Source organism: Myxocyprinus asiaticus, chromosome 37 (assembly GCF_019703515.2).
Source record: "Myxocyprinus asiaticus isolate MX2 ecotype Aquarium Trade chromosome 37, UBuf_Myxa_2, whole genome shotgun sequence".
NCBI classification, from domain to species: domain Eukaryota; kingdom Metazoa; phylum Chordata; class Actinopteri; order Cypriniformes; family Catostomidae; genus Myxocyprinus; species Myxocyprinus asiaticus.
Window position 1 is genome coordinate 7,336,588 of NC_059380.1, and position 275,913 is coordinate 7,612,500.

The following is a 275,913-nucleotide window of genomic DNA, read 5'->3' on the forward strand; positions in this document are numbered from 1 at the left end:
TAGGGAGGGTCCGGTGCGAGATAGATGCGTCTCCGCGCCCCAAAACCCCGACGTGAGTTAGATGAGATGCCGGGGAACACAGCATGCATCGCGGCCGACAGGCCAGTATGCCGGGCCGCTATTCTCCTCAAGCGCAGAGGCCCAGGGAAGCCGGGCCGCTCGAGTGAAGCCGCCGCCCCACACGGCTCGGACCAAGGAATGGAACGCATTGTGCAGCCGAGACCCTGCCCACTATCACCTGGACCTTCCCCTGTCTTCACTACTCATTCTTCACATAGCCCTTACCACCGTGAAGGCCCCAGATTCCCCTTTGTTTTGGACATTTTAAATAAATGCCTCTCCAAGGCCTGACGCCACACCCACTGTGTTCATCTCTTGCTCACCCCGCCACAGTGTTGTCAGATTTTACTGCTTATTTGAAATATGTTCTTTTATCGTATTCTTGACCAACCACTTTGGAGATTTTGGTTTTTCCCCATTCATGTAGATAGGAGCTGCACATTCATGATGCTTGTTTACATAGAAAAATTGCCCAAACTGCCCAAGAGCGTTCCAAAGATGACCGCCGAGTGGACTGACTTACCTTGAAAAAGAGACTTTGTTGAAAGGATCTGGTAATATGTTTGGACCATTCTAATTCCTTTGTTTTGGTCTACATTGTTCAAATGGTCTATAGACATTGTTTGTCATTCTTATCCGAAGTTCTTAGCCAGTGTCTTTGTTTTAACTGATTATTTTGCTGTGATATGGAACCATTATGCGGTCAAGACCTGGAACTACTTCAAAGCCATGCATTTACTGAAAAATAATTGCACACCTTATAATGTCTGTCAACCAATCAGAATCAAGCATTCAATAGACCTTTTTCCTACGTCCCGTGATGCATAGCACGAAATGTGGGCATTACTTACGTTGACACAGCTGTTGTTCATCCATTCATTCTTTCTTTGCGGTGTTGGGATTTTGAGGACAGCATGTATTATTTCATAATGACATACATCAGTCACTCTATCAGTGTTACTGAATGATAATAAACTGCAAAAAAGTCATAAAGACAAAGAAAGCACGATCAAAACCGGCACGCTGTTTCTCCCAGGTGCAGTTGAGATTTAATCTAAGCACACACGCAACATTTCGAGCAAAATTATCGGTTGTTTTAGTGGAGTACCTGTGTTAGTTCAGCTTCAGATGTGTGTGCTTGACAGCTTGTCACCCTGCATGTTAATATGAGACAGACACACTGAGGAAGAGCTGTGAAGTTCTCGTCCCTTGGTATGTAATCGCTTTTTCAAGTCGTCTGATCGAACGGCTATTTCCTGTTAAATATGCACGTAAATGTAATCTTTTGTTCGGCAGGTGATTGACAGGTGAGAGGTGGTGCTTCGTTGACATCCGGGACGCATCAGGATGGCATTTTAAACCTCAAATGCGATGTGGTTTTTGACTACCTCTGTATGTGTTTTTTGTGATCCAATCACAAAACATTTTGCACCCCATTTACAAATACATTTAGCGCTGACCATTTGCGATCGAATCATCCGAAACGCGTCTAATTTCCAGCTGTAAACAGGGTCTAAAATGATAGCAGCCAGAGCTAAGGAATGCTGTAGAACAACTTCCGGCGGAAGTCCCACGAATATTCGTTTCCCCAATAAGACTCACAGGTAAAAGGTGGATAAATAAAAATAAATGTTAAATGGATGTTTTGTTTGTTTTTTTAATAGCTTAGATTTTTTTCCGTTTTCAAAAATGTTAACCAAAAAAAATCATTAACAACATAACTTAATCATATTAAGAATAAAAATGATCGTTATTACGAGAATTAGGTCTATTTATTTCTCCTCAGTGTAACCCGACGTGCATTAGGACCGAGCATGTTACTTGACTCTTTACAACTGTGGGGTGGATGTCGAGTTGAACAAAGTTCCTGTCTCTCGTCGAGTCCACAAATAACACAAGCAGTGTCAGTGGGAAATGAATTCGTGGTCACTAACTTTACCTTCCTTGGCAGAATGACAGGCTTGTGAGGACGCTAGACTCACGTGCAGCTGGGAGCGACACCTGCCTCAGGTACTTTCATGAAAGGTAGTTGAACAGCGCGGAAATTGGGAAAGGTGAGTCAGGCCGTAAGTTTCACCTTGTTTATATATATATATATATATATATATATATATATATATATATATATATATATTTGTGGTTATTCAGCTAGATGTTTGGCTTCCCTCACAGTAGCGACTACCACCGGAGCCTCTCGAGAAATGTATTGTTATAAGTTTCTTTCATTGTTTCACATTGTTAACATTAAGTTTAATGGATGTCAGTCAGGTTCCTCGTCTCTTTTATAGCAGAAACAGCGCGACATTAGTTTGTTGACAGTAAAATAAGGCGGAACAAACGTTTATATTCACATATAAGTATTCATATGTTATAATTGTTTTGCGTGCTAAAACTAAAACGTTTTGTCTGAAAATGTTGTTTGAAAAACTGCCTCTCACGCTTCTTATCGTTAATATGAATGAAGCTAATATGTATTGTCTTCAACACTCCTTCCAATCTTTAATTGGTCAGTTAATCTTTAAAAAAATAAATGTGTGTGTGTGTGTGTGTGTGTGTGTGTGTATGTATGTGTGTGTATATATATATATATATATATAATATTATTATTATTATATTTTTTTTTCCTCCCCAAAGTAAAATGTTAAAAATGAGTCTTTTTTTCTTTTCTTTTTTTTTTTTTTTACGGTAGAAAAGGTTAGAAAATCGATCTGAGGGTTCTCATTCAAAATTTTATGGTAACTACAGTTTCTGCAACAATAACTCTATTTAATATTTGTGCTCTTTTAAACAATTTTGTAGCTGCGCTTTCAGAATATGTGCAATCTTAGCTTATTTTTTGATGACAGTGGTGGAATACAAAGTTACCACAATGTCATCATAGTAACTGTGGTATTTAGGCGGAAACTATATAATTACCACTTTAACCATAAAATCTGTTTGTTAAATATCTGTCAATATATTTAACCCTTGTGCATCAATTTAAAAAAGTTACTCAGAGGTCCTTGGAGGACAATAATGTCCGCGTCAAAAAACTGCCATAATAATATTATCTATTAATATTATTTTCCACTTTCAACATCAGTCCTGATCATAACTACCAAATATTCATTCATTTTCAGGATTTTAACCCTTTAAATGCCAGTTTGTTAACATAATGACACCGTTGTTTTTTTACACACACACAATTCTCAGTTCATACACAAAACACACTCTGACATCCATACCAACACACCCACACAATTTTAGCTGCATCATTTATTCAGTTGGCCTGCAGTGCTCTATAATACAGCAAACAGAAAATAGGAAAAAAGCATGTATTTGCTCCATAGGCTAAACATGAGAAAAATGGCGTCATCTGGTGGAAAATATTAAAACTTTAAATTTTGAAGCCAGGGCTCTGGAATGAAAGCATAATATCACAGAATTCATGATTTTATGCTTTAATGGCACTGGGATCAAATATTGCTGTTTTAATTGGTTTCAATTAAAGGTCCTGAGTGTAACTATTTTATGTACACCGTGTATTATAGATGTATTATAGGAACTGAGGTTGAATTGTCAAAATTACCCCAAAAATACACAGCTTTGGCAAAATTTATGCCGTTGTCATTAACACAGCCAAAATGATCGAAAAAACAACAATGAAAATGACAAAAATGTCCCTAAGGTCTCACAAGGGTTAAAATGTAATGGTTACAAATGACTATGGAATACACTATCAAATCTGTTATTTCCATCCCCCTATTTCCATGAGCTATTTTGTTGTTCCGTGATAATTCTACCATTGATTATGTAAGGAAAACTTAGCTCAGACAAGGTCAAGAGTTCCCATGCCATCTTTAGATGGGGCATTTAGTGACCTGTGATTCCGTGTCTGTTTACTTCAGGACAGGGAGTAAGTGGTGCTCTGTGTATTCGGACAGGCCTTCCTGGTCTTTTGTCATATTTCCCTATTTTATGTTTCTTTTGTTTTGACCAGCATTTAATGTTCTTTGCTTTCATGGTCCTTTGTAGACATGTCACGTACCCTGAGCTGCATGTGATTAAAGTAGTGCTTTCATTTAAGACAGAACTGTGCAAAAAGGACAAAACTTCAAGAACAACAGGACGACTTCTTTAATTAGTGCGCACACTTTACAGTTATTTACAGTACAGGTCTTGTTGTGTGGCAAACCTGTTTTAGTATTTTCAACCTAGGCTATATGAACAGCACTGCATCTCTTTCTTTGTCACCCTTTTTTCCTTTTTTTTTTTTTTTTTGCTTGTGCTGTCTTTCTCCCTCTGTCTCTGTCTCTCTCTTCCTTACTCTCAAAACATGAATTGCAAGTGATAACAGAATCATGAATTTATTCTTCACCCTCAGGCTACTTATTGTAAATCAAAAACTGAACATTAAAATGCATATTTGACCATTCACTCTTCCCCCTCAGATAAATGACACTCACAGGCAGATGAGTCATGCGGAAACGTCACACGTTGCCTGCAATCGTGATTTTTTTTTTTAGTGGTCTACCTGAGCGCATAATCGTTCATAAAAGCAGTCGCTAAAAATGTCACCTTAAAATGACGCATAATGCAGAAACTGCAGTCTGAATGAAACCATATTAAAATAAAATTAAATATAAAAACTAAATAGAATGGGAGCATTTTGCATGAACTACTAGTAATTCTACTGTATATAAAAAACTATAATTGATTTAACCATATAGGGAATAGTTCACCCAAAACTGAAAATTCTCATCATTTACTCGCCCTCATGGGGGACCCAGATGTGTCTGACTTTTTCTTCTGCAGGACACAAACAATGATTTTTAGAAGAATATCTCAGCTCTGTAGGTCCATACAATGTAAGTGAATGGTGATCAAAACTTGAAGCTCCAAAAAGCACATAAAGGCAGCATAAAAGTCATCCATATCACTCCAGTGGTTTAATCTATGTCTTCTGAAGTGATCTTATACATTTTTGGGTGAGAACAGACCAAAATATAACTCCTTTTTCACTTCACAGTCTCTAGGCACGATCATGATTTCAAGCTCGATCACACTTCTAGTGCTTGACGCATCCGCAAAGCAAGATGGCACTAGGAAGTGGGATCGAACTTGAAATCATGATCACAAAGGAGACTGCTGATGTCAAGATTTATTGTGAAAAAGGAGTTACATTTTGGTCTGTTCTCACCCCCAAACCAATTAGATCGCTTTAGAAGACATGGATTAAACCACTGGAGTCGTATGGATTAATTTTATGCTGTCTTTAAGAGTTTTTTTTCTGGAGCTTTAAAGTTTTGGTCATCATTGACTTGCATTGTATGTACCAACCAAGTTGAGATATTTTCTAAAAATCTTCACATGTGTTCTGCAGAAGAAAGTCGAAAAGGGATTCAAAAAGGAAAGTATGCTTTGAACCAGAATCCAGAAGGGTTTTAAGATATCTTTCTGGAGTTATTGGCACTCCAACTTTGAAAAACTAGACAAAAATATTTTATTTTAATTATTTATTAATTACACGTCCCCCGCACTCTTTAAAAAGGTGATATTTGTCCCGCGCACTTTTGCAAGCTAAACCCATACTGAGTCCAAATGGTGGACAGTATTACAGTATTCTTTGCGTTTTGTTATTTTGGGCTGATTAAGCGACCATCCAGCCAATCACAGGTAAGTTTCATGAGCCGAAACAACCCTTACGTAACAGACCCTTCAGTCTACGGCCTAATCAACGCGGCTCTATTCATTTCTACAAAGTTGCTTTCAACAATGCTCATTTATGCATGTTTTTATTGGCATTAATGTTAATCTAAATTAATAATCTAGAGATGAGGAACAGACAAATTAGAGTTATCGGCATATCGTTCTTGATTGGCAGCATTATGTGAAATGCACTGCAGAAAAAAATAAACTAAGGACAATCCTTCTTTTAAGCCCACATTGTAAGTGGAGTTTTTATCAGTGCCTGAGTCTTCATTAAGTTATGCTTTTTACATTATGTTTGAGAGGTAATAGTTTGATCGGTTGTTTTTGCCAATTTAAGCAGATTACTAGATCTGTGTTAAATATGTAAAGCTATTTGTAAAATCAGCTCCTGTTTTTTACCTCTATGTTGGTGTGCAGTTGACAAACTGTAGGAAAAAAGATAGATCTGCTGTGTTCTTAGAACACTTAGGCATTTTATTGAAGTAAATAGACATGTAGACATGCTTTTTTATTCATGAAAATGTACAGACGTTATTGAAACTCAATATAATTATTATAAGACTTATTGTTGTCGTTTGATAAAAGTCATGCTCATCAGCTCACAAACTGTAGGGAAATGATAGATTTGCTTTGTTCTTTTAATGCTTAAACCCTCTACTAAAGTCTCTTTGTAGGTCTGTAGACATTTTTAAGAATTAAAATTTCCTTTTGATCATTGATTCAGTGACTAACTCGTTTCACACCAGAAATGGTCACTGAATAATTAAATGAATCTGAATGAATTTTGGTGAACGTAGTCAAAACACTCGAGCCACTTGGATACAATTAAATCCCACAAAGCACAACCACAGAGTAAAAAATCTAATTGTGCACATGCACAATTGTCATTATTGTAATTGATTAAATCATTTATTCAGGACAAGCTTATGCACAGTCTTTTGTCATGTGTGAAACAGGAGCAAATGCTCCACAAGATGCCCTTTATTTTTGCAGCTAATTTTGCAATTATTTTGCAATACTTGAATCTTTAAAATGCTACAAAAATTAAAAGTAAATAATACGTATATATTAATATAACACTTATACTTGTATATTAATATATACTGTAATATATTAATACTGCACTGTAAGTGTTGGTTCTGTGCGAGCCACCTAGTGACAGCTGTGTCTCCCCACTTTTAAAATGACTGCTACGCCCCTGCATACATGGTAATCCTTTCCATGATGTGCTGGAATGCCGGATTCCCATTTGACCTCTAGAGTGGCACCGTGCCAAAGGATAGGTTTTCTCTTGGCCCCCATTCCCAGTCATTTCCAGGAAGCGTTTCCTCCTTATTTAAATATTTATAATATTTGTTTCTTTTTTTCTGATTTTATGTCGCAGTGGTACACGTCATCTTCCACATTTGGACTGCACCCTGTATGTGTGTATTCTAGAGGAGCATTTAAAGCAATGTGCTCCAGTGGGCAGCCTCTGTGTTCAGGAAGGAGGCGTTCACCCCCCAGTGGAGAGGGCAGTAGCTCAGGCTCCCAGTATGCTCTCTGTGTGCTTGGGGTGGGCCTGGTGGCACTTGGAATTGTAATGATTGTATGGAGCACTGTACCTTCCAAAGTGACAAAGCTGCAAAATGGTACAATTCCAGTTCCGAACGATGGCATTGTGAAAGATCAAGGGAAGACTTCGTCTGTTGCTTTTGTGCTGGTGGGAGCCGGCATAGCCATGTTACTCTTGGCTATATGTCTTGGGGTAAGGAACAAGAAGCGGAGGAGTCACAGGGAAACTGCGGGCGCAGGCAATCCTGAATATGTGGACCGTATCCCCAGAGACCAGGACGAGGCGTGAGTACTGCTCTGTCGTCTTGTTATTAAAGGGATAGTTCACCCAAAAATTGACATTCTGTGATCATGTACTGTACTAACCCTCATGTCGTTCCAACCTCATGTGATTTTCTTTCTTTCGTGGAACACAAAAGGAGGTGTTAGACAGAATGCTATAGGGACTGACAGTCACTATTAGTCACTATTCAGGGACTGACAACTTTAGTCACTATTCACTTTCATTGTATGAACAAAACATGCAAATGAAAGTGAATATTAACTGAGGCTAACTTTCTGCCTAATGATGAGTGAGCCACCTCTTTAAAATTACTTGCAATACCATTCAAAAGTTTGGAAACACAAAGACATTTTTGTTCTTGAAAGTAATTTCAAGAGATGCTTCTCTTTATCTTGGATGCATTTAAATTGATCAAAAACATTACCTTAAACATTAGTAATGCTGCAGATTGTTATTACTGTTTAAAATTATCAACCCGTAATGTCAAAATCCCATTTTCAGCAGTCATTACTCAAGTCTACTCAGAAAATAATGTCACATAATCCTTAAGAAATTATTCTGATGAGCTAATTTGGTACGTGAGAAACATTTCTTTTTGTTAGAACAGTTGAAAACGACTGTGCTACTTCATGAAGTATGGACATCACAATACAGTGTTTTTTTCCTTCAGTTGCTTAAGTACTGAGTACACTTGCATTTCTTTCAAGTCAAATTTTGTTTTAAAAAATGGCCAAAAAGAAAACCTCTATAGTATCTGTTGTTCTTTTGAGAGATTAAGGCTATTTCATGCACTACTGTCTTGAAAGAAGTCAAATTGGATCTAACCACGATAGAGAGGGAAGTGGATGGCACAGATACACAAGAAGAAGATAAGTACCTTAAAGACACTAGTTTGAGAAACAGACTCTTTACAGGTCCTTAACTGGCAGCTTCAATGACAAGTACATCGGAACAGCAGTTTCATCTACAACAGCGAGGAGCATACTCTGAGATTTTGGCATTTTAGGCTTTCAAAGAAAAAGCCACACCTGAATATGGCAAATAAAAAGAAAATGGAAGAATGTGCCAAAGAACTTCAAAGATTGAGTGCTAAATAATTAGAAATTAGTATTGTGGATGGATGAATCAAAGTTTGAGGTATTGAGATGTTGTTAGTAAAGCTTGGTTGTAAAATCCATGAGAAGTGCCCTACAAGGATAAAACTTTTACCAAAAGATCTAGAATAAAGTTTATTGACAAGAAATGTCCGAGGTGAGCATTCTTTTAGAAATCTAGTATAAAACACACATAACAAGTTCGTAAAGTCCATGTTTCACAAATTTTTAAAACATCCATTGCATCTTCTACAAAAATAATTAGTTGAAATGTCATGTGGTGTGGTGTAACCAAGTAAAAGATGTTAAAATACTTTCCTTGCACCCTGAATACATGAGTGTATGTAATTTAAGGATAGTTCACCCAAAATGAATTTTCTTATCATTTACTCACCCTCATGATATCCCAGAAGTGTATGACTTCATTTCTTCAGCAGAACACAAACAAAGATTTTTAGAAGAATATCTCAGCTCTGTACGTACATACAATGCAAGTGAATGGTGATCTGACCTTTATAGCTCCAAAAAAATCACATAGGAAACATAAAAGTAATCCATAAGACCCCAGTGGTTAAATCCATATCTTCAGGAGCAATATAATAGGTGTGGGTGAGAAACAGAACAATATTGAAGTCCTTTTTTACTCTAAATCTCCACTTTCACTTTCAGATGATGAACAAAGTTTGAAGAATACAGCATTTATTTACAGTTGAAGTCCGAAGTTTACATACACCACAGCCAAATACATTTAAACTCAGTTTTTCACAATTCCTCACATTTAATCATAGAAAACATTCCCTGTCTTAGGTCAGTTAGGATCACTACTACATTTTAAGAATATGAAATGTCAGAATAATAGTAGAGAGAATTATTTATTTCAGCTTTTATTTCTTTCATCACATTCCCAATGGGTCAAAAGTTTACATACACTTTGTTAGTATTTGGTAGCATTGCCCTTTTAAATTGTTTAACTTGGGTCAAACATTTTGGGAAGCCATCCACAAGCTTCTCAAAATAAGTTGCTGGAATTTTGGCCCATTCCTCCAGACAGAACTGGTGTAACTGAGTCAGGTTTTAGGCCTCCTTGCTCGCACATGCTTTTTCAGTTCTGCCCACAAATTTTCTATCGGATTGAGGTCAGGGCTTTGTGATGGCCACTCCAATACCTTGACTTTGCTGTCCTTAAGCCATTTTGCCACAACTTTGGAGGTATGCTTTGAGTCATTGTCCATTTGGAAGACCCATTTGCGACCGAGCTTTAACTTCCTGGCTGATGTCTTGAGATGTTGCTTCAATATATCCACATAATTTTCCTTCCTCATGATACCATCTATTTTGTGAAGTGCAACAGTCCCTACTGCTGCAAAGCAACCCCACAACATGATGCAGCCACCCCCATGCTTCACGGTTGGGATGGTGTTCTTCGGCTTGCAAGCCTCACCCTTTTCCTTCAAACATAACGATGGTCATTATGGCCAAACGGTTAAATTTTTGTTTCATCAGACCAGAGGACATTTCTCCAAAAAGTAAGATCTTTGTCCTCATGTGCACTTGCAAACCTTTTTCTGGATTTTTATGGCAGTTTTGGTGCAGTAGCTTCTTCCATGCTGAGCAGCCTTTCAGGTTACGTTGATATAGAACTCGTTTTACTGTGGATATAGATACTTGTCTACCTGTTTCCTCCAGCATCTTCACAAGGTCCTTTGCTGTTGTTCTGGGATTGATTTGCACTTTTCGCACCAAACTACATTCATCTCTAGGAGACAGAATGCGTCTCCTTCCTGAGTGGTATGATGGCTGTGTGATCCCATGGTGTTTATACTTGTGTACTATTGTTTGTACACATGAATGTGGTATCTTCAGGCGTTTGGAAATTGCTCCCAAGGATGAACCAGACTTGTGGAGGTCCACAATTGTTTTTCTGAGGTCTTGGCTGATTTCTTTTGATTTTCCCATGATGTCAAGCAAAGAGGCACTGAGTTTGAAGGTAGGCCTTAAAATACATCCACAGGTACACCTCCAATTCAGTACACCTCCTATCAGAAGCTAATTGTCTAAAGGCTTGACATCATTTTCTGGAATTCTCCAAGCTGCTTAAAGGCACAGTTAACTTAGTGTATGTAAACTTTTGACGCACTGGAATTGTGATAGTCAATTAAAAGTGAAACAGTCTGTCTGTAAACAGTTGTTGGAAAAATTACTCATCATGCACAAAGTAGATGTCCTAAACGACTTGCTAAAACTATAGTTTGCTAATGTTTAATCTGTGGAGTGGTTAAAAAAAAAAAAAGAGTTTTAATGACTTCAACCTATGTGTATGTAAACTTCTGACTTCAACTGTAAATAGAAATAGTCATTTTTAACATTTTAAATGTATTTACTGTAATTCTTGATACTTATAAAAGCATCTTTGGGGAATAAAATTATCATTTTGTTTCACAAAAATAAAACTTTTATAGTGTTTCCAAACCTTTGAATGGTTGTGTAGGTGTTTAAAGAAGATGGAAGGGATAGTGCTCCTTTTTGAACAGATCTATAGGAACATTTTGTGAACAATTGTAAATTTATATACCTTACAGTGGTTAGGTTTTCAATGGATGTTCATCCAGCCAGGTTGGTTTGATCAGACAGTATGTTGACCTTTGTACAACTTATGACTTCATTTCTCTATGTAACTATTAGATCAACTGAAGAGCCAGCACCCACCTATGATGTCCCAACATATGAGGAAGCGGTCACCAGTGGACAGTACCCTGTTCGTCAAAGCAACCTGCGACAGAGTTACCAGCTACCCTCATACGAAGATCTTATTGCTGCTGTTGAAAGTGAAGGCCAGCAACCAAAGGAAGGTAATGGGCAAGAGGCCCCTCAGCCAACACCTGGCTCTGGACCCCAGTCTGCGGCGCCAACCTCCAGCTCCCAGCCCGCACGCAGCAGCAGCAGGGCTAGCCGCATCCTTAGGCCTCTCAGAGTGCGCAGGATAAAGTCAGAGAAGCTCCATCTGAAGGACATTCGTCTGAATATTCAAAGCCCTGCACGAGGAGGGGTGGTGACCATCGAACCACTGACCCCTCCACCACAGTATGAGGATAAGCCACCCCAACTTCCCACAGAAGCAGTGTAGTGATGCAGTCACTGGATTCACACTATAAAACTGATATTTTTAACTATTTGCATCCACTGTTTGGATGGGAAAGGGCAGTTGAGACAGTTTAATGCATTGAGAGATAGAAATGAAAAGCCCTTAAAAGCCCTCTATGCTTTTTGGACAGAACACTAAAGCCTTATTTAATTGAGTTTTTGAATCAAACCTTTTTTTTTCATATTCAAAAAATAATTTCCAGGAAGTATTTCCTCCTCATTGAAATGTTGTTTTTTTTTTTTTTTTTTATGTGACAGTGGCACACTTATCTTCCACACTTGAACCCGCACCCTTCTGCTCTGAGAGGAAGGACAGTTCTCTCATCATTTACTCACCCTTATGTGGTCTCAATCTCATATGACTTTCTTCTGCAGAACACAAACAAAGATACTTTGTCAGTATATTTACGGTATCCATACAATGCAAGTCAATGGGGTCCAACACTTTCAAGCTATGAAAAGGACCTAAAGACTGTATAAAGGTAATCCATACGACTCAAGTGGTTTAACTCGAGTTGTCTTCTGCATCGATACAATCGGGTTTGGATGAGAAACTCCTTTTTCACTATAAATCTTGCCATCTGAAGTGTCCTAGACACGATCATAATTTGAAGCTCGATTACACTTCCTCGCGCTTGATGCATCATCCAAAACTGATCGTGTCACTTCAGGAGACATGGATCAAACCACTTGAGTCGTATAGATGGTATTTACACCATATTGCCATCAAAATACCTTTGCTTGTGTTCTGCCGAGGAAAGAAAGTCAAACGAGTTTGGGTGAGTAAATGATGAGAGAATAATCATTTTCGGGTGAATTATTCCTTTAAGTGTGTTGCTGTCAACTTTTACTATTGTTTCTACTATTTAAGAGTGTGAAATAAAGACTTTGTAATGGTATGGAAATGAATTTAAAATGATCACAAAAGTCTAGAAGTATTTAATGTAACCTAACTTTTAGGACACATTCTGTATTAATATCAAATTCTGATGTAATGTCACAAAGGCGAGACTGGATAGCAAACCAAAAATGTGCTTTAGGGTTTTGGTGTAAAGAACTGAACATTGTTGAAGTGCAAATGAGAATTTTCAAGACTGGCGTGACACTCTTTTGTATAGCAGTTTGACTATACAAAAACCCCAAATACTGCGGATTAACCATACAGATGATTTTATTTTAATTATTATTACCTTTTCAATCATCACAATGTATTTATAGGCTCCAAACTAAACAAGCTACTGTGGATGACCCTCTGTATGTTGTGTTTGTTTCTTAAAAGGCCTCAAGCTCTGCAGACAATACCTTTTACCTTTTTAGGAAAACGTATTAGTTTTATTATTTGTTTTAATTTACTTTATTTGGTTGGGGTGTAGAATCTTTGGAAAAGGGATGGAGTTACTATTGATTATGGGTAACTGATAGAATTGATATTTTAAAGCAGAAAATCTCTGCATTTGTATTTATTTTTGGCAAATTTTGTGAAAATATGTAGGACTTTAATAAAATTGTTTAAATCTTTTGTTTGGCTTATGTATCCTGATGTATGTGTGTCCTCTGGTGGCTTAGAATCATATTACAACATGGGGGGGGGGGGGTTACTGCTACATGTCAAATTTGATAATGTATATTCTCCACTCATTCTGAATTGTGTTCTTGCACTGTTTTAGCTATTACTTGCCAATGACTTTTGCCTAAAATACTGTATACCTATTTAGGCCTTTCAATAAGACACTTCAGTTAGATTTTAGATCAAACATACCACATATTCAGCTACATATTAAGGTAGCACATGATGGCGATGAAGAAATCACCCCATATTAAAAAAAGATTTCACTAGTGAGTGAGTGCACAAGTCAGTTAAACAATGCAATGTTCTGCATCCTGTTTGGTCTATTTCTTTTTAATATATCTTTATCAATTCATTTTGTAATTAATGTCACTTTAATTCACAGTGCAATGTTCATGTTAATTTGTCATCAAATATCTTTCCCCAGCTTACACGTATATAGGCCTACATTGTTTTTCCGTCTCGGTCATCAACCTATGCAGAAAATGTAAAGGTCTGCATTGTGACAGATGTTTGAAGCCAAAACATATTGTTCAGCTTAGCACAGTAATCAATCATTGCATGAAACAGAATTTAATGGAAAATTGATTGAACTTAGAGTTGTATTTCAAGCAGACCCACTGTAGACGTATGTGCCAAAATGAACCATTAAAAACATTATTGTGACTTTTCAAGTTCCACAAAAAACAAATTAAGCGGTTGGATGTCACAATCACACCCAATCTAAACAAAACAAAATGAGTTATATGTCTTTACCAAACTATGCTGTTACATTTAAGGACATAATGTCACAATGACATTCTAAGATAAGAACATGTTTACAATGTTACAAAGAACCGTAAGATTGTTCGCATAAGATACCGCGGAGAGAGTCAATTATACTTCTATTTTGTTCGAAAAAGATTTTACTTGTCAGTTGCAGTGACAATTGCATATCTCCATTTCATTTAATTTGATTAACTTTTATTATTATTTATAAGGTGTTGCATTACCAAACATTATTTAAGCAATTCACAAGCAAGCCAAAGCATCAAGCGCAACTCTGATCTCTGCACTGCTCTCAATTCTATGTTTTGAACTAATGGCGTTTCGATATTCGATTCGTTTATACTAGTTGTATAAACGAATAAGTGTTTTTGAACAGTCGTATTCGTTCACTTCCATTGCTTTGGGGGTGAACTGTCTTTTTTATCAAATCACTTAAGTCAATGATCGCCTCATTCCTAACCTAAAAAAGACGCTCAATTGTCGCCACCTACTGGAGTAAAGATGAACGAATCAGTAAATGAAATCAGAAATGAATCAGAATCCCCACCGCTATTTGGAAAACCGCTCAACCAGTCAGATTCAAGGACCAGAACTTACTGTTATTTATATAATTTTATACAACAATACAAAATTATTAGACCTATTTCATGTACATTTAAATGCAAATAACATGAAACTTTGATTCAAATATTTTCATATTCATTGAACGTTTATGAACTACTGCTGTCCGTTTACAGTTAGTCATTTAGCATACCTTTTAATCCAAAGTGACTTTCAAATGAGTAGAATAAGTATAGCCTATGCATTAATGACTTGTAATGTTTGTTAATTAAAGTTATAATAGAGTAGTAACTCCACCCCTTCTCCGCCGAAATGGTAAGAACGGAATGATTCGAATGCAGCTGCTCCGGTAGCAGGGGTGGGGGGTGAACTTTTCATGGAATAGCCAGCCCGGGGAGTCAGTCACATTCTTGGCCGGAATTCAATGACTGAACCAGACACAAACAAACACACACACACACACACACACACACACACACACACACACAGAGAGAGAGAGAGAGAGAGAGAGAGAGAGAGAGAGACTCACGCACACATAGTAAAGAGGAGGCAGACCAACTGCGCCGACGATCTTGGTACACATTTTTGCGCACGGATCCAAGCATGTCAATAATATAGATATATAAGTATATATTTCTAGGATGAAAACTTACACTTTTGGGAGGATTTTTTCGTAGGTAGGAACTCTTGTTCTTTTAGGTACGGCTGAAACCCACTCGAGATTTTCCTATGAAACAGTTCAATGGATTACAAGGTTTCCAAAGTGACATGGAAATCCGCCGCTCTGGACTGTTTTGACTCTTCCCGTTCACGTTAGCTGAATTTGTTGTGATCACGCAGACGGGGGATTTTAATTTGCGATCTTAAACATGGAGGCTCCTTCCAGCTTTCAGCCGCATCCAGGACTTCAGCAAACTCTGAAGCAGTTTCACCTGAGTTCAATGAGCTCTCTTGGCGGACCGGCCGCCTTCTCGGCCCGGTGGCAGCAGGACATGCTGTTTAAGAAGGACGGAAAGAGCGCGGAGGTGCTCGTGAGCCTCCCTGCGCAGACACCACCGGTCATGCCGGGACCCCTCTTCATCCCGTCCGACCGCTCCACCGAGCGGTGCGAGACGGTCCTGGAGCGCGAGACCATCTCGTGTTTCGTGGTGGGCGGCGAGAAGCGCCTCTGCCTGCCGCAGATTCTCAACAGCGTCCTACGGGACTTTTCCCTCCAGCAGATTAATTCGGTGTGCGACGACCTGCACATCTACTGCTCCAGGTGCACAGCGGATCAGCTGGAAATCCTCAAAGTTATGGGCATCCTGCCCTTCTCGGCACCCTCGTGCGGACTCATCACCCAAACAGACGCAGAGCGGCTCTGCAATGCCCTCATCTACGGCGGTACGTTTCCTCCACACGCCAACAAGAACTTCTCGTGCTCCATAGAGCTGGAGCGAACGGAGAAGAGCTTCAAAGTTTACCACGAATGCTTTGGGAAGTGCAAGGGCCTTTTCGTGCCAGAACTCTACTCGAACCCCAACGCAGCGTGCATACAGTGCTTGGACTGCAGGCTCATGTTCCCGACCCACAAGTTCGTGGTTCACAGTCACAAAAGGCTAGAGAACAGAACCTGTCACTGGGGCTTCGACTCGTCGAACTGGAGGGCTTATATTCTTCTGGATCAAGACTATACTGAGAAAGAGGAGAGCAGCACACTGCAGAAGCTCCTCAGTGAATTAAAGGGGAAATTTGACCTGGGAAACAAGCACAAGATATCTTACAAAGTGAGTCTTCAACTTTGCAATTTGCATAATCATTATAAATGTGGTTGGGTAGCTGCTTTTTTGCAACTCTTGCACAATTCTAAATCTTCATTTTCTTCAAATATGAAAAATATTGTGCTTTTATCTGTGCATTTTGCTTTGTGAAATCACACATTACCAATACCAATATTGACTGGCATGCACAAATGTTGATCTTTCTCAGTTGTAGGTATGAGGGTCAAGCACTATTTGATCACACAACACCTATTACACATTGAGTCTGGATGTCACACACAAGTGCCTTCTCACAAAACTATTTCGATTGACCTTTATTATATATATTTACTTTTGAGCATATTGAAATTAAAGTAAACAGCAAGCCTGCATCCTGCCCCAAGGGTGCATTTCTCTTGTGCCTCTGGATGCACTCACGGGCATCTGCATATGACAAATGGGACCTCATTTATGTATTTTATTGGAGCCAGAGATAGGGAGGCTTGGGAAGCCAGTAATGAGCTTCAAGGTGGAGGAGAAGTAAGAGTGCTACGCACGTCATTGTTTTGTGTGTATGTTTTGTGTGAGGGGTTGAGGTCACTCTCCAAAAGCATTTGTTGTAGGGTCACCGCTGCCCTTGGGTCTCCCAGTGTCTGATCAGGCTCCACGCCAGGGTCAGAGACACAGCGAGAGGACAAAAGCACTAGAGTCTCGGGTTGGCTGCTACCTCCATGCAGCAGCTGTTGTGTGCGATAGTGCTAATGGGTCTACACACTATGTATGTGTTACCATGGTGTCACTTCTGCAGGATTGGGATGCATTGCCACGCAAATGCAGTTTAATGACTGTGGTAAATGTGAGAGACATGGCACATTTCAGAAATGCAGTGTCATGCATATGACGATTGCTTCTCTATGGGAAAAGTGTGGACTGATATTTGTCAAATGGTCGCTGAGTGGCTAGTTTACACTTTGCCAGACCCTATTTGGTTTGCTTTTCATCTATCTAGCTAGTTACAATAAACTCCTTTTCTATGCAATTGATGCTAGATGATTAGCTAGAATATAACAAACAAATCACAATGGCGAAAAAGCCAATTCTTGTACACATCTCCTATATTTGTTTGAATTTCGCAATAAACATGTCTCCATAATGATGTAGTCCTGTAGGACTAGAGGGGTCATAATCTATCCAGCAGGGTAAAAATAATTCAGGGATGAGCTAAGAATTTTACACACCTTCTGTAATTCATTGTCAAAAAGAAGTGTGTGTCCCAGTTTGCAAACTGCCTTGGTCTGTGGGGAGCCACGTTCCAGCAGACCAAGGCAAGCAAACCCGTCCAGCACTTTATCAACACGGGTAATATACACCTGTGTTGTTAAAATGCTTGACGGGTTTGCTTGCATTGGTCCGTTTCTTCATTCAAACAAAAGCAACCTGGTCTCAAAGAATCACGTTACTATACCTACATTTTTGCAAAATGAGTTTTATGTGGCTCGTTGTATGTATTGCAGCAGTTTCCTGATGAAATGAACACTAGAGGCACTACAACAACAATTAATTTGATTTACTTTCACACAAATCATGAGTGAAGCAATACTATCTTATGATATCAAAACACATTTATTATAGTGCATGTATTGAAAAGCGATGCGTTTTAATGCTTGCATTGCACAACCAACTACATTTACAAGCTTATTGTAATGCGATGTAGTTGTGTGGCAGCTCAACGGATAGAGTGTTACACTTGCAACGCGAAGGACAGTGGTACGAGTCAAACAGTCATATTTGCATCACAAATTGATGTGGTTGTTTCTGCAATTGCGTTTTTCATTGCACATTTACATTTAGTTTAGAGATGTAGGTTTTAACTTGATAGAGCATTACCCTTAAAAACCTCCTCTGTTTGGGACACACAGTGGTCTTTTCACCTCAGATCCGCCACAATACGTGTACTGATCCACGTAATTTCATTTTGCCAAAATGTTGACACAGTCATTTTCATGAGATCAGGATGAACAAAAGCTTTATCTTATCACCAAACCTCAATTGAAACATCTATGTTTTCTTTATAAACTTAGAATATTACTGCTTCCAAATATTACTTTGATGAGAGACTGGTCGCCATGAATGTAAGATTTCTGAATCCTCAGGATCTTTATTTAATGATACTTGTACACAGCAGTGGGGTTTGCTGTTTTATTTGACATGAGTTAAAATTTGGTTTTGGATAAAGCTGAATCAAATTAAGGCAGCATGCAGACTTTGTCTGGTCTGGTTGACATAGTGGGTAGACTGTTGGGAGAGGGTGGTGAATTCTCATTAAGAATCTGTTGGCTCTGTCCGCCAGAGCCTTGACGTGTCGTCAAAGGGCCGTGACGTGTGACCTCCCTCCAAAGCCAGTCGACTAAAACAACCCCACCCCCTCTCCTTTCAGACAGTCCGGCCAATCGTGTGGCCCTTGGATCTCTGACTGGACAGATGGTTGTTTGATAAAAGACAGAAAAATAAATTGCAAATAAATAGGTGCAAACCGTTACCAGAAGCCATTTGCTGTAGTGTCAATTTGTACAGACTGGGCAACTTGAGGATTAGTTGCCCAGTCTGAAAAACAATCGTAAGGGACACCAACCAGATGTTATTCTATTTTATGAGTCTGTTTTTGCATTTGTGGATTGAATTGGTGTTTTGCTCCAGTTTTGAATGAATAGACTCTGATACAGTATAAATGATTGTGTCATGCTGTTTTATTTGGAGTTTTAACTTTCCCTTAAACCACACAATTCAAGTGCACGCACATTGTCCTGCCAAAAATGAAGACTCCAGTGAGAATATTGTTAAGTAATAAATTGGATGCAGAAGGCCCGTGGAGCCTTTAAATGGAGGGGATATCAAAGTCCCCATTGTTCTCCTCTCTCACTTTATCAAATTACAGATGACTCCCAACCTGAGACCAAACCAATCAACTGAGTGTCCGACCCAAGGTGGCAACGGCCATAATAAATGTGTGCGCCCGGGGAATGGAGGTCACCATGTGCATGCAAGTTTGCATCTATAATGCCTGGATCAGCTGTGGGGAAAAGATTAAAATGAGCACACTGCCTACTCATTTTCATCCCCATCTGTCTGCTGACCTCATCGTTGTGAACCGCACCGCTTCCTACCAGCCGCTCTGCACTACACTGCCCCTTGCAGTGCTTCCAGACTGCCAACAATTCCATCCACTTGCCCCAGGGCCCCCTCCCCACCCAAACACTGCTAGTGCTTCTTATTTATCTTATTTAGCGCAGTCAAGCCACTCATCCGTAGTCTATACCACATCATGGCGGCCAGCAAACATCCCCCGCTGCTCAGAATCAGATGCTCAAACAACCGACTGCCTGGGGTTTGACTCGAGCTAAGTCAAAATCCATTTTTGGCTGCCTATTCTTTGAAAGGCTGAATTTTAAAAGGGCCGCTTGATGGCTTAACAGTTCCCAAGAGATGCTGTCTCATCCCCTCCCTGGAGAGATGGAGGTGAGGGGGTGGTCAGGGGTTCTCTGAGGTTATGCCCTCTATTCTCTGCAGTGTGACCTCTTGTTTAGAGGGCGTCAGCTGGAGCTCTCCACTGGCTGATGCAGGGGTGAAGACCTGCCGCCTCTTTTGTTCCCTACAGCTTTGTTACTCATGGCGAGTCGAGCCGTCACTTTTCATTGTGTTTCAGGCTGGGTTTTGGTGGCCATTGCTTGACCAGTGCTTGCATATGCCTGTCTATGTCTGTTGCCAAATGAAATGCATCTCCTATGGTGTAGTTCTGTCATATGGCTCATATTATGTATGCACAGAATTTGCTTGTGTGCAATGTACATTTGCTGATTTAGTTCAATAATTGGTGGCCAATAATATTGAGTTATATTTGATCTTCAAGAAAAAATTAACTTTGTGATGTCTGTACATCACATGTCCGTTTTGTGAGTTAGGGGCCATTCAAACCAAACACGTTCTTGTGTTAAAATAACTAGACACAGCTAGACACTTAATGAATCAGAATGTCGTCTTATAAACTTACGCAGCCATCTTGCGTGAGATGTAAAAAAATAAAAATAAAAACGGTGAGATGCGCAATGGTCAAAGTTCCATCTAGATCATGTTTACGTGGAGAAACACCTAAAAATGGATGCAAAAATGCATTCAGCCTGAACGGCCCTTAAGTCTCTAGGATGTAAGACAGAGCATTGGTTAAGTTTAAGGGTTGCCTAGGCTGGCACTGCCACCCGTCTGTGGGAACAGATGGCACTATGATGTAGTGTTGTTTAAGATTGGTTTCTCATACCAGGACCCTTCGTCGATAGCGATCATCAGCTTCATGATTAATATGGCAACCCATCTGCTGTGGTGATGGAAAATCCTGGAGTACACATCTGCCACTGTGCAAGAAACACTGTGCTTTAATCGAGCCCCTTGCTAGTCTGCTAATCCAAAACTGCTTGACAAAGTCACCTGAAAAAGTTTCATTTCAGTGGAAAAGGGCATTAACTTGAGTAAACTTTTATTTAGGAACTCTCACCATTCCTCATTAGATACAGGCCCTTGTATGGCCTCAAATTCCATCCCTGATCCATCTTCATGAGCTGGAGGATGCATTTTTTTTTTTATCCTGTTGGGATTTTAAAAAATGTATTCAACAGCCAAACAATTTAAGAATATTAAAAAGAGGTAGCTCTGTAAGTATTGACGCTGACTACCACCCCTGGAGTTGCGAGTTTGAATCCAGGGCGTTCTGAGTGACTCCAGCCAGGTCTCCTAAGCAACCAAATTGGCCCGGTTGCTAGGGAGGGTAGAGTCACATGGGGTAACCTCCTCGTGGTCGCTATAATATGTGGTTCTCGCTCTCGGTGGGGCGCGTGGTGAGTTCTGCGTGGATGCCGCGGAGAATAGCGTGGGCCTACACGCACTAAATCTCTGCGGTAATGCGCTCAACAAGCCAGGTGATAAGATGCGCAGATTGACGGTCTCGGATGCGGAGACAACTGAGCTTTGTCCTCCGCCACCCGGATTGAGTCACTATGCCACCACGAGGACTTAGAGCGCATTGGGCATTCCAAATTGGGGAGGAAAAAAAAAACGAATATTAAAAAGTGCACTCCAAATCTGAATAGTCTGATTGAAAAATGCAGGGTTGTTTCGGCTAAAAGTAATCATGAGAAATCCAAACAACCCATTGCATATTCTTGCATTGTGTATTGCCCAAAGTTATTATTTTAATTTACAATGTACGTGGAAACTAAACTACTTCTAAAAGAATATGCCGTTCTGAGACATACTTGAGTGCATTTACGTCCTACAGCTGTCGAATTCTTTTTGAGTTGCTTGGAGAAGGGTGAAGACTACGTGGTAAAGATGTTTCCTCAGGGTTTGTCTGTGGGATGATGCAGCTCCAGTCTGCCTGCGTGTGCCACATGACGAACTGGCATGTTGCTCTCGCCTACGAACCTCCCACTGACCGCCCCCAAGGCTACCATGAGGATTAGCTCATGAATCTTAAATGAGGCTGATTTCTAAATGTTCAAACATTGTTAAATGCAAGCATGCCTCCATTGCGTGCACTTTGTGGGAGATGCTGGCTACTCTGTCCATTGGTAATGAGGAGGAAACAACATTTTTGCCAACCATAATTAAAATATATTTGTTTTAATAGTAAATAGTATTATACTATGCTGTGATATAGGATTGGTTATAGATACAGATTTACTGATACAAATAGATTCCGATTCACAAGCTCTCAGTTTAGTTTTGAATTTGATTCGATTAGTTTAGATTCTGATTAATTTCGGTATATTTCAGTGATGTTTATTTTACCCAATAATGATAATTCTCTCATCATTTACTCAACCTAATGAGTAAATAAAACGCATTTTGGCACGTGAGCTCCATTTTTACGGTGTATTATCCACTGAGGGAAGTTGTGAAGTGATTAGTTTTCAGCTGTAAATGCTGTAATACAGTGTGGAGGAATGCATATTTTATAAACTGTACCCCCCAACCTAAGCATCAGTGGAGTAAACATGTAATGTTAGAGGGAAACATGCAACCTCCAAATCATGCTCATCACTGATTATGTGTTCATGATTACGTCCTGGTTTCAAAGCAAGATCTGAACCCTGGTCTCCCATACTGCTGATGCAATGCACTTCCGGTCATACCACAGGGGAAGGTAAACATGCTGGAGCCGATGCATACATGTCTGATAGGAGATGTCGCTTGTTGGTAAATCTGCATAATGTGGCTGATCATAGGGTTCCAGAACTCTCAGAAACAACATGCCTACTTCCCCTCTGTTCTTGTTGTTGGAGCTTGCAAGTTTTGGACCCTATTGATTGTGATTAATCAGAGATTTTTTTATTTTTTTTACCCAGCCCTGCTGCCATACAAATGTGAAACGCAGTTGAGTTATAGGCAAAATCGGTACTTCTAAAGGCCAAAGTGTATTTGCGCAAAAATTCGGCATCAGCAACGTACATTCGGACATGCAGACAGTCCACGCCAGTGTGCATTGACTGTGCTAAAGAGTATCAAAATGCAGTCGCAGTAACATTGAGCAGTGTTGCTCATATTTGGGCAGTGTAAGTTTCCTGTCCAGTCTGTACTTTCCTATAAGTAGTAGCAGTTTGTGTAAGTGACAAATAATTAAACAAGCTGGATTTTCTGAACAACAAATTCAAAGTTGGACTTGTGCATGGTTGTTTTTTGGGGTTTGTAGTCTCTACGGAGAAGCAGTGCTCCTGTTTTTACTTGAGCTATCTGGGCCTTTTATGAAAAGTGGGTTTTTGTGTTTTTAAGCAGCCCGTGGCCTCTCGTTCACTCCTCAGAGGCATGCAGACAGCATGCTCCACGCCCAAGCAGCATTATTCCGAAAACTTTTGTGATTGGAGAGTCTGTGTAGTTGCTAAGCAAAGCTGCTCTTCCTGTGCTAAATAAGAACTTGATGCTTCCTGGCTGGTGGGCTGAGGGGAGCATGTCAGCTCACTCACTCTCACTCTCTCCATCTCTCTTGCACGCAAACACTTTCTCTCTTTAACGCATACACAAACAAATCACTGAAATGCTGAATCTCGCCTTACAGGCCTGCTCTTGTGATTGTGTTACTGAGGAATACGAGGCTGTTGCCCAGCCTTGCAAAAACACATAAGAAATGATGATGTCAGGATGACCTGATACATAACCTCAATTTCCCTGCAACTGAGAGAGAGAGAGAGAGAGAGAGAGAGAGAGAGAGAGAGAGAGAGAGAGAGAGAGAGAGCTCTCTGTTTCCGATGAGTGTGACTCTGTCTGTCTCTAGCCTTCTCTCTGGGTGGTGCAAGGATGGAGGTTTTCCTGTGTTTGAGGCTTTGGGTTATGAGGCACATTCAGATTTTTCCAGAAAGGCTGATTCAGTCCTCCAGCCCTCAGACATCTGGCAAGGCCTCTATTTTCCACTCATTGAGATGGTCCACCACAACATGGTGTTTCAGAAATGCTCCAGGAACGCTCTGCAAGATGGCTGTTCTCAAAAATGGAAAGTCCTGCAGACAGAGGGGTTGCTCTGCTTTTGTCTTTAATGCATCTTTCTCAAGCACTAGGTAATGCTTTTAGTCAGTAATTAAACTCACACAAAAGGAGACGTTGAGCAGTATGTTTGGCATTCACTTTTATTGCATCATTTTAATATACAATGAAAGTGAATGGTGACTGAGACTAACATTCTGCCTAACATCTTCATTCATGTTCCATTTGTGTTTGGAACAATGTGATGGTGAGTAAATGACAGAATTTTAATTTTTGGGTGCACTATTTCTTTCAATTTATTAAATTGCATGATGGGTTGGAGTCATGGTGCAGTGGGTAGAGCACATGCTTACAATATGAAAGTGGGCTCATGGGGACCTGAGTTTGAATCTGGTCTGCATCATGTCTCAATCCCATTCCCCCTGTCTCGCTTGCTTTCCTGATACTCTGTTGTTTCCTGTAAGTAAAAAACCCCCCATAAATATTGGATACAGACAGGAAAGGGAAACTTCATCTTTTATTTTCCTTCAGTGGCACGAATAAGCAGACCTCCTGTAAGCCATCTTCCCCCGTGGCCTGACTGTGTGCCAGATTTCGGCTTGGCACTGGAGATCAGGTATTAAATGCTGGCGAAGCATACCACATTTCATTGTGCGGTTCAACACGGACCAAATTTCTGCTTTTGAATCCTTTAGCAATGTACTGCAGAGGCCTGGGGCTAGGTCCCATATCAAGCGCATTCAACATGGCTGCCTCTTCGCTCTATACAGCATAGTAAGGTTGTGTGGGACTGTTTATCCAGGATCAAAACTGCTGCCACTTCCTTTTTCTTTCCCTCACCGGCTACTCTAATTCCATGCATCTGCTCAGTCGCTTCTCTCGCTTCGTCTTTTCTTTCCATTTCTCTTAGGAAGGAGCTTTATCATAAAGCCTGATTTGTTGTTACAGACATGTCACCCCCAATTACTAAGTTGTGCTCTGCCTTGGCTTCTTTCTCTCTCCTAATCCGTCCATTCCGTCTGTCTGTCTGCCTGTTTGTTTGTCTGTCTGTCTCTCTTTCTGTCTCTGCATTGAGTGGGCTGGCACAGGGGAAGGACAGTCAGCTCAGCATATTCTAGATATAAAAGATGCTCTGAAGTAGAAATTTTGGGTCCCGATGCCTATATATATATATATATATATATATATATATATATATATATATATATATATATATATATATATATGAAATACAAATAAACTAAAACCCTAAACCGAGGTTTTGCATAGCTTACATGAAATGAGACATGAAAACATTATAATGTACAGGAGAAAGATGGATAACTACTTATTTCTTGTGAAATCCGACTTACCTACTGAAAAAGAAACTGACTAAGCTGGTTGGCTGGTCTCTGTGCCTGGTCAGTTGACTGGCTTTAGGCACTTTTGAGCTGGTCAGTCTGGGAGACCAGCTGAGCACCAGCTTGGCCAGGCTGGGAGACCTAAAATGGCTTAGGCTGGTGAACAACATATAAATTTCATGAACGTGGCACACTTGTTATTTTTAACTTACATAATATACAAGTAATCAATTACTCGTGTTTAGTGGGTTAGAGCCCCGAACTACAAAATTATTCAATAAAACCCATCCCTTACCTTACGGAAAGGTACTTACAATTGAAGTAAATGGGGCCTGTCCATAAACGTTAAAATACTTATATTTACTTAGCGTTCTTCTCAATCAGAAGGCTGGAGCCTCGTTAGGCTGGATATCTTATCGTGGCCTTCAATCACCCACAATCCTTTGCACATGTCCCAAATTATATTTATAAAAAAAAGGGAAAATGAGTCGCATGACCACGGAGGTGGAAACCTTTATGAAGCAGCTTACTTTTTGCTCTCTCTCAAGTTTTTATTTGCATTTGCAGCAATGACAATATGAAGAAAAATAAAAGATGCAAGTAGTGCAGACAATACAACAAATTAGAAGATACAAAGCACCAAAAAAAGAAATAAATAAAATGAATAAAAGGGCAATTACATGAATTTGAAAAGCTTTAAAAGTATTATAGTTTTTACAAGTCTAGGGTTCCATTTTTCATTATTGAAAGGATTTAAAAATAAATTAAATTTGTGTGGTAATCAACATTATGCCAATGGTGCTGTCAATTTAAATACTAGTTTTAAACCTGGAACATTCCTTTTTAAATGAGAAAAAAAACAAGCATTCCTATTATCAGTCGTATATTGTTATATCAGTATTGGCCAATGCTGGCCAATAGTGACATGGTCACAACAAACAGTATTGTGCATCACTTCTACATATATACTTCTTATACATCACTGAATCACTTATTTTCAGTCCTGGTTGAGTTTTCTAACCGTGGTGGCTTTCTTCCCTGACTCTTTTGCCGGTAGAACAATGTTATAGCGTGCCTGTACCCTTCGTCTGCCTTTATTTATAGTGCGCCAGTGACCACAGACATGGGCAGCTAAAGCCTGGGCAGGCCGTAGCGGAGCAGCCTAAAATAGAGTGCTTCTGATCCCATAATGAGCCAGCTATTATCAGCCCTGTGTCTTTAAATTGGGACTAGCCATCGTGGTCGAGGAGGATGGAAAGCTAGCTGCTAGCTTACACTCTGTCTTAAAAAGCTGCTTTGCGGCTTATCATTATAAACAAGGTAATCACTGCTGATTCGGGCAGCAGCCGCGTAATTGGCTTCGTCATCTAGCAGAACTGGCTTGCTCATCTGTGGCTGTCTCCAGGTAGACTCATTACCTCACCTGGTTAGCAGTGTTGGAGCAGTGACACTTCTAAACTATGCTTATATAATAGTATACATGTTTTTTTGCTTGCTATTATGTGTCACACGCAGTTGAGTATATTTAGCCTTTTTAAGTATACTCATCGACCGCATGTGTGTATGGATGCTTTCCATGCATGCGCACTACGACTGCTTTAGCACATGTGCAGACGACTCGCACAAAAAAATTGGGCTGAACGCGGACTGTCCGCTCGAACTGGTAATGAGTCTCTGTTTGTGAGAAGTAGTGGCCTGAGGGCAATCAATGTATACTTTGGCCTTAAAAGTAACGACACTACTAACTTAACTACATTTTTCAAATGCGTGACAGTTGCTCAGCTGTTTTCACAATAGTGTAACTTTTCCAGTAATAAGTTATTCCAATTCTTTTTCCAACGAGCTGTTGTGTTGTGTCACTAAATGCTACATTTTGCGACACGAGGCAGTAATCAAATGCGCTCACCCAAACTTTTAAGTGAACATTTAAGTGAATCGATTCGTTGGGATGGTTCATGGAAACAAACTTTTAAAATAAACAATTCACCGAATCACTAGTTTAGCGCTGATAAGTCCAATTCATTTTAACGAATCGTCTTGTTCGGACGGTTCCTGCAAATGACGATGCATCGATTCACTCGAGCCCCTGTGCAGAAGTTACTGTTCTAATTCGTTATGTAAAATATGGTGTTTTTAGTTTGATTAGTTAGTTGTTCTTAGTATACATCTATTTATGTTCAATGTTTAATTTAGTATTTGTTAGTTTTAGTATAAATGTATATTGTATTTATGTTTAATTTAATGTAGTCACCCCAATTGTTTAATGCCACTCTAATTGAGATCTTCTCCCTCCTTTAATAGCTTCAGTTCAATTTAAATATTTAGGGCTTCGGTTAGAAAAAGCCAGCCTTCAAGAGTGAATGTAAAATCTGAAGAGGTTGAGTGTGAATGAAGTGTAGAATGTGAGATTCTCGTGTGACTGGACTGATGCTCAGAGCTTTGTTGTGTGGTAGAGGTGAAGTCAGCTTGTAAAAGATTCACTCAGTATGCAGACAGGAGGTGAGAGATTCATTACCAGCTGCCATGAGAGGTATCCAAAAGGCCTTATGTTGATGATATGCTGCAGGCTTGCTACAATTGTGAGTTAAATATACAGTAAATATAATTGAGTAAATGGGGCAATTTTAAGTCGGTGTATATTTTCAGGGCCTCTCTACAAACCCACATGGGCAAAAACAGGTTTAGCTCTGTCTGGAGTCTTATGTAAGTGTGTACCACAGAACATGCATATAGAAAACCTATATGATTATGATAGGAAAGGAATGTCTGGGTCAAACCCTGCAAGCGTGAGTTATAACCGCAGAAGAACCACTGCAAGACTTTCCGGAGAAGTGTTCACTCTGAAAAAGATGCGGCTATGCGTGCCGTTTCAGCTGGTCCTAACTACACATGCCACTGATAGAATTAGTCTTTCCAAAAGGATTAGTCACCCTATCATCAAGCCTCCCTAATTTATCTTCCTTTGTTGTGAGGCAGGCTGCATTAAATGGGATCAGTGGCCTTGGCCAGAGACAGTGGGAGGAAGTGGCCCTTTGTGTGCCTGGCAGGTGCACCGGGGTGGGGAGTGACACTGGCATTTGCTTAGTGTGGTGGGGGGGGAGACGTCTGAATGTTTTAGGCCAAACCTGTGGGTTTGGAGTTGACTGCAAGAGGGGAGATCGGTTGGGGTTGTGTCTTCTACCAAACGTCCATTACATTCCTCCTCCTCTATGCTCCCTCTTTGGTTGTCGCTAGGGCTGCATGATTTGGACAAAAAATCATATTACGATTATTTTGAACAATATTGAGACTGCGATTTGAACTGCGATATGATAAACATAAACATTATGTTTCCTCTTAAAAAATAACCAAATTTAGACCTCTTTTACTTCAGCCAAAAACAGTAAAGCAAAGACAGAAAAAAAACACATCTTCACATTGTTCACATTGTATTTGTCTGTGTGTTGTTTTTTTTTTTTTTTGGTCTACTTTGTGACAGACTCTTAGCCCCCTTGTCATTCATGTTTTTGGAACCCAGTCAACTTGAGTATTATATTATAGTAGTTAAGTTGAAAACAAAATACAGTGTCATGGGGTTATAAGATTTGTTTAGTGGTTCATTGATCTATTAAATTATTAAAAAAGTCATTACAAATGCAATTCACACAAAATAAATTCTTGAATACACCTCTTCTATGATGAACATGTTTTGATTTTGATATTTATTTTGGGGCTTAAAGTAAAAAATGTCATGTGTTGTAACTGTCCAAAGACAGTAAAAAAAAAAAAAAAAATCTAAGTCTCATTAAAAGCTGAAATTCTTGAAAAAAGAAATGTTGTCATGAGTAGTGCAGAATAATCTTTTATTATTATTTCTTTAAAAAAAAAAAAAAAAAAGCAGCGAAACAGTTTTATTTTAAAATATGATTCAAATTTGAATAACTTTTGTCCACCAAATTAAATGTGTGTGGTGTAAACAACATGTACATTAGCTGGCCATTCTGTTACATAAAACAAAAACATAAGACAGAGAGGATGCCTTTAGACTTTTAAGACTGTGTGAGTGAAGTAAAAAAAAATTGTCATATCAATATTTTGACTTTTTTATGAAAAGGCACATTTGGTGTAACCTTGATAAAACTACTTGATGTTCTTCACTCAAAAGTTCAAAATATTTGTACAAAATATATATATTTCACTTTTTAAAACTTTTTGGAAATTAATGATTGAGTTGCATGCACTCTTATGTATTCAAGGCGACTTTTGAAGTCATTGCATCATTTGTTTTGTAGAAAATGCTATAAATGTTTTAAAAATATTTGTGAAACCAACATGGACTTATTTGAAAGATTACATTTCTGCGAACTTGACGTGTTTTAAACTAGATTTTGAAAAGATTTTAATTAGGTTGTACTTCAGACAATTATTTGTCAATGACCCTAGTAACCTGTAGTGACCAAACATATTTGGAATTAAGCAAATGTTTTTGTCCGATTTTCAAATACGTTTTTGCTTCAAAGTTTGTTATGTTGTGATTTACTTCAGAGCTGGTTGGTGTGGTTTATGGCTTAGAACTCTTTTGTGAAGGATTTTATGAAATCCTTATGAAAGAAATTAATGGGAAAAATACTTCCGGAAACAAGACTGCTAAAAAAGTTGGCGGGCATTGTTGTGCTCTATACACTACAGACAGAACAGAGCTGCGCACAAATTTTGAAGTGAGCAACGCATGCAGACTGTTTATTTAATCAAATAGCAGCCCTTTGCGGTTTACTAATTGCACAAGGTCATATCACGATTTCGATTTTATTTCGATTAATTGTGCAGCCCAGCTGTCTCTCGCTTTATCATTCCATAACCATCCCCAACACTGGATAAGTGCTTCTGCGATATCCCAGAAACCCATAAAACTCCACCTGAACCCTTAATCAAAGGACTCTGGAGTTGGCAGTAAATTCTTTAGGCAGGGCTCTAGACTAAAAAAATGACTAAGGAGCCAAATGGCTGTTTTTAGTAGCCAAATCACAGATTTTCTTGATTTGCTGGTCAGAAACCAGATAGAAAGCCAAAGAAAAGGAAGTCAGCTGATAACCCATTCATCGAAGGTTTAATAAACAGTATATATAGTTGGGAAGATAAGTTTGCATTCCCTTTTTCCCTAATTTATACAAATATAAGAGATAAAAGAATTTGTTTTATTTAGTACTGCTCTTCAGAATCTACATTACAGATATTTACATATAGTATGCATATAGTAGTGTGTTGTCTTCTTGAGCATCAATGAATGTTTGCACCTTGTGTAATAGTTGTGTACAAGTCCCTCAATTGTCCTATGTGTCAAAAGCTTGATTATATATATATATATATATATATGTATATGTAATTGTTTAAAAAAATATTTCCTTAGTCTGTCTTTACGGTTACCGAATGGGCCAGACACAGAGACTACAAGAGTGCAAATTAAATGAAATCCCAGATGCAGTTTATTGTGCTACTGCAATCCCAATCAATAATTACCAGAAGAAGAAAAAAAGTGTTACACAGTATGGGACTTTTAATTATAAAGAAGCCTGAAATGTCTGTGCTCCCAGTTGTGAGCTAACTGACGGCTGATTCGCTGAGAAAGTGACTCTGATTCAAACTGCTAACCTGAGCTCCTGAGTTCAAACCCTCAGTTCTTTTCATGTGATTCATGAAAAAGATTAGGTTTAAGAGTAATTTGTTCACGACATCACAACAGAACGGGCGAAAAGCAGCGTGAGACACACTGTTGTGTGCGTTCTAAAAATATATTAAATAACTCACAAGATATCTGACGAAACCACATATGAACACACACAACCCGACTGTCGCCAGTGGCGATTAGATTTTAAATTGTCACAATCAATTATTGTTAGGTAAATGCTTTTCTGCCCTCTTTCAATCTCTCTCTTCCTTTCTGTTTCTCTCACTCTCTTTCTTTTGCTGCCTTCTCTGCTCTGCACTCCCATCTGGTGAACAGTCCTCTGCTTTTACTGTGCTGAGGTCATTTTCATCCTAAGAGGAAAGTGAAACCTTATGAGGGGAACTGTTAACAAAATGCACAGCTAGGTGGTTACAGACCACTTTAGTGGGGCTTGATTTTTGTTAATTTTTTTTGTTATTATTTTTTCTGCTGTTTTACCATTGTCAGTTAACAAGACTGTTTTTGTTAAAACTGATTTAGTTATAAGTTGTCTTCATAAAAAACGTTTGCTGTATGTCTTACAAAACAGCTCTAGAAATGTATGGTACACAAATCATGAAAGAAACCCACCAGTGCGGTTTTCGAAGTAGGTTTTTGCCTCCCAGCCCCTGTGTGTTTTTTTTTAAACCAGTTTTTCAAGGTCCTTCATAATACTGTAATTTCATTGAAATTCCTGACAAGCCTTGGCTCCATTTTGCTTGCAGAAGGCCTCACTGCGAAAACCCGAGACAGCTGTGGCCACTGAAGTGTTCTGCATTCAGTAAGGAAACCAAGTGCTGCATATGCAGAAAGTGGGAAACATTTCCTGGAATGCAAACAACCTCCCTGTAGGATTTTTCTGAAAATGGTCCAAAGAGGTGTTCTTTTGGAGCAATGGCATCTTTATTTAGATTCAAACATTCAGACCGGCCTTTATGCATGATTTCCGCTCTTCTTGGTACAATCAGTTCGGTGTCTGCAGTCATTCTCTTCCATTACAGAATATGAGGAAAATGTGCTGAAGCTGTATAATTGTCTCTGCTGGCTTACACAAAAAGCAAATTCAGGACTCCCCTCCCTTCTTTCAATTAAATCTTCTCATGAATATGGAGTTTTCTGTCCACAGTGTAGAGAGCAGCCAAATGAGAGCTTGCCTGTAAATTATGAAAGTGACTTAAGCTCAGTTGAAGAATTTACAACGAAGATTAGGGATCCGGCTGAGGGCACATTGTGTAGGTAATCATATTTATGCATATTAAAGCTAGGGGGGATTTTTCAAGAATCCATGGAAATGCATGGATAATGAGTCTCCTTGGATGCCTTCAGTCAGAATTTGGCGATTAAACCGATCAAATGCTCGTATCAATCCCTGCTATAGAAGAAAAACCTGCAGAGTGAAAAGATTTGTCATATGGCCCTTTCACGTCTTATTTAGAAATATTTAATTTTTTTCCCACACATTCTCCTTTTTAAAGGCCTGATTCACCTCAAAGATAGCCATAGTGCAGGATTGTGACAGGAGGTCACCTCATTTTAGCTAGTATGCATTAACTCCAATCCGAACCCAACTGATACCATTTGATGTCATTGAGATGGTGTGAAAAGAAGTGGTCCTCTTGGTTTTAAAGCTGCCCTGTCAGCTTCATGAGGAGAGTGTTAAGCCCTATCACTTCATTTGCCCACAGTTCCAGCACCCCTAATGGCCCAGGGAGCCCTGGCTGGGGTTGTGGGGAGGTCAGGTTGAATTACAGGACATAAACCACAACACAAGCCTCCTATCACCATAGAAAATAAAAGCAATGGCAGCTGAGGTGAGAGGGTGGGGCCAATGGCAGTTGTTGTTTTTTTTTTTTGGGGGGGGTGGGGGGTGGCTGTGGCAACGAATCTTTTGAATTGATAAGCAGAAGCTATTGATTTGGTCGATTATTGATATAAATGTTCATGGACTTGTAATCTCCCTCTGACCAGATTGTGGAAGGAAGTAAAGGAAGAACCTGAAGAAACTAGACAGATAGATAGATATATAGATAGATATTATTATTTTAATAATATTAACAATGCACCTGAAACGTGAAAATCTCAAACAATTACACCCTTAATAGATGGATAAATAGTGAATGTCAGTTCACTGAGGTCAACTGGTTTTACTGGAGTTGCAGACAAGTCCAGAGACAAGGGGTCCAGGGGCGCCCAGACTCCTCCACCATCTGGCAGCCATAAAAGGGTTGGAAGTTTGAGTTTTAGGGGTTTTTTTTTACGACCTTGCAGGGTGAGACATGGCAAGGCACTCTAGATGCCCCCAAGTTCCTATGCTTCCTCAATTGGAGGTCAGAAGTTCATTACCTTTCTCCCTTATACAGTACATTGGTGCTTTAGATGGGGAGAAAGTGGGTTTTATGCAAACATCTTTTGCATATTTCTGGCCACTGAGAGAATTTTATAAGGCTGGACAGCAGACGTGATTCACACAGATGGCGAGAACTTCTGCAGACTCTGGTGAGTCAGTGGATGAGTTTTGTGTCGATATGCATCATCAAGTGCCTCATTAATTCTCTGTGAAACTTCAAACAGCACCACTGACACAAAATAAGGAAAAATAAATCATTTACAAAGTTGTTGTTTTTTTCCTGCTCTGAGTTCAGAGTAGCATCCAGATATTCAAATTAACGGATATATAATATTTCTACCATCAATTTAAAAAGTCTGGAAACAAAAAGTGAATTTGTGCACATCGGCTAAATTCCTGATCCTCTTCTGTCCTACAGTATTACCTTGCATGCTTTCCTCATTGGGTATTTCAGGTCTAATCAAGCCCAGATTCCTTTAGAAATTGGATCCTCCACAGAGACTAAACCAACTTTAACACTTTGTGCTGCTCAAGTAACATTGCCCACTCGTAAATATCCTTTAACACAGAAGGACGAAATCAAATAACTGCGAGAGCGCGTTATTTGTCATTAAGAAATCTGGAATTCAGTCGGATGCACCACAACCTTCTTCCAACTTCTTGACCTCGTTTCGGTTTCCTGTCTAATTTCCATCTTGTGTATCTGAGTGTGGTTGAGTTTCCAGTCTCTTTATGACCCCCTCGCTTCAGCATCCTCTTTGGAGGACAAAAAATGCTGACAGTGGAAGAGAAAAAACTGTGTTTGGCAGGCACGCCCTTGAAGGTTTCTGTGTCACTCAAGCCCATTGAATTTTTAATTATTTCCTGGCTGTGGTATTCTGCTCTATTTCACTAGGGCGCCTGGCTCCATGCTGTCTCACAGCTCAGATGGTAGACACTGTGTTAGACATTTGCGGTTAAATCTGCTTAAATCCTTAGACGCCTACTGCAAGCAGGTGAGACCTTTAGTTGGAGGGGCTTTTTAGCTGGGCCTGGAGAGCCCAACAGTCTGGTTCCGGAAGTAAAAATGTCATTCATTTTCTCCGTAGACTAAATGATTTTTAACAAAAACGTATAAACCTTTAAATACAGACCTACCGTGAGCTTCGAGGTTGTTAATCGATGGTATATGCTTCTGCTGAAGCCATCAGCCCATGTTATTTCAACTTCATTTTCAAAAAATCATGTTTAACAGTGGAAATCCAGGTGAATAACTACATTACCCATGATCCTGAAGAGAACGATTCACCAATCAGAGTCACGGCAAAATAACTCTTCAGCCTCCCTACACTCTCAAACTAATATATTTGCATATATCTTAATATTTTGGAATAAAATTTAAATATATTACTTCTATACATATAATCAACAACTTAAAATCATAGTTGCATACTGTATATAAAAAAATAATAATAATTGTCATTCGTAATGTTTCATGGGATTGTAGTTCATTCCGTCATTAAAGATGTTAAGTACACAGTCTTGAACTTTTGTCTTTTTGTCCAATTTTCCAAATGCTTTGCTTTAAATCAAAGTTTGTAATGTTGTGATTCACCTCAGAGCTGGTTGCTTTCATTCATCCCTTAAAATGCTTTTATGAAGAATTTCATGAATGGGAAAACACTGTTGCATTCTATTGCACATTGCTTATTCCATGCTGCTTATTCCATGCACATTATAACGTGGACGACTGTATCTCAAACAGTCACTGGCGATGAGGCGATACCTCAAGCATGTGATTGCACATGCGAAACTACATTGCCCATACATCAGCGTTTCCCAAAAGGGGTCTGCTGGAGACAGACGGCACTTCCCACTTCACTGTGGATCCCGCACACAGCTCTTGTCTCTCAGACTGATGCATTTAGCATCCAGATCCTTCTTATTCCCTGCCTGGCAGACAGCAGTAATGTAATCTCTGTTGTTTTATGGGTAGAAGTGTACATCATAACTCCTAACAGCTGGATGTGCCCCGTTCCAGCGCTGTCTGATCATGCCTATTGCATTTGCCCCATATAATTGTCATAATAATGACTTCAAATACATTAGATACCAGGATCTCTGATTGCACTTGACAAGAGCTTCTCCAGGCCGGCGAGTTACACATCAAAGACGCGTTCAGAGGGTGGTGCAGTTGCAGCATTTGGCTCCTGATTTATTGAGAGGCTCTTAGCATATTTCAGGCTGTCTCTCCCTCACTTTTCCGTGTCATGTCGAGGTCTCCCGAGTTCCAAGAGAGGAAAAGAATAATAAGGGCAAGAGAGAATGGGGGAAAAAATGACCTCTGTTATGAGTTAGAGGTTGCATCAGCAGCGCTGATTCATGGAGGAAAAATGTGGTTTGTGTCTCTTTAAGTCTCTAGGCTGTCTGCAAAATGCATTAGTCCTGTGGAGCAGACACAGGCCAGGGCGGAGGGAGGAGCCCAGGGCTGCGGAGGGTGGGTGGGCTGGAAGACAGAACAGCCACAGTCTGGCCCTCCAGCCTCCTGGCTAGACTGCTGAAAGTTATTATTGAGTTCCTGAGCAGAGCCTCCCCTCCCTGCCATACTGGTGTCTGTTCACCCTGTGCTGTCGTTCTCTGGCTCACACTGACTGGGTATACATGTGCATTGCTAATAATTTAGGATTTTTTATTTGTTGAAGAATTAAAACATGAAATTAAATCTTTTGTCCTGAAAAGCAATAACATTGGAGAAAGCATGTGTTTCAGTTGCTTAACGGGATAGTTCAGCCAAAAATGAAAATTCTGTTTAATGTGGACCCATATGGCTTGCTGTTTTCCATGGAACAAATTTTTAATTTCACGTATTTTTCAGTCAGTTTTAGGTACTCTGACTAAAATGGCATATTTTTTTGGTGAACGTAAATAACATATTTAAGTTGATGATAATGTGCAAAATTAAAAAAAAAATAAATAAAATAAAAAAAAGTCAAACTTTAACAGACCAGCATTTAGAGAAATGTGTAAATATGGTAAACATGTACCAAACATATAAAATATACATACAGAATACTGTCCTTGTGAAAACTCCTGAGTGCCTGAAATAATAGCATATAATAAATATACTTCATTTCATGTCAAGTACTTTTTTAGAATTAACTGTATTCTGAATTCTTCATGCTTTTAGAGACTGTTATTAATTTTCCGTGTTTTAGCCAGTTTAGGATATTGCATTGCGTGTAGCACGTTTTTTACGGAAACAACTTATTCACAATTCAAGTTGCACGTTCAGACTTGCACGTACTGTATATTAGTTAACCTGTTCATTCGCTTCATTGTCTGTGCAAATGTAAGTTTTAATATTCCATATATGTTGTGGATATAGTGGTTAATATTAACGGTAATCATTCCGTTTGTAAAGCGGTTGCCGGCGTCCTGCTCTTTATGTACATGCAGTTCAAGAAGGGAAATCCAAAACATACTGGATTATTGGATTATATGAATCAATTATTTTAGGATGTTTCTTCTAAAAGCGTATGTTTCTCTGGATGTTTCTTCTTCTTTTTGTGCACTGTTAATGTCTTGCAGTATTATTGTTTTCTCGCCATATTTTGGTCAACAAGTTGTAATTACAATTGTTTAATTTATCATTATGATGCGTCTTTTTTGTCTCGTATTTATAATTGTTGATGAAATTAAAAAGAGAGCATTATTCAATGAACATTTCGCTGGTTTTAAACAACATAAGCGAGAGTAAATGACAATAGAATATAATTTTTTTTACATAAACTATCCTTTTAAAGCATAGAATAAACACAGTGAACTTTAAGGAAGCTTCACTAGGTTGAGAATTGAAGTGGAGACAGACGGACCGATGTCCCTCAGTCGTCAGTGTAAAGGCAACAACGGTCAGAGTGGATTGGTGCCGGGAAAGCTAGGAGATTATGTGCTAACGCCAGGCCCTTTGCATCCAAGAACAGAAGCACCGTGCCCTAATCCCTCTGACCGGATCAGACTGAACACATTAACACACAGAGCAGTCTGTCCTCGAAACACCGGGAACACACAAACACACAGACTCGGGAGACCTTTATATAACACACTGGCCTATATTTTCGTTCACTCCTGTCAGACCTGAGCTGCCGCTGACTCACTGGTCTTCTAGTGCCATTTTGGCACTAGTTCAGAACACCCGATTATCGGTGAACCAGCCACATCTCGAGGACTTCTGGGCTCTTGTAGATGTTGGTGAAAAATGAAGGTACCAACATCACAGGCATTATGGGAGCTGAGTGCTTGCACAAGTAAATGTGTTAAAGGGTGTCAGGTTTACCTGGATATTGTTAGCAGGGTTGGGAGAGGGTCTCGCCTGCGAACACCCTGGAGTGGAGATGGCGAATTGCGTATTTTGTTGAGTTCTGTTTGAGTCAGAGCTTAGCTGTGCTCAAGCTGTTATGTGGTTGCTATGGAGAAAAACACTGGCCCATGTAGATTCAGAGGAGCGCTGTAAAATGAAAGTGGTCCAGGAAAAATAAATTTTCAGGAATTTTTGGGGTTACAAAGCAGACAGTGCGTGAAATGAGCAGAATAAGGTAATCCCTGCCGAAATGATGCTGAGATGTGTTTTAGATGCTGGTCCCCAGAATCCAGTTGCATTAATCTTTTGTAGACTAGTCTTATTACCCTTACAAAAATCAAGAGTTCTGGCAAACCCCTGTGGCAAACTCATTATTTCACATGCAATTTCACATTTTCCACATGCAAATGAGCTTTGCGGCAAACTCATCATTGTTGCTACAGGTTTGCCATTGAAGTGTTTGCAAATAGCGGCAAATTGTCCGTTGATGCCGAAGGATTGATGCAGGTTTATCACTACCGGTGAAGAACTGCAAACTTCTGGCAATAATTTGCGTCAAATCACAAGCTCAAGCTGAAAATTTGCGGCAAGTTTGCCAGAACTGTAGACTTTTGAAAGTTAGCTAAAACGTTCCTTTTAAGACTGGTCTTAACTCCGCTGATTGGTAACTCCACTTTCCTTCTCTCTAAGGATTCCCCCAAACCTCCGTTGTTGTGGTCCAAGCCATTTGTTATTATTATTATTAATTGCATTTTAAACACTAAATTTGTTCATTAAAATAGATTTAGCAACATTGTATTCTTTAAATGTGTGATTGTCATAAAAACTGTCCAGAAAAAGTTCTTGTCTAATTTTACTCCAAAATCAAAAGAAACAAATATGAAAATATATTTGGCATAAAGAAAATGCAGCCTACATTTTAAGTCCATTAAGATTTTTTGCATTATGACATTACTTTTAGGACACTTAAGCACATTTTATCCTTAATTGTCATTACAGTAACATAGTCAGTTTTTCTGTATTACAGTGAAAAAGTTATTGTACAATAATTTTTTTTTAAAGTAAAATCAGCGAAAATAGCCTTTGGATGGAAAATGAAAATGACAGATAAATAGTTTAAATTATATATATATATTTAAATTATACTATCTATCATTTTCATCAAAAATAAATAAATACAAATGGTATATATATATAATTTTTATTTATTTATTTTTGCATTGCGTTATGAGAATAGTAGGGTAAAATGTGTAAACTGTTGTGAAAATAATGTCACACTGTAAAAAAATCTTAATGGCCCTAAAGTAGGCTTCATTTTCTATTTAAAAAAATATATATAATAATTTTTCACGGGCTAAACCAACACAAACCAGCATGGAAATACTGTATATGCTGGTCTTTAAATCAGAGATGCATCCCATCGACTATCAGACAGGTTTGTAAAGTTGAACCTTTACAAATTGTAGAAATATCTTTTTTAACCAGACATTCAAAGCAAAATTTGACGGAAACCAGACAAGTATGTCAGCTTTTATTTAAGGAGGAATGCAGTGGAGTTTTCCAACATTTGGTTTCCTCCCCTGAAATAGTGAGTGTCCTTCTTTACTGCTGTATGGAAGAATGAACCTCTCTGTTTCTCTACTAAACTCTTTATGTAATCATCTGCTTTATTAAACTGAACTAAACCTGTTCCATGTGGATGTAGGTACTCCTTGATGAAAAATGCAAACAAGCAAACTACAGAAAAGGGACTTCCAAAATGCTGGGTTTTCATGTAAAGATGTAACAGTACTTCACATATTGCTCTAGAAAATACCTAACTCTAACCTTGCATGACTATTTTGAGGAAATAAATATGAATTACTGGATTCTGGGCACTTTTCCTCAATGGTTTGCTCCTTTTTTTTTTTTTTTTGCCCCCAATTTAGCTTTTTCATCTACCACATATTCCTGTGTTTCTTCTGTTGTTTCTAATGCTTCCTGTCTTTTTACCGACATCCATTAGCACTTCCACCTCCATTCAGCTGCACTTATATTTGTTTTGACAAAAGCTGGGGGAACATTGGGCTTTGAAAGTGACTGTAAAAAGCAGGCAAACTAAAATGATCCATTCCCAGTCTTGGCCGTATCAAACCTTAATTATAGGGCCCACTCCCCTCTGTGCCTCGCTCGCAAATGCATGGGCCCTGAGAGCATCTCACAGAAACTGACATGCTTTCCATTACTGTAGGTCCACTTGTGATGATTAGCTGCAGTCTAAAATGGACAAGCTATGGCCCAACTAAAGGTCAAGTGAAGGCCTCCCTCCTAGATGGTTGCACTTTATTGTGCCAGGTCTTGTGTTGCTGATCATCAACGTGTAGATGGCGTCAGGGTTGATAATGCAAGAAGGTTGTTGGAGGTAGTACATTTCAGACGGATTTATAACCTCACTCGAGCCAATTACCACCATGCATACAAGCATATCCCTTCTCAAGACTCCTCCCCTAATCCCAGGGAAGACATAGTGAAGGTGCTGTGACATCGTTGAGACCCTAAGCACTGACCCTAACTTCACCCTGCCGCTTCACAGCGGGAGTTTTTACAACTTCAACAGCCTCTTCGTACCCTGACACCCCCCTGACCTCCCCTTGGCTTTCATGGCCTTATCACCTTCCCAAATAAATCCACCAACACACCTTATTTGGTGTAGTAGAGGTTTCAAGTTGCGATGATTGCCATTAGTCCTCCATTTGCAGCAGAGTATGAGCTTTCACACAGTTCTTCCAGCACCATTCTGAAGTGACTGTGTGTGTGCGGTTAGGTGAAGGTGTGGGAAGGAGTGATTGTGTATTCAGTGTCTGACAGACCGAAGCAGCTCCCTGACAAAAAGCATATCCTGTGTGTCCTGCTCTATTTAACTGTCATGACTGATTGATCCCCAACTAGAGCATTACATACAAAAAAAAAGCATTGGATGCATTCCATATGGGGCAAATATTTCTCCACTCTCGTCGGTTCCTTTCCATATTTCTCAAACATTTTCAGCTTTTACAGTCAGAATTTTGTGCCCTCCTCTTTTCTTGCAGAACTTTTTGCTTCAAGGTGTTTCTTCAGTTTTATGTCCTAGTGGTTTATTTTTATTACAACTAAAAGATTTAAATGTATTTATACAGTGTTAACATATTTTGATAGTGTGTCTGTCTGTCTGTCTATCGATCAATCGACCGACCAACCGACCAGCCACAACATTAAAACAATCTGCCTAATATTATGTAGGTCCCCTTCATGCTGCCAAAACAGCGCCAACCTGCATCTCGGAATAGCATTCTGAGATGCTATTCTTCTCACCACAATTGTACAGAGCGGTTATCTGAGTTTCCGTAGACATTGTCAGCTCGAACCACTCTGGCCATTCTGTGTTGACCTCTCTCATCGACAAGGCATCTCATATCCACAGAACTGCCGCTCACTGGATGTGTTTTGTTTTTGGCACCATTCTGAGTAAATTCTAGAGACTGTTGTGTGTGAAAATCCCAGGAGATCAGCAATTACAGAAATTCTCAAACCAGCCCATCTGGCACCAACAATCATAACTCGGTCATATCTGCATTATTTTATGCACTGCACTGCTGCCACATGATTGGCTGATTAGATCATGTGGCATGGGGCCTGTCTAGATATAAGAAATTACTTTTTTCAAATAGTGTTGGTGCTGTTTTTTACATCAGTAATGTCCTGACTATACTTTGTGATCAGTTGAATGCCACTTTGGTGAATTAAAATGCCAATTTCCTTCCGAAACAGCAAAATCTGTACATTATTCCAAACTTTTGGCTGCCAGTGTATATCTCAGGGCCAGCAAAGCCTTCTCTGCTGGCCTAACATGCCTAATAAATAAATATTTTTTTCATCCTTTCATTCTCAGTCACCTTTTTGCCTATGTATTTTCAATCATTTTCCACTCCTAATTCATCTACAAATAGCAAAAAACAAAAAGTTTATCCAATCAGAATGTATTCCTCTATGCTTACAAGCAAAGTGTGACAACTGTTTCACAAATCTCATGCCCGAAGCCGAGCTCATTATCTGAAGCAGCACGTGAGTCTGAGCTCCACCCCCTCAGACCTTCAGAATTTCCACAGAATCCCTCAACAGTGCAAGTGAATAGGCATCTAAAGTCAGATTGTTAGATTCATCAGCCAATCAGATGGATGTATTTGTTCTTGGTGGGTGTGGTCTTTAGGATATGTCCCAGTCCAGGCCTTCTAGATGGCCTTGAGTGACACAATCATGCTTTAAGTGATGTACGTAATTTGGAAGCAAAGAGCGCGAGATTTTGCTGACGAAACTGCTGTCATCACTGCCGCTATCACCATTGAGAAAGAGATCCTTATGGATTTAAAAACCTGAGATGTTCATGGTCGTGCGATCGATTGATTAAACAGGAAAGGAGGACTGATTTTCACTTCAAGTAAATTGGTAAGTGCTTTTTGCATTGTTATAGCAACATCAGGAATTTTCTAAGTGTAAATTAGGCTGCTTGAGCATTCAGTGTCGGATCAAGTTTTGAAAAGAAACCGCGTTCCCTGACAAAACAAAATTTATTGCAAGCAAAATGTAAATTGCAAATATTATTAGAGAGCTTTTTCTTTGTATTAGACCTCCTTGGTTCTGGCTTTTGTGTGTGTACGTGTTTTTAAAATGTAAATTGGTTCTCATTCATTGTGAAACTGTGTTTTCTTAATGCATGAATCGCACTGAAGGCCTAGACTTAAAATGCACGGGCCGCGGCTGATATATATAATGTATAAAATATATAATGGAAAAAACATTTTAAAAATACAAATTATTGCATGTTTAAAACTATGATAATCTATGAAATAAACAACTTCTATATTAATTGTGTGAAAATGATTTTTTATAAATTTTTCAAAAATTACATCTGCCCCACAGTTGTGCCATCATTTTGTCTACACCAAAAAATGTTGCCCCTTGTAAAGCTTTTTCAGAAGTTAGTGTACTTGTTAACCAGGTCAACCAAAGTGTCAGGGATGAGCATGCTTGAGATGAAATATGAGACAAGTGATGTTTATAGAAAATTAAGAAAAATCAAGGTAAATTTCCCTTGTGAACAGTATATTTTTTTTGGGCATTACTTCCAAAAAGTGTGAAAATATTATTTAATTGTGTGTATTTAGGATACATAAAATTTTAGATATAAAATTAGCCTTAGCAAGACAAAGGAGGTGGCTATTTTTACATTTAAAAACATAAAAAATTGAATTTCCATCACAGAATGCTATTAAACACAATACAGAATTTGAGATGTGGTGGAAATGACACTAGGGTGGAAATTTCCATGACTTTCAGAAAATGACTTAAATCTGTGCATGTATTATAACTATTGGACATTGATAGCAGACAAATTAAATAAACTAGTGAGAATGTGAAAACATTTTTAACAGGATTTTACTTTCTAGAAATTCAAAGTGCCCAATTGAAGAAACCCTTTATAGACCGAGATAGATAAGAATGACTGGGATAGATAGCACCATTAGCACCATGGCTCAACGTGTCACAAGCACTTATGCTAACAAGTGCGTCATGGCTCTGATAGTGTCCTCCTCTTAATTGAACCTCATTCTTAATTTGTCTTTGATTCAGTTTCTTCGATTTCTGTGCATCAGCTAACTCTTAGCAGAGAGGGAGGGGGTCTTCAGAGAGACGTTCAGCTGCTAACAGATGTCTACACTCACTTCAGGAAATAAAGCCCCATCTGCTCAGTCAATCACTTGGGCATGAGAGCCAAAGTCAGCTAGCCATACCACCCTCTGCTCTTCCCACATAGGGATGCCTAGAAACTGCAGAAAGAAAGGGCAGGAGGATCACAATTTCACTCAGCGTTGGTGCAGGGGCTTGTGGCCTGCTTGAAGGTGTTCAACCTGATATGTGATATTTTGGCTCTCTTTATTGACTAAGAGGTTATCCAGTGAGAAGGGATGGGCGATACAACTTATTTTCTTTTCAAACCGATACCAATACTTTCAAGTCCAATATCGTCAATACCAATACGATACTTCTATTAAATATATTTTTTTGGGATTTCTTGGAATAAAATGGGTCATTTAAAATATTATTTTAGGCAACGTATGATTATTGTTCATATTCATGGTAACTACATAATAATATCCCTAGTTAAAAAAAAAAAAATCTAAATGTTAGAATCAATATTTTTGTGTGAGGATAAAGTGTATGTGTATATAGAATAATAATATATATATATATATATATATATATATATATATATATATATATATATATATATATATATATTTATTTATTTATTTGATACAACATCAGTATCAGAAGTATCGATACTTTAGGATCGATCCACCCATCCCTACCAGTGAGACTTTAATAGTCTTTCTGCCCTTAACTCTTCACGCATTAACTTTAGAACAGAAGCGCTCAGATTAAAATTTAGGCAGGACCACTGCTCGAGTATAGCCCTCATGTTAGCCTGATCATTGAGCACGTTTACATGCACCCCAATACGCTGATAAGCATATCCAAAAATCAGACAATGCATGAAAACCGTGTTTACATGAGACTTGAAATAATAAGGTTATTCTCTGCTTTTGATGTTAAAACGTAAACAGGCATGCGCATGACACTTGAGTTTATGGGCAAAAATCTACCGTGTCATTTGGTTTTTGCTTAAACCATTTATGATCTTACCCAGCTAAAGGAATGCTGTATAAGGCATTTACATTTACTTTTATACGTTGTCAACTTATTAAGCATAATCGGTGTAAGAACATGCATGTAAACCCACTCATTGTGTTGTTTTAAGTTTGTTTCTGGAAGATTTCTCTGTTTTGTCGTAAAACTATATTACCTAGGACTACATACTATAGCTTGCCCCACAATCTCTAACAAGTGAAAACTTAGACAGATTAGAACTGAGTGTAATAATCTTTTATCTGGTAAGCATACAGAGTTTCTACCGACATTAAACTGAGGAGGGTGAACAGGGCATTGCTTTTTCCCATGGCTTCCTGTTTGCATGTTCCTGCATTATTAGTGTTCTAAATGTGAAGAGAAGCAGAAACACATTGTGTGCATGTGTTTGCCTTAGATCCCTGTGGAACTGCACTACACAGTTTGATTCTATTTAAGAACATAAATGCAATATCAGTTTATGAAGCGATCACTTTGCATTAGTAGATATAAATAAAATTGCACAGTACTAACATGCATGTCATGCATGTCCAAGGATTCTAATGAGCTGTACATATGTCAGTAGATGTTTGAGTAGAAATGTCTGTGTATGTGTTAAGGCCAAATTATACTTCAGTTTTTCGTGAGGTGCTACGTCACGCATAGTGCGTGTAATGCACATTTCGACAAAAGCGCAGTCCGCGCAGACTCTCCACATGCAGCCCAGTTTTTTAGAGACACTCTGATAGTCCGCGTCTGCACATGCGCCTTGAGTAGGGGTTGCACAGACTAGTCGACTATGACTGATGTAGTCGACACTGTCAGCCTCAAGTCGACTAGTCACTGTAAGAAATACAGCGGAAAGGGAAAGAATCAGAAAATAAAGCATGTTTGCACAATAGCCCAGTTGGTGACGATATGCATTTACAATGCGAATTGCCAAAAAAATATTGAAGGAGAAGAAGAAATACTGCACGTGTGGAGCCCAGTGGCTCAAATGCTACGGTAACTTGCAATATACTCTAAGCAGTTGGCCTTCAACCATAAAAGAGATACAAGTACAATGAGAGCCGCTCTTCAGCCAGGCTCGCAACGGGAGTGGACAGGAGAGAGGAGAGGTGCAAATTTATAAGACTCATTTGGGCAGTGGATGATGAGACCTTTTTGGACATTTTCTGTTTTCTGCGGAAAAGCAAAATACACCCTAGCAGAAAGTGTTCTTGCATTAAAAAAAAAAAAAGCTAGTTGCAGCACAACTAAAGAAACTGAATGCATTTTTTTTTCCAAAGTTAAGGATCTTTTAACTTGACACGCTGTCTTAAAAACACGGCGCTCATGCGTGAGATACAATAAAAGCAGCGAGACTCGGTACAACAGTAAACATGCAATAGCTGGACATATCTGACCAAGAAAATAAAACGCCATGAATGCAGATGGACACAAAAATCTATTCTGTGTAATGTAAATGTTATCTTTAAGGTTGAATCATTATGGAGCAGTGATTGAGATATTGGATATTTCAGTCTCATGGGTCTGTTTGGAATACAGTTTGTTGAAGCAGATGGATTCAGGATTCATCACACTCCGAGCAGGATTAGGCGTTTGAGCCCCACCTCTGCCCTCAAAGTCTGTTCCCTCTTCAGCTCAGACGGCAGCAAGACTCTAGTCCAAAGGCTATTAACACAATCCAATCAAGGTTGGTTTTCCCTAAGGCTACATATCTGAATTCTGGAAAGGCTTCTGGAGGAGCATGACTTCAATGGAAACGTGATGGCACTGGTACTGAAAGCAGAAACGCCAGAGACGTTTTCAGATGGCACTGATTCGCCACCCTTCACCAGCTGACACCTAGTGACAACTGAGCTTAATATGAATTGCGAGATCATCTGTAGCACTTGGACAGCAGGCATTACCCTCTGCTTTCTTTCTCACATACACTTATATACACACTTTCATCCCCTACAGTCTTCCAGAATCCCCTTCTAATCCGAGGACCGGTCTCCAACACCCGGTCTCAATAAAACGGTTCCCCAAAGTGCGCTCTACCAGGTTTGCCCTTGACTCTGGCAAAGCGCGTTGAAGCACACATAGATCTGGGGATTACATGCAGGATTTCCGGGGGGGAAAAAAATTTGTAACAGGAAACTTGTTGTGCCTGGTTGCTGTGCACCACCAGCGATACAGTTCTATCAGGTGGCATAGCGCATTTATTGTGAGATTGTTAGTTGCTCAAGTTCAATAGAGGATACTATTTTTGTTTCACAGCGAATGCAACTCTACTTGTTCGAATTCCAAGTAATTTCAACTGAGATTAGGAGCATGCACCATCCCCCAAACAAGCCTGATGGTGTAACAAATCGAATGCAAGTGGAGGTTGATATTTGCTTCATTAGTCATTCCAAAATCAGAAGCAAAAGTGGTTAGATGTTATCCAATGGGCTTCAAAATAACACATCCTGGTCCATCCTTTGGATGGACTAGCACATTCCGATCTTTTATCCTCGATATTTGCTTGGGATGTCTGCATATTTTGGACCACTGGCAAAAGTGTCCATCATCGTCCCAGTTGTCTCAACATTTCCAGACATTACTAAAACATGACTTTATCCCCATCTAATTAAAGACCATTTCATTTGCATGACTGCATTTCTGGTGAGATCATGAGATGATTCGTGCAAAGCCATCCGTTACATCTTTGCAGCGCAGATTTGCGTGTTCCAAGTGTTTCATCCGTGCATCAGATACTTGTGTGTGTGTGTGTGTGTGTGTGTGTGTGTGTGTGTGTGTGTGTTCAGTCTCATGTTTGCTGTAATGTGCCTTCAAAGAAATTCCTCACAATAGGCAGTTGAAAGGGCATAGGATTGAATGGCCACTTTAAGAGTAAGCCGTACTTGGCCTTCAAGTATACATTCCTGCTGCTTTGTGTTTCCTCTGTGGTCCTGCTCCTCGAACCCGCCCACTCACATTCAGGAACCAGACGCTCTGGGTTCCCACAGGGCCATCAGCCAAAGCAAACTACAGAGAGGAAATGTGGCCCTCACTCACTCTTTTAATCACTCACTCATGCACTCAGTCATTAACTGAGCTTGGTTAGTTGTCCTTTCATTTTCTCGGTCATGATTAAGAATATAGAGTGTTTTTGACACTTAAATCACATTAAAAAATGCATGAATTTCATAGCATTAAAGAACAAAGTATCAAACCAAGAAGGATTTTCAAACAAATGGTGCTTGCTAACTTCACTGTTCTGAGCCATTTTTGGAATTACTTGAAACCATCTGGTCTAAAGGCCAATTTATAGTTCTGTGTCAAACGTAATACATTTTGGGGCCACTGTATGCAATTGGAAAACCTTGTTTTGAATCAGTTGGTTATTCTTCGATGTACAGTCCAGATGTGCATGTTCTAATCTGCATCGTGTGTGTGTGCATGTGCGCATGTGCGCGTGTGTGTGTGTGTGTGCGTGTGCGTGTGTGTGTGTGCGTGTGCGTGTGTGTGTGTGTGTGTGTGTGTGTGTGTGTGTGGGTGGGTGTGTGTGGTTTTACACAGCTGTTTGATACAGTCTGCCCTGCATGTGTGTCATGGGGCCAAGCGTTTGATGTGGCGGTGAATGAGGGCCATGTCACAACTGCCCTGATTTCAGATCAGCGGACATTGCATCAGCGGCTCCCTTGTGGTGTCTGGGAGGGTGCACAGTCAAAGACTATTATGTCTGGGACGAGTTGGTCTTCCTGGAACTCCAGACCTCAGGGAAGGAACAAATACAGACAGACGTTCTTTGTTGGGTGTACAGCGGTTGATGTGTGCTTGAGTCATGTTTTGACTTTACCTATCCGCATTTTTTTGAACGAAAAAAAAAAAACAATGCTTCCCTTTCCGCGAGGCATGTGGACAATGAAATTACCCTGAGGATATTGCAGTAGTACTATGTGATATTCTGTAAGGAGTGGCTCACTGTTGAAAAGAAATATAGAGATAAGAAGGGGGGAAATAGGACAAATTTGTGCACTATTTTAAGAAATAAGAAATCATGATACTATAGCAATATTCCAATGGCAAGAATGCATATTTTTAGTTCAGACAACTCAAAGAAAGTGGCTGAGAAGACAAAAAATGTTTCAGCCTTAGGTCAGCACACACTCTAGTATTTCTCTTTGACCGAAATGCAAGCCAGAACGAGCTAAAAATGTAAGTCTATAACTTGTTTTATTTGTAAGGATGTTCGTATCGATCCTTCGAACAGTTACATCCTTCCTACACCAGTTTGAGACTGTCTACACTGGATGCATAGAAGCGAACGCTGAAAAAGATGGCATGTGTGGACAGTCAGCTGTGAGTTGCAGCCTGATATTGCATAAAAAATGCTGGATGGAAACACCAAACGCGAATAAAATCTGAAATGCGCATAAAAACTAAGACGCTCGCTTGAGGTGGATATGGTTTTTATTCGATAACAAGACGTGTGCATAAACTACGATGGAATCACATTTACCCAAAATCTCCCTATTGAATTTACATAGGAATATACAGTAGACAGCATTAACAAAGTGACGTGACTTTGCCTCAAACCATGTGAATTTCAGAAATTGCTCAGAGAATATCATCAATATTATTGCATAGCATCTCAAATGTTGCTCTGGTTATTCTGAAATGCAAAGCCTATTATCAAAATGATTGACTACTATATACCGTCATTTTTATTTCACCATAACTTGAATTTAAAAAAAGACTGAGTATAATTTGATGTTATCGAAAAATGTTGCTGTTGAAAATATTTTGTGAATTCACCTAAAAAAAAACTAAAAAAAAAAAAACAAGATTGTGAAATTCAAGTTTTTATTATTCAAGTTGTGGATTTCAGGTCGTGCAATACAGGGCTCAGTATTCAGGTTGTTGAATACGGGTTGAGAAATTTAGGTGGCAAAATTTGAGGACGATATCCGGGAATGCAAAGAAGAGCAAATAAGTGTCGATGTAATCCATCTCTATCTTGGACAATCGCAAAGTGATGGAAATGGCTCAAAAGTAATTTTAAATGTATATATCGTTGCTGTCTGATGAAAAACACATCTCCAAAAACTAATTTTCAAGAGCATGGAAAAACCCTTTCTCATAAACAATCTTAGAAGATACTTTTTAAACAGACAGCCTGATTAAACATCTTTTCATTGGTCATTTTGATGCACAATTCAAACAGTAGGAAGAGGTCATTCGGTGCGTTCCATCTATGGTAAAAAGTCAAAATTGCCAAAAGTGGAGATTAGGTACATACAGGGATGAGATATAGATATATATATATATATATATTATACATATATACATACACAGTATATAGCCTACATTTTTAATAGTGTGCAAAACGTCTTTTCTTTGCTCACATTGAACGAATCTGCTGAAAAGGCAAGTAAAATTATTCACGTGCACGCATACATGACCAGATAACATGATCCCCAGCATGGTCATACAGTGATGTCATATGAAACAGGTCAATATGCTCATACATTACCATTAATTATTTGTATTTTTTGGGTATATGTACAAATTGCGTGTCTTATAAAGGAAATTAATATAATAATACCCGATTAATAATAGCTACAGGAAATGACAAAAAATACTTAATAGGCCTCTGTATTATTTTTTATTTTTTTGTGTGTGTGATTGTTAATACTTAAAATGTGAGGAACAAAAAGACTGACATTTAAGGTTAAATGACTCGTGTAATGATCACTTTTCTATTTTGATCTTTCACACATGTATTACATGCGAGACAAAAACTATAACGGAAAACTGCTGTCTGATTTTAGTACGGGGTACAATGAAAATGCACATATTACAGAACACTTCTCTAAAGTATATAGATGAAGCCCAGATTTGTATTGTGAAGGTAAATAAGACACTGACAAATCATCAGTACAAATGTAATACAGTGAAGGATCCAATTAACTGATTAATTTGATCTTTTCTTCAATACACATCAATGAAACATTATAATAAGTATCCCTAAAGTATACCTTTTTGTGTTTTCACAATGTTGTTGTCACAGTTGTTTAAAATTACTGTTGAGCTGTTTCCATCACTTTGCGATTGTCCAAGAGAGAGATGGATTACATCGACACTTATTTGCTCTTCTTTGCATTCCCGGATATCATCCTCGAATTTTGCCACCTGAATTTCTCAACCCGTATTCAACAACCTGAATATTGAGACCTGAATTTCACGACCTGAAATCCACAACTTGAATAATAAAAACTTGAATTTCACAACCTGAATTTTTTTTTAGGAGAATTCACAAATTTCTTTCAAATATTTAAAATTAACAGCAACATTTTTCGATAGCATCAAATTACACTCAGTCTTTTTTCAAGATCATGAATTTGGAAACTTTTTCAGATTCAAGTTCTGGTGATATAAAAATGACACCATACTACTATTACCTCCTAGAACTGTTTGACATGCTTTCGCTCCCAGACATAAGGCATCTGTTTTGTCTGCACGCTCTAAACTGCAAGTAGGAATTTATTAACAAATTTAATTAAAGAGCCACAGTGGCTTCAACTTCCATTTCATTCCTAGAAGTGAAGTTTTTGTTCTATCAAACACATGGAATGGAAACGCTGCTTTATTTGCAATTAAATTTGTAACTAATGGAAATGTGAGTATTGATTACAATTGAAGCGATTTGCGTTTGACACAAAGGAATGCGTCACAACGCTCACGTTTGGTGTAGACTGTTCTAGACTGCAAGGGTTTTCACCTAATGATAAACACACTGGAACCAACGTATGCTATTCCCTTGTGTCATTTTTTTCCTGACACTGCAAGCCTCTACGCTTTTTTTAGTACAGTATGATGAAGTAAAGCAGAAAGTGCAGCACTTGTTGCGCAGAACACCAAAATCCAATGAGGATAACTGAAAAACAATTGCGTTTTGAGTCGCAATACACTAAAGAGTGGTGGTGGCGTAGTGGGTTGAAGCACATAACTGGTAAAAGGTTGCTGGTTCAATCCCCACAGCCACCACCATTGTGTCCTTGAGTAAGGCACTTAACTCCAGGTTGCTCCAGGGGGATTGTCCCTGTAATCAGGGCACTGTAAGTCGCTTTGGATAAAAGCGTCTGCCAAATGCATAAATGTAAATAAATGTAATACACTAAACATAAAAGGAAAAAATAAATATTAACATATTACAACCCAGATATTAAAATAATATAGTATTGCCAGGAACAGTATTCTTTTTAATACTGAGGTGCATAAAGCAGGCATTTCCTCTATGCATCTATGTGTAAGATCGTTGTATGCCTATTGAATCATTCAGAATTGTGTACTGAATTGGTAAAAGGCCACTCTCAAAGCCAATACATTCAGGGTGAAGAGTTCTTGAACATGAGTCCCCATTACTGACAAGTGTGAGTGTGTGCCATGTGTGTTTGTTACTCTGGCTCCAAAGCCTTTTTTGCCAACCACACACCTTTTTGAAGCTGTATGTGGAGGCAAGTGTGTATTAGCATGTAAGTCAGACCTGTATTAAAGGAATGGGCTCTAAACAGCCACGTAATGTGCACCCACGCCTTGTGATAACAATTAATGCTTATTATTATAGCTCCATACTCAATATCTACACAGAGAGCAAGACAAAGAGTGCAAACAATAAAGGATGTGTACTATTGGAGGCTCATCAGCCCCCTGTGGCAGGGATGGCAAAAATTTCCAGCACAACATCTCCTCCTTGTGGTGCATTGTAGTCAACAACTCTTACTCTTAAAGCCACAGTTATAATTCTCACTCAAGTGGTGTTTTTCACCCAATAACATCACATTTCTCATTCATCGATTCGACTCTTCTTGACTTATCCTCACCTCAGCTAACATTCGCACTGACTCTGTCAGGACACTTGGGTAACGAGAGTGTTTTAAATTCCTGAACTTGAGTTAGAGAGCTGCAAGTATGGGCAGGTTGTTCGTACAGCTAAGAAAAACACATCCTGGATCTGACATGCTAAAACCTGAGGGCATTGGGGGTGGGAATTCTCACTGTCATGCAGTGAGTCCAGGTGGCTCCCGAAAAGGCTTTTTTAGTTTTATGAATACCTGTACGTTTTGGGTTTTATTTGAACTGATGCTAAATTTACCACTAAGATTTACTCTCACAAATGTTTGCTGAGAGCTGTAAGTGTGTTTGACACCTACATGGTCAGAGCCCTACCTTAGTACTGGTGTCTTGCCTTCATAGTATGTTTCTTCATCTCATAAAGTCTTGTTTCTTTTTTTACAGGCATACAGTCCCATTCCCTCCAAAAAGTTTAAAAATGACCATTCAAGATCCCCTTCTGTGGATAAAGAGAAGCAAGCTGATTGGCTGCAGTCTCTGGCTGCATCTGCAAATAAGGTCACTTAATTGCATAATTTCTTCTATCTGTGAAACACATGAAAGGCATTAGTGATACACCAGCATTCACATTCACATTCTGTCTTTGATCAAATCTTAAATGTAAAGGAATCTTCTGGGTTAAACACAATATTTTCAGCTTGTACCTAGGCATGTGTTGGTATCAAATTTTCATACCATGATAATTGCTAAAGATTTTTATCACGGTATTGAATTACATTACAATACGGGTTGATAGAAACTTTATTGTTGTTCATAATAACAAACTTAATTACTGTGTTAAATTCCAAGTTTGCATTTTCAATGAAAAGAAGTAACTTAAAAAAAAAAAAAGAACCTTGAACATTTAAGAAACTAAATAGATATTTTATATATATACATACACACACACACACACAACAAAATTACAATAAAATAAATAAACAATAAATAAATAATAGTTTAATAGTTAGGCTAATAGTTCATCTAGATTTTACTATCACTGTATTTTGAAGTGTCCACTTAACCTTGAATGTTAATTATTGCAGCATACTGTATTACCAAATACTGGTACCGGTTGTCTACTTGTACCTCATTTTTTAAAAACAAGCAAAAAACATGTAAAAAGAATGTACTTACAATGGAACTCTAGGGGGCAACCACTTGCCCCATAGGCTTACTTTGCATGTGCATAACTGCGTACAATTTTTATTTGATTTTACAAATTGAGGTACGAGTCAAAATTATTTTCTGTGGTAATTGACATCATGCCACAGATGCTGTTGATACAGTGCATCCGGAAAGTATTCACAGCGCTTCACTTTTTCCACATTTTGTTATGTTACAGCCTTATTCCAAAATGGATTAAATTCATTATTTTCCTCAAAATTCTACAAACAATACCCCATAATGACAATGTGAAAGAAGTTTGTTTGAAATCTTTGCAAATGTATTAAAAATAAAAAACGAAAAAAAAATCACATGTACATAAGTATTCACAGCCTTTGCCATGACACTCAAAATTGAGATCAGGTGCATCCTGTTTCCACTGATCATCCTTGAGATGTTTTTACAACTTGATTGGAGTCCACCTGTGGTAAATTCAGTTGATTGGACATGATTTGGAAAGGCACACACCCTGTCTATATAAGGTCCCACAGTTAACAGTGCATGTCAGAGCACAAACCAAGCCATGAAGTCCAAGGAATTGTCTGTAGACCTCCGAGACAGGATTGTATCGAGGCACAGATCTGGGGAAGGGTACAGAAAAATTTCTGCAGCATTGAAGGTCCCAATGAGCTCAGTGGCCTCCATCATCCATAAATGGAAGAAGTTTGGAACCACCAGGACTCTTCCAAGAGCTGGCCGCCTGGCCAAGCTGAGCGATCAGGAGAGAAGGGCCTTAGTCAGGGAAGTGACCAAGAACCCGATGGTCACTCTGACAGAGCTCCAGCATTTCTCTGTGGAGAGAGGAGAAACTTCCAGAAGAACAACCATCTCTGCAGCACTCCACCAATCAGGCCTGTATGGTAGAGTGGCCAGATGGAAGCCACTCTTCAGTAAAAGGCACATGACAGCCTGCCTGGAGGACTCTCAGACCATGAGAAACAAAATTCTCTGGTCTGATGAAACAAAGATTGAACTATTTGGCCTGAATGGCAAGCGTCATGTCTGGAGGAAACCAGGCACCGCTCATCACCTGGCCAATACCATCCCTACAGTGAAGCATGGTGGTGGCAGCATCATGCTGTGGGGATGTTTTTCAGCAGCAGGAACCGGGAGACTAGTCAGGATCGAGGGAAAGATGAATGCAGCAATGTACAGAGACACCCTTGATGAAAACCTGCTCCAGAGCGCTCTGGACCTCAGACTGGGGCGAAGGTTCATCTTCCAACAGGACACGACCCTAAGCACACAGCCAAGATAAAAAGGACTGGCTACGGGACAACTCTGTGAATGTCCTTGAGTGGCCCAGCCAGAGCCCAGACTTGAACCCGATTGAACATCTCTGGAGAGATCTGAAAATGGCTGTGCACTGACGCTCCCCATCCAACCTGATGGAGCTTGAGAGGTCCTGCAAAGAAGAATGGGAGAAACTGCCCAAAAATAGGTGTGCCAAGCTTGTAGCATCATACTCAAAAAGACTTGAGGCTGTAATTGGTGCCAAAGGTGCTTCAACAAAGTATTGAGCAAAGGCTGTGAATACTTATGTACATGTGATTTATTTTTTTCGTTTTTTATTTGTAATAAATTTGCAAAGATTTCAAACAAACTTCTTTCACATTGTCATTATGGGGTATTGTTTGTAGAATTTTGAAGAAAATAATGAATTTAGTCCATTTTGGAATAAGGCTGTAACATAACAAAATGTGGAAAAAGTGAAGCACTGTGAATACTTTCCGGATGCACTGTAGGTTATGTTTAAGACGGAATGTTCATATGATGTCACTGCTCTTTAAATATCTCAGCATTCATTTAAATGGTACATTTAATCATGTAGGCTTAGATATTGAAGCTCCTTATTTTTTCTCTGTTTTAGGATCTTAAGCAGCTCCAGTTTAAGCAGAGACCCTCTGCCTTCAGGCCCTGGTCTCCCAGAGTTCCCTCTGCTGAGAAAGAGACATCTAGTCACAAATACAAGAGGTAGTAATACATTAACTGATTTAACAGCTATTCGTTAAAGGAATAGTTCACCCAAAAATGAAAATGTACTCACCCTCAGGCCATCAAAGATGTATCTGAGTTTCTTTCTTCATCAAAACAGAATTTAAGACTTTTAGGATTTCATTTCAGGCCTCCTCCTCTAAACAATGCAAGTGAATGTACTCCATTTTTTGACGGTCCAAAATGCATATTTAGGGTGCATCAAAATAATCCACACGACTCCAGTCAACAAATAAAGTTCTTCTGATTATTATTAGAAACAAACAATACTTATATACTTTTTAACTTCAAATTTTTGCTTCCGTACATCTCTGTGACGCGCGCTCATGAGAGGGATGACGTAAGCTCGTTGGCAATGTTGGAGGAGGAGTCAGGAAGTGTGTCATTGTTTACAAGAGAAACTTGTGCCGTTCACAAACCAAAACAGTCCAAAACAATTTCAAAACAATATAAAAAATAAAAATAAAAACATTTCCAAATAATAATAAAAAAAAAAAACAATGTAAACAATGACGCGCTTCCTGACTCCTCCTCCACGTGACGCGTGACCTTTCCAATGAGCTTATGTCATCCCTCTCATGAGCGCAGGTCACAGAGATATACCAAAGCGAACATTTGTAGTTAAAAAGTATTCCTTAAAAGATTATCTATTAGTAGCCATGAGTAATTCATTCATCTTCTCTATAGTGCCATGCACCAACATAGTACTGTAATTCTGTAATTAAGGTGTGTAATAAACTCTTTCTCTGACACTCAGATCGCTCACTAAAGGACAAGACAGCCTGGCAGTCCCAAACGTATCTCTGCCCATTGCCACATTTAAAAATAATGAGCCACTGCATCGTTACACTCACCCCAGTGAGAACCACAACACAGGAAAGAGGTGGCCATCTGCAGAGACGAAGTCACAGATGATCGCCAAGGCCTCTCTGCCCATTCCAGTTGTCAAACAGCTGCCGCAGGAGGATGAGGATTCGGATGCAGAAATCGAAGTTGACAACTGTGATGAAGGTAATGTGGAAAAGGAGGATTAGTTAGTGTGTTTGGAGTAGAAGTCGACTGATAGTAGATTTTGCCGATACCAATAACTAAGGTGTTGGAAATGCTGATAACTGATTAATCAGATGATAGTTTTTAAAATCGATTTATAGAATGTTTAAGTCTTTCCTTACTATGATGGGCACAGAGGCTACAAGAGTCCAAAATATAATCCCAGATGCAGTTTATTCTGCAACCAAATCCCAATAATACCAGAAAAAGAACAAGGGACTTTTTACTATAAACAAGCCCGAAATTTACTGGGGACTCTGATTTTGAAATGGAGACTTTGCTCTGTTACAGTGCTCTATTTTTAAGGATTTACCAAATCAAGCTTTTTTTAGCCTATATTAGGGTTGCTCCGATGCCAGCCCTGGTACCTCGGTATCGATACTAACTCGACAACAAATAAAAAAATATTTTTGATGAAATTACACAGAAAATTTTTCTGTTTTAATTTTTCTGGATTCCATGTTAAATGTTTTAATTAAATGTTATGATCAGATTGTGTTTAATCAAGTACAGCTTTAATCAAATAAAAATATAATAATTTTCAACAATATATATAATTATAATTTTATTTATTTATCACACATTATACATTTTTGCACATATACAGTGAAATTCTTTTTTTCACATATCCCAGCTAAGCTGGGGACAGAGCACAAGGTCAGCCATGATATGGCATCCCCTGGAGCAGATAGGGTCAAGGGCCTTGCTCAAGGGCCCAACAGTGGCATCTTGGCAGTGCTGGGGCTTGAACCCCCAACCTTCTGATCAGTAACCCAGAGCCTTAACTGCTGAGCCACCACTGCCCCTAATTTTTGCATATCCCAGTAAAGCTGGGGTCAGAGCGCAGGGTCAGCCATGATACGGCGCCCCTGGAGCAGATGGGGTCAAGGGCCTTGCTCAAGGGACCAACGGTGGCATCGTTGTGGTGTTGGGGCTTGAACCCCTGACCATCTAGTCAGTAACCCAGAGCCTTAACCGCCAAGCCATCAAAAAAAAAAAAAAAAAAGATGCACAACAGAGTTTTACAGTATTAATGAAAACATTAAATGAAAACAATCTGATTACCTGAGGCAAAAGGCTTTCATGGCTGAATCACAACATGCTGATATTCAGTACACTTGCTTATATGATATTGCTTACAGATAATAATACTAATAATATAACCATTTAATATTATATTATTGTTACTATGAGTATTATTGCGACTGCTTTGAATGTTACACTTTTATACAGTAGTAATATTTTTCGTAATGTCTTCAATTTCACGCATCCGGTTGAATAGCGCGCTCATTTCAGCGGGACTTTTATTTTGAAAGATATTTGAAGTTCTTCATTTTTGTGAAGGGTTTGTTATATCAAGCTTCCCGTGACACACGAGCTGAAATCTTCGAGCTGCAACGGAGAAAGAGTTCATTTGAGAGTTCACAGCCGTTTATATACTCAATACACTGATCTGTGGCTCTGCAGATGGATGCTATTGGACACATTACATGCAAATCAAGCATTAGTAGTGTGTGTTGCATTTGTGTGTGTGTGCCTGTGTGCGTGTGCGCGTGCCTGTGTTTGTGTGAAGGAGATGACAGGGCAGAAAGGCACCTCTTATTCACATGTGACTGTATTGACAATATATTATTTCATTAAATGACATCCTTCTGCTGTTTAATGATCACACTAGGCTTTTTTATTATTATTTTCAAATGGTCTTTGATTTCATTTCAAATCTCTCATGTTACATTACATTTTGCTAATGGCCCCATACTTTAATATGGAACCAAAATTAACAACAAGATGATATGGTACCACTTTAAATTTTTTGGTATCGCGATATTCCGTTAGTACCGGTATACCGCGTAACCCTAGCCTGTATATTCACCAGATGAAAGATTTTGTGTATATACAGTATATTTCACCAGTTGGGGTTTTTGGTTATTATTCAAAAGATATGAAATTACGAAGCACGTTTCCATATAATTGCATTTTTCATAGCATGCCCTCAATTCAATTTAGAACACTTGATTCACTAGTTAAAAAAACAAAACAAAAAATATGCATTGAAGTGAGGATAAAAATATGGATGAATATTGTCAATGATAAACGATTTAGATATAGCAAATCCCCACGAGGTACCTGTGACTATTTTTATTCCACCTCTAGCTGTTATATTGCAGAACCAACCCGATTAAATTGTAGAATCCTCTAGTGCTACCACAGAGGAACTTTAGATTTTTACAGATAACCAATAGTTCCAAAGAGCAACTATCAACACCGATTAATCTGTTAAATCGATATATCGGTCAGCCTCTAGTTCAGATGGTGTGATTTTATTTGATTTGTGTTTTGTTTTTTTCTGATTCCAGTTGATGTATCCCATCCCTTGATGTCTCCTCCCTTTACCAACGGTGTAAGTGCGATGAACCTAAGCAGTCACAGCCCTGCAGAGGTGCATGATGGGAGGATGAAACTAGGGGCGACCCCTTGCTCTGAGCTGGAGGCTCTGAGGCAGACGCTGAGCAGTGACCTGAGCTCAAAAGAGGCTAGAGAGAGGTTCCTACAGGATATCGTCCGCATGAGTGTAAAGCAAGAGGAGAAACTAGCGGCCGCTCTGCAAGCCAAACGAAGCCTTCAGCAGGTACACAGAGTATGATATATTTTGCCACTGTTTTTTACCAGTGATGAGGAGAAACTTAAAAGTAGTACTAAATGTATTTTCATGTTAGTAATTTCACCTAAAATATCCACTCGCTCATATGAAGCATTGATAACTCCACTGCATTTTAGTGAATTGTTTTATTCAGATAGTTCATTTAACCCTTAAATGCACGGGCATTTTGCCAAACATTATTACATATTCGGGTCTTTAGCGACCCGACACGTATATCTATCCCATATGTATGTACAAAATGCCCAGATAGTGTCAAAATTTCAAAGCATTTTAAAGACAAATAGAAAATAATAGAATAGAATATATTCTGTTATATTTTGGTGTTTTATTTTTCACATATCAAAGAGATGATGCAACAAATTGTCATCATTACTTCCATACTGAAATTTTATGAGACTCAACTGGCTTTCGTACATATATTGAGCTGCATTAAAAGACATGAACTACACATAGGTTACTCGTATGTATTTTCTCAGACACTAGATCAAAATGGAATCTAAATAGGCGTAAAATGTACATAATTTCAGTAGTACACCCAAATGGCAATAGCCTACACTTGCTATAGTTTACTTCCATGTTGTTTCTTCATCAAATACCTATATCAAATGTAAATCAAGTCAATTACTGAAACAAGAGTGCCACCTTGAGTAACATATAACATGTATAATACGTATGTGTACACACAAACTGGACATATATACACACACACACACACACACACATATATATATATATATATACACACACACACACACACACACACACACACACACACATATACATATATATATATATATACACACACACACACACACACACACACACACACACACACATACATATATATATACACACACACATATATAAATTTTTTTTATTTATTTATTTATTTATTTTTGTGCAACTTTGGCATTATTTATTGTTAGACGATTCACAAGAGAAACGTTGAGGAATACTACAGAAGTGGGGGCATAACTCCAAAAAGTGGATGAGGTAAAGGAGGTGGAATGAGGTCCCGGGTCATTAAAGAGCGGGTCCCAGGTCATTCTGTGCCCACACAGAATTTTACATCTTTTGTTTTGTAGCAATGTTAAATAATATTCAAATATTTTATTACAATAATTTTACAAAATAAAAAATATATAGTCATGTGTAATGTAAATTGTATTTGGCAACTTTTTATTTATAGCTTTTTCAGAAAGGTAGCTTTAAATTATGAGTTGCTTGTAACTTGACAAGCTACAGTTTTAAAGCGGCTTCCGCAACGCTCTTTTTACTACATCCAAAACATATCCAATAAAGATGAAGGCGATGTGTTTTAAATATGCTGGAAAAAGCATAAGGTTTTCTTCACATCTGTTAAAAGCTCTAATAAACACAATGAAAGTATCTTTTAGTAATATGCTAAACCTTTCACAGGAACTGGAGTTTGTGAGGGTGACTAAGAAGGGCAGGCTGAGGGAGGCCATCGAAGCAAAGCGGAACCTGAGGAAGGAGATCGAGCGCCTCCGTGTGGAGTGTGAGAAGAAGGTGCGAGACGCCAACGAGTCCTGTGGCAGAGTGAAGAGGGAACTAGACAGAGAGAGACAGATCCATGTGTGTGATAAAGGCTGTGAGGCAGGACGCCTGAGGGCCAAGTATTCCTCCCAGGTGAGACTTGGCATGTGGTACTGTAGAAGCCCTGCATAACCAGGAGTAAAGCAAAAAAACAGTAAGCCACGAGAGGCCATGCATTACAGTTTAAGGCACCGCTTCACCTCTTGACTAAGAAGTCTCATAACCCATGGTAAAATTACTGTAACGCATGGACTCGAGTGGTGTATTGGTTTAATAAAACGGCAGCAACGATATGATAAAAGACACCAATGTTCACTAAACAGTTAGATTTATTATTAATAATAATCAAAATAAAAAAATGTTATGCTACGTTTTGCAATGGAACGCAAAACGTAGGTTCCATAGACGTCAAACAATAATTGGTGAAAACAGAAGCACCACATACTGTAGATTCTGATCGGCTTCGTGGACTATATCTTGACACTAGAAACTTTTCGTTTCGTGTCTGGTGATTAGTAATCAGTGTAAGTTTTCTGTGACCGTTTGAGGTCAAGGTGAACCAGTAGTCCAAAACATCTTTGAGGCATTGTCTGCCTGCACCAACATCCCTCTCTCTTTCTTGAATCAGATTGAAGATCTGCAGATGAAGCTCCAGCAAGCAGAAGTAGACCGTGAGCAGTTGAGAGAAGATCTTCAGAAGGAGCGAGAAGCCCGACAGAACCTGGAGAGAGTCGTCGAAGATCTCCAAAAACAACTGAGTCACAAAGCCGAGACCATTCCAAAGTCACAGCCAACTGAGAGAGAGAATAAAGAAAAAAGAGATGAAAAAGATGTATCTTAAATGTTTAGAAATAAAATATACAGTATATGGATGTAGATGAAGACTTTTGATTTGTGGACGATTAGAGGACACCTCTAAAGCAAACGCATATGTGAAAAATGTACGGGAGCAAAGGAGAATGGCAATGGAAAAACAAGCATTACCAATACCAATGGAAACTGTAAGATTACTCAATGAACTGCACAAAAGTAACTGGAAGGAAGTTTGGTCAAAATCGTGAGAGCAGGACATTCAGAGATGGTGGCATTGTGTGGAGCGGACTCGCCTTCAGTTAGCTTCTTGAGCTAATCCATGGAATTTATTTTGTTATAAGCTATTTAAAATTTTATAAAGATACTTGAAAAAAAATCTGGGAAACGAAAGTGTTTTCTATTCACATTAAGTTGACAATAGCAGATGACCTGCTAGTGCCACTCTGTAAACTAGAAAGTGTAACGAGCCAGAACTACACATACAGTACTACACAGGTGTTGTCATTACAGTGTTTTCCACGCTTTCATTTCCTTTTTTGTTGTTGTATTGAAATAGATTGCATGAGCAACAGTGCTATGGTGCAGCAAAGATTTATTATTATAAACCTACATTCAAATGACCTTGTTATCTTTGTATTTTTAAATCATCTTGTACGTAAAGCCCTATAGTATTTGCAACGATCAATATGGGCTCAACCCTACTCTGTCCTATACTTCAACATATTATGCAATAATCAGTATTCACAGTATAAAACAGTCAAAAAGATGTTGTTGTCATAATTTTTGTACTCCTTTTGGATTTGGTTTTTATGGTGGATTGAATGTTTTTGTTGAGTACATCAGAATTAATGAATCCGTTTTCAGTCACTGACAATTAAAAAAAAATGCTGATAATTAAATCAACATTTCTACTTATATAGAAAATAAGGATATATTTTTTTACTTTCTACCAAAAAAGAAGAATTTGCACTTTTAAGAAAAAAAGAGGCCCTATGATGATTTATTATTTTATTTTCAGATCTCAGACACCAAGTATTGATTAAATAAGATTTCATACGTTTGTTACAGATGTGAATACCATTTAAACATAAAATGCAATGTAAATAAGGTAGCTTGCTTTACACTTCACTCTAAATGCTTTTTCTCCAAACCAATAGACTGTATGTAATAATGCATTTATTAAAAAATGCATTTCTCCTATCATATTTTTAACTAGGGCATTTACTGTATATAAATTCTTATGTAATATTAACCAAAAAATAGTAGATCATTATATTTCTGAATAATTTCAGTCCCTTTGGAAATCACTTTATATAATTACCAAAGCAAAGATTCATATTCTGAGATTCCTGGTGGATAATTACATATATGTGATGGATTAACTGTAAAGAATATTTGATACATTTCTAATGATCTTTTATCTTCATTACCCCTGTCTTGAATAAAGCCTGCCATAATACATATGCGAACCTCTTCATTGCTCTATTTATTCTGGGTGACCTTTGACTTCCCATTCTATATAAAGAGGTCTGTACGCTTGCCTATGTCAGTTTTAATTGCTTGATGTTTTAATGCATCATACTAGATATATGCATTGTGTTCAGGGTCTTGTCATAGTTTTGGTTTTGATGTGGGTCATTTTCATGGTTTGTTTTAATGTTACCCCACATTTAATAACATTAAACAGAATCAAACATTCTTCCTGCGTTTTCTGGTATTTCTTACTCAGTACAATGTTTAGGCCTATATAAATCTAAGGCCACAGTGCCTAGGTTTGATAGAGCCGTTTTTCAATTCTGTTTTATAAGAACAGTTAACCCTGATTCACAAGACAAGATAAAAATATGCATTTGATAGACAGATGTACAATGATGGAATCGAGGGATTTTCAAATGAAAAGGCATCATTTTTATATCAGTGGTTATCTTCTGGTTTTGCTTCAGGATCCAGATTTTACATTAGACTCAAGTGGTGACCCAACACCATATCAAAAAAGTTTATCGTGCTAAAAGATTCAAATCCAACATTGAAATATGATATTATTACCAAGAAACTGAACAGGCCAAACAATATACAGAATTATTGACATTAAAATTGCCAATTTTGTTAATGTATAAATTTTGAAAATGTTTTCAAAATGTCTCATACATTTTGATGGTTTTATGCTCTCGGCAGCCAATAATTCACCACACAAAACACATTATTGTCGGCACAAACCATGTTAACAAATGATTCCGAATTGAATGCAATCTGGATTGTGTTTCTTTTTGCTTGCATGGTCTTGTTCATAATTTTTGAGAATAAGGGATTGTCACGCACCTTTACATGTTGACATCTGACTAATTTCACTAGTTTGACAGATGAATTGGCACCAAAGTACTGTACAGTTTGTACAGTGAAAACAAAATAATAAGGGAGGCGTTTCTCTCTTTTTAAAGTTGAAAAGCCTATTAATTTTGCTAACTTTATTACATAAGATATTAACGTTAGTTGCATTTTATTATTAGAAATTAGCATTGCTTTTCCCCTGCTGTTTGTGACCCAATAAGAATAGACCTGTGTGAACCACCTGTTAAGAACCAGTGTTTGAATTGTTATATTATACATATTGAAGATCGACTGATTAATAGTTTTTGCCCATTTATCGGCACCGATATATGCTTTTGGAATTATCGTTTATCAGCAAAAATCAATGCTGATCATTCACTGATAGTTTTTTCCAGAGGGTTCGGATGTACGATTGCAGCCTCTGGAGGTGAAATATAAACATTCACTGAGATTTGTTGTGTCTAAATCTGTCACCATTGACGATATTCATGTATATTTTTATCCTCACGTCAATGCATATTTTGTTATTTTGATTAGATAATTTGATTAGAAAATCAAGGTGAATACTTACATGTAGAGCACTGTAACAGTGCCAAGTCTCCGTTACTCTTTATTGACTAATATGGACATATAAAAAATATAATATAATATAAATATGAAGGAAATACTGTATGCCATAATATAAATCACAGGAAAGACTAAACATTCAATAAATCGATTAAAAAAAAAAATATCATCTGATTAATCGGTTAGTGGCTTTTTCCACTCACTTAGTTATCGTATAGGCGAAATCCAATATCGGACGATCTCTAATACACTTTTAAACCATTTTACTTTCTAATTGTTTTACTACATTATTATTACAGCAAAAATCTTGATATATCATCCATTTTCTTCAATTTGTCCTGTGAGGCAAGAAAATCCCCCAGTACGAGTAATGCCCTCACCTCATCCTGGATTAGAGATTTAGTGACCGTTGACACGTGTGGCTCCTCTCCCCGTTCCAGTTCCTCCTAAACTTTAAGCCATAAGACGCCTGTCCACAATGGCAGTCTAATTTAACATTCACATCGGAATAAATGAAGAAAACTCAATATCAATGGACCAGCGGGAAGGTCAATTACTAAGAGGATCAGTCAGAAAGAGGTGCCAACTGGAATTAAATCATCTGTCCGCATGCAGATTCCACCCTTGAGAACTGTTGGCTCATCATTTTAGTAACACCTGTCTCGCTGGATGTTGCAGATCTGAACTTATGAAAGCAACAGGACTGATATGGTGGGTGAGGAGCATGACCAGGGGTCTAGGTTATGACAATACAAGAGTACTGCAGTAATGAACACTTCTCCAGGAATGGCACCATCATCTCCGGTATTGTTTTCACCCTCTCTCACTCGGAGACCCCCGAGTCCTGGGAGGAGGTCACCCTCACCTTTCAGGTCACCCTCCCCTTCCATAATGACTTCACCTAAACTATGGCAGAAAGCTGCAATATCACGCTTGGCTGAGGAGTTCTTCTGGATTGGGGGAAGTATTGTTGCATCGCCAAAATGGAGAATGGGCCAAATAGGTAAGTGTTTTGCAAAACAATGGCACACAGACTCTGTATTTTTTCTTTCATTTTCATGAGATTTATTAAATGATAAGTATGCAAGTGGCTAATTGTGCTGGGTGTAATTAAACTGTCCAGTGGTTCTAAATTGTTATTGAACTGGTGTGCTCAGAGCTGTAATCACTTGATAGTTCATTCTAATTTCACATTTCTAGCAATTTTGTATCTTATTCAGCAAAGCAGAACTTTTTGATGAAATACAATACAAATACCACTAGAACAATGTCATAAATTGCTTGCCACAGGAAGAAATTCAGAAAGACACCTGTGAGTAGCTCATGGCATATGGACATAAACAATCCCCTGAGATTAGCAGACTGAAAGAAACAGACTAACCTCGTCACATGACCCCGGTTGAACAACAGGGAATGGGTTATGCTGTGAAAAAAAGTATTTTGAGGCATCATTCTGCATGTATTTTTGAGAGTACAGAGAGCACTGATTGTAATAAAGTAGTTAAACAATCTTTACAATGATTTCAATTAAATGGGAGATTGCATTTAGTGGACGTCACCCACCCAATACTTTCAAATCCTTTGCTAACTGCAAAGATCAGCTATCAGTAAATCCTTATAAGACTTCACCTTAAAATGAAGATACGTTCACATTTAATTTTCAAAACAATACAACAAAATAGTTTTGATGAAGTTTGCAAGATGTTGTGTCTATAACAGATCATCTTCATTGTAGTACTGTTTCCATGACGCGTGCCAGCACACAGTAAACACACTTACAAACCCTATGTGTGACGCAGCTGTGTAATCTGATTGAGAAGGTACTTGTTACATCTGCTAGAACAATTAAACTCTGATATTTCAAAAGATTTTCTCATTGCTAAAATAAATAAGAAAATATCCTCTCATGTATTTGGATCAGGGACTAAAAATGAAATGTTTTTCATTTCGATTCGTCCTGAGCAGAAACCATTATTGTTTTTTTTTTTGTTTGTTTTTTTTTTTTTTGTTCCGGTTCCAGCGTTCCGCAGCTTCCTTTTCAAATGGTGACCGTTTAGAAAGAAATGAAAGAACAGTTAATAACGTTCTTTTTAAATCACTGTACTCTGTACTAAGGGGTGATATCCCACTTGCAGTGTTTTCAGATCTCACAAGAGAAACAAGGCACCAGCATAGGAAATGGAAAATCAAGCTCAAAATAGGGGACTTGCCTCAACCAAATAAAGCAAAAATAACCGATTCAACTTTTTCGCATGTGGGAATTTTCAGGATAGAAATCATAAGCAAAGTATACAGTAGCCTATATAAAGTAACGTCTTTTCAATAAATGTATTCTTTATATTAAATAAATCCCCCATTTTTTATATATATTTCTAAAATTAATTTGGCCACCTTAAATCAATAAATAGCCTAAATCTCTCTCTCTCTCTCCTGCATGCACGCACATACTGCATGGGCACGTTTAGACTAAACGTCACCTTTTGTAGTCTGCTTGATTTTTATATTCTTAACATTGGTTTTTAAACTAGCGTTTTCATTCAGATTCAAAGTGCATGCTTATGTTCTACTAAAAAGATTGAAGCCTCATTTTTTCGGGGAAAAGGAAGTGGTGTAATTCTGAAAATTTACTGTGATAAACTCTTTGGTTTCATAAAAAATTCTTGGTTTAGGAACACAATTAACATCATCACACATATTATTTGAACATCAAAGGTCGCAGATTTAACTTTACTTTTCTGAACCATTTGTAATTACTTTTTACAAACTCCTTCCAATTTTCTCCCAAAAACACTAAATAGCAACAAAAACTACCACAGCACTTTCCTAAAAACCTGTTGGTCAATATACACGGCAGAATTTTCTTAAACCATGAGATCATTGTGTGTAATGTCTAAAGGTTGATTTTGAGGCAATTTGATCTAATATTTAATCATTTTTAAAATGTTGCCAATTTGTGTAGCTAATGAGAAATTAACACATTTATTTTGAGACAAAATATTTATTTTCAGTTTTGTTCAAGGTGATTAAATCAAAAGTTGTTCAATAACTGTCCAATAAGTGAAAGGATAGTATTTGGGTGCTAAAGGGCAAGGCCCTCATAAAACACATTGTTTTATGTCGGGCGAATATATTTGTTATGAAAAATGTTCAAAGTGGGCTCACATTGACTGATCCAATCACAGTGGAGATACTTGAGATATAATGAAATGCCAAATGTGATTTAAATTCACAGGAAATGGTGCACTCTTTTCTGAAGTGGTTATTTTGAATAAGCATTATCTGAATTTGTTACTCAAAAAAGCATCTTGCTGTCTCAAAACATTTGCTTTAGAAGACAAATTTTGCCTTATAACTTTTGCCCCTATAACTACACTATATCACGATAAACCCACTGGGTTGGATAAAAGGCCCTCTTGCCACTGTACTTTAAACTTTCAGGCCCATCAGGAGCCCTTATGTGTGGCTGTGATACAATGAGAAATAAAATAATTTCTGCTTTTGCAGTGGAGAGATGCATGTGCAACATGCAAGCCGGCTCACAAATGATTAAACTCAGAGGAAAATCCAAGGCTTTGGTGCGACTTTTCTACCTAGATGAACACAAGTCCTGCATTCGCTGGAGGCCCTCCAGAAAACATGAGAAAGCTAAAAGTAAGTCACATTGGTAATTGTGTTTGTGTTGCTGGGACCAGTGTTGGGTAATGATACTTTTAAAAGTAACTCGTTAGAATATTGCGTTACTCCTTAAAAAGTAACTTAATTAATTAAAACGTTATTTTTTATGGTAAGTAAAGAGTTACTTTACTTTTGCGTTACTTTGCGTTACGTTTTTCTCACAGCCACTTTCTCTTCTGCAATGCTATACATTCCATTCAGATAAGCCATGCATTGTATACAAGAGACATTACAGGTCATGCTAGCTACTGTACAACACTCAAGTCAAAACAACAGTAAACAAACAGATATTTAGAAAGTAGGTCTTCATATCATATTTATAATAAAGAATCAAAAACATAAATATGCATAATTTGTTTTTCCATCAAAATGGCAGCCAATATGAATAATGAAGAATAACCACTGTCTTACCTAAAGCAGCAAAGTCCAACACTAGAACCTGCATCATATCTGTCATCATGTGCTGTGCCCATCGACAATGTCAGAGTCAACTTAAAATGTTCTTCAGAATTCAGGATAAAATTCAGTGGGGAATGCTAGCCTAACATGTTCAAGGAATAAGTCTGATGAATAAATGAATATTTTTCACTTAGGTCATCTCAGTACACGCTTGTTTTGAGTTGATCCACGGTGCGTACAGACGCCAAAACTTCAGAGGCGCATGTTGATACAACTTGAATGGAATCATTTTTAATGCTACCAAAATGTCATAAAAATGGTTTGTTTCATTAATCAAACTAATTGTTTATTATAAAAAAAAATGTCGAATATTTTTAGAAACTAAGACATTTTCTCTGTGTACATAATTGATTTAGAACGTTGCCTTGAGCCACTGATCCAGAGTCAGCTTTTCTCATCCCATTCTCCCAGTTACAGGGAGCTGTAACACGGAGCAGTTCGGCTACATAAGTCCGTGAATTGAGCGAGTATTTCACCCTGTGTATCATGTCATGGCCAGTGGAAGACTAGTCTTATAATCCCTCTGCCTAACACATGAATCAGTCACGTTTCACTCAATCGAATGTTGACCTTATATTACTTTAAAACACAAAATACACGTGAATTAGTGAGTTGATTCACAGGTGATGTCTGTATCTGAAAGGTGATTGGCTCTTTTACCTGCAAGGCGGGGTTTCCTTTCTACATCCATTGACTGTTGGGTGCTAGAGCTTCTTGGTTGGGCATTCCAATTTCTCCCATTCATTTAAATAGAAGTGACTGGCTCTGCTAATTAGTCTCTGGTCTCACACTCTTTAGAATTACAATGCTCATCATGCACTACATCTCCTCCCCGAAGTTAGCATTTTACTCCTGATTTCTCACAATACAGGGACAGCAGAGGTGTACAAAAGCAACGCATTACTTTATTTAAAAAGGATCTCAGATATTATGGTCTAAAATAAAAAAAATATTGCGTTACTTTACTAGTTACTCGAAAAAGTAATCTGGTTAAGTAACGTGCATTACTCTTATTGTGTTACCCCCAATACTGACTGGGACACATGATCGGGTGTTTGTTCAGTAGTGGTCAGTGAGGGAATTTTCCAGGGAGGCTGATACGTAAATCAACGTTGACTGATTTACCAGATTAATTGTTTAGCGAATCAGAATACTTTGAAGTGCTTTCTGTCAGTCAATCATTCTGCGCGTTCACAGGGCAGCCCATATATGGGCAGCAGAAAACAGAGAGCATCAGTTTGACATGTCAGAACACTACCGTTGTTTATCGTAGAAGTTCTACAAGGTCAGTGTTAACTGTTTGAGTTTACTGACATCAAATTACATGCATGTCTACATTATTTTTCTTACTTGTGACATTGAGATACATCAACATCAGTTCACCTATGGACCTATTCAGAGTCACGGCATATTCAATTTTTGACAGGAATTAAAACGAGGCTGTAAGGGACAGACTTAAGGCCCAAACATACTTTATGCAAGTACATGAACACAGACGCACCTTGCTACGCAAACTCGATTTCACGCATCATTGCTTTGTGAAACGTGTCAGCGCTCAATTCATAACACAACGCAAGTACATGCTGCATTCTTAGCGTTGCCACAAGGGGTGCTAGAGCTGATTTTCTTCTTTCAATCAACAACTGTCATGGCGGACTCGGGCAGCAATTTGAGTTTAATATTTTTGAAAAATATATATACTACTTTTTGTCCCCAGTCCATTCAAACGTACTTGTTTTTTCTCCGTGTCTCTCCCCACTTCTAAATGATAGACTCATCTACTACATCGAGGCTGCATCAAAAAACTTTGGCAGCTGACTTGCTGCTTAATCAGTTAATGGCTTAGCTGACGGTTTTTAATGAATGGAACTCTTAAGGAAACTGGTCTCCGAACAGTTTGAAAAGCACCTTATTTTCATCCTGCCGCCGTATACAGCCTACGAAGGCAGCATTTTCGTGGTTTCGGACGCAGCACCGGTTTCGTGGTCATGTTTACAAAATCCGTTGCTCTCTTGTGGTCTGAGGTTTGTAACCGCCAGAGCAACGCAAGAGTGCACATAATGTATGTACAATGGACCACGCATTGGCCAAGCGCTCACATCTGTGTTTGACTACACGCGTGAAGTATGTTTCGGCCTGTAGGGCTGCAACATACTTCACGCAAGTACATGAACATGGATGCATCTTGCATCACAAGCTCAATTTTATTTTATGCAAAGTAGACAGTACAATATTCATACCGCAATGCATGCTGGGATCTGGCAAATCAGCAACATTGTTCAATATTAAATAGTTTGTTTAGACCAATTTGTTAAGATAGTTGGTACAACATTTAGGGTGATATTGTTTTTTCTAACATGTGTTTAGATTCAAAGTAATTTACATTTGTCAGTATCAAAGATTTTGCGATAAATGATGCAGAGTTAACTGACACAGATTTTGATTGATTCAGCAAATGTTTTTGAGTTGATTTGGCAAATACACTTTTTAATTCAACTTAAGTATATAAACTGATTCAATGAGAATGGACTAAAAGTGGCTCAGATATATTGATTGAACTGAAGAAATCCAGTAGAATGAGAGAAATCAGTAAAACCATCCACCTAACTGAAAACACTTACGTAATGGAGGTAATTTGTTTGGAGTTATGTTTATTGTACTTAATTTATTTGGATTAAAACAACATCAGAGCTAACAGTGCACTGTAATGCAAAAAAAAAAACACATTAAGCATGTTCAGTTGGACTGCTCATTGGCAATGCAGTGGCCAAGCGGCCCCATCTGCGTTTACGTACTTGAGTATGTTTCGGCCTTTACCGTCTCTTCAGTGGGTTGTACTGTTTTTTAATTGTTTTTGAACGTTCCGCTGAAACACCTTTCCAACTAATTTTTTGTGGAAAAAACCACCAGAAAACTCCAGAGTTGTGAAAATTAGATGTGATATAGGAAAGCTTTATACAGTACATGCCACTGAAGAGACTGTAAAGTCAGAAACACATTTTACGGAAGTATGCGAATGCAAAGCAGAGCGCTTGGCCTACGCATTGCCAATGTGCAGTCCAGCTGAACATGCACATTCTTACTTTGCTGTGGTGGTAATATACCTCAGTACTCAAGGGGGAGAAAGAGCTACCTTTAAAAGTTTGTTCCATACAACCGGATCTGTTATTATTCAGCTATTCTTACTTGCTCAGGAATATTCTCTTCAAACTGTTGTTCACCATGACAGTAGTTGAATGAGAAAACTTACAGTAGAAGTGGACAGTTTACCCTAATTGCGGCAAATAATTTCAGACAGATTTTTAGAATGCAACTGCATGTGAAAGTGAGCTTGAGTAGCTAGAAGCATCTGCGTTAACATCTTGTTATCATTCCCATCAAAAATTAAATATAACCTTTATTTTGAATAAGGTCTATTGTATGTAGAGCAACCCCATCCTCCGCTCCTTAGCTGAGGCGAATTTATGTATGGCCCTGTCGTTCAGTCTTTCACTTGTTTTGGCTAAATTTAAAAGTCTCTGTTTACCTGTTGCATTAATCACAAGAAGGCATGACAGACTACCGTCATACTGAAAACTAATTGGCTTGAAAGGTTACCTCTGATAATGAATTTGTTATAAATGCGGAAGGAGGGAAATTTAATTGTGCCTCTGTTATGCTCTTTTATACTGCATTTTGGATGGAAGCAAATGGTGTTGCATTTTCCATTCCATTTTTATTGGTCAGTTTACTGACCTTTATGGGGCCTTTATGTGGTCAGCCTCCTCTGCCAATCATGCAGTCATTAAATCTCAAGCACATGAAAAAATGCACGTTTACATTCTATGCATTTCAGTTATGTGCAATAGTAGGTAAATTAATTAAAACCACTGGCAATTTTTTCACTTGTTACTTTTTTGTGAGTACATTTTATAGGAGGCTCAGCCTCCTCCCTTGCCTCCTCTGTAGGACCTCCACTGTGTTTGTATTTTTAATTAGTAAACATCTGGATTGGAATAATGTCTTTACAGCAATATTATCTCTAAAGATAAATTATGTACAATGAAAATATTTTATGCAAGTCTGAACCACAAAAAAAAAGATCAAACATTCACAAAAGTCTACATTGCATTTTCCAATTCTTATTTTGTTTAGTCACCATAGACTCTATCCGTGAGGTCTGTGAGGGGATGAAAACAGAGGTCTTCAGGCGATTTGCAAACAATAACTTTGATCCAAACTGCTGCTTCAGTATTTACCATGGAGACCATGTGGAATCTCTCGACTTAGTTTCCACGAATGGAGAAGAGGCGCGAACCTGGATTACTGGCCTTAAATACCTCATGGCAGGCATCAGTGACGAGGACAGTCTGGCAAAAAGGCAACGCACACGAGATCAATATCCTTTCATTAACCCTAACCCTAATATCCACCAGTTTGACTTCACATGGCCTGTTTAAATTTGCGTAAATCGTGATGGGACTTTTTTCTCTGAAATGATCCATACGTTTGTGTTTATTGGATTTTTAATCTTTAGGGGGTTACTACTGTATATCTGTATATTGTGATGCTTTCTGTGTAAACATGCATATTTCCTTACCTCTTGTTGCAAATGGTTGAGGCAGACCTTTTCAGAGGCAGACAAAAATGGTGATGGAAATCTGAGTATCGGAGAGGTTCTACAGCTGCTCCACAAACTCAATGTGAACCTTCCAAAGCAGAAAGTTAGAGAAATGTTCCAGGTACACTTATACACAGCTATATACATTTATATACATACAATGCATTACTCATTTATTGTCCTTCAGCATAACCATATATTTATATGTGGATTAAAAAATAAGAAACATTGTATCATGTTGTGTGTTTAGCAAAGTTGGGGAGTTGCTAACTTCAAGTAGCAATACTGCTAAATAATTTTTTTGAAGTTGTGGGACAGTAAGGTGACCAGATCTTTTAAATGAAAAAAGGGGACATTTCAAGTTCAGTGTTCAATAGGACATTGACATTTCATGTTACTTATTAAAAAAGGGGACAAATCGGATTTGATGTATTTTGACCATGGTGAATGTGGTAATGTGCTATGCACTGTAAGTAATTATTTTGGTTAAACTTAAAATTTTGAGTTTATTTAAAATAAAATTTGATAATAAGATAAATAAATACGAATTTGAATAAAAAGGTCTAGTAAAACCAACAATTAGTGGAATTAACTTTTTATTTTTTTTTATTTTTTTTTACATTATATCAGTGCATTGTGCCATTAGTTTGCTCAATAAAAACACAGATTTTTATGTTATCTGAACAAATGAGTAAATCTAAGTTGATCTGGCAAAAATATAAAGGTAACAAATTATGGAAATATTTTTTTACAGTGTGGTATATCATGCTCTATTGAATACTGTTGTCTATGTCTCAATGAAATTCAAACACGGAGGTAAAGTTGATCATTTTTAGTGCTCTTCTGTTTCATCTTCAATGAGTTCATTCTTTTCTGTGCTGTACAGATGACATTGTGGCATAAAAGTGAACTAAACAAACATGTATAAACAATGAGGAATTATTGCTGCTGGCTCCACAGCATAGGGGTCCTGCCCTTTGAGCATCTTAATCATTTCATGGAATACAATGAAGAATGTAAACATTTAGCATCTAAAATATATTTTATCATATGACACAAAGATATTCAATATTGTATAATAATGATAATAATAATTGTTATAATACTATTTTACCTAACTGTTTGCGTATCTCATATGGACCCTGTTTTTCTTAATTACTACCTTTTATTTTGATCAAGTCTTATGTATTATGGTGCTCCTTTTCACTCACTTGTTTCCCTGAAAGGTGCAAATCTATACTGTTATGTACTGACTTACTGTACATTACTTTGCAGATATTTTATTATACATTTGTATTTTTCCATGTTATTAATGCCATATTCTTATTTTACATTTATTTTGGGCATATTTTAATACAACAAATGAGTAAATATTTGAGTAGGCACTTTCTTTAGTGTGTGAAATAGTGCGAGAGGGAGGGAGAGGGGGTGTTGAGCCGATAGCCGATGCTACTTTTCACCAGCATGTTAAAGTTTGTGCGGTCTGTGCGGGAATTCCCAAACTCTCAGGAACGTTTTACACTGTGCAGTACAATCCTGTGCCAAATTCAGAACCTGTTATAAAATACATAACAATATAACTTTGTAACATAAATAGCTAGTATGTGCCTTACTTTGAAGCTTATAACAGTGATGATAATTCTCTTCAATTGCCTGGTCCAGTTCTTAAAAGTGCACTCAGTATTTCTAATCCAATACAATTTTTGTCATATTCTGAAAATATCTCATCACAGTCTGCTAGCTGTCCATTCTGTGGGTGGGCTGAAAAAAAAATCTAGTATTTGTACACAGCCCTGGCTCTGTAAATGGGACAAAAACAAAGTGGATCGGACCGATCCCCACAACACTACTCCAGCCAATCAGCAACAGGGGGTGGTTCTTGCACATGCACAGGATGGGTGTGGGGTGGGGGCAGAGTGAGAGGGAAATTAATTAGAAGAGCGACGGCAAATCGGGCTGATGCAAACTTTCTAAACTCCAAGGAGGACAAATGGCTGAGAAACAGGCCAAGAGAAAAAGGTCAGATAAATATAAACTAAAAAAGAAGGATTATGATAAGTTGAGGGCGAGCTTCCAAAGGAGCACTGAAGGTAGGGGTGTGTTTGTTTTGGCAGTTGATTTTGAATATCAGCAGTGTTTCTCAGGAATCGCTGAGTGCACCTTTAATGGTAAAACTGGCCCGACCAAATAATCAGTAAAAGAAGATGAATGAATTGAAGCTGCTATAGCGAGCAGCCCCCTCTGTTGGTCAAAATAAACAACACACGGTAGGCTTTGCTGCTCGGGCTTTCTTGCAAATATTTCACTATGAACACTTGCTGAGTTCGAAATGACATACTACCCATACTACTCTTACTACTTCTGCCATATGTGTCTATGGCAGAAACAGTATGAGTAGTATGGTAGTATGCAATTCCGAACTCAGCCACTGTCTTGAACGCTCGGAAAATGAGGACATTTCCGGGGACAGCTCCAGTCGGGGACAGGCCACCAAAAACCGGGACTGTCCCCAGAAAACGGGGATGTGACCTCAAGCGGCTTTCAAAAATTATGTACCTTCACTTCAAAACAAGTCATTTTTAACAAGTAGAGGTGTATCATGACAACGCACTTTTTGTAAAATTATACAATATCTATTTCATTAAAAAATTTGCTACCATTTACTACACTAAGCAGACACATCAAATCTCCTTGTTAGCACATTAGCATGCTAATTATAAATTGACTGTATTTAGTAGCTTCAATGCATTTAGCTAATTTTTAATTGTATTTTGTTGTTAGTTCACAGTTAGCTAACCTCATAGTTTTCCATAAGTTAACTGTTATAAATTATGAATAGCTTGATGCCTAGCATGCAACATTGGTGTACAGCCAGTGTCTTACCAGCTACTGTATGTAGGATTTCTCCATTGTGGCTATGTGGGATAAAACTTTTCCTTCATTAAGTTTAGGAAGAGTGCAAATAGCAAAAGATGCTATTTACACTAAGTGTAAAGAGCAACCAAAAGCATCTTCTTTGCACTAAGTGCAAATAGTCACTATTTGCACTTAGTGCAAAGAAGATGCTTTTTATACCCCGTTGCAGAAACTATTTACAACCCTAATTAAATATGAACATACATTATAGGGGCACATAGTATCACAATGACATTTTGTAGTAAAATAATAGTAACACTAACCAAACAATCAAACATGGTTACTATGTTTACACCATTTTACTGTAGTAACACTAGGGTTAATTGCATTAAAACTATGGCTTCTTCCAAAAAAACATGATTAATACAATATTACTATAGTAAAAACATAAATTTTACCCAGATCAAACCTTTCTCTCAACTCCTCGACCTTCACCGTGACCAAATCACTGAAGAAATCAACTTTTATCATTTTTATGTATAAATAATAAGGAAATATTAAGAGTGGAGACAGGAAACAGGATGGGAAAACCTGGAGCAAAACAGGGAAACAAACCTGGGTTGTTGGGATGAAAAAACACATCCACACAGTCTTTAAACATCACGTCACTTCAGCAGCACTTAGGGGTGCAGTTTGTCGTCAATTTCTCAATCATACTATTTGAGTGCAAATAGCTGCGCTGTGTAGCAGGTGCTGTTTACTTAATTAGTGCAAATAGTCACTCCATTAAGTTTATCATGAATTTACTAATGTCCAGTACTAGGTTTTATTCGTTTAAGACACCTCCAGAGTACTATTACTAAAGATGCTGATGAGCACACTCGTTAAACATGCAACATACGGCTCACTTTGAACAGATGGCGTTGTCTGAAACTGGTTGAGGTCTTAACTTTTGTGCCTCTAATCCTTAATGTCTTTCTACTGTGACCAATACCATTAAACTACTTTCACTATCCGGCTTTTTTATGGTGTATATTTTTTTTAGAGATGTACTGAAACCAATAACATTTTATATTTTTGACTTTTTACCATAAACCGAAAAAATATAAGCATTCAATTTAATGAAAATTTGTGTGAAATTGTATTTATTTTCCAATTGAAAGAAAACTCTCTGTATTACACAGGAGGCTGACACTGATGAAAACCAGGGGTCTTTGACATTTGAAGAATTCTGTAACTTTTACAAGATGATCTCAACACGCCGAGATCTTTACTTACTTATGATCACCTACAGCAACCACAAAGAGCACATGGATTTAAACAACCTCTTCCGCTTCTTGGAGAACGAGCAAAAGGCTAGTGTGATTCATTTTGCATATTTTCATATTTAGTTTCTGTAGCTGTAACTGTTAGAGCATGGCACATGCAACACCAAAATTACGAGTTCGATTTCCAAGGACCAGACAAACTGAGAAAATTAATGCCTTGAATGCACTTTGGATAAAAGTGTCTGTTCACATAGTTTGTTAAATTTGTTGCTGTTTTACTAAATGGACTCAAACTGTCATATTTGTTATTGTTTCATGTTCTTTTATTTGTAGATGATTAATGTGACAAAAGAGCATTGCAAAATGATAATTAACCAGTTTGAGCCATGTCCTGAAAACCAAACGAATATGGTGCTGGGTATTGATGGTGAGAGACTCATGCACTTCATCCTAAATTACTTTCTTACATCCAGAATACATCCACAGATATTATGGTTTTTGACTATTACCACATCTTGCTTTCTAAGGTTTCACCAACTATATGCGTAGTCCTGCAGGGGACATCTTCAACCCTGAACACCATCAAGTAAATCAGGACATGACACAGCCCCTGACAAACTACTACATTGCATCTTCTCACAATACCTACCTGACGGGCGATCAGCTGCTTTCTCAGTCCCGGGTGGATATGTATGCTTATGTGCTTCAGGCGGGTTGTCGATGTGTGGAAGGTAAATATTATCCTCTCACACTTAATGCTCAGTATCAATAACTAAATAGCAGGGTGGTCGATTTAAAGCTTATATATATATATATATATATATATATATATACACACACACACACTGGTGGCCAAAAGTTTGGAATAATGTAAAGATTTAGCTGTTTTGGAAGGAAATTGGTACTTTAATTCACCAAAGTGCTATTCAACTGATCACAATACTGATGTAAAAAAACAGCACCATCACTATTTGAAAAAAGTCATTTTTGATCAAATCTAGACAGGCCACATTTCCAGCAGCCATCACTCCAACACCTTATCCTTGAGTAATCATGATAAATTGCTAATTTGGTACTAGAAAAACACTTGCCATTATATCAAACACAGTTGAAAGCTATTTGGTTTGTTAAATGAAGCTTAACATTGTCTTTGTGTTTGTTTTTAAGTTGCCACAGTATGCAATAGACTGGCATGTCTTAAGATCAATATTAGGTCAAAATGCCAAAAAAAGAAACAGCTTTCTCTAGACACTCATCAGTCAATCATTGTTTTGAGGAATGAACATATATAATGCTTGAAACTGGCAAAAAAAACTGAAGATTTCATACAAAGGTGTACACTACAGTCTTCAAAGACAAAGGACGACTGGCTGTAACAAGGACAGAAAGAGATGTGGAAGGCCAGATGTACATCAGAGTCTCTAGTTTGAGAAATAGACGCCTCACATGTCCTCAGCTGACAGCTTCATTGAATTCTACCCGCTCAACACCAGTTTCATGTACAACAGTAAAGAGAAGACTCATGGGTGCAGGCCTTATGGCAAGAATAACAAAGAAAAAGCCACTTTTGAAACAGAAAAACAAAAAGAAAAGGTTAGAGTGGGCAAAGAAACAGACATTGGATAACAGAAAATTGGAAAAGAGTGTTATTGATCTTAACCCCATTGAGCTTTTGTGGGATCAGCTAGACTGTAAGGTGTGTGAGAAGTGCCCGACAAGACAGCCACATCTATGGCAAGTGCTACAGGAAGCGTGGGGTGAAATGTCACCTGAGTATCTGGACAAACTGACAGCTAGAATGTCAAGGATCTGCAAAGCTGTCATTGCTGCACGTGGAGGATTTTTTGATGAGAACACTTTGAAGAAGTTCTGAAAATTTTTTTCAAATTGTTATAGTAATTTTTCACATTATTAATGTCCTGACTATACATTGTGATCAGTTGAATGCCACTTTGGTGAATAAAAGTACCAATTTATTTCCATAAGAGCAAAATCTGTACATTATTCCAAACTTTTGGCCGCCAGTATATATATATATATATATATATATGAACCAGAAATTGTTGTAATATAGTTAAGATATTATAAAATGCCAAAAGTGATTGAAATAACATAAACTGAGACAATGCTTGCCAAGTTTTATACCTTTTTTATTATTATAAAAATTTTTTTAAAAAAATCATTAAAGATTTTTAGTGCCGTTGTAGACTAATCAAGAATTTTTGCATTTTGAATGGTTTTCAATATTGGTCAAAAAGGGTGCAGTTTCTTAAGACAAAAGAGTTAAACAAAACATGTTGTTATCTTTCAGTTGACTCAGTCCTTCTCTCTGCCTCTAGTTGACTGCTGGGATGGTCCCGATGGAGAACCTATTGTGCATCATGGTTACACACTTACCTCAAAAATACTCTTTAAAGAAGTTGTTGAGACAATCAACAAATATGCTTTTGCCAAAACCCAGTAAGTGACTGAAAGAGAAAGTGTAAAGCAAAGCTGTCTTTTCTTCACCAATTGATTAACAATATAAGAAAGCATAAGGCATGGCAATTGTTTAGAATTCACTGACTAATTCGTCCACTATCAGATACCCAGTGATCCTCTCTATAGAGAATCACTGTACTGTGCCTCAGCAGAAGAAAATGGCTCAATACCTCATGGAAGTGCTGCAAGACAAACTGGACCTGTCAAATGTCAGTGTGAATGAGTCTAGACGTCTGCCATCTCCAGAGGTTTTAAAAGGGAAAGTGCTTGTCAAGGTGAGGTAATACACTGCATAATTTCAAGTCAAATATTTCTGTGGATAAATCACGGAAACACTGAGATGATTTCCAGGGTAAGAAGCTACCAGCAAACATTGATGCTGATGCAGAGGAGGGCGACGTGTCTGATGAAGACAGTGCTGAAGAGGAAGAGGATGAAGAAGAGCAGATTAATGGAGATGTGAGGCCATTTGTTGTTTGTTTACTCTCATTTTTTGGAGCTCTGGGACAGTATTACAGAAATATCCTATCTTAAATCTTAAAGAAATATTTTGGGTTCAGTACAAGTTAAGCTCAATCGACAGCATTTGTGGCATAATATTGATTACCACCAAAAATTATTTTGACTTGCCCCTCCTTTTCTTTAAAAAAAAAAAATAAAGCAAAAATTTGGGTTACAATGTGGCCCTTACAATGGAAGAGAATGGGGCCAATTTTTGAACATTAAAATCCTCACTGTTTCAAAAGTTTAGCCACAAGACATAAACAATATGTGTGTTACCATGATTTTAGTGTGATAATATCACTCACAAACCTTTTCTGTGTAAAGTTATAGCCAATTTTACAACTTTGTTACCATGACAATGTAATGTCAACAAACCCTAAAATGACTAAAAATGACAATTTAAACAACTTTACAGCTCAAGTAATACATGAGTTTTAACAGAAGAATCGATGTAAGTGCTTTTATAAAATTATAAGCTTCAAATTTCTGCCTTTAAACCCTCTAAAAATTGGCCCCCATTCACTTAAATTTTAAGTGCCTCACTGTAACCAGATTTTTGCTTTTTTTAAATATAATGAATGATGAGTCTAAATTTTGTGGTAATCAACGTTATGCCACAAATGCTGTCACTTGAGCTTAACCGGTATTGAACCCAAAATATTACTTTAAGTTAAGATCTGACCAGTTCAAGTTAGGATTTTGAAATTGTTATGGTTTCTAAACAAATTAGAACTACCAAGCTGTACTACAACCCCTCCCCCCCCCACATTATAATCATGGGCTATTCCCCTTCTAGAATGTCTAACCAAAAACTGCTATGTTCTGAGTTCCAGATAAGAGAAGGAGCACCAGAGACTTGTGATGAATCAAAGAAAAGCTCAAGGAGGTCGTTCATGGGCAGCTTCAGGCGCAAGGTTTACTAACACTTCACCTTCACATGTCCCACTTGATACTGAGTCATATAACGTTTCTAGTAAAATACTGTATGTAAAAGATATGCCACAAACGCAGCATTAAGGCCACTTGATGATGATTAAATATATACTGTATAATACAGTATATCTATGCAGTATATGTCATTTAGCATTACAATCATGTTTAAATTCTGCATTCATAGCGATTATGCTAAATCTAACATGCTAGCCATTATACGTGGCCATTTTATGCACCGATTATCATCTGTTATTGTATTTTACAGACCTAATACAAACAAAAAATCACATAACATGGTCTATGTGATCGATCGTACCGATGTAGGTAAATTTGCACCAGCTTGGCAACTCTACACTCCAGAGTGCTCACGTTGACTAATCTTGACTGAGTGAAGAAATCAACCAGAAAAATACAAATTAAAGTGTTCCTGAAAGTTTGCCCTGGCGAGCTGTTCCGAACCACCACAACAAACTCAAAAACCACCTTGTTTTTGGCCAGATTTTGTTTGAAATGACGTCACGCATTCTTTTCTTCGATTTCGCTAGAAGTACTGTATATTGACGCCTTTATACTACTATAGTTTTGATCTCTTACAATGTGTGTTTTTTTAGAAGAAAAAACGTGTGAAATTAAAAAAGAAGCCCATCCTGAGTGACTCTGATACCGACCAGGAAATCCCGAGTAGTAATGATAAACAGGTCATCAACTATGGCAAGTGAGTATGTCAAGAGATAAAACAGATCAGATTTTTTGTTGAATTGTGTGCTGACTGGCCAGTTTAATGATAGCAGGGTTCCCACAAACACCTGTAAATATCATGGAATTTTAAAATTGTGATTTCCAGGCCTGGAAAAGTAATGGAAATGATTGAAATATTACACAATCATGGAAAAGTCTAGAATATTTCATCTGCTTGAAATTGCTCTTTGTGAGTTCATATCTCTGTAAAATGATTTTAAAAACATCCTTATCCAGTAATCACGAGCAACTGGAAAAGTCATGGAACAGTCATGGAAATACATTGGTCAAAAGGTGTGGGAACCCTGTGGTAGTCTTTGTGTTTATGGAAAATTTCAGACGGAGGAAAACGATGAGACTTTCTCGTGCCCTCTCTGATCTGGTCAAGTACACAAAGTCAGTGCGTGTTCATGATATTGAAACTCAAGGTAAGACAAACGATTATATCCTCCTCAACATCCTAATGCTAAAAGTGATCTTGATGTCTTGTGGCTGTTTGTGCAAATAAATTCCATTCATGTTGCAGCCTACATGTGCAGCTGGCAAGTCTCCTCCTTAAACGAAAGCATAACTAACCAGATCTTGCAGCTAAAACCTGCCCAGTTAGTTCGCTTTAATCAACGGCAACTTTTACGAGTTTACCCCTCCAACTACCGTGTTGATTCTAGCAACTTCAATCCTCAGCCATTTTGGAATGCAGGATGTCATTTGGGTATGAATGTGCTTTTTTCTTTTATTTTCCATGTATTTTGTCCTTCTAATTATCATCAAAGACAGTTGTTTGCCATTAATGATGAAACAGCAACGGCTTTGATTTGGCTCACCGCTGGCAAATGGCTCTCCCTTTTCTATATCACAGTTCCACCGTGCACTTGTTTGAAATGTTGTTTCATCTTTCCAGTCGCTCTGAACTATCAAACAGAAGGCCGTATGCTTCAACTGAACAGGGCGAAATTCGCAGCCAATGGAAACTGTGGCTATGTGCTGAAGCCAAAATGCATGTGTAAAGGTGATTTGGTGACTCATTTGTTTGAAGCATTGTATTTATTATGCTGTTTGGAGGGTAATTTTCACTCCACGCATCATAATTACCCTCAGGTGCCTTTAATCCTATGTTGGAAGACCCTTTGCCAGGAAACAGGAAAACTCAGTTAGTGCTCAAAATAATCAGTGGCCAGCAGCTACCGAAGCCAAAAGACTCTATGTTAGGGGACAGAGGAGAGGTGAGTTCAATCATACTGCAGTTAAAGACGAGAAGTCTGCTGTCGTCTCTAACTATAAATACCATAGGTTGAATGTTTGATTTTATGTTTTGTTTTTCAGATTATAGATCCCTTTGTGGAGGTGGAGATTATTGGATTGCCTGTCGATTGCAATAAACAACAGACAAGAGTAGTGGATGACAACGGTAAGTACAAAGATAGATTGTGCAAATAGCACTTTTCTTTTAATTTGTATCTAAATGTTAGTGGTTGACTGAAACAATATAGGTTTTATGACTGATATTGATGCCAATATCTAGAATGCAGGATGGTACTGTAGCAAATGAGACATCCTTGTTTGTCAGGTCACTATGCTGGTTTCATACATTTTTGAAAAATATGTATAGCATTTTCTACAAAATTTGTTTAGATTTTATGACTTTAAAAATGTCGAGCGGTGGAACCAAGTAAAATGTATTAAAATGCTTTCCTTGTACCTTGAATACACGTGAGTGTACATAACGTAATCAGTAATTTCAAATACGTTTTCAAGGTAAATTTTTTTGTTTGACAAATCTCATGAATTTTTGAGTCACGAATATTATAGACGCTGTCTTAGGGGTACTCCAAAATTGCTAAAATTAAATGAAATTTACATAAAAAAACACTTATTTCGTAAAATTTTAAAAAAGCATTTTCAACATTCTCTTAAATTATTTGAAAACAGAAATTGTGCACTATTCATTGACAAGGCTGTCAATGAACTGACACAAGAGGGAACTATTTCTTCTTTTAATCAAACAAGTTACTGTTACTGTCACTGTTATGCCAATAATCTCGAAATGGCCATCGGCAGATAAATCGGCCTGACTAATACTGTATATTGTGTGGCGTGATAAGCGAGAGATGTGGATGTGGTGTCAGGCCTCGGAGTGGCGTTTATTTTAAATAATAAACAACATAAACTGTTAAAAAATGGAGAAGGGTATAGCTGCAGACAGAGCTCAAAAAAAGGGGCTGGAGCTCCAATACACCAGCAAAGATACGGGGAGCCCCTTACCTAACCCTTTCCCTAAACCTAACTGTCTGTAAAGGTGTCGCCCCCTTTTGGAGTAACCCCACTCATCTCTGGAGAAACCACGCCCTATTTTGGAGATTCCGCCCCCATTTGGAGATCTCCGGTCTGCAGCTACTTCTACTTGCAAAAAATGTCTGGAGCATGAGGGGCGGTGGCTTCTGGGGCAGCCTATCTTCCCTGGGGCCGCAGCAAGTGTGAGGGGAAAGCGGCCCGGCTTCCTTGCCTGTCGGCTGTGACTCATATGTCATCCCTGGCAACACATCTAACTCGGCTGATACCCTCCCCGCTCTGCTACTGGACCTGCGAGGATGCCAGTGTGCACACAAGGAGTTAGAAACCGGCTCCCGAGGAGAGGCGCACTCTACGTTTTTATTACAGCGGTAATGAGGCTCCACTCACATGCCTCATTATCATCTGCCCAAACGAGGCTTATTAAATTGCACCTCTTCTCTCTCCTGCCCACTCCCGTTATGAGCCTGGCTAAAAGATGGCCCTCAGAGCCGGGGCGACACTAACGAGAGGGTGGAGCGGGTTGTTCCGCCACAATTGGTCTATCACAACTAAAGGTAAATGTGTTCATATGTTATTTCCCATGTTTCACGTTAACAGGTTTTAACCCCATGTGGGAGGAGACACTTGTGTTTACACTGCACATGCCTCAGATTGCCTTGGTACGCTTTATGGTTTGGGATCATGATCCAATTGGCCGAGACTTCATTGGACAGAGAACAATAGCATTTAAAAGCATGATGCCAGGTAAATTACATCTGAATCAATGACATTTTTGAGTGGACAATGTATAAGCTTAAATTTTAGTCAATAAGTAACGCATAGAAGAGCCTTAACAGCCTAAACAGCCTAAAGTTTAATGTTTAATCCGCCTGTTCCACAGGTTATCGACATGTCTATTTAGAAGGTATGGAGGAAGCATCTATCTTTGTGCATGTTGCAATAAATGATGTCACAGGAAAGGTAACTTGTAATTTTAACATTTTTATCTTTTCTTGTGCATAAATATTGTACCAATCATCAACGTTTAGTTAATTGTGATGTTGATATTCATCCATCAATTTTAACATCATGTTTATATGTGCCAATCCTGACAGGTCAAAACAAGCAATGCGGTAAAGCAGCTAATCCAGAAAAAGCTCATGCAAACCTCTGAAGATGACACAAGGAGATCTTTTACTCCAAACTTCCTACGGAAAGGTGGAGCTGGGAAGAGCCAAGCAAAAGTCATGCGTGGCTCACCAGATTCCTACACCAAAGAGGACTTTCTAAACAGACGTTATAGTGATGACGTAAACTCAAAGGACAGCAGAAGTACCTCACAGTCTGCTTCTTTACTCAGAGGAGCTCAGAGTGAACCCCTGAGAAGAGCCCATAAGGTGTCTTTTCATGAGCCAGAAGGATCTCATGAGCGACGGCGGCGCTTGTCCTCTATCACATGCTCGGGTGGAGCAGGTGCGGCCATGGACTACACCAACTTAGGGTTTGACTCAAAAGAGAGTTCAGAACTGGACATTCAGACTTCTTCAGTTCAACCTCACATTTCCAACGAAGGTAACCAGGAGTTGACTGTTTCAAATCAAAACGATTTACATCCAACATTTAACCCGGAAAGCATGGTTTCTAGGTCTGCAGACCTATTGATACCCAAAATGAAGGGTGCTGCTTCTACACTGAATGACCAGCCCTTGTTGTCAAAGCAAATCTCAGACACTAAAGCAATTTCTAAGGCATCAGATCTGGAACTTGAGATGTATCAGCCTATAAATGCCAAAGGGCGTCATCTAAAAACTCAGTCTTCCATAAGCTCAGAGACTACAGTGCCGTGTGAACCCTTGAGTTTCAATCCGATACCTGATGGAGCACTGGATCCCCCTAGTGGAACTTTAAACACCAAAAACCTGGTACTCAATAACATCTGTGGACCATCTTTAGATTTCAAGCTTAAGCCCCAGTGGCAGCCGTTGTCCATCCCTGCAACCCCTGCAATGAGTAGACGCAGCTTGAATGACCCAAGCAGACAAGCTTCCAAGGATTCTCCATTTAAGGGACGCAGATCACAAAGTGTCCCAAGACGCCATCCACCCTCTCCCCCAAACACACCCTGGAACGGAAGGAAAGACTTCCTGAACCAATACCCTCTCCCCCTAAAGCAGGGCAGTTGCAGTTATGTTACATACAAACAATCTGTTTCTAAAAATCACAACCTTGCTGAGAGTGAATCAAGCAGTCTGAGTAGTTTGGACAGCCTTGACTTGAGTACTCTGCCATCCCGTTTACCTGATAATCAGCAGCAGACAATGGGCACACTGCAGAGGGAGATGAATGTGCTGTTTGAGCAGAAAATGCATGAGATTCGCTGTCATTCACCACTGTTTTTCAGAGGTAAGTCTACCACAAACTGTCAAAAGGCTCTTGCCAAATTGCATTGGATAAAATTTTTAGAAAGTTTTTTTTTATCATTATTCTTTATACTATGTCAAATTTATGAGATGACAGATTTCATGTTATAAGATTGCTGGGTTTAATGTAACATTGTTGTTTTTTTTTAGATTCCTCAACATTGTAGAAAAAAAATGTACATGAAACCCAAGAAAAAAATATTCCTTACTGTGAAGAAAACTGACAGATACTACGGGATTGGGGTGGGGCAAAATAGCCAGCTTCATTTGTACTGAACTTCTTTCGTTGTACAAATATTGTCTTGTTTACATCTGGGCTCATAATTCATTTGTTAATTTCATAACTCTTCCAAATGGTGTCTGAAATGTTACATTGTGTCTTTTGCATTTGGAAACTACAATTATAATGAAGATATTTTGAATTTAAAGACATGTTTTAAGATATGTTTAAAACTAAACATACTGTATGTGTTGAGTTTACACCTTAGCTTATTAGGTTTTAAACAAACTCACACTTTTGGGGTTAGATCAAGTTTATTAATTCATTAATAAACATGGTGCCAGAACCAATGCCTCTTTTGTGACAGTAAGATGTGATGATCTTTTAAATAACATTATATTTTGTAAGTTTACAATGTTTTATTCTTAAATCCTTGTCAGAGAAAGTGTTATTTTAAAATTTTGCTTGGTTTAAAATAACACATCTGCAAAATGTTGTTTGTCTCTTACTTTTATAGGCTTTTTCTTGTATTTCTGTATTGAAACATTTCCCATGCAGTACAGAATTTGTTAATAAAGTTTTATTGAACTCCTTTTTAGCTTTCTGCCATACCTTATTATGCATACAAATTATGTTTCTATGTCATTTCAGCAGGAATTTATGATAATCATCTAATATCAACAACTGTAAAAAATACAAATATGCATGAGATTTTACATCCAGACTGAAATTGATAGGCATCTCATTGGTAAAATCTTCACTGAAAAGACAGGTTGATTTAAATGTAAAAAAAAAAAAAAAAAAGTTAAAATTTTGTTGAACTCAGTTCAGTACACTAATTTAAACCAGTTAAAATGTATAAAACAGTTTCTTATAACTTGAGAAATAGTAATATCTAGCACCAGATAATCCGAGAAGGGTATAGTTGCAGACAGAGCTCCAAAAAGGGGTGGGAGCTCCAAATCGCCAGCAAAGATATAGGGAGCCCCTTACCTAACCCTTTCCCTAACCCTAACTGTCTGTGGAGATGTCTCCCCCTTTTGAAGTTGGCATAATCCCATTTTGGAGTAGCCCTGCCCCCTTTTGGAGAAACCAAGCCCTATTTCTGAGATTCCGCCCCCATTTGGAGATCTCCGGCCTGCAGCTATACCTACTTGGATAATCCAGAAAATCTGAATTTAAAGGTGCACTCAGTAACTTTTTGTTCATGTCATCTTGGACTTACAGTGACACCTAGTGGTGTGGATGCAGCATCATTCAAAATCAATAGTTTTCAGTTACAGATGCCATTTGTAGAAATTCACTATTCACAGTAAGCCATGATTAATTTAATCTAAAAGTGAAAGTGTCCAATAACAAGATGGTAACTGAGATTAAGTGAGTAGAATTCAGCTGGTCGTGTGATTCTAAAATGGCAGCCCCCATGAGGGCGCCCCTGCCCCATGTAGAATAAAGCAGCTTTTATAAGGTTACTGATATGACCAGAGTCCTCATCTCATGTGAGTGGTCATGATTTTATACATATGTTTCAAAATTACAATTAATTTCTTTAGGAGTAAAACTTTTTTAATTGGGGAAAAATTACTGAGTGCACCTTTAAGGAACAGTAAAGATATTCTGTTATGTAAGACTGGGATTAAATCATTGTGGTAAAACCTTTTAAACCTTGTTTTTGTCTGAGGTTTCCTGGTCTCTCTTTGTGTTGCTCATTCTCAAACGCTGGCTCAGCTCCTGAGTCAAAACTGTGCAGCAGGATTTCTGTTTGGAAGAGAGCAGGCTTATTTTCACTGAATGTATTGATATTCATAACGCATAAAAACCTCTTATCAAAATCAGTCCTGGCTACTGCACAATTGAAATCTACCAAGGAATTTCACATCACCTAATCAAGTGCAACAATTTGAAATTCATGAACTTCTTGGTGAGGTAGTTTATTCTGATTTTAGTTTGTCTTTGTGGGAGGGACTTCACTATAATTTGTGGACAAAATTGTCTGCAAAAGTGAGGTAAATCTGACAAACCTACCCCTGGGAAATATTCGGGAACATTTTAATTTGTTTATCTATATTAATATTATCTAAATTGACTAAAAAATAAAGCAAATACTGTTTTTTTATAAATTCTAAAAATGCAGTTGCAAGGGGATGTGGAAGACTGCCCTATTTCTAAAATATTGTTTGCATTCACTCTTTCAAATTTGCCACAGTGACAAATACACGCAAGAACCAATGAAGATTATGTGCAATTTCTTCTTCTCCGCTGTCCTCTCCTTATATGAAGTTAGGTTTGCTCACTGTGATGTGCTTATGTAAACAAAGTTGTTGTTGCTTGCGTGCCATATTCTAATGGCAAAGAGAAAGATTTTCAGTGAATTAACACTTACATTTCAGTCTGCTGTTGTATGGCTACAGAAGACTTGAAATATAGCGCACGTGTGATATTGTCAACTTTTATGGTGCTTTTATCCGACTTGAGGGTAAGTGATGAGAGAATGTTTTTATTTTTGGGTGAGCTATTCATACAACATCACTCCAAAAAATATTTTAGCCTATTTTTGAGATTAACGCATTTAAATTTCATAGCAATTGTCATTTTTAACAAAATGTAATTAATAAAACTTTAAATAACTTGTGTGAGTAAAGGTTTAGTCTATTGAAATTATAATCAGATTTATATAAAACTAATATAAGTCTATGTTTTGTGTGTGTGCGTGTGTGTGTGTGTGTGTGTGTGTGGGGGCAGGTTTGGGTGGTTTACAAGGAAAAAAATGTAGGTTACAAACTGGTAATTACAAGGGTACTATGCTATAAATGTGATTTATGAGGACATTTCTAGTGTCCACAAGTTTTTTTGAAAATGTAAAAATGCAGAAAGTTTTTTGTGAGGGTTAGGTTTAGGGGTAGGGGATAGAATCTATAGTTCGTACAGTATAAAAATCATTATGTCTATGGAGAGTCCAACGTATGTGTGTGTTTGTGTGTATATTGGCGCTACTTGCCTTCTGCTCTCCTGCAGTACTGCGAGATTTTGAGGTGAGCTCAAGCAAGGAGAGCAGAACTCCAATCCCAAGGCCTATAGCCAGAACCAGGAAGATGCCTTTCATGCTATGGGCCCTCAGAGATGAGGTTTTGGCACTGTCCGGGATACAGCTACTGGCCCACCATTTAGTACGCAGATAAGCCAGCTCCCCTGCCTCACTCAGCTGCAGGATCGCCACACTCAGATTCTTTAGCATGGGAGATCCTGTTCCAAGAAAAGTGTGTGGCATCAAATCCATTCACTGCAGACTAAACCGCTGCACAACACAGTTAAGCTTGAAACATTAAGATGTTGTGCTGTCTTTAAAAGAATAGTTCACACAGAAAATGAAAATTCTATCATCGTTTACTCAAAAAAAATTTTTTTGAAGAATGTTCACACTGCTCACTTTGTCAAGACATGATAAGCGTGAACATTATTTGAAATATCTTCATTTGTGTTCCATGAAATAGAGTCATACAGAATTTTAATTTATTCTTTAAGTATGCATTACTGTATGTATTTGTATAAGTTGTGTTGAAGTATAAAAGGTAATCCATTAAATCTATTAAAACAACCTTTATTTCAGTGGCAAATATGAGTAAATCTCACCAAGAGGAGTTACAATGCTGTAACCTCTCATCCCGATGACCTCATGTGCACGAACCAATTCACAATGGCGTGCAACAGCCAAGTCCAGGGACACAGATTCTCCAATGAAAGCATAATTTCCCTCCTTTGCTCTCTGGACACCCTCATCCATGGAGGACACAAAACTCTTCCTCCGCTCCATGTGCTCATAGATGCGACGGTAAGATGGGTTATTGGAGTTCTGTACAAAAAGCCAACATTTTAGGAAATATTTTCTGTAACATCAGTTGGGAATTCATTTGACTCATAAGAACATCCTGGATTCAACATGTGATCAGACCTTAAAGAAGGCAAGGGTGGAGGAGCCTGCAAGCGTTCCATATTCAATCACTTCCTGATTAGCCAAGTCCTCGAAGCCTTTTATCATGATCGGTGTAGAATCAGACACCTGAGAGGAACTGAGGCTGGAGAAATAACAGGCCAGCAACACGACTGCAAACAGCCACCAGGTACAAGTGATAACCCGTCCTGACACAGCTTTAGGGTGAGGGCCTGCACCTGCAGTAAGAAAAAGAGATAAAATAAAAATATGTTATCCCGTGTTCTTACCAGGCGTGATTCCAGCTACAAGTTACTTATCCATACTGAACATGAAGCATGTAATTTCTGCAGAAGTGTTTGGTGTAATCTGATAACAAAGTAATTAGTTACTGCAATCTAATTAATTTCAGTAAAAAAAATAAAATAAAAAAATAAAAAAAATATATATATATATATCAGTGTAACACATTACAATATACATTTTTGTAATCAGATTACAGTTACTGACTTTCAATCAAGTTGAATTACTTTTAAAGGAATATTCCGGGTTCAAAACAAGTTAAGCTCAATCGACAGCATTTGTGGCATAATATTGATTAGCACAAAAATGTATTTTGACTTGCCCCTCCTTTTCTTTAAAAAAAGCACAAATCTGGGTTACAGTGAGGCAATGGAAGTGAATGGGGGCCAATCTTTGAATGTAAAAATAAACTTTCTTTTAAAGTATAGCCACAAGACATAAACAATATGTGTGTTAACATGATTTTAGTGTGATAAAATCACCTTCTAACCTTTTCTGTGTAAAGTTGTAGCCGATTTTACAACTTCGTTGCCACGACGACTTAATGTCAGCAAACCCTAAAACCCTAAAACGACTGTAAAAATTATGATTTAAACAACCTTTAAAGCTCAAATATTACATACAGTACATTTTAACAAGAATTAATGCAAGTGCTTTTATAAAATTATAAGCTTCAAATTTCTGCCATTAAACCCTCCAAAAATTGGCCCCATTTACTTCCATTGTAAGTGCCTCACTGTAACCCAGATTTCTGCTTTATTAAAGAAAAGGAGGGACGATCTAAATACATTTTTGTGCTAATCTTAACTTGTATTGAACCTGGAATATTCCTTTAAGTACATTACTTGGGTTACACAATTCTAAAGTAATAATATTATTAATGTAAAATACATTTAAAACATGAATTTTATATGTATTTTTGTGTTTCTGTAATAGCTGAAGGGACAATGACAGTGAACAAAAAGAAAATGTAGGCATTATTTTGAATGCGTTAAGCAGAAAAACTAAAACCTCTTCTGTGAAAATTGTTTGGGAAAGTAACTTAAAAGTAATTGAAATGTCACTACTTTTCCCATGACGTAAACTGTAAATTACTGATTACAATTTTAGAGAAGTAATAAGTAATTTGTGGTGAATTACTATTTTTGAGTAACTTATCCACCACAGCTACTAACGTCACCAAATGTAACTGCAAAGATAATAACAGTTATTAACTTATCAACTGATGTTGGCTTGACAAAGCCTTGTCTGAAAGTTTAAACTAGTTTTAGTTTAAACTAAACATTACAGTATGACAAAAAGCCAGCTAGCTAGCTACTGTAGATACATAGTCAGACAGAAAGTCAAATAGATAGTCAGATAAATCGTTAGAGAGAGAGAGAGAGATGGAAAGCTACATAAAGCAGATCAAAGGCCTTCTGTGGGTTTGTTTACATTAGAATGTTCTGACAGTTAGAATTTGAATTAGCAGGCATTCCAATGGCCCGTTTGAACATTCCGTCAATGTAAATCTATGGGACTTTCAGATTTTTGACTATCGGCTATGAGATAACCATAAGTCCAATCAGTTAGAAAAGACATATCACACTATTCCAGAACGGTCTGAAGGTCTGTGCCGGGTTTGGTGGATGTATCTTAAAAGTTCTAGGAGTTAGTGTTAGAAATATTGGTCCCGATTTAGGGATTTTGAATAAACCCTAAACCAAGTTTGTAGAATAACAGTATGTTGGCTTCCTCGGGCCAACAGAAATAGGTCTCTCAAACACTCCCTCCATCTTCCATTCGTCAGATTCACAGATAGTCCCATCCAAAACGCAATCCATAGAAAATCAACAAAATGTCCTGTCGCTCAAGGTAAAGATAACTTTTATGACTTTTAAGGGTCTTCCGCATGACTCACGCTGGTGTTGCCGAATACATTGAGTGCGTTCCATTCAGAAGTGATCATTCTTATGCCCTATTCCCTTTGAAGACTTTACCATATACTGTGAGAACTCTGAAGGGACTGAAAAGTGTGGGGCTCAAAAATACTCACTTTTAACTTCATTTTAATTGGAAATTCTCTTTAAAACAACCTTACAGCATGGCTTTCATGATTGTTCTCCCATCGAAGTGCCCTCCAGCAGCATCATTTATTAGAACGCAGCGATTGAGTTCTATGAATTGAAGAATCAGCTTCAGCATTGCCCCGGGTGTTGCGCTGTAACATGGCGCTCAAAGTTCTAACAACTTTGACCCCGTTTCGTGAGACTGTCTGACTGTTTGATCTTTCGAAGCACCAGCCAATGATTACCGGACAGTTCAGACAATGTATCATAATGTAGGCGATGTTTTGTTAAAATCAATACAAGGCGTTCTGCAGTGCTTTTCGTGTGGAGATCAAAGCTGCACCTGGCGGTGAGTGGTGCATTGACGGCCTGACTCAAGTCTATTATAATATTCCTCTGTTCACCTACAGGAAAGTAATCCAAATGAAAAATTGCTGAATAGAAATGTATAAAGGTGTTTGTTTGTCCATATTTGAAGAAGGAGGACATTTGGATGAATACCTTGCAGGCTCAGGGCTCCCGCAGTGTACCACAAGCTGTGCAGAAGTGTGAATTGATTGGGCTCAGTCTCAGGCTGGCTCCATTCACATGGACTCAACCTTGAAACAAAGAGACAAAACTCTACAGTTTAGTTTCAGTTCAGATAAGTTCATATGTTGTATTCAGAAATCATGTTTGTTCAACTGAAAATTTGTGCAGCAGTTTTATTATACGTCGCTGATATTCTGACCTTCCCACAATGCAGATGCAGACTGCAGTCACAAAGTATGCAATCAGGATGCCGAACCAGGTCTCCCCAGAGAAAGGGGAGAGGAAGTCAAAAAACCCGGCCTCTTCAGAAACTATATCTTTGCGGAGGAGGATACTGATTCCGGTCTGCATGTAAGGTTTCGTCATTCCCACAGCCTTCTCACGGGCAGCAGTGAGAGTGAGAGGAGCTACCGCCATATCAGCTTCCTGTGGACAGAGAATGAAAGGGAGGATTAATGTCATGTAAACTACTTGTTTATTACCATGCTTATTTTACATTTATATGCAGCAGCACAATATGCATTATTGTGTATTATTACGTGGCTCAGGAACACTTGAGCCTGTTCAATCAATTTTCTGATTGATCAGTTGTAGCACTCTGCAGTCAAATATTTTGTATAATGACTCTTTCTTCTCACATAACAAAATCATTTAAACTCAGTAGGTCATTATCGCAAAATAAGCCCCTTCAGGTTGATACAAGATCACCTGATCACCCTGTCTGGGTTAGTTATATACCTGACTGAATGTACCCCTATTCTAAATGATCCCTGTCTATTTTCCTGTAAATTTAAAATGCATCACGTACCCCTCTAACAACCTCTCCAATCATTCCGTTCCAGTTTCCGCTTTCGTCCTGCCGGCCATATGACCCATCCTTCACCAGATGAACTTTGTATTTGAAACCCAGTTTCTTAGATAGCTCAGAGAGTAGATCCATGCAGTAGCCTTCTAACTGGGATCCTTTGCTCATTGTATATGGGTCTTGCTGAAAGGAAAAAAGTTGGCATTTTCAGAAGTCATCAGGAAAGCCTGTATACTAACATAATAAACATTACAGAGTGTGTATTATAGTACTGATACAATATAACTTCACATCTCTGAGTTTATAAGTGATTTTAGTCCATACCTTTAAGGTGGTAACTATCAATTCTTGCCTTGCTGAAAAAAAAAAAAAAAAAACACGAAATGTCAATTCATGTCCATGTAATGGCACAATTATGGCATTTGTTGCTTTAAATAAACGCTGCTTAACCCTAAAATCAAACCTTTAGCAGATATATGCACTTACAGGAATAGTTCACCCAAAACTATCATTTGCACTCTCATGCCATCCCAGATGTGTATGACTTTTTTCTTTCTTCTGCAGAACATAAACTAAGAATTTTAAAAGAATATCTCAGCTCTGTAGGTCCATACAGTGCAAGTGAATGGTGACCACAATTTTGAAGCTCTAAAAAGCACAAATGGCAGCATAAAAGTAACCACTCCAGTGGTTTAATAAATGTCTTCAGAAGCAATCTAATTGGTTTTGGGTGAGAATAGACCAAAATATAACTCCTTTCCACTATAAATCTTGACATCAGCAGTCTCCTGGGCGATCATGATTTCAAGCAGGATTACACTTCCAAGCACTATCTAGCACTCTACGCATGCGTTAAGCACTAGGAAGAGTAATCAAGCTTGAAATCATGATCATGCCTAGACACTGCAATGGCAAGTTGTACAGTGAAAAACAGGGGCATAAACCATTTTTGACCAGTAAAATGCTCTCTAGAATAAGAATGTCCCTCCCCCTAATGCCACCTGCCTTCGACTAGCAATACAAGTAGCAAATAATGGTTCATGGCTGTGATTACAATTAGCGTAAATAAGGGAATTAGCTATTAAAAAAGGGATGAGTCCTTTGTTATGTCCTGCCTCAACTTCCTGTTTCTACAAAAGAAAAAGAAAACTCTGATTGTCAAGCCACTTTATGGGGTCTTTAAGTTTTAGTGAAGACTCTGTGAGGGGTGAGTTCTTCAAAGCTTACGATCAAAAAGCATTTCACAAAGCTGAATGAAATTTGAATGGATTGATGTCAGTAAACAAAACAGCATCCTACAGAGCATACACATTTTATAACCTTAGATCTCTTAAAGAGTGCGTTTGTTCAGCAATGACCTCAAGTTGACATGGAGAGTCATGGCCAAGATTTCAGTAGCTCCTCTATTGATCTGCCAAATCAGTTCTATTGCTATCACTGGCTGGGAGTCTCTTCACTTCCTGCTGCATTTGTGTCACAAATAGCTCCATCCCAAATTAGCCAGAGTCATTTGAGAACTTTTTGTTCAGCAGCCATCTTTAGCCAAAGAAAAAAAAAAATGGCTCTGTGAGATAATGATGAGTGAATGTGATGGCGGCGTTTGATGCCCTCGTGGGCTACTTCTGGGTTTCCGGAACCCGCAACGTTTGGCTGTGTTTTTCTCCTTTCTAAGAAGTGCAAGAAAACAATCTATTTGCAGGGCAGAACTGTGACTAATTGGAGTTAGTTTTGTTTTTCACTTGATCGTGAAGGCCTGGTAAGGGCAGTCAATGAGTATCTAAAGCTCGACTTTAGGCTCAGCCCAGGGCTCCATCAACTCCATAGAGTGTTGTTGACACTCATGAGCTCCTCTTATTGAATTTATGACAGACACAGAGGCTCCTCGAAGTGCTGTCATATCTTGGCTTGTCTCAAACACTGTTCTGCTTGTTCTGGGCTTTGAATTGATTTATAACTATGTTTCAGCTGGCTGGCTTTCTCTCTATCAGAAAGGGGTATGAAGTGTGCCAAGCAGGATATGGTCACCATATTTGATGGTGTGCCCAGCTTACTGTTCAGCTATTTATCATATGACAGGCCTGTGAAATTAAGAACTTCATGCAGAGAAGACAAGATGAGCTGGCACAGATTTGATCATAGCTGCTGTTTCTGAAATTACACAAGATGGAGAAAAAGTAACTAACGCCCCTATTGTATTCCTTTCAGGAAGGGCAATTCTGCAATGGAATAGAATAAATTATTTTAGGTGCTGTGTGATGGGATTAAATCATACTCACCTGAATACAATTTAATATGAAGCAACAAAACACAGTGAATACAGAAAAAAAAATGACTTCACATCACATATCCATATTTCAATAATCAAACATTGGTAATACCTGCTATGCAGATCTCTGACCCCAGCAGCACGACTATGCATAAAGAGAGCCACACAAATCTCCGCATGTTGCTAATTTGGACCTGCAAGCCAAATAGACAATGTGAATTATTTAAAACACAAAATACATATTGTACACTGAAAACCCTAATAAGTTGACTCTACTCAATTTACTGAGTAAACTCTTTCCCTCAACTGAATTGAGTAATGGTGTACTTGAGTAACTTGTGTAATTAAGTTCACTTAACTTGGTGTTCATATAGAATAAACTTCACTGTTTAAGGTAACTCGATGCAATTATACAATATCACAACTTAAATAATGAAGATTACACAAAACAGCTATTAATGATACTACATAAATAATACTACAAAAGAACTAAAACTTCTATGAATTTTTAATAACAACTGTTTAAATGCCCCTATATGTTCCCTTTGACCAAGGAAACATAATTAAATAATGAAAGCACAAGACATTGTGGGTATTCCCCATAGCCTCAATTCTGGACTCAGTAGTTTGAGTTATTAACACTCAAACTATTTTAAGTCTATTGGTTTTTAAGAACAATAAGTTCAAGGAACTTAATTTTAAGTTATGATATTTGAGTTAGGAGCCCAAAACTTGACATATCAAGTAATGTTAATTAAGACAACTTGATTTTTCAAAGAATTATATTAATAGGGTTTACAGTGCATAACTAGTTTGATTAAAATAGATGCTAACCACAAATCTTAATACTTATAGCCTATGTATAAAACATTTATAAACAGCTATCTGTTTAGAAAAGTTCAATATTTGTTTTCTGCCCACATCTATATGACTCCGTGTTGCTTAATATTTTCTGGTGGTCACTGACATTAATTGTCTTGACAATTCATGAAAAACACTGTATTTTTACTATGACAGCCAAATCATTTTAGAGCATCCAACATAGCTCAAATGAAAAGCCATAAATGCAATTACTTTACAGCAACTGTAAATCACACACCACCCCTCCCGTCTCATACTTACCAAGATGTCTGCGACTCTGCTGTTAAATTCCACTTTGCTGGGCTGCGCTGCTGACACTGAGCAAGACAGTGGTGTGGTTTATAATGAATTAAAAGGTTCACACTAAAGATTTGGGAAAAGCCAATGAGTTTCAGGGGGTGGAGAAAGTAATCCAAACACTCATAATGAAAAGTGGGTTGATAGAATATTCTGAAGATGGATTTAAGGAAGTCATTTTAGATCAGATATCCTTTAAGAATATATTTTAAACAGGCGGTATTAAAAAATGTTATTGTGACCACTGTGTAAATTTTCATTAAATGCCATTAGAATGCATGTTCATCATGTTTGCTTGTTTTGTTGAATCTGACCTAATGTTTGAATATAATAAATATAAATTAAAGTTTTTTCAATACCAGTATACTGTATCTGAAAAACATTTAAATGATGGTACAAGAATAAAGTGGAGAAACCACTTCACTCTCACATAAACACATTAGAAGATCGTCTTAATATATACATAGGAAAAAAATAATTGAATACTTTCAATAGTATAAAACACTGCTATTATTATTATTATTATTATTATTATTATTATTATTATTATTATTATTATTATGTGCTGCCTTGTCAACAATAGAGTACAAAAAAGAAAACGCACAGCTGGTAAACTCCCATAGACAGGATTTTTCCTTCTTTTTTTGTACGCCATCACCAGTAGTGCTATTATTATTATTATTATTTTCTGCACCATTTTCTCGCATGTTTTGGACTTGCATGCTTTTTTTTGTACTCTTTTGGCCAGGTAAACAATCCATCAATAAGTGATTTTATTTTCGACAATAATATATAAAGAACACGGCTGTTTTACGTAGCAAGTGAACATGATGGACTCTTTGCGCGCAAACATATCGGGGAAGTCTCTTGCGTTGTTTTTCTCTTCTCATACAGCCTTTATAGGTTTCTGTAAGACTCGGTGGCATTACGATGACCATTTCCACCAATCACAGACGAGTGCGCGTGATGCGCGCGGCAAGTGCAAACCCCAACGCCGAGAAGTCGCTTTTTCTAAAGGGGCGTATTTTTCTTGCCAAATTAATTACAAACCAACGTTCAGTGAATACGATACACTGTGCAATAATGTCAGACGCTTATTTACCACAATCGGGCATCATGTCAAGGCGATAGCGTTGTATAAATAGCAGGGACGAGTGTTTAGGAACGTTTTTGTGGCAAGTCTCTTCAATGGAGGTTTGAAGAAGCCCGTCTCGCCTACAGAAGAGGACGCTGTCGCCCCTGGATATGACCGGCATTCCCTGTCGTTTCGAGCAATCGATTAAAGAGTAAGTTTTCTGATTTATTTGCCATTGCTTTCTGCACACAATAATGTCGCAGGGCGAGGTTGAGCTGCGGTTACTCTCTCTAAATATGGCTCCAGCATTGAAAGGCGCTCATTTGCTGGACGCCTTTTCTGTCCGTACACAGCGCTTATTACATAGAAGTGCTTTATTCTCTCAAGATAAGCATACGGCATTGCATGCAAAGGACTGGCAAATAGCTATATCGGCATATGTAACTATTTGCCGTTTGGTTGTCGAAGAGTAAAAAAAAGGCGTATTACGCCGTCGGAGTTTGTTATCAGAAAAAACAGTCGAGGTTAAACCTGTCCGTCAGCCTTGCTAACATGGCTGACTCCTGGGCTCTGTCTCGCTCGGGATTGGTATTTAGCGCTCTGCAACCAAACTACGTCAACTGGGTCGAGGAAACCTTTGCAGGTCCGACCGGTGATTGGCTCGCATAAATTATCTGTCGTCTGTGTGGCTTCCCATTGGTTAACCTGATACTACGTAGAACCAATGTTTCAAATTGGAGGGATATCTGTTCATTTATTAAGTCGTTATTAAATGTTAATTTTGTTGTACACCATGACATTTTTATTTTTTATTTTTTTACTTTTTTTTTATAATTATTATTTTTTTTAATTTGAAGCAGTGGAGTAGTTGCTATAGTTGACAGTTTAGTTTATTTTTTATGATTATTTATTTTTTGCAACTCTACATGGTCAAATTTGATGAAATTTTCTTAAATGAAAGGTGAAGTGTGTACTTTTTTTGACATTTACATTTATTCATTTAGCAGACACTTTTATCCAAAGATAATACCTTTAATCCATATGATAATTGAGAATACAAGCAAAAACAATTAATCCAATTAATAAATACAGTTAAAATGTTATGTTAAAGTACTGTCTTCTATCCTAACTATAGCTGTGTCCCAAAATATGCACTATAATCTATGCACTTGCAATATACACTATGCACTCAGCCATGTAGTGTATGAATTTTCAAAATGGAACACTTAAAGGTGCTGTAAGTGATTTTTTTTCATGGAAGGCTATGCAAGATATTTTCCTACTCCCTGAAAGATATGAATAAAATAAGTGTCGTGAGATGTCTCACCTGTTTCTGTGACAGCTGTAGACTCTGTAAACAGCAATCAAAAATGAGTCCGCGGGCCGCAACCTCTGACGCTTTCTGCCTGTCAATCATTTTGCAAGTTCTATTATTGTAGTTGCAGCAAATAGACCTTTTTCACACTCTGGGTTTTGGAACGTGGAAGATTGCAGGGTAAACTTTGACAGCGGTGAATGGGAGACCACAGCAAATATTATTTTCACTTACCCATTTGCTCCAGGAGCAAAAGAAAAAATCCGCTATTACATTAGAATGATTTTCCAGAGGAAAAAAATAAATAAAATAGAGAGCGGTGGATTAAGACAGATGGGAGAAGATGCCAAATTGATTGTTACTGTGGTAATTATTTTTTATTTTTTTTACTAATTCCAGGGTAATATAACACAAAGAATAATGTTATGAACTTACACTCAATATTTAAAAAAATGATCATATAAAATTTTGCTAGATTTACGCTGCTAAATAAGGCAGAAACGCGTCATCACAGTCTGTGAAAAAGGTCTATTATTGAGGTTTAATGCCATTTTTATGCCATGTTGCTCATAATAATTTTCAGTTGAGGGCACTATTTTGCTGCTGTTGGTTTTGACAAATGCTTCTGTTTGATGTCAGTGTCAATAAAGCTCATTTGGTGTGTTTGGAGTGTAGATTTTGGAAAGAGGGGGTGGCTCATCCAACGGCTCAGCTTGTGGAAATTCTAGAATGGCTAAAATTGCTTTCAGCACCTTTAACAGTTTTTTTAATACACAGAAGCATTCGCCGTTTAACAGCTGACGGAACTGACGCTTCAAACGCATGTGATGTTTTGCCGCTAGCTTTAGCGTTCCCTCAGTTCAACACTTGTATCTCAAATAACATCCATATTCACACAGCATGGACGTTTAAAGCATTCAACTTAGATTTGTAAGGCATTGTCTTCACTTTAGTTTCACTAGTTGCAACATTATTTACAATTGATTTGTCAGACCAGCAATGCAGGCAGAGCCAGGTAACTCTGCCCCTTCCTCTGTGTATGTTTTGACAGTTGAAGAATTGTGTAGTACTTATAATACACTACTTTTTGTTGCATTTTCAATGTAAACATACTACTCGCACTACTTACACTTAAAAATGACATAGAATAGTGGAGAAGTGTGCGGTTTATGAGTCATTTGTAGGTATGCTATGGCTCTGTGGCCTTGAAAAACATTGCTCAGTTAGTTTGAACGGCCTGGCCAGCCCAACCCAACATAGCATTGGCTCAACCAATGACCAGAGTTGGGCTTGGACTATCTTTGTGGGACCAATGATAGATAGGGGGAGTGATTGGAAAAACTTGTATGCCATATATGCATTTAGGTAGTTGTGAAAAATGTTATATAGTGAAGCAAATAAAAAAACTGAATTAATATTCGTTGTGACCACCCTATATCTTTAAAACAGCACCAGTTCTCCTGTGTATTTCTATTGTAACAGTTACCTGTGTCCACTTATATTTTAATGTTTAAATAGAGGAGAACTCCAATGAGGAAGTTAAAGAAACGAGTTAGCCAGTAAAGAGCTGGAGGCTTTGGAAGAGGAATAGTCCAAGGAAAGAGTCAGAACCAAGTTGGTCCTTCCAGCCATGCCGATATGGACGCTCTACTCTGTCCACCTTCTCCATGCAGACTGAACATCTCTACGGCTAGAGACACACTTACATACGCACAGGCTCAGAAAATGGTGGAGATCGAGCTGGAGGGAAGGCTCCACCGGATCAACATCTCCGACCAGCTCTCCGTTGTAACTGAGGATGAGATGTTGGCTCAGGATCTGACTGAATGCAACAGCAACAAAGAGAACAGTGAGCAGATCCTGAGTCAAGCAAAGCAGGGAAACAAACAGGCTGCTTCTAAAAGCAGGAGGAAAGATGGTAAACACGGCACTAAAAATCGGAGATCTGGGTCTCAGTGTAACTCCCAGAGCCAGGTGTATTTGGCACACCACTCCCATGTACAAAGCCCTCTGCCTAAGCCTACGTTTCGTATGGTGGAGACTTTTTCAGCCGCGGAGGCTCCTCCTCTTCCTGTGGCTTATTACCGGTACATGGAGAAGTCGGGTGAGGAGTTGGACAATGAGGCCGAGTATGACATGGACGAGGAGGATATGGCTTGGTTAGAGATGGTCAATCAGAAGCGTGTGTCCGATGGCCACGCCTCCGTCCCCCCTGACACATTCGAGCTACTGATTGACAGACTGGAGCGAGAGTCCATTTTAGAGTCCCGCAGTCAGGCGCTGTCCCAGAGCACCATTGACGAGGATGCCTACTGTTGCGTTTGCCTCGACGACGAGTGTCTCAACAGCAACGTCATTCTTTTCTGTGATATCTGCAACCTCGCTGTGCACCAGGAATGTTACGGGGTGCCTTACATCCCGGAGGGCCAATGGCTGTGCAGGTGCTGCCTGCAGTCCCCATCGCGACCTGTGGATTGCGTCCTTTGCCCGAATCGGGGAGGTGCGTTCAAACAAACCAGTGATGGAAACTGGGCCCATGTCATCTGTGCCATATGGATCCCTGAAGTGTGCTTCGCCAACACTGTGTTCCTGGAACCTGTGGAGGGAGTGAAAAACATTCCTCCTGCTAGATGGAAACTCACCTGTTACCTGTGTAAACAGAAACGAAGGGGTGCGTCTATTCAGTGCCACAAAGCAAACTGCTACAGGGCGTTTCATGTTACCTGTGCTCAGAGAGCAGGCCTCTATATGAAAATCGACCCTGTGCGAGAGACTGGCACAAACGGCACCACTTTTACTGTGAAGAAGACTGCTTTTTGCGAGAACCACTCTCCCCCTGGCACCAGTAATGAGGGAGATGAGGATAATGGGTTGGTCGGGGGCAGGGGTAATAGAGGTCAAAGGTCATACACGTTAGGCCCTCCGCTGCAGCAGAACCAGCATGGGCAGAAAAAAGGATCGGCCGCACAGCAAAAGAAAATGCAGAAGACTTCAGCAGGGACCACACGGAAGACAGGAGTGCCCCTGCTTCTGGTGCCACAGATACCGTCCTTTAGGTAAATGTTTACGTTTGCTCTTTTGGCTGTTATGTCTGGGTGCTTTGATTTTACCCATCTATGTATGTTGCTAGATCATGCTCTATAGAAAATCGTATTTTCAGTGTGAAAGTGACTTAATTGCTTTGAATGTTAAAGTCAGCATGAAATTAAAATTGACCCTATTTAGGTCAGTGACGTGACACAAATTTTTTTGTCTGGAACTACTACATTATTTATAATTTGAGGTAGATCAATATATCGGATTTTACCAATTAATCGGTGGTGATAGTTACTTTTTTGAACAATCGGTTATAGGAAAAAATCCATGCCTATAATTGCCAATATTTTTTTTTTTCATTATTCGCCTGTGTTTCTGTGTGGCCAGCGCTGGTGGACTCTACAGTTAGAATGTGGGATTTACTGAATCCAAATCTTTCATCATTGACAATATTCTCTCACATTTTTATCCTCACTTCATTGCATATGTTGTCATTTTGACTAGATAGTCACATGTTCTAATACCCTGTCTACACCAGACGCGAGTGGCACAGCGCTATGCGACAAAAGCAAATCGCTCCCAGTATAAATAATGATGCTGTCTACACTGTATGTGTTTGTCGTGCCGACAGGAAACGGATGCCCTATTCTAATTTGTGCTACTCCTGCCAACGAGACAAATAAACGGTTTAGAACATTCGCCTTAATGTTCAGTGTAGACAGCCTCAAGGTGTTTGTGACCCGACGTGACATCGCTCGCGTCCAGTGTAGACAGGGTGTAAAGGTAACGTGCCTCTTTAGCACATACATCCTGTCGCCTACTTCATGTTTTGTGAATAATAATTAACCTTATTTCTCATCAAACCTCATCTAATGAAATATATATCAAATATAAATAAGACCCTTCATCTGGTGTATAGGTTATAAAAGCTTAATTTGGTAAACACTTATACAGCATTTTAATGAAGCCAAGTCTCCATCATTTTAGATTCCCTGGTATATTTGTGGCTTGTTTAAAGTTAAAAGTCCTGTGTTATGCACCAAATGTAAAAAAAATTCTGGTTAGTGGTTACACAATGACATGCATCTGGGATTTTATTCATTTTGGATTTCTGTAGGCTCTATGTCTGCATCCATTTTATTGAGGAAAGACTACAATTTTTTTTTTTTTAACCCTTGTGCATCAATTTAAAAAAGTTACTTAGAGGTCCTTAGAGGACAAAAATGTCTGCGTCAAAAAACTGCCATAAAAATATTATATATAAATTTAATTTTCCACTTTCACTGACTTAGATGTTTTAACCAACATCAGTCCTGATCATAACTACCAAATATTCATTAATTTTCAGGATTTTAACCCTTTAAATGCCAGTTTGTTAACATAATGACACAGTTGTTTTTACACACACACAATTCTCAGTTCATACACAAAACACACTCTGACATCCATACCAACACACCCACACAATTTTAGCTGCATCATTTATTCAGTTGGTCTGCAGTGCTCTATAATACAGCAAACAGAAAACAGGAAAAAAGCATGTATTTGCTCCATAGGCTAAACATGAGAAAAATGGCGCCATCTGGTGGAAAATATTAAAACTTTAAATTTTGAAGCCAGTGAAAGCATAATATCATAGAATTCATGATTTTATGCTTTAATGGCACTGGGATCAAATATTGCCGTTTGAATGGGTTTCAATGGGGACATTTTTGTCCTTAAGTTCCTGAGTGAAACTATTTTGTGTGCACAGTGTATTATAGATGTATTATAGGAACTGAGGTTGAAATATCAAAATTCCCCCAAAAATACACAGCTTTGGCAAAATTTATGCCGTTGGCATTAACACAGCCAAAATGATCGAAAAACAACAATGAAAAAGACAAAAATGTCTCTAAGGTCTCACAGGGGTTAACTTCTATAAATCTATTTTTTAAAACTTTCACCCGATTAATCGGTTAACGGCCTTTTTTCCACTACCTTAGTTATCGGTATCAGCAAAATCCATAATTGGCCAACATCTATAAAAACACATAAAAAATACAAAACAATTACTTGTTAACCCCTCTACTGTCATGAACATGTTTTCATTGAGTTCATTTTTGGGCTTAATATCAAAAATGTCTAGATGGTGTAACAATCTGGAGATAGAAAAAAATAAAAAGCTGAAATTCTTGAATAAAGAAATGTTGGCATAAGTAGTTTGGTAATCTTAGTAATCTTTATTAATATTTCTTTAAAAAATAAATAAGCAGTAAAACAGTTTTGTTTTAGCCATTTTGCTGTCATGTGACAAGAAAAACTCCTTTAGACCCTCATGACTGTGTGTAAAGTTTTAAATATATCTGATAATTTGACATTTTTATGAATAGGCATATTTTGTTCTGGTCAGATGGATTAACCTTAAAAAAAACATCTCCAAAATTCATGAATATGTTTTTAACTTTGAAAAATACATGTAAATGCTTTTCGGGAATGAGTGATTAAGTTATGTACACTCACATGTGTTCAAGGTGCAAGGAAAGTAAGTTAATACATTACTTGATGGTTACACAACTTGACATTTTTAAAGTCATTCAGTTTTTTATTTTTTTGTAGAAAATGCTATAAATATTTTTTAAATGTTTTGAAACCAACATAGAAACAAATATTGCATTTCTACACACTTTATACATGTTCTAAACTAGATTAGTCTAGATTTGTAAAAGATTTCTAATTTTAATCAGCTCAGACAACCGTATTGGTCAATGACCCATTTACTTATAAAATACACGTTCCACATTATTATTGTGCATGTTAGCATGAAGAAAAATGTTTTATCTTTGTAATCTCTCGTTAAAATGTAATATCTCTAAAATGACTTTCCTTTTCGGCTGTTGTCATCAAGGCAGTGTGCAAAGAAAGATATGGGCTGCACAGGTACAGAAAATAATGTTAACCAAAAGCCAAACAGCTGTTTAGGCATTGCTTTAGGTTAGCAATAATGTAATAAAGGTTACAGCAGTAAAAGCAAATGAAAGATTTCATTAATTTAAAAAGAAGAATTACCATCATAAAACATACAAATGCTTGAGGGTGAACTTCAGTCTGCTTCCCAGTCAGAAAGCTTGATCACATTAAAGTAAAATGGGTTGTGAATGCTGTTTCATGTTGATTTGAACAGTATGGCTTTTATCATATCTTCTGAATAGGCTCAACAAGATTTGCACAGGGGTGTCTGTTGAAAGGAAGAATCAGTTTATGCAGAGGCTTCACAATTACTGGCTGCTGAAACGTCACTCTCTTAACGGAGTGCCACTCATCCGTCGGCTCCATTCGCACCTTCAAGCTCAGAAGTCTGAGCAGGTCAGTGTATTGTAATACATTAAGCAAGGAAAAAAGTCTCAGTTGACAGTAAACAGAAAGTTAAAACTTGCATTCCAAATATTTTGGCCGCAGAACAGAACACTACTTATGCTTTCAGAATGTACTCTCAGATCCATGTAACACTTTTTACCATGTTTAAATCCATTCTGCTGAATTCTGCAGATTTCCCCACTAAAATCAACACTGAAAATTTGAGAAAAAAAAAAGTCTTCAGATTCCATCAGGTCCTAGTTCTAACTGATTTGTGAGTGGTGTAGCTCAAGAGTTAGTTATCATCTGCGGAGTGTGTTATATACAAAGATTGCTTGTATGTGCAATGTATTCACATGAGATTATTTTTTTATTAATATTCAGAAAGAACCAGATGCAAAGTTGCAAGCTGTCAGGGAAGAGCTGAAGTACTGGCAGAAGCTTCGCCAGGACCTGGAAAAAGCTCGACTTCTTATCGAACTCATTCGAAAGAGGGAGAGACTTAAAAGAGAACAGGTGACACAGAAGCATTCATGTCTATAATGAGCTTTTGTTCTGTTCTCAAAGCCCTGTTCTCTGAAAACCACCATTTTTTTAGCAGAACAGGTGTTTGAGTTAATTACGATTCACAGCATTGATTTGATCTGCCTCTCTTGTCTTGTAAGATGAAACTTCACCAGGCTGCTCTGGAGCTGCAGCTCACCCCTCTGCTGGTGTTTCTGCGCTCCACACTGGAACAGCTGCAGGAGAAAGACACCGATCATATTTTCACCACACCCGTCAATCTGAAGGAGGTGAGGAAATAACAGAGGTTTCAGAGGAACTTTCTCTTTGGATGTGAATTCTAGAGTTTCATACAATGACATGAATACATTTAGCATCTGTTTTAAGCCCAATGTATACTTCGGTCAGACACAAACGCTAGGCGTCTGCGTACAGGACGCGTGACACAAATTTCAGATTGTCATCATCAGCAGAGTGCTCGAGCATTGAACACGTGTGGCTTGATCACAATTGAGCCGTTGCTGTCACAAAGAAGCACTAGAAGATTTAATCGACGCTAGACAACAGATACAAAAGTGGAAACAACAACAACAGTGGATGTGAACATCAAGAACGCGTGTGTGAGGAGGTCAGGAGACACCTGCATTTGTATAACATGAGTCTGAAGGAATATAAAGACATCTTTATGGGTCTAAACTCCTGAAGAGAAATAGTCCAGTGTCCCATAGCAGTCATAGCATGCATTTCGCCAACCGCCTTTATTGTTAAATAAAGTCAACTTTGAAAGGAGGAGCGTTCAACTGAAGCATTCAAAACTGAAACATACGTTTTAGCTTAAATCTTCTAAATTTACATATTGAGAAGAGAGGCTCTAAAAATCAATTTAGGACACTCAAATATATTGCAGTTCAATAATCTGTGAAATGTGCTTTTAAAGGGGTCATATTCATGGGTAGAATATTGATAGCAACATTGACATCGGTAACTTCTTATTAGGACTGTCGATTTAACGTGTTAATTTAGTGCGATTAATTCTATAAAAAATAACGCATTGAACAAATAACGCAATTAATCATGCCTCCTGACGTGTACTGAAATACCATAATAAAAGTACGGATTTTCCCACCATATGAGTAATTCAGAGCTCACTTAAGAGGAAGCACAACAGAATACTGGAAGATGTGATTTTCTAAGTGTCCTCTGCTTGACACAGCATCCTAAAAATAAGGCATTTACAACACTGAATACCAGTGAGACGCTCCAAACGCGTCCTTCTGAGGCACGCACATTTACAGAGTGACAATTACAAATAGTGCAGACGGAAAGCAAGAACGCATACTGTGAGAACTGGACAATTGACGAGCACAATACAAAACCGATTGCTGTCAACTGTAGGCTTGTTCAATGATATGAGAAAAAAAAAAAAAACAATATATAGAGTTCTTAAGCCACTTTTTGTATTCACTAATGCTTTATTCATCTGCCACAATAATGCAATTTATTTCAAACTGAATTTCAATCCATATTATATATTTATTACAGGCCCTACTACATATTATATTTGAATTAATTTATATGAATTATCTTTATTTGGGGCTTTTCTCAGCAAATAATAATGAATGCCATTAATTGCGATTTACAGTAATTCTATTTATTTATCTGTATGTCATGTAATTCATTTGATTAAAACATTTGGTAACACTTCACAATAAGGTTCCATTTGTTAACATTAGTTAATAGCATTAATTAACATGAACTAACAATAAACAATACTTTTACAGCATTTTACAGCAATACTTTGTTAATGTTAATTTCAACATATACTGTACATTTTTTAAATCAAAAGTTGTATTTGTTAAAGGAATAGTTCGCCCAAAAAATGAAAATTCTCTCATCATTTATTCACCCTCATGCCATCCCAGATGTATATGACTTTCTTTCTTCAGCAGAACACATCTGAAGATTTTAAGAAGAATATCTCAGCTCTGTAGGTCCATATAATACAAGTGAATTGTGATCAGACCTTTGTAGCTCCAAATAATCACATAAAGCAAACATAAAATTAATCCATACGACTCCAGTGTTTAAATTCATATATTCAGAAGCGATATAATAGGTGTGTGTGAAAAACAGAACAACATTTAAGTCCTTTTTTACTCTAAATCTCCACTTTAACTTTCACTTTCAGATGTGAATGCTTGTTAATTGTTTGTTCATGATCCTTAATGCATTAACTAATGTTAACGAATGGTACCTTATTGTAAAGTGTTACCCAAAATGTTCATAGATTGACAGCCCTACTTCTTATGTATGTATGTGCAATCAACATTAACAAAAAAGACTGTAAACGGCACTTTATGTCAAAAAGGTTGCCAACCCCTGTTCTATACTTTGGAAGATTTTTTTTAATTTTTTATAGTCCACTTATAATGATAGTCAAGGTTTCCTCCACCAAAGACACACATAGAAAAGCCCTTTAAAGCCCCACTCACACTGTTTCTCAATGTTGTCTATGTTGACATCGAATCAGTTTTTTTGCCACTAAAAGTGAACATTATGGAGGGAAAAATATGCCAAAAATATTCCATATGTCACCTTTAATGTTTCACCAGGTTCCAGATTATCTGGAGTTTGTTTCTGAGCCGATGGACTTCTCTTCAATGCATAAAAAGCTTGAGGCCCATAAATACTCCTCGGTGGCTGACCTTGAAAGTGATTTAAATCTCATGATATCCAACTGTCTGAGGTACAACTCCAATGACACCATGTTCCACAAGGCTGCCATGCAGCTGCGGGAGGTGGGAGGAGCTGTCCTGAGACATGCCCAGCATCAGGCTCTCAGCATAGGTCTTGATCCCAGCACTGGCATGCACCTGCCTGACAACTCTAGCAAATGCGACTCCACAGTCTCCTGGTGGGATGAAGGTGAGAAGAGACCTTGTTTCTGGCAGTATATCCATACTACTTGCAATATGGGTGGAACGAAATGGTTATCTCACAATTCGGTTCGATGGACAATATGAGGTTCTTGATTTGAGATAATAACACTAAATCACAAAGGATGACAGAAATGTATTTATTTTTTTTAGAAAAAGGTTTGCGCAAAATGCACGTTATAATTTCTCATCAGAATAAAATTCTTTAATGCACATTATAAAATGGATGGTTCCGGTCCTGGATGCTGATTGGTCAACCGCCATGCTTTATTCAAGATAAAGCACAGCTTTGACCTCTTCACGGAACTTCTGTTTGTATCACTCCACAGCACTCATAGCTAACAGTTATTCTTGATCAACATTCTGTTTACTGCCAGGGATTATTTCTTCTGGCAGAAGGATGGCATTTAAGGTGCGTTCCAGTCGACCGTTAGGGTCCTCCGAAGTGGACTTCACACGGTATTCCGTCATCTTAAGAGAGATTCCAATCTAAAGGGAGTGTTAATTTTCAGTTGCAAGGGCACTCCAAACGACATAGGGAATAAGTGTACATCGATACATCACTTCACAGGAAGTGGAGAGGGAAATTTACCCACCAGTCTTTGTGAACCAGCAGAGTACTGACATAGTGTGGCTAAAATAAATGCTAAAATCAAATAAACAAAAGGAGTTTGAGACACTGTCATTTTAATTAAGCTTAATTTACCTCAGGTGTGCTTACTATGAGGTTGTGTGCAAGTGAAAAGCGCACGTGATGCGACCGTTACATCCATTATCATGACAATAGGTCATATAACAGTTAAGAAGACACACGTATTATAAAAGAACCACATAACATTTATTATTTAGTAATTTAACTTAAACTCATGGGCTACAAGTCTGGAGAAAAATATTAAAGATTTTGTACTTGTACCTCAGGCTGATATGGTACAGGACAAGCATATATGTATATAAATATAATTTGTTTGTCATTATTATAATAACCACATTTTAGCTTTTTAAAAAAAAGTAAAAATTTTACTTTCTATCAATTTATATTATGTCATGAAATTGCATATAAAATAATGCAATGAACCGTCACTGTTTGAAATAATGCGTACAATTTACAAGTATTTACATTGAGTTTACATTCATTTGGAAAACAAGCGCTAAAATGGGACTGTCTCTTTAAGAATGGCGGGAGTTCAATAAGCGTCTAGTGTTTCGGTCCAGCGCACATTAGCGCATGGAGTTGCACGGTTTCTTTACCGCGTCTGTGCTACATATGATCAGAATTAATGTTTCTTTTTACTTTTCGATAAACACATAATTTAACAAAAGACACATTATTCAATGAAAGTGGAGTGCGTGGATCTCATCTTTGATGGACACACATTACACTGAAGAAATCTTCCGTTTTAATTTCAAGCACTTTAAAGCAAGCTTTTAAGGCGATTTTATTTAGATTTTTTAAGGTATTCCAGTACTTACATTTCTAAAAGCTAAATTCAAGCACTTCAAGGAACATAATGTGTAAACAGTGAGAGAGATTTTGATGTTTGACGGGTCATGTAATTTATGATCACATGGACAGAAACCAATGTTGCAGATTTCAGAATATATAATATTGCCTCGAAATGGTTCGTCATTTATTTTGGTTTACGATATTTTGAAATGTGATATATTGTCCCATGGCTATTTAACTAGTATCTTTAATTGACAAGATCATATTTATTGTAGATTAAACATCAATTAGAGGCTGCTGGTGTTTGAGTCACATCATCATGTGTCTTTCTTTCTTATTTACAGTTGATTTACTCTTGGACCCTGAAAATCGGTTGCACATGTCTCCAGAGGACCAGCTGAAAACCTTGCTGGACAAACTGGATCTGGTGGCAACTATGCGAACCAGCGGAGGTCGCACAAAACGCATGCGCCTGCTGCGCACAGAAATTAACAGTCTCCGTCACAAGATCAGCCACCAGTGCCGCAGCTCACGACTGCTGAACGGAAAAATGAAAGAGGACAAGAGTAAGGAAGAGGAAAGTGAGGACAAGATGGATTACATAACCTCCAATCCAGGTAATGTGTACAATTAACGAGGTAAATAACAGAGAGTGGCCACAAAAAGTATCTGGACACTTAAGCCACACTTAAAGGTAACTGAAGGGTCTATAAGTGAATTAAGAGTCTGAGAGAATTTGTCACTTGGTGTAATATCGTGTTATCAAATGCCATGATACTTGTATATTAAGTGTGGCTTTAAGTAATATTTCGAGATTAATACAAGTTTAGATCAGTCAGCTGCATTTGCGGCATAACATTGATTGCCACAAAAATTACTTCTACTCATCCCTTCTTTTCTTTTGAAAAAGCAAAAAATCTGGGTTAGAGTGAGGCACTTAAAATGGAAGTGAATGGGGGCCTATCTGTAAACGTTAAAATACTCGCTTTTTCAAAAGTATAGCCACAGGATGTACACAATATGAGTGTTAATATGATTTTAGTGTGATAAAATCAATTACTAACATTTCTGTGTAAAGTAATATCTAATTTTACTACTTTGTTGCCATGACGACACAACGCCGTAAACCCTAAAATGACCGTAAAAACCTGATGATTTAAACAACTTTACAGCACAAATAATATACAATGAATTTTAACAGAAGAATTAATGTAAGTGCTTTTATAATAGAATTAACTTCACATTTCTGCCTTTAAAACCATTGTAAGTGCCTCACTATAACATCGATTTAAAAAAAAAAAATGTTTTAAAGAAAAGGAGGGATGAGTCGAAATTAATTTTTGTGGTAATCAACATTATGCCACAAATGCTGTCGATTGAGATTCACTTGTATTGAACCTGGAATATTCCTAGTGGGCCCAAATAGTTTTTGGGCCACTGTATACACATAAACCACGTATAAGTTTAAGTTAATCATTCATTTATTTTGTTTGTTGAAGACACTAAGAAATCAACATCACAAAAAACTCAAGAACTCTCTTGTCCAGCCTCTTCACCTTTACCTGGAGATGCTCCACCAAAATCGCCCATGTTCTGCCTTGAGACAGGACGGACCACCACACCAGGGCGGTCAAATAAACCTGGCAGCAGAAAACAAAGAGGAAAAGGAAAACAGAGGGTTCAGAACGAAGAACAGATCCAGACTTTAGAAGAAGAGGACTTCCACACTAAGGAAGATGACACAGTGGCCCCCAGCCTTCCGGAGAAGGTTTCAAACACAGTTTCCTTCACGGAGAGCCCCTCTGATTCTCCCAGGATGGATGTGGGTCGTCGGACATCTGTCCTCTTCAAGAAAGCTAAAAATGGAGCCAGACTGACAAAGGAACAGCCAGCCTTATTGCAGAATGGAGTCAGCAAAACGGAAAAAGATGCAACTACACCATCCAAATTACTGTCAGCACCTCCAGCCCCAAAGTCGCCCTCTCCGTCCCCTCACCAGCTGAGATCCAGAGGACTGAGTGTGTGCTCGGATAGTGAAGGCGAAAAGTCCCACTCTCCGCCTGAAGAGAACGGTACAAGAATATCTATACTAAGATGATTACTGCAGTTTATTGACCAGTGGTTTATGTGATGTCTGGCATAATGTTTTAAATACGCTAAAGCAGTCTAATGCTTCTGATTTAGGTTTGACAAATGGACTCAAGAGACACAGCGGCAACTCATCAGATACAGAAAGCTGCACTCCCTCCTTCCCAACACACAGGTAATGGATGTTGTCACAAGGGCCCTGTTTACTCCTGGTGTTAAGATTTGTCTTGGTTGATATGATTATAAATGGTCAGCCAAGATAAATAACTGTTTACACCTTGTATTAACTTTTATTTTGTTAAGACTGGGTGTAAACAGTTGTTTGTCTTGGCTGATTTTACACCTGGTGTTAGTCTCTATTCTGTTTCTATTAACTGTGATTGTGTGACTATATGAAACACTTCACCTGTGTAAGTTATCACACGGTCATGGAAACCTGGAAATTTCAGGATAACTGGAAGTTTGTTAAATCTTAACAAATCATGGATAAGTCATGAATTTTTTAATAGTCTTTTTATATATAAACAGTACATTTTATTTTTCAAAAATATGTACATCTTTTTATTTATATTACACAAAATACATATTTACACCGGCAGCCAAAAGTTTGGAATAATGTACAGATTTTGCTGTTTCGGAAGGAAATTGGTACTTTAATTCACCAAAGTGGCATTCAGCTGATCACAAAGTATAGTCATGACATTACTGATGTAAAAAACAGCACCATCACTATTTGAAAAAAGTCATTTTTGATCAAATCTAGACAGGCCACATTTCCAGCAGCCATCACTCCAACACCTTATCCTTGAGTAATCATGCTAAATTGCTAATTTGGTACTAGAAAATCACTTGCCATTATATCAAACACATTTGAAAGCTATTTGGTTCATTAAATGAAGCTTAACATTGTCTTTGTGTTTGTTTTTGAGTTGCCACGGTATGTGATAGACTGGCATTTCTTAAGGTCAATATTAGGTCAAAAATGGTAAAAAAGAAACAGCTTTCTCTAGAAACTCGTCAGTCAATCATTGTTTTGAGGAATGAAGGCTATACAATGCTTGAAATTGCCACAAAACTGAAGATTTCATACAAAGGTGTACACTACAGTCTTCAAAGACAAAGAACAACTGGCTCTAACAAGGACAGAAAAAGATGTGGAAGGCCAGATGTACAACTAAACAAGAGGATAAGTACATCAGAGTCTCTAGTTTGAGAAATAGACGCCTCACATGTCCTCAGCTGACAGCTTCATTGAATTCTACCCGCTCAACACCAGTTTCATGTACAACAGTAAAGAGAAGACTCAGGGTGCAGGCCTTATGGGAAGAATTGCAAAGAAAAAGCAACTTTTGAAACAGAAAAACAAAAAGAAAAGAAAACACAGACATTGGATAACAGATAACTGGAAAAGAGTGTTCTGGATCTTAACCCCATTGAGCTTTTGTGGGATCAGCTAGACTGTAAGGTGCGTGAGAAGTGCCCGACAAGACAGCCACATCTATGGCAAGTGCAACAGGAAGCGTGGGGTGAAATGTCACCTGGACAAACTGACATCTAGAATGCCAAGGATCTACAAAGCTGTCATTGCTGCACGTGGAGGATTTTTTTGATGAAAACTCTTTGAAGTAGTTTTTTTCAAATTGTTATAGTGATTTTTCACATTATTAATGTCCTGCCTATACATTGTGAACAGTTGAATGTCACTTTGGTGAATAAAAGTACCAATTTCTTTCCATAAGAGCAAAATCTGTACATTATTCCAAACTTTTGACCGCCAGTGTATATTTTTTTAATATAAATTCTTCTAGGTCTTTGGCAAGAATTGTTCTTCTTGAACATAAAAATTATTTTAGGAATCCTTATTCAGAAGTCACAAACGACTGGGAAAGTCATGGAAAAGTTATGAATTTTTTATATTTATTGATTTATTTTTATATTTACATCTTTTTATTTAAATTATATATAATAAAATATAAATATATTTGTATTCTATATTTTTATTTTTATAATATAAAGTCTTCTAGTTCACTGGCAAGAATTGTTCCTCTTGAATGTAATCATGGAAAAGTTGTGGAAATGTATTGGCCAAATGGTGTGGAAACCCTGAAGTGATAAAGCACAAGTTTACTGCACACTTTTTCTTTAAAGCCTTACTGAGCACGCAAAGTTTAAAAACATTGTTTTGGAGGAATGATTATGTGTTTCTTTGTTGTCCAGCACACTTTGGACTTATTAGTGTTTACATAATAAATGCATTTTCAACCACCTCCAAATGTGGTTTAAGTGGTTGAATCACAAAACGTTTTGGACCCCGTTTCCATCTGTATTTAGCGCTGCTTCTTGTGATTGGATCTATCGAGATGTTAATACCTGGTATAAACTCGACAAAGCTGGATTATGCAGTAGTACTAATAATTGAATCATGTTTGCTTTAAGTGTGCTTTTCAAATGTTTTCTGCAGTTCCTCACCTCCAAAACGCAGTCGCGGTAAGCCAGCGCTCAGCAAGGTTCCTGTTTCTGTGGAGGCGAATGGAGTTACTAATACAAGTAGGTACAAAAAAAGAACAATATGGCTCTTGTGGGGTCCTATATCTTTGTTTGTTTGATCAATAGTTAGCAATATTTGTTGTGTCAATATTAGTTTGTCCCTTTATGTTTGTAGGTTGGCGCACTTCTCAAAATGATGAAGCGATGGAGCCTCTTACCTTGGTTTGGGCGAAATGTCGCGGCTATCCGTCATACCCTGCAATGGTGAGGATCACATGGTCTTTCGCATACATACTTGCAATAGACCAGGGGTGTCCAAACTTTTTCTGCTGGGGCCAGATGCAAAAAGAAATAAGGTGTTGCGGGGCCACATCATTGTAATAATAATAAAAAAAAAACTGGATTGCCACTATGGCATTATATTTATATTCTATGCTTAATATTATGCAAGTTTTAATCACATTTTGTATTAATAAAGGATATTTCTCTCAACAAGAACACTTGCAATAGAACAGTGATGCAGGGTCAGAAATGAAGGGGGGCTCGGGGCAAAAATACCCCCAGAAGTAACAAAAAATGCCATGAAGTTCAAAATGTTACCGCAAAAAATCCCCTGGGTTCTTCTTTTGTTTTGTTTTATACCATCTGATATAGTCTTTAAAATTCTGCTTTAAAAGTAGCATTACACATTATGTCATAAAATATGTTTTTAATAAAATAATGGCACAATAAATGTTTATATGTTTAGAAAGAATGCCCTCATAAACAAAAAATGCCCCAGAAAATTAAATCCAGTCTGCAATTATTGGCCCCTTTATAGAAAATTTAATTTCGGACAATGCAGTAATGTAACATTATTATACGAAATATTACACTGGGTAGTAGCTTTCAATGCCCTTGGATTTTGTGTTTTTATTTTATTTATTTATTTAGTTATTTTTTCCATTCAGTGTCACTAGAGATTATTTAACAGAGATGGGTCACTTCTATTAAAATGAATGGGAGAAATTGGAACGCTCAAACAACGGTCAACGGATATAGAAAGGAAGTCCCGCCTTACAGTTAAAAGAGCCAATCACCAATTTAGATACAGACATCTCCTGTCAATTAAATTTGGAACGCACATGCGCATTAGCTATACAAGCTGGAAAAATTTTGTTTTTAGCATAATATGAGGTAAAGAATCACAATTTGTGATTACAGTATTGTCAGATTTTATTGTTGATTTGAAATATGTTCTTTGATAATAACTTTGACCAACCGTTTTTAAGATTTTGGTCTTCCTCCATTACACTGGCATGATTGGAAATAGCCTCCCAAGAGAGTTCCAAAAATGGCCGACAGTGGACTGACTTGCTAGAAAGACTTTGGTGTCACTGCAAAGCACATAGAGCTCTTCTGAGCAGTTTTGGGTGTGACGCATCATAATAATCAGAATATTTTCCTGCTATAACGTGATTCAAGGAATTACTCTATATATAAACTCAGCAAAAAAAGAAACGTCCTCTCAACTGCTTTTATTTTCAGCAAACTTAACATGTGTAAATATTTGTATGAACATAAAAAGATTCAACAACTAAGACATAAACTGAACAGGTTTCACAGACATGTGACAAACAGAAATGGAATAATGTATCCCTGAATAAAGGGGTGTTCAAAATCAAAAGTAACAGTCAGTATCTGGTGTGGCCACCAGCTGCATTAAGTACTGCAGTGCATCTCCTCCTCATGGACTGCACCAGATTTGCCAGTTCTTGCTATGAGATGTTACCCCACACTTCTACCAAAGCATTTGCAAGTCCCCGGATATTTCTGGGTGGAATGGCCCTAGCCCTAGCCCTCGCCCTCACCCTCCGATCCAATAGGTCCCAGACATACTCAATGTGATTGAGATCCGGGCTCTTCACTGGCCATGGCAGATCACTGACATTCCTGTCCTGCAGGAAATCATGCACAGAACGAGCAGTATGGCTGGTGGCATTGTCATGCTGGAGGGTCATGTCATGAGCCCGGAGGAAGGGTACCACATGAGGGAGGAGGATATCTTCCCTGGAACGCACAGCGTTGAGATTGCCTACAATGACAGCAAGCTCAGTCCGATGATGCTATGACACACCGCCCCAGACCATGACGGACCCTCCACCTCCAAACCGATCCCGCTCCAGAGTACAGGCCTCGGTGTAACGCTCATTCCTTCGATGATAAACGCGTGTCCGACCATCACCCCTGGTGAGACAAAACCGTGACTCGTCAGTGACAAGCACTTTTTGCCAGTCCTGTCTGGTCCAGCGAAGGTGGGTTTGTGCCCATAGGTGATGTTGTTGCCGGTGATGCCTGGTAAGGACCTGCCTTACAACAGGCCTACAAGCCCTCAGTCCAGCCTCTCTCAGCCTATTGCAGACAGTCTGAGCACTGATGGAGGGATTTTGCATTCCTGATGTAACTTGGGCAGTTGTTGTTGCCATCCTGTACCTGTCCCGCAGGTGTGATAATCGGATGTATCGATCCTGTGCAGGTGTTGTTACATGTGGTCTGCCACTGCGAGGATGATCAGCTGTCCTTCTTGTCTCCCTGTAGCACTGTCTTAGGCGTCTCACAGTATGGACATTGCAATTTACTGCCCTGACCATATCTGCAGTCCTCATGCCTCCATGCAGCATGCCTAAGGCACGTTCACGCAGATGAGCAGGGACCCTGGGCATCTTTCTTTTGGTGTTTTTCAGAGTCAGTAGAAAGGTCTCTTTAGTGTCCTAAATTTTTATAACTGTGACCTTAATTGCCTACCGTCTGTTAGCGTCTTAACGGCCGTTCCACAGGTGCACGTTTATTAATTGTTTATGGTTCACTGAACAAGCATGGAAAACATTGTTTAAACCCTTTACAATAAAGATCTGTAAAGTTATTTGGATTTTTACAAAATGATCTTTAAAATACAGTGTCCTGAAAAAGGGACGTTTCTTTTTTGGCTGAGTTTATATTAGTAATTCAATCATAGTTCTGTTCTGTTGTTACTTCTGTTACTTCTGAGACCGCACAGTACAGGGAAAGATGCTTGAGTTTCTCGCGCTCTCTCTTATATCCTAACTCTCAAATGGTGCTGGGAAGTCCGTGAATAATTTTACATGTTTCAAAGAAACATCAGAATGAACCAAATCACTACAATGAATTAAACTTCCCAGCGCTACAGAGGACGTTATAGGAAAGTGTGCTAGGCTCGCACACTCAATAAACTCGGTGCGGCCGCTCACGCTGCACAACAACAGCTCTACTCAGTTGCATGATTCGTGGTGGTATCAGGACAATTTATCAAGAACGAGTACATGAGCAAAGTTTCTAACCTGTTCGCAATCCTTTCACAAATGCATCATTCTTTTTGCATGGCGTTTCATCCATTCAGTCCAGACTCCTGAACTCTTCCAAAGGATGAAGCTGGTGGCAACTAAAGAGAATGCATGAAGATGATGCACTGTGAAATGTGGCTGCACTTGATAGCGACACCCAGTGTTCAGAATATAAATTTCATAACATTTCTCAATAGCGGGCCAAAATCTGTTCTATATCTAAAAGCTTTCGCAGGTCGCATCAGAGCAGTTGACGGGTCACAGATGGCCCACGGGCCGTAGTTTGGACACCCCAGCAATAGACATGAGCTCTGTTCCAAAGCCTAGTGAGCTGTCTTCTGTCTACATAGGCAACACTCTTCTAAAGGTAGCTTCCTAACTGTAATGGAACCTTGTAAAAGTGACTGATTTGGAACACTTTACATAGGTGCCACAGACCGACTGGATTACGTCATTTGAAAAATAGAGAGGAATGGACCAAAAATGCGTTCGATGTGAATGATCCCTAAGAATTTGGCCTAAACGAGGTATCTTAGACGAAGCATAATGCTACTGCCTACCTTTCGGAACAGGCATCATGTCAGGTGCATGCCTATGATGCCTTTAAATGCGATCTAGGTAGTTCACTAGGTTTTGGAATTTAGCTAATGTCTTCATTAGTCACTTGAATGCGTGATTTATTCTATCCATATTCATGCTAATGATGGTTTTCAACAGATTGTCAACCCCAAAATGCCCCGGGAAGGAATGCTTCACAATGGCATTCCCATCCCAGTACCTCCTAAAGAAGTTTTGAAACTGGGCAGACGCAGACAGGAGGAAACCGAGGAGAAGCTCTTTCTTGTGTTGTTTTTTGACACAAAGAGAACCTGGTATGGCAAAATATACAACACTGAGATGTGATTTAGATCTGCAACGTTTTTATCCTGCTCATGTTTTGGTTTTCATGTACACACAGGCAGTGGCTGCCATTGGACAAGCTCCATCACATGGGCATTGACGACACAGTTGATCGTCTTCGTCTGATGGAGGGCAAAAAAACGAATGTGCGAAAGTCAGTGCATATGGCATACAACAGAGCAATGACGCACCTGAACCATGTGCAGGAAAACTCAACCTTTAACCCCTCAAATTTCATATAAAGCACTTGGATGTCTAAAACTGACTGTAGATCAATGACGGTACAACATTCATTAGAATTTGTCTCTTCTGTCCTGTATCCTTCCCCTCCTCAAAGCACATAGAGACTTATTTAATTCTTCAGCATTGTCAGATTTAAAGGGTTAGTTCACCCATTTTTTCGTTACATGAAAATTAATGTAATCTGATTACAAAGTAACTGTAATCTAATTACTTTTAGTCAAAAAGTAGTGTAATGCATTACAGTTTAAATGATTGCAATCAGATTACAGTTACTGACTTTCAATTAAGTCTATTAATTTTCAGTACATTACGTATGTTATGCATTTCTAAAATAATATTATTTTTGTAGAATACATTTAAAACATGAATTATGTTCATTTGTACATCTGTGTTTCTGTGACAGCTGAAAGGAAAATGAACAAGGAGAAAATAGAGACATTGTTTTGAAATTTTAAGCGGAAAAACATGAAACTGTAAAAATTGTTATAGAAAGTAACTTAAAGTAGTTAGTAATGTTATTACTTTTGAAAGAAGTAATAAGTAAAGTTTGATTACAGTTTTAAAGAAGTAAATAGTAATTTGTTGTGGATTACTATTTCTGAGTACCAAAAACACGGATGGTGACTGAGACAAACATTCTGAAAGAAAGAAACTCATACTGGTTTGGAACAACATGAAGGTGAGTAAATGATGACAGAATTTTCATTTTTGGGTGAACTGTCCCTTTAAATTTTAAGATTCTCATCCATCCAGTTAACCTAAAAATGTTTTAAATTCAGTTCTTTTTTTTCTACACTTATTTCTCTATGTTGGAAAGTGTTTGGCCTCTTCCACCTGCAACAATTGAATATTACATAGCAGATTTATGTTTTATTGTATGTGAGGTTACAGTTGCCAATGCAGCAGGATTTTTGGGCAGTATAGCTCAGGAACGTGTTGCTAAAATGATCATTTCTGGCCTGAGGATTTTGGTTTGTGAAAAACATGTGCAAATATCTGCAGTTCTTTCGCCCTTTGTTCTGGTGTAATTCTAACGTGGCCATATATGCTTTTCGTCTTTATAAGGTTCAACCTCATGTATTAGCCTCTGATGTTTGACTCTTGCCATAGCTGTTTTACCTTACTGTGAGATGCCATTTAATGTAATTTATTTCACTGGCACTTCTTAAAGTTAACATGTGCCCATGATTATTTTAATGAAAGGATTCGTTGCTTGTAATTGTGGGTGGAGATATCCGTGTAAATATAAATGCATGTAGAAAATATGCACAGATGTGTTTTTAAAATCTGAAATGTAAATTAAGTAATGATACACTTTGTACATGTCATTTTAATTTATTATAAGTGGTTATGGATAAGGTATTTAATAGTAATTGAGATGGTTTAATTTAACAGCTCTGTAGAGCTTTATATTGTTCAGAAAGCATCACTGCATCAATGCAATTGTTCCTTAGAGGTCTACAGTGAGAGAACATTAGAGAATAAAATATTAAGTAGTCTCTTAGAAAATGTATGCACAGTTAAAAAGAAATGTGTTTTTTTTTTTTTTTTTTTTTTTTAAAGCCTGTGGAAAAAGCTAATAAAACCAAACAAAATGTCTGAAACAGTATTTTCTCAAATGGGAAATAAACACTGTTGAACCGATGTATTCCCAGTGTTGTCCTACACCAGCAGTTAATCTCTTCAACGAAATTACTAACAGAAAATTTTCCTTGATGAAGGGTTTTTTTTTATTTTGTCTACGATAACAAAGACCAGACGAAAAACTTTCATCATGACGATAATCAAATGATTTTAAATATACAGTTGAAAATAAGATGAGAAAAAAATAATACTGCGAGATATGAACAACACACTAATACCGTTCTATTAACTAATAAGTTGTGCTAATCAGAATGCGTAACTTGCTTTGTGAATACACTGTTTCCTTAAAAACAAGCTACACGCAATGTTGCATCCTAAACTGTCTGAACATAAAGAATACACAGAGTAACTTCTAAAAAGTAGCTAATCCTTCCATATATTCATTATATGCTATTATTTCAGGAGCTCTGAATATTTTTTCAGTATATTTGGTAAAAGTTTGGTCTGTTACAGTTGGATACATGTTTTTGTCATTTTGCACTTTATCAACTAAAATGTTATTTTTGTCAACTAAAATTTTGTTCTAATTCAGTCAGAGTAAAATTGACTAAAATTAATGAATTTGACATGATGAAATACTGACCAAATTCAAAGAACATTTGTCGAAAGACAAAATGTATGACTAAAATAAGCTGAGAATTTACACTGTCTTGTGCATCGTTTGCAATTCCTAAACAATGCAATCACAAGCCTATTTATGAGATGAACCGACTTTTGACATTTTTTACCCCTTTGTTGCACTACATTTAGAATTTTAGCCAGTAAATAAAAAATACAAGATATAATTTGAGCAACTTCAGAGATTTATTACAGCACCAATATATTATTCCTCTGAATAACATTGTTTTGAACAAATCCATTTTCCAGAAAAAGAACCTTGAGAAAATAGCAAGAATATATTTCTCCAAATATTTTACATTGCACAGTTTTTACTATTATGTCCAGTGGTTTAAAACTCAGATACTACAGTGTCCTGATTTTTCTTTTACAATATGAGGATGTCATAATGGTTTGCACATGCCAAAAAGAGTAAATGTCAAAATAGACCGGAAAGTCGAAGAGGAAACCAAAGAGAGAGAGAGAAAAAAAAAGTCATAGTAAAGTAGATTTTGTTAAAGAACTGAGATAAAAGAACTGTCATCCTCTTCAAAGTGTACTGATAAATTGCAGCTTGTCAAAATAGTTTTTTTATTAAAATGAAGCAAGGTTTGGTCTGTTTGGTTTCAAATATAAAACGCCAAAAGAATAAATCACAAAGTACATAAGAACAACTGAAAGGGGTGCAATGTAAAGGTTTGCACAGCCTATGTATGCATGCTAAATAAGACATAATCAGAACAACTGTTCAAGCCATAATAAATAGCTTGCCTCTTGATTTTCATATAGGGAGACCAATTCAACAAATATTTAATTTCCTAGCCTAACAAACATTTTCTAATCTATATGTAATTAAACTAAAAAAATATTTTACAGTGAAGTAAAACAATTCAACTATAGCTCCATTGACACAGTCAATGCCATCAACTCTGTGTAAGACTGGGAAAAAAATCCACATTTTATTGAGTCTTTTCTTACGTAATGCTTGAATGTTTTTTGTGAGGATGCAAGGCTTTGCAGAAACTTTTCGGTTTCTGTAAAAATGAACTCATCACTTTCTTCAAAATGTGATATTTATTCTAATGATCCAGTGCAGGACATGTCTATCAAACAGGAAAAAACAAAACAAACAAAATAAAAAAACAGCAGCATGATGTATCAAATTATGAACCGACTCTGGATTGGTATCATTTGGTTAACTCAACACCATTGTACTACTAAACAGAGTTGCTAAGTGTAAATGCAGGGATTGCAGCCATTTGAGTGGTCATATCGCAGGTGGGTCAGTCTATGAGTGTGCATCTGAAACAAAATCAATGTAGATTATCAGTAGATGGAAGGAATCTTGTGAAGAGCATTTACAGAAAAACAGGAAACCATTCTGCTCTTACCTCCTTTAGAGCTTTTGCTGGGGTTGGGGGTGGTGGAGTACTTCGGAGGGTATCGAATAAATAGACGCTCCTCCTCTTTCTTAATCCAGCGCAGCAGTTTGGTGATGGCGTTAATGGCACAGGTTTTTGTGACAAGAGGACTGAAGCAGGTGTACAATTCAAATTTGCTTGTGACCTGTGATGAGAAATTGAATTAAAGTATGTAATTTAAGTGCCTTCTGCCTGGGTTTCCACACCATTTGACCAATACATTTCCATCACTTTTCCAGTCATTCATGATTTCTGAATAAGGTTTTTATAGATATTACATTCACGAGAAACAATTCAAGCCAATAAAACATTTTACAGCCTCACTGCAACCAAGATTTTTGCTTTTTTTTAAATAAAATGAGGGATGAGTCGACATACTCCTCTTTGAATCTCTGTTATTGTTTTCTCTTTTAATATTGTGTTTCTCTGAAGCACAGCTGTAGCCCTATATTTAACTGCCCTGCAGGCAGACATTCAGACAAGGATCAACTACACTCACCGAACACTTTATTTGGAACACCTGTACACCTACTTATGCGATTATCTAAGCAGTGCATTGCGTAAAATCACGCAGATACAGGTCAGGAGCTTCAGTTAATATTCACATCAACCATCAGAATGGGGAAAAATCTCTTACAAAAAATCTAGAGTTGCTGCAAACTTGCTGCAAATTCGCCACTCATTATTTCACATGTAAATGAGCTTTGCAGCAAACTCTTCATTGTCGCCAAAGGTTTGCTGCAAGTTCACCACTACCGGCGAAGAGCTGAAAACTTCTGGCAAACCTTTGCTGCGAATAGCAAGCTTATTTGCATGTGAAAATAATGAGTGCCAAATTTGCGGCAAATTTTCAGTAAGTTTGCGGCAAGTTTTCCAGAACTCTAGATTTGATCTCAGTGAAATGGAGCATGGCATGATTGTTGGTGCCGGATGGGCTGGTTTGAGTATTTCTGTAACTGCTGATCTCCTGGGATATTTACACACAACAGTCTCTAGAGTTTACTCAGATTGGTGGCAAAAACAAAAAACATCCAGCGAGCGGCAGTTCTGCGGACGGAAATGCCTCGTTGATGAGAGAGGTCAACAGAGAATGGCCAGACTGGTTCGAGCTGACAGAAAGGCTATGGTAACTCAGATAACCACTCTGTACAACTGTAGAGAGCAGAATAGCATCACAGAATGCACAACATGTCGAACCTTGAAGCGAATGGGCTGCAACAGAAGAAGACCACGGTAGGCACATTATTAGGACAATAGTGTTCATAATAAATGCTCTGTGAGTGTATATTATGAAGGCAGATTTTACCAAAAGGATTAAATGTGTTTTTAGAACCAGTTTTTTTCATTTAAGTCAGGTCATGGACATGTGGGGAAGTTTCCCCCCACAATGTTCATAAGAAACTTACTATACTGCTCACATACCCAAGCCAGCAGAGTCTCACGTTCAGCCACGTGATAGATGAGCTTTAGGGGGCGTGAGGTACTGTGGATACGGCCGTGCAGGTCTCTGTACAGGTCTAGAAGTCTCATTCTCTCCTCCTCACTGCTGTAAGGGGCTTCCATTTCAGGGCTGCAGAGGCACATATACAATAAACCCATGAGGCACGGAAGGGGTGAAAACATAGGTGTATTTGTCTATGACTCTTTTAGATCTCATTTGTGTTTGTCTGTCATTCTCAATCCCAATATTTTCAAAAAAGTATATTAGTGGCGCCTCATTGTAGCGCACAATCTCATGACAAGCAGAGTGCTCTCAATAAAAGAGCTTTTCGTCTCCATTCATCTGCATCTCTTCTTAAATAATAGGCTCAATTAAGAAAACATACTTTCAATTTCTTTCAGTTCTCCCGTAAAATTCATTTTTCAAATATGTGAGACTGTGACCATGAGCTCAGCTATAGTGAACATTGCAAGCTCTTGGATACTTTTCAAAGGCAGTTTAAGTGTGTTCTTCATGAGGCTTTGACTCACAGCAAAGTGCTTCAGTAATTAGAAAGGCTACAAAATTTTACATGAATACCAAGTACAAATAAAAAACACTTGCCAATTGGAAACACCAAGTTAAACATCAAAGCACATACATTTATTTTGTGTATAATCACAAAGGTGTTCACAACAAGCAAAATGCCCCAAACTTGCAATTTGGGCTGCCTTAATAGCAGTGTTAATCTCGTCATTGAAATTACTTAGGAAAATGTATACGAAGGTTTTTTTGGATTTGGTCAAAGATAGCGGAAACGAGACGAAAAAGATGCATTATTACGACAATCAAATGGTTTTAATTCAAACACACTGTTGACAAAAATATGATGAGAAAAAAATTATAATACTGCAAGATATTAACAATGAACTAACACAATTTATTTATTTTTGTTTTAAATCTAGAAACAATTTATTTAAATAATTAATTCATTGTATGGTGGGGATCTCCCTTGCTTGAGCTGTTAGAGCTAAACTCTGTACAATTAACACATCCTACATACACTACCGGTCAAAAGTTTAGGGTCATTTACTCATTCTTTATTTTATTTTATTTTTTCACATTTTAGAATAATAGTAAAGTCATCACAACTATGGAATAACAGAAATGGAAATATGGGAATTATGTTGTGACTAAACAAAATCCAAAATAAATCAAAACTGTGTTATATTTTAGCATCTTCAAAGTAGTCACCCTTTGGCTAGAATTTGCAGACATGTACTCTTGACATTTTCTCAACCAACTTCTTGAGGTATCACCCTGGGATGCTTTTTAAACAGTATTGAAGGAGTTCCCATCTATGTTGGGCACTTATTGGCTTCTTTATTATTTGGTCAGTCATCAATTTCAAAAACTTTTTTTTTTTAATTAATTAATTTTTGTTTTATAATGAAATAAATTAATATGGTGGCACAATTATATTTTTGTCTACAAAACTAATTTCAAACATTTAAGCAAACGCCTTCAGATCAAAAGATTTTTAAGATCATGAGAAATGTTTCATGCAAGTGACCCCAAACTTTTGACAGGTAGTGTATGTGAGATACATTTTTCACATATCGTCATATCGTTTTTTTGTTGTTTTTTTGTTTTTTTGAATAAAATTAGATGCCATTTTAGTAAAAAAAAAAAAAGTTACATTGACTAAAAGTAATGAATATTGCATGATGAAATATTCAAAAGACAAAAATTCTGGCTATAAAAACATTTTATTCTTTTATTATAAAACACTGCTTTATATGTGAATTTTATAAAAACATTTGCAGTTCACATTTCACCTGAAAATATGGAAGAGAAAAAAGAAATAACATTTTGCAAATCTAAAACAAAACCTATCTTTAGCACGATTAAAATGTTCTGCATTGTGACATTATTGTCACGGAAATTAAGCACATTTTCCTCCAACATTTTCATAACTGTAATGTGGATGTTTTATTTTATTTTTATTTATTTTTTGTTCTTGAATTGTCATGTAATACTGTAATCAGCATAAATAAGGTAGTACAACCAATTATTTTCACATTACTGTAATTAGAGTGAGATATTTTTTTTAGCATTACAGTAATGAGAATGGGGGAATTAAAGGGATAGTTCACCCAAAAATGAAAATTCTCTCATCATTTTCTCACCCTCATGCCATCCCAGATGTGTCACTTATTTCATCTGCAGAACACAAACAAAGATTTTTAGAAGAATATTTCAGCTCTGTAGGTCAATGCAAGTGAATGGTGATCAGGGGCCAGATACATAAAACATTCTTAAGAAGAAAATTCTTATTAACTACCAATTTTTTCTTAATTTCTAACTTAAGAAAAAAGTTACAAATATTTAGTATTACTGAAAAAAACTTCTTAAGAAAGTTCTTTGAATTAAGAATTCAAAGTCTCAAAAAAAAAAAAAAAAAAAAAAGTTCTTTAAAATCATTTTAAAATAACATCTTAAAGTTACGATAACATCACAGTTGTCTTAAATCTAAAAAATTAAGATGTTTAATTTATTTACTGGGTTGTTTTAAATGTGACGTGTTCTATCAAGCTGAGTCAGAAGTCGCACAGGGCTTTATGTAGAAATGCGATTTTAGACCAAAATACGTTTTGACTAGTTTGTGTTTTATGTAACTTTTATTTTCAGCTTTCAAACCATGAATAAATGTTATTATGAAATTCAAAAATTCAAATTTTGAAGCTTATTAATGTGGTGACCAATTATGCTATTCAATTCAAACAGATGTGCTGCATACGTGTGCTCTCTCCACAATCTTTAGAGTCCATAGAAATATCCAGCATTTACATTAACAAAAAAAAAGGGATCGGGAGGTGCTTGCTACTTAAAAAAAAAAAAAGGTTAAGAGATAGATAAATGTATCATTATGATTTACCACTACTGAAGTATTGAATTGGTTGTATTAGACAAGGCAACCTCATGAGCAGAAGTATAATCAGACAATGTCAAAGCCTGTCACGTGGCATTCTTAAGAAAACTGCACTTATAATTCTCTCTTATAAAACTCTTATAATTTATCCTTAGAACTTTATTTTTTTCTTCTTTATTTTTTCTTCTTGTGAATCCGTTATCCGTAATCCAACCTTTGAAGCTCCAAAAATCACATAAAGGAAACATTAAAGTAATTAATAATACTCCTGCTGTTAAATCCATATCTTCAGAATCGATATAATAGGTGTGGGTAAGAAACAGATCAAAATTGTAATCTTTTTTTTACTCTAAATCTCCACTTTCACTTTTACATCTGATTGTCACATGTGGTGCCTGTTTTGTTTCACTTTCACACCTGAAAGTGAAAGTTAAAGTGGAGATTTAGAGTATAAAAGGACTTAAATATTGATCGGTTCCTCACCCACACCTATTATATCGCTTCTGAAGATATGGATTTAAACACTGATGTCATTTGAATTACTTTTATGTTTCCTTTATGTGATTTTTGGAGCTACAAAGGTCTGATCACCATTCACTTGCACTGTATGGACCTACAGGGCTGAGATATTCTTCTAAAAATCTTAATTTGTGTTCTGCTGAAGAAAGAAAGTCATACACATTTGGGATGGCATGAGGGTAAGTAAATGATAAGAGAATTTTAATTTTTGGGTGAACTACCCCTTTAACGATCATAAAATGCACAAGGTCACAATGCAGCTAACCTTAAATGGTCTTAAAAATAGACTTAATTTTCTTTAGGCAAAACTGAATTTCTTAGCATTTTATTTTGTATTGCAGGTGAAATATGACATGGACCCCTTGATTTTGTGAGCTTTACCTTTATGAATTCTCAACCCTCTATACATTTGCTTTACCTGGTGAACTGTGTTAGTTGTCGATGGTTGTCTGGCACATCAAAGGGCTTGTACATGAAATGCCTGAGATCAGAAACTCCCACCTGACTAACACTGTACGAGTGAGCTTTCGCTATGGAGTTCAGTGCATTCTGCGCTTGCATCGCCTCCTCGATCTTCCTCTTACACTCAGCCATGGAATAAAATGCCTCTTTATCAGTGGAGAGAAGAACCAGACACACAGTACATTCTGGAGGGTCCAGATAGGAAATGTATGCATAAAAGTAACAGTCAGGGTTAAAACTGGGCAGACAGATGGGCGTCCAGATCTCCCCGGCCTGGAAGGCAGAAGAGGCCCCGATGAGATTAAGCAGAAGGTGGAGGTCAGCAGGGTCCAGTCTGGCATCTTCAATGACCATCTTCTCTTGGACTATGGTGAGCAGCTGGTTCTTGGCTATGAGGATGGAGAAGACCAGGTTGGGCGTGATGGCCTTTAGGAGGATCTGGCTGAGGGAGTCCCTGAGAGACGAGGCCAGGGGGAGACAGTGCACAGCGGAGAGTAAGAAGCTGGGGTCCGAGTCCAAGAGGTTCAGGAGACCATCGAGAATCTTCTCCGAGCCAACCAGTAGACGGCGCAGGTCGTAGTTCTTCTTGTGCTCAAAGATGCGGGTGATGCTGGCCTGCGTGAGCATGCTGACGATCTGGTTATAGACGTAGAGCAGCTCGTGACGGAGCTGCTGCTCTGACTGGCGGCTGCAGGAGACGGCCACCAGCACCAGAGGACCTCTCTGCATGAACACAACCGTATGTTCATCTACAAGAGAGAATGTGACAACAAAGGTGAAGAAACCAGACGAACTTTATTTGTTCAGCAAATTCATTCAAAGGATTTACACACTTTGACACACTCCATTTAAGCAAATATCTCCCAAATTCTCATCAACGTAATTTGTCCAGCCATTTAAAAAAAATAAAATTGGAATTTCAATTACTTTCAATGATGATTGTCTTTAGACGCTAATTTATACATATATATATATATATATATATATATATATATATATATATATATATATATATATATATATATATTTTTAAAAAAAATGTGATACAATTAATTTACAATTAAAATATAACCAGAGTAACTAAAAGTTTGTCTAATCTGACTTAACAAAGTTTTACTTGTTAAATTATTATTTCTTCACACAAATTAATTAAATTAAATGATTTGATTTGTCTAATCTAGCACAGCTTGCTCCTTTTAATTTGCATAAATTCAGTTCTTGGTAACCACATAATATTCAACTATGTTAGAAATCAAGTAAAATTAAGTTAAACAATTTAAAGACCCCATGAAATCACCGAGTGCAGTTTTCATTCCTGTTTTTTTATATTTCCTTTTGCAACATGAAGGTGATACAGGCCATTTTTGAAACAGGGTTATTCCATGTCAAATCAACCAAATTTCCCTGGCAGAATATTTTTATTTTGTTAATTTTTCTGAAGAAAGATAAACATAAATGACGAAGAAAGCCAAAATATTAAATGCCGTGGACCAGTATTTACAGAGTAATCCATTATTTTGTAGAGGGGGGTCAAAATGTCAATTTTCACCCATGATTTTAGACAAAACTACAGGTAAAAAAAATAACCTTGGAAAGGTGGCTGCATCATTATTTTATTGTTTACACAGAGATAGGTAGGTCTACTACTAAAATCAGTTGACTTCAGCACCACTTGTTGCTTTACATGCCAATGGTATTAGTCCAAAAATGGGGGAAACACTTTTTTGTGTTGTTTTTCCAAAGTTGGAGTGCCTATAACTACAGAAGTATTAAAGATATCTTAATGTCCTTTGAGATACTGGTTCATGATAAACTTTCCTTTTTGTATCTTAATTGATTAGGCCCTATATAGTTAAATGCTAGAGATAAGAGGCTCTCAATGTGGCTCCATGCGTAAAGTGTTAAATTACGTTTTTAAGAGGTCGAAAACCAAATAGGGTCACATGGTAGCTATTTTGTCTTGTCCAACAATACAATGCAAATAAATCATCAATTTGATTAGTGGCATTTAATATTTTGGCTTTTATCAACATTTATGCATTTCTTTCACCCTTAAAAAAAATTAGCAAAAGCTCAATTTTAAGCCAGGGACCTCTGGTTGAGTTGACACAGAATGACCATACAGCCATTAGCTTTTAGTTTACAGTCATAATTGATTTGCTAGAGAGAATCTTATTTCACAAAAATTTGTATACAGCCCTAAGTGCAGGTTGACTAATCAATGACTTTTCACACTTGAAACACGCTAACCCTGGGTTATTCTAAAGCCCTGGTAAATGGAATCCTGGGTTATCCTGTTTCATACTGTTTATACTTTACCCTGGATTAATAATTAATCCTGGGTATTCATGTTCCGATGTTTCACACTGTTCATTCGTAAACCCCTGGTTAATGTTCTTATTTGCATATTTGCAGAGTCGATACCAATGATTGGACAAATACAGCTTATGACAGACATGCAACCTGTCAGTGGAGCTGCTCTGCTCTTCTGTGGAAATGTCGCCAAGCAAATCATCTCTGTTTGTCTTTTGTATTCTGAAATATGCCTCGAAAACACAGAATACTGACTCTTCATCATGGCAGTTATCGCATTTGCCACCACCGTTCGACACTTTACCAGTTTTCCTCAGACGGAGAACGTATAAAAACAGCACGTGAAAGTTTCAGCAATGGTACAAAGCGAATGAATATTTAATGAGGTATGTATTGAGGCTTTATTTGATTGGTTGTCTGTTGCTAAACAACTTTCTGTAACATTCAAACACTGCATCGTTTCACACTGTATACCTTTGGCACAGCAACACGGGGCTAACCCTGCTCCGGAACGAGATTTTATAACCCCCCCAGCCAACACTTCCATGTGGGCCCCATGTGGGTTTTTGATAGGCTGTTACTTGGGCTGTGAATGGGCAACCCAAATGGAGTCCAGAAAAATTTGTCCATCAGCTCCACATGGGCCCCATGTGTTTTAGCCCATGTGGGAAAAAGATGGGGACATTGTAGGCACTAAGAGGGGCCCATGTGGATGTTCATTATATGGGTCCACTTGGGTCCCAAATGGGTGCTAACAATGGGGCCAAGGTGAGCTACAAATAGAGCCCTTATGGGGCCCATATGGGTGATCACGCTGGACCCACAATGGCTCCTTATTATTTCCTCTTCTATGGGGCTTTTGTGGGGCCAGAGTGGGCTAAAAGTGGGCCCCTTTTAATTTAATAAACCTGATTGATGTGGGTCAAGTTAATGTGCTACTCTGCACTTTTGAACCACTCCAACTCTGTTACATTGTTTTTGTAAACCTGTGCCTGACCAAACCAAGAATGCCTAAAGTCAGCTGAGTTTGTCACTATAGCTCTAATATTTTAATGTCCAAGAAATTACATAACATAATATTTGAACTATGATGAAAATGACTTCAAATCATCAGAATGTGTAAATCATGTTTTTATTCAAGTTGATTACATCAAGACAAAAGACAGAATAAACCTCTGAAATAAATCTGGACAAAAAGCACTCATTCCTGGGCCTGAACAGACTCCTCAGCTTCATACCTAAAGAAAAGCACAGAAAAACAAGACATAGAAAAGGCAATTTAGTCAATTTTAAATACTACCAGAACTGCAGAAAATTAACAGGAGCATCACTTTAACGCATTCATGATAAATAGGCCATGCAAATGAATTTTATCTCTACAGAACTGAAAAAAATTGTCACTTAAAGGGATAGTTCACCCTAAAATGAAAATGTTCTCATCATTTACTCACCCGTATGCCATCCCAGATGTACATGACTTTCTTTCTTCAGCAGAATATAAACTAAGATATTTATAAGAATTTCTCAGCTCTTTTGGTCCATACAATGCAAGTGAATGGGTGCCAACATTTTGAAGCTCCAAAAATCACACAAGTCAGCATAAAAGTAATCCATACGTCTCCAGTGGTTAAATCAATGTCTTCAGAGGATATGATAGGTGTGGGTGAGAGACAGATCAATATTTAATTATTATCAATATTTTTACTATAAATTCTCCTCCCCGCTCAGTCAATCTCCACTTTAACTTTCACATTCTTCTTTGTGTTTTTGGTGATTCACTTTCTTCATGCATATACCCCATACTGGGCAGGAAGAAGAATTCCTAGCAAAAATGGACTTAAAGGGTTAGTTCACCCAAAAATAAATCCTCTCATGATTTACTGACCTTTAAGCCATCCCAGATATGTGACTTTCCTTCTTTAGCAGAACTGAAGTTAAGATTTTTATAAGCACATTTCAGCTCTTTTTGTCCATACAATGTAAGTATACAGGTCTCCTGGTCCAAAAGGCATATTTAGGCAGTATAAAAGTAATCTACAAGACTCCAGTCAATCAATTAACGTCTTCTGACGCAAATCGATAGGTTTGTGTAAAAAAAAAATAAAAAAACTCGATAGCTGTCTCCTCTTTCTTCTGACAGTTGGCAGCAAAGGGTTCTGCTTCAGGTTACCTGTGAAGCAAAATAATAATTTCTTTTTAAGTCAAGGTTACTACTGCAGCAACAACGGCACAACTCATCAAACCCATAAACAATACAGCAAAAGTGTTTAGCTATGAAGCAAGTTACATGAGCATAGGCCAATCAGAGCAAAAAAACAAAAAAACTTATTCTTGTAAGCTCCATTTACCAAAACTTTGTTTACTTAAGTAAATGATGTTGAAATGTCTTTCTACATATTTAACAGGAAAAGTGTCAGTTAAAATCTTCATTTGAGTTCCAAGGAAAAAAGAAAATGTGAATTTGGACATGGTAAGCAAACAATGACAGAATGTCTCTATAAGCACCATTTCAAGTCAATTGGCTGTCTCTCTCTCTCTCTCTCCCTGATCTCATCACTGCCTTGGCCATTATCATGAGGCCTTTAAGGAGAAAAAGGTTTAGTGTTAGATAGATAAATAAATAAATAATAAAAATCCTCTGACAGTGATTTTTATTTGTAGCCCGCACATTTTATAGTGCAATTTGCTAGCTAACTGCAATTGTTATAATTTTTAATCTTTCGATTGCTAGATTATGTCAAGTTTCTGTTAAATCTAGGCTGGCTAACTTTCGTTAAAGTTCATTAAATCTTGGCTTTAACTTCCCTGAATTCCAAGTCTCCAATTATACAAAAGCAGCTGTAAAAGGTTAAATGCAGGCTATATATCTTACCTTGATAGTTTATATTCCTTGACACACAGGAGATGACGGTGTTCAGGTGGTGACCTTTCTTTTTTTTTAAAGAAAAGGCGGGAGGAGGCATGCTGACACATGTCGATCGTCAAAGCTTGTGGGGAGGGACTGCATGATGCAAGTGCTTTGATTGATCAAGTGCTGTGTGACTTATTTAGATAAGAAAAATTTTGTTTTTGAGCAGCACATTTTGTAAAAATATCAATAAATTAAAACATGAACACAGTGTGTGTGTGTGTGTGTATATATATATATATATTTTGTATATACACACACAGTACACACAAAACAATTTAAAAATGCACAGAATTTATGTCATATTCTTTTAACCATATTAAGTTAAAATTGAATCAATATTTTTTATTTTATACAATCATAGTTGTTACCTAGTAAATTAAATCAACTGCAAATACAAACAGAAATGAAGTAATTTTTATATAAGCTATAGCCCAAATGGGCAGCCTAACTGTGGCCCACAACCTTAACCCAGCTGGGGCCCACATTCAGCCCATCAAAGTGCCCACTCTTATCCAATGCCCAGATGGCGCCCATATAATCCACTTAAATCCCATGTGGGGCCCACTTGGACATGTTGCCTGGGAGTAGTGCTAACCCCCTGTCAAAATTACAAGTGTGAGATGTTGCTTTACCCGGGGTTAAAAGCGGGGTTTAGAAGGAAGATAACACAGGGTTAAGTGCAGTGTTAAAAGCCTTTATCCACAGTTTTCCTGAGCAACCACTGGGCGGTGCCATGTTGATTCTTATTGCCTGTTTTGTATTTCCGGTCTCGAGACGCCAAGTAAAAACTGCCAAAATGAGCGATCCAGTGAAGAACAACCATTTAAGTTGTATAATAATTGGAGTAAAATTTATTTCAGGCTCAACCTGTGCCATTGTTGGCTGTCATAACAACTCAGAATAATTAATGATATCAATGTAACTAACCTCTGACCATGACCTCTTCATGTCATCTACACACTCAGGTGAGGCAGTCTATAAAAAAAAAAGGTCATCTCGACTCTGAAGTATCGACATGTTTTTTTGACAATTTTTACAAATGTAATACCTTAAACATTACATTATCTGCTAAGAATATACAACGATGCGAGTGAAAACACTGGAGACCGGAAACTGTACAGATTGTACAATTGTACAGAGTGGTTATCTGAGTTACCATAGACATTGTCAGTTCAAAACAGTCTGGCCATTCTCTGTTGACCTCTCTCATCAACATGGCATTTCAGTCCACAGAACTGCCACTCACTAGATGTTTTTGGTTTTTGGCTTCTAAATTCTGAAGACTGTTGTGCGTGAAAATCACAGGAGATCAGCAGTTACAGAAATACTCAAACCAGCCCATCTGGGACTTACACAATATTAGGCAGGTGGTTTTAATGTTGTGGCTGATCAGTGTGTATATGTCATGTGATTCTAAAATGGCAGCCCCCATGAGGGCGCCCCTGCCCCATGTAGAATAAAGCAGCTTTTATAAGGTTACTGATATGACTTGAGTCTTCATCTCATGTGAGTGGTCATGATTTTATACATAAGTTTCAAAATTAAAATTAATTTCTTTAGGAGTAAAACTTTTTCAATGGGGAAAAATTACCAAGTGTACCTTTAATGAGGACTAAGGTTTATTATACTTCAGATATGATATGAAGTTAAAGACATAATGCATGTGCAGACAGAGCACATTTTTAAATAGTTGCATGCCCTTGATGCCCTTGATTAAATTTTGAACACTTCATTGTCTAATCAAAATATGCACAGAAGTGAGAAAATACAAAAATAGATAAATGTTGTCAATGATGACAGATTTATATAGCAAATCTCCTCGAGGTGTCAGTAATTGTTTTTATTTCATTTCTAGAGGCTGAAACAGTTGTTGTAACTGTAGAATCCTCTAGTGCTGGCCATAGAGGAACACAGAGAAAAAATAAAAATAAAACTCTCGGCAACTATCAGTATGCACTTTTCCAGATAACCGATAGTTCCAAAAAAGCAACTATCAGCACTGATTAATCAGTAAAATCGATATATCGGTCTACCTCTAATTATGTCTCCTTAAAAGTTAATTTTGACAAATTTAGTAGTACACCAGCACATACGTAGATGGCCTCCAAACTAACAAACATGGATTAAAAGCCACAAGAGACACTCAGATTTTGATTTCATGGGTTTTTTAAGCCAGTCTTTTCATATTAACAATTTAAGCCTAATCATTCAACTAGCGATAAATAAACATCTGTATGGAGGATAGCATAGGATTTATAGACAGTTGGAAGTGTTTTAGGGTAGGCCTGACCTGCTATAGAGAGACGGACTCCATCCCTCCAGGCAAGGTGCCGCTCTTCTCTCTAGTAATTTGGCTCATAGTCTTAATAATGATAGTATTTGACTAACTGGGGCCCAGGTCAGGAAGCAGACAAACACATAGAGTACTGCATCACCTAGATATCACATAGAGACTGTGTCTGTTCCCCGAACTACCAAACACAAAACTCTTACTAAATCATTTAGAACATTTTTTATTAAGGTCAAACTTGAAAAAAAAAAAAAAAAAATGTGAAGATAAACATCATATAAAAGATAGGGCTACTAAACATTAGATCTTTTTCAACCAAAGCTCTAATTGTAAATTATTACAGATCATAGTATGGATGTGCTCTGTTTGACTGAAACCTGGCTTAAACCGGATAAATATATTAGTTTAAATGAATCTACTCACCCAGGTTATTGTTACAAACATGAGCCTTGTCTGAAGGGTCGAGGACGAGGTGTTGCTACAATTTACAGTGACGTGTTTGATGTTACTCAGAGGACAGGATATAAGTCTTTTGAACTAATAATGCTTAATGTAACACCGTCAGATATAAATAAAAAAATCTCTGTCATCTTTTGCCCTTGCTACAGTATATAGATCACCTGGGCCTTATTCTGATCCAGGTCAACATATTTGAGCAAACTCATAGAAAATAACCACAACAATCCTAGGTGTTTATTCAGTACTGTGGCTAAATTGGTTAGGAATAAAGCATTGACTGAACCAGATATTCAGTTGCAGCACAATAGTAATGACTTCATGAATTTCTTTACTGATAAAATTGAAATAATCAGAAATAAAATTGGAATTATGCAATCAACTGACCTCACAAAACAGTGTCTCATAATTTTCCACACATGAAACTTCAATCTTTCGCAGTCACAGGTCATGAAGAGCTAACAAAACTTATCGAAACATCAAAAGCCACAACATGTATGTTAGATCCAATACCAACTAAGCTCTTAAAAGAGGTATTCCCTGTAATCTCAGAACCTCTTCTTAATATTATTAACTCCTCATGTCCCAAGAAATGTTAAAATGGCAGTTATCAAACCGCTTATTAAGAAGCCACAGCTTGTTCCTGGAGAATTGTCTAATTATAGACCGATTTCAAATCTCCCGTTTATGTCGAAAATACTAGAAAAGGTAGTATCCTTCCAAATATGTTCATTTCTACAGAGAAATAGTATATATTAACAATTTCAATCAGGATTTAGGCCACACCACAGTACAGAGGCTGTACTTATCAGAGTTACTAATGACTTGCTCTTTTCATCTTGTCAGTGCAGCTGCATTTCTCTTCTAGTGCTTTTAGATCTTAGTGCTGCCTTCGACACGATAGATCACGACATCCTCTTGAATAGGTTGGAGAATTATGTTGGCATTTGTGGACATTAGCATGGTTCAGGTCCTATTTAGCAGACTGCTACCACTTTGTCAGTGTAAACAAAGTTAAGTATGAAGTGCCACAGGGATCAGTTTTAGGGCCTCTGCTTTTCTCCTTATACATGCTTCCCCTGGGAGATATAATCAGGAATCATGGAATAAGTTTCCACTGTTATGCCGACGATACCCAACTTTATATTTCTTCGAAACCAGACAAAATTTCAGTGTATCAATGAAATCAATGATTGGATGGCCAGAAATTTCCTTCTACTCAATTCTGAAAAAACAGAGGTACTAGTTATTGGACCAAAAACCTCTAAAAATAAGCCGCTAAAATATAATTTGTCTCTCGATGTTACATCGTCTTCAACAGCAAAGAACTTAGGTGTTATATTTGATACCAATGTCATTTGAAAATCAAATTTCCAGTGTTTGTAGAACAGCATTCTTCCACCTAATAAATATTGCTAAGTTACGATATCCTCTCAGCTGCTGATGCCGAAAACCTCATTCATGCGTTCATGACCTCAAGACTACATTATTGTAATGCATTACAGGGAGGATGTCCAGCAAGTTCAATAAATAAACTTCAATTGGTTCAAAATGCAGCAGCCAGAGTACTGACTAAAACCAAGAAATATGATCATATTAGCCCCATTTTATCGCCGTTACATTGGCTACCTGTTCAATTTCGTATTAATTTTAAAATTCTGTTAACTACATACAAAGCTTTGAATGATCTAGCTCCACAGTATATAAGTGACCTTGTACCATGCTATATTCCATCACATTCATTACAATCACAAAACTCTGGCCTGTTAATAGATCCTAGAATATCAAAATCCACAAATGGAGATAGATCCTTTTCCTATTTAGCTCCTAAACTATGGAATATTCTCCCTAACACTGTTCGGGATGCAGACACACTCACTCAGTTTAAGTCTAGACTAAAGACTCATATATTTAACCAGGCATACACCTAATTTATCCATCAACTCACAATTAGGCTGCTTTAGTTAGGTCTGCCGGAACCAGAAACATCCATCATGATCTATAACTCTGCATAAAATTGAATTGCATCTACGCTAACATTAATTTTTTGGTTTCCATGTCTCAACCTCGGGATTCATATCCAGAGGTTACCAGAGCCAGATCCAGCTCCGTTCCTGCTCGGTGTCGGACTCCACTGCTACGTGTCGCTGAAAGATGACGACAAACTACAGGTGGTGCCAGCCAGACATCACTTCAGTCTTTTGACTTCAGAGGATAAACTGATGCCAACTCCAACTGTAAGACATTGGATAATTCATATGCCACTGCCTGAACCTTGGACTTAAGATGGACCCCACTGAACCTCACCGAAATGACCTGCCGGTTGAACTGCAATGCACCTCATTGATCTCTGCCTGCATCACCTTTGTTTACTGATGGACTACACTCTTGAAATGGAGTACATAGACTATCATTTAATTGCCAACAAATGCCTACATCAGCCAACTAACAAAGGACAATGCATCTATGTGACCTTCTGCAGTTAATCCAGGATGAACTTCAAAGACATTAGTCATTAATCTTAAAGTAAAAAAAAAAAAATTTTTAAACAATGGACCTTAAAGCTTACTTAATTTACAAATTTAAAACCATGAACTGCACTGCACATAAATAACTAATATTGGCATTATATTCATGCTGGTTAGCCAGAGGGGAACTGGCTCCCACGGTGAGTATGGTTTCTCCCAAGATTATTTTTCTCCATTAACCAACATTTTATGGAGTTTTGTGTTCCTTGCCACAGTTGCCTACAGCTTGCTCACATGGGTTCTAAATACAATTATTATTTAATTTCTATACAAAATTTACAATCATATTTAATCAAACTACACAATGATCACTCTAAGACTTTATATATATTACAGTTTAATTTTTTTGTTAATGCATGATTTCCTGTAAAGCTGCTTTGAAATGATGTGTGTTGTGAAAAGCGCTATACAAATAAAACTGACTTGACTTGTATTTCACAAGGGACTTACCCGAATAAACTGAGCGAATGATATTATCTCCACTCTGAACAAAGGAAACAAGAGCCATCATCACTCCCATGGTGGAAGACAGGGCCTCCTCGCTACCATATCGAGAGTAGATGGGCTTCCCAGCCTCACTCAGCACAAACACATGCTTCCTGTGTTGTCTCCATCTATCCGCTGTCACATCCTCATTCCTGTGCGAGGGAGGTCCAAGAGGTGTGCCGGTCTCGGAAAGAGGGGATGAGGCCCCTTTCATCCCCATTCCCTGCTCCTCCACTTTACCCCGGGCTAACACAGTTACAACAAACTCGCCCGAGTCATCATGGCCACTGTCCACTAGGGCAGAGTCCTCAGATGCTTTGCCAGAATCAGTCTCCGAACTGCCAGCACCCAAAGACCTGTCATAATCAACAATATGTAGCTTCTGAATATCTGTTAAATGTTCTTGTGGTTGAGTGTTCTCCTCTGATGTAAGGTCTGCTGACTCTGACTCCAAGATCCCCTCTGGGTCTGAAGACATCCTGTGATCTTCGTTCACACAATGGTTACCCTCTGTGATGAAGTCTGTGTGGTTTTCTGATGGGACATCACTGTCTGAATAAGCAACATCTGTAAAGCAAGTGGAAACATAGCATGTGAAAGACTAGGTTGACACAAATCTTGGGTAATCAGTTTGATCATATATTACTCAGAATATTATGCTTCTGCTCAGGGTTTCACCCAAAAATTAAATTCTGTCATCATTTACTCACCCTTATGTTGTTCCAAACCCATTTAAAGGGATAGTTCACCCAAAAATTACAATTCTCTCATCATGTACTCACCCTCATGCCAACCCAAATGTGTATGACTTTCTTTCTTCTACAGAACACAAATGAAGATTTTTAGAAGAATATCTCAGCTCTGTAGGCCCATACAAAGCAAGTCAACAGGGTCTAAAACTTTGAAGCTCAAAAAACCGCATAAAAATGTAAAAGTAGAAAATAACTTAAATATTTATCGGTTTCTCACCCACACCTATTATATCACTTCTGAAGACAGGGTCTTAACCTCTGGAGTCATATAGATTACTTTTATGCTGCCTTTATGTGCTTTAGGAGCTTCACATTTTTGGTACCCATTCACTTGCATTGTATAGACCGACAGAGCTGAGATATTCTTCTAAAAATCTTTGTTTGAGTTCAGCAGATGAAATAAGTCATACACATCTGGGATGGCACGAGGGTGAGTAAATGATGAGAGAATTTTCATTTTGGGTGAACTACCACTTTAAGTGGAACACAAAGGAGATGTGATGACTTTTATTGCACCTTTTTCCACACAATGAAAGTGAATCGTGACTGAGGCGTTTTTTGGGTGAACTAACCATTCAAAACTGCACCACTTAAAATAATTACCCGTCTGATCAAGACATTGAGGGAGGATGGATGGATCACATATCTTCACCTCCTCCACTGTTCCGAGTCTCTCGACTGTTCTGATCCATGTCAGCATTCAAACAACTGGATTTATAAATGAAAAATGACATGTATTACTTTCGTTTAATCTAATACAGCATAATCAACTACAAATATATCAGTAAAGCAGCTGAATGATGATACGGACAATAAATTACAAACCCGATTAATCCGATTACTGCTGTGTGTTATCCCATATCTGCACAGTCCGTGGAGTTTAAACACTGTCACGCAAGGCTTCAACAGTAAAGAGTTTAATAAAGATAACCAACTATATATTTAAATGAGTAAAATAATAAGAACTGGTTTGAATCACAGAGCTCGAGATTACAAAACAGTTACTTGAGCTCGTCTAAATTATTTATGGCAAAACCTCATTATGTCGTCCGACAATTGACTTCTCTCTTGAACTGAATCACTATTCGTCATTATCATATTCATATCCGATCAAATAAATTAGTCATCATTAAAACCAAAAGACATTCTTTTTTTTATGCTTAGCGAAACTAACTCAGCCGCCGGTACTTCAGGAAGCTTGACGATAAAAACACTGCAAAGCAAATAACCACGGTAACCACTTCCGGTTAACCCGTTTCAAAATAAAAGACTGCAATCTAAATAATAATAATAATAATAATAATAATAATAAATATATACACACACACTACCAGTCAAAAGTTTTGAAACACATTCTTTATCATACATACATACATACATACATACATATACACATACATATACACATACATATATATATATATATATATATATATATACATACATACATACATACATACATATACATACATACATACATACATACATATATATATATATATATATGGGAATTATGGTGGCTCAGTGGTTAAGGCTATGGGTTACTCATCAGAAGGTTGGGGGTTCAAGCCCCAGCACAGCCAAAATGCCACTGTTGGGCCCTTGACCCTGTCTGCTCCAGGGGTGCTCTATCATGGCTGACCCTGCACTCTGACCCCAGCTTAGCTGGGATATGTGAAAAAAAGAATTTCACTGTGTATGTATGATAATTATAAATCCAAAATAAATCAAAACTGTGTTATATTTTAGCATCTTCAAAGTAGTCACCCTTTACCTAGAATTTGCAGACATGTACTCTTGACATTTTCTCAACCAACTTCTTGAGGTATCACCCTGGGATGCTTTTTGAACAGTATTGAAGGAGTTCCCATCTATGTTGGGCACTTACTGGCTGCTTTTCTTTATTATTTGGACAGTCATCAATTTCAAAATTAATTTGTTTTTTTTTTTTTTTATTAAAATTTAGATTTATAATGAAATAAATTAATATGGTGGCACAATTATATTTTTGTCTACAAAACTAATTTCACATAGTTAAGCATACGCCTTCAGATCAAAAGATTTTTAAGATCATGAGAAACATTTCAGTCAAGTGTTTCAAAACTTTTGACCAGTAGTGTATATGTGTATTTGTGTGTGTGTGTGTGTATATATATATATATATATACACACACACACACACGCACACGCACACGCACACGCACACTGGCAGCCAAACATTTTGAATAATGTAAAGATTTTGCTGTTTTGGAAGGAAATTGGTACTTTAATTCACCAAAGTGGCATTCAACTGATCACAAACTATAGTCAGGACATTACTCATGTAAAAAACAGCACCATCACTATTTGAAAAAAAATAAAATAATTTTTGATCAAATCTAGACAGGCCCCATTTCCAGCAGCCATCACTCCAACATCTTATCCTTGAGTAATCATGCTACATTGCTGATTTGGTACTAGAAAATCACTTGCCATTATATCAAACACAGTTGAAAGCTATTTGGTTCGTTAAATGAAGCTTAACATTGTCTTTGTGTTTGTTTTTGATTTGCCACAGTATGCAATAGACTGGCATGTCTTAAGGTCAATATTAGGACAAAAATGGCAAAAAAGAAACAGCTTTCTCTAGAAACTTGTCAGTCAATCACTGTTTTGAGGAATGAAGGCTATACAATGCTTGAAATTGCCACAAAACAAAACTGAAGATTTCATACAAAGGTGTACACTACAGTCTTCAAAGACAAAGAACAACAGAAAGGACAGAAAGAGATGTGGAAGGCCAGATGTACAACTAAACAAGAGGATAAGTACATCAGAGTCTCTAGTTTGAGAAATAGATGCCTCACATGTCCTCAGCTGACAGCTTCATTGAATTCTACCCACTCAACACCAGTTTCATGTACAACAGTAAAGAGAAGACTCAAGGGGTGCAGGCCTTATGGGAAGAATTGCAAAGAAAAAGCCACTTTTGGCTTTTAGAGTGGGCAAAGAAACACAGATATTGGATAACAGATAATTGGATAAGAGTGTTATGGATCTTAACCCCATTGAGCTTTTGTGGGATCAGCTAGACTGTAAGGTGCGTGAGAAGTGCCCGACAAGACAGCCACATCTATGGCAAGTGCTACAGGAAGCATGTGGTGAAATGTCACCTGAGTATCTGGACAAACTAACAGCTGGAATACCAAGGATCTACAAAGCTGTCATTGCTGCACGTGGAGGATTTTTTGATGAGAACTCTCTGAAGTAGTTTAAGAAGTTCTGAACATTTATTTCAAATTGTAATAGTAATTTTTCACGTTATTAATGTCCTGACTATACATTGTGATCAGTTGAATGCCACTTTGGTGAATAAAAGTACCAATTTCTTTCCATAAGAGCAAAATTTGTACATTAGCTATTCCAAACTTTTGGCCAATTTATATATATATATATATATATATATATATATATATATATATATATATATGTCAATTTGAGTTTAAAGTTTAATTGAAACATTAACATGATTTTTCAGATTCTTTTGGTTTTTGGTATGCCCCCTTTTTCCTTTAACAACAGCTTGCACTCGAGCTGGTAATAAGTTTGTGTAAACCATGATGATCCACTTTATTCAGTGTGATCTGAGAATGTTCCAAAGCATCTTGTGTGTTTCAATCGTATTTTAGAGCTCCTTGGTATCCAGGGATGCAAGAAAATCTGAGCTTTTGAACAAAGGAGTTAACATGGTCAATGTCACACACTGGCCTAGATTAGTGACCTAGAAATAGTGCAGAATATTTTAATATTTCAAACATTTTACATCATAATGTCTCTTAGTTTTTAATTTTCTACAAATTTTTATTTCTCTGTTTAAATTAATATTTTAAATCCCAGATTTTCAATGTGCTCCCAGAGTTTTGAACCTCACTGTATATTCGTTTTTAAAGTTAGTTTTAAACAATATGAACACACATGATTCACAATCGCATGATTTGAAAGATTTTACATTTTAATAATTTGATTTTCTTACCCCACGAAATTGTATGAATTGTATCCAATGTACACTTCCCAAACTTTTCTTTTGAACAATTAATGTAGCCATTTGTAAAGACATGCTACATTACGTTATGATGTGCCAACAGATATCTCGATGTTCAATACTAATCCTCTGGTTTCACTTAATATTATTTACAGTGCACAAACATGAAATTGTTTTTGTTTCTTTCAGTTCTGGTACATAATCAGTAAACAATGTTTATTGGTCATCTTTAAATGACCAAAGATCTGCAGCTTGCTGCATTGCTCAGTATTGAAAAATTAGAAAACAATCAAAACATTTTCAACATTCATCAAAACATCTGCTTATACAAATTAGTATATTTTATTCTAACCAAATAAAGAAAACACCTGATATTAATAAATAATTGAGATGATATTTTTAATATTACATTTTACAATGTTTTCTTAAACATGCACCTAACTAGGTCCATGAGTTAATGAAATTAAGGAAAACAGGTTAGCTTCCCACCCCAGGGACAGATCAGGATACAGTTGATTTTATAAAGAGGGGAGAGGAAGAAACATTGCATGGTGTTGAAATAAAGAAATGCAGCTGGGAACAGTGTGTTGCTCCGTGGTTTGTGCTGCAAGCTATGTTGTCCAGTGCATCAACTGCAGTCTGGAGAAGATTCTCTGTGCATTGCATTTTTCTTCAAACTATCGAGGTATTCTTGTTGTGAAGCAGCCAGTACTGAGGCCAGAACATTGTCATCTTCCCAATCTGTTAAACCTTAAAACAGAGCAACCACAACTTAAGGAATCTTGTTGTTGTTGTTTTTTTTCTGCATTGATTTCCAGGGCAAAAATCTGCATAATTCCATGCAATAGATGTATTTATTTTAAGATAAATGTGTTAAAGGTGCTGTAATAGATTTTTTTTTTTAATGACATGCAGAAAATACCTCTATTACCTGTCAGATATCACAGAAATAATAGCCATAAAATACACCTGTCTCTGTAACAGCTCTAGGCTCGGTAAGCAGCGGGGGGAAAAGATGTCCACGGGCCACTGTCAGATCATTTGTTTAGCCAATCAGAAGACTTTCTCCTCGTCTATCATTGTGCGCTTTCACATGGCAGCCCATATCTGCTCATATGAGTGCTGGTATGGTGTCCTGCTCCAGCGAAACGTTCAGGGTCGGACTGCAAAATAGGGAGTCCGGGGTTTTTGAAAGATGGGGCGTGTCTAATTCAACGGCTAGTCTGGTGGAAGTTCCAGAACGGCTTAAATCGCTTACAGCACCTTTTTATAAGCAAAGCACATTTACACAATTAGGCTTTCAAATGAGCTACTGAAAATTATGATGCCTACCGAAGGCCGTAGGTGACATATCCTGCAATATAGTTCTGTACCCCCGGGTTGGGTACAGAGACACCAGAGACGAGTTGGCAGAAGACTGATGACTTGGACCTCCAGAGGAAATCAAGGAAGAATTTTTACCAATAAGGTATTGAGTGAGACATGTGCATTAGCTTTGAAAACACACAAATACAGACATACAGACCTGGGGCACAGGGCGAGGGGGGTTTGGGAAGAACCAGCGAGGCTCCTGCTGGGGAAGGAGGTTTGACAGGGGGTTCAGGGTGAGCTGGGCCTGGATGCTCTAGAGAGGGGGCGGAGCTTCGCTGACAGGGTGAATGGCATCTCCAGTCCTCAAAGCCACTGGATGTGGCGGCTGTGGCAGAGCTGCAGGTGGCGCTAGCCTTCCGAGGCTGAAGATCGAGAAGTGTTTAAATAACGAACATACAGTTGGAATGTGCTTAGATTGGAATAATGATCCAGATACAAAATGGGCTGGTTTATACCTGTCTCGCTTGCTTCTCTTGGTCCTGAAGCCACTGCAAGTAGGACTCACGAGCCACCTGCTCCTCGATGGCCTCATTGGTGGCCTCCCAATCTGTTGCTCTCTTCTTGTCCTCCAGCATCTGCTGCTCAATCCAAGACTCCTCGGAGGTCGTAATGGCGTTTTTCATGAGACACTGGTCAGCATACTATATAGAAAGAATATAACAGAATGCCCATTCCAGCAAGCTAATAGAAGCAGTACTCAGACAACTACGCCATCAAACAGGGGAAAAAAATCCCCCATAACATATGATTATATTCATGTGTCTTATTTAGAACACCTACCCCTGGTTTGAAGGAGGGGAGGCCCAGCCCCACCCCAACACTGGCTTTGTAGGGATTCACCACAGAGTTATAATGGATGTTTTTGTGGTAACTGACACGAATCGGCTCATCGTTGTTCTCGTGGATGCAATGGAACTTGTTGATTGGCTCTGTAAAACACAACCAAGAGTTATCATATAAAACCGTAAAAGTGAAAATGCCTTTTTCTATGCTAAATACATGACAGACAGCCTGTAAGATGCCAAGAATTGAATAGATATCCACTGTATGAATCTCGACTAACCGACACTGTACTGATAAACTTCCACTGGCCGGTTGTACATTTCTGCCATGGCTTGCATCTCAATGTGGTTGCCATGGCAGCTGTTCTTCCTCTTCCTGTTAATATATGTGGTGAAGTCCTCAGTGACATAACTGGAAAAGTAATCTGCATTTTTCGTCTGCAATTGGAGCACTGAGGGTTAACAATGAATCGTACGCTTGATATTACTGATTCATTGCAAATAATTTGTTCTTAAAGGAATGTTCCGGGTTCAATTCAAGTTAAGCTCAATCAACAGCATTTGTGCCATAATATTGATTATCACAAAAATAAATTTTGAAAGAAAAAAGCAAAAATTGAGGTTACAGTGAGGCACTTACAATGGAAGTGAATGGGCCAACTTCTGTAGGGCTTAAAAGCAGAAATGTGAGCTTATAAATGTATAAAAACACACATTAATTCTTCTGTTAAAACTCATGTATTATTTGAGCTGTAAAGCTGTTTAAATTGTCATTTTTAGTCATTTTAGGGTTTGTTGACATTACATTGTCATGGTAATGAAGTTGTAAAATTGGCAATAACTTTACACAGAAAAGGTTTGTGAGTGATATTATCACACTAAAATCATGGTAACACACATATTGTTTATGTCTTGTGGCTAAACGTTTAAAACAGTGAGTATTTTAACGTGTACAGATTGGCCCCATTCACTTCCATTGTAAGTGTCTCACAGTTACCTCGATTTTTGTTTTTTGAAGAAAAAGAGGAACAAGTTGAAAATGTATTTTTGTGGTAATCAATATTATGCCACAAATGCTTTCGATTGAGCTTAACTTGTACTGAACCCAAAATATTCCTTTAAATATTTGAAATGACTCACCAAATAATCCATACAGTGTTTCCGTACCACATCATGCATATCTTGGTCCCCATATACTTGATCAGCTTGAAATAAATCAAAGAAAAAACAACAACATAAAATTCCATTATAACTGTGTAAACTGCAGTCAGTTAGTGATATAATTCCCACTTAAAGTACAATAACAAGGTTTCTGTGGACTGAAAAAGCTGTTCAAGCTTCAAAACTACACTGAAGTGCTGCTGTTCTCAAAATGTAAACTTACTCAGTTTCAAATAAAATAATTCTTGGACAGACACAGTAAAGACATATTACCAACTGCTCTGAAAAGACATGCTCCATCTTCCTTCATTTTTTTTATTACGAAGCCATTCTTTTCCCTCAGGGCTTTCTCAAACCATTCTTCTTGCTGTCAGCAAAAAAAAAAAAAACAACCAACCAAACAAATATATTTTAGAACAATGAGGACATATAGTGTTTTTTGCATATATATATATATATATATATATTTATATATTACATACATATATACATACATATATATATATATATACACATATGTGTGTGTGTGTGTGTGTGTGTGTGTGTCTGTGTATATATATATATAGTGACCATAAAAAGTATTTGGGCACTTAATTTATAATTTTAATTTTGCCTAATGACATGGTTAGTCTTAGCTGCCTCTTTACTTTAACTTACATTTAACTTGCAGTGTCTTTCAAAGCTTTTCACAATCTGGAAAATTTTTATCATTAGGAAAATATCTCCATTAAGACTGAATGAAAGAAACTCTCTTGAGATTGACTTGTAGATCACTGAGTATATCAGTGTGTAATTATAATGAGGATAGCAGTCAATATGAAATCGATGTAAATATAATATAGCCAATGCAATATCTATCTAAATCTTTACATTAGGTGTTGTGGTTTAAGAACTCCAGCAATGCATTAAATGGGTTTTTGGATTATTCTCAAAGACAGATCTTGCATCGATTTGCCAAATATAGTGATAACTGAAACCCTAATAAGATTGGAAAGAAAAACAAAGCATTTAAGTTATTTGTTGATTTATTTGCAAAATATAATTTGATGTAAAAGCTCTGTATATGCATGTTATTGCTCTTTATCTGATTTGTATACATATATACACTGTATATATATTGCCTTCCATTATAGTTTGGCTGTGTTGTTGTCTTTTTGCTTATTTGCATTGATTTTGTATACAGAAAAAAAATTATATATATATATATATATATATATATATATATATATATATATATATATATATATATATATGTATAGTGTACAGCGTAGTGTTGAACGTATTGTGATATTTTCCATATCCAATACCTGCTCGACTGTGACTGGATCCACAAGCTGAAGTCTGTCCGCATTCTCATACTCGTCCTCACTGTTGTTGCCTCCTGCTCCTTCCTCGGGTTCCGATGCAGGACTTCCTCCTCCTCCCCCCACTCTTCCTCCTCCACCTGTCAAACCGCTGGAGCAAACCGCCTGCCGTCTCCGCTTGCTGAGTCCAGGTCCCGAGAAGCAGCTTCCAACGACACCTGTGCCGCACGGTAACTCAACACGACCTCCAACCGAGTTCGCGCTGCCTTCACACTGCCCGACCGGAGCTCCAGCGGGACCGGGCTGCGGGGAGGCCGGCTGCGGGCGAGCGCTCGTCTCTATCCGCCGCTCCTCTCTGGAAGACCACGGCGGCGGAGAGGCCCTGGGTCTCGGGCCCGGTCGTCCTCCGAGGGGATGAGGGTGTGAATGAGGTTCAGAGCCGCCTCGTCTATCCGGTTCATCGGTGTGATCGCCGCCACCGACTGTCGAGGCCGGTTTCTTTTTCGGGAGAATTGTCATAGCTGGCCAGCTTGCTGTGATTTGTGTTGTTATGAGTTGTCCAGACAGAATACACGGCTTTTCACTTGTTTATGAGCAGTCTGACTCGACACATGAATAATTACACCCGTCCTGACATCGGTGATTTAAATACGAGTGTTACAAAACGACTGTGTTCCTTTGGGGTTCGAGGCTTTTCTTTCGTAAGAACGAGCGAGAGTTTGACACAAACATCAACAAACCACAAAGCGCTTTTTCCGTCACTTCCGACGCTTGCTCTTCGTCGTGTTGAATACGGGCTCGTATCGTTCCGCACTGCCCCCTACTGCTCTTACGGCAAAGTGGCGTGCAATTAAAAAAAAACTAATAATAAAAACTAACAGCTGGTCTCCCATGCTGGTCTGTAGGCTGCTTTTAGAGGGATGTTGGGCACTTTTACGCTGGTTAGGCCAAAAGTATGGAATAATGTACAGATTTTGCTCTTATGTAGGGTGACCATATTCTGGTTTTCCAAAAAGAGGACACCTTTTTCACCCTGGTAACTGCTTAGCAACCAGATGGGGTTACCCTAGCAACCAAGTAACAAATCACATATTTCTGCACCAGAACATCTTAGAGACTTCCAGGCTGACTTATTTCACTCAGGATTGAAAGGAGGCTTCATAAGTATCACCCTGGTAACTGCATAGCAACCAGATGGGGTTAACCTAGCAACCAAGTAACAAATCACATATCTCTGCACCAGAACATCGTAGAGACTTCCGGTTTGACTTATTTCACTCAGGATGGAAAGGAGCCTTTATAAGTATCACCCTGGTAACTGCTTAGCAACCAGATGGGGTTACCCTAGCAACAAAGTAACAAATCACATATCTCTGCACCAGAACATCGTAGAGAGTTCCGGGTTGACTTATTTCACTCAGGATTGAAAGGAGCCTTTATAAGTATCACCCTGGTAACTGCTTAGCAACCAGATGGGGTTACCCTAGCAACCAAGTAACAAATCACATATCTCTGCACCAGAACATCACAGAGACATCTGGTTTCGTTTATTTGACTCAGGGTAGCAAGGAGCCTTTTTAGTATCACCTTGGTAACTGCTTAGCAACCATATGGGATTACCCTAGCAACCAATTTTCCATTCAGAAAAACAAGCAAGGGATAGGGTTGTATAGGACTTCTTGCAGCTGGCTGTCTATCTGTAAGATGTTCTTTCTGTCTGTCTGACGTTAAGACCTTCAAACTATCAACTCTTCAAACTATTTTAAACTTTCATACAAGGCTTTGTCAAGCCAACATAAAGTTTGTCTCCAAACTTTGCTATCTAGTTTACCTGATGAACTTTCACCTTTTGCTGACCCTTTATGCTTTGCAGAGCTAATGTGTGCTTCTAAATCACTTGCACCTTTATTAGCAACTGACACATAAGTGCCAGCTTTACATGTCATACATTCTGTTTCCCACAGATCTCGACCTGGACGAAAGCATGGGAATTTTTTGTGCAAATCTTCTGTAAATTTGCACTTTCGTTTGGGCATAGTTTCCACTCAGCTGTCATTTGCTGCTACTGTCAAGCTGTTTGATGCTGAACACAACAGCGCTTTGCGCATTTGCGGAGAGATTGACGGGCAGGAATTTGGCCAAGGCTGCAAGACTCTTATAATTGACCAGTTGGTGTGAGAAGGCGGGACTTACAAAGAGGGGTTAAAGCAATGTAAATATGCATGCACACACATTGAAGTATTAGACCAGATGCACATCATAATGCAGCTAAAGCCGAATCCTGGACATTTTCCCAAATTTAGAAATCCTTGCACCTTACAGTCTAGCTGATCCCACAAAAGCTCAGTGGGGTTAAGATCCATAACACTCTTTTCCAATTATCTGTTATCCAATGTCTGTTTCTTTGCCCACTCTAACCTTTTCTTTTTGTTTTTCTTTTTCAAAAGTGGCTTTTTCTTTGCAATTCTTCCCATAAAACCTGCACCCCTGAGTCTTCTCTTTACTGTTGTACATGAAACTGGTGTTGAGTGGGTAGAATTCAATGAAGCTGTCAGCTGAGGACATGTGAGGCATCTATTTCTCAAACTAGAGACTCTGATGTACTTATCCTCTTATTTAGTTGTACATCTGGCCTTCCACATCTATTTCTGCCCTTGTTAGAGCCAGTTGTCCTTTGTCTTTGAAGACTGTAGTGTACACCTTTGTATGAAATCTTTAGATTTTTTGGCAGTTTCAAGCATTGTATAACCTTCAATCCTCAAAACAATGATTGCCTGATGAGTTTTTAGAGAAAGCGGTTTCTGTTTTGCCATTTTTTACCTAATATTGACCTTAAGACATGCCAGTCTATTGCATACTGTGGCAACTCAAAAACAAACACAAAGACAATGTTAAGCTTCATTTAATGAACCAAATAGCTTTCAACTGTGTTTAATATAATGGCAAGTGATTTTCTAGTACCAAATTAGCAATTTAGCATGATTACTCAAGGATAAGGTGTTGGAGTGATGGCTGCTGGAAATGGGGCCTGTTTAGATTTGATCTAAATTGACTTTTTTCAAATAGTGGTGCTGTTTTTTACATCAGTAATGTCCTGACTATAGTTTGTGATCAGTTGAATGCCACTTTAGTGAATTAAAGTACCAATTTCCTTCCGAAACAGCAAAATCTTTACATTATTCCAAACTTTTGGGTGCCAGTGTACAAATGTAAGGAGTTTCACAAAAATAAAGTGAATTCACAAATAAATAAAATGAAATTTGCAAATTAAAAAATTATTTCCAAATATATTTTTTAACTCACAAACTCTGTCCAGATTCATTTGTGAATCGCGTGCATTTATTTGCGGATCGCTACATGCATTTGTCGATTTTGAAACAAATCTTGCGTCAAGATGTGCACACATCTACAAATAGGTGGACTCCACCCATCGTCTACTCAAGCCAATCAAATAATGGCCACATTAATCTGACCAATTGTAGCACATTCTATCTTCAACCAATCACACTTCGCTTTACTATCAGGGCGGTACCAGAGTTACAGCTCTCTCATGAGCATGGAATCAAGCACATACAGATAAGCTCCAAGGCCGCAAACTTTTAAAGAAACGGACGTCATCAGAGAAATACTGTGATTTAGGTTTCGTATCATTTTCTCTCAGATATAAACATGTGTAGTGTCTTGTTAAATGTCGACAGCTGAAAATTGCCCATTTGTAAAGTGTCCTGATCATTAGCTTTATAGCTAACCTGGCAGACTGTATGAGTCTGCTATTTTAATTTTAACCAAGTTTGTTGACAGAAATGTGTCATCAAAACATTTACTTTTAATGTTACATTGCAGATCCAAACAGACACACTACTAGACACTACAAAAGATCAGTAGTACGGATAGTGCCTTTATAAAACATGAATCTGTAAAAAGGGATAATTTTATATCCGTTCCGGAGTGGAACTTCAATAAATTGCCCTTGAAGGTCTCTGCGTTGTTCTGTCTTTTCTAAGCGCTGAAGTAAAGCAATTATTGTTAATTCACACATTTAATTCCGTTATTCATTTTATCTGACTCCAATTTTATATTAATCTGACTCCAATTTTAAGTTGACCTCTAATTTATATTTAAGCTCTAATTAATTTCTGATCATTCTTTTAATTTAACATTTTTAGGTTATTGATTACTCTAAATCCTCTTCTATTCATTGTCCTTTCGATCTTTGGAGACTTACGCTGGCTGTTATTAAATTACGTAAACCTCCCGAAAATGGATAGCCAGTTCCGTTCTTAGTCAGCGGTTGTAGGGTTAACTAATATCGTCTGGTTTGGCTTTTCTCATAACCAGACGATATTGCCGCTTAGTCACGTACATACAACTTGCTAAGATGGGCGGTGAGCAGTGACAGAGTCTTTAAATGGCTTTCTCCTACCCGGTTGTCCTGAGTGGTTTCTCCTATATTAAAGCTCCAGTATGGTCTACCCTGGTCTAATGAAATTCAAATCCTACCCAGCTGTCCTAGGTGGTTGTCCTACCTGGTTGTCCTGAGTGGTTTAAATTCAAACTGAGAGTCTTTAAATGGCTTCCTCCTATATTAAAGCTCCAGTAATGATTTCAGAGGAATTCAGAATAAATCAAATAATAACAATTTATTTGTCGGTAGGATATAAAACATTGTTGCAGAAATTCAAATCAAAGCCAATTTCACATGATCAGAATAAACAAGCATTACTAAAAATAAAAGACAATTCAAAGAAACATTCCTGACAAAACTACATGCAGTGGTACAGCATGGGAGATCTGCTTACAGATTCCCAGAGCTTCCTGCCAACTTTCCTTAAATATCTAGACAGAATAAATTGTGTACCAAATGGTATTATCCTTTGAACAATGAATATTTGGGGGTGAATGGGTTCTTGACTTCCTGGGGTTTAACCTTGTTAACATACAGAAGATCATTTCAATTGTAGGTCAAGGAGGGGGAGAAACCTCCAGAATTATGCAGTATTTGGCAAAGACCTTATAACTTTGTTACCATTAGTTTTATCAACATGGGAAAGAGACCACTATACCAGTCGCACAGAGACCTCTTAAATGATATCAAACACATACATTTGCATTCTTTGTTTTCATGGTATTTGTTATATTTTTACATATAAATCTTGTGTCTTTGTGTTGGTCCAGAGCTGTTGAGGGGGAGAAGGGGGAGAGAGAATGGGGGGCAGCAAGGTGATTTGCAATTTATCACACTGTGGTGATATTCAGGTGAAGATTCAGCTTTGTAAAACAATGCAAAGGCGATTTGCAATGTATCACATGTGGTCATATTCAGGTGTAGATTTCAGCTTTTGAGAGAGAGTTCTATGACGTTGATTCTCGCAGAGTTCTTTGACTTATAACGGAAATGGTGCCTTTTAGTTGTAGACATTCTGGTGCCAGCATTACAAATCATATTAGATGATCTTAGGAGCACAAACCATAAATTAATACCCTGTATTACACAGTGTACAAGATCTGCTATGGCATTAATCTGGTTTCACATTATGTAAATGTATTTAATAAAAGTATTTGTAAGGTAATATTTATTAGAATTTTGCATTTTAGCACTTTTGTGTGAATGTTTTAGGAGTTTCTATTACGGGGTCCCTTTCTAAAATACAGCATCATGTTCTGACAGTAATAATTAACAATAATTGGTTATTGCCATCTTTTTCAGATGTTTCCCCTGTTTACTGCCCATCAACTTTGAGCACTTGACTCACCTGCTCCAAAACTCAGTGGTTCCAGCTCCAATACAGGACACCTTTTAAAATGTGTAATATGATATCACTCTGGACCCCACACACCCTGCCCACTCCCTCTTTGAACTGTTGCCCTCTGGCCGGTGCTACAGAGCACTGAGCGCCAGGACATCCAGGCACAAGCGCAGTTTCTACCCTCAGGCCATTTTCCACATGAAAAATTAAACTGCCTCAGGACTCCTCCATAGTGCAATAATGTAAATACTTATCTCATGTACATATGTAAATTCACATTTAATTCAATAACTGTATATTCCCCTACCTTGCACATACATTACCACTTGCACATGTGCATACACCATTCTATGTTATATGTCATATTATTTGTATGTCTATTTATACGCTTACCATGTTTTATATTCTGTGTCTCACTGTAATGTGTGTGCACTTGTTTCACCTAAAAACATTTCTTGTGTACACGAGAACACTTGGCAATAAAGCTCATTCTGTTTCTGATTCTGATCTTCTGATTCTGATTCTTTTAAGTTACAATGTCATGTCTTGAAATGAAAGTGCAATACAAAATTTAAATAAACCGTAACATTGTCTTTGGGTTGACTTACTTAAAAATGAAAATTCTGTCATTTACTCACCCTCATGTTTTATTTTAAAACCTGTACTATTTAGTTTCTTCTGTGGAATATGAGAATACATTGTAAAATGTAGATGCTGATAATGAGCCTGAAATGAAAGTGAGGCTGTCAGTCCATATCATAATTCCTGACATCTCCTTTTGAGTTCCTCCCACAGAAGAAAGTCAGTCGTTTGGGTTTGGGACAATATGAATATGAGTATAAATGATGACTCCTCTCATTTGACAAAATGTTTTTTGTCATTTAGTTGACAAATCTTTTATTGAGTTCTATCAAGGCATTTTGAGGTAAATAGGTTTTAAAGAGTTTTTAACACTTTAAAGCAAGTCTGTTGGCTAAAAGGTATGATTTTTTGGTTACAAATTACAGGTTGTCATGCATGTAATTACAAAAGATAATAAATTTGAGTACATGTATTTACACACACAAACACTGGAATTGAACATTACAACTGGAGTACTTGCATTTTGCTCAATTTGTTTGTACATAAACATCCTCATAACCACGTCATGGTGTTGTATCAATTGTCTGGGACGGTTACTTCTAGTCAGGGTAAGAACATTCTGCACAAATGATTGGAAAAAATAACAGTTACACGTTATAAACAAGTCCATTACTGTATAGAAAAGAACTTGTTACACAAACAAGATTGGGCCACGGAGCTTTGTGTTGTCTTATCACCAGTAGCACAAAAGTCCCACAACTGTTTCCATCTTTTTGTGATGTGGAGCAGAGAGCACCAGTTCTCCAGTATCCTCACAACTCTTTTATTATTATTATTATTATTATTATTATTGTCCTCCTGTATCGCACAGCCCATATTAGTGAAAAGAAGTGAAACACACATCGTTTTACAGGGTTAACATAATTATTTCTTGTAAGTAACATTGGACTGGTCTGCCATAACACTAAGTGCTACAAATATAAATCCTTTGACATATTACTTTAATTATTTTTTTTAATACATTAACATAATGTGAAACCAAACTAATGCCATAGCAGATCTTGTACACTGTGTAATACAGGGTATTATTTGATGGTTTGTGCTCCTAAGATCATCTAATATGATTCATGTTTTATAAAGGCACTATCTGTACTACTGATCTTTTGTAGTGTCTAGTAGTGTGTCTGTTTGGATCTGCCATGTAACATTAAGAGTAAAGGATTTGACAACACATTTCAGTCAAGAACTTGGTTAAACTTGGTTAAAATTAAAATAGCAGACTCATACCGTCAGCCAGGTTAGCTATAAAGCTAATGATCAGGACACTTTACAAATGGGCAATTTTCAGCTGTCGACATTTAACAAGACACTACACGTTTATAACTGAGAGAAAATGATACGAAACTTAAGTCACAGTATTTCTCTGATTACATACGTTTCTTTAAAAGTTTGCAGCCTTGGAGCTTATCTGTATGTGCTTGATTCTATGCTCATGAGAGCTGTGACTCTGGTCCCGCCCTGATAGTAAAACAAGCATGATTGGTTGAAGATAGAACGTGCCACGATTGATCCAATTAATGTGGCCGTTATTTGATTGGCTTGAGTAGACAATGAGTGGAGTCCACCTATTTGTAGATTTGTGTGCATGTCTTGATGCTAGATTTGTTTCAAAATCGACAAATGCGTGTACCGCAATTGCACAGGAAGCGATCCACAAATAAAAATGCGCACGATTCACAAATGAATGCTGGACAAAGTTGTGTTTGTGAGTTAAAAAATATATTTGTAAATATTTTTTTTATTTGCAAATCTCATTCTTTTTATTTGTGAATTCATTATATTTTTGTGGAACTCCTTACATTTATTTGTGGATCTCATTCAATTTATTTGTGAACCAAATTTCTATTTGTGAATCTCTTTCCATTTGTATGTTAATATGAAACAATTCCATCTCCATACAAAACCACCTGAGCTCTAACTTGGCCAAGCTGGGAGACCACCTTAAACCAGCAAAGAACAGCCAACCAGCTTAGGCTGTTTTTTGTTTTTTCAGTTGGGAGTAAGCTGCTATATTTAACAGTAGGCGCATTATGCAATGACAAACGTTTCAAACTGTAGTATGTTACATTGTTGTCACATGACCTCGTTATTGTTGCATGCTTAAATGTTCACCCAAAAATGAAAATTCTCTCATCATTTACTCACCCTCATGCCATCTCAGACATGTATGACTTTCTTTCCTCTGCAGAACTCAAACAAAGAATTTAGAAACATATCTCAGCTCTGTTGGTCCATTCAATGCAAGTGAATGGTGACCAAAACTTTGAAGCGCCGAAAAGCACCAGCGGTTTAATGCCTTCTGAAATCTTAACGGTTTTGGGTGAGAACGGACCAAAATATAACTCCTTTTTCACTGTACATCTTTCCATTGCACTCTCTAAACACGATCATGATTTCAAGCTTGATTACATTTCCTAGTGCTTGATGCATGCACAGACACTGATATCTATGGAAGCCGATTCCAGCCACGTAATATAAAATAAAAGAGGTAATTCTGACTTTTATAACACATTTGTGACTTTTTTCTTGCAATTGTGAGATATAAAGTCACAATTTCGAGAAATAAACTCGCAATTGCGAGATATAAAGACACAATTGCGTGATATAAACTCGCAACTGCGTGATGAAAACTCGGAATTGTGACTTATTTCTCGCAATTTTGACTTTAAAACTCACAATTGCGTGATAAAAACTCCCAATTGTGTGATAACTCCAATTGCGACATTATTTCTCTCAATTTCAAGATATAAAATCGCAATTGTGAGTTTATTTCACGTAATTTCGACTTTATTTTGCACTGGCAGTGGCATTTCTCATCACTGTGTCTCATTCTTTCGATGCGACAATCTTACAAATATATCATTAGCACAATTAAATTAAAGAGTAAATAACCATACTATAAAGGCATGAAATTGTACTTAAAATAGTCAACATTTGTTATAGCTACAGAATAAAGCCAGCAAATGCTTGGATGCGCTTTCATTGCATACATAAGGAACTGTCTAAAGATTCCACCCACTGCGTTAACATGTTGGGAAAATATGACAGTAGTAAGTCAGTCTATCCACTGGCTGCCTACTACAACCTTCAGAGTCTTTGAAAATTTATTTTCACAGTTTATATATATATATATATATATATATATATATATATATATATATATATATGTATGTATATATACATAAAACTTCTATATAATAGGCATAATTCAGTTGATTGAATGCTTGGACATCACCGATGTTTTAGCGCAGTGGATGGCATTTTCAGATGGTTCCTTATGTACGATGGGCAATGAAAGCGCATCCGAGCGTAGCTACAACAAACATTGACCATTAGAAATATTTTATGCCTATATAATATGGTTTATAGTTGTGCTAATTATAGGCCCTATATTTGTAAGATTGTCGCATCGAGAGAATGTGACAGAATGATGAGAAATGCCACTGCAAATGCAAAAAATAAAAGTCGACATTACAATTGTGACTTTATATCTCGCAATTGGGAGTTATAAAGTCGAAACAGAGAGAAATAAAGTCGCAATTGCAAGTTTTTATCACACAATTGCAAATGTATTTCTCGGAATTGCGACTTTATTTCTCGCAATTGTGAGTTTATATCACGTAATTGTGAGTTATAAAGTCAAAATTGCCAGAAATAAAGTCACAGTTGTGAAATAAAAAGTCAGAATTAACTCTTTTATTTTTTTTATTACCTAGTGGATCCGTCTTCTACAATATAGAACTAGACTGCTCATGATGTTAAAACAGTGAAGCCACTGCACCGCCATATTGCTATGCCCAAACATTCCAATGTCCCAATTGACTTAATAGGAAATCATCTCATTTCAGCGAGTAAACATTAGTCATTCAATCACCGATTTTATATCTGAAATCTGCATGTACACCCCTACAACGCAAACATCCTACACATGTAATTATTTTATTTATTTAAAGTTGGGAATTTTTCTTGAAAGCCTGAGCGAGTTATGTGTGTCTGTATCAAACAGTATGCACCTCTAACAAACTTCATCAGCGAACAGATCAGCTGAATGTAAACAAGTTCACTGAAACTGAGGTAAGATACAAACAGACATTTTCAGACTTATTTATTGTGAGCATCGAAGTGTTTGTTCAGAGTTACTTGTTTTATGTTTTCATCAATAAGTGCCTTTTTCTCGCGGTCACTTGAACAAGAGCACACGCTCTCTCCCCCTCTATCACATGTGCAGCGGGCGTGCAGAGAGGGAGACGCAAAGCAAAGCTGTTTCAAATTAAACTGATACGCTAGGTTTAAATGCCAAATGAACACATATTTATGACATTTATCCATGTATGACTACAGAGAGCACTTCAATATGAAAACAGGCAAATCCCTGGCATTTAAGGCGATTTAGAAATCCCGGTCTGACTTTTTAAAGTCCCGTTCGGGGGTAGGACGTATTGTCACCCTAAACAAGCAGTTATTACAGCTTTTCCTTCTGACATTACAACTTGTGTACAGTTTTGCCATTTCCTTTGGTGGTCGTTGAGCTGCACTGACAGACTGAACACCAGGGCCAGTGAATGCTCTGACATCGTGATCCACATATATCTTCTCTTTCGTAACGAATATTATCCATAACAAGCAAATTAAACATGATTGTCACTAGAGGGCGAAATGCGACTGTTGTATCAGGAGATCAGAGACTGTGAAATGGGGGTGTTTTCGCCTGTCAGTCATTGATGCTCTATAACAGTTTGGGCATATCAAGATGGCCGCTCGAACACTTCCGGTGGCTTCACCTCCTGCTGGCAGTTTACCGTTGTGTCAGCGATCCAATTCTATATACAGTATATATCAGTGATGCGGAGAGTTCGAGATGGCGCTAGGAAGTGTAATTGAACTTGGAATCATGATTGCCAAGGAGAATGCTGATGTCAAGATTTATAGCAAAAAAAGTTGCATTTTGATCTGTTCTCACCCAAAACGGATTAGATCGCTTCAGAAGACAAGGATTAAACAGCTGACAAAATTACTTTTAAGATGCCTTATTTGCTTTTTAGAGCTCCAAAATTGTGGTCACCATTCACTTGCATTGTATGGACCTATAAAGCTGAGATATTCTTGTAAAAATATTTGTTTGTGTTCTCAGAAGAAAGAAAGTCATACACATTTGGGATGGCATTAATATGAAATTAATATGGATTCATATGAAAATGTAATATCTCAAATTATTTGTTTGTTTGTTTTTTTGCATTTTTAAACAAATGATAACCCTGCCTTTATATGGTGGTCAGACATTCCAGAATGTCAAAAAGTCAACATCGTATTCATGTGTGGTTTGATCCTGGTCGATTGGTGAATAAGCTCATTCTTGGGACATTTGTGTCAATCTAGCAGTTTTTGACAAACAGAAAAAAACAGAGAGTGTAGTAGTACTCCAAACTAAATTCTTTAGCCTAAGGCCTAGTTTATTTCAATAATGTTTCACATTATTTGTGCAACTGCAGGCTTTTGATTTAATTAACCTAATTTATTAGTTAAATAAAGCACTGTCATTAAAGTTATTTTAAAGATAAATAAAAAAGTGTTGTTTTTTGTAACAGTTACGGTTGTTCAGCATAACTTAAAAAAATGTTATGAGATTCATATTTTATTTGCATCCATGGTAATAAAACAGATTTTTTTGTGATTTCTGAACAATCACCAGTCAGTGTGGCTTCCCAAGTCGGGAACTTGCAAAATAAATCCTAACTTTTTGATAGTACTTTCTGACTTATATTATGTTCACATGTAATTTACCAGTGGGAAACTCATATTCACTTCCGATTAATGTGATTAACCGCACATGAAGGCAGTAGGTCATCCAGGTATTCCATGCATCGAAAAAAAATCACATACTTTGCGAAGTATACATACTATATACTGCATAAATAGTAAGAGTAGTATGGTAGTGCACTATTCCAAACCACACTATTAAGTCTGATGCAAACTCATATTCTCAGGATTTTATTAAATAATTTTTTTCCAACATGCATTCAATTAATACATTTTTCCAGTTTTTTTATTTTTATTTTTATTTTTTTTTTCTAAGAAGATAAGACATCCGTAAAATTAATCTAGGCTTGGCAAGCCTACTTTGAACCTGAGTTTAACTGTCTGGTCATCATGTAATATTATTGTAATTGCTTCTTAAAATAATAATGCAAGCTTAAGTGTTATTTGACCTAGCAAATTCACGAAGAACTATGAATATCATCACATCAAGCAGGCTCTTTTTTACCCTTTACAAAAACAAAGTGAAAATAAAGAGTACTCTCAATGCCAGCTGCATCAAACACAAAATGACATGAATCTCAGTCTCTAAAACTGAAAGAGATTTTTAGGAGGCCATCTGTCATCTGTAGTATCTACAAGTCAATAGCATATATTTATTTAAAAATCAGTATCTCTAGGGGAGCTCAAGGAAACATTAGTAAAACAGATATCTCAAAGTGGGTCAGTAACACTTCACAATAAGTTTCCATTTTTTAACATTAGTTAACTACATGAGTTAACATGAACTAACAGTGAACAATACTTTTACAGCATTTATTAATCTTGGCTAATGTTAATTTCATCATACTAATATATTTTTTTCAAATAAAAGTTAAAAGTTAATGAACTAACATGAACTAACAATAAACTATTTTCTTTCTTTTAAACTAATATTACCCAAGATAAATAAATACTGTAAAAATACTGTATATTGTTCATTGTTAGTTAACTAATGTTAACAAATGCAAGTGTTCATTAAGTGTTACCAGTAGGTCTAACTGAAACTTAGTTTTTATTACACATTGTCATTGTTTTCTCTTGGTAATCTATCATTTTGAATAAATATAATAAATCATTCAGTATATTGCCTTTTATGAGGACTGAACACAAGACACTTAAGCACATTTATTCTGAAACATAAAGTTATGGCACATTTTCAAAAGCAAAGACTCAAAGAGTGCAAAACACCCGTGTCGGCTGAATTGTTGAAAAAAAAAAAAGAGCTGTAGCAGTAGCTGTTGTCTTTGACAACAAATCATCAACTGATCTGATCCCATAATGTCACTGTCCATTAATTACACGATCATATATAATCTGTAGGATAAAGAGACAACAATAGAGCTGACTGATGAATCATGTGACTCTCTGAAGTTTCCAAACTGTTTGTCCGATTCCATGTGCATTTGGACATTTCAGACACTAATACGAAATGCAGGCGGGAGAAATTTTCTACTGTTTTTCTTTTCACCAAAGGGAGTCTTCTTGGACAGGCTTCTTCATCATGAATTTACCTATCATTTAAACTTAACTGGTAATGCAGTGGTGACCAGGAAAATATAAAAAGGGACAAATATGTTTCAGCTTCAAAGCTGATATGACAGTTCCACATAAAGAATCCATTTGTCCTGTAATTTATGTTCATATTGCACATATTAATGTTTCATAAGCATTCTCACCCGGACTCTTGTTTTGTCGCAGATGTGACAAAAACTACCATATCCTTTGGTGACTCTTGTTCATTTAAAACTGCAAACTGAATGTGATTTAGCAAACACAACAGTTTGCCTGAAAGCTAGTGTCTTGATCATATCCTTTGCCTGGTTGTAGCAAGATGCATGTCTCACAGGCCTTTGTAACCTAGAGATAAATATATGGGGAAATGTTAGATGCTATGAAACTTGGTCAAGTACAAATCAAATTGCAGAACATTTTAAAAGGACATTAAAAAGATTGTGCAAAAATTGTATCAGGAAGGCTATGATTCAGTACCAGAATTGTCACGCACATTCCAACTTAGAGGGCACATGCCCCTATGATTTTTGAACCAAGTTGCAACATCCAAAAATCCAAAGTTTCTTTGGTACTGTAAATAAGTTAATTTACAGTGTGTGTGTGTGTGTGTGTATATATATATATATATATATATATATATATATAAGCAATTGTTTAGAAAACCTTTAGAAAGCAGAATAAAACAGTAATAATGTCGAATTTGTTAAATGTAAACTTTTAAACTTTGTTTTAGCATATTTTTTCACACTTTTTCCGTGAACACCCTAGGGCCTCCTTGGGGTTCCCCGAATCCAGTTTGAAAACCCCTGGCCTAGGACACCTCTGGTACCCCTCAAATAAAACACTTGCATGATGCCCGTTCAGTACAGGTTGCTGCTGCAAAGTCAACAGTAAAATGATCTCTTTACCTCCTTCACTGGGATCTATCAGGTTCAATTTTGGTCTCTCCATTCTGTTTGTCGTTGGATTTCTGCGAGAGATGAGTCGAGACGGTGGCAGCCTGAGCCACAGCTTTGAAGCTACGCTTGCGTTTCTGAACATTCTGCTCTGGGTGGAAGATGATCACATACACTTTGGGTATGTACAGCATTCCAAGGGACACTGTGGCACTCAAGCTCATGGACACTGTCAGCGTGGTGGTCTGAATGAACATCTGGTTGAGGATGGAAAAAGATTAAGAGGTGATGTTTTAGCTTGCCCTCAGCCATGACCTATCACATGATGTAGATGAGCCGTCAGGGTTTTAATGTTGAGATATCACTTCACATTTAGCATGCACACTCTCTGTTGATTGTCACAGGGATCATGTTGAGAGATCAATTCATTTTCTGGAGATCAGTTTGATGACTAATAATTTTATTCCATGTAAGTGCCACAGTACATACAGTGAAGTTGAAAATGGGAGATTCAAAATCTAAACGTAGATGTAGAAACAAAACAAACTAGTAGTATTTAAGATTCTGCACTATTTCTAGGTCAATAATCAAATAAGCAAATTTGTGACATTGACCATGTTAGCTCCTTTGTTCAGAAGATCAGATTTTCTTGCTTCCACTGAAAAACAAAAGATGCTCTTTGGAATATTTTCAAATCATTCTGGGATAACATGAATAATGAGGTTTTGAAAAAACTTGCAGAGTCCATGCCAGCTCAAGTGCATGCTTTCATTATATCAAAAGGGGGATGTACAAAATAATACGAAATTCTGTAATATTCACATTATAACAAGTGGACATTTGAGCTCCATTGTATAATCTTCACTGATATTCTGCAGCTAATGAGAGCCAGACGAATAAACCCTGACAGGCAGTATAACTGATGCATCATTTTTATCGGTATGTGAGTCATTCATTTATTATAACTGGTGAACACGCAAACACAGTGTTAATTTATAATATATAAATACCATGATAGCCTACGGAGAACGCTGACATTTCATGAGACTTTACAAATCAAATGCTAGTAACAAAATAAAGACTGCAAAAAGTCTCCTGCAATACACAACTAAAGTGTCTTTAAGTAAATGTTACATAAGCCCAATCAATAGCTTGGGCAATCACATCTTACTGTAACATGATGTTTAAAAAATTCCAGGGAATTATAATGCTACACAAAGTAGACTTTAAAATTGAACCGCATTATGATAAAATGTAAGATAAACGTACAAAAATAAATAAATTGGCCACAGGCCACACATGGCCCAATATTAGACTATGTTGCTCCTGCATGCAATTGGGCATATCTGGTCTCTTTTTCTTGCGTGCCTTTCTTTTCATTCAAAAAGAACCAAAAAGACTTGAAGTGCACCTGAGGGGCAAGAGCACTGCGGTTGACCGGCCACTAAAAGACCTCTCTATTAGTCAGAGTATACTTTCCATTTTTAAATCCCTCTGCTTTGTTGGCTAAACCATCCCCCACAGATTGAATAGATGTGGAAAACTGAATGACTAAATGCATGGTGTGGTTAACATCTTAACAGTACGCTGTTAGGCCAACAAAAATGAGTTTTGCATTTAAATAGTAATTACAGGGATAGTTAAAGGTATAGTTCACCCAGAAATCAAAATTCTGTCATCATTTACTCACCCTGATGTTGTTCCAAACCTGTATAATCTTGGTTAATGTGAATTCCAACATGTACTAATACATTTTTATAATGAAAAGTTGTATATGTTAACGCATTCTGATTCTGAACTAACATGATTTAACAGTGAACTACTGTATTTTCATAAATTAGCATTAAGATTAATTAGATGTGGTTAAATGTGGTTAAAATTAAACTGATACGCTAGGTTTAAATGGCAAACAAACACGTATTTATGACATGTATCCATGTATGACTACAGAGAGCACTTCAATATGAAAACAAGCAAATCACAGGCACTTAAGGAGATTTAGAAATCCCGGTCTGACTTTTTTAAAGTCCCGTTCGGGGGTAAGGATGTATTGTTACCCTAAACAAGCAGATATTACAGTTTTTCCTACTTTTGGTGGTCGTTGAGCTGCACTGATAGACTGAACACGGGGGCAGGTGAATGCTCTGACATCGTGATCCTCATAATGATTATCCAGAACGAGCAAATTAAACATTAAACATGCTTGTCACTAGAGGGCTAAATGCGACTGTTGTATCAGGAGATCAGAGACTGTAAAACGGGGGTGTTTTCGCCTGTCAGTCATTGATGCTCTATGACAGTTTGGGCATACCAAGATGGCTGCTCGAACACTTCCGGTGGCTTCACCTCCTGCTGGCAGTTTACCGTTGCATCAGCGATCCAGTTCTATATGTATATCAGTGGTGAAAACCCTAAGTCTGATCAGTTAGGAAAGACATAGCACACTATTCCAGTCTTAAGGTCTGTACAGAGTTTGGTGGATGTAGGAGCTTGGAGGAGTTACAGTCAGAAATTCTGGTCTTCGTTTAGGGAGTTTGAAAAAACCCTAAACAAAGTTTGTAGAATAACAAGTGTTACCTTTTAGACTTATCGAATAAATGTTGCTGCATAAACAAAACAAAACTGCAGAAAATCAAAAACATGTGGCTCTCTGTTCTTTATCTTCTAATTTTTTTAGATATATAGATATAGTAACAGTATATTTTTCTTCATTTATAGCTTCATTAACAATTTACCTTTTCTGTGGATTGTGATGTGCCGAAGAAGATGGGTACAAAGGCCAACCAGATGATACAGGTGGTGTACATGGTGAAGCCAATGGGTTTGGCCTCATTGAAGGTCTCGGGAACCCCCCTGCTTTTGATGGCATAGACTGTACATGTGACCATCAGCCCCATACTGTAGCTCAGACAGCCGATCAGTGAGAGATCTGACATATCACATTTCAGGATCCCACGTGCATACTCAGGGTTGGGGGGGCGCAGCTCTTCGAAATCGATAATGGTGTGAGGGGGAACCACTCCAAACCAAATGAAAATACTCAGGAGCTGCGAGCAGAGAAAGGTCATGAAGGAACATTCATACAATATCAGTGTCTTTGCGCAATGGTCATTGAAATCACAGTTCACCGTTAAGAATAAAATTCAAGCCTAATACTTTTTGAATATTAATGTGCAAGCATGACTATTAATGGAGGACACTAAAGAGAAGAGCTTTCAGAGGATTTACTGCACTTCTCTGTGCTTCACTTAAAATCTTGCATGTCTTAAATTATTCAATGCTAAAAGGTCCTTGGGAATAAAAAAGTATTTTATAGACCCAAAGCAAAGTGGCTGCAGAGAACTAAGGGGTTCCACATACACACTTATCTGAACTACATTGTTCATTTAGTATTGATTATGCTCCAATTAATTAATTTAGCCTGAGCTGCTTAAATGGATAGTTCACATAAAAATGAAAATTCTCTCGTCATTTGCACACTCATGCCATCCTAGATGTGTATGACTTTCTTTCTTCTGCAGAACACAGAAATTAAGATTTTTAGAAGAATATCTCAGCTCTGTGGTTAAATGAATGTTCTCAAGTGATATGATCACTTTGGGTGAGAAACAGATCCAGTCCTTTTACACTATAAATGTTCACTTCCGGTCACTCTCCAATGCGCGTCCAAGAGAGGACCAAGGTCACGCAGCCTCTCGCGTGACGTAAGCGCGTTGGCATATTCAGATGAAAGCAAAACCAATGAAGCTTTTTCCTGGCAGGCAGCAGATGCCCCCACCCTGTTCCTAACCATATGGAGCCTGTACAGGTGCATCTCAATAAATTAGAATGTCGTGGAAAAGTTCATTTATTTCAGTAATTCAACTCAAATTGTGAAACTCGTGTATTAAATAAATTCAATGCACACAGACTGAAGTAGTTTAAGTCTTTGGTTCTTTTAATTGTGATGATTTTGGCTCACATTTAACAAAAACCCACCAATTCACTATCTCAAAAAATTAGAATACATCATAAGACCAATAAAAAAAACATTTTTAGTGAATTGTTGGCCTTCTGGAAAGTATGTTCATTTACTGTATATGTACTCAATACTTGGTAGGGGCTCCTTTTGCTTTAATTACTGCCTCAATTCGGCGTGGCATGGAGGTGATCAGTTTGTGGCACTGCTGTGGTGGTATGGAAGCCCAGGTTTCTTTGACAGTGGCCTTCAGCTCATCTGCATTTTTTGGTCTCTTGTTTCTCATTTTCCTCTTGACAATACCCCATAGATTCTCTATGGGGTTCAGGTCTGGTGAGTTTGCTGGCCAGTCAAGCACACCAACACCATGGTCATTTAACCACCTTTTGGTGCTTTTGGCAGTGTGGGCAGGTGCCAAATCCTGCTGGAAAATGAAATCAGCATCTTTAAAAAGCTGGTCAGCAGAAGGAAGCATGAAGTGCTCCAAAATTACTTGGTAAACGGGTGCAGTGACTTTGGTTTTCAAAAAACACAATGGACCAACACCAGCAGATGACATTGCACCCCAAATCGTCACAGACTGTGGAAACTTAACACTGGACTTCAAGCAACTTGGGCTATGAGCTTCTCCACCCTTCCTCCAGACTCTAGGACCTTGGTTTCCAAATGAAATACAAAACTTGCTCTCATCTGAAAAGAGGACTTTGGACCACTGGGCAACAGTCCAGTTTTTCTTCTCCTTAGCCCAGGTAAGACGCCTCTGACATTGTCTGTGGTTCAGGAGTGGCTTAACAAGAGGAATACGACAACTGTAGCCAAATTCCTTGACATGTCTGTGTGTGGTGGCTCTTGATGCCTTGACCCCAGCCTCAGTCCATTCCTTGTGAAGTTCACCCAAATTCTTGAATCGATTTTGCTTGACAATCATAAGGCTGCGGTTCTCTCGGTTGGTTGTGCATCTTTTTCTTCCACGCTTTTTCCTTCCACTCAACTTTCTGTTAACATGCTTGGATACAGCACTCTGTGAACAGCTAGCTTCTTTGGCAATGAATGTTTGTGGCTTACCCTCCTTGTGAAGGGTGTCAATGATTGTCTTCTGGACAACTGTCAGATCAGCAGTCTTCCCCATGATTGTGTAGCCTAGTGAACCAAACTGAGAGACCATTTTGAAGGCTCAGGAAACCTTTGCAGGTGTTTTGAGTTGATTAGCTGATTGGCATGTCACCATATTCTAATTTTTTGTGATAGTGAATTGGTGGGTTTTTGTTAAATGTGAGCCAAAATCATCACAATTAAAAGAACCAAAGACTTAAACTACTTCAATCTGTGTGCATTGAATTTATTTAATCCACGAGTTTCACAATTTGATTTGAATTACTGAAATAAATGAACTTTTCCACGACATTCTAATTTATTGAGATGCACCTGTAAGGCTGAGTACCCTGCCAGGAACAGCTTGAGGCACCTTTCTCCCATCGCGGTGTTCTGCGTTCTGATGTTAACAAACCGAGCTGCACTTCTGGTCGTATCGCTCACGCATCAGTTCACCCGTGAACATGCTAACGCATTTACGTCACGCGAGAGGCTGCCTGAACTGGGTCCTCTCATGGACACGCATTGGAGAGTAACCAGAAGCAAACATTTATAGTTCAAAAGGACTTACTGTAAAAATTTACATGGATTTAGCCACTGGAGGGTGATTTTCATGTGATTTTTGGAGCTACAAAGTTCTGGTCACAATTTACTTTCATTGTATGGACCCACAGAGCTGAAATATTCTTCTAAAAATCTTTGTTTGTGTTCTGCAGAAGAAAGAAAGTCATACACATCTGGGATGGCATGAGGGTGAGGAAATGATGAGAGAATTTAAATTTTTGGGTGAACTATTCCTTTAACAATCAGACTCTAGGGGTCTGGGTAGCTCAGCGAGTATTGACACTGACTACCACCCCTGGAGTCGTGAGTTCAAATCCAGGGTGTGCTGAGTGACTCCAGCCAGATCTCCAAAGCAACCAAATTGGCCCAGTTGCTAGGGAGAGTAGAGTCACATGGGGTAACCTCCTCGTGATCGCTATTAGTGGCTCCTGCTCTCAATGGGGTGCGTTGGAATTGTGCATTCCAAATTGGGGAGAAAAGGGGATTTAAAAAAAAACAAAACAAAAACATTCAGACTCTATTCAAACTTTGTTTTGTTGATTAATTTTTGCAAACTTTATAATTTTTAAGAAATTTAAGAATAAACTTTGAAAATCTCTTATTGACTTACATTGATAAAACCGTGATGACATCATTGTTATATTTTTGTTGTGGATTTTGATTGGTACTTTTTGGACATCTATTTTGTCTTTCTTTTCTTGCATCTATTTAAAAATAATAATAAATTGTATATTTATTTAGTGCCTTTAAAGGTAGTGTCTCAAGGCTTTTTACATAAAAACAAGATTTAAAAAACTAAAATATATACAAGATAAACATGTCCTACCACTATATTAAAAGTAATAATGATAATACTAATAATCATAATCATTATAATAATCATTATAATAATAATTCAAAAATCAAAAATAAACCAATCAAGTTAAACCTAAGCTTACCTGAAACTTCAAAACTATTAACTGGCTGCCTTGTAAGCGCAGGTATTTCAACTCTGCAAATCTAGTTGAAATTACAGTTTTTCTCAATCGCTTTGGCTCATTTACTGAAACAGTCTTAACATTCTCTAAACTATAAGTGCAATTGTCACAACTGTTTTATGGGACATCACAACTTTATTGCATGTCTGCAAAATGTAGTAACTCGCCCAAAACATTTAATTCATGCTTCAAAACCTAGTTATTGTGTCAGTAAATTGGCCAATGCCATCAAAATGAAAAGTGTTTTGTCATCGTGTGAGCCATACTGGTCAAAATGTTTAGATGCTTTTTCACCATGGCAGTCAACCCTGGAAATGTTTGTTACATACAAATTTCATTTTTGTTCTACTTTTTTGTTGGCACTGACTGCTTACTGTACTATACAAGAATGTCTTTTTAGAAACCGATTTCAACAGTAGGTAAAAGTTTACTGGGAAAGGTAATACTGTACAATACTGTAGTACACATAAAAAGGATATGCACATTTGTATGTATACAGTAAATGTATTTTTGTAGCAATGTGTTACATGCAAACAGAAAATTCACATTTGCATGTCCATTTTTACACATTTCTTACATGTAAAGTCATATATAGTGAACAGAAAATTGCCACAAAATGACATCCATGCAAAAAAAAAAACAAAAAAAAAAACGCAACAACGAAAAAACATTCCATGTCATAGATATTTATAGAATATACATGTATGTCTGACAGATTTTGATAACTGAATGGATTAATTTGCACATAATGGCTTAAACAATGAGAGAATGTTTAGAAGAAAGTGAAGAGTATGACAATTTCATTGAGAATCAACTCATCAGTTTTGATCAGCAAGCCATGTGCATTTAGTTATTGTGCGAATTGTAGACAATTGTACTTACTCTTTTGTACACTTGTGCCAAAACATGAGCAATTTGCTTAAATGAATAAGAAATTCAAATCTGGTGTGAACAAGAAACTAATTGTTCAGTAATTTGAACGTAATGTTTTGAAAAAAAATTATTCTCATTGAAGAACTGAGCCAAAGCGATTGAGAAAAACTGTAATATTTGCACGTTTTTTCTATTTAAAACATTTGTGTGTGTGTGTGTGTGTGTGTGTGTATGTACAGTATGTACAGTATGTATGTATGCATATTGACAGCTCTGGAAAAAATTAAGAGACCACTGAAAAATTAGCAGTTTCTCTGGATTTACTATATATAGGTATGCGTTTGAGTAAAATGAACATTTTTGAATATTAAATGAACCCCATTGAAAACCTCTGGAATGTGATCAAGAGGAAGATGGATGGCCACAAACCATCAAACAAAGCCGAGCTGCTTGAATGTTTGTGCCAGGAGTGGCATAAAGATACCCAACAGCAATGTGAAAGACTGGCAGAAAGCATGCCAATACGTGCCAATATGCCAGTATGCATGAAAGCTGTGATTGAAAATTAGGGTTATCCCACCAAATATTGATTTCTGAACTTTTCCTAAGTTAAAACATTAGTATTGTGTTGTTTAAAAATGAATATGAACTTGTTTTCTTTGCATTATTCGAAGTCTGAAAACACTGCATCTTTTTTGTTATTTTGACCAGTTGTCATTTTCTGCAAATAAATGCTCTAAATGACAATATTTTTATTTGGAATTTGGGAGAAATGTTCATTTTACTCAAACACATGCCTATAAATATAAAATCCAGAGAAACTGATAATTTTGCAGTGATCTCTTAATTTTTTCCAGAGCTGTATATAGACAGATAGACAGACAGACAGACAGACAGACAGACAGATGATAGATAGATAGATAGATAGATAGATAGATCTATTCCTTTAATAATTAAAGTCACTATTGCTCGTGGCCTAGTAGCATTCACACACCTGTACTGAGATCAGAATGAAGGTGATGATCAGCTGAGACGTGGGGCTGATAAATTTTGGTGGTGTGACAGATTTTTTCCCCTGCTCGAAGATTCTGTAGATTCGATTGGTTTTAGTGAGCATAGCAGCATAACTGATACACATGCCCAGCCCCAAAAACAACCTGCGGAATGCGCACACCACGGCGCCCGGCTCGGCGATCATGAGGAACGTTATAAGATATATGAGGAAGATGCCCGTCAGAAGAACATAGCTGAGCTCACGGCCTGAAGCCCGGACAATGGGGGTGTCGTTGAAGCGGATGAATGTGATGATGACTCCGGATGTGGCGAGGATGCCCAGCACGGCGAGAAATACCGGGATGATGGCCCATGGAGAGCTCCACTCCAGTTTTATAATGGGAGTGGGTCTGCAGCCGGTGCGGTTCAGGGTGGGCCGCATGTCAAAGGGGCAGGTGTCACAGTTAAACTCGTCCAGGAGGTACTGATAGCCGTCACATAATTCACAGTGCCAGCAACATGGCACACCCTTCACCATCCTCTTTCTCTCTCCAGATTCACATGGGAAACTGCAAACAGAGTCTGGAACCTGTTTATCCCCTCCGGACCACTGCATGTCTTCAGCCTGAGAAAAAGAGAAACATGTGTTTCATGAACAAGCATTTGAAATTGTCGTAAACAACCGAGGGGCTTAATATGCTTACACTGAGGCGTAAGTGGTTAGTCCACTGGCCGATGATTCTATATCCCGGGTTGGTGGTGTTGGAAAGCTGGTACTGAAAGATATCGTATCGTCCCGGGGCATCACCATTCTCATTAAACATCACACCTGTACCAGCGCTGCCTTCAGAGTAAACAGAGACATGGGTTCTGATGTTCAGCATCACTTGGTATTATTTCAAATGCAGTTATTCTGATAGAAACAGTCCACTGCAAGGGCATAAAACTGTATATCCACCCAACCAATACACTGCTATTTTTAAGTTTATTCATAAGCTTCTTCGTCACACCATTGTTCTTTTTGGATTTATTTTGTTTCTTTATTTTTTCAAAGGAACATCAGAAGCTAAGGCCAGAGAGAATTTCCCCTGCTCTTTGGGAAACGTAACTTTGAAGGTGACTCGTCAATTTCAAAGGCTTCTTAAAAGACAATATGCTGTTGCAATTGAAAGAAATTCACACAATCTCTCAGTTAGGAGAACAAAGGCAAATTCCATCTGTGTCTTATGTCCCCTCAGTAAACCAAAGTAAATCAGAGTTAAAGAATCAAACAAGGCGTTCAAGAGGGGAAAGTTCTCCACAACTGCCTGTTTTGCTCATTGCCCCTCTGGCGCTCAAAAACAAAGGACTATGTGGATGTCCACTGTGCATAAACTGAATAGCTGTGCTTTTCATAGAAATCTCAAAGGACTGAAAGACTGAGTGACGAAAAGAAAAGGGATTTTTACTGAGAAATAGGGCTGAAATGGGAAAAGCGTCTTGTGTTTGGAGAGAGGCTGCCCCGAGGAAAAAATGAAGACAAGGAGAGAGAGAGAGAAGGGAGGTGGGGGGGGGGGGGGGGGGGGGTTAAAACAAGTCTGTGCACTGTTGTGTTGTGCATTAGTAGATCTCTTCAGGCTGGTTTGAGTGCTGACCTCCTCTCACAGCACTCTCTGACTAACCCAAGGGACTCACAACCCTCCTTAGAAACAGCAGCTTTGGTGTTGGCCTTTCCCCTTCCAGAGAAACTATTCCTTACCTATTTTCACCTGTCAGTCTTACTGAATTGGCTGAACCCTAGATTCGAGAAGTGGTCTATTTGGCCAAAGCACATTTATTATCTGAGGCACTTTCCACACTTTAGCATTGAATGAATAAATTCTATGGTTTTCGTTATGAGAACTAGTGCTGCAACAACTAATCGATAAAATCGATAATATTCGATAATGAAAATGTTATCGAAATTGTTTAGTCGGATATGTGTTGTGTTCACAAAGACACTTATATTTTTATAATAAATACATTTTTTTTCTTCTCCCCTTTTTTCCACAATTTGGAATGCCCAATTCCCAATATGCTCTAAGTCCTGGTGGTGGCGTAGTGACTCATCTCAATCCGGGTGACGGAAGATGAATCTCAGTTGCCTCCGCTTATGAGACCGTCAATCCGCGCATCTTATCTCGTGGCTTGTTGAGTGCATTACCGTGGAGACATAGCGCATGTGGAGGCTTCACGCTATTCTCCACGGCATCCACGCACAACTCACCACGCACCCCACTGAGAGTGAGAACAACACATTATAGCGACCACGAGGAGGTTACCCCATGTGACTCTACCCTCCCTAGCAACCAGGCCAATTGGTTGCTTAGGAAGCCTGACTCGAGTCACTCAGCACACCCTGGACTCGAATTTGTGACTCCAGGTGTGGTAGTCAGCGTCTTTACTTGCTGAGCTACCCAGGCCCCCTTAATAAATAAATTTTAATAAAATACAGGAAATATAATTTGGCTCTGCTTCCAATTAATCGATTAATTGTACAAATAATCGATTATCAAAATAATTATTAGTTGCAGCCCTAGTTTGAACTATTAAATACGTATGTTAGATTAACTAAACTAGAATATTACATTATATCTGTATCACAGAATACCCCCTTAAAATGGTTATTTTATCTTATCCCACCATAGGTTTTGACCTTCTTGACTGTATCTAATAATTTTATAAACTTTGTGCATCTATGTTTATTAGTGTTTATTACTAGAAAATCACAAAATCTCACAAATTAGGGTTTTAAAATGTATTTAGACTAAAATGTTAACTAAATCCTCATATAAAATGAACAGAAAAGAAAACAGCTCATATAATATTAAGTTATTATCTTAAGGTAATGCATTAACATTATTTTGATGGCCATTTGTTGAAAAAAAAATAACTTGTAAATTTACACTAAAAAACTGGGCAGTTGTGGTTGAAATTCATGGTAAAAATATAGTGGCCACGTTCCAAGAATTATGGATGTCATTTTGGTGCCTGTATATTTGAACACATCTGATAAAATGTTAATATTACAACCTACTGGAACAACACAAATCCGCTTTGCACTTAAAATGTTCTGTTAACCACAACAGTAAAACAGGTAGTAAAACAAAAGGCCACATGATGAAATAAATTTCAAGAGTGGCCTTTCCAGGAGCAATGTCACAAACACAAAACACAATCACAGTAACACACCTGACACTAAAATAATGCAATTAATACTAACTAAATAACAAACAAAAAAATATATAAAACACCTCAATGTACATATTTGATATGAAAATTAAGAAACATTAATATTAAAAAAATATAATCAAACGAGATGGGTCAGGCAGGGACTTCTGGGAATGGCCAGTTATTGATTTTTACAGTAATTTTAACAATAGTTTACTGTAAAAGTAAAGTGTATTGTATTGTTAAACATAAAGCTAATTTTCACATTAAACTGTAAGGTAAATCATACATATGTTTACACCATTTTAAAATGACATGCATTTTCTTTTTAATAAAATATAATTTTTCACCATGTAAGGTAAATATCAGTTACAGTAACTAATTAACATTTATGTCCTGCGACATTTTTACATTCCTTATCAGTTAAAATTGTGAACATTTACTTTTAAGAGAGTAAATGTTTACTTATAAGAGTTTCATGGCCTTTTGCACCCTATTCAGGGAGAGTGCCCTGAAAGAATGTTTCGCCTCACAAATTCAAAAAGACATTCCTCGAAAATAAAGATTTACCTTCAGATCCCTGAGTCAATTCAACACATCTTGTATGAATACAACCCAGTCCATTCATTGAAACTCTGACTTCTTTAAGGTCTCTATTTTTTCTCTGTGTTTGACATGTTTACTGACATGCTTTAGTCGTGTCCTTGAGAAGATAAAAACACTCAGCTCACCATTAAAACTGACAGCACGGATGTACGTTAGCAGCATTCTTCCATCCACTGGATCCATTTTGTCACAAACACCCATGGCACCTGGGCAGAGGTCCATGTGCATGCTGTGGAGCGCGTGGGCCATGGCATACACCGCGTCAATCACAAATTGCACCTTCCCTTCCTGCTCGTATGCTGATTCCCTGCTGATTCGTTCCTCTCCTGGCAGATCAAAAACAACATGACAGGAATTGAAAAGCATGAAAGCTTTACTGAGTGAATAATCCATTCGACCCAGATTTACAGACTTTAGTCAGGTTAGACGCCATAGGTTGAGGTGTATCATTTTTTTTGTATCCTAGCTTAATACAGTGTGCAGAGTCAGCTATGAATAAATCATTTGTGGGTTGATTTCACTTAACACTGCGGCTCTATCAAAGTATTCCTCTGTTTGTTTGAACGGCCCATCCAGCCTGACACAGCAACACTGGCTCGATCAATGGCATTAATTTTGGTAGGGTCTGTCTGTACAACAAATGGACAGTGAAATTAAACAGTCTAACCCATTGAACAGATTGTACATCTATCCATCACAGCCTCATTTTCAATCACAAAAAATGAAATATGGCATACACCTTTACTAAGTTCTAAAAATCTTAAAATTGTAGGTATATATGACAACAAAATCATTTTTTCACCTGTGCATTTTCTTAGCCCGCTTTCCGATCTGGTTCCTGACCGCATAAGTTTGCATTTGAAGTCATCCTCCCAGAACTCAGCGAACCAGATGTTCCTCCTGTTGTTTTCTAGAGACCTTGTGGTGAAGTACTGGTCAAATCCTGAGAAACAGGTGAAATATGAAATTGTTATCAAACACAACTTGGCCATTCATAAGTGGTAACCTGCAATTTTTAACTCAAGGATCTGTTTCTACATGATCAAACCCATAAAAATTCCTTTTGTTGGTGTAATCTAATACAGTCAGTTGATTTAGTCAGATTAAATAACAGTTTTGACTTTGAACAGATGTAATTGCATGAAGCACATTTTCTAGGTTACCCGACAAATTCTTTGTGCAGTATACTGACATTATTTTTTAAAGGGATAATTCACCCAAAAATGTAAATTCTCTCATCATTTACTTTTCCTCATGCCATCCCAGATGTGTATGACTTTCTTTCTTCTGAAGAACACAAATGGAGATTTTTAGAAGAATATCTCAGCTCTGTAGGTCCATACAATGCAAGTGAATGGAGACTGGATCTTTGAAGCTGCAAAAATCATATAAAGGCAGCATAAAAGCAATCCATACTAAGCGATATTAAAGGTGTAGGTGAGAAACAGATCAATATTTAAGTCCTTTTTTCCTATAAATTCTTGTCCCTGCCCAGTAGGTGGCGAAGAATGCGAATTGCCAAAAACAAAAGAACAACTCTTAAGAGAGAAGAGTGTGCATTTGAGGCTGGTGAAAGTGGATATTTATAGTAAAAATGAATTAAATATTGTTCTGTTTATCACCCATACCTATTATATCACTTCTAAAGACATGGATTTAACCACTGGAGTCTTCACTTGCATTGTGTGGATCTACAGAGCTGAGATATTTTTCTAAAAATCTTTGTTTGTGTTTAGCAGAGGAAAGAAAGTCATACACATCTGGGATGGCATGAGGGTGAGTAAATGATGTGAGAATTTACATTTTTGGGTGAACTATTCCTAAAAAATTCTTCCTAAAATTTTTTGTTTCATGTGGTATCACCTAAATTAACTGGTTTTATTGAAGTAAAAAATATTATTTAACATCACTAAAACAACTAGAATACATTAGTTTACACCATAAAAATGTACTTTAAAGGTTAGATCAGTATCTATAATGTAACTACTGCAGGTTACCACTTTTTACAATGTATACCTAGTAGTTTTTTAAATGATTTTAATCACCTTTTTGCATTTAATAGCTTGTTATAAATGGTAAGTGTAACATATTCATTTTGAAAAGTACAAATATTCCATGTACATTTGTGATGAGAAAGAGGGTGTGGCCGGGCCGTAATGATGGACACGCGGCGCTGAATCATCCCAATCAGCGGGAGAGGGATAAAGAGGAGCCGTGGACGCCAGTTCGAGAAAGAGAGAGACACACGCGGCCGCGCTCTCTGTGTGTTTTATGTTATGTTTAAATTCAGTTATGTAATTAAAGTTATGTTGATTGTTCAGCCGGTTCCCACCTCCTTCTTGCCCATCTTTACCCATTACATTGGTGCCGAAACCCAGGAAGGAGGAGGGATGCACTGTCATGGAGTCCTCTCTACTGCCCGTCCGCCAGGGAAGGAGCCACGGCTGTCTGTCAGGGGACGGAGGAGTCGCTGGCGGCCGCCAGGAGTCGGAGGACTCACTGCCATCTGCCAGGGGAAGAGCGGCTGTTGTCCACCAGAGGGTGGAGGAGTGGCTGAGGACCAGGTGACGGCGTGTCCGGGGACCGGCGAGCAAGTTTTTATCTCTCTCTCTCTCTCTCTCTCTCTCTCTCTCTCTCTCTCTCTCTGTCTGTCTCTCCCTCTCACTCTTTCCCTCTCCCCTCTCCCTCCCCTTGTCTCTCCCAGGGCTCCAGATAAACGGGGAAGACCTGCCAACAGAAGGACGGCCGGAAGGGCAACACCCCCCCTCCAGGGAGGGGAGGGGAGTACGTCATGCCGGAGGTTTCCCCAGCCTGAATCTGGCGGCCGAGGAGTGTGACGAGGAGGAGTGTGTGGCCGGACCATAATGATGGATGCCCGGCACTGAATCAGCCCAATCAGCGGGAGAGGGATAAAGAGGAACCGGGACGCCAGTTCGAGAGAGAGATGCACGTATTGTGTGTGTGCGTCTTTGTTTTGTTTATGTTTGTTTAAATTCAGTTCTGTCATTAAAGTTTACGTTGATTTTTCAGCCGGTTCCCACCCCCTCCTTGCCCATCTTTTACCTGTTACAACATTGTTTTTGCAGTGTGGCTGGTTTCAGATGGAGTATAACATGTCACACAGCAGGACATATCAGCTCCCAAAAGCATTTCAAGTCAACCACCCATTTATAGTTTTCAACTACCTATTTATTTATAAGTTAAACAGAAACATCTCGTTTGTTTTCATACCCTCAATTGACGCCCGCTTAGGTAGGATGGTGACCGCACCCTCAGCCACGTCCTCCTGATTCAGGATGGGTGAGCTCTTTGCTCCCCAGCTATCAGAACCCACAAACAAAAAGTGACCTGTAAGATTGGCTCTCTTTGCTGCTTCCAGGATGCGCCTATAGTAGATGAACACAAAATCAGACCCTCAGATGCCTCAGAAAATCATCAACTCACTAATTAATAAATCATTTATTTTTATTAAATAATATCATAAAATCCCATTTTGGTAATGGTTTGTTGATTACTAAAACATACAATGAAAAAGTCTTAGTTTACCACAGCATAGTTTCAAGGAATCGGGATGTTTGCATTTGCTCGATTGATCTTTTCTTTAGCCACCAATAAATTCTTCCAATGCCATATATATCCTGCTTTAGAGAGATATTGAGAATTTCCCCACAAGGCTACTCACTTGATGTCATCTTCATTAGCGAAGATAATAACCCCTCTGGCATTAGATGTCTCCATTAGCCTTTTGATGATCTTGTCAAACTCTCCTGGTCTAGGCTCCCTTGGAATTTTAATGGACTGAGCGATGCACAGACCACCTTAATAAAACAAATTAAGACGATGGCTAATTTCAAAGGACCCTTGAGTACATTCATAAGGACTAGAGTATGCATGCAATATTATACGGAAAGTATTGAATATTAAATATCACACTGATTGCAATAAGAAAATCCCATGCAAACCTGCCCGATCAGTCGCATGTGTGTTAAGTCTGGGTGTAATGACTTGTTTACCCACAGAAAAATCATGTGAAACCTTCATCCCTTGCTCATTATCCTCTTTACTCAACAAATGCAACACCAGATGTGTTAAATCCTTAGTTAGAGTGTGATGAATTTCATCATAGTTATGGAAAATCAGGATGCGGTAAATCTGGGTGGCTTAGCGACAACCAAAGCACATATATATATATATTTTTTTATTTTTTTTTATTTTTTTTTTAATAAAAATGTAGATTAGATTTCATCTTAAGTACTGAATTTAGACCATGCAATAAATTATTTTTGTGTTTGTGCTGAAATCTAGCAGAACGGTCAAATCTAGCAGAATGGTTCAAGGCTCTGATGCTGGCATACAGAAGAGTCACTGGGTCTGCTCCAGCATACCTAAAATAATTTCAGCAGAGCTACATTCCTATGCTAGTGAAACTTTGTAATGCAGCATTTTTTGTACCACTGTCATCTTAAGATGAATTGCTTATGATGTATTATTCCTCTTTTGTAAGTCGCTTTGCATAAAAGCGTCTGCCAATTGAATAAATGAAAATGTAAAACTTTACAATAAGGTTGTATTCATTAACACTGGATAAAGTAATAGTTAACATAGTTAAATATTTCGTTATTTTTTAAAAATATTAAACTTTTACAGCATTTATTGATCTTCTTAAATGTTCATTTGTACATATACTGATAATTGTTTTACATTTAAAGTGAAACAGCATTTATTAATCTTGTTTAATTTCTACACGTACTAATACATTGGTAACACTACATTGGTTTACACTTTACATAAAGTTGTATTTGTTAACTACATTTGTGAACATGAATAACAAGGTACAAAACTTTTACAGCAATTGTTAATGATATTTTTAACATTTACTAATATGTTTTTAAAAGTTGTATATGTTAACATTTGTTAATGCAATATGAACTAACAATAAACTATTTTGTTTTTATTGGTAATTAACATTAACCAAGATTAATAAATGCTGTTAAAAAATATTTTTCATTGTCAGTTCATGATACCTAATGCATTTACTAATGTTAACAAATGGAACCATATTGTAAAGTGTTTCCAATTAATTGTTTACATTTAAAGTTGTATATGTTAACCAAGGGCGTAGGTTTGGTTTGAAAGTTGGTAGGGACATATCGCAAGGATAAAATTCTAAATGTTGGTAAAAATCATGGAAAAATCTATTAATTTCAAGGACTGGACATAGCATACCAATGGAAATCCGCCCCTGTAATCTCCAGAAAAGGATTTTATTTTTTTAAATCTTAAAAAAGACTGTGATTGGTGCATCCTTTTCACAGTGCTGAGAAAAGAAACAGGTGCCATGGGACAACACTGTTTATGAGCTGATTCAGAAGAGGTAAGACAATAATTTACACATGAATAATGATACTAAGGACCTTTAATAATTCAAATTAAATTAAAAACATAATACGAAGTAAAAGTATTTTCTGTGTGGTAAAATTGCCTAAATGTCGATTTCTGAAAGTTGGTAGGGACATGTCCCTATCATCCCTACCTAAATCTACACCTATGATGTTAACATTAGTTACAAACAATAAATTAACATTAACCAAGATTGGTAAATGCAGTAAAAAAAAAAAAAAAAAATACAGTATATTGTTCAGTGCATTACTTGATGTTGACGAATAGAATCTTATTTTAAAGTGTTGTCAACGGAGCAGTAACATGAATATGACTTAAATTTTCTTTACCTGCTTCCCTGGATATCTGGAGAAAAGCATCTACACCACTTTCTCCGTAGTTCCCTTCTGATGCCAGAGTGGAAACGTAGTTCCACCCCATGGCTTTGACGATGTCCACCATCGCCTGGGCCTGGAAGGAATCGGGTGGCACGACTCGAGAGAAAAATTCATAGCGATTGTTGTCACTAAGCTCAGGTGCTGTGGAAGCATAGCTGATCTGAGGTATCTGCAACACGGAGAGCACAGAAAACATCAATGACATTAATGTTTCCTATCCTCATTCTCTTTTTTACATTTATGCATTTGGCAGACGCTTTTATCCAAAGCCAGTAAAGTAACGTGATTACAAAAGCAACAGTGCATTCAAGCTATTTTATCATGACCTGGGTGTGATGCTCTACCATTTGAACAACAGGAATGCCTACAATGAATGTGCTCTACATGAATTTTAATTATTACATGAAAAAGGGAACATAATGAATTTTTGCTTTGCAAAACTGATTTTACTGGCCTTTGTAACAGTATTAAAAGTTCATAATTAAAGAGATAGATGACCCATCTTGTTGTTCCAAACCTGAATGACTTTCTTTCTTTCATGGAACACAAAAATTAGATGTTTGGCCTCAGTCACAATTTACTTTTTTATTGTCTTTTTTTCCATACATTGAAAGTGAATGGTGACTGAGCCTAACATACTGCCTAACATCTCTTTTTGTGTTGCACAGAGGAAAGAAAGTCATTTGCTTTTGGAACAAAATGATGACAAGGATTTTCATTTTGGGGGGAACTATAACACATAACTCAAAGTCATTATGTCCCATTTCCAGATTCCAAAAATATAGCAAGTCTCCAGCAACAAAACATAACCCCAGCCTTAGATTTAGTCCCATGTTTGCCATTGCACATAAAAATCCTGGTGAAATACAGATGGTACGCGCTACCACTGTAAATGCATTTGTTTAAAAAAAAAAAGGATGAGAAGATTAATTTACTGTTGTGCTACTTTCTTAAGTAATATCTAATATCTAATATCTGCCCCACCTGTGTGGCTTAATGAAAGGTACTTTAAAGAAGAGAGCCAGAGGACAGGGAGGAAAAGGTGGATGCGGAACGGAGAAGGAGAGAAGAGGGAGAGGACCATTTGACAGATTATCTGGAAGGATTAGAGGGGTTTTAGTCTAATTACGTTAAGCACAGAGGGAGAGAGACAGAGATCAAGAGACAAGGTTACCATTTCTCAGCCATAAGCCATACAATATATTTAATTCTGCTGGCTAGCTCCTCCCCCATCATGTAACATGTATATGTTACAGTCTGTGCTGTATGATCCATCCATCTACAAGTGTTCCTGTAGCTCAAATCATTATTATGGAGCTAGTAATGCTAAGGTTGTGGGTTTGTTCCATTCAATGGACATAGTGATTAAAACTATATCTTGAATGCTCTGTAAATCACTTTGGATGAAAGCATCTGCCAAATCCATTACTATAAAAGGGTATAACTTTGAAAGTCCTGCAGTGTGACATACTATACTTTAACTAAAACTAGCATTTAACTAATTCTTTTCAAATTAAAATGCATGCAGCTTTATTGGCCTCAAATTCAATGAAACATGGAATATTTGTGCTAAAATTCATCATTTAAATTGAATGAGTCAAGGCAAAAAGGCGAATAAAAGAAGTACAAAACTTAAAAGAAACAGTGACCTGTCACAGTACTTAAAACATACACCTTCCCTTATACATTCATGTAAATCTTATCCTAATATCTTGTTTGCGTCAACTAACCAAATGTTCACATGACCACCCAGGCACTTACAGTACATCTTTCATGAGAAGCAACAAGAGTCAAAGTTTGCGAAATCATTCCAAATTTGATTTACAATTTAATTCCAATATACAATGAAAAAGACATGGATGCCGAAGAATGTTACTAACAGATTTTATTCTCAGATACTAATTTGTTGCTATGCACCATAAGCATTACAGCCTGCAAGCCTTTCCATGCATGAGTCATGTCAACACTGGCAGCAGCCACGGCAAGCATTTCCAAGAAGTGTTATGGGAGTATTAGGCATATGTTCACGGAGCATCTAGTGGGGGCTCTGTGATTTATTAATGGTTTTCCCAAAGACTTTTTATGTAAAGAAATCCCAAATGACTCTTTTTAAAGTGAGAACTCAAATTAAAAAGATAAAAACTCTAATAAGGAAAAAGAAATAAAACTTTCAGAGTCAGACTACACATGCAATGCAGTGCATCCTTTAATTTTACAGTGTCTGTGTTATGCACATTAATGACTATAATAATAACAATTATAATATGTAAGTACAAAATAATAACACTGTAAATTTGTAGTTAATTCGTAAATGCTGAGTAAGGCATAACGTACTGTCAACCAGTCGTTATCACAAAATAAACCCCGACGTGATGTCTTGATGGTTTTTATTGTATCTATTTAATTATTTTTTGCAATAATGACAGGATGATTGTACATTATCCCGCTTTTTACAAAGCTATACCTACCCAATAAATAAATGGACATTAAATATTGATCTGCATTGAAATTATGTAAGTATGTGAGAAGAAAGAGTCTCTAGAATTAGTTGAATCCACTTCTGGTTTGCATCTGAGTTTTGTTGCTATTTATTTTGCAAAAATGACCGTCTGACTGCTTATTATCCTGCTTATTACAAGACTACTTATAATAAATAAACAAATTAACATAAAAAATGTATTTGAGCTAAAATAATTGTTTTTTTATTTTAATTTTAAATTTATTAGTGGATGTGCGGTTGTTACTTAGTAATAGCAGACCAATAGATGGTGCGATTGGCCAATCAGAATCAGGTATTCCAGAAAGTTATAATAAATGTAAATACACAACACTAACATGAGCACCAATATGGAACAAATCCAATTTGGAGATCTGCTGCAATGTCATCTACCAATCATAAGATATAGAACTGTTATGCATCTCTATTAAGGAATATTTCAGATTCGATACAAGTTATGTTCAATCGGCAGCATTTGTGGCATAATGTTTACCACAAAAAAATTATTTCGACTCATCCCTAGTTTTCTATATAAAAAAAAATTTTAAAAAGCAAAAATCGAGGTTGCAGGTTATTTTTATTTTTTTATTTTTTTGGATTGACAAGTCGGAATACATTTTTTATGCCATAAATGCTGTCAATCGAACTTAATTTCCGGAATATTCCTTAAAGCAATTTTTTGCTGCTTTTAAAGGGATATTCACCTAAAATCATTTACTCATGTGGTTACAAACAAACTTTCTTTCTTACATCGAACACAAAAGGAGATACATAGCAGAATGTCCAAGTATCTCTTTTCCATACAATGAAAGTGAATGGTGATCACAGCCATCACTGATCCTCACCTGATTGCATTGCATGGGAAAGAGCAACTTGAACAGTCTGCTAAATATCTCCTTTTGTGTTCCATGCAAGAATTGGGACATGTAAATGATGACAGAATTGAAATTTTTGAGTGAACTACCCCTTTAAAGAATCCTTCTCTTGATTTGCATTAACACCCGCCCACCTGCCAAATGCGGGTAGAAATCGGCAGTGGCGGGTAACCCCGTCACCCTTACTAGCCACGTTGGTGGGTGGCTGCAGCCAAAGCGCTTTATAGACCTTATTCACGCAAGCGCCATCTTTGATTTTTAATGAGAATGACAACGAGGCTGTGAGGGATAAAAGTACAGTCTGTACTGCAGTTTAGATTTTTTTGGATTGTTCCATGTTCAAAACGTTGAAAAAATATAGTTTTAAGACTGCTCAGTATACAAAGAACACCAGACAACGAGTTGTGGAAAGTCATATGTGATCGAGGAGCTTTTTACATCTTTATACCGTGCATGCCATTGAATAGATGGTAAGTCTATCCCTCACAGCCTCGTTGTCATTCCCATTAAAAATCAAAGATGGAGCTACTGTGAATAAGGTCTAAAAGCAGTAAATATGCTTCTCATATCTGACACGTGCATCTTCGTGGGGCGAATGAAGCGTGTTTTCGAGTGAACCACCAAAGTACACACCAGCGTGCTCCAGAGATAAGATCACCAGAGCTCTGGGACAGCGCAGAGCGAAACTTGCTTGATTGAGTCGGGCTTCACTCGATATTGCGGTGGCCCGCTGAGACCACATATGTGACCCATTTGAATTCTACAGAGAACTCTATAGTATAAAGCTCCTTATGTACGAAGTCGAACCTCTCAAACTGCTAGACAGCCCTGACATTAAACAGCACTGTCGAGGTAAAGAGACATCAATGTGCCATGCATCAACATCAATTACAAGGTTTTTAAAATACACATTATAACCCAAACTAAAATGTTTTTACTGGTATAGATGCATATAAATCTATTAGGACGAATCTGTAAGACTTCCTTTTTATTATTAATTGCCTAATAATTCTCTCATCATTCACTCACCTTTATCTTGATTCAGACCCTTTGGACTTTCTTTCTTCTTTATTTATGGAAAAAGGTGAAATAAAATTGAATGGTAACTGAGTTTAATCTATCTAACATCACATTTTGTACTCCATGGGATTACAGTATTAACTGAAGTTGTATTTAGAGGTTTCTTAACATTTTAGGCTATTTGTTTAAATTCCTTGGTTTGTTTTTATAAAGACTATCTACATTAGCCTAACCACAGATAAGGGAGTGCCATCCACTGTCACTGTGGTTATGGCCTCATTATTTCAAATGCCACTATTAAACAATGAAAGAACAATGATAAACTTTCATAAGGGCAAGTGCAATTTAGAATGGTTAAATGGGTTAAATGGGGTTAAAATCTGGACTTCTATGGACAAGCAGACAAATTATTGACAACGTTTTTTTCCTATTCTGTACTACTCTTGTTCTAACTGGTCATGTTTGCCTTCAGATATTCTAAGAGATGACTTAAATCATTAGGCCTGTGTCCTGCTTATAGTTGCAATCGAAATTATTCAACCCCACCCCCCATGAGAGTAGGGATTTACAAAGGTAAGCTTTTCTGATGACCCAGAATTTTTAAACTTTACATCTATATCAGTTGAGTGACACATTCAAAGTCATAGTGTGAATATATAACCTAATATTTCTAAATAGCAGGATTTTTTTCACAATTATTCAACCCCTGTTGCATGTAGCTGTTTCTTAAATATGTAAGGCTACACAAGTAATTGTTTTAAAACAAAATTAAGTCATCAATCTGCAATGGCACTTATTTAAGTTTTAAAATTTAAGTTTAGCGTTGTAAGCAAAAATGTATTTATATGCAAAAAATGCAATTAAAAATAAGCTGTCTCAAAAGCTAATAGAGGAGATTATTTCATTACACAAGAAAGGTCATGGCTAAAAGTACATTTCCAAGGCAATTCAATTTCCAATTGACAAAGTTGGCAGCACCATTCATACATTTTTTAAATATGGTACAACAGCAACCTTCTCTGGGGTGTGGAAGAAAGCAAAGGGACTGTTGACTCAAGGGAAATTTTGACTTGAATATTCAAGAAGTAATTAGGAAAGACCTGTGGAGTCCTGGAAGAAGGTTTTATAGACGTATGACACTAAACTGAAAATAAGTTTTAGACCCATGAGTCAGCAGTACGTCTGGAGTAATATGACAAGGTGATGACAAGAACGACACCATCCCCACAGTCAAGCATGGAGGTGGGTCAGTCCTGTTATGGGGGTGTTTTGCGGCTGCAGGAAACGTCTCTCCTGACTATGTGACTGACACCATGGATTATTTCAGGTATCAGGCCATTTTGGCATGAAAAATGTGATGCCTTCAGTGTGTAAATTGAAGCTCGTGATCACTGGACTTTCCAGCAAGACAATAACACCAAGGATACATCCAAGTTGTCCAAAATATGGTTCAGGGATAGGTCGTGGAATGTCCTTAAATGGCCCTTTCAGTCCATCATTAAAATCCCATTGAAAATCTTTGTTGGGATTTCAAGGAAGCAGTGGCAGCACAGAAACCAAAGAATGTCAATGAGCTGGAAGCTTTTGCTCGTGAGAAATGTGTAAAGATTCCCATAGGGAGGTGTCTGAAGCCTGAGAACACTTACCTGAAACAATTATATGCTCCACAAATGATTGACTTTGGGGGTTGAAAATTTTTGACATGACATTTGTGGAGAGAATTAGTGATTTTTTATTTTAAAATTTGGGTAAACAGAACTCTTTGTTCTCAAAATCACTCAAATGTGTATTAAAAACTTACTTTGACTGTTTACTGAGGTTTTAGTTGATGTGTTTTAATTCACATCACCAGAATGTACTGCTGGTCAGGGGGGTTGAATAATTTTGATTGCAACTGTATATCATTCTTGTTCAAATAAAATGTCCAAACAAATGCATGCAGTTACAGTCTCCAGTTACTTTTATCAGTTTTTGTGGGGCAGGGAATTTTGGTTAGTGAAAATGCTGAGTGGCTAGTGACTTTGGAATGTTAATGTCAAGCCCTGCTTGCAAGTATCATAATGACACTCGAGACTTAAAAGCTTGCCACCCATATGCTTGCTATCTATCCCTGTAGATCTGGGTGCTACAAGAGCCTACACTCATTCAGCTAAAGCCACAGAACAGAAGCTGCCTGGAGCTGATAACAGGGCGATTGGCATTTCTCTTGCCTCATGCTCGATTTTCCATCAGAAGTCTGAGCTTGTGAGAGAGCTTTAACGGAGAACGGATCCTTTATAATGCTGTAGTTTATATCTTCTCTTCCTCAGTTCCCACTTACCAACTCAGTGAGGAACACAAACATGAACTGTTTGTAAGGAAGCTGAAAATTGATAGAGCTTCAATTGTGAGAGTTCAAGATGAAGAGTGGTTTTTACTTTCTTATTCTTCAGGTTCCTGAAGGATTGTGGTACATCTATACCTAGAGGAACATTTTATTGCTCAGAGCAGTGTTTCCTGTACCTCCAGTCTCCAGTGCCATGGTAAATTCCAGAAAAAAAAAGAAAGAATATTTTAACAAGTTGTGAGCTTGCAGTTTGAATTGAATGTGATGAGACAAAAAGAGTGCGTACCGCAAAATAATGCCAAAACAAGACGTGCACTGGCTGCACTCAAAAACAAACATAAAGCACATTTAGTGTAGTCCCATTCTTGAACAGTTGTGCTGGTTCTTTTAATGATCACTCAAATCAACTCACTAACTCACTAGTTACCAGTTTGAATCAGTCTTACAAATCCTTGACTGAATGAACTTACTGAATCAGTCAGAGTGGTTACTGAATCAACATCTGACTCATTTACTGGACCGCAAGTCTTTAATTTCAGTCATGTCTGACTCAAAATGTAGAAATGTTTTGTGTACTTTACGGTTATGTACGGTTTATGAAATGTAAATGTAAATCACTATAATGTGTAGTTAAGGAAACAATTTCAATTAAATAAAAAAACAAAGAATATACGTTAAAAATATACACTGTAAAAAAAAAAAAAAAACAGACGTAAAATAACAGTAAATGCATGGCAGCACAGGGTGCCAACGTTTACTATAAATTGAAATAACAGTTTTAGACGGTTAAGTGAATTAACATTAACAACCATACATTTAAAAGCAACAACAACATTTTTTACTGTAATTAGTGTATTGTACTCTTGCCAACAAATACATTACAGTTTGTTAACTCTAAGAGTTAAATTAGGTTTATTCCTCTATGCATTTTAAATTAAGACACTTTACATTTCAGGAGCTTTTAAGCTCAAGCTTGACTCTTCACCACAGTGGTAACCCCCAATTCTCCAACATTACAGAAACTTTTCTAAATCTCAACAGAACATTAAACACTTACACATCTCCCCCTATATTCATCTTGACAAAAACACTTCATCTTCTTTTTTTCTGAATTGTTAAACACCGTAGGAACAACAGAAGGCCACATGTTGACTTAAAGTTCATCAGAAGATGCCCTTCCAGAACAAACTACCAATACACATGTGGAGACTGTGCACAGTGTCACTCACACAAACACAAAACACCATCAGGGTAACACATGTGACACTAAAATAATGTAATAAACATTAACTAAACAACATAAAATATAACATAGAACACCCCAATGTCCAGAACTGATAACAAAAAAAGAGAAGAAACATAACTATGCCAATATTAAATAAATTTTTTTTGGTGATAGGAGAAACAAGCAAGTGCACAAAGAACATTACAGTGAGACACAGAATATAAAACAAGGTAAGAGTATGAATAGACATACAAAAAATTTTTTTTTTTTTAAAACAAATAGGACAGATAACATAGAATGGCGTATGTACATGTGCAAGTGGTAATATATGTGCAAGTTAGGGGTATGTCCAGTTATTTAATTAAATATGAGTGAATTTACATATGTACATGACATATTTATGCATTATTGCATTATGGGAGTCCTGAAGGCAGTTTAATTGTTCATGTAGTAAATGGCCTGAGGGTAAAAACTGTTCTTGTGCCTGGATGTCCTGGCGCTCAGTGCTCTGTATCGCCGGCCAGAGGGCAACAGTTCAAAAAGGGAGTGGGCAGGGTGTGTGGGGTCCAGAGTGATTCTACCTGCATGTTTCCTCACTCTGGAGACGTACAGGTCTTGGAGGGTGGGCGGGGGGCACCAATAATACTCTCAGCAGTCCTGACTGTCCACTGTAGTTTCCTTTTGGCCGAACCAAACCACACAGTTATAGATGTACACAGGACACGAGAAAATGCTGCGTTCACGCATGCTTTTGGCGGGATGTACACACTCACCAGAATAAATGAGGAAAACTCCAGCGGTGAGTAGAAAGGCTTACAGCTGATGAAGAGTGCTTCTAAATTAGGACAGCACATCTTCTTCAATGCTGTTACATCTGTACACCAACTTTCGTTGGTGTAAAAGCATGTTCCACTGCCTCACGTTTTCCCCGATGATTCCGCAATGCGATTCACTCAGAACAGCCGGAAGCCCGGTAGATGCAGCGCGCTGTCCGGGATGGCTTCATTCAGCCAGGTTTCCGTGAAACACAGAGCAGTGGAGATAGAGAAGTCCATATTTGTTTGAGTGAGCAGAAGCAGTTCGTCCGTATTGTTGGTGAGGGAGCGGACATTCGCTTGCCTCTCTTGGAGCACTTGTAGAACACCGCTGCGCCTCCAACTAAGATGTCTAATAAAACGTCTGAATAATCAAACACCAGCAAAAAAATTATCAGGTATGCTCTGCTGAATATTCAGCAGTTCATCACTGGTGAAACTGATCGGCAAAGAGTGACAAAAAACATGACAAACAAACAAAATAACAAAAACACTAGAGAGTTCCACACCAAAGCAGCCACCTGCGGCGCCATCTTGTATCTTTTCTTATCTTGTTATAGAAACCCCAAAGAAATGGATTAAGTAAACTTACATTTTACATTTCTAGAGTAAGTGTTTCGCTAAGTAAAATTTTGTTTGCTTTCATTCTAACTGAACAAGCAGCAAACATAAATTTTACTTTGGAGTTACTAAACTCCAGATTAATTTTGACACTCAAAATTCTTTGTTGAGTTTCGTCATATTACGAGTACAGCATGAATATCTTGTGTTGCAAATGTAGCATCAAAGAAAGTACAATATATCACTTTATAAGTAGGCTAATTTTGTTTTTGTTTTTTCAATGAGCAATATTTGCTGAAAATTTTAATTTGGTGTGATTAAATGTATTTTTGAGGAATTTAACACTTTAAATTAATGTTAAATTATACTGTATTTTCACTGTAAAAATATATTTTTTTACACTGGAAAAAATCTTTTTCTTACGGACATATTTTAAACATGACTTTTACCTTCATTTAAAGGAGAATGCCTGTTTATTTTTTTCAGTTACACATATAGTCAGTTAAGTAACAGGGAAATGTAAATTTGATGTGAATACATTTATTTTAGGGGAATTTAACACTTTTACTGAAAAATGGGGAATGAATGTTAAATTATACTGTATTTTCTCTGTAAAAGTACATTATTTTTTATAGTGTATAATATACTGTAGTTACCAATGTGTTTTTAAAATTGTATATACAGTATATGTACAGTGAATATATACATATACACACACACATACTAAAGAAATATTTAGCATATTTTTAAGATTTACACATTTCAAAAAATTTCTTTGAAAATGAATTGTTATGTTTAGCTCAATTAATTGAATGGAACTTAAACATTTTTTTAATTATTTTATTCAAGATTACTCAATTCAATTGTATTACATTTTGTTATGAAATTGAAATGCATAAATCTTAAAATTATTTTTGAGTGTATATACTGTAAGTGTAACGTTCATTCATTCATTCAACATGTTCACAAACATTTTGGAAGAATTGATGAGAACTTTTTGAGTTCATATTGAAATATCAGACTTCAGACTGTGATATCTTGGCCAATCTGAGCACAGTTTTTGACACTGTTTTAATCTCTTCTGAAAGAGACACATGTGAGATAATTGGGGTCTTTTTGTCAGTTGAAACATTCGAGGAGCATTAAACTTAAGAAAAAATTGTAATTGCCCTCATTTGAGAATCTATTGAAATTTTAAAAATGTTCTAATTTCTGATTTTTTCTTTCCTATACAGTTTCATCCTAAACATTCACAGTAGCAAAATCTATGAAGTCGCACAGGCCTTGAAAAGACTAAACAATGGCTGGAAAATACAAAAAGGATAGATCATCTTGAATGTCCACCAGACTAGAGTGTCACACTAAAAATAATGAATATTCAAAGCAAAATACTATTATGATTAGGACTAAAACAAATTCCAGGTTCAATGTCCTGACAGAAATCTACCAGAGCTTTGACTAAGTCAAATTTATTTTGTTAATCATTTATCTTCTCTGAAACCGTGATGACTTAAAATGATTGCATTTAACTCCTGGGTGAGGTTATCAGCACGCATACACATGCTAACACACACACACACACACACACACACACACACACACACACACACACACAGCCCAGAGCAGTGACCATGGACTAGACAACACAAATGATTTAAAAAATAAATAAATAAAAAACGAATTAAAAATGTGGTCGGGGATAAAATTGAATGTAGCTCAGGTGCAGGATTTGGACAATCTGAAAATGAGAAAGGGTGTGAAATTAAATTATCTGCACGCAGCACATTTCACCTTCACAGTTGTGGACATTTTAAGGACACCAATCAATGGCACACTCAATAAAAAAGTGTTTAAAAAAAAAAAAAACTTATCTGAGAAAAGTCTGATACATTTTCTCTGAGAACGTGGAAAGAAGTTCACTCGTGTAAGAGGCTCTTGCTGAGAGGCCAGTGTGCTGAAACACAATCCAAACCTTTTAACAGAATTAGTTATACTTCCTGTAGTGCTGGCCATATCTGCAGGGCTGCAGAACCCAGTCTTGCACTAGCACCATGCAACTCAATAAGAACTCACAAATGGAAGGAAATCCAATGGCTGCCACACGCACACAATTTAAACAGGGGCTTACAAAATCCAAAAAGTGCCTCCACTCAGCTAGGAGCCTGCGGTAAAATGCGGTAAGTATTTTTGAGCATGAAGTAGATGAAATGAACATGTGAAACCTTCACTAGAACCATGAGCAAGACATAATGTGTCTAAAAACAGACAAACACACAGAACTCAAGCTGAAACTTGTCATTATGATTTTCTGTGCCACTAGTGTCATCAAATGTTATTGGAAAAATAATTACTTTTTACAAACAATTTTACCAGAGACCCTGTTTTCCATGCTATTGGTTAAGCCAATGTTGCTGTGTTGGGCTGGATGGGATACTCAAAGAAACAGAGCAATGTTTTGATACTACAGAGCCACAGTGTGAAATCAACGTAAAAATGTCTTACTTATAGTAGACTCTGGGGGGAATTCACTAAGAATGATTTGCGGCCGGTAAAAGTGCACGCACTGTCTGCGCTGGTTTAGCGCCAGATTCACTAAAGCAATTGTGCAGATCAGGTAACGGCGCAAAAGTTGCCCACAAAATCGCTGCTGAACGTGCAGTTCCGTTCATGCAGGCCGGTTCTGAGCGCTATTTAGCGGAGGATGCAGCAGACAAGCGTGATCTGACACACTCTGCCGGGACTGTACAACATCACTGTGATCCAGACACCTGAATCATCTCTTTAACAAGAACTGAAAGTGTGCTTAACCACACCGCGCATTTGGATATATGCCAGGTTATGGTGCTCTTCTCTATCATTTGATCAGTATTTAAATAATTTGCTGCTGATATGATGTACACAAACATTTCTTTTTCAAAAAAAAATCTGTTTACTGCTTGTTTTAATTTGGCAGTAATAGCACGTTATTTTCAGCGCTGATTGCGCCTGCTTAAACTAGATAGCGGGTGGTTAGTGAATACGACACAGGTTTTCGCTCTAAAATACCACGCTCAAAAGTGGCGCAGCTCTTTAGTGAATTCCCCCCTCTGTATGTTAAAGGAATGTTACAAGTTAATATCAGTCGACAGCATTTCTGGCATAATGTTGGTTATCACAAAAATGTATTTCAGCTTGTCCCTCCTTTTTTTTAAATAAGCAAAAATCTGAGCTACGATGAGGCACTTACAATGGAAGTGAATGGGGCCACTCTGTAAAAATTAAAACACTCACTGTTTCAAAAGTATAGCAAGATGTAAACAGTATGCAAGTTAACATGATTTTAGCATAACAAAATCACTTGCTAACCTTTTCTGTGTAAAGTTACAGGTATACCCAAAACACTAAAACGGACGTAAAAACGACATCTAATCAACTTTGCAGCTCAAATAATGCACAAGTTTAAAAGAAGATTTTATGTAAGTGCTTTTATAAAATTATAAGCTTCACATTTCTGCCTTTACAACCTCCAAAAATTGGCCCCATTCACTTCCACTGTATCCCAGATTTTTGCTTTTCTTTTTAAAGAAAAGGAGGGATGAATCATAATCATTTTTTGTGGTAATCAATATTATTCCACAAATGCTGTCGATTGAGCTCAACTTGTACTGAACCCGGAATATTCCTTTAAAAAAAGGACACACTTCAGCTTTAAAATGGCCTCTCACCGAAAACAGTCGAAGAACGTTGGCCACCATTATGGACACTGAGCTGGCCGAAGCTCCGATAACCCCAACCACACGCTCTGGTTTTGGGATGATGGGGGGCTCTCCATTGGAACATCGAACATCTGAGTTGTCTTTCTGGATAAGGGCCTGGACAAAGGTGAGAGATTGTTCCAGTGCGTAGGTATCCCTAGAGCATGTGTCCAGTATCCTAGCACCCAGTGTGATGTTAGGCAGCAGGTCTGGGTCACTGTTAATCTGGTCCAGTGCATACAGCATGGCCTCCATACGATGGATCCCCTTCTCCTTCTTAATCTCCCCACATGGAATACCAGCAGGGCCCCTGGAATGCACAGGGAAAAGCCCTCCAAGAGTGATGTCACCCTCGATCTTTATGGAATGAGGTTGAGTTCCCATAGAGGCCCTGGATTGCGGAGTAAATCCCATCATCACTATCCACAGAACGTGAACCAGGGAGCCCACGTGTTGTCTGGGTGACCTGCTGATCCCATGATGAAGGCATGGTAATGATGTGCGGTGCTGTGATGCCATAGTGGCTGCCATTCAAGCACAAAGCTCTCTTCTCTACCTGTGTCTCCTGTGGAAAGCAAGAAACAAAATATCTACTACAGTGGCAATGTTTTGTAATTTTTCCCTGTGTGGACAGTATGTGTAATAATGCATAAAGGTGCTTAATAGAAGCATAGTAAATGGACTAAATATTTATCTAGGCTGTAAATAGGCTATGATCTCAAGGCTGTGGCAGTTTATTTGAACACTAATTTAAAGAACTCAAGATTGGTGTGATTTCATTTAAAAGAATAGTTTACCAAAAAATTCAAATTTGGCCATCATTTACTCACTCTTATGCCTTTGTCCCACGGAACAAAAATGGAGATGCAAGGCAAATGTTTGGGTGAACTACCCCTTTAATTCTACCATAATCCAAGAGAAAACCTCATAGCCGTACAAAACTGTGGCCGTTCCATGGCTCATTAATGGTAGCAGGTGGTAATACCAAGATATTTGCTATATACCATCAGTGTAGATATCAAGTTTTACAAAGAGGGGCAAAATTTTCCCCCAGAATTACATTTTCAGTGGCATTTTTTTTACCTTTGTGAGGGCTTTTTTGTTTTCTCTTTCCTAAAATTTAAAACAAACTGTGCCGTCACATACTTCAGTTTAATCGATTCAGTTATACAAATTATCAAGATCGAGAACTTGTAACCTCCAAGAATTAAATCAACATTAATTCATAATTTATGTCTTATATGTATAACTGGGACTATTTAAAGGACTATAGCAGAAGTTACCAGTAAAAAAAAACAGAAGAATTACAAGGGCATTTTTTGCCACATTTTGGGGGCATTTTTAGGTGGTGTTGTTTCCCCCTGAACCCACTTACATTTTTGACCCTGTATAGCAAAGTATACAATATACACCATATACAATGGCACATAAACTGTAATGAAAGGAACTTTAAAGTACACCATTGTTGTGTCCAAAAAAAAGAAAAAAAAAGAAAAAAAGAAACATGGTATTACCATGTTATATTTAATTGTTAATACCATTGTACTTTTGTGAATAACTGTATTTTGATTTATTTTTTATTTTTATTTTTAGCATTTAAACACAGAACCTTTTGCACACATTTACTACAACAGCTAATTAGTTTCAACACTGCAAAATGAAGTGTATGTAATTCTATTAGCCCTATCCGTTTTACTTTTTTATTGTATTTATTCTTTAATGTTACATTTCAGAATCAAATAGCAAAAAGTATATTTCAGAAAATAAACTCAGTTGTTTATCTTTAATCTCCACTGAATGGAGGGCATGCACAGGCATGCATAATAATATTTTATGTAAATTAACTGATGCATATTCAGCAACAGGTGAACGGAAAAGTGCTATATTTGGAATAACAAGCTGAAAATCCCACCGGGAGTCAGACAACCGTTTGATTAAGTTGTTAATACTGAGAGCAGCAGACCACGTTTCACTTGAACTGAACAGGCATAGCGTTATAACACCATAAACCAAGGGGCCGTTCACACTGAACACGTCTTGCGTCGGTGTAAACATGCGCGAGGACGTCTTGCTCCGTTGCTCCGCGTCCTGCTGATTTTAGACGTGTCAAGTAAAGTTAAAAATAACATCAACTTTTAAAACGCGTCTCGAAACACCTGCGTTTTGTTCCTTCGTTGCGCTGCGTCTAGATTTTTTTTTTAAAAGGACGCGTTCGGTGTGAACAGCCCTTTAAATTGTACGCATCTGCTGAGATTTACGAAGATTCGAAGCGGGCTGTGAAGTGCAAAGACAAGCTAGGGAGTTCATTTTCTAAAGACAGATGCGTTGGGTTATAAATATTTTTTATATAAAAAGTAAAATATCAGATGGAGCCTGAATGCTTCAGGGCTAATAGAATTACATTCAATGCATTGTATTTTGCTATGTTAAAACTACGTAGTAAATGTGTACACATATAGGCTAAATGTTAAGGATATTACATTTTTTGTTAGGTTAAGTATTACCATAAAAAATATATAATGCTTTTTGATGGGGTCCTTTCAGTACTATTTGTGTGCAATGCATTTGCAAAACGTAGCTTACTTTTAGAAATGAAATTGATATGGGTGAAATTGGTACAAAATCACATGAGCGTCCTTTACATGCAGCGTTTTGGCATACAGATTAATTCATCTAAATGATTTCCTCCGATTTCTCACCGATTGATGCTGCTCCCACTGTGCGCCCATCTGGAGCTGAAGTTAAATGAGGATTTGGAAGAAAGGCTGCAAATGTCCCCAACATACGAGTCTTCAGCTCTCATTTTAAAATGTCCTTCTCGCGCATAACGTCAATCTAAAGATGCGATTGATTAAGGTGAGATTTACGATGCAGAAAGTATTAACAATGACGGATTTCGAGGCTTTAATAAAACGCTGTAGAAGAAAAAGTGGAAAAGCCAAACATTCCACAACTGTGACTCTACAAATCACTGTCAAATCCTTTAAAAGCCCCCTCACTCTCTAATTTTGTCACTCACTCACTCAGTCTCTCTCTCTCTTTCCCTCTTCCTTGCTCTGTCTCTCTCGGCGTGCACTAATGGGCACAGATCGGGATTACCACATGCATGCATCTGAGAAGTCTCTGAGAGCTATGGACCTGTATATATTTTTTATGTGGACACTGCTGGATATAGTTCTCTGCATTCTGCAAGCATGTCAGCCTTAATGAGACAATATGATGCATGCCCTTCCTATATGTTCTCATCAGTTATACTTTATTACTTACCTCCTCTTTTCATTTTAGAATAATGTTTATTATGCTTTTTCACAAAGAGAGATAATCTAGTTGACCTCACGGTCACGTGTGCTCTTAAATGGTAGTGTGCAGCCTTGCACTAGTCCATAATACCATCATTGGAGTTTATTCTGCAGAAAGGCTGTATGTCACACACTGCTCTTTATAGGCTAATGGCCTTTCCCATCCTCAGCATGAACATACGGCTCACTGGATATCATGTGCTTTATGTTATGGATGCATTATTAAAATAAATTTGTCCTCTCTATTTAATTTTAAAGCAACCTAGTGATCGGGTGGAGCAGCATTATTCCCAGTCCAGATATCATTTTAAGGGCCTATAGGCCTTCACGTATTTATTTGTGTGTTTTTGTGTGTGGATGAGTCAGCCGTGAGACAGACGAAGTTGAGAGATGTATCTTCTGGACTGTTTGTTGTATGTCACAATATTTACACAACAAGAAATCTGAATATTCATGCTGGATTATAAACAAGGATATGTAGGCTATTTTATTATGGGACATTTCATCTATTATAAACTGGTGGGCATATTTTAATGGGCCGTAATATTTTATTTACACTGTTATAAAAGATTTATATCTATTTACACAACTGTCAGTTGTGGGATTTGTCACTTTGATTATGAAATGTGAGTGAGTGATCTGTACAACAAATAAAATTGTAGTTGTTTAAGTAATTTTTTTATTTTTTTTTCATTTATTTTATTTTATTTTTTTTTTCAAGTTGACTTGTGGACTGTTGTGATTAATTTTTTGTGCTTAAATGCAATGAAAGCAATGGGGAGGTGATGAAAAGCTATTTTTATAATTTAATTAAACTTAAGATAGAAAACAGAAAAGTAATAATAACCAGTGTTGGGTGAGTTAATAAAAAAAGTAATGCACTACAAATTACCAATGTTTTTTTTTTTCCTCTCTCCCCTTTTCTCACCAATTTGGAATTCCCAATGTGCTCTAAGTCCTCGTGGTGGCGTAGTGACTCGCCTCAATCTGGGTGGCGGAGGACAAATCTCAGTTGTGTCCGCGTCTGAGACCGTCAATCCGTGCATCTCATCACGTGACTTCTTGAGCGCATTACCGCGGAGACATAGCACGTGTGAAGGCCCACGCTATTCTCCGCGGCATCCACGCACATCACTCACCACGCACCCCACCAAGAGTGAGAACCCCATTATAGCGACCACGAGGAGGTTATCCCATGTGACACTACCCTCCCTAGCAACTAGGCCAATTTGGTTGCTTAGGAGACCTGGCTGGAGTCACTCAGCATGCCCTGGATTCGAACTTGCGACGGGTGGTAGTCAGCGTCAATACTCGCTGAGCTACCCAGGCCCCCCTACAAATTCCTATTTTAATTACTACTCTAAATTGTTATCTGGTTACTGACATTACTGATTCATTAAAAAAGTAATCACATTACTAATTACAACTAAGTTACTTTCTAAAACACTTTTCACAGAAAAGCTTGTGTTTTAACACTCAATGAATTCAAAATAATGTCTATATTTCATCCTTGTTCATTGTCTCGTTGAGGGATGCACGCTCTTCAGCTATCAGAAAAATGCAAACAGATGTACATATTAATGTAATTTGTTTTAAATGTATTCTTTTACATGTATATCCAAGTAACTTAATTGAAAGTCAGTAACTGTAATCTGATAACAAGAATTTGAAATGTAATGCGCAACACTACTTTTGTACTAAAAAAGTTATTAGATTACAGTAATTAATTACTTTGTAATTAGATTGCACCCAACACTGATAGTAACATAGCAGCAGCTAATTAAGTGGACTTCTTAATTGATGTTATAGACAGCAAAATACACTGAGGTAATTAAAGGTGCACTCAGTAATTTTTCATCATTAAATGGTAGTACAACTAAATAAATTAATTGTAATTTTGAAGCACATACTGTATATATCAAATCGCGACCACTCAAACATGAGATGAAGACTCCAGTCATATCAGTAACCTTATTAAAGCTGTTTTATTCTACATGGAGAGGGTCCCCTCATGGGGGCTGCCATGTTATGATCACATGACCAGCCAAATACTGCTTGCTTTAATCTCTGTAACTGCTCTTTTATTGGACGCTTTCACTCATGGATTCAATTAATCATGGCTGACTGTGAATAGTGAATGTCTACAATGGCATCAGTAACTGAAAACTATTGCGTTTGAATGATCCATACCCCTTGATGTCAATGTAAGTCCAAGACAACCTACAGTACATAAAAAAACATACTAAGTGCACCTTTAAATTAGTCGGATAAAAACATACAAGAAAATGCACAAAAACATTGAACAGATCTGCAATCCATAAAAGCCATTAACAGTACTGCAAAACATACACATTCAATCAACAACACGGACCAAATGTGATTTTTGCATCACTAGTGGCTCCATGGATATCTTGGATATCTATATCCATTTTTTTGTGGTTTTCTTGTGTCATTTTATCAATTATCACTGATTTACCTTTAAAGAAAGTTGTCTTATTGTCTGTACGAATAAATGCACAAGCAAACAAGACCATTGATCTGTCAGCTAAAACTTCAGGGTAGATAAACGAGGGGGACAGGACTAGACACACAGTACATTTTTAATGTGATTCTACCCTCTAGTGGGACAGAGGGGTAAAATGTGGTGTTTAATAGAGCAAAATGCTCAACTGTGTCCTGATAAAGACTTGAAGAACAGCAAATTCTGTGGACTAATTGTTGATAAATTGGATAAATTGTTCAAATATACCTCAAGTTAGGTCTTTAAACACTTAATGCAAAAAATGAAGAAAAAATAAAAATAAAAACACACACTATTTGTTGCATGTCTCTAGCCCAAAAACACAGACTTCTCCAAGCCATCCTCTGCCTTGGTGTACTCTAAATGGGATTTATAATAGCAGCTTTTATAGGAAAGGCTATTGCGCACATATTGAAGATAGTCTGGTGTTCCCGGACAGATCACATTATCAGCAAGTAGAACGGTGCCCTTCCTCAAGAGGCTGCACTCCTATAAATAAAGGTCAAAGAGAAGAGTAGAAAATTAGCTGGGATCATGAATGAAACATAGAAATGGCAGTGAGTACAACCCCAATTCTGAAAAAGTTGGGATAGTATGAAAAATGCTAATAAAAACAAAAAGGAGTGATTTGTAAATTATATTCACCCTTTGCTATATTAAAAGCACTACAACTAAACGTTATATGATGTTTTACCTTGTGAATTTCATTTTTTATTTTTTTTTTAATGTACAGTAATTTCAAAACACGCTCCAAAAAGTTGAGACAGGAAGCGAATGCCGACTTCTCTGGGCACGGTCTCATCTTAGATGGAAAGTAGATCAGTGGAACTGTGCTGTTTGGTCCGATGAGTCCACATTTCAAATAGTTTTTGAAAAACACAGCCGTCGTGTTATACGGGCCAAAGAGGAAAAGGACCATCCAAGCTGTTATCAGTGTCAGGTCCAACAGCCAGTGTCTGATAGGGCCAGGGGTGTGTCAGTGCCCATGGCATGGGTAACTCGCACAGATATTGCAGACAGATATGTAAAAATTTTGGAGCAGCATATACTGCCATCCAGCACTGTCTTTTCCAGGGACATCACGAAATTTTCAGCTGGACAACTTCAAATCACATACTGGCCGAATAAGCTGAGAGTGCGGGTGAGAGTGCTAGATTGGCCTGCCTGCAGTCCTGATCATCTCCAATTGAGAATGTGTGGTGCATTATGAAGCGCACAAGATGGCAACGAAGACCCCGTACAATTGTGCAGCTGAACACCTACATAATGGATGAATGGGGGAAAATTCCACTTTCTAAACTTAACAAACTTGTGTCTTCAGTGCCCAAATGCTTCATAAGTGTTATTAGAAGAAATGGTGATGTTTCACAGTGAAAAACACTCGACTGTCCCAACTTTTTTGGAGAGTGTTGCGATCATCTGATTTGAAATTACTGTACATTAAAAAAATAAATTAATTAATTCACAGGTTAAAACATCATATAATGTGTAGCTATAGTGATTTAAATATAGCAAAGGGTGAATATAATTTACAAATCACTCTTTTCTGTTTTTATTAGCATTTTTCATACTGTCCCAACTTTTTCAGAATTGGGGTTGTACATTGCACTGTAGAGATGCCACTGACTGCAGTGGTTAGAAGCAAACACACCTCCAATAGTTTTGTGTCAGGGAGGTAACGGTCCTTCCAGTGGTCCAGAAAAACAAAATCAAATGTTTCAATTCCGAAGTGCTCCCTCATGCGAGGGATCCAGTCTTCAGATGCACCCTCTACGAGCTGGACCTGGTGAAATAAAACTTCTAAACATTGGTTCAAAACTCAAAAAACAAGTGATGATCTATTATTTTAAAATATACTGTACAGTGGGTTCTAAAAATCTGAGAACACTTGTGAAAATGCTTCTATTTGCATGTGCAAATAGCGATCGATGTTATTTCCATTAAGTGTAAATAGCAACAAAAAGTATCTTTGCACTAAATGCAAAAAGTGTTTGATGCTATTTGCACCCCTATTTAAATACTGACATACAGTAAAGTGGCATCACTACAGCATGTTTACTATGTTTACTGAGTCCCACAGACACCCTACACCAACTGCTACACCTAAACCTAACCCTAACCTTCCCTTACAAAAATGTATCATGTTTTCACTACAGCAACAATAGTATCACAATGGAATTTTGTAGTAAAAATTATAGTAACCACAAAATTAAACATGGTTACTATATTAACACCATACTACTATAGTAACACCATGGTTAATTGCATTAAAACTATAGCTTCCGGCCTTCCTTCAAAAAACATAGCTACTACAATACTACTATAGTAAAACCAGGGTTAATTTTTACCTGGATTAAAACTCTCTCTCAACACACCTACCATCAATGTGACCAAATCACTGCAAGGAAATCACCCTTTTTTTTTTTTTTTTTTTTTTGTCATTTTTATTTATTATTATAAGTAGTATTAAAAGAAATATGAAGAGTGGAGACAGAACAGGATGGGAAAAGTGGGGCACAATGGGAATCGAACTCATGTCGCCCGCATGAAAAAGCACACCCACACCACCTTTACACATTCATCCACGCTGTGTTGAAGGTGCTATTTACACCTAGTGTAAATAGTCACTCCAGTTAATTAATCATTATGCAATTTGAGTGAAAATTTTAACTAAAACTGTAAATTAATTTCAGAAGTTCTTAGTACTTGGTATGTCCCCCTTTCTGCCTTAATGACAGCATGCACTCAAACTGGAATGAACTCCACAAGTTTGTGGAAAACCTAATGATCCACATCCAGCATATTTGAGAATGTTCCAAAGATCCAATGGAAGCAAGGAAATCTGACCTTTTCCACAAAGGAGTTAACAAATTTTGCTTATTTGATTAGTGACCTAGAAATAGTGCAGAATCTTAAATATTTCCTCTTCGTTTTATGTCATAACATCTATTTTAAGGTTTTCTAAACTTCTGACTTTTCTGACTTTTTCAGACTTTTTACAAACATACTAAGACAATAATAAGGATCTACAGTAGGTATTATACAGTAAGTAAACATTGCATATTTGTATGGTGGAATAGGTCTTACTTTGTCTTCTAGACCTGCCCAGGCAATGACCTGTCGAGCAATTGCTGCGTAATCTGCATTGAACTCCAGTGTTATAAGACGTGATCCAGGAGATAGTAGACAAGCAATGCGCACTGCTGAGTAACCGCAGTATGTGCCCAACTCCAGGACCATCTCTGGGTTCACCTCACTCACCACTGAGTCCAGGAGAGAGCCTGAGTGCATTCACACATATGGACAAATGAAAGACAGCAGGATTTAATCCATGTACTCCTCAAGAGGGCACAGATCTGTGTACAGCATATTCTATATGGAGGACTGTATGTGCCAAAAGTAAAAATAAATAAATAAAAGTATACTTAAAAAAAAAAAGTCAAAACTGACATAAATTAGTATTTATACTTTTATTTCCTTATATGTGTACTATTGTATTTATATATTTCCACTATTTTCATACAAGCATTTATTTCCACATTTATTTATTTATACATGTATTTTTTTCCACATTTATCTATTTACATATTAATCTATTTCTCTTACGTGGCCACTAATTTATGGACTGATGTGTTTATAAATGGAGAATGGAGACAATTGCTGTACATACGTTAGTCAGCAAATAAAGTGTAAATGTACAACCAGTGCTCTGACCTTTCTCATCTCCAATGTTCATAGCCCACTCACTGTGCCGGCAAAAATTATCGATGGCTGAGATCACACTGTGAGGGTCACCTCGGATTGCATGCTTTTGTACTGCTTTTAACAGACGCTGGTAACAAAAACACAGACACATCACTATATTTTCATAGGCTTCAAAAGTGTATCATAATTTAAGTCTGTCAGTCTTAAAAGGACAGTCCCAAAAATGAAAATTATCTCATTATTTACTCACAATTATGCCATCCCAGATGTGTGATGGCATGAGAACACAAATTAAGATTTTTAAAAGAATATCTCAGCTCTGTTGGTCCTTACAATGCAAGTGAATGGTGACCAGAACTCAGAAGGTCCAAAAAGCACATTAAGGCAGCATAAAAGTAATCCATACGACTCTAGTCAATTTGATAGGTGTGAGTGAGAAACAGATCAATATTTTCTTAATTTTAATTAATTTTATATTTACTATAAATCTCCACCTTTGACCAGCCCCAACCAGTAGGTGGCTGAATGTGAAAGTGAAAGTCACTTCCACACCAGAAAATTGAAGTGAAAGTGAAAGTGTAGATTTGCAGTAAAAAAGGGACTTAAATATTGTTCTGTTTCTCACCCACACCTATCATATCACTTCAACAGATATTGATTTAACCACTGGAATCGTATGGATTACTTTTATGCTGCCTTTATGTCCTTTTTGGGCCTTCTGAGTTCCGGTCACCATTCACTTGCATTGTAGGGACCAACAAAGCTGAGATATTCTTTTAAAAATCTTCATTTGTGTTCTGCAGAAGAAAGAAAGTCATACACATCTGGAATGGTGTGAGGGTGAGTAAATGATTACAGAATTTTCATTTTTGGGTGAATTATCCCTTTAAGAATCATATGTACCCACAACAGCTGAGTGACCATTCATGCTGTTTTATCAGCAGGTTACCAAAGACAAATTCTGTACTTTTGGGTGGTGATAAAAAATTGTGTTTAACCAGGACTAACTGAGTCACCTGGGGTCGAGATGACCTGGTCAGAGTATCAAGAGTGCGCTCAACGATGACATCATGCCAGAATAATGCAAGACTGCCATTGTATTGCACAGCAGCAGGGATGATCCAAGAATACAAGGCATATAAAACCAGAGTGGCCCCAAAAAACCAGCACAGCAGCAACAGGAACATACTAGAGTCAGACATGGAGAGAGATTCATGAACCTTCATTACATATGTCAAATCAGGTGATGTGATCAAATTATGCAAATTGGAAGTATTGGAGGTGACTAAGAAGTGTTAGGGATGGATGGGCCATAAGGAGCACAGGGACTTTTCCTGGTGGACCGGTCGAATTTGTATTTGGGTCAATGACATGACGTACGTTTTTTTTTTTTTTTTTTTTCTGGATCTCTCAAGTTTTTCAATAATACATTAAAAATGCAATTCACATAAAACAATTTCTTAAATACACCTCTGCTATAATGAATATGTTTTCAATTTCTGAATTCAAAGTCATTTTGAGATTTGGCTTAAAGTCATGCCTAAGTGGTGTAACCATCTGGATACATAAAAAAAGAAATGAAAAAGTCTCAATAAAAGCTAAAATTCTTGGAAAAATAAATATAGTAGTTTGGAATAATATTTTATTCTTATTTCTAAAAATAAATATGCAGTGAAACGGTTTTGTTTTAAAATATTATTAATATTTGAAAAACATATGCCCACCAAATCAATGTAAGGTGGTGTAATCAGTTCTGCCAGCCATTCTGTTGCCATTGTTATTACCCTTTAGATCATCAGGACTGTCTGTGAAGTTTTAAAAAATGTCTGTGAAATTTTCATAAATAGGCACATTTTGTTCAGGTCAAATGAAGTAACCATAAGATAACTTCTTGATATTTGTGACTCAAAACTCATGATTTATATATTCCACTTGAAAAATATTAAATATTAAATAAATATTGATGATTTAATTCTGTTAGTATTTTAATACTTTTTACTTGATGGTTACACCACTTGATATTTTAAAGGACTAATAAGATTTATGAACAGAATGTAACAATTGACTTACTGACTCATGCCCATACCAACAATAGACCCATGCTGCTTAGAATCATTTATGTGGAAATCACACATAGAGAAGCAAATTGTCTTGGTAATAATTTATTGTATTTTTTTTTTTTTTTTTTTTTTTTACAGTTGGGATAGTCTTTGACCATGCAAAGCCTGCTCAAGCAGCAATGTTTTGTAAAAAGATTTGTTTGTTCCACATATGTCACAAGATAGGTACCTATAGGTACACAACAAGGTAAGTAACAATACTGGCTTATAATAATACTTGCACACATTGCACAAATAGTACACATACATTATTGCAATGTGTAAGTACATGCTGTTCCATAACTTAAGTACATATTAAGTACATGTTATTTCATGTTACTACACTATTTAGTACTCTGTACTTACTTGGGTAATTACACTGTAACAGGGACACTGTAAAATAAAGCATTACCGAAAAGATGAATCTCATGCCAACATTTCTTTTTTCAAGAATTTCAGTTTTTAATGAGACCTTGCTTTGTTTGTTTGTTTGTTTGTTTTATTGTCTCCAAACAGTTGCCCCAGAAAAAATATCAAAATGACTGATCAGTATTGTAATCCTATTGTTTTCAACACAGTAATTGAAAACTTGTTTATCATTTATGAGTCAAGAATTTTGAGAACTTTTCTTATGATTACACCAAATGACATGAACAAAATGTGCCTTTTTATAAAAATGTCAAAATGATGTTATTCAATGATTTGACAAAATAATCTTTTTAAACGTCACACAGTCAAGAGGGTCTAAAGGGGTCTTCTGGGTCTTCTGCTTTATTTATTTATTTATTTATTTTTTGTCACATGAAAACAAAATGGCTACCTACATGTTGGTTATACAACATGACTTCGGTTTGGTGGACAAAATATTATATATTTATATATATATATATATATATATATATATATATATATATATATATATATATATATATATCATATTTTAAAATAAAATTGTTTCACTGCTTATTTTTTTAAAGAAATAATTTTGAAAGATCATTCACCACTGCTCATGCCAATAATTTAGTTTTTCAAGAATTTCAGCTTTTTATGAGATGAGGTTGTTTTTTTGTTGTTTGTTTGTTTTTGTTTTTTACTGTCTCCAGACATTTAAACCACATGATATTTTTGACTTTAAGCCCCAGAAAAAATATCAAATTGACTCTGAACTCAATAAATGAAAACATGTTTATCATAGAGGAGATGTATTCAATTAATTGTTTTGTGTGAATTGCATTTGTAAATTGCATTTTGAAACCTTATTTGTCAATCACCCATTTAAATGCAAATGTAATACTGTACAAAGATTTAAAAGGGTGAAAATGTTACGGCATCATCAGACCAGCCCGCTTTAGTCGGTCGTGGATCATGGCATAGATGACAATGTTTTCTAGGGCAGAACAGGGTGACTTCTTGCACATTTATGGCTTCATTTATGTATTCACAGCATTTTCATGGGATTGCGTCTGCTATACAGTAAATTCTGCCCACTCCCTTATACTGAAAATCAATGTGTCCTCTGGGTAACTTGGGCGGGGCATGAATGCTGCATACAATCTTTTATAGTACAGGTCAATTTAATAAATTCAATAAAATATAAAAATAAATGCACTTACAAGTTTAATTACTGCAGGATTTGAACAGGTCTAAATGATCGCATTGCATCACATACAGTACTCCTCTTAACAATCTAATCATTTAGCAATGAGTGAGATTTATTAATTTAATTGCGCTACATTTCCAATGTAAAAAACAGTATTTAATACATATGAAAATCAGGTTTGTATTAGGCTGGCATGGGTCCAGGGCTGTTTTCTTGTCCTAGTCCATTTCTCCATATGTTTATGCAAGCCATGCTTTATAGAAGTCTTATAATGAACATAACAGTGAAACATTGACAAACCAAATATTAGGCTACTGACTGTGCTATGCACGATAAAGTGCATCGCTTTGATCCGTTGGGTACATTCAGTATTAAAATAATAAGATTCTATGCCTTTCAAGACAACACATGGACACCAACCTATATCCAATATGATAAGGCTCTCTGATTACTCTGGTAGAGCCCACAGACCAGTTCTGCACTCCTGCAGGTCATTAGATGAATATATATGGAAATGAATGTTCACATTCAGTGCTGCGCTTTCATCTCTCCAGTCATTCTTCTATTGTCATGGTTTAATGAGATGGGTGGTTACTATGCAGCAAATAAACCCATTTACTATGCACCTCTCTTGTGATTATTTGGGTTGCTATTACTGCGACATGTTGCTGTCGGTCACTCTGTCTATAATGAGAGGTAACAATTTAGAGTTTTAGAACTCTGCTAAGCAAATATGTAGTCATTCACCAAGGATGGTTCTTGATCTGTTAATAACCAAGAACTGGTTCCATTAAAAAAAAAGTTTTTAAAAACATACCGGAATCAAATGATTTTCATGACTTCCGGTTCCATTAACTGTTCTCGAACGTGTATTTTTCCGCTGATGCGGACGGGACACGGTGCTAAAATACTGACAGTGTTTCCTGCTACCAATCAGTGTGTGTGTAATATTATTCCATAATGAATAACTTTCATGAGACAGTTCTTTTGAATCTACAGCGCGAGATATACAGTGTGACCAATGTGGTCCAATTCCTAATGATTGACTCTCATGAATCGGTTCTTTTGTGTCTACAGTCCGGCACATACAGCGCAAACAGTGTAGTCTGATTCCCGAACAAATTACTCTCTTGAATCGGTTCTTCTGAATCTACAGCACAAAGAGTGTATTCCAAATCACAAACGAATGACTCTTATGAACTGGTTCTTTTGAATCTACAGTGTGAAATGGTGTTTCATAACAAAGTTTGGGAGGAGCATGTTCATTTAATCCGACCAATCACTTCGCCAGAGTAAGTGTATATAAACAGCTGCTTACATCCATGCTGCAATGATTCCTCCAGCATTTGGCTCTGCCCACTTACCCACGACAGATCCATGCAACAGTTTTGGATGACACACTACTCTGTGCAAAGCATTTGCCCTCATCAGATAAGCTCTTTTTTCGCAACTGTTGCGCTATTCACCAAGCTGCCGCAGCAGCCACTATTCATATTTCGTGGCAACGCTAGCTGGCAATTTAACCGTTGTTTTGCACTGTCTTTCTTTAATTCTCATCTTTCCTCACAGAAGCAGACCTGGCATCGAGGCTGCCTCCGCACAGGCCACTGCTTCGCTGTATACCTGTCGTACTGCCCCCTATGGCTGTACACAGGCCCTCTCATCCTATTTTTCCGCCCGGGTCGGTCCCTATAGTGTGAGGCTGCCTCCGCGAATGGGCGCTGCTCCGGCTTCATGCCACTTGAGCTCTATTACAGCTTTAATTTAACCCGAGGGAATCAAAGGATTAGATTCAATCCGGTTCTCCCACACAGGTGATTCCTGTCAGCCTAATTACCTTGCCTAATTCAGCGCCGCAAGTCGGCGGGTCACGCTCCGTGTCACAACTCGTTCATGAATCATTCCGCAAATGTGTCTCGCCTCCTCGCAGCATTCGAGCTCGCAGTGCAGCTCCGATAACTATGAAGCAAGCACTTCTACACACTTCTATTAATCTCTAGACTATAACATGACATTCTCTCCTCCCGCCCAGGACAAACGTTTCACGCAAGTGAAATCAATCCATCATTTTAATTTTGCAGACAAGTCTTCCCTACTTTTGCCCGAATCATTGGATTACAAACTCTTAACAAGCTTGACCATAGAACCTAATTGCTGTATGACTTTAAAGTGTTTCAACAATATGCCATAATCTTGCGCTCCACTCAAGCTTAAAGTAACGGCTTCGCATTTTGTTTCATCCTCACAATATTTCAGTTTTCCTGTAGAATTTATTACAGGTTATCAATATACACTACCGGTCAAAAGTTTTGAAACACTTACTCATTCTTTATTATAATTTTTTTTCACATTTTAGAATAATAGTGAAGTCATCAAAACTATGGAATAACATAAATGGAACTATGGGAATTATGTTGTGACTAAACAAAATTCAAAATAAATCAAAACTGTGTTATATTTTAGCATCTTCAAAGTAGTCACCCTTTGCCTAGAATTTGCAGACATGTACTCTTGACATTTTCTCAACCAACTTCTTGAGGTATCACCCTGGGATACTTTTTAAACAGTATTGAAGGAGTTCCCATCTATGTTGGGCACTTACTGGCTGCTTTTCTTTATTATTTGGTCCAAGTCATCAATTTCAAAAACTTTTTTTTTTAATTAAACTTTAGATTTATAATGAAATAAATTAATATGGTGGCACAATTATATTTTTGTCTACAAAAATAATTTCAAACATTTAAGCATACGCCTTCAGATCAAAAGATTTTTAAGATCATGAGAAACATTTCAGTCAAGTGTTTCAAAACTTTTGACAGGTAGTGTAAATAAGTCGCATTTATTCATCACACTACTGCAAAACGGCGCCCATATAGTCAGGCTTGGAGAGTAAGGGAATACTTGTAACGGCATTATGTAATCAGGATTTTAAAAAAATATGTAACTGTAATCCGTTACAGTTGCATAAAAACCCAAAGTATTCAGATTACAGTTACATTTGGTAAAAATTGGGATTACTATCAGGATTACATTTTTTTATTTATAACAAAGAAACAAAAGATCCTCTTGACATCAAATGATAAAGACAGTTGCTTGCTTTATAGTGGTACAGATATGATCAGATGCACCCTTGTCATCTCTTCTGGTTCTCTTTCGTGACTCACATGAATCTGGCACCATTTACTGTCACATGCACAAATAACACCTGTCTCACATCAACACTGTGCTCTGGAGACAAACAAGGTCAATCTATGAAGGTAAAATAGTGCCTAAATGATTTGCATGCGCAGGGTGAGATTTGTGAAAGAGTAAATCAAATTGCAAGTGAAATTTGTTTTGCATGCGCACAACGTTTTGTAAAGGTGTAAATCAAGTTACAGGCATAGGAAAAATATTATTAGCAATACTTTAATGTTTTGCGTAAGTGTAATTTGTGTGTTGCAAATCTGTAATTTTATATTAACACAAAGTAAATGTGGTCTGTATTCTTCGGACTTCCTTTTTTTTTCCACGCTTACACTTTTGGCACTGTTTTTGCACCTAAACATGGCCGATATGCGAGCAAAGACAGGGTGTCATGAATAGCAAAACGGATTGACCGCATAGAATAAGTCTGTATGTATAAAATAAATTACTGCAAACATGTAAATGACTTGTGTAATCCGATATACACGGTTCCGTCTTCCCTTTTGTTGCGCTCACATTTTTGGCACAAATTTCTCACTGAAAATAATTTTGCAAGCACGAGGAGCAAGGCGAGTCCACCTGCTTCTAGTAACCAATCAAATTAGGTTTTCCTTGACCAGTTTACTCAGACCTGATTGGTTTAATAATGTGACAGACAGCTTCTTCATATGGCTAAGTGTCATACCTCTGGGTATCTCTCCTCTCTTAAATATTAAAATGAAGTATAAATACATACACATTCTTTTATTGTGAGAGTAAAGTTGAGCAGACACCGTTTATTGATGTAAATAAGATTCTCAATCTGGTGTTCAAATGTTTCCTCCTCCCAGCTGATCAACTATTGACGGAAGATTTCTCTTCACACTCTTTCCATGTCCTTTCACCCCTGCCCCTGCTAAGGTCTGTGCACGTCACTGATCTTAACTTCAATTGAAACTCTAAAATTGTTCTCTGAAATGCCAAAAGAATTGAAAATGTTATTAAGTTCTTAGGGGAAAAGTGCATTGGATAATTTATCTGATTTTGATACATATTATAAATGTATCGTTAAGAAGTTCAAAAGTATGGGTGAGGGAAAGATACTTGCAAAAGTAAATCAAGACACACTAAAAAGATTAAAAATCTATTTGGATCAATTCTTTTAAAACAATAAAAAAAATATATATTTTTTGTCATTAAAATCCTCCTTAAACATAAACATAGATTCACCCCTAAACGTTAGCTGGTGATGTTTGACTGTGGATCATGAGCAAGCAGAGCACAGACACTGAAGGCATTAATAATAATGATGATGATGATAAAGAAGATAGCCTGTGATCTACCTATTGCAGTCGGAAGTTAATGAATGGTCAGTGCCAATTAGTCTACATGCTAACTGCAATACATGGCAGAATTCAACTTTGTAGTGTTTTTGAATCTGAGGTATATCCTGTCAGATTTTGTTTAATGTTAACCAAGACACAATTCAGTGCTAATTGTATTTGCTTGATGAGAAAATAAACTATTTTCTGTAACAGATCGCCTACACAGAGTTGTTCTACATTTGAACATATTCTGTTTTCCTATTAAGGAGGCAGTGTCCCTGTTTTTCATGTTTTTTTTCTTATACTGTATATAATAATAGCTACATCACTCATACATTATTAAAATGTTATTCAAACATGGTTTGTTTGCATTCAGAAGGCATGAGAAAATATTGCTTTTCTCTTGACTTTATTCACATATGCAACCTTGAGGTAATCAAAAAAGTAAAATTACTTTCTTATTGATGTAACTGGATTAAGTTACCGATTACATTTGACTACGTAATCTGTATTTGTAACGGATTACATTTAAAAAGTAACCCTCCCAGCCCTGCATATAATATACATTAAATCCAATTCTCAGGTGCAAACTCCAAATGATATTGTACGTCCTCGTCAAAACGAGACCAGTCACCTGTGCCAGTAATTCAGAGTTAATTGAATTACTCGCATTACGCTGGAGAAATATCTACAAAGCTCCAAACCATATGCTTAAGTTAAATAAATATCAGACTACGGTATTCATCTTGGTACTTATTTTCAGGTGCCTTTCTAAGTTAATGACAAATCACAAATTTAAATGACGTTGTACATATGCACATGCAAGCACAGTATTCTGACATCGCTTCACAAATGTTCCAGATATTTAATTTAGCAAACAATTAAGTTTAAGGTGTCTGCAGACCCTACGTTTAATTATGTCTCCCTCAACAAGCGTGTTCACAGGTGTTTTGCAACATCTAATCATGAAAAATAAATAAATAAATAAATAAATATATAAAAATAATGATAAATAAAATAAATCTCAATGTTCAAAATATCTTCATAGAAGTGCTTTTACAGGGGATCCCCTTTTACGATCCTGGCTCAACTATTCATCTGTTACCCCAATCACCAATCAGAGACCATTTAAAGAGCACTTATTATGGTTTTTCAAATATTACCTTTCATGTAGTGTGTTATATAGCTGTTTGTGAATGGAGTTATTGACTCCCAAACAAAAGAACCGATTCTGAACACCTGAAACAAGTTGTTAGTAATTCTAGATTTACTTCCTGTACTAACCTACATTTGGTAATAAAAAACCCACTTCTGCTCTTCATTGGCTGCTCGTGAACAGCTTTGACCCGCCCTCAAACACTACACTAAGTGGTAGACCAATCACAACAGACTGGGACATCTGACCAATCAGAGCAGAGTAGACTCTCTGAAAGGAGTTTAGAATGAATCCTTTAGAACGGATCATTGAACGAGTCATTTTTGACACTGGGAAAAAAAAGGTAATGCTGCAATTTAAATTATGAGCAAATTAAAGTGTTTTTTGACCTTGGATGCATGTGAATCTATTGTATGAGACCTTTAAAACAAAAGTAGGCACGTTTAAAACCATAATAGGTGCTCTTTAATGCTAGGCGTTTCTGCAAATGCATGTTTTACATATTACTGTTTTCATTATCGGTAAATGTTATATTATCCATAAACCCGTCCCTCTAGGAAGCAGCAAGTAGTGGTAGCCCTGCTTCCAATGTTTCCAACAATGTACACCCACTATCAGAGTGCTGGGCTAGGCCATTATCTCAGCAGAACGCGGGTGCCTGCCCAATCCTGAGCCCCAGCTAGCCGCTTCAGGTTTCTTCGTCCTAATGGCTCTAATCGCAATCTACTGCTGCCTCAGCATTTTACCATGCTTCTACCGAAGCCCCTTTTGTCTATGCCTCACCGCAGCCGAAACAAGCCCCGACTTTGCAACTGCAAGTCCCTTTCTCCTCTAACTCATACGTACCACCCCGGTACCTCACTGCAAATCCTATCGCAGGGTATGCGCTCAAGCTTGGCAACACCGCATCCGTGGCGTCCCTGCTATTGGCTCAGTACATCTCCAAAGTTGCTCAAATGCGCCGTTCACATGCTGCAACCATGGCATGTCTTTCAGGCCATGCGTCTAAGCATCCATGGCTCCATAACTGTGACCTTTTTTTTCTGCTTAATCGTCCCATACCAAACGAACCATTACCCACCTAGTGATTGACAACAATCGGGCTGTTTCAGGTCTTCCCTAAACAGTTCACCATAAGCCTACATCTCTGCATCAATCAATTACATTCAAACATAACCTACTATACACCCTCCCATCGAATGCCATGCTTGACGACTCAGCCCATTCGTATCGCAGATTGAGTTCTCGTTTATATGCAGCGTAAACTTTTCACACGAAAACACGGGCTCTTCCTGTTAAACACTGTGTGGTCCCGTGCTCAAGGATTCAGCCCGTTCGTTTTGCATAGGGAGTTCTTTTAAAATGCAGCATATATCACTTTCACAAGAATCAAGTGTTCTACCGTCGAATGTTGTGCGGGCCCACGCCTGCAGATTCTGCTGTTCGCAGCACTGAGCGAGCTCAGTAAAATACAGCATAAACCATTCTCACATGAATCGTATGCTCTCCCTTTGAATGCAGTGCGATCCTGTGCTCAAGGATTCAGACCGTTCATATCGCAAAGAGGGGGAGGACTCTCGTTTTAAAGCAACTTTAATCACCTCATTTGAATGCAGCACAGGCTCTGCCGTTCAAATGCAGTACGACTCTTCCGTTCAAATGCAATACATTTCTCCCATTCAAACGCAATAAGGCTCTTCCGTTCAAATGCAATACAGCTCTCCCATTTAAACGCAATACAGCTCTCCCGTTCAAATGCAATATGGCTCTCCCATTCGATTCGCAGTACGACTCTTCTGTTCAAACGCAGTACGACTCTTACGTTCAAACGCAATACAGCTCTCCCGTTCAAACGCAGTACGACTCTCCAGTTCAAACGCAATACAGCTCTCCCGTTCAAACGCAATACAGCTCTCCCGTTCAAATGCAGTATGGGCTCTCCCATTCGAATCGCAGTACGGCTCTCCCGTTCAAATCGCAGTATGACTCTCCCGTTCAAACGCATGTACGGCTCTCCCGTTCGAATCACAGTACGGCTCTCCCGTTCAAATGCAGTACGGCTCTCCCGTTCCAATCGCAGTACGGCTCTCCCGTTCAAATGCAGTACGACTCTCCCGTTTGAATCGCAGTACGGCTCTCCCGTTCAAATGCATTACGACTCTCCTGTTCGAATCGAAGTACGGCTCTCCCGTTCAAATGCAGTACGACTCTCCTGTTCGAATCGCAGTACGGCTCTCCCGTTCTAATGCAGTACGATTCTCCCGTTCAAATGCAGTACGACTCTCCTGTTCGAATCACAGTACGGCTCTCCCGTTCAAATGCAGCATGGGCTCTCCCAGTAAGAACTTTCGTTAGAATGCTGCGAGAGTCACCACGTGCAGGCCGTGGGCTCTCCCGTTCGAATCGCAGTAAGGCTTTCCCGTTCAAATGCAGTATGGCTCTCCTGTTCAAACGCAGTACGGCTCTCCCGTTCGAATCACAGTAAGGGCTCTCCTGTTCGAATGGAGAAAGTGTCACCACGTCCAGGCCGTGGGCTCTCCCGTTCGCTCCAAACAGCCTCGTCATTAATAACTCAACAAATCTGGGGGGGAGAAGTCTCGAGCCTCAGGCCCACCTCCAGGGACAGCGAGCCAAACACGTTTTCACTATCCTCATGGAAGGATTACATTAACTTGCGAACTACTGAAACATACAGCGAGACCAGTGTAGTACGATTCCCAAACTAATGACTCTCATAAATCAGTTTTATACTGTGTAACCAGTGTAGTCTGATTCCCGAATGAATGACTTTTATGAATCGGTTCTTTTGAATCTACATTGCAAAACATACAGCAAGATCAGTGTGGTCTGATTCCTGAATGAATGACTCTCATGAGTAGTTCTTCAGCGTGAAATGTACAACGAGACCAATGTGGTCCAATTTATGAACGAATTACTCTCATGAATTGGTTCTTTTATATCCACAGTCCGGCACATACAGAACAAACAGTGTAGTCTGATTCCCGAACGAATGACTCTCATGAATCAGTTCTTTTGAATCTACAGTGCAAAACATAAAGCACAAACAGTATAGTCTTATTCCCAAAATAATGACTCTCTTGAATCGGTTCTTTTGAATCTACAGCACAAAGAGTATATTCCGAATCACGTATGAATGACTCTTATGAATTGGTTCTTTTGAATCTACAGTGCAAAACATACAGCCCAAACACAGTGTAGTCTGATTCCCGAAAGAATGACTGTGACGAGGAGGAGGGCGTGGCCGGGCCGTAACGATGGATGCCCAGCGCTGAATCGGCCCAATCATTTATGGTTCAAATCAAATATGAAATCATTTGCTGAGGGCAGTAAATCCAATAAGAATTACGTTTCTTATTTCCAAATATTTAATCCTCAAAAGCACTAAAAGAATTGTTAATCGAACCATTGAGGAACCAATTCCTTACAATTCCCATCCCAAGTTAATGAGAGAGACCTAACTAGTCACGGGGAGCAAGAGATACTGACCCCTGAGTTGGATTTTAGAGTTGCATGGCAACAAGCTAAGAGCTATTAGACAAAGAGCATAGCACCCTTGGAAAGAGTGGGCCATGGCAAGTGCCTCTCTGGCTTTCTTTAAACATATACACAAATGTAGCCGGAGTCTGGAGCAGAATGCGGAGCTCAGCCACTTTGCTGAAAGGCCATTGTTAGTGAGAAAATCCTAGCAAATGGCCGTTAAAAAGGCCTGAGTTAAACTGCTCTACAATGCAGACTGCAGGATCGGGGTTTCACAAATGTGTTGCTGATAACCTATACCAATGGATATATTAAATGTATCGGAAAAGCAATCTATTCTCAGAATATATTCTGTTCTAATGAATTCTCACAGCAGCATGTATTGCATCAGCAGAGGAATTGCATTATGAATGAGAACTGCTTATTAAGAGATATTATCACAAAAATGTATTTGAATTTTCTCTCTTTTTCTTAAAAAAAAAAGAGGCAAAAATATGGGTTACAGTGAGGCACTTGCATTGAAAGTCAATGGGGCCAATCAAGAAATATTAAAATATTAAAAAGTTTCAAAAGTATTGCCATAAGATGTAAACAATATGTGTGTTAACATGATCTGAGTGTGATAAAATGGCTCACAATTTTTCTCTGTGTAAAGTAATATACAATTTTACAACTTTGTTACCATGACAACATAAAACGACCATAAACACAGTGATTTCGACAATTTTACATATCAAATACTACACAAGTTTTAACAGAAAAATGTATCTAAGAGCTTTTATAAAATTATTGCTTCCCATTTCTGCCTTTAAGCTCTCCAAAAATTCACCCCATTCACTTCCATTGTAAGTGCCTCACTGTAACCTCGTTTTTTACTTTATATTAAAGAAAAAGGAGGGATGGGTCGAAATAAATTTTTATGGCAATCAATATTATGCCAGAAATGCTGTCGATTTTGCTTAGCTTGTACTAAACCGGGAATATTCCTTTAATCATCACTCAGGAGTGGTGGTGTGCAAATGCGATAATTGGTATCGGCTGACAAGAACACATACTGTGCACCATTTACATAACTAAATTTAACCTAAATTAAGTTGCTTTAGGGTAACTGTTCTAATTTTAGACTAGATACCATCCAAGCAAACATCTGCAAAAGTGAGGCAAACACAATTACCACCACCTTGACACAATATACAAATATTTATTATTGAATTGTTACATAGACTGGCCAGAAAGGGGATTAGACAAGGTAAGCTTATTATGAACATTACACATAATTTAAAAATCTATAATAAATAACTATGCAAAATAATATAATTTAAGAATGAAACATAAGGCAGAAAATGAACAGCACTTACTTTCCCAGAGGACTAGAACCTTCTCACTCAAACGCTTCACCCCTCTCTTAGCCTTTTACAAAATGTCTCTTTCACTTTTTCACTTGAGGATCTGGAGTGTCTTCACAAATCCAACTGCAAGGAAGCAAATGCACACATCTACTCCAATCAGCTGTGCTCTCTCGCTCTCTCTCTCTCTCTCTCTCTCCACTGACCCTTTAATACCCTCTCTCTCCACTACAGGGTTGATTTGAGCAGTGAGGAATCTGTGGTTGTAAGTCTGTTGGGCAGATATACACCCTTACGGCACACACAGAAAAAAAAACTAAATCCAAACTAGTACAAAGAACAAATGCACGTGGTAACAGATAAGTTTTAATCTGACCAGTTGTGTTGTCGAGCTGTTCCTCTGAGCACTGCATTAAAAGCTTAGTTCAACTAAAAATGAAAATTTGTGTCATTTGCTTACCCTCATGTCATTCCAAACCCATATGAGGAGAAATTTTAAAGAATGGTGATGCTGTAAAAAAAATTAAAAAAATAAATAAAATAAAACAATTGTTACTATATATATTGAAAGAAAAGTGTTACAAAAGGACTGTTCTGGTCAATTTGACTGCGAACAGTACAACTGTTAGCCCAGTATGAACAGAACTTGAGGTTTAATGGTTGATATCGCCTCCAGGATGTGACATCACTTCGTACAGTTCTTCAATAAAAGGTCACAGTAAAATTACATGGTGGCCAATCAGTCAAGGAACAAAAATTCGTTAAAATTGCATGTTTAAAAATGAATACATTTTAGAGAGATAATGTAATATTATATTATAATATGTTGTCAAAGATGTTTGACGTGCAGCTCTGAGGACATGATGAACTGACACTTTTGCAATACAAATAAAAATGATTTCTTTTACTTAAATTTGGCCCACAGCAATGTTTATCATTATAAATAGTCTTTAGTATTTTTATCAAGTCTATTAAAATTGTAATCAGTTGAAAATAGGCATTTATAAATACCATAATTTATACTGAGGCACATAAAGTCATTGTAGGAATGACCCAAATTTGGCCATAATGCATAATACGGTTTGTCAACCCCGGAAAAAGTAAACTGTCTCATCTTTGAGTCTGAACGTCAGGTGTTTGGTAACCGTCCTATTAGTTTCACAGGTTTTAAAATGACATTTGAGCACTTTGGAACAAACAAAAACTCTGTGTCTGTGGTTCGCACGTGAATCCGTATTTTGGGCCTACTGTTCGACATACTTCCATTGATTTGTCCTATTTTTCTTACTTCACTTGAGTGTATGCCATGGAAATAGAGTTAAATGCCTAAAACATCAGTAGTCTTTCATTCGTGAACAAATCTGTGTTTTTAAACAAATGTTGTAAGTGAACGAATCATTCTCATTCACTTCCAAGGTTTCAGTCATGAACGACTCACTCGAGTGTTTCTCTTTTACAAATCAGTTCCAATGATTCAGTGACTCACCCATTGATAGCACACATACATCACCCAGACATCTATTTTATGTGTGTGTTCACATCTGGAAGACGTATTTCTTAGGTTACTTGCTCATCTGCAACATCTCTATAAGATGTTTCATCTCAGATGTCAATAAGACATTCAGCAGATGTTTTTGAGACGTTTGTGATTTGGAATGTATGTAAATCTGATCTTTTAAAGACATATATCTGGGTAATATCACATAAAAGATACTCATTTGTCATTTCCTACTGGCGTAATCTGAGAAATGGTGAAAGAATCTCTTTGGTCAACAAATTCAAAAGACCTGAGACGCTGTAAAAGCTGTAAAATTAAGATATTATAAAGTCTGTAAAATTTCAAGGATGTTAGATTACTGTCATGCCATTGTCTTCAAATATATGTTAGATTCAGGGTTAGATGATATGATCCCAACATTTCTGAAAAATGTATTTTAGGGCCAGTTATTCTTATCTCACAAGTGGTAGGTGATTACTGCTGACATGGTATGTAACTGAGTGAATTCAAACTTACAAAGTTCCTGAACTGCAAGTTTTCCTTAACTAAGTTAGACTTAACTAACACAAGTTAATTGACTGATGGACAATGGCTGGAGTTCCAGAAGAAACTGAAACTGAGCAGCCTGCTCTGAGGGTGGAGAATACTCCTGCTGCGGCATCTGATTCAACCCCAGTAAAAAATACATAAATAAAGAAATAAAGAAAGAAATGAAGAAAAACAACTAAAGCTTTGAACAATAAAATGAACAATCCAGCTACTAAATCCACAAGCCTTCATTCATTATTTCCTCCCTCAGCATTCTCAGTGAAGCTGGGGGCGCTCTTACCCAACACGAGAGCCACAGAGCTTACTCAGTGCACAATAGTATTCCCTCCACTAAAAATAACAATGATCAGTCATAAAAAATAATACCATACTGACTGAAGGGACTAGCAGAGCAATTCAATGGAAAAGTGGCAACAGTTTCTTTAACACTTGATAGCAATTACTGAATGTCTCCCCAATTTGCACTGGACAGCACATTCCTGAGACATAAAATTGAATGTAGCATTGAAAGCAATGGACATTTTTCACAAAAACAGATACCATTAGTCAGGATGATGCAAAGCATAAGTCAGCACTAAACAGATACATTAGTGTGGACACACTCCTTACAAAAAACAAAACTTAGCCACTCCACAGATTTCATTCAGCAAACTATAGTTTTGGCAAGTCATTTAGGACATTTACTTTGTGCATGACACAAGTAATTTTTCCAACAAATGTTTACATACAGATTGTTTCACTTTTAATCGACTATATCACAATTCCAATGGGTCAGAAGTTTATATACACTAAGTTTACGATGCCTTTGAGCAGCTTTGAAAATTCAAGAAAATGATACCAAGCCTTTAGGCAATTAGCTTCTGATAGACTAATTGGAGTCAATTGGAGGTGTACCTGTGGATGTATTTAAAGGCCTACCTTCAAACTCAGTGCATCTTTGCTTGACATCATGGGAAAATCAAAAGAAACCAGCCAAGAAAAATTGTGAACCTCCTCAAGTCTGGTTCATCCTTGGGAGTAATTTCCAAATGCCTGAAGGTACCACGTTCATCTGTACAAACAATAGTACGCAAGTATAAACACCATGGGACCACACAGCCATCATACCGCTCAGGAAGGAGACGCATTTTGTCTCCTAGAGATGAACGTAGTTTGGTGCGAAAAGTGCAAATCAATCCCAGAACAACAGCAAAGGACCCTGTGAAAATGCTGGATGAAACAGGTAGACAAGTATCTATATCCACAGTAAAATGAGTCATATATCGATATAACCTGAAAGGCTGCTCAGCAAGGAAGAAGCCACTGCTCCAAAACCACCATAAAAAAAGCCATACAACAGTTTGAAAGTGCACAGGGGGACAAAGATCTTACTTTTTGAAGAAATCTCCTCTGGTCTGATGAAACAAAAATGTTACTGTTTGGCCATAATGACCATCGTTATGTTTGAAGGAAAAGGGTGAGGCTTGCAAGCCGAAGAACACCATCCCAACCGTGAAGCATGGGGGTGGCAGGATCATGTTGTGGGGATGCTTTGCTGCAGGAGGGACTGGTGCACTTCACAAAATAGATGGCATCATGAGGAAGGAAAATTATGTGGATATTATTGAAGCAACATCTCAAGACATCAGCCAGGAAGTTAAAGCTCGGTCGTAAATGGGTCTTCTAAATGGACAATGACCCCCAGCATACCTCCAAAGTTGTGGCAAATGGCTTAAGGACAACAAAGTCAAGGTATTGGGAGTGGTCATCACAAAGCCCTGACCTCAATCCAATAGAAGATTTGTGGGCAGAACTGAAAAAGCATGTGCGAGCAAGGAGGCCTAAAACCTAACTCAGTTACACCAGTTCTGTCTGAAGGAATTGGACAAAATTCCAGCAACTTATTGTGAGAAGCTTGTAGAAGGCTAACCAAAACATTTGACGCAAGTTAAACAATTAAACAAACTGTATGCATACTTGTGTATGTAAACTTCTAACCCACTGGGAATGTAATGAAAGAAATAAAAGCTGAAATAAATAATTCTCTCTACAATTAGTCTGACATTTCACATTCTTAAATATAGTAGTGAATGATCCTAACTGACCTAAGACAGGGAAACTTTTCTATGATTAAATGTCAGGAGTTGTGAAAAACTGAGTTTAAATGTATTTGGCTAAAGTGTATGTAAACTTCTGATTTCAACTGTAGATGGTATGAAGCAGGCATATTTTTAAGCGAACTGCTTTTGCCATGATTTGAATTAGGAGAATCACATGGAAAAAACACATTCCAAGTGTTCAGTGGATGGGCAAGTGGTGCGAATTATTTTTCACCAAAGATCAAAGTGAGGAATGTGAACTGAAAGAGCTTTCCAGAAAAAAATGCAGTTCAAGAAATGAAATACAGCTCAATTTTTTATTCCAAGTTTGATCTTACAATATGGCATTGTGAAAAGCCATTAAACTAGAACAGGTCTGACACTCTATGGAAATCACATCATTTAGTTGTGATAAGAAATGTAACATAAGCTTTAGTAAAAAAGATTTTCAGTTTAACATGCATATGTTCTCGTATGTTCTGTATTGGATAGGTTTTTATATCAAAGCTTGAAGAAAATCATTGAGACTCTATGACAAACTTTATTATGAATGTTGTCCCCAACAAGAATGGGTGATATGAAAACAATAATAAAAAATAAACTATGGAAAAAAAATCTCCAAGCAATACATTTCGGATTCTTAAAGCTGAAAGGATAGCACAGTTTAAAGCCAAAATGGGATGTAATTCATGAAGATGAAAACTTTCTAGTCCCTTTTTTGCTGGTGTAAACAGAGGCATGTAATATACAAATAAATATGTTTACAAAATCTAATCAGTTCATAAATATACAATATATATTGATTTATTCATGTTGCTACATATAGTATTCATTTTGTATAATTCATTACAGTTACAGACATTTATGTAATCAAAATACACTAAAAGAGACTAGCAATGCACAGCTGTTTGGTCATGAGTTTCAGATAACCTGCTGGAGACCTGCAAGATGATGATTAGCAATTACACATGAATTAGTATAATCTATTTCAAGTCTCATTACCCAGTACCATCTTAGTCAAGTCATTCATCTACCACAGTATTCAGTTAAAGAGTAACCTATACATTCTTGTATCTAATAGAGCTGTAAGGTGGACACCGAATTGTACTGCCACTCAAAGGCAATATTCAGAAACTCTGCATCTAAATGGTAATAACAACCTTTAATATTAGCCAGTCATGTGTAGTTAGTCCAGAATTTATAGAATCAATATACTGAGTTTCAGGAGGAACAGTCCAAAGAAAAACAAAGTCAGAAACTGTAACAAAAGGACCTGCAAAGTTACTGCACTAATACGTAAACAGTATGACTACTCTGGTTAATTGGTTGAGACAATCATAAGGTATATTGCCCCCCAAAGAGTGCTGACATAAGGCCAGCTTATGCCACATCTCAACATGTAAACTACAGAAGATGTTTAGCTAGAATTGGCTGAATAATCTAGAGTTATATTCTATTAAAGGGGTTTCCAAATCCAACATGGCCAAATAAACACTAATACATAATTTTTTTTGAAAACTCATTGATTTTGCTACATTTACGCCTCTTATCTACACTAGAATGGCGTTTTCCTCCACCATAACCGCATACTTACAAAAAAAAAAAAAAAAAAAAAAAGATGATTTTAGGTTCCAAACTAAAATATGGCCTGTGACTAAACGACACTCAAGAATAAAATATATCTGCAAACAATGTTTAGCACCAAAACTGTTAACACAGAATCTGATGCTGAATATTTGTCATTCTCTTAAAATTGTTCGAACACCTATATTAATATTTTGGCATCAAAATTATTATTTTTTTTAAAATACGAATACAAATTACAAAACCGTGAATCGTCACAATATGATATTTCGGATTTTGTGTGAAGTTGTTCATTGGGATGCTTGGTTTCATTTTAAAATCTTGCCATGCATGTAGTTCTGGATATTAAGTAAGTACCAAAGTCGACAGTCCTTTTCAAGATTAATGGAAATTGATGATTCAATGACTGTGGGCAAATAGAGCTTTAAAGATAATTTCAGAGATTTCCATAGCAGGCATAAGCTTTTTTGCAAGTCAGAGATGTCAGAAATCATAAGTGAAAACTCCCCCTCACTTCAAAGCCCTCTATATTAAATTACTTTGTCATATTATTCATAGCTACATATAGATATACATATATAAACAAACAGGTATGCAACACATTCACTGCTGTTATAGTACATTAAAATGCATGAGTTTGTTAAACTCTGAGTAGACTTGTATATCATTAAATGACTGTTCACCTGAACCATATTAGTTACAAAATAGTAATTTAGAATACATACATCTTATAATCTATTTTATTCTCTGCAAAAAAAAATAAAAAAATTATATATACCAAGATAAAGCAAAGATGAACTTTATATGAAAATGTAGCTCTACGATACAACAACATCCCATTAATAGAGAATGAAAAAAGAAAGGCTCCTGATACAATGGTTTACCATCAAGTGCAACTCTAAATCTATGACACTTGATTACTCTATTTCAGTTATGTTGTTTCAAGATGCTTCCTTAACTGCTGATCAAGGTAGAGATGCACTGATACCATTTTCAGACTGGTGATTTGAGGGTAGAATGTTTAATATTGTAATGAACTCTTAGGACATTAAAGGAGAGTGTGCTTGGTACACTTGCTCATCTGTGGGCATTCTTGATGTGCTCTGCGCACCCATGCATTTACAAGCATTTCAACTGAATTTATCATAGATGTTGTTAATCTTGAAATATCGCCAATCCACTTCTTGTTTTGCTGCCCATGTGGCACAGTTTATGCTACAAATGATGCATATGCAATGCGTGGAATCGGATTTTGTATCGGAGCATTTTAACAAGTATGAGTACACCAGCAGTCCCAGACCAGTGCATCCCTAGAACAAGGTATCGTTTTGGATCATGGAGACCATGGGGTATGTTGGCTGCCAGTCAGACTAGCGTTCCAGGTGAAGGGGGCTCAGAGCCTGACTCTTTTTGAGTGCTCCCCTCTGAGGGGAAAGGCTCTGGGTAGAGAGAGAGCTCCACAGACCTGCCATGGAGAGAGAATCAAGCTGAAAATGGCAGTAGCAAAACGTCAAACTAGTTAAAGGATTAGTTCACCCAAAAATGAAAATTATTTCATAATTTACTCACCTTTATGCCATCTCAAACTCATATGGCGTTTTCTTCTGTGGAACGCAAACAAAGATATTTCGTGTGTCTGTACCAATACAATGCAAGACAAAAGAGTGCAACACGTCCAAGCTCTAAAAAGCACAAAAGGTAGCATAGAGGTAATCCATGCCTTCTAAAGCAATCCGATCGGTTTTGGGTGAGAAGCAGACCAAAATGTAACTCCTCTTTCACTTAAAAACCTTGACATCTGCAGTCACCTTAGTGCGTTTAGTTTGAAGCTTTTTGCCTTTGTCATTTTGGAGCTCAAAAGTGTTGGACCCCATTTACCTGCACTGTATGGATATACAGTATACACATCTTAATCTTCGTCAAAATATATTTGTTTGTGTTCTGCAAAAGAAAGTCATTATATAATCATCCTTTATACTGCTCAAACAAAATTACAATTTTTGAGTGAACTATTCCTTTAATTTAGAGCAATCTATTAAATTTTAACATACGTGTTAACAGACAATATTTAATGCAGTTCAAAAACATTCTGAAAAAAAAAAAAAAAACATTTTATAGAGATTGCAACCACAAAAATCATTCTATAAAAGCCAAATTATTTTAAAGCTCAGCATAACAAAAATTATAGTCTATATTTACTATAGATTATTTTGTGTGTATATGGGTGTTTCTTCAACGTCCGGCACTTTCATGTCCCAGGGGTCGATTTCTATTAAAATGAACAGATTTCAAGCTTTTTCTTTTTATTATTAGTTCTGTTTATTGAACTCAGATATGGACAGAATTGAAAACTTTTTTCCAGGCTTTATCATTTATTTTTGGTATGCCTGTTATGTCTAGATTTTATCGTTTTAGCTTTGTCCCAGACCCAGACTTTCAATAGTAAAGTATGAAAATCCATTATATACTGTACATATACATACACATATACATATACGCGCACACACATATATGTATGTATATGTGTGCGCATTATTTATATATATATATATATATATATATATATATATATATATATATATATATATATATATATATATATAAAAATTAATTACATGTTTAAAACTATGATAATCTAAACATAGAGTGAAATAAAATTTCAATATTTATTGTGGGAAAATAAATTCTAGAAATGTTTTCAAAAATTAGGACTATCCCACAGTTGGCATCATTTCTACCACACCAAACAACTTTTCCCCTAATATATGTTTTTAGAAGTAAGTTTACTTGTTAACCAAGAAGGCAAAAGTGTCAGTGAAATGTATACTTAACATAAGACTAGTGATGTTTGAAGAAAATAAGAGAAAAAAATTCAAGGTAAATATCACTTGTGAACCGAACGGTTTTATTGGCCGTCATTTCCAAACAAGGTGTTATTTTGACAAATCAGACAAATAAAAAACAAATATTATTTAATGTTGTGCATTTAGAATACATTAAACGTTAGCAATGAAATTAGCCTTACCAAGACAAAGGATGCAGACATTTTATTAAAAAAATATATATATATATATAAAAAAAGGTTAATTTTATTTCCATCACTATTATTTCCTCCACTGAATTCTATTAAACAAAATACAGAAATTGAGATGTGTTGGAAATGACAGTGTGGTGGGAATTTTATTGATTTTTAGCTTAAAAAAAACAAACATCACCTAAATCTCCTGTAATGCATGGACATACACTGTTGGACATTGCTAGAAAACAAATTAAACAAAGTGGGTGTGAGAAATGTTTTAACAAGACTTTACTTGCACAGTGCCTAAATACCCGAAGCTGAAGAAACATCCATGTTGAACCATGTTGTGGGTAAAACAGAATTGAAGAAAAAACTCACCTGGCATGCAAGGGATGCCCATGGAATGAAGCTGACTGAGGTATTTGACGGTGTGAATACAGTGGGTCGGCTGGAATGGATTGAGGCTGGTGCACCAGGTGGTGAGTATGTGAATGGCGCATACCAAGTCCATCATGACCTTTGGCCGTAGTGGAATAGCCCAAGGCGTTCCTCAGATACCAGTCACGGAGTCCCTCCAGAGCCAGTGCCTTGTGCAGACTCCGCGTAGAGTCCTCAGGGGTAGCCAGAGAAAATTGAGGAGGTCTGCGCCCGAAAGCTGCACCAGCAGACAGCTCTGTATGATGGGGCAGCAGGTTGGGAATCGAAGAGGTGGTGGACCCAGAGGAGGTGAGCAAAGGATCATAAGCCGAGAACAACACAGCATCCTGTGGGTGCTGCTGCAGTGGTATGAAGGGGCCACAGGATTTCGTTCGAGTCACTTTGACCCGACGGTGTTCGGCCTCTTGGCCCTGCAACAGCATGGGGCTATAGGAAGGTGGGGCAGCAGCCAGATGCAACTGCGAGTGTGAGAAACCATTGTAGTGTGGAGGAGTGCCTGATGGAGGACTGGAGAAATCCGGCCAGATTCGTCCTGTTGACTGGTTCTGCACTGGCCTCTTTTGCTGTTTGCCCCAAATGTAGTCCATCAAAATTTCATTGTAACCCATGCCACTGCTTTGGCCACCAAGAGAGGAGCGCATTCGACCCTGTTCTTTAAATCCCATCATCTGTCTCTCTGGGCTGCCTTGATAGATCTGACGGAGCTTCCCATCTGTGAGGGACTCTGAGCTCTTGTACGGTCCAGCTCGATATGGCATACCGTTGTGGGGAGGGCCAGGCTCGGGGATATTAGAGCGGTCAAGCAGTGCTTCTGAGCTGTTGCTACGGCGAGCCCGGGAGCTGTAGGGGCAGCTGCGACGCTCAGAGGAGGAGCCCTCCAAAGGGACGAGAGGTACAAACTGAGGGACATCTGGACTGCCACACCACTGCTTTAGTGTAAAACCACCAGAAATCTCAGGTCTTTAGGAGGACAGGATAAGACAGAAACAAATTATTAATAGTAATATGGTTATTTTAGTCATGCTAGTTAGGCCACATCCACACTAATACGTTTTCATTTAAAAATGCATCTTTTTCTCTACGTTTTGACCTTCCATCCAGATGGAGATAGCATATTTGTCAGCGAAAACGGAGCTTTTTGAAAACACTCTTCCAAGTGGATAAATTTGAAAACGCCGTCTTCACGCTGTAGTGTGGACTGGGAAAACAGATATATCTGAAAACTATGACATATGTGCTGTCATGTGCTCCATTCAACCAAAAAAATCAAGACGGAGGCCCGTGTTATAGCGGCGCTGTTGTGCCTAATATTCACTTTGATAGTGTGGTTAAAGATAAATGTTACTTTGTACAACATTCACATCACATTCCTTCAAAGGTGACGGGAAGTTTACATGGAATTGGTGTCCGGCGACGGAACATGAGGACAATTGTGTTTCAGACCGTACATGCAACAGGGATTTTTCGCATGCGCAGTAAGGAGATTTAAGCATTTTCATATGTTTCAGTGTGGACGAGCAACTTTTAGAAAATGCTTGAAAACGGCAGTGTGGACAGACAGCGTTTCGAAAGCGTAAATGCCATTTCCAAATGTATCCGGATTAATGTAGACATAGCCTTACATTTTCATCTAAAGTGGATCTACAGTTATCTATGTTCTGTTCAAAAAAGCTAAATTCTAGGAGGCCATTCACATAGAAAGCATTTTTGTTTCTGTTTTTTCAACTGTTTTACTACGTAAACATGCACTATACGGACGTCTTTGACCACTGCACTGTGTCTGTCTCGCACTGCGCCTGTCTTGCACCGTCTCGTGCAGCAGAGTTGCGTTTTTAAGACACAGTCAAGTTAAAAGAACAAAAACCTTTAAAAATGCATTTTGAAACACGTGCATCCTGTTCCGTTTGTTGCACTGCGTCTAGCTTTTTTAACGCAAGAATGTGTGCAGAGTGAAAAAAATCCCAAATGGCAGACAAGGTGAGAGAAACAGTGACTAACAACATAAATTAAATTGTATCCAATTATGAAAAGTATCGATAAAAATAGTTCAATCTAATTAAACTATTTTTCCCAATATTTGTGTGATGTGTATTTTTATGCTAATTACATCACCACGTTGTTAGCTTAGCAACATGCTAATATCAAACTATTTTGAATGCTTTTTAGTGTGGTGCACCTATGTAGAGTTTTCCAAATAAGTCACTTATGAAGCTCCATCATGTTTTGGATGCTGTCTTAGGAATATAGGCAGTGTAGGCATTATGTGGTTCACTAGGCTTTGAAACAGCACTAGTGTACCAACAGCAGAATGAGAGGGGCAGATAAGAGTCAGTACATCACATGGACGCTGATTGGTGCTGTGCGGGACAGAAGGGGTACGGCTGGAACACTTCTGCCCTCCAAGTTGGATGCACTTCTTGGGAGTGAGTGATTTGGGATGGGTAAATATGCATACATAAATTTATAATTATTTTGACTAAACCTTGTCCAGTACTAGGGTTGGAAATTTGTTGGTACTGAAACCAAATTATTTTCATGATGTGCGGTTCTGTAAATGGTCCTTGAATTCTTCTGAGGATACAGACAGAACACTCAACTAAAATAATAGACAATTAATAAATAAAGCATTTTTCTACTGCGTTGTCCTTGCTCTTGCACACAACAAACATATAGCTTAACCAATAGATTTGCAAAAGTATTATTATTATGAACCGATTTTTTAAAAAGAAATCAGTTTTATGTCAGAAAAAAGGCCCCCTGCCCACTTCCTACGAAATTGAAGGACGAATAACTAACGTAATTTAGAACAAAGTCTGGCCAAAAAGAAGGTGTTTTTCAGTTCGTTTCGGTGGTTCATAACAGCTCACCAGGGCGAACTTTCAGGAAAACTTCTGATGCTAAACACCTTCTTACTGCCATTAGTCCACGTCATCGGTAGGTGTGACCTGGAGCTTCACCTACTTTGAGGCTGACAACTTACTTCTATTCAGTCAGTTAAGATCCTGGGCAGGTTCACATTTCTGTGAGGCAGCAAACGCAATTATTGTCACGTGCGTAGTTACACTGATGCGGATAAATAGTCTCTTCGGGACGCTTTGATTTTTAAATGGTTTAAAATCAAGTGTCATTGAACTGGTTTAATTATTGTATGTTAATATGAACACCAGAGCAAGAGATAAAAAACCACTTTCTTACCGTTTATCAAGTGCTGAAACTTTGCTCGGTGAAAAACAACCTGGAATCATGTTTAATGGTGGAAAAAGTCACATGAAATCCCTTTTGCAACCTGAACCTTTTCAGAACACACCACAACGAATGAAACACAACACAGGTGTTTCAAGATGCATTCATAAAAATGTAAGTCTTTTTAACTTTACTCTGTGTCTAAACGTGGCGATCCTGCATGAGACGTTAAAAGAAAAAAAAAAAAACTGTGAGATTCAGCGCAACAATCAAAGACGTCTCTCCAGTGCGGGTTAACAGTAGATCGAAAAACAGCACAGACGAATTTAATTTTACTAGTTAGAATTATAATTACAGGGCTCTCTAATTGAATTTTTACTAGTTAGAATGTTTATTACAGAGCTCTCTAGTTTAATTATTACTAGTAGGATTTTAATTACAGAGCTCTCTAGTTTAATTTTTACTAGTTAGAATGTTAATTACAGAGCTCTCTAATTGAATTTTTACTCGTTAGAATTTTATTACAGAGCTCTCTAACTGAATTTTTACTAGTAGGATTTTAATTACAGAGCTCTCTAACTGAATTTTTATTAAGAATTTTAATTACAGAGCTCTCTAGTTGAATTTTTACTAGTACGATTTTAATTAGAGCTCTCTAATTGAATTTTTACTAGAAGAATTTTAATTACAGAGCTCTACAATAGATAAAGATGGCAAGGAGGCCCCGCCCACTCGTTGGGAAACCAAAGCGCTGTTACCATAGTTACTCATACATTCCTATGAGGAAAACAGGGAGAAATATCCGATAGATTTAGCTATTGTGTAGTTTGTTTGCACTTCTAACAATGCCAAAAACCCCAAAATATTTTTTTTTTTTATTGCCCGCCAACTAACAGAAATATAAGCCAAAAGAAGTCATAAAGTAGTTTCTTAGCAGTGCCAAGTCACCCCAAGACAGAAGTTTATGTTTCTGACGGTCACGTTAATATTTTGTCATTCGATTGGTATCTTAAAACATTTTTATTTATTCCTTTTATTATGATTGATGTTTGGGCCTGGGTAGCTCAGTGGTAAAAGATGCTGGCTACCACCCCTGGAGTTCGCTAGTTCGAATACCAGGGCGTGATGAGTGACTCCAGCCAGGTCTTCTAAGCAACCAAATTGGCCTGGTTGCTAGAGAGGGTAGAGTCACATGGGGTAACCTCCTCGTGGTCGCTATAATGTGGTTCGTTGTTGGTGGGGCGCGTGGTGAGTTGAGCGCGGATGCCGCGGCGGATGGCGTGAAGCCTCCACACACGCTATGTCTCCGTGGCAACGCACTCAACAAGCCACATGATAAGATGCGCGGGTTGATGGTCTCAGACGCGGAGGCAACTGGGATTCATCCTCCGCCACCTGGATTGAGGCGAATCACTATGCGAGCACGAAGACTTAAAAGCGTACTGGGAATTGGGCATTCCAAATTGGGTGAAAAAGGGAAAAACAATTAATAAATAAATAAATAAATAAATATGACTGATGATTACTTAAATGACTGTACACATAAACTAGCTCAAATTTCACATTTCACAACAACTTTACCAGAAACCCCATTTACTAAACACTTTGCCAAACCAAACTTACAGAGAAAAACATCCCCTTAGAAATGTTTGATTGATTAAAGCATGAAAAACAATAAGCAGCATTCCACTCCGATCATGTCAAGTTTTCTCATGTCTCTTGTCTTCTGGTGTTAACTCATCATTATGTCTCTGCTGGAACCGCTGTTGTGATGAGATGATAATCGATTTAGTCTTGAATCTGCTCGGATGTTTCCCAAATACATTAAAGCATGAATCCAGCATTTGGTCAACTGCAGCCACAGTGCTCTTTTTTAGGCTTCTATTTCTGTCAGCTGGAGGGCAATAAAAAAAAGTTTTGGGTTTTTTGGCATTGTTTGAAGCGCAAAAATCTACACAACAGCTTTTCGTCATATTTATCATTGTTAAAATAGCCAAATTTGTCCGGTATTTCTCCCTTTTTTCCTCATAGGAATGTATGAGTAACTATGGTAACAAGACTTTGCTTTCGCCCACGCTAAACCACGCCCCGGGTATGATGCATTGCCGACTGTATCTACTGAATTTTTCCTAGTAAGAATTCCAATTAGCGAGCTCTACAATTTAATTTTTCCTAGTAAAAATTCCAATTAGAGAGCTCTCTAATTTAACTGTTACTACTGTTTTGAATCAAATCAAAGTTTGTAATGTTGTGACTCACATCAGAGCTGGTTGGTTTGGTTCATTCCTTATAAAGCTTTTATATAGGATTTTAAAAAGTCTCTGTGGAAGGAATGAACAGGAAAAACACTTTTGGAACCAAGACGGCTGAAAGTGGCTGAAGTGGGCGGGCGCTGTTGTGTACTGCTGACTGGTTGTCAGAGTGTAGTTTAAGATACACCTACAGAACAAGCACTCTTATCTATTTTAGTTTGGACTCATTGAGGAGGGAGGGGTCCTTCTTCAAAAGTACTAAAAGAATCATTCATGAAATTGTTGAGTAACCAGAATCATAAAGTCCTTATGATTCCCATCTCTACCAAATACAGCACTGAATGCAGAGCTTGCGAAATCATCCCTAATTCTCACCTCACAGAGCTTGAGGCAGAGTTGCGTCGAGTCCTCATTTCATAGTAGATCTCCACAGGGGACAGCTTTCTACAGAGCCTGCTGTCAGGACTGCCTGCAGCCAGCCTGGGGTGAGACAAGGAGCGATGCTCAGGTGCAACACTGGGTGTTGAATCCTCTGTAAAGTACATATGACAGGGTTGGACAATATCTTAGTAAAGCTTGTCATACATTGGCCAGTGAGCTAATATGAATCAAAGCAGTGAAGTGTACTTCTGAATGTTAACCAGCCTCACCGTTGTCGTGAGATGTTGAGTCTGACATCGAACTGCTTTCGGACTTCACATTTTCCTCTGAAAGTAATAAAAACAAGAATACCACATTAAAGGGATAGTTCACCCAAAACAGACAATTTTGTCATCATTTACTCACACTCGTGTCATTCCAAACCTTTATAAACCACAACAACTTTTGGGCCAGTTTCTATGTAAAATCCAGGGCCAATTTCTCTTGCCCTGACTACTCTTCTACTGTTATGATACTTTTATGGTGCTTTTTATCCTTTTTGGAACTTATCACTGCAAATCACCATCCAATTTCATTGCATGGAAAAGAGTATTTCTAATTTTGGGTTTCACAGAAGAAAAAAAATAATAATACAGGGTCGGAACGTCATGACAAGCTTTTTTATTTTTGGGTAAACTATTCCTTTAAGACAAACTATAATTAGCACTGTTGACCAGAAATGTATTTGTGCCCTTGTGTGTTATGTCACCTGTGTGGCATCCCCGATGAACAGTCCTCTTACTGTGCAATATGTTTTTATCAGAATCTATGCTCCGGCGCAAAGCGCCACTGAAGAGAGCCTTCATCTGCCTTCGCTGTCCTGGATCATCCTACACAAAACAGACATCCACATTATTGTATTACAATAATAAGGTTGTGGAGAATCCTTTCATTAACTAACACACCTCTTCTCTTGAGGTAACATGAGGGGCCAGGCCAGCACGGCGTTGAACAAATGGAGGTCTTTCCCCTGCCTCTAAAGGAAAATCACTTGGAAGCTTTCCTGTGAGTTCCTGTGGAGACATTTCATAATTTTATTATGTTTCTAAACAACACAACACAAGGGCAATTTTGTGTCATAGAATTTTCCACATTCTAAATGCAATGACATGAAAAAGCTCCTTAGTTACAAACATTTATTCACTAAACGCAAAGTCTGAAATCGGCCAGAGATCAAAACTCAAACATTCTACATCAAATAATGGAAATTATTTTAAAGGAACATACCATGCTCAATGCAAGTTAAGCTCATTTGACAGCATGTGTGGCATAATGTTGATTACCACAAAAATGTATTCCGATTTGTCTCGCTTTTTCTTAAAAAAATAAATAAAATCTAGGTTACAGTGTGGCACTTACAATGGAAGTGAATGGGGACAAAATACCCACTGTTTTAAAAGTATAGCCACAAGATGTAAACAATATGCGTGTTAACATGATTTTAGTCAGATGAAATCGCTTACCAACCTTTTCTGTGTAAAGTTATATCCAATTTTACAACTTTGTTAGATGACATAATGCTGTAAACTGACTAAAATGACTGTACAAAATGATTTAAACAACCTTACAGTTCAAATAATACACAAGTTTTAACTGAAGTATTAATGTTAGTGCTTTTATAAAATTATAAGATTCAAATTACAGCATTTAAACCCTTCAAAAATTGGCACCATTCACTTCCATTGTAAGTGCCTCACTGTAACTTCAGTTTTTGCTTTTTTAAAGAACATATTTTTTTGTGGTAATCAACATTATGCCACAAATAATGTCGATTGAACTTAACTTGTATTGAACCTCGAATATTCCTTTAAAACAGAAAGACAGAAGATCTCATGCAGACTTTTGCATTGCCTTTGCTGTTGAAGTCAGGATTTTTTTTTTAGAACAATATTTCATAGCAACTGCCTAAACTGTTTTGGTAAATACTGCTCCAAAGTGTAAAAGTGTAATAAATCGTTGTACCGCCTCCTGAAGACACACTTGTCGAAGCTCTCCGAGACGACTGTTTAAAAGGCTCTGCAGACTCTGTTTTCGTTCCTGCAGCTCTGAGATTCGCTCGGTTTGCAGCTTGCCGTCCTGACAGCCCTGGACATCTGTGTCAAAAATGTACTTTTTTTTTACTAATAAAAAATATAAATATATCTTATGAGGCGCATATTTTCTAACCATATAAAACACTGCTATGATACATTATGTGGTATCTTTATATCAAATGCTTCAATTAAAGTAGCACTCATTGATTTTTTGCTAATTGCTAAACTACTAAACAGAAAGAAAGAAATAGTATTTCTTTTTAATGTATGAAGTGATGTACACTCACATAAGATGAAGACTTCAGTCATGTCAGTCTTAGAGAAAAAGTTACTTTATTCTAGATATGGTGAGTGCCACCATGTTGAGATCATATGACCAGCTGAATTTAACTCACAAATCTAATACACCGTAATTGGATGTTTTCACTCGTGGAATAAATTAATGATGGCTGACTGCAAATAGTGCATTTCTACAATAGTCATGTTTCCATCCAAGTTACAAATTTAATATTGCAAAAACAGCTTGTGAATAAAGAAGCATTTCCATCTCATGTGTTTAAAGAACAAAAACGTAACTTTTAGGGCTATTGGCACAAAATAACTTCATGTTCCCTAGCGCTCAGTGGCAGATGGCCTCTGTCTGGGTGTAATCATGGAAATTCTGACATGACTAGAACGCACCATTACTTGGTAAGCTTACCTGGAGCCCCTAAGCCCATGGCAGTGATCAGGTGACCTTTGACCTCCATAGAATGTATTTCAGGAAGTCTTGTGAATTCAAAACTCAGCTCCTGCAGACAAAGAACAATGCAGATCTAATTAATATGTTATAATTTGAGTTACAATTTAATGAGCTTGATTTGAGAACCTCCAATCACCTTGTAGTTTGAGTCATGGAAGGCATGTCATCCAGTGCTGTGGCTCAGCCTGATTGATGTCTACAATGCTGCAGTGTCGCAGTGGCCTGAGGGGGAAGCCACTATGCGGCTTCTCAATTTACTGCTGAGCCCTTAGTAGGAAAAAAGGACAAAAGTACAAAATTGGAGTTTTATACCTAAATAAATCAAGACTTTACATTGAATTTTACATCTGCCCTCATAGCAGCATAAATAAAATATCAACATTTCAAATGTTGAATAATTTATACACAGAAAGTGAGCCATGTCTGTGATTGGTTGCAATGTTCAACCACTGCAAAATAAAAAATGTGTAAACAGAAACCTAAATGGAATGCTGTAATTGACACGTTTTAATGGTTCGTTAATTGTAGCAGCTGTAATTGTAATCTTGATTGTTTATTTGATTCATTGTGCAGCCCCAATACCTATAACTTCAATATGTTCATGAAATGTATTCATTTTGAACTCTTCTAAATGTTGGCTTATATGAACTTAATAGATTATTTGTGCCTTTCAATACAATTTATAGACATAAGCAGTGCAGAACACATATTTAATATAAAGAGGCAAATGGTGGCATCACAATAAATGAAAAAAGATGGTGATGGTTTCCTTACTTGAGTGCCTGCTGTGCCACTAATTCATTTATTAAACAATTACCTCGTCTCTTACTTTCTGTAAGTTACGTAAACTGAGGGTAACAAGAGCAAGATTGTGAAAGTGAGAGCCCATATCAGGTCACAGTGGCAACCATGTTCACCAAACAAGATTACGGCATGGTGGAAAAAACTGCCAAGTTTCAATCTGGGGTAAAGACTATAAGGTTAACCAAGTTTTGACTGTCATGATTTAGTAGTTCATATTCAAAGGAGTGTTCAAAAAATATTTTATTTTAATATATAAATAAACAAACATGATATGAATAACCACTGGCGTAGAATTGGGGGAGACGGGCACACGTCCCCCTCAATGCTCTGAAGGGGGTGATTTACCCCCCCCATCATGCATCTGTCCTTGTTTATATATTTTTATCAACACTGAAAATAATTTCGTATGAGATAACTTGCAATTGCGTGGCTGTGAGTCTGTCATAATGAGACAAAAAAATGAAGTCCCCCCTCCATGTACGAGTTGGTATCGCCCAACTGGACGGCAGTGTCACGCGGTACCTGTTACTTTTCTCAGCACTGGCCAGGATGCATGAACTCATAGTCGTTTATTATTACTGGATGAGGATTTTTACATTTACATTTACATTTATTCATTTGGCAGATGCTTTTATCCAAAGCGACTTACAAGAGAGGAAAACATAAGCGAATCATCTTAGGAGACAGTGGTATAAAAAGTATCACTAGCATCATAATAGTATTCAAAATAGAATAAAGTGCAAAAAAATGACTGGTCAAGTGCTCATGGAAAAGATGTGTTTTTAGTCGTTTTTTGAAGACAGAGAGTGAGTCAGCTTCACGGATGGAGTTGGGAAGGTCGTTCCACCAACGTGGTATGATGAAGCTGAAAGTCCGGGAAAGTGTTTTGGTGCCTCTTTGTGTTGGTACAACAAGGCGACGTTCCTTAGCCGACCGCAGACTTCTAGTGGGCGCGTAGCTCTGCATAAATGATTTTAGGTATGCTGGAGCAGACCCAGTAACTGTTCTGTATGCCAGCATCAGAGCCTTGAATTTGATACGTGCATCAACCGGCAGCCAGTGGAGAGAGACAAGGAGTGGTGTAACATGTGCTCTCTTTGGTTCATTAAAGACCAGACGTGCTGCTGCATTCTGGATCATTTGCAGGGGTCTAATTGCACATGCAGGGAGGCCTGCAATGAGAGCATTACAGTAGTCTAGTCTAGTTATGACAAGTGACTGGACAAGCAGATGTGTGGCATGTTCAGAGAGGAAGGGTCTTATCTTCCTGATATTGTAGAGTGTAAATCTACATGACCTTGCGGTCTTTGAGATGTGGTCTGTGAAATTTAGTCTGTTGTCGATGGTTACCCCTAGATTTCTGACCGATTTGGAAGGCGTTACTGTAGTTGCACCCAGCTGCGCGGTGATGTTGTGTTCAACATCAGGGTTGGCTGGAAGGGTTGGATTTTTAAGAATACTTTTATAGATAATGCTCAGGCTGATTTCATTCACAGGTATGAAACCTTGCAATTATCAGTTTTCGTTAAAAATAACTACTCAGTGTAAAATGGGCAACATGCAATTTCGGTCTGTAGGTCTGTTACCCACACAAAACTTTCGCATGAATTTAGAAAACATGAAATACATCACATGAGTCATATGTGGAGTCAGTGAAGATGTTAAAGGTGTCAATAGAAATGATCAGTTGTTTTTCATGGTGAGGAATTTCAGATGAGCAGGTAAGAATTGTAAGTTTCTGAAAGGGTAAATTTTTATGAAACATTAACCCTAATGGTTTTTCTGAATGTTTGATATGATACAGTGTATAAATATTTAAGAGTATGCATTGAATTAGGGATGATGCGGTTATACGGTTTTAATTTTAACCGCGATTAAAGATATCACAGTTAATTTAACTGTAAGAATTTAGAATCCACTGTTAAAAACCGTGAAATGCTTTATTTACATGTGGCAAAATATTATATATAATATGTAAATATATAATATAAAAAAAGTTTAGATTTTCTTTTGTTTCTGTACAAATTCACTGCATTCAATAAATGTAAATTTTTGTCATGATCGGACTTTAAATTGCCTGCTGTAAGCAATGTTCCCATTATTATGCATAGTTTTATTTGTACAGGTTTATTTGTAAGGTGTTGTGTACAGTATTTAGAGTCTGTTGCCGGTTCTTTATGTTGGGGTGTCTACCAGAACAACGGATTGCTTTAATAAACTGATGCAGAAAAAAAAAAACTGTTTAATGGCGTGAACTACGTTGCGCATCCACAATAATTTCACAGTTACGCACTTTTGAAGTACTCTAAGCACATCACTGAGCTCGGGATGCGCATAAGCGGTGTCGTGCCCTAGACTGGAGCGTCTCTACTTCCATTTTTTTTTTGTTTTTGGAAGAAAAGGAGGGACAAGCCAAAATTCATTTTTAGTGTTAATCAAATTTATGCCACAAATGCTGTTGATTGGGCTTAACTTGTATTGAACCCGGAATGTTCTTTTAATAATGGTTCGTGATTAACTTTTATTTAAATAAATAAAAACTTATGATCTAAATTCTGAGCATTTACTAATTAAAACATTAAACTCACATACTGACATCTCCAAAAATACTGTGAATCCGTTGTACTTTAACAAAATAGATATATGTATATGTATATGTGTATATATATATATATATGTATATGTGTATATATATATATATATATATATATATATATATTTAAATGAGCAAAACTGGTCATGAATGACACTTCATGTTCCACTTCATGACTAGAGAAATGTTAGAGCAAGCAGAATGTGTTTTTGTTTGCAAGGAACTGACAGGGTCATGTGGTACGATGGTTGGCTGGGAATGCGACCAACATCAAAATTAAGAATATTACCACCATGTGCAGCGTAAACAGACAACAGTGAATAACAACAGTGAATAGGGGTAAAAACAAATGAGGTTACATATTCAGCATTTCAGTCGAACTGAGATCAAAATTTCAAAACAACAGGCTTTCAAAATTCATACAATTCTATGGGAGCAATTGAACAAATGGACTCTACAAAAGACTATGAGCACATCTGGTGGACATATGCTAACAGTTATCACACACCTCAGCTTACTAGTACAGGCCTGGCACTAGAGAGCCTGATGGGAGGAGAGAGGGGAGGATAAATGCTCAGAGATCAAAACCTGACTGAGAGAGTAAAATGAGAGAGATATAAACCAAGGGGTTTATAGGAATCTGATGATAAAGCACCCATGTGAAAGAGATAAAGAGTGAGAAAGGTTAGAGAGAGAGAGAGAGAGAGAGAGAGAGCAGCAACATTGTAGGGCACAACATGCAGATCTAAGCATCTAAAAAGTGCAGTGAGCATATGGCTAAATTCGGAATGGCTTACTATTTGTAATATTTCTGCCATTATATATTTAAAATTCCATCAAATTTTATTGAGTTATCTTTTACAAACTAAAATATACAGTACATAAAAAATATCTTAAGTTTTATAAATTTAACTTGGTTAAAAATTACACAACTTGATGGAATTTTGTTATGAAACTGAAATGCATAAATCTTAAAAATAGGCTAAAATACTTTTTGTAGAGGGACGGACGGACAGACGGATAGATAGATAGATGGACAGATGGACAGATAGATAGACAGACAGACAGACAGAGAGATAGATGGATAGATGGACAGAGAGATGGACAGAGAGATGGACGGACAGACAGATAGATGGATGGATGGATAGATGGATGGACAAATAGACAGATAGATAGACAGATAGATAGATAGATAGAGACAGACAGACAAATAGACGGATAGACAAATGGACAAACGGACAGACAGCCGGACGGATAGACAGATAGACGGACGAACGGATGGATAGACAGATAGACGGACAGACAGATGAATAGACAGATAGACGGACGAACGGACGGATAGACAGATGGATAGACAGATAGACGGATGGACAGACGGATAGACAGATAGACGGACGAACGGACAGATAGATGGATGGACAGACAGATAGACAGATAGACGGACGAACGGACAGATAGATGGATGGACAGACAGATAGACAGATAGACGGACGAACGGACAGATAGATGGATGGACAGACAGATAGACAGATAGACGGACAGACAGACAGATGGACGGACGGATAGACAGATAGACGGATGGACAGACGGATAGACAGATAGACGGACGAACGGACAGATAGATGGATGGACAGACAGATAGACGGACAGACAGACAGATGGACAGACGGATAGACAGATAGACGGATGGACAGATAGACAGATAGACGGACAGACAGATAGATAGATAGATAGATAGACGGACAGATAGACGGACGGACAGATAGACGGACGGACAGATAGGCGGACGGACAGATAGGCGGACGGACAGATAGGCGGATGGACAGATAGACGGACAGACAGATAGACGGACAGACAGATAGACGGACGAACGGACAGATGGACAGATAGATAGAAACACACAAATAATAAAATGCAACTAAGCATATACTCATGCAGCGATAGCATAAAATATATTTTGTTGTTTATGGTACATCATATTTTACGTTTTTTTAAGGCACAAATTAGCAAAATGAAAAAAAAAAAAAGAAGAAAGTTGAAATCATGCTAACACTATACAATTCTACACTATGCAGTGTTTGTTGTGTTAGGCAGGTACAAATCACAGTTCTGCTGTTGTTTATGCATTCACAAAATTCCTACACAATATTTCTTTCTTACTCAGCCTATCATCTTAATAATTCTGCACATAGTTAGGTCCATGTAGCTCATGGTAGGCTTAAATTAATAGTTCAATGCTTGATTTTGAGGACGTTTTTGTTAACTTTTGTACAATAAACATGGTTTACCATGGGGTCACCACTTGATGTCAAATGTAAAATCTGGATTGCAAAACCAGTTGAGAACTGTCTAAGCCTCTCATTAATTTCACCCATCCTAGTACCATGTTTATGGCCGCAAATTCTCATAGAAACCAAAGTCCACTTATTATGTTTATGAAATGGCCAGTTTCGCATAAATGGTCTCAGACACATGCACATTCCCACTTAATGTCCACTCGAAACGTACAGGGTGTGAACTGACGGTCTACTGACAGCAATAGCAGGTGAGATGTGTACACACCTGCGTCTCCAGTGCATTTCAGCATAGTCTATTCCTTTCAAGACTTCCATCTATTTCAAACAAACACACACACACACAAATATTCTTAACAGAGCACTTACTAAATCAGTTTAAACTGAGAAGAGAAGCGAGATGTACTATTACACGAACCGCTATTCTTGGAATAGGCTTTCATTGTACAGATTGTTATCAACAACAGCTGAAATGCACTTGTAAGTCAAGAGAACAACTTTCTTTTTCTTTCTTTATAACTCAGTAACCGTTTGAAAGCAAATATGAACAATGTTCTTGAGCCAAATTTGTAATAAGTGACACGCTTGAGATGATAAGAGTAACGTTCAGCCGTTCAAGGACTTACCTCGACCAAATTAATGAGTTGCTGAGAAGTTAATCACACAAGAGACAGTGAAACAGTTTTGTGTACGACGACAACTGTTCAACGTGTATCTCCTGTTCCAGACGTCTCAGCTTCTGCAATAATGTTTTCAAGCCCTCGGGGCAACAAGGACGGAACTATCTACGAGAGCTACCGGGGGTGAGCCACTCTCATTAAAAACTAATAAAACATTACACATTCACACTTCAAAATAAACTATAAAATACTATTATCTTTCTGGAAAATTTGATTTTAAGTAAAGCCGTATTCATGTCCGAAATTGGCGAAATACACGTCTATCTTATCGCCGCAGCTGCATTTCAATGGTTTCGTCTGAAAAAACGGACAGGTGAGGCTGAAGTGTCCGTAACAGTCATGGTTCCTGACTTGGAATGTTCTCGGTTTAATACAAGTTAATCTTAAGCGACAGCATTTTAGGTATAATGCTGATTACCACAAAAAATAAATAAATAAATAAATAATAAAATAATAATAATAATAATAATAATAATTTCGACTTGTTCCTCGTTTATTTAAAAAAATAAAATCGCTGTTCCAGTGAGGCACTTACAATAGAAGTGAATGGGGCCAGTCCATATCCATGAAACTACACACTGTTTCAAAAGTATATCCATAAGATATAACAATCAAACGCATTAACACGATTTTAGTGGGATTTTTACTGGCGTTAAAACGTTTACCATTTAACAGTGTTTACCGCATTACATCGTAGTGACAACAAAGTTGTAATATTGGAAATAACCGTAGGCTACAATGATCAGATTAATACTTGTTTTTATCATACTTACATCATGTTAACATGTACAATGTTTCCACTTTAATAGAAAATACAAGGGGTTTTTTTCTTCTCCCCTTTTCTCCTCAATTTGGCATGCCCAATTCCCAATGTGCTCTAAGTTCTCGTGGTGGTGTAGTGACTCGCCTCAATCCGGGTGGTGGAGGACGAATCTCAGTTGCCTCCGCGTCTGAGACCGTCAATCCGTGCATCTTATCACGTGGCTTGTTGAGCGCATTACCGCGGAGACGTAGCACGTGTTTAGGCTTCAAGCTATTCTCTGCGGCATCCACGCACAATTCACCACGTGCCCCACCGAGAGCGAGAACCACATTATAGCGACCACGAGGAGGTTACCCCATGTGACTGTACCCTCCTTAGCAACCGGGCCAATTTGGTTGCTTAGGAGACCTGGCTGGAGTCACTCAGCACACCCTGGATTCGAACTCGTGACTCCAGGGGTGGCAGTCAGCGTCTTTACTCGCCGAGCTACCCAGGCCCCCGAAAATATGTGTTTTTAAATTGAATTGACACAACTGACAAGTATTTTAGACAGCATTGCTTAAAAAAAAATGTCCTTCATAGAAATATTTGAAACAATTTTGTTTTTAAGTCACCAGCCATTTGGTCAAACCAGCTTCAAGTGTCAGCAGTGTTTACTTTGCAGGTCACTGACCTCTTCATACAACATTCCTTAAACTTTCTTTAAAGGGTTAGTTCACCCAAAAATGAAAATGCTCTCATCATTTACTCACCCTCATGCCATCCCAGATGTGTATGACTTTCTTTCTTCTCCAGTACACAGACAAAGATTTTTAGAAGAATATCTCAGCTCTGTGGGTCCTCTGTAGCGCATAAAGGCAGCACAAAAGTAATCTATAAGACTCCGGTGGTTAAATCCATGTCTTCTGAAGTGATACGATAGGCGTGGATGAGAAACAGATAAATATTTAAGTCTTTTTACTATAAATCTCCAATTTCACTTTCACGTTCTTTTTCTTTTGTTTTTGGTGATTTGCATTCTTCATGCATATCACCATCTACTGGGCAGGGAGGATAATTTATAGTAAAAAAGGTCTTGGATATTCATCTGTTTCTCACCCACACCAATCATATCACTTATGAAGATATTAATTTAACCACTAGAGTTGTATGGATTACATTTATGCTGCCTTTATGTGCTTTTTGGAGCTTAAAAGTTTTGGCCACCATTCCCTTGCACTGAATATACCAACAGAGCTGAGGTGTTTTCCTCAAAACCTTTTATTGTGTTCTGCAGAAGAAAGAAAGTCATACACATGAGCGATCGCATGAGGGTGAGTAAATGATGAGAGAATTTTCATTTTTGGGTAAACTATCCCTTTAATATTTTGGAAGAACATCTGTAAAACCACAGCAGAGGATTCTTTTTTTATACAACTGAATTAAAGTTAACAACTATCAAGCATTAGTTTATTTGATTATATTGATTTGATTCAGATTTCATTTTGAGAAATCATCAAGTGCAAAATAACAGCAATAGAACTATCAAGTTCTGTTCCCACACCTTTTGACCAATGATTTTCCAAGACTTTTCCATGATTTTTCCAGTTGCTCATCATTACTAGATAAGGGTTGTTTTTTAAATTGTCATAGTGGTTACATTTACAAAGAGCAATTTACAGCTGATGGAATATTTTAGAGCTGAACATAACTATACAAATGTATATTCTCTATAAAACATTTCATGACTTATCCATCACTATCAAATTTGAAAAAATCCTTGATATTTCCAGGTTTCCATGAGTCTAAATTAAAATATTAAAATAAAGCAATGTTCTTCAAGAGACAATTAAAGAAAATATTAAACAAACTGTCAAGCACAAAAAAAAACAAAAAACTTTCCAGTAGTTTTCTGCAATTTTTCTACACTGCATGCCTATTGTTTCTCCCTCTTTTCCTGCCAAGTAAATTGCCACAAAAAAAAATTAATAGTTTTTTTTAAATAGCTAAATTAAGGTTTAAAAGAAATGTATATGAAAGATATCTATGCTCTCAACTCAGAAGAACCTTATGCAGCTGTTGTCCTCATAGATGTCCACTGTAAAGACTGAATCCTACAGAATTTCAGTAGGACACTACAAGAGTTCAACTACATGAGCAAGATGATCTGAACCGACACTGAACATGTAACCTAGAAATGTATGACACACTTTTCCTGCAACATCCCAAGCAGAATTGGGATAGCAGAGGGATCTAACGCTATTTGTGACCATGAGACCTTATTGCAGAAATTGGAGGGATTAGCGCTTGGGGCAGAAGTGGTTTCTCAAAGCAGACAAAGGCAATTCCAAGGACTTGTCATGACCTGTCTTTCATTTGCACTGCCCTGTTTTAGCAAACCACACAAAGAATCTGAGGATTACTGCTTGGAGATTACTTGCCTTCTCTCTCTCTCTCTCTCTCTCTCTCTCTCTCTCTCTCTCTCTCTCTCTCTCTCTCTCTCTCTCTCTCTCTCTCTCAATTACATCACTTATTAGTTGTAAATACAACAGAGATGGAATGAAGAATATTTCTGGATCGCAGACAAAATTATCTGATCATCATGTAATTGGTCACGCTGTGGGGGTAATCATGCACTTTGTAAGCAAACAAAAAAGACTTAATTGAGGACACAGGGTGTAAATGGACATGGAGTGTTAATTATCTCCAAAAGCAATTCTAGCAGTATCAACAATTGTAGGTCAACACAGGTTACATTAAATTAAGACAAAATTAAGCGGTGCCTTTTTCTTCTTTTTTTTTTTCTATATATATATATATATATATATATATATATATATATATATATATATATATATATATATATATATATATAATGTTTTGTATATCAGAGAAAAACATACACACTGATCAAGAATGATACCAGATGTCAATCCTGAATACAAATACCTGAATACATGAATACAATATACTACTTACAATATAACTTATGGGGCTAACACATATGACTTAAAGATGATATCTTACATATATTTTTTTCTAACAGTTGAGTAAAAATCTGGTTTAATGTATTCAGTCCATTTAGTCCAGATTAGGAAAAAGGAATCAGTCTGAATTTTTAAAGAAAAATCTCGTTTTTCCATCACATATATATTGTGTATTATATCTATCCATTCTTCAGCAGTGGGTATCTCTGGCTTCAGCCATTTTCTTGTGATTGTTTTTTTACTGGCTGCCGGAAGAATCAACATCAGTTTCTTATAATTTTCATCCCACCCCTCGAATGAAATGTTACCCAAATATAGTGTTTCATATTTGAATGGAAGTACCACCCCAAAGATAGCTTCCAAATTCATCTTTAATCTCTTGCCAGTAGGGAAGAAACCTTTGGCACTCCCAAAAAATATGGTGGTGATTAGCTTCACTTTCCCCACATGATCTCCAGCAGCCTACACCTAACCCCTGGTGTCTTTTCTGAGAGGGAGTAGTAAAAAATCTTGTAACATTTTTCCAGCTAAATTCTCTCCACATTGCTGAATTTGTGGATTTCCATGGTAATTTGCAAATATTACCCCAATCCTCCCTAGAGATAGTAAGGTTCCCTTCTTTTTCCCATTTCTCTTTAATATACAATGTATTTTCCGGTTTAGCTTGGAGAAACCCATCATATAATTCTGAAATCACCTTAATACATGGGTGAGATGAACATTTTGGTAAGAACACCTTTGTTATTCCTATCTCGGTTAATTCCAATATTGGCTTAATATTTCGGTCGATATAATGTCTTACTTGGAGATGGTGCCTTTTTATTCATGCTTTCAAGTGTATTAAATGCAGAGGAATAGTTCACACAAAAGCATTTACTCACATTTATGTTTTTCGAAACACTTATGACTTTCTTTGGTGGAACACAAAAATAGTTATTTATACCAGAATGTCCAAGCTGCTCTTTTCCATACAGTGAAAGCGAATGGTGACTACAGCTGTCGAGTTAGATTTTCAAAGCGAGATCTTTTGTGAAAACCAACTTAAATTTCAGCCTGTTTCCTCACACATTGCTATTCTACAGCTTCAGAAGACTTGGAAAATATCGTACAATTCATAAGGAAATTTTTATGCTGTTTTAATGGTGCTTTTTTGTCCTTTTTGGAGCTTGACAGTGCCTGGTCACCGTCCACTTTCATTGTATAAAAGAGAGGGGCTAAGACATTCCGCTGAACTTCTCCTTTGGTGTCCAATGCTGCCACGTACTTATTTTTTTTTTTTTGCTCAATTATGTCGTAAAAACGACATCTTTTCTCTTAATAATGAGATAATATCTCATAAAATGACATCTTTTCTCATAATAACTAGATATGTCGTAAAAACAAAATAATATAAATAAAATATAAAACAAAACAAAACAAAACATAAATACAGAGCACAAAAAAAGTAAGTGAAAATAATCTTGAAAAATTAAATAAAGGCTAATTAAACAGTCAAGACCAATAGCACCTATAGTTTTATGTTACATTTAATTTAATTCTGAATTTTGCTTAAATACTTGATATGCTACTGCTGGTATTTTTAAAATTTGTTTCGTTTTTTTGTTCTATTGCTTTTAATTTTGTTTCTATTTTTTGCTTTTATTCATGTTTGTATTATTTTATTTTTTATTTTATTATTATTATTTTTCTTGTTTGATTACAGACTGTTGACTTGTCTTGAATAATTACCTGAGGTCTTCAAACAATGCTTAAAAAATATTATTATTTATTGTAGTATAGGTATAGGAATTCTCGAGAATTGTCAAATTTCACTACCGACTATGTACTGTATATAGTGTATGCAGATCTCGCTTTAATAACAAATAAGATCTCGTTCCATAATGTGAGCTCTTGGCCTACACTGTAGCCATATATGCAGGTGGGCTGCGTGATACTTAGCCTAAGTTAATCCTCAGATGCTCAAACCATCTCGCTAAAATGACTGATATCGTTTTTATTACATAACTTACTCGTTATTACGAGAAAAGATGTCATTTTTACGACATAATTGAGCGAAAAAATTAATAAGTACATGGAAGCATTGCGCAACCATACCACGGATGTAAGAAAGTCATACAGGTTTGGAACGAAATAAGAGTGAATAAATGATTAGCACAGATGGATAAACATCATTGATCATGGCTTAATTTGTATTCCTTCATGACTGATCTGTGTAACCCTATATCAGTAATTTGTAAATACAGTTGCCAATAGTAATCTCTAAGACCATCAGTTAAGGGCGAAACCAAATAAAAACACACTGTACCAAGTTAAATGAAATACAGCTCCTTCCTTTCCGGCTCTGACCAGCAGTGACCCTCCCTCCATACAGCTGATTCTCAAGAACAACCAGCTGCTGTCCTTGCATCCTATGCTCTTCTTTGCTTTGATCTCTGCAGATCAGGTTACAGGGGTCATACAACAACCACTTTGTTTAAACACTTTTAGCCATTACAGAATCAAGGACCTGCTTTCTTAAACATTTTATGCTTAGTGTGATCAGGTATTCTATTCATTCAGTGGGTAACTCTTCATACATATGCAACCTGTTGAAAACCTACAAGCTGCCTGCACATTTTTCAAGCAAAATTCAAGTATTTTATGGAATAATTTAGTTTCAATACAAGTTAAGCTCAACTCGATTGCATTCATGGCATGTTGATTTCCACATTAAATGTTTTCGACTCGTCCCTTTTATAAAAGCACTAACATTAATTCTTCTGTTAAAACTTGCGTATTATTTGAGCTGTAAAGTTGGTTAAATTGTCGTCTTTATGGACGTTTTAGTGTTACGCTGACATGCAACAAAGTTGTAAAATTGGTTATAACTTTACACAGAAAAGGTTAGTAAGTGATTTTATCATACTAAAATCATATTAACGCGTATTGTTTACGTCTTGTAGCTACACTTTTGAAACAGTGAGTATTATAACGTTTACAGATTGGCCTCATTCACTTCCATTGTAAATGCCTCAATATAACCCAGAAGAATCCTAGTTTTCTAGAATGTTTCGGAATGTCAGGTCAAGTGTTAACTACAATCAAAGTGCAACTTTGCCTTTTCACACCAAAAACGACATATATTAATTCTGTTGAACTCTATACTTGTATATTTGTCTTTGTATCATAGTGCCTTTGTATACCAAATACGTAGGGGTTTCTCCACAAATGTTATCGTTATCGTTAAAACAGTTATCGTTAACAGCTGTGCTTTTAAGTCTGCAGAGACACTACTTTTTATTTGTTTAATTTAAAAGAATGTTCCGGGTTCAATACAAGTTAAGCTTGATCGACAGCATTTGTGGCATAGTGGTGATTACCACAAAAAGTTAATTTCGACTCGTCCTTCCTTTTCTTTAAAAAAAGCAAAAATCGTGTTTACAGGGAGGCTCTTACAATGGAAGTGAATGGGGCCAATTTTTCAAAGTTAAAATACTCAATGTTTCAAAAGTGTTTCACAAGACATAAAGGATATGTGTATAAACATGATTTTAGTGTGATAAAATCATTTACTGACCTTTTCTGCGTAAAGTTATAGCCAATAACTATGTTACCATGACGATGTAATGTCAACAAACCCTAAAACGACTGTAAAATGACAATTTAAACAACTTTACAGCTCAAATAATACACACGTTCTAATAGGAAAATTAATGCAAGTGCTTTTATAAAATTATAAGCTTCAAATTTCTGTTTAAACCCACCAAAACTTGGCCACGTTCACTTCCATTGTAAGTGCCTCACTGTAACCTCGATTTTTGCTTTTCTCCTTTTATAGAAAATGAGGAACGAGTCAAAATTAATTCTTGTGGTAATCAATATTATGCCACAAATGCTGTCGATTGAGATTAACTTGTATCGAACCTGGAATATTTCTTTAAGACTGAAGCAGGTGAAATAAAAAAACGTATATATATATATATATATATATAAAGAAAAATCAACCATTCTGCTCAAGATTTGAGCAGTATGGACCTACAAAAAAATAAAAAAATTAAAAAAAACATCAAAGGCTCCAGATACAACAAAAAGCTGATTTTAAACTACAAAAAAAGGCCAATCGCGGCTTGTAATCCATGTTATTTCTGCATAAGTGATTGCAGAGCAGCTGCTTTCTTGTCCTCCCAAAGATGGAATTCCTTCTACTTGTTTTCTTTACTACTAGATAAACAAAGACAAAACAGACAGTCAGCAACAAAGATGACCACAGCTTGGCAACACCGTGGTAAATCCCTCTGTGAAAACATGTACATTTCACAGCCTAGCTGGGGTGGAGACAGTGTTTTGCCACCTCAGACCCTGTCCTGTGTTCAGACAGCATGGCAGCTGGACAGATAACAGAAATCCATTCGTTTGGACGCTAACACACACACACACACACACACACACACCCTGTAGTGTAATTTGTGGTGTTGACTCAAGCCTTTATGCAAGCTTGTAGTTGTAATCGCTACATAATCTCTTCATATAACCCTCCAAAATACAGTGCAAGACAGTGCAAAACTCCAGGAGAGAGGCAAAAATGTAACAAGCTAAACATATGTCACCCTGAAGTTCCCAGCATGAGTCTATTGTGCCTACTTGTGTACACATGGCTACAACATCAAGCAACAATTGACTCAGTTTCAGCTCTTTATTGCTTAGTTCTCAGGAGGGGGAGGAGCAGCTTCCAACAAGAGCGCTCTACTGAAAACAGTAGCTAGATGAAGCAAGAAATCTGTGCTTTGCGAAGAGTGACTCAGAGCCTAGATATCCTCACAGTAAAAATAGTAGGACATGAGTGAGAGCACAACTCGAAAGCTGCAATTATAGAAGTGCAATTCATTTTGTGCCACGACAGGCAAAATGTGAATATCTAATATAAATGAATGGGCAAACAAAATGTACTGTGGCAATTCCAAGGTACAGGGATGTTATTAGAATTTTATATAGGCTACATTCTATGGTACTGAATGATTACTGCTGATGTTGCTATTTACATATTAAATACAGGTGCATCTCAATAAATTAGAATGTCGTGGAAAAGTTCATTTATTTCAGTAATTCAATTCAAATTGTGAAACTCATGTATTAAATAAATTCAATGCACACAGACTGAAGTAGTTTAAGTCTTTGGTTCTTTTAATTGTGATGATTTTGGCTCACATTTAACAAAAACCCACCAATTCACTATCTCAAAAAATTAGAATATGGTGACATGCCAATCAGCTAATCAACTCAAAACACCTGCAAAGGTTTCCTGAGCCTTCAAAATGGTCTCTCAGTTTGGTTCACTAGGCTACACAATCTGCTGATCTGACAGCTGTCCAGAAGACAATCATTGACACCCTTCACAAGGAGGGTAAGCCACAAACATTCATTGCCAAAGAAGCTGGCTGTTCACAGAGTGCTGTATCCAAGCATGTTAACAGAAAGTTGAGTGGAAGGGAAAAGTGTGGAAGAAAAAGATGCACAACCAACCGAGAGAACCGCAGCCTTATGAGGATTGTCAAGCAAAATCGATTCAAGAATTTGGGTGAACTTCACAAGGAATGGACTGAGGCTGAGGTCAAGGCATCAAGAGACATCACACACAGACATGTCAAGGAATTTGGCTACAGTTGTCGTATTCTTCTTGTTAAGCCACTCCTGAACCACAGACAACGTCAGAGGCGTCTTACCTGGGCTAAGGAGAAGAAGAACTGGACTGTTGCCCAGTGGTCCAAAGTCCTCTTTTCAGATGAGAGCAAGTTTTGTATTTCATTTGGAAACCAAGGTCCTAGAGTCTGGAGGAAGGGTGGAGAAGCTCATAACCCAAATTGCTTGAAGTCCAGTGTTAAGTTTCCACAGTCTGTGATGATTTGGGGTGCAATGTCATCTGCTGGTGTTGGTCCATTGTGTTTTTTGAAAACCAAAGTCACTGCACCCATTTACCAAGACATTTTGGAGCACTTCATGCTTCCTTCTGTTGACCAGCTTTTTAAAGATGCTGATTTCATTTTCCAGCAGGATTTGGCACCTGCCCACACTGCCAAAAGCACCAAAAGTTGGTTAAATGACCATGGTGTTGGTGTGCTTGACTGGCCAACAAACTCACCAGACCTGAACCCCACAGAGAATCTATGGGGTATTGTCAAGAGGAAAATGAGAAACAAGAGACCAAAAAATGCAGATGAGCTGAAGGCCACTGTCAAAGAAACCTGGGCTTCCATACCACCTCAGCAGTGCCACAAACTGATCACCTCCATGCCACGCCGAATTGAGGCAGTAATTAAAGCAAAAGGAGCCCCCTACCAAGTATTGAATACATATACAATAAATGAACATACTTTCCAGAAGGCCAACAATTCACTAAAAATGTTTTTTTTATGTAATACTTATGATGTATTCTAATTTTGAGATAGTGAATTGGTGGGTTTTTGTTAAATGTGAGCCAAAATCATCACAATTAAAAGAACCAAAGACTTAAACTACTTCAGTCTGTGTGCATTGAATTTATTTAATACATGAGTTTCACAATTTGAATTGAATTACTGAAATAAATGAACTTTTCCACGACATTCTAATTTATTGAGATGCACCTGTGTATATATACAGCACTGAAAACGATTAAGAAACCACTGCAAAATTTCTCTGGATTTACTATTTACAGGTATATGTTTGAGTAAAATGAAATTTTTTGTTTTATTCTATAAAGTACTGACAACATTTCTCCCAAATAAAAATATCGTCATTTAGAGCATTTATTTGCAGAAAATGACATCTGGTCAAAATAAGAAAAAAGATGCCGTGTTTTCAGACCTCGAATAATGCAAAAAAAACAAGTTCATATTCATTTTCAAACAACACAATACTAATGTTTTAACTTAGGAAGAGTTCAGAAATCAATATTTGGTGGAGTAACCCTGATTTTCAATCACAGCTTTCATGCGTCTTGGCATGCTCTCTGCCAGTCTTTCACAACGCTGTTGGGTGACTTTATGCCACTCCTGGTGCAAAAATTCAAGCAGCGCGGCTTTGTTTTGTGGCTTGTGGCCATCCATCTTCCTCTTGATCACATTCCAGAGGTTTTCAATGGGGTTTAGGGGCCAGTTGCACCAGCTATACATAAGTTACAACTTAGCCTAGTTGTGGTGTAAATGGGCACTAAGTCACAATTTACGCACTATACTAAATATTTGAGCATTGCACCTTTAAACTTAGGTAGGACGTAACCCTACGTATGAACTAAATATTTACGGAAGCCTCCCACCAGGAGTAATGGATGGAATAAAAAAGCAGACTGATATTTTATGACATCAGTGAGCTCACGTTTTGTGTGACAGGCATCAGTCATTTCGACATACAGTATGATGTTGACATTTACACTCGTTTACATTTACGAGAGAGAAAAAAAACGTACTTTTAAAGGCTCTTCAGCATGAAACCGTTCTAACGGTGCCGTTTTCTGGATGCGTCGCCCAGTGTCAAGTTTCAACACATTCAAAATATATATAGGATATTAAAATGAATGTCTATTTTTCCAGCCTGATGTATTAGTATTTATTTATCACCCCTTATTTATTTTAGATACAGTTCCTATATATTGTTATTTACACAGGGCAAATATAGCATTTATCAAATCTACTTTTATTACGAATCGTATTTCAATGGGGATATAATTTATTACAGCTGACAGTTATGTGAGCAAACAAGGTTTGAACATCAACCGTAACAAGATCAAACTGAAATTTTCGGCTTTTTAACAGTTCTGTGTACAAATTCGAAGGCTGTTTATTGGATCAGTACAAGTAAACGTCATATTATGCGACTACACATTAATTTACGGAGAGCTTATGACCTACTAGTTAAGTCTTGCCTTAAGAACAGGTGGTGCAACCAAATTAAGCACTGAATTAGTTACAAACTAACTAGTAGTTACTAAGCCCTTAGTGTGAACTTTACGTCCCAACATACGTGAGACCTTACACACAGCTGTGCAACCCTACCCAGGTCTGGAGATTGGGCTGGCCATGACAGGGTCTTGATCCGGTGGTCCTCCATCCACACCTTGATTGACCTGGCTGTGTGGCATGGAGCATTGTCCTGCTGGGAAAACCAATCCTCAGAGTTGGGGAACATTGTCAGAGCAGAAGGAAGCAAGTTTTCTTCCAGGATAACCTTGTACGTGGCTTGATTCATGCGTCCTTCTGGAATCTGCATGATTCCAGCCTTGCTGAAGTACCCCCAGATCATCACTGATCCTCCACCTTGTCGTCTAATGGTTAGACGGAGACCTGGAGAGGCCTTCAAGCCACAGTGTCTCACACCCACTGTAAAATTTGGTGGAGGATTGGTGATGATCTGGGGGTGCTATAGCAAGACTGGAATCGGGCAAATTCGTCTTTGTGAATAACGCATGAATTGCATTACACCAGGAGTGGCATAAAGTCACCCAACAGCGATGTGAAAGACTGGAAGAGAGCATGCCAAGACGCATGAAAGCTGTGATTGAAAATCAGGGATATTCCACCAAATATTGATTTCTGAATTCTTCCTAAGTTAAAACATTAGTATTGTGTTGTTTAAAAATGAATATGAACTTTTCTTTGCATTATTCAAGGTCTGAAAACATGGCATCTTTTTTGTTATTTAGAGCATTTGTCATTTTCTGCAAATAAATGCTCTAAATGACAATATATTTATTTGGAATTTGGGAGAAATGTTGTCAGTACTTTATAGAATAAAACAAAAATGTTCATTTTACTCAAACACATACATATAAATAGTAAATCCAGAGAAACTGATAATTTTGCAGTGGTCTCTTAATTTTTTCCAGAGCTGTATATATATATACAGTACTGTGCAAAAGTCTTAGGCACATAAGATGTTTCACAAAAGCATTTGTCTTAAGATGTTTATTTATATGCAGCTTTAGTGTGTCAATAGGAAATATAAATGTTACTCCCAAACATTCCTTTTGCAAATAGAAAAGATTAGAATAGAAGAACAGGGAGCCCTGCAACTGATGTCATGGCCCCCACAGAGCCCTCCACTGAACATCGAGTCAGTCTGAGATTACATAAAGAGACAGAAGCAATTGAGACAGCCGAAATAGATAGAAGAACTGTGACGAATTCTCCAAGAAGTTAGGAACATCCTATCTGCCAACAACCAAGAAAAACTGTGTCCAGGTGTACCTATAGGAGAATTGGTGCTGTTTTAAAGGCAAAGGTGGTCACACCGAATATTGATTTAGCTTTTTTATGTTTACTGGACTTTGTATGACATTAAGTGATAAATGAAAAATATTTATGTCATTATATTTGAAGACATCCTCACTGTGCAACATTTTTCACAAGTGCGTAAAACTTATGCACAGTACTGTATACTATATACATAAAATGGTAGTACCAAGGTACTTTATTGTCAGCATATATAGAGCTAAAATAATGTCAAAAGTATTTGAATCTAAATTTTTGCATTTGACTTCTAGACGTGACAATTAACACAATTTATTTTTGTGGCATATTATATGAATTTGTATTTTTAAACAGCAGATTTTTATTTCATAAGGTCGCAATGGGCCGTTTTTGGGAAAAAAGTGAAATTTGGTCAAAAACTTGGTCAATATGCTTTGTGAGCCTGCACTGATGTTATATAGAAATGTTATTTTAATATGCACATGCGAGCACTGCACATGCAAGAGAAGTGTCCCTGCATTATGTTTTTACTTGCAATAGGTATGTCTTAATTTAATGTATGCTTAAATAAACACTCCAATTCTGTCAAATAATTTCTGATAATTATTTGGAATCTTTAAAGGCCATTTTGTTAAAAACAAGGTTTTATGACAGCCATCCTTATGATTACATCTTGGCAATGGTTTGGGATAAACCTTAAAAATTACATCATTAAGAAAACTGAGACCTTAATACTATCAAAATGTGATTCTGGGTCAATGCAACTCAAAATGATGGAGCAGCTCACAAACATTCAGAAAAAAAAATATTTATAATATTCAGAAATTAATATTCAGATATTAAATAAAAATGTCAGGTTCAAATGTCAAATGTAGCATTTTTGTGCAATCACAGAGCTACCATAATTCTGTGGCGTGGACTGATGTAGCTAACATAAACTAAGCTAGCACGATGAAGTTAACATGAACTACAATGAACAAATCTTTTACAGCATTTATTAATCTTGGATAATGTTCATTTCTTAATATACTGTACTTACACATTTTAACATTAAAAGTTGTATATGTTAACATTAGTTAATGCATTATGAACAATGACAAGTAAAATCTATACATTAACACTGGCTCAATAATTACTCAATACAGTCCTACATCGGATCACGCCAGAGAACTTGGTAGGTCTGAGATCGGCCAAAATGCTACATTTGACTATTCTGGTAATCTCTACTTTTCCCTGTGGAATATGGAAGTTTGACATTTGGCCCAGTTTGTTTCAGATCTGAATTTCTGAGATCTGAATTTGAGAGATTTGTATTTGGAGTTCTGAGTTTCTTCTTAATCTGAACATTTGAACATGTAATTTTATAATCTGAATACATTCAGCTAATTCCAACTCTAAAAATTTCAAAACAAAACAAAATTAGCTGTTTAAAGATACACATTTATAAAATATGCCACAATAAAAACATTTTTACAAAAAATTTACCAAATTCAGATTCATATATATTTTAGTCATTATTCTAGCTCCAAAGTTTCATTAATAGCCTACATAAAACTGGATTAACAAGCACATGAAATACTGATAAAACTTTTTCAGTTCATATCTTGTATAATACAGGTGCATCTCAATAAATTAGAATGTCGTGGAAAAGTTCATTTATTTCAGTAATTCAACTCAAATTGTGAAACTCGTGTATTAAATAAATTCAATGCACACAGACTGAAGTAGTTTAAGTCTTTGGTTCTTTTAATTGTGATGATTTTGGCTCACATTTAACAAAAACCCACCAATTCACTATCTCAAAAAATTAGAATATGGTGACATGCCAATCAGCTAATCAACTCAAAACACCTGCAAAGGTTTCCTGAGCCTTCAAAATGGTCTCTCAGTTTGGTTCACTAGGCTACACAATCATGGGGAAGACTGCTGATCTGACAGTTGTCCAGAAGACAATCACTGACACCCTTCACAAGGAGGGTAAGCCACAAACATTCATTGCCAAAGAAGCTGGCTGTTCACAGAGTGCTGTATCCAAGCATGTTAACAGAAAGTTGAGTGGAAGGAAAAAGTGTGGAAGAAAAAGATGCACAACCAACCGAGAGAACCGCAGCCTTATGAGGATTGTCAAGCAAAATCGATTCAAGAATTTGGGTGAACTTCACAAGGAATGGACTGAGGCTGGGGTCAAGGCATCAAGAGCCACCACACACAGACATGTCAAGGAATTTGGCTACAGTTGTTGTATTCCTCTTGTTTAGCCACTCCTGAACCACAGACAACATCAGAGGCGTCTTACCTGGGCTAAGGAGAAGAAAAACTGGACTGTTGCCCAGTGGTCCAAAGTCCTCTTTTCAGATGAGAGCAAGTTTTGCATTTCATTTGGAAACCAAGGTCCTAGAGTCTGGAGGAAGGGTGGAGAAGCTCATAGCCCAAGTTGCTTGAAGTCCAGTGTTAAGTTTCCACAGTCTGTGATGATTTGGTGTGCAATGTCATCTGCTGGTGTTGGTCCATTGTGTTTTTTGAAAACCAAAGTCACTGCACCCGTTTACCAAGAAATTTTGGAGCACTTCATGCTTCCTTCTGCTGACCAGCTTTTTAAAGATGCTGATTTCATTTTCCAGCAGGATTTGGCACCTGCCCACACTGCCAAAAGCACCAAAAGTTGGTTAAATGACCATGGTGTTGGTGTGCTTGACTGGCCAGCAAACTCACCAGACCTGAACCCCATAGAGAATCTATGGGGTATTGTCAAGAGGAAAATGAGAAACAAGAGACCAAAAAATGCAGATGAGCTGAAGGCCACTGTCAAAGAAACCTGGGCTTCCATACCACCTCAGCAGTGCCACAAACTGATCACCTCCATGCCACGCCGAATTGAGGCAGTAATTAAAGCAAAAGGAGCCCCTACCAAGTATTGAGTACATATACAGTAAATGAACATACTTTCCAGAAGGCCAACAATTCACTAAAAATGTTTTTTTTATTGGTCTTATGATGTATTCTAATTTGTTGAGATAGTGAATTGGTGGGTTTTTGTTAAATGTGAGCCAAAATCATCACAATTAAAAGAACCAAAGACTTAAACTACTTCAGTCTGTGTGCATTGAATTTATTTAATACACGAGTTTCACAATTTGAGTTGAATTACTGAAATAAATGAACTTTTCCACGACATTCTAATTTATTGAGATGCACCTGTTTATTTACAATTATTACATTTATGCATTTGGCAGATGCTTTTATCCAAAGTGGCTTACAGTGCACTTATTACAGGGACAATACCCCCGGAGCAATCTGGAGTTAAGTGCCTTGATCAAGGACACAATGGTGTTGGCTGTGGGGATCAAACCAGCAACCTTCTGATTACCAGTTATGTGCTTTAGCCCACTATGCCACTCTTATTAGTGAAGTAATAACTGAAAACTATTAGACTGCTGTCACATGATTCCTTATTATTATACCATTACACCCAGGCCTGCTCAGAATTTCCTCAGATGTTACGCATTGCTCGCACAGAGTATCCTTAAATTAAAGGTGCACTCCATATTTTATTTGTATTTTTTATGTATGTCGTCTTGGACTTATACTGACCCCTAAGTGGTGTGGATGCAGCATCATTCAAATGCAATATTTTTCAGTTACAGATGTCATTGTAGAAATTCACTATTCATAATCAGCTGTGATTAATGTAATCCATGATTGACCAATAAAAGAGAGGTTACTGAGATTAAGTAAACAGCATTCGGCTGGTCATGTGATACTAACATGGCAGCCCCCATTAGGGGACCCTCTCCTTGTAGAATAAAACAGCTTTTATAAGGTTTCTGATATGACTAGGGTCCTCGTCTCATGTGAGTGGTCAAGATTTTATACATATGTTTCAAAATTATAATTCATTTCTTTAGGAGTACAACTTTTTACTGAGGAAAAAATACTGAGTGCACCTTTAAGAAATGCTTAAACAGGTGGACTATCAACAGCTCTACTCCAGTGAATGTATCCTTAAGGAAAACCTCATAAATGCATAACAGGTTGGCAATCCATAAAGTAATTTACAGTGGGTTAAGGAGATGATGTGGTAAAACCACAGGTTTGGCACACTTAAGAGTTTGAAGTCCAAAAACATCTCTAAATAGAATATATTGGAATTCACATTTCGAGCTGCATCCTCAAGCATCTGTCAAACATCTACCCAGATTAACTAACTGTTCCGCTATGATAAAGCACACATTCAATCTGTATTCGATAATATGTATAGTATGCGAAATATAGGATATATAACTTTACCAAAAAATAATCCTCGGCCAGAATGACAAGCTCACGAGGATGCAGAGTACAGGGTTATTAATTGGGATGGCTTATCCAAAAGAAATAATGCATTTACACATGACACATTTACTGTTAATCAATCCAGATTACATCTAAAGCGACAGATAAAACAGGTGTGACTGTTTTGCATCATTAATCCGTTGCAATGCAACATATGCCATAAAATAAAGATACGTAGATAGACGCGCGCGAGACGCTTTCACCAACCGAACTGCATGCTGCATGAATGAGATGTGCATAAAAACAGGTGAAATTGCTTGAGAAAATGATTACATGGTGAACAAACTGAGTGAACAATTTAACGCAAAATCAGCACATGAGACACATTTGGTCTTCATGGGAGCATCTCTACGTTGCATGGTTTCCTGTCGTCTCAAAACCACATTTACATCAAGTAAATTGCTTGTTTGAGAAAGCATGATATAATAATAATAATAATCGTGAGGAAAAACCAATGCACACGGACCTGCGATGCCAATTAAAATTAATCTGCGGTTCCCCTCAGTCACATCTTGCAGATGCCATCCTTCCCTTCATGCGAAACACATACAGGGTCCCTGCATCGCAATATTGAGCATCCTCGCTCACATTTCTGTATTAATTCATCCCAGATGCGCACATTAAAGCGCTGTCACACCAAGACTGGCAAACTGGGGAAGAGCAACGCGCATCCAGTCGTCTGATTAACTCTTTCATTACACGACAGTTATTCTATGTAGGATCATTTGGCTGACTAGCACCCCACACACCTAGTCTGAACTGAGATTTGTATTATTCTAAATGCTGTTTTTGGTATAGCGTACTGCAAGTCTGTTTGAAAGTCCTTCTTCCAATAAATACAATCTTTGTTGAGCCATATATTTAATATTGAAATACCAGGTTGATATACAATGTTTTAATAACATATAAATGAAAAACAAGTAGCATTTCCATTTAAAGTTTAACTTTTGCCAGTCCTAAATTGATAAGCTGTATGTGCCGGTGCTGTTTACTGGGTTATGGCGCTCCCACTGGTGCAAGTGTGTATTGAATATTATTTGAAAACATTTACAAGTGGTCGCTGCATTACGGAGCCCCTATAGGACAGGGCGGGAAATGTTTTCTGAAATAGTTTTGCGTGCCCTTGAATAAGTTTTGCATTCCCTAGCAATCAGTTTTTTGTGCTCTTGCAATAGTTTGCATTCCCTTGCAATAAATTTACCATGGTTTTACAACAGTAGCCATATTTTAACCATGATATTAGTAGTAAAACCATAGTAATAATACTAGAAAATGAAAACAATGGTAATAAAAACCATAATTTTGTGGTTATTATTTTTACAACAAATACCATAGTTTAACTATGGTTACTGTAGTAAAACCATGGCTTAGCAGTAGTAAAATCAGTAGTACCCATGACAGTTCCATGTTTCTTTTTTTTTTTTTCTTTTTTTTTTTTTTGCAGAAGCATGGTTTTACTATAATATAGTAGGATGTATTAACTAAGTCGACCGATGGTGGATTTTGCCGATACCGATATCTAAGATGGTGGATAATGCAGATAACCGATTAATCGGCCAATAGTTTTTTAATCGATTTATAAATGTAAAAAAAAAAAAAAAAAAAAAGAATCTTAGACTTTCTTTACTATGACAGCACAGATATAGATGTAACAAGAGTCCAAAATCCCAGCTGCAGTGAATTGTGCAACTAAAATCCCAATAATAACCAGAAAAAAAAGAAGATTTGAAGCATAACGCAGGACTATGAACATGCTTGAAATACACACTTATTTCGGGACTCTTACTGTAAAATGACAGAGACTTGGCTCAGTTACAATGCTCTATATTTAGCCATTTACCAAATTAGACTTTTTATGCCTATATATTCACCAGATTATGGATTTCATATATATATATATATATATATATATATATATATATATATATATATATATATATATATATAGTCACATATTTCACCAAATAAGGTTTTTTATTAAGTTTGAGAGACAATGTATGTGATGACAGCACAGGTCTCCATAGTCTATAGGCAACTATCAGCATAGATTTTTTCAGATAACCTATAGTTCCAAAAAGCAACTATCGGCAACGATTAATCGGTAAAACTGATATATTGGTCTACCTCTACTATTAACCACAGTTTTTTTTTTTTTTTTTACAATGGTTTTACTATAGTAATATTGTAGACTGTAGTAACCAATAGTTTATGGTGGAAATTATGGTTTTACTATAGCAATATTGTGGTAACCATGACTGTAGTTGGCTAACCATGTTTTTTTGTTTGGCGAAAACTATGGTTCCCTTACAATTCAGTTCACTCGACATTGCGTCATGCTGACGCATATGGGAAATCCTTTTCCGATGACCTAGTTGAAACCCTTCTACAATAACGCCACTCCTAAGATTGGCTATGGTGTTTAAGCCCCGCCCTTTTAGGCGTGAAGCTGTCCGGTATATAAACAGGCACGTAAACACCATTCCTCAGAATTTTCTTCCTTCGTGACTGCGAGCATCTCTCTCGTCTAGAAGCCCTCTACAACTTCCCCTTTGACATACATGAGTCAGCGGGTGGGATCTTTATGGCAACCAGAAGCCTCTCCACTCCCCTGCAGTGTTCCGGCAAACATTTACTCTGCCTCGCTGCTTGATGCTACACTAGTAAATGGGCCGCTTTACCATCCTGATTCCCTGCAGCGCTTCGGCAGGAGTTTTGTATCCTTATAAGCTTATTGTTGATATTGTGTGTATATATATATATATATATATATATCACAAAAGAGTATGTACACGTCTTTTTAAAGACGTCGTTCCGCAAGTGTTCCAAGCAGCACATCCAGTCGTCAGACGGTCATGAGAGCTGTGTTCATTGCTTGAGCCGCAGCAACTCCGAAGCAGCTCATATGGAGACAGATTGCCCTCACTGTGAGAGCACAAGTCTCAAGACGCTTCGCTCTCGGATCGACATCGTTCTGAGGGACGATTCCACCTCACAGGCTCTCCCACTTGCCCCTTCTGTGACTCCCGAGGGATCACACGAGGGGGTACAGTGGGGCCGAGAGGCTGAGCTAGATGAATCAGAGGTGGATCTCATGCTGGCGCAAGCCCTGCAAGCCCCTCGTCTTCTCTTGAAGCGGCTCTGCCTATATAGTATATGTGTGACGAGCTCCGGTCCTCTGTTGAGCGCGGGACCTCGTTACGTTTGGCGGTTCTGACGATGAAGATGATGCCATGTCCCTCGCAGCATCAGAGACTGCAAATGGTCCAATGTTGTTGAGTGATTCCCTCCTAAAATAATGAGTACAGCTTCCCGGGGGTGAGTGGCGCTAAGTCTCATCTAGCAAGCGAGCCGACGCACCCGTTATACCGCTCTGCAGATGCGTGGTGGGTCTACATGGCTACACTATTCAGTTAATACGCCGGCCACCTCTCTCCCAGTTTGAAATTAATCTTCCCTTCCGAATTCACTAGGTGGGGAAATTAAGAATTATTAATCACACTTGAGGCATGTATTGAATACTGTGCACAACCACTTCCCGGTGGTGAGCGGCGCTCAGTCTCATCTAGCGAGCGAGCCAGCACGCCGGTTTCCTGCTCCGTGGATGAGGGGCGGCCCCTCATGGCCATGTCCGACTGGGTTTTAAAGACGGTCGGACATGGCTGCACGATTCAGTTCGTACGCCGGCCACCTTGCTCCCAGTGTGATGTTAATCTTCCCTCCCGAATTCACTAAGTAGGGAAATTAATCACTTGGTGTGTATTGGATGCTATCAATGCCCTGTGTGGTCTGTGACATCCTAATTATTTTCCTTCCTCCGGGACTGGGATGTTACTCAAAATGTTGTTTCTGTGTATTGCGTTCAATAAGAACGTTCTCACAAAAGAGTAAAGCACTCACTGCATGAGTTGCACACACATTCTGCTACACGTTCCAATATGGAATGCTAAAAGGGTCATATTTCACCAATCAATCAATCAATCAATCAGTTTTATTTCTATAGCACATTTAAAAACAACACATATTGACCAAAGTGCTTCACTTTATAGCATAAACATATCATATACATACAGAATGTAGAAAATACAATAACACATAATAAAATAAGCAACCCGCATTAAGCACAGTTAAAAGCAAGTGAAAAAAGGTGAGTCTTCAAATAAGATTTAAAAACATCGGCTGATGTACAGGACCTGATATGTAGTGGATGGCTATTCCAAAGCCATGGAGCCGCCACTGAAAAGGCCCGATCTCCCTTTGACTTAAGACGGGACTTGAGTATCATTAAAAGTATACTCTGCGAAGACATTAATAGTCTAGAAGGCATGTGATGCTGAAGGAGATCCGTAATACAGGGAGGAGCCTACCAATAATGGTGTCCTATCATCCACAGTCCCATTAACAAATGGGGTGTGATGGTGCAGTATGCAGAAAATTCACAATCTCCTCGCAGAAAGCGCAATAGGGATTGTTTAGAACTGCAATGCTACATGCTCCAATCTGCAATGCCAAAAGTGTAATATTTCACCAATGGTGTACTGCCATCCACAGTCCCATTTATAAATGGGGTGTGAAGGTACGGCGTGCAGAAAATCCACAATATCCTCACACAAAATGTGATAGAGATTGTTTAGAACTGTAATACCCCATGGTCTGTCCCTAGCTCCTCGCACATTCACAAAGTGCATCAATGCGGCACTCGCCCCTCTGAAACTGAGCGGCGTGTGCATTTTGAACTACCTCGACAATTGGCAATTACTGGCCCAATCAAAGGCTCTTTTATGCCAGCACAGGGACTTATTGCTCCAACATCTGAACAGCCTGGGCCTCAATGTCAACTGGGTGAAGAACACACTCTCCCACAGCCAACAAATCTCTTTTTTGGGAGTCCGTCTCGACTCCATGAGCAAGCGTTCGCATCTCACGAGCGAGTGCATTCAGGCCATTCTCCAGTGTCTGTCTCAGTTCAAGCTGGGGAGAACACTTCATCTGAAGCTGTTTCAAAAAGCATTGGGGCTTATGGCGGTGACATCCGCCATCGCTCCATTAGGTGTTTTACCCATGAGATCTCTTCAGTGCTGGCTCAAGCACCGTGTGCCATGGCATGCCTGGCACCAAGGACGCATGTGCATTGCTATATCTCGCCGCTGTCTAGCTACTATAGCAACTTGGACAGCTCCTGCTTTCTACCGGCAAGGTGTCATGCTGGGGCAGGTTTTCAGGTGGAAAGTGGTGACTACGGAAGCTTCCAACATAGGTTGGTGTGCATTGTGCAACGGATGCCCCACCTTCGGTACATGGACAGGTGCGAAGAGGGCGTGGCACATCCACCGCCTGGAGCTGTCGGCTGTTTTCCTAGCTTTGAAGGCTTTTCAATCCGAAATAGCAAATTATCATGTTCTGATTTGCGTGGACAACACGACAGTTGTGGCATACATAAACCGTAAAGGCGGAATTCATTCCCAGCCAATGATGAGACTGACACATCGCCGCCTCCTGTGGAGCGAGCGCCGTCTCCTCTCCCTGCGGGCGACATACACCGATCAGCCACAACATTAAAGCCACCTGCTTAATATTGTATAGGTCCCCCTCATGCCACAAAAACAGCGCCAACCCACATCTCAGAACAGCATTCTGAGATGCTATTCTTCTCACCACAATTGCACAGAGTGGTTATCTGAGTTTCCATAGACTTTGTCAGTTCGAACCAGTCTGGCCATTCTCTGTTGACCTCTCTCATCAACAAGGCATTTCCATCAACAGAACTGCTGCTCACTGGATGTTTTTTTGTTTTTGGCACCATTCAGAGTAAATTCTAGAGACTGTTGTGTGTGAAAATCCCAGGAGATCAGCAGTTACAGAAATACTCAAATCAGCCCATCTGCCACCAACAATCATGCCATGGTCCAAATCACTGAAATCAAATTTTTTCCCCATTCTTATGACCCGTCTCTGCATGATTTTATGCACTGCACTGCTACCATACGATTGGCTGATTAGATAATCGCATGGATGATTGCTGATGCCAGATGGGCTGGTTTGAGTATTTCTGTAACTGCTTATCTCCTTTTTTTGTTAATGCATGATTTTCTGTAAAGCTGCTTTGAAACGATGTGTGTTGTGAAAAGCGCTATACAAATAAATATGACTTGACTCAGATAACAGCTCTGTATAACTGTGGTGAGAAGAATAGCATCTCAGAATACTATTCTGAGATGTGGTTTGGTGCTGTTTTGGCAGCACGAGGAGGAACTACACAATATTAAGCAGGTGGTTTTAATATTGTGGCTGATCGGTGTATGTCCCAGGACATCTGAATTACGTTGCGGACCTGTTGTCAAGTCAAGGAGCGATGCCGAGAGAATGGAGACTTCATCCTCAGACTTTCCTGAGGATTTGGCTGGTACTCCAAGTCCCAAGCTCTGCAATGCAATGGCCCACAAATGGCCTGCGAAATGCAAATACACGTTTCCCCCGGTGTGCCTCCTTCACTCTATCATTTACAAAGTCAGAAAGGACAAGGAAACGATTCTATTGGTTGCGCCGACCACGAGATGCCTTTACGCACAAAAATGGAATGTGTTCACTGATTGGTGTTTCACATGGCAAAGACCCAGGAAACTGCCCTATACATGAAATTATCAAATTTCTTCAAGAGCGACTAGACGCAGGACTCACTCCGTCAACGCTCAAATTTTATGTGGCGAATATATCTGCATATCACGCACCTGAAGCCGCCGCCACTATAGGCAAACATGATTTAATCATAAGTTCCTTAGAGGAGCAAGACGGTTAAATCCACCTCAGCCGGCTACAGTTTTGACTTGGGACCTAACATTGGTCCTAAATGCATGTACTGAGTTGTAAGGGAACGTCTCGGTTCCGCAAGTAACCTCGGTTCCCTGAGATGAAGGGAACAGCAAACGCTGGCCGCACTACAAGACTCAGAGTTCTTTTGAGGTGCGAGCGATGCGCTCCTTGTCCCTCAGTCAGAAAATTCTGAGGCATGGTGTTTGCGCGCCTGCTTTTATAGCGAACAGCTTCGTGCCTAAAAGGGCGGGGCTCAAACACCATAGCCAATATTAGAATATTGCTGTTATTGTAGAGAGGTTTCAACTAGGCTGTGTGGAAGGACACTCCCTATATGCGTTAGCATATCGTCTCAGGGAACCGAGGTTACATATGTAACAGAGACATTTTGATGAACATTTCAGTCAAGAAACTTGTTTAAAATTAGAAAAAATAGCAGACTTATACAGTCAGCCAGTTTAGCTATAAAGCTAATGATCAGGAACATTTTCAGCTGTTGATATTTAACAAGACACTACACATTTATAACCAAGAGAAAATGATACGAACCTTAAATCACAGAATTCCTCTGATGATGACCATTTCTTTAAAAGTTTGCGGGATTGGAGCTTATCTGTAAGTGCTTGATTCCATGCTCATGAGAGCGCTGTGACTCTGGTACCGCCCTGATAGTAAAGCGAAGTGTGATTGGTTGAAGATAGAACCTGCTATGATTGGTCTGAGTAATGTGGCCATTATCTGATTGGCGTGAGTAGACGATGGGTGGAGTCCACCTATTTGTAGATTTGTGTGCAAGTCTCGACACTAGATTTGTTTCAAAATAGGCAAATGCGTGTAGCGATCCGCAAATGCACAGGTAGTGATCCACAAATAAATGCATGCAATTCACAAATGAATGCTGGACAGAGTTGTGCTTGTGAGTTAAAAAAATATATTTGTAAATAATTTTTTATTTGCAAATCTTATTATATTTATTTGTGAATTCACTTTGTTTTTGTGAAACTCCTAACATAACGAGTTTCACCCTGAAAAAAAGGTTGGGAACCATTGCTCTAAAGGGCTCCGTACAGCCTTAACCGTATGAAGAAGTGGAATTTACTCTTCTCATAAATCAAAAACGAGTGAGGCTTCTTATTTTAATGCACTTCATTTGAGTGAGACATTATTACAGAGATAATGGCAGCCATCAAACTGATAATATGATTTATTAAATAAAGAGAATTATCGGATTATTTATATGAAAGCACATACAAACACAATTCAGAATGTTCTGTAACAGGAAATGAAAATTTGAGAAAATTCTGGAACCAAAAAGACAAGTTTATATAAAAAAAATTATCACTAGAATTGATCTATCCGATTTAACTGCCATAAGTTTCGCAGTATGTACAAAATTGTCTATTCAAAACAAAGAGCAGCCTCATCCCATATCAAACAGCAAATATTAAATCTTTCAACACATATGGATCTTCCATCTGATTAATGCATTCTGAAAAATCCCCCCTGAGAAGTACATAAGCATTAGAACTATGACCATGTATAGACATTATTGGTGTGAGGAATTAAACCAGAATTGATGTTTAACGATGGTGTGAAACATGATTCACTTAAACTTCAATTCTGTAAACTATTACAAGCTTAGTGCATGGCATGATGTACAGTTAAACTGAACGGTCAGGGTTCAAAATGTATCGTTAGCCATTGTGGGTGAAAAAAAAGATGTTTATATACTAGATGGTAAAAAAATAATCTTGGCGGTCAGGATGCAGCAATGGCTATTAAACCTAAATAGGGGGTAATAACAGAGTAAGAGCTAGAACACAACATGATTTATAATTGTACCGTATGTTCATAATTTGTGATTCAGTGGTTTGAAGCAACAAAGCATTCATTTGAAAGTCAATGTAATGTTCGTATCCCTCTGAAAAAATCATAAAGTGTGCTTCAATATTTATATTTTGGAGGAGGAAGATATTTAATCTTGTAATTTGACTGGAATAGTTCATAACTGGCAAAAATAGGAGGAGTATTACTTAAATGAAAATTCTATGATAATTTACTCACACTTATGTCATTCCAAACCTGTATGACTTTCTTATGTAGAACACAAAAAATGTATATATACTAACTGCAATGATAGTTCATAGCAAATTACTTTAAAACATAAAAAAGGACCATAAAAGTAGCGGTTTGTTCATTAGATTTAAGGTTTATCGCTAAAAACAACTCAAGTTCTCACGTGAACACGCTTCTCCCATGCACTCATGAACGCACGACAGACATCAAGATTTTCACTGAAAAATGAATGCTTTTCGGGTTATTTCTCATTAAAACCCTATCGTATGTCTTCAGAAGACTCGGAATAAGTCACAGGAGCCTCATGGACAACTATTGTGATACTTTTGGGTGCTTTTTTAAAGTTTAAAGTGAGTTGCACACTATCAATTGCCATTATATTGAATAGAAAGACCAGAAAATTCATTAAGATTTTGCTCTTGGGTTCCGCATATGAAAAAAAGGAGTCATACTGGTTTGAAACAACATGAAGGTGAGCAAATGATGACAATTGTCATGTTTGGGTAAACTATTCCTTTCAGACCTGTTCTTATGTGCTGAACATTTTCTCTATGCCTGCTGTGGTGTTGAGCATTTTGGACAGCGTTCTGCCTCTGGTAAAATGAGGAAGTCGCAGGTTGCCGCCCGCTCAGGAAGAACCGGCTCTGGTCCAGGTGGAGAACCTTTGTTCGCAAAGCCCTGGCAGACAGCATGCTTTTCCAGATCCTCGAGGAGGGCAATGATCTCTGTCGTTGTGGTGAGAAGAGGTGGATGGCTGTCGTAGAGTTTGTGGGTGGGTAAGAGGGGCTGTTCCTGGACGCTGATGTGGTAGTGGAAGTTAGGCTCGATATGAACGATGGTGTCTGCCATAGTGGAGCGCTTGGAGCACTGCATTAGCTGCAACTGTGGCCCCTCCTTTGCAACGCAGTACCAGAGGACAGGAAGTACCGTGCTGCGAAGAGACCTCAGGAGCTGCATCAGCTCGTGATCGAGGTCAATACCTTTGGTGGCAAGGTCATTGTCAGCCATACTGAATATCTGGGTGATCTGCAAAAGCCAGCATACAAAGCTTGTCTTGGATGTGGAGTAATACTTGTTGTTAATTCAATGACAGCCATACCATTCACAATTTGTGTAATCACGGCAATTTCCATAAAATGGTCCTTACCGATGGGGAAGACTCGAACTCCTGTTCAACAGCACCAGATCCATAGCTTGGGGGAAATGGCATTATCTCGCATCTTGCTGCAGGAAGGACATCTTGCTGAAATTCTGGTCTCTATAAATAAAGAGAAAATAATAATAGTGTAATCAGACCTAGTAAACACAGCATACAATTAATGGCTCTATAATGTGCATTGAAACCCTTGTTTTGCTGAGCATAACCTGTTTTTATTGGGCATACCTTTCAGCCACCTGAGCAGATACTGTGTACTAATATTTTGTTTTGTTGCCATGATTTCTTGTGGAAACGCTGCCCCATTCATTTAGCTCTGATTCAAAAACGTAAACTTTTTACACACTTTTTAAAATTTTCCCTCTGGGAACAACATCCGAAGTGTGCACGCACAGCTTAGAAGGAACACTCATTGAAGAAATACTGAATTGTTTACGGATTTTTATTTTTACCAGCAAAAACGCACCTCAGATGAACTTACAAGCTATATTAATTTTCCACTAGCCTATCTGTTCTTTCACTTCATTTATTTTTTTCATTTGTTGAAGCTTAAGAAAAACAACCATAAGGAGCTTACAACAGACAGAAGGCCTCTGCTATTGATGCCACTGCCTTGAAGCCCATTTTCTTTGATCATTTCTGCCCTTCCAACGAACAGCTGGGGGCTGATCTTCTCAAGACATGGGGGATGACAGAGAAATGAGATATAAACATATTTGTAAAGGTCTAATAAAATAAAAAAATATTGGAACTGAATCAGAGCTCAGAGCTGCATGCCTCTATCCAAAAAATCTCTGCTAAGAAAAGCAGCTCTAGGATCAGTTTTTGGAATCATCATTACTTTATGATTAATATTGCATCGATAGAATAAAGCTGATCTTCAGGGTTTCACTAATGGCGTGAACATACCTCAACTTTTTGGGAGCTGTAGAGTGGGATGTGGTTAAGCATATAACTGTTTGGAATGTCAGAATAACTGTAGGCCTATGTCAACAAAACAGGAAAACACTGTTGTTGAAAAAAGAAAAAAAAAAAAAAACATAAACTTGGAGAGTTTACGTGTTGGTTTGACAAAGCCTTGTCTGAAGTTTAAAATTGTTTTAAAAGCTTGAAGTTTGAGGATTCTATCTAGATACAAAGATCTTTTAGCATCAGTCAGGTCAATTAAGAAAAATAAAGACTACCAAGTCAGAATGGGCTGAGGTTATGGTGACCAGATGACTACCTCCATTATTTTCTCAGGGCATTTTATAGAGGATAAGATGCTGTTATCTTTATTTGCGCTGGAACACGCAGTCCATAAAAAGTCAACAATACTGAAATGATCGTTTCGGATGGGATTAAAATCAATGAGAAGCTCTGGGATATCCCTGTATAAAACAAATCCCGTCCGAACAGGGTTTATTACATCACATGGCTCCTTGATACAGGGTTGCGATTTTACTGACGGTATGTCAGAGGCTGTATATTAGGAAGGGAATGCATTTTTTGCTACTTGATTACCTGTGCTTTACGACTATTATCATCCCTCCCTCCCTGGTTTTTGGCTTCAAGCAGGTGAGTAAACTTTTCTTGTGGACTGACAGAGGTGGGAAGGGAAAAGACTGGCACAGCAGAAAAAGCACAGCTGATTCAGAGACTACGGTGTAAACGATTCTCTCATTATTTGTTGCAAGGTTCTTATGACAGAAAAGCACGAAGCAAAACAATGATCAGTTTCGTAAAACATTAGGCCAAGACTGATTATCGGGACAAAAGGCATCCCGACTGTAACTCCGTCGGGACACGGCTCGTAAAATCGTGACTGTCCAACAAAAACCTCAGATGAACTTACAAGTTATATTAATTTCCACTAGCCTATCTGTCCTTTTACTTTAAAAAAAAAAAAAAAATTCCCAGTTTTATTGGGACATCTGGAAACCCTAGCTGAGGTACTGTGCTGAGTTTGGTGGACATAGCTTGACAGCTCTGTATGGTCAGAAATTGTCCATGCAAGTGTATGGATTTGATCATCAGCTATGGAATCAGGCCAAGATGGAATCTACGTGTTTTCTGCGCTAATTTTTAATTTAATTTCGGGGGAAATATAGCAGAACGGATTTAAACTTCAACGCTCTTACGGGTTCATTGTAAATTCACCTGAAATCGTTGTGAAATTAACAAAAATATTTCATTAAGAAACATGCAAGAGGCGGTGTGTAAAACTTTTGTGAATGACAAATGTCGCAATTGTGCAGAAATTTGCCGAGTCTGCGGAGTTCTGCGCACACGGATTTTGTCTGGACTGGCTGATCAGTCAGAACAGTCTGAACTTCTGTGCCAAGTTTGGTGGGTGTAGCTTGAGAGCTTTAGGAGGTGTATAATAACAGTACGTTGGCTTTGTCAAGCCAACATAATTAAATGAATAATTATTACTCCACTACTATACCTTTCCATTATAATTGGGGAAGACGAGCCTGTCTCTTTTCACTATCTGTGCAGAACCTGAGAAAGGCTTTGGGCTCTCATAACGTTCAGCCTCATTATCTGAGACCTCGAAATCCCATGATCTTCTGTTCCTGGGTCTACCACGTGAATATGTGTAACGTGGCCTTGGCCTGCCACGTTCCTCGGGAATAAGCATGTCCGACTGATTCTCATCCATGGGCAGCAAATGCTTCTGTTAAATACAAACGTTGAGACAAAAACGCCATTTAATATGGGTCTGATTCCGATTTCACTTAATTCCTGTTCCTTAACATTTCCGCAATTAAAGTCAACGATAAAAGAATTTAATGATTTTTTTTTAGTACTTTTGAGGCAGTAAACCCCATCCCTAACAAAACTCTGTTCTGATTGAGTATCTTTAAGTACACACTGTCATATGAACTATCAGGTAGTAATTATGCCGATTTAAGTCTCACAAGCCTCGAGTACACATAACACAATAAATTGGTTGATTTCATGTTGGTCTTTTTGGCAGATTCTTTGAAAAGAAGCAGTTCATAAGAGTCATTCGTTCAAAAATCGGAAAGTCAGTAAAACCAAACATCATGGCAAATCATTTGTTCCCAATTTTTTCGTTTTAAATTCCCAACCCTAAGTTTTAAATAATGTATCATACATATCAAAACATAAAAATCAATATAAACACCAATAATACAGTTCAAATTAATGTTTGAAAGCCCACCATAGCCTCTCTTTCACACTGCCGTAGACGGCATTTCTGTCTTTTTTTATTCCTGCCTCCAAACTTGGGTTTGTCCATGCAAAAATCACAGGTTCCACAGTCGGTACGTCGAACACAACCTCTACATTTCCCACAGGACCGGCGACGTAACTTTCCCGCAACCATCTGTAGATCCGGTGAACATGATGAAATAAAGAGAATTTTTGAAAAGCACCAAGGACACCATTTTAAAACGCCCTCATTAGATCTGACACTATGAAATATTTCCAGAATCTAGAGTGCGTAAGCCTCTTACATGACAATTTTCTACATTTAAAGTTTAGTCAGCCAACTATTCTCTTTATGAACTTAATTTTAAATAGTCATCTTTCTATATCTTAATTCCAAAAAGTTACCAAATGGAATCAAGCTCTACCTCATCATAGCCATAGTCACCATCATTACCGCCAAGGAACAGAGACAGATCCTCTGAGTCACTGTACTGTGGCAAGGAGCTCTGTTCACAGGAAAACAATATTTTGATTTACAGCTGATCACAGATACACACTGATCACTTTGTCTATATTAAGTGATTGTTACCTGCGATTCCTCAAAATCTGAGACTGAAGGCTGAAAATAGTAGAAGAGAGAAACAATATGACTAAAATATTTTACAAGCACAATCAAGTAACAGTACACTGTGCGTAAAGAAACAATGAAACCCTGATGAAATCAATATTGCATAAAGAGGTTTCCTCTCACTTTTGAAATATTTGAAGCAGTGCTCAGGGATCCAAATGTGTTTGAAAAGTGTCCTCCTTGTGTCTATGGATTAACAAAAACTTGGTTAAAGAGATTAAAGGAATGTTCTGGGTTCAATACAAGTTAAGCTCAATTGACAGCATTTGTGGCATAATGTTGATTACCACAAAAATTAATTTTGACTCGTCCCTCCTTTTCTTTTAAAAAAAAAAGCAAACAGAGGTTACAGCGAGGCTCTTACAATGGAAGTGAATGGGGCCAATTTTTGGAGGGTTTAAAAGACAGAAATATGAGAGCCTGGGTAGCTCAACGAGTACTGGCACTGACTACCACCTCCGGAATCATGAGTTCAAATCCAGGGCATTCTGAGTGACTCTAGTCAGGCTTCCTAAGCAACCAAATTGGCATTAAAAGTTAAACGTTAAAAGTACGTATTTTAACGTTAATAAATTGGCCCCCATTCACTTCCATTGTAAGTGCCTCACTTTAACCCAGATATTACTTTATTTATTTATTTTTTTAAGAAAAGGAGGGTCAAGTCAAAATTAATTTGAGCTCAACTTGTATTGAACCCGGAATATTCCTTTAAATGTGATGTTAGCCACAAATCACGTAAAACAAAACACAGTACGAGCAAGATAAACATTTTCTACATATGTTGAAGATTTGGATCACCACTAGTAAATTCTATTTTTACACAAACGTGAGATAATAATGAAAAACATCACCAATCCAACAACAAAAATGCACAAAATCAGAATTTAACCACTGTACCTTTCCACTCTTGTCCCTACGGACAGGGTGTAAACATTTTCGTCTGCGACATTTAACGATTTTCCGGGAGCGGATATTCAGTCGAAGCCGAAGCTTGCCATTTCTGCAGCTAACACATTTTCCACAGTCCACCGTAACTTGGCAAGCCCGGCACCGGCCACATGGCACCCACTAAACCCAAAATTAAATCATAAATGTGTTGTCCAACTTTAACAATTGTTAAGGATCACATTAGAAAAAAGTAACATACCTTTTTGTAGGGTTTCCTGCCTCTTGCTATTGCTAAAACAAAAGAAAAACAAATAATTTCGATGATGATAAATGCAATAACACACATGCCAAAACAATAGTTGCTTAATGACCTGCACTCACAAAACAAGCATGAGACATGGTACTTTTTTTTTTTACTTACGTATGTTACACTCAAGCTGGCAGGTCTGGC

At 37.6% G+C, this 275,913-nt stretch overlaps 11 protein-coding genes across 16 annotated transcripts in view; 4 read left to right on the top strand and 7 right to left on the bottom strand.

Annotated features, from left to right (window-relative positions):
- The first annotated feature begins 1,914 nt into the window (after nt 1-1,914).
- On the top strand, nt 1,915-13,342 carry LOC127427606 (transmembrane protein 51-like). Its single transcript, XM_051675284.1, has 3 exons — nt 1,915-2,114; nt 7,136-7,590; nt 11,365-13,342. The coding sequence occupies exons 2-3, from the start codon at nt 7,205-7,207 to the stop codon at nt 11,804-11,806; spliced, it is 828 nt and encodes a 275-aa protein (XP_051531244.1). The 5' UTR covers nt 1,915-2,114; nt 7,136-7,204; the 3' UTR covers nt 11,807-13,342.
- Nucleotides 13,343-15,272: 1,930 nt separating this feature from the next.
- Nucleotides 15,273-63,198, top strand: LOC127427583 (ski oncogene-like). Its single transcript, XM_051675250.1, has 7 exons — nt 15,273-16,485; nt 52,662-52,775; nt 55,294-55,397; nt 56,176-56,429; nt 58,826-59,097; nt 60,550-60,780; nt 61,316-63,198. The coding sequence occupies exons 1-7, from the start codon at nt 15,589-15,591 to the stop codon at nt 61,526-61,528; spliced, it is 2,085 nt and encodes a 694-aa protein (XP_051531210.1). The 5' UTR covers nt 15,273-15,588; the 3' UTR covers nt 61,529-63,198.
- A 1,677-nt stretch (nt 63,199-64,875) lies between these two features.
- On the top strand, nt 64,876-86,974 carry LOC127427569 (1-phosphatidylinositol 4,5-bisphosphate phosphodiesterase eta-2-like). 3 transcript variants are annotated; one of them, XM_051675217.1, is made up of 21 exons: nt 64,876-65,398; nt 67,900-68,046; nt 72,664-72,906; nt 73,120-73,250; nt 77,170-77,340; nt 77,587-77,680; nt 77,781-77,984; nt 79,593-79,713; nt 79,838-80,009; nt 80,086-80,193; nt 81,072-81,152; nt 81,783-81,886; nt 82,249-82,337; nt 82,436-82,621; nt 82,811-82,918; nt 83,008-83,132; nt 83,233-83,317; nt 84,799-84,945; nt 85,082-85,161; nt 85,296-86,583; nt 86,751-86,974. In XM_051675217.1, the coding sequence occupies exons 1-21, from the start codon at nt 65,164-65,166 to the stop codon at nt 86,765-86,767; spliced, it is 3,936 nt and encodes a 1,311-aa protein (XP_051531177.1). In that variant the 5' UTR covers nt 64,876-65,163; the 3' UTR covers nt 86,768-86,974. The 3 variants fall into 3 exon arrangements, with proteins under 3 accessions (XP_051531177.1, XP_051531174.1, XP_051531176.1); XM_051675214.1 differs by lacking the exons at nt 64,876-65,398; nt 67,900-68,046; nt 72,664-72,906; nt 73,120-73,250 and having other exon boundaries at nt 77,278-77,344; nt 82,147-82,337; nt 82,436-82,918; XM_051675216.1 differs by lacking the exons at nt 64,876-65,398; nt 67,900-68,046; nt 72,664-72,906; nt 73,120-73,250 and having other exon boundaries at nt 77,278-77,344; nt 82,436-82,918.
- A 141-nt stretch (nt 86,975-87,115) lies between these two features.
- LOC127427594 (probable glutamate receptor) lies at nt 87,116-97,948 on the bottom strand. The gene is made up of 10 exons (XM_051675270.1): nt 97,824-97,948; nt 96,814-96,895; nt 94,760-94,791; nt 94,439-94,618; nt 93,830-94,056; nt 93,601-93,698; nt 90,770-90,987; nt 90,451-90,670; nt 89,819-90,063; nt 87,116-88,578 (listed from the first exon to the last, which is right to left on the bottom strand). The coding sequence occupies exons 2-10, from the start codon at nt 96,878-96,880 to the stop codon at nt 88,480-88,482; spliced, it is 1,386 nt and encodes a 461-aa protein (XP_051531230.1). The 5' UTR covers nt 96,881-96,895; nt 97,824-97,948; the 3' UTR covers nt 87,116-88,479.
- Nucleotides 97,949-98,432: 484 nt separating this feature from the next.
- Nucleotides 98,433-122,202, top strand: LOC127427568 (bromodomain and PHD finger-containing protein 3-like). 2 transcript variants are annotated; one of them, XM_051675212.1, is made up of 13 exons: nt 98,433-99,145; nt 101,768-103,305; nt 106,477-106,630; nt 107,006-107,137; nt 107,287-107,415; nt 109,738-110,050; nt 111,850-112,122; nt 113,005-113,577; nt 113,690-113,768; nt 116,055-116,140; nt 116,256-116,344; nt 120,139-120,293; nt 120,380-122,202. In XM_051675212.1, exons 2-13 carry the CDS (start codon nt 101,888-101,890, stop codon nt 120,561-120,563), a joined length of 3,585 nt encoding a protein of 1,194 aa, XP_051531172.1. In that variant the 5' UTR covers nt 98,433-99,145; nt 101,768-101,887; the 3' UTR covers nt 120,564-122,202. The 2 variants fall into 2 exon arrangements, with proteins under 2 accessions (XP_051531172.1, XP_051531173.1); XM_051675213.1 differs by having other exon boundaries at nt 113,053-113,577.
- A 788-nt stretch (nt 122,203-122,990) lies between these two features.
- On the bottom strand, nt 122,991-142,501 carry mon1bb (MON1 secretory trafficking family member Bb). Its single transcript, XM_051675253.1, has 7 exons — nt 142,121-142,501; nt 141,899-142,003; nt 140,508-141,110; nt 129,516-130,308; nt 125,649-125,796; nt 124,197-124,371; nt 122,991-124,107 (listed from the first exon to the last, which is right to left on the bottom strand). Exons 2-7 carry the CDS (start codon nt 141,993-141,995, stop codon nt 124,094-124,096), a joined length of 1,830 nt encoding a protein of 609 aa, XP_051531213.1. The 5' UTR covers nt 141,996-142,003; nt 142,121-142,501; the 3' UTR covers nt 122,991-124,093.
- A 3,197-nt stretch (nt 142,502-145,698) lies between these two features.
- LOC127427590 (OTU domain-containing protein 5-A-like) lies at nt 145,699-150,722 on the bottom strand. Its single transcript, XM_051675264.1, has 9 exons — nt 149,938-150,722; nt 148,904-148,997; nt 148,610-148,674; nt 147,751-147,907; nt 147,468-147,616; nt 147,143-147,328; nt 146,842-147,049; nt 146,649-146,747; nt 145,699-146,066 (listed from the first exon to the last, which is right to left on the bottom strand). The coding sequence occupies exons 1-9, from the start codon at nt 150,451-150,453 to the stop codon at nt 145,945-145,947; spliced, it is 1,596 nt and encodes a 531-aa protein (XP_051531224.1). The 5' UTR covers nt 150,454-150,722; the 3' UTR covers nt 145,699-145,944.
- Nucleotides 150,723-164,544: 13,822 nt separating this feature from the next.
- LOC127427975 (metabotropic glutamate receptor 6-like) lies at nt 164,545-198,387 on the bottom strand. Its single transcript, XM_051675990.1, has 11 exons — nt 198,309-198,387; nt 195,580-196,174; nt 182,509-182,725; nt 180,462-180,597; nt 180,011-180,165; nt 177,582-177,722; nt 176,905-177,105; nt 173,689-173,828; nt 172,986-173,609; nt 167,263-167,574; nt 164,545-164,784 (listed from the first exon to the last, which is right to left on the bottom strand). Exons 2-11 carry the CDS (start codon nt 196,138-196,140, stop codon nt 164,545-164,547), a joined length of 2,727 nt encoding a protein of 908 aa, XP_051531950.1. The 5' UTR covers nt 196,141-196,174; nt 198,309-198,387.
- A 2,406-nt stretch (nt 198,388-200,793) lies between these two features.
- On the bottom strand, nt 200,794-219,464 carry LOC127428012 (catechol O-methyltransferase B-like). The gene is made up of 6 exons (XM_051676045.1): nt 219,336-219,464; nt 206,151-206,322; nt 205,144-205,261; nt 204,517-204,710; nt 203,081-203,212; nt 200,794-201,918 (listed from the first exon to the last, which is right to left on the bottom strand). The coding sequence occupies exons 2-6, from the start codon at nt 206,319-206,321 to the stop codon at nt 201,739-201,741; spliced, it is 795 nt and encodes a 264-aa protein (XP_051532005.1). The 5' UTR covers nt 206,322; nt 219,336-219,464; the 3' UTR covers nt 200,794-201,738.
- A 4,298-nt stretch (nt 219,465-223,762) lies between these two features.
- LOC127427970 (coiled-coil domain-containing protein 120-like) lies at nt 223,763-261,350 on the bottom strand. Of its 3 annotated transcripts, XM_051675975.1 has the most exons (11): nt 243,437-243,539; nt 243,079-243,128; nt 237,256-237,386; nt 237,078-237,168; nt 236,307-236,437; nt 235,250-235,357; nt 235,054-235,174; nt 234,575-234,631; nt 234,300-234,456; nt 228,430-229,449; nt 223,763-226,497 (listed from the first exon to the last, which is right to left on the bottom strand). In XM_051675975.1, the coding sequence occupies exons 4-11, from the start codon at nt 237,124-237,126 to the stop codon at nt 226,398-226,400; spliced, it is 1,743 nt and encodes a 580-aa protein (XP_051531935.1). In that variant the 5' UTR covers nt 237,127-237,168; nt 237,256-237,386; nt 243,079-243,128; nt 243,437-243,539; the 3' UTR covers nt 223,763-226,397. The 3 variants fall into 3 exon arrangements, with proteins under 3 accessions (XP_051531935.1, XP_051531937.1, XP_051531936.1); XM_051675977.1 differs by lacking the exons at nt 243,079-243,128; nt 243,437-243,539 and adding an exon at nt 261,215-261,350; XM_051675976.1 differs by lacking the exon at nt 243,079-243,128 and having other exon boundaries at nt 243,437-243,546.
- Nucleotides 261,351-268,741: 7,391 nt separating this feature from the next.
- The window catches only part of LOC127427969 (uncharacterized), a 13,940-nt gene continuing 6,768 nt past the window's right edge, over nt 268,742-275,913 (bottom strand). Inside the window, exons 6-17 of the mRNA XM_051675974.1 lie at nt 275,884-275,913; nt 275,722-275,753; nt 275,472-275,642; nt 274,698-274,760; nt 274,536-274,565; nt 274,372-274,452; nt 273,957-274,121; nt 273,216-273,446; nt 271,697-271,771; nt 271,365-271,457; nt 270,779-270,889; nt 268,742-270,657 (exon numbers count right to left, since the gene is read on the bottom strand). The exon at nt 275,884-275,913 is cut by the window's right edge and continues 53 nt beyond it. Of these exons, the coding sequence (XP_051531934.1) occupies nt 270,181-270,657; nt 270,779-270,889; nt 271,365-271,457; nt 271,697-271,771; nt 273,216-273,446; nt 273,957-274,121; nt 274,372-274,452; nt 274,536-274,565; nt 274,698-274,760; nt 275,472-275,642; nt 275,722-275,753; nt 275,884-275,913 (1,559 nt within the window). The 3' untranslated portion in view covers nt 268,742-270,180. The remainder of the gene's footprint in view (nt 270,658-270,778; nt 270,890-271,364; nt 271,458-271,696; nt 271,772-273,215; nt 273,447-273,956; nt 274,122-274,371; nt 274,453-274,535; nt 274,566-274,697; nt 274,761-275,471; nt 275,643-275,721; nt 275,754-275,883) is intronic.

Excerpts from the sequence above, each read along its gene's own strand:
- LOC127427594 (XM_051675270.1), bottom strand. The coding sequence starts at position 96,880 with ATGCGGAGATTTGTGTGGCTCTCTTTATGCATAGTCGTGCTGCTGGGG. Across the intron at positions 94,792-96,813 it reads GTCAGAGATCTGCATAGCAG|CAAGGCAAGAATTGATAGTT; the intron begins GTATTACCAATG and ends TTTTTTTTTCAG. Across the intron at positions 94,619-94,759 it reads TGATAGTTACCACCTTAAAG|CAAGACCCATATACAATGAG; the intron begins GTATGGACTAAA and ends TTTTCCTTTCAG.
- LOC127427583 (XM_051675250.1), top strand. The coding sequence starts at position 15,589 with ATGGAGGCTCCTTCCAGCTTTCAGCCGCATCCAGGACTTCAGCAAACT. Across the intron at positions 16,486-52,661 it reads AGCACAAGATATCTTACAAA|GCATACAGTCCCATTCCCTC; the intron begins GTGAGTCTTCAA and ends CTTTTTTTACAG. Across the intron at positions 60,781-61,315 it reads GGGCCAAGTATTCCTCCCAG|ATTGAAGATCTGCAGATGAA; the intron begins GTGAGACTTGGC and ends TTCTTGAATCAG.
- LOC127427568 (XM_051675212.1), top strand. The coding sequence starts at position 101,888 with ATGGACGCTCTACTCTGTCCACCTTCTCCATGCAGACTGAACATCTCT. Across the intron at positions 110,051-111,849 it reads AGTCTCCTGGTGGGATGAAG|TTGATTTACTCTTGGACCCT; the intron begins GTGAGAAGAGAC and ends TCTTATTTACAG. Across the intron at positions 116,345-120,138 it reads ATCCGTCATACCCTGCAATG|ATTGTCAACCCCAAAATGCC; the intron begins GTGAGGATCACA and ends GGTTTTCAACAG.
- mon1bb (XM_051675253.1), bottom strand. The coding sequence starts at position 141,995 with ATGCTGACATGGATCAGAACAGTCGAGAGACTCGGAACAGTGGAGGAG. Across the intron at positions 125,797-129,515 it reads CAACTAACACAGTTCACCAG|CCCTGAAATGGAAGCCCCTT; the intron begins GTAAAGCAAATG and ends GTGCCTCTGCAG. Across the intron at positions 124,372-125,648 it reads GTGAGACTCTGCTGGCTTGG|GTCACAAGCAAATTTGAATT; the intron begins GTATGTGAGCAG and ends TTCTCATCACAG.
- LOC127427606 (XM_051675284.1), top strand. The coding sequence starts at position 7,205 with ATGTGCTCCAGTGGGCAGCCTCTGTGTTCAGGAAGGAGGCGTTCACCC. Across the intron at positions 7,591-11,364 it reads CCCAGAGACCAGGACGAGGC|ATCAACTGAAGAGCCAGCAC; the intron begins GTGAGTACTGCT and ends TGTAACTATTAG.
- LOC127427975 (XM_051675990.1), bottom strand. The coding sequence starts at position 196,140 with ATGGCAGCCACTATGGCATCACAGCACCGCACATCATTACCATGCCTT. Across the intron at positions 180,598-182,508 it reads CCAGATATCCAGGGAAGCAG|GTGGTCTGTGCATCGCTCAG; the intron begins GTAAAGAAAATT and ends TGTTTTATTAAG. Across the intron at positions 167,575-172,985 it reads TCATTCTGATCTCAGTACAG|CTCCTGAGTATTTTCATTTG; the intron begins GTGTGTGAATGC and ends CTCTGCTCGCAG.
- LOC127427569 (XM_051675217.1), top strand. The coding sequence starts at position 65,164 with ATGAACACTTCTCCAGGAATGGCACCATCATCTCCGGTATTGTTTTCA. Across the intron at positions 80,194-81,071 it reads AAGAGCAGATTAATGGAGAT|ATAAGAGAAGGAGCACCAGA; the intron begins GTGAGGCCATTT and ends TCTGAGTTCCAG. Across the intron at positions 85,162-85,295 it reads TAAATGATGTCACAGGAAAG|GTCAAAACAAGCAATGCGGT; the intron begins GTAACTTGTAAT and ends CAATCCTGACAG.
- LOC127428012 (XM_051676045.1), bottom strand. The coding sequence starts at position 206,321 with ATGTTCCTGTTGCTGCTGTGCTGGTTTTTTGGGGCCACTCTGGTTTTA. Across the intron at positions 205,262-206,150 it reads CCAGGTCATCTCGACCCCAG|CGTCTGTTAAAAGCAGTACA; the intron begins GTGACTCAGTTA and ends TTTTGTTACCAG. Across the intron at positions 204,711-205,143 it reads GAACATTGGAGATGAGAAAG|GCTCTCTCCTGGACTCAGTG; the intron begins GTCAGAGCACTG and ends GAATGCACTCAG.
- LOC127427590 (XM_051675264.1), bottom strand. The coding sequence starts at position 150,453 with ATGACAATTCTCCCGAAAAAGAAACCGGCCTCGACAGTCGGTGGCGGC. Across the intron at positions 147,617-147,750 it reads AGTTTATCAGTACAGTGTCG|AGCCAATCAACAAGTTCCAT; the intron begins GTTAGTCGAGAT and ends TGTGTTTTACAG. Across the intron at positions 146,067-146,648 it reads TATGTCACCTACGGCCTTCG|GTTTAACAGATTGGGAAGAT; the intron begins GTAGGCATCATA and ends CTCTGTTTTAAG.
- LOC127427970 (XM_051675977.1), bottom strand. The coding sequence starts at position 237,126 with ATGGAGGTCAAAGGTCACCTGATCACTGCCATGGGCTTAGGGGCTCCA. Across the intron at positions 235,175-235,249 it reads ATGTTACCTCAAGAGAAGAG|GATGATCCAGGACAGCGAAG; the intron begins GTGTGTTAGTTA and ends TGTTTTGTGTAG. Across the intron at positions 226,498-228,429 it reads GGGCATCCCTTGCATGCCAG|GTCTGTGGAGCTCTCTCTCT; the intron begins GTGAGTTTTTTC and ends TCTCCATGGCAG.